This window comes from Symphalangus syndactylus, chromosome 14, assembly GCF_028878055.3.
Source record: "Symphalangus syndactylus isolate Jambi chromosome 14, NHGRI_mSymSyn1-v2.1_pri, whole genome shotgun sequence".
In the NCBI taxonomy this organism is placed as follows: Eukaryota; Metazoa; Chordata; class Mammalia; order Primates; family Hylobatidae; genus Symphalangus; species Symphalangus syndactylus.
In genome coordinates this window covers 19,715,813-20,004,170 of record NC_072436.2, presented here as the reverse complement: position 1 = coordinate 20,004,170, position 288,358 = coordinate 19,715,813, and positions in this window count along the sequence as shown.

Genomic DNA, 288,358 nt, shown 5'->3' with positions numbered 1-288,358 from the left:
AAAAAAAAATTAGCCGGTCATGGTGGCACATGCCTGTAGTGCCAGCTATTTGGAGGCAGAAACAGGAGAACTGCTTGAACCAGGGAGGCGGAGGTTGCAGTGAGCCAAGACTGCACCACTGCACTCCAGCCTGGGCGGCAGAGCGAGACTCCATTCTACCATTCTAAAAAAAAAAAAAAAAAAAAAAAGATGTATTTTTGGTGAGAACTTACTTTTTTTTCACTCTCTTGAAAATATGGTGAAAATGGATTGAATTGGATTATGTGTCATCATAACAATAAACATTTTAGGGAATAAAACATTTTATGGAATAAAACATTTGATTCTTATTTTAAAAACTTTTCAAGAATTCTTAAAACTAAATTTACCTATATGTAGCTAGTACACCGTTTTATTTACAACTACTTTTTATCTACCTATCTAAGCACATCTGGCAGTGTTCCTACTTGGTAACACTCTCAGCTGCTTGTTCCTATTATATTCCTAAAAGAAATAAAAAGTCATACTTTGGAAATAGCTTATGATTCAGATGCCCAGAGTTACTTCTCCTTCTCTAATTAACCCCACACTTGAGTAATTTTACCTAATTCATTTTCAGAATTTCGTCTGTTTCGGTGTTTAGTTATTTTTTGAAAATTATCAAATCCAGAGGAAACTATTGCCAGAAGTTTGTAAGTAATCATAAATATAAGTGAAATACTGTTGAAGTCTGTCTTCTATGAGCACTTTGGAAAATGTTGGTTTTTCTTTTACATTAACATTTTTGTTAGGTTAGACATTGTGGGTTGAACTTGATTTCAGGCAATGGGACTGTTAAATGGCATGGGAGATAAATCTCTGAAAAGGATCAGGAATTTGGGTCCTGAAAATGTTAGTATCATGAATTGAATACTTAGGATTACCTTGAACCATATATAGGATATATCCTTTCTCCTTGGTGACAATAACTATTTGCTTTTACTTGTATGTTTTACTTCTAATTGCTTTTAGCAATTATTCCATAGAACAATCACAGCTAGAAAAATATTTCATCATTAGCAGATGAATGCCTTTTTAACATGAAAGTTTTCTGAAGCTCTTCAAGAGAGAGTTGCATCTTTCTACTTTAACAGAAAATCTATCTTTAAGCATAGGACTAATAAATTGTGAGTAATCAGATGTGCATGTTTTATCAACATTCTTTACCTTTTTTGATAATGAAGAAGAATACAATTCATTGGGATAAATTTCCCTATTTCCTTTAGGCCTGATTACAGTCAAAAAGTTCTGCTTCAAGCTTTAACCGTGTCATTTAATAGAGAATACAATGACCCTCGTGTTCAATGTCGAGTACAGAACATCTAGAAAATCGGCCCATCAGAAAGTGGGCAAAGGACATGAACAGACACTTCTCAAAAGAAGACATTTATGCAGCCAAAAAACACGTGAAAAAATGCTCATCATCACTGGCAATCAGAGAAATGCAAATCAAAACCACAATGAGATACCATCTCACACCAGTCAGAATGGCGGTCATTAAAAAGTCAGGAAACAACAGGTGCTGGAGAGGATGTGGAGAAATAGGAACACTTTTACACTGTTGGTGGGACTGTAAACTAGTTCAACCATTGTGGAAGTCAGTGTGGCGATTCCTCAGGGATCTAGAACTAGAAATACCATTTGACCCAGCCATCCCATTACTGGGTATATACCCAAAGAACTATAAATCATGCTGCTATAAAGACACATGCACACGTATGTTTATTGCAGCACTATTCACAATAGCAAAGAGTTGGAACCAACCCAAATGTCCAACAACGATAGACTGGATTAAGAAAATGTGGCACATATACACCATGGAATACTATGCAGCCATAAAAAATGATGAGTTCATGTCCTTTGTAGAAACATGGATGAAGCTGGAAACCATCATTCTCAGTAAACTATCGCAAAGACAAAAAACCAAACACCGCATGTTCTCACTCATAGGTGGGAATTGAACAATGAGAACACATGGACACAGGAAGGGGAACATCACACTCCGGGGACTGTTGTGGGGTGGGGGGAGGGGGGAGGGACAGCATTAGGAGATATACCTAATGCTAAATGATGAGTTAATGGGTGCAGCACACCAACATGGCACATGGATACATATGTAATAAACCTGCACATTGTGCACATGTACCCTAAAACTTAAAGTATTATAATAATAATAATAATAATAATAATAATAATAATAATAATAAATTTTTACATGAAAAAAAAATACGTTACCACTGAGGTGATATTTTAACTGGTTATTGGTAGATAAACAGGAGTGGCTTAGACAGAAATGATTGATAGAAAAGGGTTTTAAGTAGAGGAAATAGCCTAAGCCATGGTGGGGAGAAGTGAAAGACCATGAGGCTTCCTGGGTTAAGGGAAGTGATGCTCCAAGAAGGGAGTTTTTCAAATCAGAGGGAAACAAACACAGCAGAGAAATTTAGAAAGGCAATCTAGGATGCAAGTGGAAGAATTTGGACTTTGTCTTATCAGCACAGAACCCTTCGTAGATTTATTTTCAAAATATTGACTTAGCTCAAACATTCAAAAAGTGAAAATCAAATAAAATGGTATGGAATTGTTAAAAAAAAAAAAAAAAAAAAGAACACCTAGAAAATCGGTTTAAAAATTTAGTAAAGACTGATTGCTGGAACGTCAACACTTCCCAAAGCGGTCAGGAAAAACCCCAATCTACGTCAGACCCTAATGCTTATTAGAACATGACACGAATGTGGTCACTTTTGCTTGTTTACTGTTGAAATGCAGTTTACTAAAATTTGAAATTACTAAATATTTCTTACCTGGCTAGTTACAAAGTTTAAAGGGAAAATAGAACCTGAAAATAAAAGGCAAGAGGAACACGGAGAAAACAAATTAAAAGAGCAGAAGTATGTAAACAACACGTTAAGTCCGCCTGTCTCTACGTTCTCCTATTAAGTACTGAATTTTTTGTTCTCTAGATTCAGGAGGATGCTTAGATGATGCAAATAAGATCTGCTCGGTAGAACCAAATGAAAAACAGACAAAATAATGTAACTACTCAGCTCACATATCAACTGTCAGGGAATCTAGGATTATATCAAACTAGTAGGAGAGGGAATCTCTCAGTTTCTTAAATCTATGTAGATTGAATAAAGTGCCTTTTCACTCTGGAAATATGTGGAAAGCAAAACTTACCACTCTCAAACGAATAGAAGAATTGATTGATCGGTATATTAGCCCCTAGACTGATGTATCTTAGATGGCGGAAGAATTGATTGATTGATGTATTAGCCCCTAGAAAGAGGTTTAAGATGACACTATGCCTTCATCAATAGTGTGATATGGCCTTCTGAAAGCTAATGTGATTTAGGCTATCTTTTACTAGAAGGATATTATTCAGAGGTAAGACAAGTAATTGCTTATATCTATTCTGGATTGGGTAAGTCACAACAAGACTTCGTTTCAAAACTATTTCTATCAGATAGAAGAATAAACTCTCAGAGAGAGAGAGAGCAACCACTTAGTTCCCCTCATATGAGACGATAGTGATATGTAGCTAAGAGAGCCAAAGAGATGCAAAGACATGAAAGTATAAGCAGAGTATGGACATGCTACTATGCAAAAGAGACTTTAGGTTTATTTCTTTCTGTTTTTTGTTTATTGATTGTTTGTTTCTTTGTTTTGAGACAGGGCCTCACTGTCACCAAGGTTAGAGTGCAGTGGCACGATCGTAGCTCACTGCAGCCTCCATCTCTTGGGCTCAAGCAGTCCTCCTGCCTCAGCCTGCCGAGTAGCTGGGACTACAGGTGTGTTCCACCATGCCCAGCTAATTATTATTATTTTAGTTTTTAGTAGAGATAAGGTCTCACTATGTAGCCCAGGCTGGCCTTGAACTCCTGAACTCAAGTGATCCTCCTGCCTCGGCCTCCCAAAGTACTGAGATGACAGGTATGAGTCACTGTGCCCAGCCATAGATTTATTTCTTACCAATTGTTAAACTAATGCAGAAAATTTGTAGCCTGAGTACATTTTAATTTAATAGAAAATTTTTCTAATAGATGGAATGGGGACTTCTAGCGGTAAAAAAAAAAAAAAAGGTTTCTAGTTGTTATTCAAGCACTGCTTAGAAAGTAAAATGATGTTGATGTTATCATGAGGACTTAAAGACTGGATAGAAAGTTGAGCCAATAATAATAATAACAACAATAAAAATAGCCATTGTTTACTAAGAACATTTTGATTACCTATTGGATACAATGTTCAATATTTGAACAATGGGTACATTAGAAGCCCAGTCACCACCAGTATGCAATATACCCATGTAAAAAACATGCACATGTGCCCTCTGAATCTAAAATGAAATGAATCTCCTTTTTTAAAAAAAATTAGGTTTTGAAAATGTGAAAAAAAACCACATATTTTGTGTTAGATCTTGTGCTAACTATACATCATTGCCAACCCTCAGAAGAATTTCACAAAGTTTGTGTTACTCATCCTGTCTCACAGATGAGAACATAGAAGGTCCAGAACTCTGCATGGCTTCCCAATCCGTTGCAAAATAGTAAACAGAGACAGAACCACTATCCAAATCTAAATCTTTATGTCTGCAACATTTCCATTTTTACCCTCGATAGTCTTTGATACTGACAAAATCTGACCTATAAACAGTATTTTTTCCACAAACATGTCAGAAATGCTGTGTCCTCTCAGCAAGGCTCAACATAACTGTTTAATCAAGCTCTGGGAAGATTGTGGAAGGCCTATTCCACGTTGCAGCTCACCATGTCTGTTCCTCAGTCCAGCCTGTTTTTCTCATATTGGCTTTTTTTTTTCTTCCAGACAGAGTCTCGCTCTGTCACCCAGGCTGGTGTACAGTGGTGCGATCTCAGCTCACTACAACCTGCACCTCCTGGGTTCAAGTAATTCTCCTGCGTCAGCCTCCCAAGTAGCTGGGACTACAGGCACGTGCCACCACACCCAGCCAATTTTTGTAATTTTAGTAGAGTTGGGGTTTCGCTATGTTGGCCAGGCTGGTCTCAAACTCCTGGCCTCAGGTGATCCTCTCACCTCAGCCTCCCAAAGGGCTGGGATTACTGGCATGAGCCACCATGCCCGGCCCATATTGGCTTTTTATTTCTGGCCCATCCACGCTTTGGTGGTTTGGCTTATTTAAGCTTCTAACCAATTGCTTTGTTTTCACATCAGAAATTGTTTTTTCTCTATGTTAGTATAATCGACTTACTGTTAATATGGCTTATTTTTCCTCCTTGACTTTGAGATAATCTTTTTGGTAGCACCCACTCTGGGAAGGGTCATGTATTTTTGGGACCAGCCCCTCTTCTAACTCAAATCCTGAAAAATTGTGGACTGCCAAAAATATTTATATCTCTTTGGAATTTCTATAGTTATGAATACAACAAAGCAGCAAGTTATGTAGTCTCTTCTACAGCATTTCTAGTTTTTTCTTATTTCTTGTGTATATATCATCTCCTTAATAAAAATACAAATTATTTAGAGGAAAAAAATTATTTGTAGGCTCATTTATTATTCAAAGATCGGGCTTACAATGGAACTTACTTCAAAAATAGTCTTTTGTATTTTTAGCAAAGACAGGGTTTCACCATATTGGCCAGGCTGGTCTCGAACTCCTGACCTCATGATCTGCCTGCCTCGGCCTCCCAAGTAGTCCCAGCTACTTAGGAGGCTGGGACAGGAGAATCACTTGAACCCAGGAGGCAGAGGTTGCAGTGAGCTGAGATCACACCACTGCACTCTGGCCTGGGTGACAGAGCGAGACTCTGTCTCAAAATAAATAAATAAAAATAAAAAATAAAAAGTCTCTTGACCTGTCTTTTTCATCTGATCAGGGTTTATATTTGCTGCAAATAACATTCTATGTTTGTCACATCAATCTAGATTTTTACAGAAATACTTTCAGCTGAACTTGATTTTCTCCCAAGAAAATCCAATATAGATTGACATTTATGTGGTTGATTGTATTAGGATAACTGACTAGTTCTATATTGCCTTATAATGAAAAATGAATTTATCTGTAAGCAAGAGCCTTCTTAAGTCTTTGTTACCAAAAATCAGCAAATACACAGAATTGAAAAGGGCACAAAACAAAAATCACCAAGCACATAAGACTAGGAAAAATGAAAATAAAAACACAAATTATTGAGAATTCATTATATGTTAGATCCTAATGAGCCACTGCATGTATCTTTAAGGATCAGCTTTCTAGCACATCTGTACCAACCTTTAGCCAATACCCATTAGTTTATGATGTTTAACATTCAGAAAAAGCCTCCAACTTTAAGGAAGATTTCTGCTTATAGTATTACATAACTTTTTTCTATAGAATTAAATCAAACTACAACTTTATTTTTATGAATTCTTACTTTCTTCTCCCTTCTAGTCTATTAAGATGCGTAGAAAAGTACAAATAGTCCATTTACACACACATACAGATATACCATGAAGAATAAAACTAAATATATATTTGTGTGCTGATGTGTTTTTATCATACCCTAGGATTGGTAGAAGTGATGCCAACCTTTCTGAAATGCTGCTTCATTTTGGATACAAGGCATTCTTATTAATATTGGAGGGATGTGTCTTTGTCACTTGGATACACCATCCACAGCTCATGCAGGCTTAAAATGGATGTGGAAGAACCACGACATTGAGAGTGATCCCAAATTTGCCCTTGACTTCAGATCACTTACATGCTCTTCAACTAGAAATATTGCTGAAAGTTTGCCAAACACGAAAAGCCCGTGGCTTTCACCATTTTGCAAGCAAAGGAAACAGCATTTGAACCTCCTTTGAAAACTTTTTTTTTTTTTCACATTAAGAGGCGCCACACGAACAGAACGTGCCATAAATAATGTGTGCTAACATTTTCCAAAAACTGGACATCAATTAATGCTAATTTATGAGGAAACTTCTTTGGAAGAGCATAGTCCAGACTCATGACTACTGAAAAGACTCATTAATATAAATGTTAAGGGAGTTTTTTCAAAGGGAGGAATTAAGGTAAATGCATATCATTACAGTGAAAGCTCGTAAGTTATTGAAAATTCAGTGGAAAGGAAACTTTATGCTGTGTGTTTCCAAAGTAATGTTTTGGCACATTAATCAAGGAAATAAAATAAGGATGAGGATGTGATCTCAAGAGAGACGATCAGTGAAAATTCAGCTTAGTGATAGCCAGGCATTATAAACACTATCTTGTTTATTTTTGCCTAACAATGCTATAAAGTAGATTTTCTTATTATTTCCATGTTGCAATGGAGAAAAGAGAAAATCAAGCAGTCTATGTTATTTGCTGTAGATCACAAAACTAAAAGTGGTGAAACTCAGATTCAGAATCACCTTTCTTAACCACATGTGGCATGGCATGATACTGCCTTTAACAACTGTCAGATAGGTATATGGACAACTCTAGGTGGGTTCATGCAATGGCTTATTCTTCAGGCTCTCTAATAATAAAAACAAATCATTTTAATCCATAAGTTCCACTATACATTTAAATATACAAATTAATTATTTGGCCAATTTTAAGTTTGAGGAAATTCATTATTCCTACTTTTAGGTCTTAAACATGGTAAAAAAAAAAAAAAGTAATTAGTAGATCCTTACCTTTTGTGAATCTCTCTAACATTTTGTGAGGCCTAGATAATATTCACACATTGGCTGGAAAATGAAATTTCTGTTTCTTGAGATACTTGATCGTCTTATGTAAAATCTTTACTTAAATGAAAGTAGGGGATAGGCAAGTTATCTTTTTTTTTTTAGGGGTAGATAAGTTGTGTGTGTGTGTGTGTGTGCGCGTGCACTTATGGGAGTGTATTTTGGCAGAGGAAATATGGGATGCAGACAAGGGCAAGGGAAAGCAAGAAGAATATTTCTCCCAGAATCTGAGACTGGTTATCTTTTGTCTAGTCTATCTGTAGTAGGTCTATTTGACTTTAATGTAAATGTTTTCCCTCCAACCTGTCATAGACCCTGTAATTGGACAGAGGATTCTAGCAGGATGTTGAAACTCATCATCTCAGTGCTTGATGAAATAGATCCATCCTTCTAGAGCAGTGCTTTTCAAACTTGAACATGCTTCTGGATCATCTGGAGGGCCTGGTAAAGCAAAGACTACCAAGCCTCATCCCCAGTTTCCATTTCAGTAGGTCTCCAGGGGAGCCTGTCAGTTTGCATTTCTAAGAAGTTCCCAAGTGATGATATTGATGGTGGTCTGGGGACCCCACTTGGAGAACCACCGAAGTGGAGAGGCCTGCTATCAATGAAATGTACATACAAGCTCATACTGTACTTTAGCGGTAACAATTGGTATTCAGTAAAATAAATGGTGCTGTTTGTCTTGAGAATGACGGATAAAACATGTTTTACGTAGTTTCTAAATGATCTAGAAATAATAGTAGCATTCAGTTCTCAGAAATAAAAAATTAATATTGGGCAGGGTGCGGTGGCTCAAGCCTGTAATCCCAGCATTTTGGGAGGCTGAGGCAGACTGCTTGAGCCCAGGAGTTCAAGACCAGCCTGGGTAACATGGTGAAACTGTCTCTTCAAAAATATATAAAATTAGCCGGGCATGTTGGTGTGCACCTGTAGTCCCAGCTACTCTAGAAGCTGAGGGGGTGAGTGAGGAGAATCATCTGAGCCTGGGGAGGTTGAAATTCCAGTGAGCCATGATCGTGCCACTGCACTACAGCCTGGGCGACAGAGTGAGACCCTGTCTCAAAAAAGTAATAATAATGAATAATAATTTAAAGCTATTACTGAATCACTTCAGACTTTCTAAATCTTTCCATAGCTGCCAGCAACCTAACCGGGCACTCAATGTAATTTTGGATTAAAAAGAGAGAAAGGAATCAACTCTCAGGCCATTCATTTCTGAATTCTCCATAGGAATTACAAGCTTCCAATTTGTTTAAATTGAAGCCAGAAATCGTACTAGAAACTGATTACACTCGGCATAAAAAATTAAAGCAGGACTTATATCTGAATGATTAATTATTACAACTTATCACTGAGAAAATACTGATGTGATACTAGGATAAACAAAGAACATTCAGCAAAGAAATAGAAGGAGAAAAACAAATTTAAGAGGAATAAGGGATGTCATTTTTAAATTGTGAAAGTAGAAATCGTGTCTATCTTTATTTTCAATATAATTCATTTGTAGAAAAACCTCTCTTCATGAATCTATTCAGTGATAGGTGGTTGTTGGCAAAATTAAGTCTGAAATACCACCAAAGTTTACCTAACACTGGTTCATAAAAAGAAACACCATATCCGTGTTCCTGATTCTAATGGAAACATTTGTGTATCAGTCATGTAAAGTCCTCTATAACTGAAGAAAGGAGTATGAGTTTAACATGCAAAATTCACTGCATGAAACTGTGCGAAATGTTTCAATTATTTCTATAATAACATTTAACAGGTTCCAGATATAGTGCATTAAGCACACAGCCAAGAAATGTCCCAAGCATATGCTGTTTTACATTTTGGTGTATTATAAGTGTATGAAACACGTGTTAGGAATATATTTCATATTCTGCATTTGTAAAATATCAAATTTGTATCAGCAGAAACCGCAAAGGCAGCACAGAAGCTGCCCCCAGAGCACAGCCATTTTGCAATCAAACTTTTAACACCACATTATCATTTTAAAGAACAAAGCTTCTGGTTGAAATGAAGAAAATAATTTTCACAACTCGCGGCAATTTTCTTTATGTATTTATTACACGGGATTCAAAACACATACTCCACAAAAATTACTCTCAAGTTTCTATTTTGTAATCTGTGCCATTCTCAAAGTACACATTAAAAACAAAATGAATTTAACTTGATCGCTCTTATTTCATTTTATACCACTGAGATCTCATTTTTTGGTATTCTTGCAGTTTATTTCAATATAGCTATATGCTATTGTTCTTCAGATTATTCTATGCTATGAAGCTCTCAAGAGAGAAAATTACTCTTCTAATCATCTATATATGTGTGTTTGCAATATCATTCTACTTTGGTATTATAATTTTATGTATAAGATGAAATGTTGATAAAGCATTTTATGAGAAACCTAATTATGCTACAGAATTTACCATCTATTACTAAATATTAAGCCTTTTCCCCATATCTTACTTCCTAAAATTGTATGTGATATTACATTTATACTCTAAGACTCTTTTGTTATAATTATAGATGATGTTGGTTTGGGTAGCATCCGCATGACTTGTCTTCTATTGAATTATTTTCTAATACTGAACAGTGTTGTGATGGGTTCTGCCAGCATATGGTCAAATGTACAAATCCTAGGTTATATATTCCCTTTCTTGGCCTGAAAGATCTTGGTGAGTTTAGGATACATCCGAAAGAAGCTGAGTTCCAAATAGTGCCCAAAATATAAATTTAAAACTCAAACTACACTGGCCTCTTTAGGGCTATTTACAGTCACTGGTCTCAGAGGAGGCAGGGGCTCAAAAGATCCTCACTGTAGAAGCTTTCTTTGGTTTCTCCCTTCTTTGAAATCCTGTAGCTTTAAAACATCTTTAGAATTTGTCACTTAGCAAACAATGCATTCCTGTTTTTAGTTTTATTAAATTATATGTGTGTTTGTACTTATTAGCAGAGTGAATGCCTAATATTTTCTTAAGGATAATTATGAAATACTATGATCTCCTCATGAAAGTAGCTAACATTAATTTTTTAGTCTAGGAACTTCACATTGTCTATATCATCTTTTTTCCTCATCCTCACTTTCTAAATCACGTATTTTATGATCATCCTGTTCTGTCTGAGGCATAATATGCTAAGGCTGCACAGCTGAGATTTGAACTCCCTTAGGGAGTAATGAACGTTGTATTGGCTATGCCCTTATTTAACTCTGGTACACACAGAGCTCTTATTCGAGATATGTGTATTTTTGCATTGTTTAGCACAGCACCTGGCATCTAGCAATCCTCTTGTTGATGAGTTAAAGAGAATTATACAAGATAAATTTTAGAGTTTAGTAGAGTACATCAACAGGTATAATTTTATGTTTCAATTTTTGGAAAGTATTATATCCTGCCTTAGCTTTTCTATACATAAAATTATAAGCTAATGTTGAAACAAAACTCCACCTAGGCCCCTAGGCTAAGCCCAAAATCTACTTTATCCCTTTAAAAACATCTACAATTTGCCTTGTTTTTGAGCCCTACTTGGATTCCTCGGTGGCTTCCCAGAACCCTTAGGAGTATCCATCCTCACTACAGTGTGCGAGGCCCTCTGTGGCCTCGCTTGGCCCTTTTGGAAGACATCACCACTCTCTTTTGTGTTCACACCATTTACTCTTAGAACATGCCCCACCAATATTTTTCTAACTTCTCTGTGGCCTTTATCTTACTATTCCCTCCATCCAGAATGGTGTTTCTTTGGCTCCTCTTTGCTTGCTTGGAGTGCTCACCATTAAACCCTATTTAAAGGCCATTGCTTCTGAGAGACCTCCTCTGAACACTCTGTCGGCCTAGCTACTCTCCTCTCTCATGCTAGCTAGACCCATGGTTTCTTATCTCAGACCATTCCCAACCTCACACCTATTGCAACTAGTAAACTCCTTCTGCGTTTACTTGCTTATATACTTCTTTCCTTCTAGATTAGGGTCAGGAAACTGCAACCTGCAGGCGCCATTCAACCAGCTGATTGCTTTTAGACATACAGTTTTATTAGAACACAGCTATGCCCCATTTGGTTCCACACTACCTAGGGAGGCTGTTCTACTTTAACAGCAGAGTTAGGAGTAGTAACAGAGACCCTCTGGCCAAAAAAGCCAAAATATTTCCTAGGTGGCCCTTTATGGGAAATATTTGCCATCCCCTGTTCTAGATCATAAACTCCAAAAGGGCAAGGGTTAAGTCAACATGGTATTCTGGTTAATAGGACAACCCTTGAGCCAGAGTGCCTGGGATCAAATTCCAGCTCCACTAATTATGTACTGTGTGATACTGCCTAAGTTATTTAACATCTCTCTGTTCGCCAGATTTTTTCATCTGTCTAATAGAGATGATAGTAATACATACCTCACCAATTTATTGTGAGGATTTAATGAATTAATACCGGTAATGTATTGATAGTAGCTTACAGCACAAAACACTATATAGATGATAACAAATATTATCATGTATTGATGTTTCTCGTGATTGACTAAAATAAATATTTAATAGATGAAGAGGCAATTAATTAACAAGTTAATTGACAAAGCTTCTTCTTTGAATCCTCTTCTTTGTTTGGACCTCTTAATAAGATATACCCTACTCTATATTCTGTTAAAAACCTTTCTTCTCTTAATAGGTTTCCCCTAAATTATCTGCAGGCAGTAAGTGTGTCCCATTTATATTTGTATACCTAAAATGACAAGGACCATGCTTATAACAAGGGATATCTCTACTGTGGGCATAGTTGAATGAATTACTGGCAACAGAAGAACCCCAAGATATGTAAGAGACTTTGCCTATCCATCATTAATCATTTTAACTTGTTTTATTACATATTTCTAGAGGAACTAGTCTGTCGATGACATTGTGCCATAAGTGATACAAAAATGCATCATCATTCCTTACTCCAAGAAAATTGTAAATCAATAGGGAATGAAAAATAGTACAAAATTCTTACACATGGATAGTATCTAGCCCACATATGAGTATTAAATGAAATGCTAAGACATTCTAGGGGAGGAAGACTTGATTCCCAGCATCACACAGAGCCAAAAAGGACTGCATGAAATTTTGTGAACAGCGATTTCCCTTTAGCGTGACCTTCCAGCAAACAAAGTGCTTGACTGTATTTTTCTCAGTGGATTAAAGTGATCATCCTTTGTTTTACTATGAATTAAGCTTGTGGCTATTTCTACCCAGATTCACTAAGCCACCTGTGAATTCGATCAAACTGATGAAGTGGATCAAACAATATTCACCGGTTGTTTTGGATTCTTGTAGGCATAGCTCAGATCTGTTTGTTGACTTTTTGGCTATAAATTAGGAGGCCAAGAAATTAGTGAAGCTGCTTCAACTCGCCAGTACATTGGCATTTAATAAAGTGTTCCCAATTATCAATAAGCAAGGCTCCATGTTCCATAGCAAACACTAACCTCAGGAAAGAGTGGAGAGCCAGGAGCAACCAACCAAATGCTACATCTCCCATGAAGAATGGCTTGATCGTTTTGAATGTCATGATCAGTTAAAATACCTAATCAAGTGGGCTTGTGTAGACTCGGCATTGGCTAATATGACCTACTCTGTGTGTGTGTGTGTGTGTGTGTGTGTGTGTGTGTGTGTGTGTGCATGCATGTGTATTTCCACTATATTTTCCCACTTCTTTTTACTTGGTAAAATGGCTTGACCCAAACGTGAATGTACCTGGCAAGATGCATTATTTTTCACAAATTTCTAATCAGAGTGGAGGATCCAGGAGTGCCATGCCAGCTTGGGCCAGAGGCATCCTGCAATTAACATTGTCAAGCGCTCCTGAGTGTAAACAGTTACCTCACATTACCTCAGAGCTCAGAGCATGAAGCCGTGTTTGCACAGGACAGCCAGCCACCACAGTATGGCTTAGCTAAAATTCTGACTTCTGGAAGTCATTTTCTACCACGTGCATGCTTCAATAAATCTGCAAAATAACTTAAGCAAAGAGACCCAGAGTGATTTTTCTTCTTTCTTTTTTCTCCCCACTCGTGCTCAACTAAGCTGTAAAACTAAGTCCCCTTTATCACAAAAGTCTCCACTTTATAATCCAATTGACTTTCAGGGTTTGCTTTCCCATATGTTTGTCTCTTCCTGTGCCACTAAATCGTATCAGCTGCTCTGGATTTGGGGTTGAGGGTGATTGCTGAGGTGGGAGAGACCGCGGCTGCATTTATTGGCTACTTTCTCACAAGACGTACGGATCAGAAATGACAGTTTTTGGAATTACTGTAGTTTGCTAGATATATAACTTATTTAGTTAGTTTTTACTTTTAATTTGGTATTTGGTCATTTGTTCAAAGATATAAATCTTGAGATCTGAACATTATTGTCCTTTTTGTTTCATACTATGCAGAATATAAAAATATAGCCCAAATTACTGAGTATTTGTGTAGGTATTGAAAACATAGTGTTGTCTAAATTAAATGGTTTGTATGTCAACTGTTTTTTGGATAATGATAAATCTTTTAGAATCACATGTTTTACACATACATTTGTGTGTGTGTGTGTGACCTTTAATAGAACCAACATATGGGATGATATGGTCAACCTGAGGTTTCAAGTGTATTCTGTAGAAAGAGTGACAATTCAGTCTTTTAGTAAGTCTTTGATTCAGTTTTCCCAGAATGACCCTTCCCTCTCACCCCAGTCCTTTTCTGTTGTATGTTGTATATATCAGGCCTACTGGAATAAATCTTCAGGGGCCTGGATTATAGTCTTGGCTCTGAGGGCTAACTAGCTGTGTGATTCACGTTGAACTTTTGTGGGCCTCTCTATCTTTCAGTAAAATAGGGAATATCTTACTTATCTTACTCCTTCATAACTTTCTTTTGGCCTAGGAATAATAAAATAGCATATTTCCTATATTTTCAAAATGGTAGTAGTATTATACATAAACAAATATGGCTAACGTTATTGAAATTACAATTTAGTGATCATTATTCTTTTCCTCTTTTATGTTTTTCTTCTTAGTAATTATTTCTCTTTTCTCTCTTTCCTAATGTATTTCTGACAATTCATACTCTCCCTCCATACCAAAGGTTGACAACTTTTTTTTAATAATAAGATAGTAAAAATTTTCAGCTTTGCAAGCTATACTGTCTCTGATGCTACTACTCAATTCTGTTGCAGTGGTATGAAAATATCCCTAGATAATAGTAAACACATGAGTGTGGCTGTGTTCCAATAAAACTTTATTCAAGGACACTGAGATTTGAGTTTCATGTATTTTTCATGTTGTACAATATTATTCTTGTTTTGATATTTTTTCACCTATTTAAAAATATAGAGAAAAATATATATGGAGGAGACCATTCTTAGCTTTCGGTCTTACAAAAACAGGTGGTTGCAGGCTATATGTGGCCTGAGGGTCATGATTTGCCAATTCCTGCTCTAAGCTGAGACCTAAGCTGGCTGCCATGTACAAATGGGAAGTTCAGTTCTTGGTTTAGAAGAAATGTGCTAGTCAGTGAGCAAGAAAGAGGTCATCTCAATTCCCAGGTTTTACCTCCAATTTAAATTCCAAAAAAATTAATGAATGTCTTATAATATAATCAATAATATATATTTCCCACAAGCCACTAGACTTCAGGCAATGGAGGTACAAATTGCTAATTTTAGACACCCACCTTTTACATTTGACTCACCATGATAAGTCTGGTGGCACTGATGCTATAATGTTTTAGAGTGAAAAGGTAAGCTGGAGGTCATGTAAATCATCTCTCTCACTTTATATGTAAGATAACAATTTGCTTACAATTAAAATGGCGGAGCCAGACTACAACTCATGTGACCCAAGAAGGGGTTCTTTTCACTACACAACAATAGTTTCACTGTAATTGTTCCTGGAAACTCATCCAAAAGAAACAAACAAAAAAGAACCAAAGAAACAAACTCTTGGACCCTTCAATAATTCTAGGTTATGATGTTGGCCCAGGTAATAAGAGGTATTTGAATAAACACTATTGGCCTGCTGAGTAGCCCCAGTTTTTAGGTAGTTTTACAGCAAGCGGTGTTGATCAGCCACCAAATTTGACTGCTGTCTGCTTATAACATACATCCTTTCATGGACTACTAAACATCTTTAGCTTATTATCTTCAGAAAGCTTGCCCCAGCAGACCTGGCACTATGAGAATTTTTTGTTTGTCTGTTTTTTGGAGGTTTTTATGTTTGTTTCTTTGGCCAGAAGATCCATCCATAATAAATTTTCCAATCAAATCTGGGACCAGGTCTCTCCAAGAGTTCACAACTTCACCATTACCTAGGGCCACATTTAAAATCCTGCAGTTTATCATTCTCATGCAAACAGACACCGGAATGGAAAGGTAGTGCATATATTATCCACATCTGTCTGCTACAAATCCTGCTTAGTTTCATGCTTTTAGGACAAATTCCAGGCAAAGGGCCACTGGGAGAGGCTCCATTCCTCTGTACCCCATGCCCAACTCTGTCAGTTAGGCAGCAGAATAATTTCTTTCATAAGGTGTGTCCTAGCCAAAGAAAATATATCCATGCCCTGTGGCATGAGACCTCTAAAGGGAAGGGACTGTGTTCTAAATTGCACTCCAAGGGGAGCTGACCTGAGATCAGATGCCTTAAGACCTGGAAAGCGGTGAGACAGGAATATATCAAAGATGGACTTTATCATTTGGTATGGTTGGAAAATCAATTTTCTATATGTAACCATGGCACGGATAAAATCCACCTCTCATACTCCAGCTCTCCTTTCCCCCATAGTATAAATTAGAGGACTGCATTCATTTTTGGGTATCAACACTAAAGAAACAAGCATCTCAAAGTTGGAGCCAATCATTTAAAAGGACAGAAAAACAAACGTTTTAAAGGAAGAAATGGAGAGATGTCATTCACATGAACAGATTCAATTAGCCAAAAAATATAGGACCATTCAAGCTTCCTGCTTTGCTTCCTTGTGCATCTAATGGAAAAAGTGTTCCTGATCCAGGATTTTATTATTATTGTTATTATTTGAAATGCCACCTTAGAAAAAAATTTCCATTTGATACCCACCTTACTAGGAGAGGCTCAGTACAAAAATAAATAGTTGAAAATGTGCTGTGACTGAAATAGTGTTAGCCAAATTAATGCTAAATTTCCATCTGGACTTCAGCATGCTACCACCCAGAAATATTTTCTGGATCTCATTTCTATCTAGCCTTTCTTTTCCTTTTTTCTTTTATAAAAGATCACTCCATTTGGTGATTTGCTGGAATGGGGCTAAGTAATTGTTGAAAGGTGGATTGCTATGTCTTTAGTGTCTTTAGACTGATCTCCCATCTCCAGGGGGTTGATGATTCTACTGGAAGGAAAACCTCTAATGGTGGTCTTTTCCCTCAGTTGGCTGCTGGTCATCTTAGCAGATTTATTCTTAGACTATAAGGAATCAGTGAAGACAGGGAACTTGACAGCGGGACACCTTTGCATCTCTTCATGGTGCCTCACACATAGTTTTGTTTCTATAACTTTTAATGAGTAAATGAATGTGACACCATATACAGCCTTAAATAGAAAGGCTAGGGTAAGCAGGTAGTGAAATTGCAGCATATTTATTGTATCTTAAAATATGCTTAACACTGACAGTTCCAAAAAGCCTTGGTACATTGAAACATTTATACCCACAGTTCAAGCATCTTTGGAATGAATTAAACTCTTGTTACTGGGGGACCAGGGACAAAAACAGATGAGAAATCCCAAAGGCTAAGCCCATTTTCAAGTTTAGTTACTAACTCACTCCATGACCTTGTGAAATTCGTGCAATTCTTTGGGTCTCTAGTTCTTTATTTTTAGAAAAATTGAGAGTAATAATAGCTGCCCTGCCAATTTCTCCATTATATTTAAGCAGATTCTTGAATAGTTGTAAATGGCCTTTGGAAGCATAAAAATGTCCCATAATCACAACACCTCTTTTTGCCAGAAAGGTGAGCACAAGTCATTTTGTAACTGAAAGAGATTGTCATTTGAGAAGTCCAACTAAAATTTATTAGGCATCTCTTATGTGCTAGGCACTGTGGTGGACACTTTAATATTGTCTTGAACCCTCACAAAACCTTGGAAGTTATGTATTTTTATTCTAATTTTATAATAGAAATAACCAAATTTCAGGAAGATAAAGTGATTTGTCTAGGGTTGCAAACCTGGTAAATGGTAAACATACTATCAGATTGCACTGGCATTAACCATCCTAAAGCACTGTGCTGGGCATTAACCACCCATTATACAGTCTACAAACAGGTAGCTAGAAACAAAGCTTCCTGTTTCAGGTCATTTCAGGGCTGTTTAATAGTTTTTGTGTAAAGCATGTAAGAGAGAGAGGACATTTTCTATTAGATCTCAAGAAATGTATGTTTATTGTGATCTCAAGACCTGTGATCTCACAGCAGTCCTTAGCTACATGCCACATGGTATGTCTGTAGAAAAATGTGTGTGTGTGTGTGTGTGTGTGTGTTAGTAGGTAAAGAAATTAAAAAGTTAAAGGTATAATCATCTTCTCTAGTTACTTTTTAAAAAATTATTGGCAATACATACTGACACCTTTTTCCCCTTTCTACATGCCAGGTCCTATGGAAGTTTCCGGGGATTCAGAGAGGAATCAAAAACAACTTTGGTTTCTATTTTCATAGATTTGACAATCCAGATGGTAAAATGGACCTAGGAGATGTGTTGGTCACTCAGAAAACAGATTCCAGCTTAGCCTAAGGAAAGGGATTGGAGAAGAAGTAGATATCTATAAGAGATATTAGAAGGTAGAAACCAGTAGGTCTTGATTATGGATTCAGTATAGTAGAGGATGCACAAGGGGAGAGAAAAGAAGAAAAGTGTCAAGGATGACCTAAATACTAAGGTTTGTAACCAGGGAAGTGAACTCTAGGGAATGATGGCAATCTCCTTATCATAGAATAATAGGGAGCATTATGGATATGGAACAGAGAAGCCCATGCAAATTTGATGATAAATATGGGAATTCTATATAGGCATGCTATAGGTGCTGGTCTCACTCTCTCTCTTGCTGTCATAACCAAACGCCACAGGCTGGGTAATTTATAAATAACAGAAATGTATGTATCACAGTTCTATGGGCTGGAAAGTCCAAGGACAAACTTCTAGCAGGTTCAGTTGTACAGGGAGAGCTGCTCTCTGCTTCCAAGATGGCGCCTTGATGCTGCATTGCTTTGATACTGCATTCTCTTCAGGGAAGAGGCACTGTGTCCTCACGTGGTGCATGAGCAGAAGGGCAAGCTGACTGAATGCTGAGTGAAGCCTCTTTGATAAGGATCTTAATCCTATTTACCAGGGAGGACCCTTCATGGCCCAATTATCTCTTAAAAACCCCACCTCTTAATATTCAAGTTGGCAACACCTGAATTTTAGAGGGGACACATTCAAACCATGGCAATGCTAGATCACTTCTCCCATGAACCTTTAATTATTAACAAATAAACAATGAAAGCTTTTTACTTATCCCTCAAAATAAAAGCATTATGTGCATGTGCTTATTTGAGCATAACCTATTTCTTAGTTATCAAGGCACATTGGGAAGAAAGCATTCAAAGATATACTGCCTCTCTATAGGCTCTGAAACCTTCTTGTCACCCTGCTACAATTTCCCGCCCTTCACTTTTTCCTTCCTGGGCTACATTAGCAGGAGCATGAGAGCCTAGGGAACTTCACTCTCCCACCCTTTTCCATAGTTGAGGTTCAATCAAAGCTGGTAATGAGGAGTGAAATGACCAAGAGGTAACAGAAGGAAAGAAAAGAAAAAGGAGCAGAAATTGAACACTATGTGTTACTACTTATTTAGGATTTGCTTTTGCCTGTATTCACAAGGATTTAAAATATAATTTAAACAAAAACAAAGGTTGCTATTGTGGTACAGAGTATAATAGATTCTTATTGAACACATCAGCCTTTCTTTCTAGCCTGTTCCCTACAATATCAGTTTTATTAATATTACCTTGCTTGTGGTTATCATAAGACAAGGGTCTTAGCGATTGATGGCTTGGAGTTGTGGGAGATTTATGGAAAAGGAAATCATTTTAGGAATGTTAAGACTTCATCAGAAAAAATAAGGTTCTTTACTTCCAGATATGAGCCAGAACAATGGAGGAGAAATTCCTAGCTCCCTCAATAAAAGCGATACAACTGAGTTCAACAGGTAAACTGAGCAAATGGCGGTGAAGGGGATTAATTGATTAGCTCTAAAAATTTAATTACAGTGTAATTTATTAGCTTCTAAAAGGACTCCCCTCTAAATGAAAGGTAATAGAATATTAAACTGCCATACATTTTAATTTGAACCCCAATAATTTAAAATGTAGTCACAGGCTACGGTATTTGGAACTAATGAATGATTCTAAAAGAAGATTCAAAATTATCAACCAAAACTGAATTTACGGTTTACAACATTATTCTACAAATTATATTATTTTTTCTCCTTTAACTATCTTAGTTTATTATGCCTTTAGTATACTAGCTTTAATTTCTATCTTTATTATTTTGATCAGTATCCTCAGTAAAAACAAAAAAGTTGAGAATTCAGAATTAAATCTGAATTCTCATTTGAACAAATGTTTTAATACTTGATGCCCATGAGTGAAACTTTGTTGTTTAAAGTAGGACTACTTATTTCTACTTTTCCATGATAATTCCCGAATAATTTAGATGAGTTATCAGATTTAGAAATAAATATTACTTTTCTTAAAAAAATTTAAGTTAAGTAATAAAGCCCCTGTTCAAGTACAAGCTGAACGTGCTGCTTTAAGAGAAGTGTGTTGAAATAGGCTAAATGTTACCATTAAGAGACTCATTCTGACCCAGCGTCATTGGTTGGCCAGAACCACAGGGTGGGGGTGTGAGTCTACAGATAAGTCTCTTTTGGCCTAAACACCCATAAAAAAACATTCAATGGTCTGGAATACTAGATCCAGAAACCACAAACCAAGGGGAGTCAGTCAAAAGCCCCTTTACAAAGTTTAAATTGAGGGAAGGGCTGTGCTACCCTTTCACACTTTTCCTCAGGTTACAAGCTGACGCAAAACTGACATTTATGTTCCTCTAAAGAGCTCTTATTATCAAGTGAGCTTGGTATCAGCCAACTGACAGAAAAGCAAAATTCACCTTCTGAATTTCCCAACAGCTACCTTTCAGCACTTAATCTTTTGCATTTCCTTTGGCCCAGAAACAGATCATTCAACTAGCTGGCTTCAATATCAATACATCTATTTCTCAGGAAATAAAAGTTAAAGCTCTAAAACAATCAAAAGCCGAACACATTGTTTTCCGGAACAATGATGACTAAGCACCACTGTGGAAGCAGGATCAACCATGCCACAGTTTCAATCATTCACCCTGATTTGCAGTTTCCCAAATATATTAGAACATAGTCAAGGTTATTTTCTACAAATAAACTATTGCTGCATAGGAAAATGTAGGTTTTTAATTTTAGGTGTTTTATTTTACATTAAATGACAAAACAGAACATGACAATGTTATATGATTTTCACTTTTTCTTGGTGCTGATGAGGATATTGCCTTTCTCTTAAAATTCTAGCAGTAGAGCCAGGCCAGGCAGATAGCTTCAGTCTACATTGCCAGCCCAGTTCTGAATATGTTTCACTCAGGCTTCTGTCAAAGGACATTTTACAGTGCTTTCCATGTCACACTTTTCACTTTACCATAAGGGTCATAGAAAAGTTTTAATGGTAAATTGGTCCATATCCATAATTTCAAGGAGGAGTATATGGTCAACAGAAGAAAGACTGCATTCTTCACACCCCGCAGACACAGACAAACACATCCATATATGAACACACACAAACACATACACAATTCTTCCTAGTAACAAACCTAACATCCCCATGGAGTCAGTATAGAGAGATCACCTTTTTTTGAAACTATAAACAACAAAATAGTTCATTCCTCTTTTTGTCTTTCTCTTTCTTCTCTCTGAAAAATTAAGACCCTCTTGTTTTTTTCTCAGATCCTGCTCTTTATCTTTTTTATCACTGTACTTCTTCTGAATCTTCTATGGGTTTTTCATAGAGTCCTGCACTCACTTGAAGACTAAATGAAATATGTCTACGTACTTTGTTTTGGACACTGAGGGAAAAGAATTCAAATGCATAGTTGATATGTAATGATTTAAAGTGTTGATTGTGTCAAACATTCATATTTAAGAATAATTTAATCATTTCAAATCTTTATGATATTTAAGCTTAGATATATTTAAACATTCCTGTGACACATTTGTGATGTTAATTTTGTACCCATCATTCCGGTACCATATAGAGAAGATTCTACCCGAAGTACGGTGTGCCCTAATGCTTCTTGATAACAAAAGTACACAGATTTGTTATATTTCAAAAATAACATATATAATTCTTAAACATAAATAAGTTAATAAACATTTTAAGGTCTTGTGCATGAGGAAATCCGAATCTAAAATCAGCAAATTTTAGAGTGAAACGAGGTAAGAACTTCCACACCACAAGCTTCCAGCGATAACTATCCCATGATAAACACCAAAAAATTTAAAAACTATATTTTATAGTTATTAATTTGTATAATATTGGCTTTTGGAGATGCTTGCCTCCATTTAGTGTCTTTCTAACTTCGATTAAATATATAGTATAGGGGACCTGGCAGGGTATCACGGTGGCAGGAGGCAGGACTGGATTGCAGCTCTGGACAGAGCAGTGGGCGAGGGCTTGCACTGTGAATTTTAGCTCCAGATCAACTGCAAGAACAAACCAGCAACCCCAAGAGGACCCACAGACCCTCTGAAGGGAGCAGTCTGCTCCTGCAGGACCCGGAAGATTCCCCCCATAACTGTGAGTGCCCCAACTGCGGAAGTGGGAAAGGGAGACCTTCCTCTCCCAAACACACATCCCCACCGGAGAAGCTGAAGGTCTGTTTGCTGGAGAAGTTTCTGCCTTTACCTGGAGCTGAGTCAATTTGGTGAGCTGAGTGAAATACATGGGTAGAGGAAGCAGCAGAAAGGCCCTGGGAGCTGGCTGGGTCGCCTCGCAGGCCATTCCTGCCTGGCACCACAGGGATCCAGCGGGAGAAGAGCAGGGGGTGAAACTACACAGGGAGAAGGAAATCTCTAGCTGAACTTTGCAACAGTTTGAACGGTGTGAGAAGCCTCCTGGCCAGAACAGGATTTGGGAGGGAGCAATTCCAGTGTGCAGACTCCACAGGCGGGGGAAGAACTAAGCCTTTTTCTTTCGCGCCTGGGAGACGGATAGTCTGGGGAAGGTTTTCAAGGCTGTATCGCTATCCACCTGGAAATGGTCTGGGGGACTGTTGTGTGTGGGGGGCACAGTGGGAGCAAGACTGGCCCTTCAGTATGCATGGGAGCTGGGCAAGGCCTGTGACTGCCGGCTTTCTCCACTTCTCTGACAACCTGCATGACTCAGCAGAGGCAGCCATAATCCTCCTAGCTACACAACTCCAGTGACCTGGGAACCTCACCCCTGGCCCTCACAGCAGCTGCAGCAAGATGTGCCCAAGAAGAAACTGAGCTCAGACACACCCAGCCCTGCCCCCACCTGATGGTCCTTTCCTACCCTCCCTGGTAGCAGAAGACAAAGGACATATAATCTTAGGAGCTCTAGGGCCCCACTCACTGCCGGTTCCTGCCCATACTACCACAGCTGATGCCCTCTGGAAAGCGCCACCTCCTGGCAGGAGGCCAACCAGCACAAAAATAGTGCATTAAACCACCAAAGCTAAGAACCCTCACGGAGTCTATTGCACGCCATCCCCCACCACCCCCCACCCCCAAGCTCCAGCCACCTCCACTGGAACAGGCACTGGTGTCCATAGCTGAGAGACCCACACATGGTTCACATCACAGGACTTTGTGCAGACAACCCCTGGTACCAGCCCAGAGCCAGGCAGACTTGCTGGGTAGCTAGACCCAGAAGAGAGACAATAATCACTGCAGTTCTGCTCTCCAGAAGCCACATCCATAGGAAAAGGGGGAGAGTACTACATCAAGGGAACACCCCTGTGGGACAAAAGAATCTGAACAACAGCCTTCAACCCTAAACCTTCCCTCTGACAGAGGCTACTCAAATGAGAAGGAACCAGAAAACCAACCCTGGTAATACAAAAAACAAGGTCTTGAAATTAACCCAATCCAACAAAGACAAAGAAAAAATAATACAAAAATATGAACAAAGACTCCAAGAAGTCTGAGATTATGTTAAACAACCAAACCTAAGAATAATTGGTGTTCCTGAGGAAGAAGAGAATTCTAAAAGCTTGGAAAACATATTTGGGGGAATAATCGAGGAAAACTTTCCTGGCCTTGCTAGAGCCCTAGACATCAAAGTACAAGAAGGAAAAAGAACATCCTGGAAATTCATCGCAAAAAGATCTTCACCTAGGCACATTGTCATCAGGTTATCCAAATTAAGATGAAGGAAAGAATCTTAAGAGCTGTGAAGCAGAAGCATCAGGTAAGCTATAAAGGAAAACCTATCAGATTAACAGCAGATTTCTCAGCAGAAACCCTACAAGCTAGAAGGGATTGGGGCCCTATCTTCTGCCTCCTCAAACAAAACAATTGACAGCCAAGAATTTTGTATCCAGCAAAACTAAGCATCAGATATGAAGGAAAGATACAGTCTTTTTCAGACAAACAAATGCCGAGAGAATTCGCCATTACCAAGCCACCACTACAAGAACTGCTAAAAGGAGCTCTAAGTCTTGAAACAAATCCTGGAAACACATCAAAACAGAACCTCTTAAAAGCGTAAATCACATAGGACCTGTAAAACAAAAACACAAGTTAAAAAGCAAAAACAAAAAACCAAATAAACAAAAGTACACAGGCAACAAAGAGCACGATGAATGCAACAGTACCTCACATTTCAATACTAGCATTGAATGTAAATGGCCTAAATGCTCCACTTAAAATATACAGAATCGGGCCAGGCACGGTGGCTCACGCCTGTAATCCCAGCACTTTGGGAGGCCGAGGCGGGTGGATCACAAGGTCAGGAGATCGAGACCACGGTGAAACCCCGTCTCTACTAAAAATACAAAAAATTAGCTGGGTGCGGTGGTGGGTGCCTGTAATCCCAGCTACTCGGGAGGCTGAGGCAGGAGAATGGCATGAACCTGGGAGGCGGAGCTTACAATGAGCCGAGATTGTGCCACTGCACTCCAGCCTGGGTGACAGCGAGACTCCATCTCAAAAAATATATATATATATACAGAATCACAGAATGGATAAGAACTCACCAACCATTGGCTGCCTTCAAGAGACTCACCTAGCAAATAAGGACTCACATAAACTTAAAGTAAAGTGGTGGAAAAATGAATTTCATGCAAATGGACCCCAAAAGTGAACAGGGGTAGCTATTCTTATATCAGACAAAACAAACTTTAAAGCAACAGCAGTTAAAAGAGACAAAGAGGGACATTATATAATGCTAAAAGGCCTTGTCCAACAGGAAAATATCACAATCCTAAACATAGATGCACCTAACACTGGAGTTCTCACATTTATAAAACAATTGCTAGCAGACATAAGAAATGAGATAGACAGCAACACAATAATACTGGGAGACTTCAGTACTCCACTGACAGCACTACACAGGTCATCAAGACAGAAAGTCAACAAAGAAACAATGGATTTAAACTATACCTTGGAACAAATGGACTTACAAGATACATACAGAACATTTCATCCAACAACCACAGAAATCACATTCTATTCAACAGCACGTGGAGCTTTCTCCAAGATAGACCATAGGATAGGCCATAAAATAAGCCTCAATAATTTTAAGAAAATTGAAATTATATCAAGCACTCTCTCAGACCACAGTGGAATAAAGCTGGAAATCAAATCCAAAAGGAACCTTCAAAACCATGCAAAGACATGGAAATTAAATAACCTGTTCCTGAATGAGCATTGGGTCAAAAATGAAATCAACATGGAAATTAAAAAATTCTCTGAACTCAATGGCAATAATGACACAACATATCAAAACCTCTGGGATACAGCAAAAGCGGTGCTAAGAGGAAAGTTCATAGCCCTAAATGCCTACATCAAAAAGACTGAAAGAGCACAAACTGACACGCTAAGGTCACACCTCAAGGAACCAGAGAAGCAAGAACAAACCAAACCCAAACCCAGCAGAAGAAAGGAAATAATCAAGATTAGAGCAGCACTAAATGAAATTGAAACAAACAAAAAAGATAGATGAAACAAAAAGCTGGTTCGAGAAGATAAATGAAATCAATAGACCACTGGCAAGATTAACGAAGAAATGAAGAGAGAAAACCCAAATAACCTCACTAAGAAATGAAGCAGAGATATTACAACTGACACCACTGAAATACAAAAGGCCATTCAAGGCTACCGTGAACACTTTTATGCACATAAACTAGAAAATCTAGAAGAGACAGACAAATTCCTGGAAAAATACAACCCTCCTAGCTTAAATCAAGAAGAATTAGATACCTTGAATGGACCGGTAACAAGCAGCAAGATTGAAATGCTAATTTAAAAATTACCAACCAAAAAAATATCCAGGACCAGGTGGATTCACAGCAAAATTCTAGCAGCCATTCAACGAAGAATTGGTACCAATCATTTTGACACTATTCCACAAGATAGAGAAAGAAAGAACTCTCCCTAATTCATTCTATGTAGCTAGCATCACCCTAATACCAAAATCAGGCAAGGACATAACCAGAAAAGAAAACTACAGACTGATATCCTTGATAAACACAGATGCTAAAATCCTTAACAAAATACTAGCTAACTGAATCCAACAACATACCAAAAAGATAATTCACCATGATCAAGTGGGTTTCATGCCAGGGAGGCAGGGATGGTTTAACATATGCAAGTCAATAAATGTGATACACCTCGTAAACAGAAGTAAAAACAAAAATCACATGATCATTTCAATAGATGCAGAAAAAGCATTCAACAAAATCCAGCATCACTTTATGATTAAAACTCTCTGCAAAATCAGCATATAAGGGACAAACCATAATGTAATAAAACCCATCTATGACAAACCTACAGTCAACATAATACTGAATGAGGAAAAGTTGAAATCATTCCCTCTGAGAACTGGAACAAGACAAGGATGCCCACTCTCACCACTACTCTTCAACATAGTACTGGAAGTCCTAGCCAGAGCAATTAGATAAGAGAAAGAAATAAAGGGCATCCAAATCGGTAATGAGGAAGTCAAACTGTCACCGTTTGTTGATGATATGATTGTTCACTTTGAGAACCCTAAGGACTCCTACAGAAAGTTCCTAAAACTGATAAAAGAATTCAGCAAAGTTTCTGGGTACAAGATTAATGTACACAAATCAGTAGCTCTTCTATACACCAACAGCAACCAAGCAGACAATCAAATCAAGAACTGAACCCCTTTTATAATAGCTGCAAAAAAAAAGAAGAAGAAGAAAAGAAACTCAGGATTATACCTAACCAAGGATTCAAAAGACCTCTACAAGGAAAACTACAAAACACTGCTGAAAGAAAACATAGACAACATGAACAAATGGAAACACATCCCATGCTCATGGATGGGTAGAATCAATATTGTGAAAATGACCATACTGCCAAAAGCAATCTACAAATTCAATGCAATCCCCATCAAAATACCACCATCATTCTTCACAGAATTAGAAAACACAATTCTAAAATTCATGTGGAACCAAGAAAGAGCCCACATAGCCAAAGCAAGACTAAGCAAAAGAACAAATATGGAGGCATCACACTACCTGATTTCAAACTATAACATACTATAAGGTCATAGTTACCAAAACAGTGTGATACTGGTACAGAAATAAGAACATAGATCAATGGAACAGAATAGAGAACCCAGAAATAAACCCAAATATTTACAGCCAACTGATCTTTGACAAAGCAAACAAAAACATAAAGTGGGGAAAGGACACCCTTTTCAACAAATGATGCTGGGATAACTGGCTAGCCACATGTGGAAGAATGAAACTGGATCCTTATCTCTCACCTTATACAAAAATCAACTCACAATGGATTAAAGACTTAAACATAAGACCTGAAACTATACAAATTCTGGAAGATAACATTGGGAAAAGCCTTCTAGATATTGGCTAAGGGAAGGATTTCATGACCAAGAACCCAAAAGCAAATGCAAAAAAAAAAAAAAACCAAAGATAAATCGCTGGGACCTAATTAAACTAAAAAGCTTTTGCACAGCAAAAGGAACAGTCAGCAGAGTAAAGAGACAACCCACAGAGTAGGAGAAAATCTTCCCCACTATACATCTATACATCCGACAATCTATACAATCTATACATCTGACAAAGGACTAATATCCAGAATCTATAACGAATTCAAACAAATCAGTAAGAAAAAAGCCAACAATCCCATCAAAACGCAGGCTAAGGACATGAATAGACAATTCTCAAAAGAAGATATACAAATGGACAACAAACATATGAAAAAATGCTCAATATCACTAATGATCAGAGAAATCCAAATCAAAACCACAATGCAATATCACCTCATTCCTGCAAGAATGGCCATAATAAAAAAAAAAAAAAATCAAAAGACTGTAGATGTTGGGGTGGATGTGGTGAACAGAGAACGCTTCTACACTGCTCGTGGGAATGTAAACTCATACAGCCGCTATGGAAAACAGTGTGGAGATTCCTTCAAGAACTAAAAGTAGAACTACCATTTGATCCAGCAATCCCAGTACTAGGTATCTACCCAGAGGAAAAGAAGTCATTATTAGAAAAAGATACTTGCACACACGTTTGTAGCAGCAAAATTCACAACTGCAAAATCCTGGAACCAGCCCAAATGCCCATTAATCAACAAGTGGGTAAAGAAACTGTGGTATTCCATTTCACACAATGGAATACTACACAGCCATAAAAAGGAATGAATTAACAGCATTTGCAGTGACCTGGATGAGATTGGAGACTATTATTCTAAGTGAAGTAACTCAGGAATGGAAAACCAAACATCGTATGTTCTCACTGATAGGTGGGAGCTAAGCTATGAGGATGCAAAAGCATAAGAATGGAGCAATGGACTTTGGGGACTTGGGGGAAAGAGTGGGAGGAGGGCAAGGAACAGAAGACTACAAATATGGTGCAGTGTACACTGCACAGGTGATAGGTGCACAAAAATCTCACAAATCACCACTAAAGAACTTACTCATGTAACCAAATACCACCTTCACCCCAATAACTCATGAAAAAAATTAAATAAACAAAAAATTCAAGTTAAGAAAATAATACTATTTACAACATAAAAATAAAAGTCCAAATAATACATTAAAAAATATATATATAGTATAGGTAAAAAAGGGAAATTTTATTTCTTCAATTATAAACCTTAAATACTCAAACTTGTTTATATATTAGTTTATATATCAGTTATATATATAACTTTATATATCAGTTATACATACAACAGTTATATATATCAGTTATATATATAACAGTATATATATGTTATATATTATATAATATAATATATATAATATAACTGATATATATACATCAGTTGTATATATAATGGATGTATATATATCAGTTATATATAATATGTATTACATATAAGCACACATACAAGATATATGTTATATATATCACTATACATATATCAGTAAAAGATGTATACATATATACATACTTTTCATATGTGAAATATGAGAACAAAACGAAAATATCTGATTCATGGGTAGATTCTGTTTATCTTTAAGGGCAGGAAAAATGGGAAACCTATTAACATTTTGATATCTCCTTTGAGCATCCCGTAGGCATTTTCTTACAAAAAACATAAAATTTCTATTCAGTTAGTGCTATTCTTGGCTTAATATTTTAGTCTGTGTTGTTTTTCTTTAAACTGCAACCTATACATGCAATAGTAGCAGGTAATTCTGCAAAGAGATTGACAGTAAAAGGTGTTTCTAATTGGAAGAGGAAAGGTGGTTTCAATTTAATGAATAAACTCCATTTCTACACTCTTTACCCTTCTCAAATTTGACATCCAAAAATGAGTTTGGTTTAAGGCACACACTTGTCTTCTACTCTTTCCCTCACACCTGTTGTGGAGTAGATAAAGGTGTGAAAAATGTGAGTCCGCTGGAGTCATACAGTTCTAAAAAGTGGTTAAGGGCAATAGGTGTCAAACAGAGCTGTGATTGTATTAAAAATATATATATGACTGCTTTAACTCTGTCATATATCTCTCTTGTTCATATATTCTGTGTAGCATTTGATTCTGTGGAGAAGACAATACATTTCAATTACTTAGTGTGTTGATAGAAAATTCTTGTTGGGGGGGAATCTACACTAGAGAGTGTCTAGTGAATTTAGTCTGACAATTTAAATAATATTAAAACTAATCATTAATGCAATGCCAAAACTACTAAAAACTATGCTGGTCTCTTGAAATAATGCTTATTTTGAAAGAACCTTTAAAATGATCTACAAAGTAATGTAAGTAAACTTATTAAAATGTTCACAATGTCACCCAGTTTTATTTTATTTTGTTTTATTCTATTTGGGGGAGGATGAACTATATGGTGAAGAATAACCCAGTTTGATTACTATTTTCTGATAAAACTCAACAAAGCTTTAGAAGAAAATTATATATATTCCCAGACTCAAATCTAATTCTGATATCAAGGTTATATATTTTTGCAAGAGGAGTGAAGAGAAAAACAAACAGATGTTGGAACATTGAAGATCTGCCTTCCCTAGCAGACTGCGAATTTCCTTTTGAGCTATACTAATTTATTTGCATCTGCTGGAGAGGTGCAGGAATTATCTGACCACTGTTTATCTAGAAAAAGACCACAGTAGTGTTGCTATATGGCATGAAACTGTTTCACATTTAGTTAACTGTTTAGAATCGGTCTGCTGAACTGAATCCTCACATACAGAGTTATAATTTTCACATTTTGTTTTATTTTTCCAAACTGGTGTGTAATGTTAAGAAGGAAAGGAAGGTTGTTGGAGGGAAAAACTTATGGAGGAGTGTGGAGGTAAGAAAGTACTTGGCACATCTGAGAACAAAAGGACCAGTGTGTCTAAGCAAGGATCTCCTAAGTTGAGTACAGTGGTAAGCAGGACAATCTATTGGAATGCAGGAAGAAACAGAGTATGTATTCATGTTTATATTTTATTTATAAATGAGTCAATGAACTTGATGATACTTAATATAGAGATGAAGTTGAGTGTCTTCCTGAGTCACCTGTCATTTGTGGTTATAATTTATAGGTTGACATGAGTACATGTCAGTTATACATCATGTGCAGTCTCAACGGTGTCCTGAGGGAGGAAAGAACACAGTCTCCTGTGTGCAAAAGTGTCATCATCCACTGTCTTTCAAGTAACTGCAAAGCATTGTGTCAGTAAATATGCTTGTGTAAGCAGAGCTACACATTATATTGTCTGCTTTTAACTAATGCGACCCTCATAAAATGGACACATGGCCTAAGATTATTCCTCCAAGGAAGCTACAGATAGACCATCTTGCCTAGAATCCTTCCTTTGCTGCGTATGAGATGTAGTACTTGAATGCTTGAACAGTGTGCATTTCTGAGTTTCTGTTTCCTCCTGCCTAAAATCAAACATTGGCATATTTCTCAAGGATTGTGGTGGAGATTAGACGGTGATATGATTTGTCTGTGTCCTCACTCAATTCTCATCTTGAATTATAATAATCCCCATGTGTCAAGGGCAGGGCCAGGTGGAGATAATTGAATCATAGGGGTGATTCCCCCATACTTTTATTGTCATAGTGAATAAGTTTCATGAGATCTGATAGTTTTATAAATGGGAGCTGCCCTGCACAAGCTCTCTTGCCTGCAGCCAGGTAAGACGTGTCTTGCTTCCCCTTCGCTTTCCAACATGATTGTGAGGGCTCCCTATCCATGTGGAACTGTGAGTCCATTAAATCTCTTTCCTTTATAAATTACCCAGTCCTGGGTATGTCCATATTAGCAGCGTGAGAACAGACTAATATAGATGGGCTAGCATATGTTAGCCTCTGAGAACAGTACATCTTAGAACAGTACATAGTACATGCTATGGTCAGTTGCTATCACCTCTACTACTATTATATTTACTAGTGAATATAGGAATCAGCAAAAGAGGAATGACAGAGCCCAAACTGCCTTTACTCTGAGCACAAAGTTTTCATCAAGTATTGTATTAATCAGGGTTCTCAGAGAAACAGAGGAAGTAGGTTACACACACAAACACACGCCCCCCCACACACATTCATACAAATCACTTACATAAAGACAGAGATTTTAAGAAATTGGCTCACATGTTGGTGGAGCCTGGCAAGTCTGAAATCCACAGGGCAGACTGGAGACCCAGGGAAAATTTGAGCCTGCATTGACATGTTTGAAGACAGTCTAGAAGAATTCCTTTTTTCTGGAGCTCCTCAGTCTTGTTTCTTAAGGTGTTGAGCTGATTGTATGAAGCCCACTCACACTAGGGAGAGTATTCTATTTCACTCAAAGTCTACTAGTTAATTTAAATGTGAATCACGTGTATAAAACGTACTCTTGCAGCAACATCTACCCTGGTGTTTGGCCAAACATCCGGACACCATCGTCTAGCCAAGATGACACATAAAAATAACCATCACAGGCATATTACACGTCAAAAACCATAAGAAGCTAATCAGGACTAATCTATGCAGTCATGTGTTCATTTGTTCTTCATTCATTTGTAAAAACAGAAAATGGTCTGTCAAGCTCCTTCTGTAACGTGGTATCTCATTCTAGGTTCTGAGGACACAACATCCAACAAAATAGATTAGTTCCTGGATTGTGGAGGTTATGTTCTGGTGGTGGTAGATAAACGAGAAGCAAATAAATAATTGGCTGAAGTGGGAGAATTGCTTGAGCCTGGGAGTTCAAGGCCAGCCTGGGCAACATAGTGAGACCCCACCTCTAAGGAAGAAAATAATTTATTTACTTATTTTTACTTTTATTTTAAATTCAGGGGTACATGTGCAGAATGTAAAGGTTACATGGGTAAACATGTTATGGGGGTTTGTTGTACTTATTATTTCATCACCCAGGCACCAACCCTAGTACTTACTCATTAGTTATTTTTCTTGATCCTCCCTCTCCACCTACCCTCCACCCTCTGATAGGCCCTAGTGTGTGTTGTTCCCCTCTATATGTCCATGTGTTCTCGTCATTTAGCTCCAACTGATAAGTGAGAACATGTGCTATCTGGTTTTCTGTTCCTGCCTTAATTTGCTAAGGATAATGGCCTCTAGCTCATCCATGTCCCTGCAAAAAACATGATCTCATTCTTTTCTATGGCTGCCTAGTATTCCATGGTGTATATGTACCACATTTTCTTTATCCAGTCTATCATCGAATGGACATTTAGGTTGATTCCATGCCTTTGTTACTGTGAATACTGCTGCAGTGAATATGTGTGTCCATGTGTCTTTATAATAGAATGATTTATATTTCTTTGAGTACATACCCAGTAATGAGATTGCTGGGTCGAATAGTGCTTCTGACTTTAAGTCTTTGAGGAATCACCACACTGTCTTCCGCAATGGTTGAACTAATTTACACTCCCACCAGCAGTGTAAAAGCATTCCTTTTTCTCTACAACCTCACCACCATCTGTTATTTTTTGATTTTTTAATAGTCATTCTGATTGGCATTAGATGGTATCTCATTATGGTTTTGATTTGCATTTCTCTAATAATCAGTGATGTTGAGCTTTTTTTTTTTTTTTTTTTTTTTTTTTTAGATGGAGTCTCGCTCTTGTTGCCCATTGTGGAGTACAGTGGTGCAATCTTGGCTCACTGCAACCTCCGCCTCCCAGGTTCAAGTGATTCTCCTGCCTCAGCCTACTGAGTAGCTGACATTACAGGCACCTGCCACCACACCCGGTTAATTTTTGTACTTTTAGTAGAAACGGGGTTTCGCCATGTTGGCCAGGCTGGTTTCGAACTCCTGACCTCAGGTGATCTGCCCACCTCAGCCTCCCAAAATGCTGGGATTATTGGCGTGAGCCAGCACACCCAGCCGAGCTTTTTTTTCATGTGCTTTTTGGCCACACGTATGTCTTCTTTTGAAAACGGTCTGTTCCTGTCCTTTGCCTGCTTTTTAATGGAGTTGTTTGTTTGTTTCTTGTAAATTTGTTTAAGTTCCTTATAAATTCTGGATATTAGACCTCTGTCAGATGCATAGTTTGCAAAAATTTTTTCCCATTCTGTAGGTTGTCTGTTTACTCTGTTGATATTTTCTTTTGCTGTGCAGAAGCTCTTTAATTAGATCTCATTTGTCATTTTTGCTTGAAAAATAAAATTTAATTGGCATACACAAATGTGCATACATCAAGGTAGTTGTAGTGATGTGCAGAGTAAAGAGAATAGGAATTCCAAGGGTAGGAAGGTATGTGCTATCAATAGAAGCTTTGAGAGCAGAGACCTAAAGGATATGGGGGAATTATTCATGCAGATAGTACAGAGAAGAGCATTCCAAGCAGAGAGAAGAATATGAAATAAATGTTCTTGATATGTCCAAAGATGTGCAAGGAGGTCAGTGTGGCTGGAGTTGAGCCTGCTGGGAAGAGATGGATACTCAATACAAAGGAGAGTGAAGTAAGGTCATGTACAAACTTGTAGGCCATTGCATGGTGGTAGTGGTGATAAGGATTACAGAATTTTGAGCAGAGGAGACACATAATCTGATTTACCTTATAAAAGTGAAATACTCTGAGTATTGTGTGACCAACAGATTCTGTAGGGACAGCAGAGAGACTAACAGCAGGCTATTGCATTAATACATGTGAGGTGATGGTGACTTGGACTAAAGTGACAGTAGTGATGGTAAAGGACATTGCTCAGATTTCAGACATATAGACACATGGCTCAAGATGATTCCTACGAAGGATCCACAGATAGACTGTCCTGCACAAGTCGATGGTGCATTCTCAAGTCTGAAGACAGTATGGAGGCAGAATTCCTTCTTTATGGGGGTCCTCAGTCTTTTTTCTTGAGGCTTTCAACTGATTGGATGAAGCCCACTCACACTGGGGAGAGCAGTCTACTTTACTCAAAGTCTACTAATTTAAATATCACATCTTTACAAAGGTACTATCACAGCAACACCTACCCTGGTGTTTGAGCAAACATCTGGACGCCATAATCTAGCCACATTGATACATAACACACATAAGATGTTTTGAAGTAACAGTCAAAAAGATTTATGAAGGGATAGGATATGGTTTATGAAACTAAAAAGAAGTCAAGGATCTCTCTATGGCTCTTAGACTGAACAAAGGGAAGATTAAAGTTGCTAATTACAGATAGGTCAACAAATGAGGAAGAAGTCATGGAGGTCAGAAATATGGAATTTTGTCTGGAGCTGTTAACAATGAGATGCCTGACAGACATAGACATGGAGGTGCTGAGTCAATATTTTTCTAGAATAATCTAGAGACCAGTGGAGAGGACCAGTCTTGAGATGTAACTGTGTACATTGACATTCAGGTGGAAAGTCATAAGCATGGATGAGATCAACTAAGATAAAAGTGCAGATTCAATTTCTTATTGGGTGCTGGTATATTCTGTCATTTAGAGAGGTCTGAGAGAAGAGACAGAACTAGAAAAGTAGACAAGACATCAGAAAGTGAGTTTGGAAGAAACTGAAAGAATGGTTTTCCAGGAAGTTCAGGTGAAGAAAACATGTCAATGAGGAGAAAATGGCCAGCCATTTCAAGGGCCGCTGGGTGGTCAATACCATGTGGACTAAGAATTGGTCAATGGATTTAGAAACATGAGGTTCATTGGTGACCTTGGCAAGTGCAACTTCAGTGGCGCAGTGGTCAAGCTAGAGGAGGGACTAAAGAGAGTGTGTACAGAAAACTCCTTGGAGGAGCTTCGCAGTAAAGAAGAGTAGAGATACTGGTCTATACGGGAGTCCAGGGATGTTTTTGTTTTGGTTATCAAAGAGCAGATATTACAGAATGTGTACATGCTTATGGAAATAATTCAGCAGAAATGGAGGGAGAACATCAATCTAGAAAGAGGACAAACAATTCCTTGAGGTATGACTTGATAAGGGGAGAAGGGATGGGAACAGAAGGAGTTGCACTTGAATAGGAGCACTGAGTCCAGAGCAGTGAGTCCTTTTCTTATTAGCAGGATGGAGGCAGAGCATCTGTGCACAAATGCAAATAACTTGTTAGAAATGGCAGCAGACACCATCACCTGGGTCCCATTAAAAACATTGTTTGTTAGCTAGAAGGAGGATACCAAATGTTCCCAACACAAAGAAATCATAAATGTTTGAGATAATGTATATACTAACTACCCTATCTGATCATAATACATTCTATGTATCAAAATATTACTAGGTACCCCACAAACATGTATTACTGTTGTGTGTTGATTTAAGATAACAAAACAAAATATATAAAATTACATTATTTCTATTCTAGCTAATACTAATGTATTGATCAGAACAAAAAAGGATATGTGTGTGTGTGTATGTGTGTGTGTTGTTAATACTAAAGGTATAAACCTTTAAAGTATGTATATTTTATTCAGATATTTAAATTTTTTTATTTTGTGTGTATTTATTAGTGTACTTATGAATAAATATACAGATAGGCTTATATTTTAAATAAGTGAAATTGTATTAAGGAATAATTTCAAAATGTATTATTGATAGGGGTTTGTTATCATAGGAATTTTGAGACTACAACTGTGGAATGTAAATTGTGTGGGGGTTGGATGGGTGTGTGGGGGGGGTATTAAAAGTTAACAATTAAAAGTTAGAAATCTTATTTTTAAAAGTTAAGAAACTCTTTTAAGACTGGCAAGGAGTTTGTGTATTATCTTATTGGCGTAAGGAGATATCAGAGAGTTTGAGAACTAGCATGATAAGATCACATTTGAGTTTTGAAAAGTTTATTTCATAGAGAAAAATTATGAGGCTTCTTTGATATTAGTAACAGAGGAGGGAATGCAGAGGAGAGAGGAAAAAGAGAGAGCAAGAGAGAGAATGGTGAGGAGGAGGACATGAATTTAGGAAATATTAATAACAGTAATATTTGGGGAGAAAAAAACAGATGACAAAAATTCAGAAGGCATTGGCAGTATTTATTAAGATAAGCAAAATGGAATAAGAAAAATTTGGCAGGAAGAGGTGGAAGATGTAAATTATTCATTTTTTTTTGTATATATTCCTTTCAAAATTCCTGTGGCCAACCCCAGTTGGTATACTCAGCAGGCAGCGTTTGAAGTGAATATCTGAAACTCAGAAGAGGATTCTAGTATAAAAATGTTAGAGTCATTAGTTTAACCTGAGAAATCGCATTCAGCCCTAATTCTGAAGCTGTCCTTCCTGTCCATGTTATTATACTTTACTACATATTCATATCCATAAATAATAATGGTTATTTTTGATTTTTAAATAATTTGCATGAATGGCACCAATAGGTATGCTTCCTTTGACAAGATGTGTTTACGTTCAATATCATGCTGATACATATTGATCTGGTTCAGAGATTGGCAAACTGTAGCCCAGAGGCCAAAATTTAACCCACCATTAGTTTTTGTACAGATTTCAGGCCCAGAAAGTATTTTTAAATTTTAACATTTGCAATCAATTTGATGATAAGAAATGCTTTGAACCCCAACTTAACAAAATTGTATCCCCAAAAGGAAATCTTATTCTCATTAGTAGACCTGTCTTATAAACAAATAAACAAGAAAACAAACTAAAAACCAAAAATCTTTCAATTTTTATGATTATATTTCGAATTTTACTCACCTCAAATTTGTGGAAATTTGCTTTTTCTCTTGTTAAATAAGTATTTACATAATATCCTCAACTCACATCTTTTTTTTCAACTCACATCTTGACCAAAAATCCCCAAAGAGTAAACCTGATCTAGTTAATTTATCAATTTTGGTGACTGATGTTTTTCCACATTGTAAGTACACTATAATTTATCTATTGATTACTTAATGAATGAGTTGTTTTCTATTTATGCTATTAAAAATTTCTTATTTGAACCCCGTATAACTTAGAAACAAGTCTAGTTTTCAAAATCTAATTTTAGATTTATTATTCTATCCAGAATGTCATACACAGACAGTTACTGACTTATGATGGGTCTACTTACCATTTTTCAGCTCTACAATAATGCAAAAGTGATACACATTCAGTAGAAACTACACTTCAGAATTTGAATTTTGTTCTTTTCTCAGGCTAGCAATATATGGTACAATACTCTCGTGATGCAGGGCAGCAGCAATGAGCCTCAGCAGCCAGGCAGCCGTGCAATCACGAGGGTAAGCAACCAATACTGCACAGTGTGGTGTATTCAATAAGTTACACGAGATACTCAATACTTTATTATAAAATAGGCTTTGGGGTAGATAATTTTGCCCAGTTGTAGGCTAATTTAAGTATTCTGAGAATGTTTAAGGTAGACTAGGCTAAGCTACGATGTTTGGTAGGTTGGATGTATGAAATGTATTTTGGGGCTGGGGCGGGGCTCACGCCTGTAATCCCAGCACTTTGGGAGGCTGAGACAGGCGGATCACTTGAGGTCAGGAGTTCAAGATCAGCCTGGCCAAAATGGTGAAACCACAAGTCTACTAAAAATACAAAAATTAGCCAGGTGTGGTGGCAGGCGCCTGTAATCCCAGCTACTCGGGAGGCTGTGACAGGAATTGCTTGAACCTGGAAGGCAGAGGTTGCAGTGAGCCGGGATCACACCACCGCACTGCAGCCTGGGTGACAGAGTGAGACTCTGTCTCAAACAAAAGAAAAAAAGAATTGCATTTTTGACTTAACATTTTCAACTTTTGATGGGTTTATTGAGATATAACTCTATCATAAGGCAAGAAACATCTAGAGTTGAAATTATATATTATGTAGCCTTCTCAGACTGACTTCTTTCATTTAGCAATACGTATTTAAGATTTCTCCATGTGTCTTGGTGGCTTGATAGCTCATTTCTTTTTATTAATGAATAATATTCCATTGTGTGGATGTACCCCAGTTTGTTTATTCACTCACCTGTTAAAGAGCATCGTGGTTATTTCCAGTTAGCAATAATTATAAATAAAGCTGCTATAAATATCTATGTGCAGGTTTTTGTGTGAACATACGTTTTCAACTAATCTGTGTAAACACCAAGGAGCCTGATTGCTGAATCATAAGGTAAGAGTGTATTTAGCTTTGGATTCAAACTGTCCGTTATGGTTTAGATATGGTTTGCTTGGCCCCACTATGTTTCATGTTGAAATTTGGTCCCCAGTGTTAAAGTAGGGCCTGGTGTGTAGTTGAGTTGGGAAGGGTGCAGATCCCTCATGAATGGCTTGGTGCCATTCTTCATTTGTGTAGGAGTGAATTCTTACTCTCAGTCACTGTGAGAACTGGTTGTTGAAAACGCCTTCTACCACCTCCTTTCTCTCTCTTGTTTTATCTCTCACCATGTGGTCTCTACACACCAGCTACCCTTTGCCTTCTGCCATGAATGGAAGCTTCCGGATGCTTAAAAGCAGATTCCTGGCACCATGCTTCTAGTACAGCCTGCAAAACTGTGAGCCAAACGAACCTCTTTTTTTAATAAATTACCCAGCCTCAGGTATTTCTTTATAGCAACACAAAAATTGACTGAGACACTGTCAAACTTTTTGTTAAAGTGGCTGTACCATTTTGCATTCCCACCAGTCAAGAATGAGCACTCTGATGCTCTACATTATTGCAACTTGATTTTATTTATTCTAGTAGGTGTATAGTGGTATTTCATTGTTGTTTTAATTGGTAATTCTGTAATGACATATGTTGAGCAAATTTTTTTATTAATAGGCTCTGTTTTTTAGGGCAAGGATCATAAATTTATTAACTGGTGTAATTTTAATTTCTCATGGAATAATTTTTCCTTAGCCAGGACCAGACAGACAGCAAGTTTAGGTGTCCCAATATGCACTGGTGGATGAATTTTGCGTGTTTTCATTTCCTAAGGATTAAATTCTTTCCAGATATTTGGCTTATGTGGGAATCTCAGAATCAACTCTGTCCAGTGGGTCCAAAGCCACACTTTCTTCCTCGAGGTGGGCTATAGACCTCCAGTGAGCCCCTAGGATGCTGTAGTGTTGACACATGTGACCCCATTTTTGGTTTGGTGCTCTGCTTAGTTTTTGGAATTGGGCTTTGCCATTCTTTCTCTCATAACTAGGTATCTGTTCAATAAAGTATTATTGATATGTGGCCTTACTCTTTATGTGGTAGAAACTGAATTTCTTTTTCAAAAGTACCTAGAATATAATTGTTCTAAAAGAAAATCAATGAGACGTGTGTTTTATTACTCCAGGACCAGGTAACAAACAAGTAGGAACACCCTCTATGCTCTGGAGCCTATGAAATAATTCAAATTATCAAATCCACAGGAAGCCCTGGAAACCTAGCTAACCTGGCCCCATGTGCCATACTAAGCTGACCCCTACTGCTCCATGAATAGAAAGAAAAATGTTAAAAATGTTAAAAAAATCTAAGTTACCATCCTCAGAAATCAGAAAAGAGAAGAGCAAACTGGAAAAAACACAAGCAGAAGAATGTAATATAATTGAGATAATTTCTTTTAAATTTTAAGACAGAAAAGCAAGAGAGAAAATTAATAAAATGAAAAGTTAAATTTTCAAAAAGATTAATAAAATTCTATTCAGAGTGGTAAGAAAGTAGAAGAGAAGGAACACAAATTTAAATATCAAGAATAAAAGATGGGATTGTACTATAGTCTTGTAATTCAAAACGACACAGAAGGGAATAATAAAAGTATACCACAGATGACTTAATGTTTATACATTTTACAACTCAGCTGGGCACAGTGGCTCATACCTGTAATCCCAGCATTTTGGGAGGCTGAGAAGGAAGGATTCCTTGAGGCTAGGAATTCGTGGCCAGACTGGGCAACATAGAAAGACACTGTCTTTACAAAAGATTTAAAATATTAGCCAGGCATGGTGGCATGAACCTGTAGTCCTCACTTGGCAGGCTGAGGCAGGAGGATCACTTGAGCCCAGGAGTAGAGGCCACAGTGAGCTATAATGGCACAATTGCACTCCAACCTGGGTGAAACAGAAAATCCCTGTCTCTTAAAAAAATTAATTTAAAAATAAAAATAGATTTTTAATGTATAAATTTGACACATGAAATGGACCAACATAAAATAGTCATTGAAAAAATACTGACTTGACCCATGTTGAGGCCCTGGCTACAGGACAGTTAATTTTTCTTCTTGAGTAGCTGAGTAAATCCACACCCTAACCATTTCCCTTACTGGGCACTAACACTCTTGGCTACTGTGCACCTGTTTTTTATTACTCCAGGGCCAGGTAACAAACAACTAGAAACACCCTCTATGCTCTGGAGCCTATGAAATAATTCAAATTATCCAATCCACAGGAAGCCCAGGAAACCTAGCTAACTTGGCGTTATGTACCATACTAAGCTGACCCCTACTGTTCTGGCTCACTGTTACCCTGTCCCTGGGAGCAATTCCTTTTGTGGCCCGCCTGGCAGCCTTCTGTCACTTGGAGCCATAAGTAACAAAGAGCTATACCTTTCATCTAACATGCCTAGTGTCATTGTGTTGTGTCCTACCATCCAAAGGATCCTACAATCTTATAAAACAATCAATCCTTAAAGAAAACATTAGCTACTGAAACTCATTTAAAAATAAATTATCCAAAGAATAATATTATAGCTATTAAATAAATTAAATCCATAGTTAAAATCCTTCAAAACCAAAACAAAAAACCTCCAGATCCTAGATGATTTCACTAGCAAATTCTACCAAACATTTAAGGAAGAAATAACTCAAATACTACACAATATCTTCTAGTAAATGGGATAGGAGGGAGCAGTTCCCAGCTCATTTTATGAGGCTACCATTACTTTGATGCCAAAACTAGACAAAAGCATTAAAAGACAGAAAGCCCATACACCAGTATCACTTATGAATCTAGATGGAATAATCCTCCATAAAATGTCACAAATTGAAGTCAACATTTAAAAAACATATAATATATATAATATATGCATGCTATCAAGTGAGACTTATCTCAGGAATCCAAGGATGGTTCAACCTTCAAAAATCAGTATAATTCACCATATTAGCAGAATAAAAGAAAAAAAAACATCTCAACAGATGTGAAAAATAGAAATAGCATTTGACGGCTTAAGATTTACTTAGCATAAGAACTCTCAGCAGGCTAGGAATATTAGAGGACTTCCTAAACATGATACAGGGCATACATAGGAATTAAACAAAATAAGCTAACATTGTATTTAATTATGAAAGCATGTGTGTATTCCTTCTAAGATCGTGGACAAGGAAAGCATGTGCCCCCTTTCTACTTCTAGTCATCATTATATTGGAACTCCTAGCCAACGAAGTAACACAAGAAAATGAAATAAAAGAAATATAGGCTAGGTGCAGTGGCTCATGCCTATAATCCTAGCACTTTGGGAGGCCGAGGTGGGCAGACTGCCTGAGCTCAGGAGTTCAAGACCAGCCTGGGCAATGTGGTGAAATCCCATCTCTACTAAACATGCAAAAATCAGCCAGGCACAGTGGCTCATGTCTGTAATCCCAGCTACTCAGGAGGCTGAGGCACCAGAATCACTTGAACCTGGGAGGTGGAGCTTGCAGGGAGCCAAGATTGTGCCACTGCACTCCAGCCTGGAAGACAGAGTGAGACTCTGTCTCAAAAAAAAAAAGTGTATATATATACATATATAGGAAATGAAGAAATAAAACTATTTGCAACTAATATCATTTACACAAAAAAGTCCCAAGGATTCTATAGATACTTGTCAAATTAATAAGTAACTTTTGCAGTGCCACAAAGTTGCAGTGGGTATACAAAAGCAATTATATTTTTATATACTGGCAAGAAACATTTCAAAATTGAAAATTTTTAAAAAGTACCTTTTACAATAACAATTAAAAAAATGACTTGGGAAACATAAATCTAACAAATATGTACAGAAGCAGTATGCTGAAAACTCTAAAGCAATGAAAGACATCAAAGACCCAAATAAATGGAAATATATGCCATTCTCTTAAATTAAATAAATTTACATGGAATGGAAATATATACCATATTTTTAAATTAGAGGACTCATTATTGTTTAAAAAATCAACTCTCCTCCAAATGATATATATATTCTGTTACATATAGATTCAAAATTTCAACATTATTTTTGTAGATTTTAGTTAATCTTATTCTCAAATTTCTATGAAAAGTTAAGAAAATAGAAAAGCCAAAGCAATTTTGAAAAAGAGCAAAGTTGGAAGATTCATAATATCTTATTTCAGTGCTTTCTATAATGGTACATTAATCAAGACAATGTCACATTTTTGAAAAATAGACATATGGATCAATGAAACAGAACAAAATTCATAAACAAACGAGTACAAATGTATTGTTTTTGACAAAATTGTAAATCCAGTTCAATGCATAAAGTATAGTACATTTAACAAATGATGTTGGAATAACAACAAATGCTGCTGGGACATCATATGCACTGAAATGAACCTTAGCCCACACCTCACCCTTAAACAAAATGTAACTCATAATGGCTCATTATAATAACAATATAAACAAATGCTGTTGGGACATCATTAGCCCACACCTCACCCTTAAACAAAAATTAACTCATAATGGTTCATTGACCCAAGTGCAACCCTAAAAGTATACAACTTTCTCAAGAAAATACAGGAAAAATTCCTTTGTGAACTTTGGCCAGGCAAAATGTTTCTTATAGTATACCAAAAGCATATTCTATTAAATGGAAAAAAACGGTAAAATGGGTATCAAAATTAAAAATGTCTCCTATCTGAATAAAACTAAAAGTGAAAAAAAAGCACAAGCCGCTGATTGGTAGAAAATATTTGTAAATCATACATCCTTCAAGTCTTTGTGTTTAGAACACACATAGAGATGTCACAGAGAATATATATAAACTCAATAATAAAAAAACAGACAATCCAATTAAAAAGTGAGCAAAATCTTTAAACAAACACTTCAAAGAAGGTATATGGACTGCAAATAAGCACCTGAAAAGATGACTAACAGAATTAGTCATTAGGAAATGCAAATTAAGCCACAATGAGATACTACTACTACACATTAGAATCGCAAGAAACAAAAATAAACAAACATGAATGCCTGGCAATACCAAGTGTGTGAGTATGCAGAGGAACTGGGACTCGGTTGCATTGCTGGTGGGGTTGCAAAATCATGCAGTAACTTTAAAAAAAACAGTTTGACTGTTTCTTATAAAAGTAATTATATACTTACCACATGAATTGGCAAACCTGTTCCTAAATATTTATTCAAGAGAAGTGAAAATTTATCATCATATTAAAACATGGACAATGAATAGTGTTAGTGGCTTGACTAAAATCACCATGAACTGGAAACAACTAAAATGTCCTTCAACCTGGGAATGGATACATGAACTGTAGTGCATCCATACAATGGAATATTACTCAGTAATGAAAAACATGAACTATTGATGCATGCAATGACATGGATGAGTCTCAAATGCATACAGTATGTAGTCTTAGAGGTCAATGCACTATATGATTATATTTAAATGGCATTCTGGAAATCGATCAGTGGCTGCAAGGGTTTGAGGTTGAGGAAAGGGATGAACTGCAAAGGGACTAGGTTAGAGACATTTTTGAGATCATGAAAATGTGTTTATTTTGTGGTGACAGTTAAATACTTTTTAATTTTTGTCAAATTTTTATAACTATCAAAATAGTAAATTTTACTGTATACAAATTTAAAAATAAGATAAAGCCATGCTTCATTACTACCACTTCATACTGTCAGTATCCCATTCCCATTGAAAATGAATATTTGCTCCATGTGTACCTGGATTTTGTAGGTATCCTTTCCATCTTCCTGTGGAGCATTAAACGTTGCTCATTGGATGAGTCAAGAATTAGAGTGATGATCTGGTTTGCAATTGTTCTTTTTATGTCCTAAATAGACTAATTTTATATTCCTCAAGTCCTTTCCTAAGATGGATGGTTCCAGTAAATCTCTCACTCCTTCGTCCCATTTCCAGTAACACGAACAACCTGCGTTTTCCTACATCCACCCCACCCTAAGGCAAAGACAACCTCCTACGGGGACCAGCTTCTTGGTGGGAATAGGATGTTTCCACCTCCCATTGTATATTGACACTTGCTATGTTTCTTGCCATAAATCACTTGATGACATCACATTGTTGCTATAAATCCATGAACAAATAAGCTATCCTTCCATTAGGGAACATAAAATGGTCCATTTTCAGACTCAGTCTGCATACTGTTTATGGGTTGCTTGCTGCTTTCAGGGTTTTTACAAGAGAACATCCACTGTTTCTTTCTGGCCCTACTCCAGAGAGCTACGTTAATATTGCCCATTTTCCAAGATATTTGGTGGGAACACGGCATAACGGAGCCACATTTTCCATCAGGGACCTGCACCACATTTTCGTCTCTATTTCCCAGACAAACTAAACCCACTGTTTTATGAGCTTCTTCAAAGGCACTGCACAGTAGCTCACTTTATTGAATATGGATACTACTTCCACTCAGAAAAGGAATCCTAAGATAACAGGACCTAGAGCTTACAAATTCTAGAGCACAGTAATTATTAACTTCAGATATTAAGTTTAGGATCTGACCCTGAATTATTTAACTTCCCTAGAGGAAGTTAGGCAATGGGCTAATCTATGTCATTGGAATTGAAAATGCCATGATCTCAAACATATTATCTGCTTACACAGGGGATGAAAATGGAATCTACAAGCATCAAGCATCAAGTGGGGAATAAATTCTTATGTCATCCATTCTTTCATTTTTTTTTATTTGAGATGGAAAATGATGCTCTAGTCTCAGCAACCTCAACATTCAGCTCTATAATTTTCTTTATGTTTTTAAGGTCAGGAGTTTGGTTAAGGATTTTAACCTAGGAGTAAGTTGGAGTGACAATAACTCAAATAACTCAAAGAATTGAGAATTTGAATTGCTCAAAGAAGAAATACATATATGTATTTATAGATATATATTTGGATGTATAGATAGAACTACATATATGTATTTATAGATACATAGTATATGTATATTTTTATTTATAGAAACAAAAATCTACATATAATATTTTAACTTTTTACTTATTAACTCTTTCAGTTATTATTGCTAGATTATCCAGGTCAATGTTTAGTTTTTATTATGGTTTGGTTTGTTTTCTTTTCTTGTTGTCCAAATTAAATTATTTAGGTATGCTCACACCTGTAATCCCAGCGCTTTCGGAGGCCGAGACGAGTGGATCACGAGGTCAGGAGATTGAGACCATCCTGGCTAACACGTTGAAACCTCGTCTCTACTAAAAATACAAAAAAATTAGCTGAGTGTGGTGGTAGGTGCCTACAGTTCCAGCTACTCAGGAGGCTGCGGCAGGAGAATGGCATGAACCTGAGAGGCAGAGCTGGCCGTGCGCTGAGATCACGCCACTGCACTCCAGCCTGGGCGACAGAGCGAGACTCCGTCTCAAAAAAAAAAAAAAAAAAAAAAAAAAATTAGTTCAGTATGACAGATTTTGGATACTTGTCTAATTATTTCTGTGGTTCTTAGTTTCCACTTTTATTTAGCAAAAAGCAATTATAGTAATACTAAATAAACTATGCTAAATTCATTATGGTATGATAAGTAGGATTGTAAGTGTGTTGCATATGTTTTCTCATTTTAAAGACAACAATTCTCTGAGGTATGGATTATCATTATTATTCTTATTTTGTAGATTAGGAAAATGAACAACAGAAAATTGGGCGACTATCTAATGTTGCTCAACTTGTAAGAGGAGGGTCATGATTTCAAATGCATGTCTGACTTTAGGAAGCTTCCTTTCCTCCCCTCCCCTCCCCTCCCCTCCCCTCCCCTCTCCTCCCCTCCCCTCCCCTCCCCTCTCCTCCCCTCCCCTCCCCTCTCCTCTTCTCTCCTTTCCTTTCCTTCTTTTTTTTTTTTGAGATGGAGTTTTGCTCTTGTTGCCCAGGCTGGTGTGCAGTGGCGTAATCTCAGCTCACTGCAACCTCCGCCTCCCAGGTTCAAGAGATTCACCTGGCTCAGCCTTCTGAGTAGCTGGGATTACAAGCGTGCCGCCACCACGCCTGGCTAATTTTTGTATTTTTAGTAGCGATGGGGTTTCACCACGTTGTCCAGGCTTGTCTCGAACACATGACCTCTGGTTATCCACCTGCCTCAGCCTCCCGAAGTGCTGGGATTACAGACTTGAGCCACTGTGCCCGGCTAGGAGCAATATTTTCAAAACAGTCCAATACTGACCCCATTTTACTAATAATTTAAACAAAAAGAATGGTAAATTATTTACCCAATATTTATTGGGAAAATAAATACTGTGTTTGAAAGAAAAAGAGTGATATGCAACTTTACTTTGGATAAAGTTTTGTTGATGTTGTTTTTAAATGAGAATCAATATTGTAAGATATCATGCTTATGAGTTCGTAAGGCAAATCACAGAGTGCAAGATACATGCACTGATTTACTGGTGAGTCTTGAATGGTTTGATATTTGGTGGAAATTTCATCTGCCACTAAAATGACAATTAAATTATTTAGGTTTCAAAAGTATAATACCACAATCCTGTAAAAATATCACCTTGGACAAATTAGGGAGCTAGGGATAATTAGGTAAAGGTTTTTTGTTAACTGCCACCTTGATTACTGCTCTTCGGGTATTTCAGGAATTTCTGAGTTGCAACTATTTGCGAAGCTATTGGTTTTTGTTATAGAGTAATTAACTTAGTGGGCAGCTCCAGAAGTGGGGTAGGGAGTTAGCTTCTGACTAACAGAGGGAACTTATGCACACTAACTGCAGTGAAAGATGGTCATCCTAACTTCTCAAAACCAATAGAGAAGCTAAGTACATGTGCCAAATTAGAACAGTAGCTGTGAAAGTTGAGTTTATCCCAAGACTGAAAGAAACGAAACAAGTGATTAATGAATGTGCTATTAGGGCAACCAAAAATGTCAGGCACAAAAAGATCAAGAATAACTGTCAGGTTCTAGAGGCCCAGAGTTTCCAAGTCTCCGAGGGGTAAAGGCAATGATTAAATATTATTTCAATACTATAAAATAAAAAGCTCAAAAGGAATAAAGAAAACATATCCAGCTTAAATGGTTTCCTTCACATTTGTAAGGCTAGATCCAATATCAAATAACCTCCAAGGATATAGCAAATGACTTGAAATTTCATTATGCGGGATCAGAGGAGCATTTGGAGTCTATATACACAGAGGAGGATAAGAAGCAGTGACTTTAAGAATGAAGAGTCTTCCTACTTCTAGAGAGAGTGGAACTCTAATGCTTTAGGATAAAAGTTTGAGTATCTCTGTGCACCATCTAGATCTTTAAGATTTATACATATATACATACAACATAAATCACATAGATAATCTGATAAAAGCTATTGATCATCTCCCCAGAAAAAGTGTCCACCTATATACTCAAATATTTTTCATAATTCTGTTCCACGGATTTGAGATGTTCAAGAAATCCTTTGCATGAAGAACCCTTACAATAAGGCAATTTAGAATCTGCATTTGTCTACTTGCTTTCTTGCAAATTATGCTACTGTACCTTAAATCATTTTGTGCTTTTGTTGAATTTATCTATTTATGGTAGTAAAACTGCCTTTTACATCTACAAGGCCATTGTGGACTGTAAGAAGTAAAATCTGGGCAATACATAGTACAATTAAAAGTGTAGTCTTCATTGTCAGTTACAAGTTTAAATAGATCTGCCTCATCTTCTAACTCTGGAAATGTGAGCAATTTAGTTAAATTTTTAATTTTCAGTGTTCTCATTTATCAAAGGAGGATTACGTCTTTCATGGATCTTAGTTAGGTTTAAATAAGATATATTTGACACCTAGTTACTTCTCTGGTACACATAGGTACTCAAATAAATGTAGGTAGTTACTATTAGTCCAAACTTTATGTTTGTGGTGTGTGTGCATGTGTGTGTACTCCCATATGCTGAGAGTACTCTTCTCCCTCATGAGCATATTAAAAAGTATATAAAATTTCATGAAATGCAATCCCTTTGTGACTTTGCACAGAAGAAACTAAGACATTTTACTGCCCTTTAGGTGGTGATGTGGGGTCGGGGTTGAGATGGGGGAGTTCCCCCATTCCAAAGAATTGAAGTAGAAATATTTGGTTTGTTCCACATACATACCCCACCACCACCACTACCACCACCACCACCAACAACAACAAAGAAAAACACGCACACACACACACACTCAAAACTAAAACACATGGAAGAACCCTAGATAATTAAAGGACATTCCAAAGATCAGAAAATTGGCAAGGTGGCCCAGATTTGCAGGTAGAAATAGGTTGTTCCTACAGTAAAATTTAAAGTAAATGTGTGCAAGAGAAACTTCTGAAAATCCCATTTAAAATTGCCTTAATTTTTATTTCAAATAGTCCAGTAAACTAACACTAATGAAAAGATTCACATAGAAGTGTAGCAAACTGAGGGCACTCAGCTGTGATGCTGGGAGCAAAGAGATTGGAGATGAGCAGACTTAATGGTGAAGACGAAGAAGGGGGATCCCTGGTAGGCACAGTGATAGCCAGCTGATAGCACAGCCAGCTGATAGCACAGCCAGCTGATGATGGCCATCCATTCCTGGGGCCCCTGTCCCACAATTTCCCATTCAAATTGACACAGAAAAAGTCATAACCATGGTTCTCTTGTATACTTTCCATGTGGATAGAATTCTAAAATCCTACCATGGCAAGGACGCCATTGACGTTTTTATTCAAGGGAGAAATACTCTACAATGTTTGATTTTATGTACCTCTAAGTAGGTAGGTTCCTGGAGCGGCAGAAGAATTGTCCTATACCTCACTTTAAATTAAGATTTAATTGTGACAGATGACAAGGGTCACGTGTCTGTCCTTAAAGGTGTCTGTCCACCTTTAAGATTTAATTCAGTGCCTTGGGTGTGCTGTTTTTCAATATTTGTGGACAAAAGTGATTGCCCTCAGTACTGGAGAAAGCAGAATGGCTACACAGTAGTTCATCAAATAGCTGTCAGCCTAAATATGCCCCAAAGAGTGTTTTCTTACTGAGGCTTCATTTTGGCCTAAATCTTGTTCCAAGACCCCAGTCTTTTGACAGAAAAGCCTTATATGCCAAGTATCAGCAAGGAAACATAATTATTACTAAAATGGAAGCAGGTACTATTAAATCTTTTCATTTCAATTTAGAAATATAAGATGAAGGGTTTAATATTAACTCAAACAGTCAGTTTCAACTAGATCACTGTGTTTTACAGCTAATAGCATTAAGACATCACTAATACAGCTTCTCAAGAAACAAGTGCGGTATTATAGTTAGTCCAAGTAGACATATTCTACAACGATTTGATTATATTTATATGTTTTCTTGCAAACTCCAGTGATATTTTTCAAAATTTTTAGGTGTCAACATATGGTTTCAATTTCTCTGAAATATATAGCATAGCTTGTTCTCAGAGAAAATGCTGCCAAACAGGACTTGTAAATGTATCTTGAGGTGAAACTTAACATCTCGTCTTTTCCTATAAGGCTCCTTGGCTAATGCCTGCATAACCGCCGCAGATGGAAAATCACATCATTACCCAAACGAAGTTTTCTCAACCGAAAAGGGAAACAGGTTTCCCTTTCTTATACACACTGACCGATACTCTAACAGAATTTTTTTAGTATTAAAATTATGCACACTAACTTAAGAATTTTGACTATAAAAATATAGACATTTCGCTTAAATACTTGCCTTTGTGATAAATTTCATAACAATTCAGACTAAAGGAATCAAGCTACCAAAATCAACAGAATCATATATTTTCAGTAGAAAAAAATTGTTAAATCTTTCTTGGCATGCTGTAGCTCCAAAAACAGAAAAGAAAAAAAAAGGTTTTGTTTGATTTCTGTATTGCCAGAACTGATTATGCTGTATTTCCTGGTGTACTGAATATTTTTACTGAATTATTTATCTTTATGGTACATTTCAAATTCACTATTTGTACATTTACTTAATACACATTTAAATGTTTTCTGTGTATCTTTAGCGTGTGCGTGGGTATGCACATATACATACATAATATGTTTATATCTGTTTTTATAAAAATAAAACTCTGTAATGTAAATTTAAAAATTCAATTTCATAACTGCATGTTTTGTCTGTATTATAACCCCAATCCAAATAGTGGATGAATTTAGTTTTATACCCACTAACATGTTGTAGACATTTTCTCAAATAATAAATTATCAGGGAACATGAAGTTTGTTTGTTTCATAGGTTTTGTATAGCTTAAGCCCCAGTATAATATGTGCATACCCATTATTGATAAAGATGAAACATGGTCCATATAGGGAAAATATTTCTCTTTTTTTGAATTTATGGAAAGAATGTAATATTAATGAGAAAAAGAGATATTTTTATCTATGAGGTTGTCCCGTAAGTTCCAATGATTATCTTGAAGTCATAAACAATCCAGCAGTCCATTAAACCGTATCCCTAAATTTTTCAAGATTTTCATGGTTGGCCACCTTCACACTATTATTATTTTGTCTCATACCAATGATGGTTATAAAATATGTATATAGAAACAGACTAAATAGAACTAGACAATGCTATGCTCCAGTGAGAACAGAGCTCACTCAGTGCAGTTCCCTTACTGATACTAGGAACGAATTGCAAGACCAAAACTCCGGTTACTTTTATTCGGTTAGTTCTTTCATCTGATTATAAAAGTAACAGAGATTATATATAGAAAAAATTAAAAAGCATAAACCAAAAAATGACATTAAAACATATATGTCAGTACATCAAAATGTGCAACTATTAATATATGTGTTCCTGTCCTCTTTTAAGCAAACTACACCCATAACCTACATATTATTGTTAAAGTATACAGAGGTATCAGTAACATTTTTCCATGCCAATAAATACATTTCAGGGTTTGTTTGCTTGCTTGTTTGTTGCAGTATCATGTCTAATTAATTACTGGTATGTTTCTGGAACACACTAAGTTGTATTTACAAAAACTTGGAGTTTCAGTTTATTTCTGACTTTATAGTTATTATTTTTAAAAACTTACAATAAAAAGATTAGTATAGAATGTTTACTGTGTGTCCAATACAGTGCTTAGTGCCCTGCTTGCATGATGTGGCTTAGACACACTACACCTTGGAGCCAAATACAGGTCACTGCCAATTTTTGTAAAGCCACACCCAATTTGTTTACACATTTGTCTATGGTTGCTTTCAAGTTACAATGGCAGAGTTGAGTAGTTGCAAAAGAAAGACCATATGGCTCACAAAACCTAAAATGTTTCCTCTCTGGCTCTTCACAGAAAATGTGCGTTCACCTCTGATATTACTCCAATAGGACTTGCAGTGATGATGGAAATATTCTATATCCACTCTTTCTCATATGGGAGCCACTATCTATATGTGACTATTGAGCACTTAAAATGTGGCTGGTGTGACTGCAGACCTGAATTTCTAACCTTATTTGGTTTTGATTGATTTAAATTTAAATTTAAACACCCTATGTGTCCTGTGGCTACTCTAATGGATGTCACAAATATGGAGGTTCTAGTCTGTCAAATTCCAAAGCCCATACTCTTAATGATGTTTTGTATGAGAATTTCCGGAAGGCTAAAGATTTAGTTGATCAAGATTTAGTAGCTACAACTTTTGTAGTTGTCATTATTTTTGCACTAAATTTCAGTGAATTTAGCATTATATAGCAAGTATCAAAACTGTTCTTATTTTAACAATTAAAGTTATTAACAATAAAAGCTACTTAAAATAATCACATGAAAGGCTCAAAAGGAATAATAACTTTTTTCCCTGAACAAAATCAGAGTTATATTTTGCAACACTCAGATATATTGTTACATATGTTGCTACTAGTATCTGTTATTCTCATTTATTTAATAGAATAACTATTCATAGAAAACAGACAATTTCTGGGTTGCTCCCAGAATAAGAAACCAGAGAAATATGAAAAGTTTTTCAATCATCATTAGCATTAAATAAAAGAGATTATTTTACCAAAAAAGCTGTTGTTTTCTTAGATTCAGTTATTAATAAGACAAAAAGGTGGCTTTTTTCTCCTAGATTCAGGTACTAACATGACTTGTTAGGAGAAGCTGAGAGGAGGTAGATTAATAGTTATTTTCTCCCATCAGCAACCAGGGCTACATTATAATTTTTATGATTCTGGGCACTTTGTCTCAAACATGCCCTTCTTCCATTAAACAAGAAAAGGAAGGAAGGAATGAGGTAGGGAGGGAGGGAAGGAAGGAAGGGAAAGAAAGAAGAAAGAAAGAAAAAAAGAAAGAAGGAAGGAAAGAAAGAAAAGGAAGGAAGGAAGAGTGGGAGGGAATTAGTTCATTCTTACTGCTAATAAAAACATACCTGAGACTGGGTAATTTATAAAGAAAAAGAGGTTTAATGGATTCACAGTTCCACATGGCTGTGGAGGCCTCACAATCATGATGGAAGGCAAAGGAGGAACAAAGGCATGTCTTACATGGTGGCTGGCAAGGGAGCTTGTGCAGGGGAACTCTCATTTACAAAACCATCAGATCTCGTGAGACTTATTGACTACCACAAGAACAGCATGGGGGAAACTGCCCCCATGATTCAATTATCTCCACCTGGCCCTGCCCTTGACACATGGAGATTATTACAATTCAGGGTGAGATTTGGGTGGAGACACAGCCAAACCATATCAGGGAGTAAGGAGGAAGGAAGAAAAGAAGAGAGGGAGAGATGGAGGGATGAAGAGAGGAAGGAAGGAAGGAAGGAAGGAAGGAAAGGAAAGAGGAAGGAGGAAAGGAAGTAAAGGAGGGAGGAAGGAAGAAAAAAGAAGGATGGGGGATGGGAGAAAGGAAGAAGATGGAGGGAAGAAGAAAGGAAGGAAGAGAGGGTGGAAGGAAGGAAGAGAGGGTGGAAGGAGGGAAGAAGGTGGAGGGAGGGAGGAAGGGAGGGAGGGAGCAAGGAAGGAAGGAGGGAGGGAGGGAAGGAAGGGGAGGGAGGGAGGAAAGGAAACGGAGGGAGGAAGGAAGAAGGAAGGAAGAAGGAAGGAAGGAAGAAGGAAGGAAGGAAGGAAAGGAAGTTTGGTGGAATCTTTCAATGATTAAGACACAGCTACCATGTTCAGGAGAGGCTGTGTGATGCAGTGGGTAGCCCCAGGCACTGAAGCCAGGCTACTCTGGTTTGAATTCTCGTTGTCTCACTTCACAGCCATGCCTTGAGCATATTACCACTCCTTGTGGAGCCTGTGATTTCATTTGTGAAATAGGCATTATAGTCCCTAGTCCCAAATGGTTTTTGCTGAGGCATAAACGAGTTATAAAAGACAGCTCTTTGAAAAGTGCCTGGTACATACATAGTAAGCACTGCCTAAGTGTTAGCTCTTATTGTTAGGAATACACCTTCTGCAGATAGAAGGATGGTTGCAACACAAGCCTGGCCTCTGAGGAGCTCACCTCCAATTCAAGGATCTCGTCCATCTTAGGCTGACTTCAACTGATAGTCGTGGCTGATTGGGTTGATTGTTGGAAATTCTGAGGTTGTTATTCAAGTTCAGAGAAAAAGAGTGTCCTCAGAACAGAAAAGGAATGTGGTCACATGTATTTGATGAGGTGCAGGAAAAGCTACCCCAAAATATGGCATCTTGGTATTTGAGAAAACAGCAGAAGCAGGAAGGCCACTCTCAGCTTACTTCCACCTTTCTCCCCAAAACAGGCCAAAAAACCTAGGAAGATGTCCATCTGGCCTTCTTCCTTCTCCTGTTGTTACCAGCAGTGAGTCTGTACAGGTCTGCAGCAACCTCAGCTCTTGCCACCTCAGAGGAAGGAATTCAACCAAGGGGCATAAGGCAGAGTGAGAGACCAAGGCAAATTTTAGAATAACAGTGAAAGTTTATTAAAAATTTAGAACAGGAATGAAATAAGTAAAGTAGATGAGGGCCAAGTGGGCAACTTGAAGGATCAACTGCATGGTTTGACCTTTGCCTTGGGGTCTTATATGCTGCTATGCTTCCAGGGTTGCATTACTTCTCCCCTGATTCTTCCCTTGGGGTGGGCTGTCCACATGTACAGTGGCCGGCCAGCACTTGGGAGGGCCCACAGGCACAGTGTGTTTACTGAAATTGTGCACATGCTCACTTGAGGCATTTTTCTCTTACCAGTCATGTGCTCTTAGAAGAAGGTCATATACCAGTTAAACTCTACCATTTTGCCTCTTAGTGCACATGCCTGAGCCCACTTGCTCAACTCCTGAGATCTTTTCAGGAAGATGTTGACCATCAATTTCAGCTGTTTCTGTCTATTTGGAGACTGCCTTTTCCTGGTGCTGGCTGCGACCAATTATTATTCTAGAGAGACAATTTAACAATAGCCTGACCATCACCTGAGGGTCGCCTGACATTCCTGGTGGGGAAGGGGCCTTTTCTACCCTGCTCATATCTGACAAGCTACCTACTGTAATACCCTAAAAACCCTCATGTGTTAGATGCCCTGATCTCTACTTCCACAGAAGAAATGTCACACAGAGATGCCAAGAAGGATGGGAATAGTCAGGACTTGCTAAGCTCCCCAAAGTTTGTTTTCATTAGCGTACACCCTTTTATCCTCCAATCATACTTCTGCATAACTGTCCATAAAAGTACAATTTTTCCTTATGTCTTTGAGTCTTCATTTATGAAACCTCCCATGTGAAATAAAATTTCTATGACATAAATTTGTGTGATTTTTTCTTGTCAGCCTGTTTTTTGTTACGGGGTCTCAGCTGTGAACCTTGTGATGAGTGAGGAAAAGATATGACTTTTTCTCCCCTGCATATCCTGCTTTATCTCTAGTCTAATAAGATGAAGGAAAAACAAAATTAACCTTTTAGTGTGTTATTTTTACAAGCTAATGATTTCCCTTAAAACATAGGTGCATGGCCTACTGTGATTTGATACTCTCATTCATACAGTTTACCTTTTTTTGAGTTATCTGCAGGGAGTGAGCATTCAAACAACTATTTATTGCATTTTTTGGCATATTTTCTTGTCAGCCAGGACACTGGGTTCTTGAATTGCAAAAAACAAACAAACAAACACAACAATAACAAACATCAATATTGTAAAGAGGATGTGAAAGAACAATAATTGATACTGGCGATTGCCGTCTGCAATCACCACTGATTTTTTTGGAAGAAGGATCAGCTTTTGTTAGACTCATTCATTTCTTACTTGGCTTTCTAAAATTCTGATTTTTTTCTTGGAAAAATACTTTGCCTTATAATGATATCAAAGCCTGTTTCTATTTGGCTCAGTCTGCCACGAGAAAATGAAGGCAAACAAATGCTTTATAAATGAAGAATGACCAAAATAGCCTAATACATCAGTGTAACCAGTAATAAATGTTGTCTCTGGATAGCCATTTACAAAATTACTGACAATGCAACTCTTGATCAGAAAAACAAATATATAAGGCACAATTCTTTCAACTTCAGTTCATCATACATAAATCTGTGGAGTTACCTGGCCTTGAACATATGCACATATGTGTACATCTTTATCAATCTGCATACACATCTCTGTATTTTATTTCTATATAGGTAAACATCTGCTGGAACTATATCATTCTGAGTTTACTTGAATTATAGCAAAGATTTAGACATTTGTTTTTCCTTTTCCATTTAAAAAACATTAAAAATGGGAAATTCTTACCACAAAATTGATATTTACATAAATGGATTTTCTTCATACATAAAGAAACAGTCACAAAGAAATCACTTGATCTTAAAATGTATTCTTTAACTGCAATAGCTACCCTCCACATCCGGATTTACATTTTGTAACTAATTCATTAGCATTTCTTTTCCCAGGTTGGCAAAATAACAGTAACATCTCAGTATTCACTTTACTCATAAGATATAAACATATACTAGAACTAGACTATAATTTGATTTTTATTAAATTCATTCTAATAAGTGAAGAGTTATTTTGACGAAAACACGTTACATAAATTTTTAGAGAGAGTTAATTGGATATGGGCTTTAGAGCATTAATTAACAGAAAATAGTTATTAAATGCACATATCTTGTTCAAAATACCAGAACCAAGGTGTAGAAACAATTCAACAGATTGTCATACAAATCAGTTTCATTTTAAAGTGTTTTCATCACCTTTCCTCTGATTTTCTAGTTTATAAGTATTGGAAGAAAAGCCTGTGGGAGAGGGAGAATGTGTGTAATTTCAATCTTAAGTCAGGTACTATTAACATTCAAGTGTATTTTTTAAGTAATTTACTCATTTTTGATTTTATGTATCAATATTACACTGCATATTCTTTCCCATGCTCCTTTTATTTTCTGAACTCTATAATACAAGAACTTTCTTTTGTCATCAAAACAAACTAACAAATGAAAACTAACTTTGTAAACAGTACTGGAATGGCTATATATATAAGTTCCATTGGCCTATAGTTGGAGTCAGCCAATTTTTTTTCTGTAAATGACCAGACAGTAAATATGTTCTGCTTTGTAAGCCATATGGTCTCTTTAAAACTACTGAGCTTTGCTATTACAGGGCAAAAGCAGCCACTCACTCTACATAAACAAATAGATGTGGCTGTGTTCCAATTAAACTTATTCGTGGATACCGAGTTTTGAATTTCATATAATACTCACATGTCACAAAATATAATTTTTTATTTTCGTGTTTCTTCCAACCATTTAGAAATGTAAAAACCATTCTTAACTTATAAGCTGTACAAAAATTAGGAGGCTGGCTGCATTTGCGTGACCTGCTATATTGGATGGCTTTGGACTGCAGCTTCTTTGACTTGTAACATCTCCAAGTCTCTCCTAAACTGATCCCCAAGGGTTAGGCTTGGGTTGCTTTGGTTTGCCCATTTTGTTTCCACATCAGACCTTATTTTATTCAAGAAGGGTGTCACCAGTTAAACATTTTACTTTTAAGGAAAGCATGTAATGAACTGAGAGATGTTGCTACAGGGATTTCTAAAAATTAATTGTAAAGTTGTCATCTCCCAGAGTCTAAAATCAATATGATTTATGAATATTTGCCTGAGATAGTTTGCTTTCTAAAAATCAGTAATTATAATTTGTTATTGTTCTTGCAGATGATTACTCTCAAAACAATGATAGATAATAAAGTATAAGATATTCTACTTCTTGTATAGGGTATTTCGCAAACTTAGCAAAAAGAAAACCAGCTGGGCATGGTGGCTCACGCCTGTAATCTCAGCACTTTGGGAGGCTGAGGCGGGTGAATCACCTGAGGTCAGGAGTTCAAGACCAGCCCGGTCAACATGGTGAGACCTAGTATCTACAAAAATACAAAAATTAGCCAGGCATGATGGTGAGTGCCTGTAATCCCAGCTACTCAGGAAGCTGATATGTGGGAGGATTGCTTGAACCCAGGAGGCAGAGGTTGCAGTGAGCTGAGATCGTGCCATTGCACTCCAGCCTGGGAGACAGAACAAGACTCCATCTCAAAAAAAAAGAAAACCTATAGACTACTGTGAAGAAAACCAACAAAAGCACCATTAGCATAGCTTTTATTTCAAAACGCAAGGCCTGGGAAAGCTGCAAAGGAGCATTCTAACTTGGACAAAAAGATTGGAATTGTAACAGTCTGTTTTCACGCTGCTGAAAAAGACATACCTGAGACTGAGCAAGTTACAAAACAAAGGGGTTTAATTGAACTCAGACTTCCAAGTGGCTACAGAGGCCTCACAACCATGGCAAAAGGCAAGGAGGAGCAAGTCACATCTTACATGGATAGTGGCAGGTAAAGAGAGAGCGTGTGCAGACAAACTCCCGTTTTAAAGCAGTTAGATGTCATGAGACTTATTCACTATCACGAGAACAGCACAGGAAAGACCTGCCTCCATGATTCAATCATCTCCCACCAGGTCCCTCCCACAATACATGGGAATTGTGGGAACTACAAGATGAGCTTTGGGTGGGGACACAGAGCCAAACCATATCATTCTGCCCCGGCCCCTCCCAAACCTCCTATCTTCACATTTCAAAACCAATCATGCCTTCTCAACAGTTCCCCAAAGTCTTAACTCATTTCAGCATTAACTCAAAAGTCCACAGTCAAAGTGTCATCTGAGACAAGGTAAGTCTCTTCTGCCTATGAGCCTGTAAAATCAAAAGCAAGCTAGTTACTTCCTAGATACAGTGGGAGTTACAGGTGTTTGGTAAATACAGCCATTCCACATGGGAGAAACTGGCCAAAACAAAGGGGCTACAGGCCCTATGCAAGTCCAAAATCCAGCAGGGCAGTCAAATCTTAAAGCTCCAGATGGTCTCCTTTGACCCCATGTATCACATCAAGGTCACACTGATGCAAGTAGTGTGCTCCCATGGCCTTGGGCAGCTCTGCCCCTGTGCCTTTGCAGCATATAGCCCCCTTCCTGGCTGCTTTCATTGGCTGGCATTGAGTGTCTGAGGCTTTTCCAGGCACATGGTGCAAACTGTTGGTGGATCTACTGTTCTGGGGTCTAGAGAATAGTGACGCTCTTCTCACAGCTCCACTAGGTAGTGCTCCAGTAGGGACTCTGGGTGGGGACTCTGACCCCACATTTCCCTTCTGCACTGCCCTAGCAGAGGTTCTTCAAGAGCAACCCACCCCTGCAGCAAACATGTGCTTGGGCATCTAGGCATTTTCATACATCCTCTGAAACCTAGGCAGAGGTTCCCAAACCTCAATTCTTGACTTCTGTTCACCTGCAGGCTCAACACTACGTGGAAGCTGCCAAGGCTTGAGGCTTGCACCTTTTGAAGCCACGGCTGAAGCTCTACATTGGCCCCTTTCAGCCATAGCTAAAGTGGCTGGAACACAGAGCACCAAGTCCCTAGGCTGCACACAGCATGAGGACCCTGGGCCCGGCCCACAAAACCATTTTTCCGTTAGCCTCCCAGCCTGTGATGGAAGGGGCTGCTGTGAAGACCACTGACATGCCCTGGAGACATTTTCCTCATTGTCTTGGGGATTAACATTCAGCACCTCATTAATTATGCAAATTTCTGCAGCCAGCTTGAATTTCTCCTCAGAAGATGGGTTTTTCTTTTCTATTACATTGTCAGGCTGCAAATTTTCCAAACTTTTATGCTCTGCTTCTCTTATTATAATAAATGGCTTTAACAGCACTCAACTCACCTCTTGAATGCTTTGCTGCTTAGAAATTTCTTCCTCCAGACACCCTAAATCATCTCTCTCAAGTTCAAAGTTCCACAAATCTCTAGGGAAAGGGTGAAATGCTGCCAGTCTCTTTGTTAAAACATAACATGAGCCACCTTTGCTCCAGTTCCCAGCAAGTTCCTCATCTTCATCTGAGACCACCTCAGCCTGGACCTTATTGTCCATATTGCTATCAGGCTTTTGGTCAAAGCTATTCAGCAGGTCTCTAGGAAGTTCCAAACTTTCCTACATTTTCCTGTCTGTTTCTGAGCCCTCCAAACAGTTCCAACTTCTGCCTATTTCCCAGTTCCAAAGTCATTTCCACATTTTCGGGTATCTTTTCAGCAGCACCCCACTCCTGGTACCAATTTACTGTAATAGTCCATTTTCATGCTGCTGATAAAGACATACCTGAGATTCAGCAATTTACAAAAGAAAGAGGTTTAATTGGACTCACAGTTCCACATGGCTGCAGAGGCCTCACAATTATGGCAGACGGCAAGGAGGAACAAGTCACATCTTACATGGATGGTGGCAGGTAAAAAAAAAGCTTGTGCAGGCAAACTCCCATTTTAAAGCCATTAGATGTCATGAGACTTATTCACTACCATGAGAACAGCACAGGAAAGACCTGCCTCCATGATTCAATCATCTCCCACTAGGTCCTTCCTACAATACATGGGAATTATAGGAACTATAAGATAAGATTTGGGTGGGGACACAGAGCCAAACCATATCAGGAATCTTTTATTGGGCTTCAGCAGGTGGTTTCTTTCAGCAACTAGTTTCTAGAATAGTCGGTCAAGGATGTTTCTTAGAAGAGGGAGAAAGTATTCCTGTGCATTAGTATCTAGTGTGGGAGCAATTTAGATTTTATCAGCAAGGCAAGGAAGAAGAGCTGGAGGCTAAGGCCAAGTGCAAGAGGGGTCAGGGAGGGTTCTTGTGGGACACACGAGGGTCATTGTGAGAAATGCTCAGTCACACTATGTCCTAGTAATTTATTATGCAGTATTCATGTTAGAAACCTTTATAATAAAGCCATTTAATAGTACTGTATCTTTTTTTGTCCCATTATCACTGTTACCACTGGCAAATCCATACAGCTCTGTAGCAACGTCAACTCTTGCTTCCTCAGAATAAAGAATTCAACTGAGGGGCATAAGGCAGAGGAGAGACTGAGGCAAGTTTTAGAACAGGAGTGAAAGTTTATTAAAAAGCTTTAGAGCAGGAATGAAAGGAGGTAAAGTACACTTGGAAGAGGGCCACATGGGTGACTTGAGAGATCAAGAGCACCGTTTGACATTTGACTGGGTTTTACACATTTGCATATTCCCAGGGTCCTGTGTCCATGATTCTTCCCTTGGTGTGGGCTGTCTGCATGTGCAGTGGCCTGCCAGCACCTGGGAGGGGAGCATGCAGTGTGTTTACTGGAATTGTACGCATGCTCACTTGAGGCATTCTTCCCTTACTGGTCGAATGTCCCTAGAAGGTCATATACCAGTTAAACTTCACCATTTTGCCTCTTAATCTCATGCTTGAGCCCACTGGCCCAACTCCTGAGATCTTCCCTGGAAGCTACTGATCACCAGCTTTGATTTTTCTATCTACTGGGAGATTGCTTTTCCCTGGATCTGGCTGCAACAAATTAGTACTTTAGAGAGACAGTTAACAACCACCTGACCATCACCTGATGGCACCTGACATTCCTGGTATGTGTGTGGTGTGGGAGCCCTCTCCTGCTCTGTTAATGTCTGACTAGCTACCTACTGTAACATCTGTAACATCACTATAGCATAAACATAATTATTGTTCTTACTTAAATACTATATAAAAAGTTAATCTATTGATAATATATGACAGGTTAATGGAATTAATTCAGATGCAACTGATCAGATCCATAATGCAGAAATATGTCATTACATATTATCAAATCCTGCTAAGAATGTGGAATATTCAATCAACTATTTTTCCCAAAGCAATTAAATAACAATAAAAGCCTTCCTAAAATGCATGATGGCCTTGGGACAGAAACATTACCCTGTGTTAGACTTATAACAATATCATTAACTAGGTATCAAATTTCTTGAGTATAGAGATAGGAAAACTGAAACTTTGAGATTTTAAGTAACTTAGATGACATAATCAATAGAATGAAAAACTTGAACTTGGGCCAATCTTGAACCCTATTATATTTTTAACTATTAAGGTCAGAGGGTTAAGTCTTGATTGTTCACCACAGTGATTTAAAACTACTTGAAGATTAATGGGGCTTAGGACATGCTACTCCAAAATATGGCACCTTGACATTTGAGAAAACAACAGAAACAGGAAGGCCATCTCACCTTCCCCTTGCCACTCTCCACTGAAGCAGGTCATAAGAGCCTCATTCCAAGGGTACTCTCTCTACACCTGAATGAAGGAAATTTCTCTCTTAAGACATAGAGACACAGAGAAGAATCTGAATAAAAAGGCCTTACTAAATCTCTCCCTACCACCCCCAGTTTATTACAATTAGATCATGTCATTTTCTCCTCCAATCATATTTCACTCTTCATCAAACCTAAGCATAAAAATACTTATACAAGTTTATCTATTTTGGGGAGATCTTAATTTCCTTATGAAGTTTCCCACATCATTAAAAAATAGATAAAATTTCTTCTATTAAATAAATATGTATGCTTTTCTTTTGTTAAACTGTCTTTTGTTGTAGAGGTCTCAACCATAAACCTTGTAATAGGTAAGAAGAAGATTTTTTTTTATCCTCTACAAGATCATGTTTGTAAAATTCATGTTCTATAAAAATGTCATTTTCCAGCAAAATAATTGACATATATGTAAACAATAGTAACAAATTCACAATATGTTTAAAGATGTCTTTAGTAATTTTATTATTTTTTTATGTGTCCCCCCACTACATAAAACCACTTTCCCCAAATGTAACATTCGACATTATGGAATGATCTGTCCTTGAGAGAAGATTCAAAGGGAGAACCTGCAGTCACTGTTCTTTTTCCCTCCAGGATTAAGAGCCAAACTCTTAACATTTCCTTTTGGTTTGCTAAGAAGAAGGGGGGGAAAAAAAAACTACCCATGAGAGTACATTGAGACAACACAATTTGCATATCTTAACAGCCTCCCATGGTGCCCTGCAAGCAAAGAACAGTTGAAGGATATTGAGTTCCTTTTACACAGCATAACCAGCGGAAATTACTACTGATGTTAATTTGAAACAGAATGAGATAGCCAACTGAAGTGCCTTGAGGAAGTATACAAAGAGGGCCTTCTCTTGTTCACAAGGTGCTGACAGTGTGGGTGAGAGTCCATCCTGTGCAGCTGATGTAAGGAATGGCACATCCTTAAATCTCAACACCTGGGCAGAGCTTGGGAGATTTTGAAAGAAAACTAGACAGACGGTTTCTCATAATGACACTGCAAAAACCCCCAAAGCCATCTGCAGCTGGCTCACTTAGGAACCAAGTTTAAAAAAAAAAAAATCTTTTTTTAGAAAGGCTCATTTATCAATGCCAACAAAGTTAAGCCGCTTAATAAATCCTAAGTTCCCATTTTGGGTAGATATATTTTTACATTATCACTATTTCTGAGAACTCTGAAGTTATTGGCTGTTGTACATAATGATAGGGTGGATCAACCTGTTTTAATCCCAAGTACAGTCTGAAAAGGGAGAAACACCAGTTGAAATGTAAACCAGTTGACCATTCCTTACAGAATTTCATTTTCTATTTGTTTTCACTATTAAAAATATCATCTCCCTTCAATCCACATGAAATTCAAAATGGAATACATTGGGAATATTGCAGACAAGCATCTAAGATATACTACCCTTCTGTGACCACAACTCCACCATCAATCTGCTTGTCTCCCCAAATAATCAGATTCTGTGTATTCATTAAACTGGCGATCAGTGTCTCAAAGATGCTTCGATTAAAATACTGGCTTAAAGAAACAGCAAAATGTTCTTCCTAAGTAATGAGAGGCATACTGGGGAGGCAGTACAGGAAAGAAAACTTATTACTTTAGAGCCAAATCAATTTTTTCTAACTTATGACATATAGCCTCTTAACACATAGGATGTCATGAGGTTAAACAGAATGAACATGATATAATGGCATTGTGTAAGTGTACAATGCAAAGCTATTCATTATAAAATAATTTGTTATACTATAGGTTCAGATACACTCTCTTGGGAGCCACCTAGAAATCTTTTTAGAACAAAGTGAGATAGGAATAAATAATGAATAGAAAATACTTCCCTCTGGTTGTATCATGAATTCCTAGCCTACATAATTTATGTACATTGGAAGACTACATTTTTTTTAAAAAAAAGAGAACAAAAATAAAAACCTCTGAGTCTCACCCGAGAAGCACTTATCATTTTTTAAGGTTCAGTGATATGCTTGTGGCATGAGTAGTCAATCATACACAAAAAAGCATCTCTAACTATTACAGAACATGTGTTACCAGAAAAGGGTCCTGATCCAGACCCCAAGAGAAGTTTCTCCAATCTTGAGCAAGCAAGAATTTGGGCCGAGTCCATAGAGTCAAGTGAAAGCAAGTTTATTAAGAAAGTAAAGAAATAAAAGGATGGCTACTCCACAGACAGAGCAGTGGCATGAGCTGCGTGACTGAGTATAGCGTGGTTATTTCTTCATTATATGCTAAACAAGGGGTGGGTTATTCGTGAGTTTTCTGAGAAAGGGGTGTGGAGTTCCAGGAGCTGAGGACTCCTCTCCTTTTTAGATTATATACGGTAACTTCTGGACGTTGCCATGGCATTTGTAAACTGTCATGATGCTGGCAGGAGTATCTTTTAGTATGCAAATATATTATAATTAGCGTATAATGAGTAGCGAGGACAACCAGAGGTTGTTTTTGTTGCCATCTTGGTTCTGGTGGGTTTTGGCTGCCTTCTTTATCACACCCTGTTCTATCAGCGAGGTCTTTGTGATCTGTATCCTGTGAGACCAGTCATGTTGACCTCCTATCTTATCCTGTACTTAAGAATGCCTACATTCCTGGGAACACAGCCCAGTAGGTTTCAGCCTCATTTTTTAAAATTAATATTTATCTTTATTTCAATAAGCTTTTGGAGTACAAGTGGTTTTTGATTACATGGATGAAATGTATAGTGGTGAAGTCTGAGATTTTAGTGTACCCGTCACCGGAGTGTACATTGTGCCCAATATGCAGTTTTTTCATCCCTCACCCCGCTCTTAACCTCTCCCCCACCCTGGAGACCCAAAGCCCATTACATCACTCTATATGCATTTACATAGCCATAGCTTTGCTCCCACTTATAAGTAAGAATATGTGGTATTTGTTTTTTCATTCCTGCATTTCTTTACTTAGAATAATGACCTCCAGTTCTATCCATGTTGCTGCAAAAGACATTATTTACTTCTAAAAATGAACAAATCTAGAGGCATCACATTTACCAGACTTCAAATTATAAGGCTATAATTACCAAAACAGCATGATACTGATATAAAACTGGACACACAGACCAATGAAACAGAATAAAGAACCCAGAAATAAAGTCAAATATTTAAAAGCAACAGATCTTCAAAAAAGCATACAAAACACAAATTGAGGAAAGGATACCCTATTTAATACATGGTGCTGGGAAAACTGGATAGCCACATGTAGAAGAATGAAACTGGATCCATATCAACCCAAGATGGGTGGAAGACTTAAGTATAAGACCCAACGCCATAAAAATTATAGAAAATAACCGGCCGTGCGCGGTGGCTCACGCTTGTAATCCCAGCACTTTGGGAGGCCGAGGCGGGCGGATCACGAGGTCAGGAGATCAAGACCATGGTGAAACTCCGTCTCTACTAAAAATACAAAAAATTAGCCGGGTGCGGTGGCGGGCGCCTGTAGTCCCAGCTACTCGGAGAGGCTGAGGCAGGAGAATGGCGTGAACCCGGGAGGCGGAGCTTGCAGTGAGCCGAGATTGCGCCACTGCACTCCAGCCTGGGCGACAGAGCGAGACTCCATCTCAAAAAAAAAAAAAAAAAAAAAAAAACAGAAGATAACCTAGGAAAAATTCTTCTGGACATTGGCCTAGGCAAAGAATTCATGACTAAGACCTTAGCCTCATTATACTCAGCCCCTATTCAAGATGAAGTTACTTTGGTTCAAATGCCTCTGACACATATATCCTCAGCCTGAGGGACAATGAAATTCTTCAGAGAAAGGAAACACTTTAACAAGACCTAATAATCATGGAAGAACGATCTTAACCTCAAAGATGGGATGGAACAGGTGTTCAGAAGCAGAAACTGAGGAGAAAAAAAAACCTTTGAGATAAGATTTGGAGACAGAAAGAAAGAAGCACACATGCCTGAGACTGTCTATTGCAGGAGATGAAAGGATAAAAATACAACTCTGGCCAGGCGCAGTGGCTCACGCCTGTAATCCCAACACTTTGGGAGGCCGAGGTAGGAGGAACACTTGAGGTCGGGAGTTCATGACCAGTCTGGCCAATATGGTGAAACCCTGTCTCTACTAAAAATAGAAAAATTAGCCAGGCGTCGTGGCGCATGCCTGTAATCCCAGCTACTTGAAAGGCTGACGCAGAAGAATCGCTTGAACCTGGGAGGTGGAGTTTGCAGTGGGCCGAGATTGGGCCACTGCACACCAGCCTGGGTGACAGAGTGAGACTGCCTCTCAAAACAAAACAAAACAAAACAAAAACAAAAACAGCTCTATAAGAAAAAATGAAAGTTTTGCATTAAGAATGGAAGGAATGAGTTGAAAGGCCATTGTTGTTTGTGTGCGCATGTTTCTCCCTAAGTTCTCTACTTCAAAAAGTACCATAATACAAGGATAATGCTTGAAGAAGAAAAGCAAATCCTTATTTCCATTTAGACTTCACCACTACTCCCTGTGGGAGGCAATATGGTCTCCATTTAAGGTACACTGCGAGTGCGCTTTAACAAAGATGGAACCATCAAGGTGGGAGGCAATATGGTCTCCATTTAAGGTACACTGCGAGTGCACTTTAACAAAGATGGCACCATCAAGGTGGCGTATCTTTTAAATAGCAAGGCTCTAGGATTTGACCTCAGATCTAATTAAAAAATTTCAGAATGATTTTATTCTACATCAAATATTTTTCCTCAAACATTGAATGATTTCGAGATGTGGAGAATAACGGAAAACCTTGACAAGTAAGGTAGATGCAGTTTGTTGATGATATTGCAACAGATGCAAGATTTTTTCATGATTCTGTAACAAAAATTTTTTGGTTTTTTTTTTTTTTTTTTTTTTTTTTTTTGAGATAGAGTCTCGCTCTGTCGCCCACGCTGGAGTGCAGTGGTGTAATCTCAGCTCACCGCAACCTCTGCCTCCTAGGTTCAAGCGATTCTCCTGCCTCAGCCTCCTGAGTAGCTGGGACTACAGGCATGTGCCATCATTCTCGGCTAATTTTTTGTATTTTTAGTAGAGACAGGGTTTCACTGTTTTAGCCAGGATGGTCTCGATCTCCTGACCTAGTGATCCGCTCACCTCGGACTCCCAAAGTGCTAGGATTACAAGCATGAGCCACTGTGCCCAGTCCTTGGTTTTGTTTTTCAAATGCCTAGGAAACATGCATAAATATTGCTAAATGGATATCTTTTTAAAAAAATTTATGTAATTCTCTTACAGTATATTTACATTTATTTTTAAAACTGACTTTTAGCACTTCTATAAGGGATGTTATGTACTGGGAAAAGGAAATGATATGGGTGCATAAATCAATAGTACATATTTGTAAGCTACTTTCTGCCTAGTATTTGGTATGCTTCTGAGGGAAAAAAATATCACAATATGAGACACGGTTCTTATTTCAAAATGAGTTTCAATCTCCTGGTAGGTGAAAGCCAATCTATACAGGAAAACCAGAAGGCATATTTAATCACACACAATCAAGTGTTTTATTGTAACTATGACTACTAGTAGTAAGAGACTTCTGTGAAGAAGAGTATCAAGAAAAGCTTTGAACTAAAAAAAGTAGAAGAGGAAAAAGAATGATAAAGATTTAGTATTAAGTCTCTAACATATAAAACATTTGGTTAATGAATGAATAATTGGGAAAATAATTGAGACTAGGGAGCAAAACAAACAAATTATGCAAGTCGTAGCAATGGAGGAACTGTGCATCTGGCTAGAGAAAAATGTTTATTTTGTTCAAATTAGTTCTCGACAGATAATGGAAGGCTTTGATGTTCAAACTAACGAACTGAAAATGAAAGTAATCATTTCTATCTTCTTAATGTTTGATATGGTTTGGCTGTGTCCCTACCCAAGTCTCATCTTGAATTGTTGTTCCCATAATCCCCATGTGTCATGGGATGGACCTGGTGGGAGGTAATTGAATCATGGGGGCAGTTACCCTCATGCTGTTCTCAAGATAGAGAGTGAGTTATCACAAGATCTGATGATTTTATAAGGGGCTCTTCCTCCTTTTTCTTGGCACTTCTCCTTGCTGCCGCCACGTGAAGAAGGACATGTTTGCTTCCCCTTCTGCCATGTTTGTAAGTTTCCTGAGGCCTCCCCAGCCATGCTGAACTGTGAGTCAATCAAACCTCTTTTCTTTGTAAATTACCCAGTCTCAGGTATGTCTTTATTAGCAGCATGAGTACAGACTAATACCATGTTCTTAGAGAACCTTGTCTAATTACAATATTCTATGATCCTGGATGTCATACAAATCCCTGGTTTTTAAAGTCTGAATAGTTTTCTCCCACAACTTGTTTTCAAGAGTGAGGACATACTGGGCACCTGATTCTGGAAACACCTCATTCATAATAACACACTACCTATGTGAGATAAAAATGTAAATTACCTATGTTTTTTTATTTTGTTCTGTTTGGTCCTACTAAAAGGCTATTCTTAAAACTGTTTATGTACACGAACAAATGTTTAAATCTGGTGAAAGTTCTGCCTGTTCAAAAGTGTTGGAAGAGAACTCCATCTCATCACAAGGGTCAGGTGTGGAATAAGGTGTTGAATTTGGCTGCTCATCTTCCATTACCTGGCTAATGGGAAATTATGTAAGGTCTGGAAGATATTTTGGAAGCCTCTTCTATGTGTGGCCCTGAAATACTTTCGGGGAATTCAACAAATGCCTGTTGAAAGAAGAAAGTAACAACACAAATTAGGGTAAGCAAATTATGTGAATAATTCTTAGGACCTTTGTGTAATATCACAGTTTAGATTTATCAATTATGGCAAAATAGCTTTGGGGGTGAAACTGAGAAAACAATTAAAAAGGGGAAAAATGTTGCTAGGCTGTGTATTGGACAAAATTGTGCTGCCACATCTGTCCAACGGAAACCCAATCTTGGAATTACTGTTGTACATAAAATGAAGACAATAACATTTAATTACTTGGCTAAAAGAAAATGCCACAGCATGGGAAAATAAAACTTCTCAAAATAAGGATCAGATTAAAACTGTGGGCTCTCACCTATTGCTTCAGTGGCTCCTGTGAGCTCCGACAGCTTTCAAATTGCTTAGTTAGTAAGGTGACTGTAACATTGACCAGTAAATGACATAAATCTAGAATTAATTATAAGGACTTAAGTAAGCAACAAGAAAGGGGTTCACTGGATCCAGGTTTATTGTGAAATGTCGGCATTAATGAAATTTTAATCAGTTTGTTTATCTAAGGAAGAATTAATTGCATACTATATTGCATAAAATATAGTACTATAGTAAAGTTACCTGACTTTAGACTATTATTTAAGTGGATCACTTGTATCTTAATTTTCTTAGACAATTTATAGTCTTTGGTTTTTATCAGGCCTGTGTCCAACTTGTCACGTTGACTGAAATTAAGCAATACTTACTAAGATCTCTCATGGGGCCTCTGTCATATTTTACAGAACTGCCCATCTTTCTCATCTCCACACCCCCTGAAATGTCATTCTTCCATCTAATTTGGAGTAAGTTGTTATTTATGGATTGTTTTAAATTTATGAAGTGGTGAGGGGTGTTATAGTTAGCTGGATGTCCCTGTGAAGTTCCACAGATCAGTGGTGAAGCCATCCATTTACCAACTGACTTTTAACCTTCTCTAGCTGACAAAATGTGATTTATTTTTGTGCAAAGAAAATGAGCTAAATGTTTGACTATAGCCAGGTTTTTTCTTGTAGCCTGAGTATATTGCACCTGAAAATCAGCTATTTCCTCAAAATACAGCATAGATCAGGGTTAGTGTTTTCCATGAAAGAAACCATAGGACATTAATGGTTATAGTTGCAATATGTATTTTTATTGCACTTTATGTTGGTAATTTCCAAATCAGTTTCCATCTTGGAATAATTGTTTTATATGCACATTATAACCTACAACAGTACTAAGATTTTCTTCACTACCAAAATTTACTGTCTTCTGGAGCTTATCCTGAAGTTCAGTATAAGTAGCATTCAAATAGAAATGAGATAGAGTAAAAGAGTTTTGCTTCGTGAGAATGGAAGTCTATATATGGGATTAAAAGTTATATAAATTATTATTTGAGCAAGGATTTATTGAAACCTCCAAACTCACTTGTTTTATCAAGTGATATTGTTTTATCAAGAATCCAAGATTGCACAATATTAGCATATTTGAATGCTTAATGGATGCTGGGCACTGTTGTAAATGCTTTATGTGGCCTATTTCCTATTTAGTCCTTTTGACAACTTTATGAGATAGGTGCAATTACTATGCAAATTATAAAGAGGGATAAACTGAGGCCTTAAGAGTCAAAAACAGTCTGGAGGTATGACCACTAGGAAGGAGCATGCTGTATCAATCATGTATTTTTTTTTTTTCCAATACTTTGCTTTGACATGCTGGAGCCTTGCAGACCCAGGGAGGGACTGCACCTTAGAGGGCTAGCTAGTACCTAGAGACAGCAAACAACTTGCTTGTTTGTGTGCACAACTTTGATATGCAAACAAACCAATCCAGAGTCTATAATTTAACTACCTCCTTTATCAAACTTTCACTCACCAAGCCAACATTCCCTCTGACATAAATTACCCCAGAGGTAGGTGCTGGACAACTAGTGACCACTCCCATAGCCCATGGCCTGCCAAAATTATTTAAACTCTCCAATCCTAAGTCTGCTCAACTGCTTCCCCTGCCTCAGCCTTCCTTTCTGTGGAAATCACAGTAAAGGCTCAGGCCATGCTTTCCCCCCTACTCCTGCCTCCTGACTGACCCTGGGGCTTTACTGTATAGCTGCACATGGTATGGAGTGTCCCTTCTTGTGAGAACTATGAGAAAAAACCATATTTTTAATGGCAACTATCTCCTGATCTGTTGGCCTCTCCATACCCGAATTAAAACAAAAAATCTAAGTACACTTTACAAAATGTACCCAGAGTTGAGCCAAGGCCGTTTGACTACACATCCCCTTCCTCTTTTTAACCCCAAGGATATTCTTCTTCCTCCCTTCTTTCTTCCATCTTCCCTCTCCATCTTCTTCTCCCCTTCTCTTATTTTTTTTCTTCTCTTCATATTCTTTCTTCCTCTTTTCTTCCTTGTCTTCTTCCTTCTCCTCATCTTCCTATTCCTATTCTTCCTTTTCCTTCTCTTCTTTTTCTCCTTCTCCTCCTTATTTTCCTTCTCCTTCTCCTCCTCCTCTTTTCTCCTTCCTCCTCCTCCTCCTCCTCTGCTCCTTCTTCTTCTTCTTCTTCCAATTTGCTTTTAATTTAAAAACTGAGATTTACATGAAGTCATACAAATGTACAAGGAGGTTTTCTGCACCCTTCACCCAGCCTCCCCCAAAGTCTACACCTTGCCTAACTAGAACACAATTTAACAACTAGGAAATTGACAGTGGTACAATCCACAGAAATTATTCTTGTTTTATTAGTTATACATGCACTTGTGTGTATGTGTAGCTCCTTGCAATTTTATCATGCATGTAGCTTCTATAACCACTACCACAATCAAGATATTCCACTGTGCCAGCATCACAAGGTTTCTTCCCATTGCCCCTATATAGACATGCCTACTTATCTCCATTCTTAATCCCCTGGCCCCAGGAAACAACTGATTTGTTCTTCATATTTACGAAATGTTATTTCTCAGTGTTATATAAATGGAATGATGCAGTATGTATCCTTTTGAGATTGACTTTTTTCACCATTCTCATTTCCTTAAGGTTAATCCAAAGTGCTGCACTCGTTTCTTTTCATTGTTGAGTAATATTCAATAGTAATAATAATCCATCCATTGAAGGACATCTGGATAGTTTCCAGTTTGAGGGTGTTATAAATAAAACTGCTATGAACATTTGTGTACAAGTTTCTATATGATACATTGATATTCACAAGTAAAACACAACTCCTGTTATCCACACTCTGGTATTGCCCTTTCCCCTTGAATTTGGAGATCTCTTTGAATCACATTAGCCAAGGGAAGGCAGCAGCAGTGACCCTGTGCCAGTTTGGAGCCTAAGCCTTAAGAAGCTTCTCTTCTGGCTTTTTGGAAGTCAACTTTCCTGATAACCCAATCCTGTAAGGAAACCCAAGCTAGCCACACAGAGAGATTTAAGGGAGAAGAACCAAGCAAGCCAGACGTAAGTATGAACCAAAGCTACTGGGCCACAGACACAGCTGAGTCCCAGGGAACAGTCAGTATCCACCTGCTGTTGAAAGTTGAAGCCATCTTTAAAGCATATCCTTAAGCCATTCCAGCTGATCTCATTGAAGCAAACAAGTTATGTTTGCAAAATAGTGACCAAATAGCAGAATCATGAGTACGTAAATAGAATAGTTATTTTAAATCACTAAGTTTGTAGAAGGTTTGTCACACAGCAATACATAATGGGAACGGAAATAACACATCCTGGTATATAGTAGGTCCTTGTCATATGCTAGTTTTTTCATTAATTTGCTAAAATTCCAGGCTCTTATTTTAAATAAATAGTTATTGACTACATGCAATTAAATGGGTAAAGTGCAACAATGTATATTACTTGTAGCATAAACATATCTGGTACCTGAATAGTCCAGAAATGCTATGGATCCTGTGATTACAGGAGCTAAGATCAATTTACAGCTCTAACACTACCAGGCTTTGAACGTGACATATCATGGACAATTCTTAGAATCAGATAAAACAATGGCTATAAAATCATTTTATATGCTGTAAAACACTAAACAAATATAGGGTATTCTGAAGTGACTTGCCAACAATGTAGTTTTTGGTTGATAAATAATGTTAATGCAAATAAAACACATATGCCCATTATATTTAAGGAGCACTGAATTTATACCACCACCATGGTGTGTTTACATATTATACAGAAAGTGTTATAATTTCAATAATTTGTGACTTGACAACATCTGATATAGAGGCAGACATGTATTTTCAGAATTTGTTTGTTTCTAAGCTATTATTGGCTTTCTTTCATCATTTAGCCCAAATTAAGTGTTGGTTAATGTGGTTACATTTTACTGGAGCTACTAAAATAAGGTTACATAAAGCAGAAGATGGAAATAAAAGTTTACAACAAGCTTCATTCTGCTTTGTTTCTTTGAAGCTCAGTGGAAAGTATGACAGCACTGCACATTCAAGTCTTTGCATAGTAGTAAGCAAAAAATAATAATTATAAAGAACATGACAAGCTGGAAGGAAAAAGAAAAACAAGCCAGAACAAATTCTAGCTGTTGATGATTTCCTAAGGAGATCCCCCTTCATGGTCCATGAAGAAAAGCATCATAAATTGTGTCCAAAATCATGTTTTCTTTTTGTCTGAAACCTGAAAAATTCAAAAAGTAAGTTTCTTTGGATTTATGCTGCCCTAGATAACCAATTTGTGGCCAATTTTTCTTTTCACCTAATTTTTCAGTTGTTTTGGGATAGGTTACTCTTCACATGTATTTGATCATCCTCCAAGTTGATCAAAAGCAAGACAGAGACAGAGCACAAGTAAAGACCTTCAGTCCCATTCAGTATAAAATTCATTTCAGAAAAACATAGCTACAAAACATAGCTGAATGAAGAAAGACATTAAGAAAATTTTTAAAAAGCTGCCATACCTATGCTATTTGGGGAATTTCTCAGTGTTTGGCCCATCGCTAGGGCCATTTCTCCTTTACACAGTATTTCTGTATAATTTCTGCCAAATTACACAGTATAAAATTGCTTTTGTTTGGATCTCAGCCTGCAACTTAAAGTGTCTTTGAGAAGACTTAAAGCTAGAATTATTTTTCTAATTTATATTGATTGTAAAAATGAGATTGTAGCGGAGGACAAGAGGTTGAAGAAAAATATTTGAATCTGAATTAGAAAATTTCAAATTCATTGCTCAGTGGAGAATATTTTAAAAACAGTTCAGTTACAAAGTGCTTAATCACCAGCTTATCTATGCTACACCTATACTAATCAAGCAACATTCTAAACATAAATTGCATCAAATGATAAAAGCTAAATGGTGAACTAATCAAATATGTTTATAACTTCGACCAAAAGGCTTTGGGTGGCACATAATTAGATATGGGAATTAGAGATGATGGTGATAATTGATTCATTGCCTAAGCTTTCCACTTTTTAAATTTTATTTTTGTGTATGTAGGCCTTACAACTAAATCAGTTTCTCCATCTTTGTCAGAAAAATAAATGTCTCAAATGACTATATTTTTAAAAAATACAAATAGTGGTGAAACTGAGGGGGTAAACTTTTAAAATGCAACAATATTTATTTTTATTTTTATTTATTTTTTGAGACAGAGTCTTTCTCAGTCACCCAGGCTGGAGGGCAGTGGTGTGATCTTGGCTCACTGCAAGCTCCGCCTCCCGGGTTCACGCCATTCTCCTGCCTCAGCCTCCTGAGTAGCTGTGACTATAGGTGCCCTCCACCACGCCCGGCTGATTTTTTTTCTATTTTTAGTAGAGACGGGGTTTCACCATGTTAGCCAGGATGGTCTCGATATCCTGACCTTGTGATCCACCTGCCTCGGCCTCCCAAAGTGCTGGGATTACAGGTGTGAGCCACTGCACCCAGCCAACAATATTTTACTTACAGATTTACAAATCTAATACATTGTGAATATAAACTTGACTTTTGATTTTTTAAAAAATTCTTCTAGATTTAAGATATATATTTAAGAGTAGTCTAGATTGCTCTTGGATCATATGCTCTTTAGATACTAACTACTTGTACACACAACATTACATATAGTATATTGGTACAGAGAGTTTATGTGAGCACTTGGCAACAAAATAGTCAAAATTTAGATATGTTTATTTAACTTAATGAGACTAGTTGGAAAAAGAAAGCAACTTTTGAAGAGTAAAAATTGTTTTGGATTAACTAAATACATTTTTAATGAGTTATAATATTTTCACATATGGTTTTTGATCATAAATATTATAGCTAGAGAGTCTGTTCTGTTCCTAAGATTATTTAAAAACTAAAACTAAAACAATCAGATGAGCAAACAAAAAAACTATACACCAGTATTTTCTTCTAATCCTTTTGTATTTTTACTTTCTATCATTTAAATTATTTCACGTGCAAGTTAACTTTATGTGACTTCAATTATTTTTTTCTATTCTAATCAAATTTCTAATTTTATATTCAAATAAAACACAATGTTTTTCAAAATTTGAAATACTACTTTTACTACAAACCGTATAACTTTATCAAATACCACTCTTGCCACATAACATCTTTTCAGCTCATCTCCTGAGCTGAAAAGGCAGCTGACTGTAATAGGAATGGCAACTTGTCTTGGCTGAAAACAGAAATCTCTCCCTTTCAGCCCCAGCTCTTTTTCTGCCACAATTGTAGGATTATTGGTGAAACCACTCAGCCACTATGACACATGCACAAATCTAGAAGTGCAAGTGAATTAATACCTTTGATCAAAGGCAATCCCAGACCAATGTGGTACAAGGATACTTTGGATAAATAAATACACCACTCTTCTGTTCCCCAATGGAGAAGATGTATGCTACATGGCTCCTTGGAGTGTCATTAATGAGACCAAGCCCCAGTTGTCCATTGAGTTATCAGTTAAGTAAGAGATCCTAAGACTGCATTTTCCTCTTTTCTTGTTCCCATCTTCCAAGTTCCCTGCTCTTATTCTTTGGAATAATTCCCTACATGCCAGAAGCTATCTGGATTCAAGCCTTTATCTCAGCCTCTGATTTTAGAGTAAACCCTAGCTAAGGAATAAATCATCATTTATTCTCGTTTCTATTTATTTTTTCTATTCTATACCAGTTACATACCCTTTCATGATTTTATTACATATTTTAGTATCTGGTAAGACCATTTTACTTATGTTATTGTTTTCAAACAACCCTAGGCTGCTTTCATAAATGTATTTTTCCCAGTTAACTTTGAACCACTTTGGCAATTTCAAAGTCCTATTAATTTCTCAGATTAGAAATTAATTATAAACTTTTATCCAATTTCACACTTCTCCAATTACCAGCTGTAAGGAGTCATGTTTTTTTTTCTTCTTTAAGCCCTAATATCCTCTTTTATGAAATGAGCAAAATAATTCCTTCAAGTTAATATGCATAGTAAGTGAGATATACACACACATATACACACACAAACACATACAAAATCATTATACAGTTGCTGACACATAGTAGACACTAAGCACTCAATCAATGGCTGGTATATACATGTCTACGTGGACGTCATTACAATATTGAGTCTCATAATCTAGAAACATAGCATATCATTTCATTAGTAGAAGTAAATCTCATATCCTATAGTAAAAAATAATGTTTTTTTTTAAATCAGTGCCACCTTTTTCTTTCCCGTAAATCTTTTAAAGCTTTTTCTAAAAATATTTGATTGGCAGTTTTGAATAGGATAATTTTATTTTCTAACTACTTAAAACTAATAGTTTATGTTTAGTAGGCACTTCCATGGGAGGTACATTGTTGAATGCTTTATGTTTGCGATTTCAATTGCTTTTCACAACAATTGTTTGACATGGGAAATATTATTAACTTCAATTTACAGATGAAGAAGTAGACACCAAAAGGCTGAGAATATTTCTTCAGCTGGTGAATGACTAATCCCAAATTCAATTCAGGGTTAACCTTGATTTTTAGGAAAACAATTGATGTGTCTATATTGTTGTTATAGCTAGCCATCGACTACTTATACTTGCTACTTCTAGTTATGTCTCCTTGATTCTCTTGCCTTTTTTTTTTTAAAGATAATCATGTTAACTCCAACTACTGAGAATCTTGCCTCCTCTTTTCTAATATTTATTTTTCTAATACATTTCTGAACAAATATAGCTTTGGTGAATTAAAAGCAATAATTTTTAAGTTCATGTTAAAATTTGTTAACAGAAATAAAAGTCAAGTACCCTTGGGACAGAGTGTCCTCCACATTTCCAAATCTAAAATATTTTGTTAAGTTTGTTTGCCAAACCCTGAACACCTAGAGGCTCTCCATCTTTTTTTAAAAATAGGATACTACTGTCACCATATAATTGTCCTAACCTCATCTTGTAGACATTCTCTGATGCTCGGTTTTAAAAGACAAACTCTAAGACACCCAGGAGCATGTGGCAGGGAAAGGTGTTTGGGGTTCAGGTTAACCACCTTTCCCACCCAGGACACCACATTTGGCTCAAAGCTTCCCTCCAGATGCCTGACACAAACCAAAAAACAGGAGTCTGGAGTCCAAGTTCTGAGGGAGCAGTTTAATTTTCAAAGGGCACATAGCTAAGAGGCGACTTAAATTTTCCAATAAGTTCTTCAGCTTCTCTTTTCATCACATTCACCGATTGGGACACTGAAATTGAGGCCTTCCATGGTGGTAACTTTTTGAAACAAAACTTGCTTATTTTCCAGACCCAAGGCACTGAGCTAACAGGTCTATCTTCATCCCCGTGGAACCTGCCACAAGCCAGGGAGAGCAAAGAACAGCTACCCAATGTAGATCAAGAGAAGACCTGCCCTTGCATGCACCCACACAAGACACCAGCATGAGAAGATTCCAACCAGTCATCAAGGTCATTCTATGGTTGGTTTGTTGAATGATTTTCCCAGGTGACTCAATTCATGTTGATTAATGGAGGTGCCAGAATCTTTGTTACACGTATTTCCAAGATGTTCTAGGGTGTTATCTCAAAGCCCTTTCTCAAACTTATGTGATAAATGTTTCTACAACACTGAGAAAGTTAAATGAACTTATGCAGAAATTTTGAAATATTAATAGAAAAATAGTTGGGATTTTTTTGCATTAAACTTTAACGAGAGACATGAGACAAGAATAGTATCATGAGAACCTATCCTCATTAAAAAAACGATTGTGAGGTGTGTGTGTATATATATATATATAAAATATACGTATATCAGATCCTTACACAAATATATGTGCACAGACTAATGATCCTTAAATCATCAGTGAGTATACATACATATATTTATGTGTAGAATGTGTATGTATGTGTATATATATATATATATATATATATATATATATATATATAATTCTAGTACAAGAAACAATACCATAAAACCATAATGCCATAATAGGCCATCATTTGTCAGTCTCGAAATAAACAATGAATAAAATATCAACTCTGCCCTACATGACTACAATCCCTCTATGATAGGAAAATCTATGATTTGCAAACAACTGTGGGTAACAATGGAGCAGTTTCCGTATATACAACCAAAGGCCAATGGTGGAACTAACCGCTTAACTGTTTTTCTGAAAATTCCAAGACTAGGAACTATAGTTGTGTAAGCATAAATAAATTACCTGTCCACTAAATTCAGTAAAATACTCATTCTTTCTCCAACGTAGTGGTCCGAGCTCTATCTAAAAGGATAATATAATAAGAGATCAGAAAAGATATCAAGAAGCTTCAGAAAAAAATGATTGCTTGGTAGCTTCGGAAAAAAAAAAAATCCCAGGAAGGCTGCAGAGGAAAAAAACCAGGTATATAGAACAGGAAGCTATGTGACCAGTTTAAGAGATGTGTACGTATAGGGAAGAGATGAAATACAAGCAGCAATGTGATTTTTATAAGGGAAATGATTTCTAAAATAAGCAAAATATAGAAGTAGCTGATCTTGGCTTAAGGGATGACAGAAGGCCCAAATTAAATAGCATTTCATTAGCCTTTTAAATGGAGTGACTCCATAAATGAGTGTTTTAAAAACATAGACATCAAATTAACCCAACTACTGAAACTGACAGTTGAAGAACCATTAATCTTGGAAGGGATATTTCCCTTTAGGCTTCTGGAACAGATCCTTAAATCGTTAGTGTGTGCACATACATATGTTTATGTGTGCGATGTATATTCAGACACATGCTTAGACACCCACCTAGAATATTAAATTGACTTGCTTTCAACAATTGGCTAATGATTAGAACTCCCCGAAGGCAAGCGGAGGAAAGAGAATTTGTTGCTAAGAACAGGGACAGAGAGAAGTGGACAAGAGATGCTAGTATCCCCACCAAGTCCCCCCAGCCCCCTTGCATCTGCGGTTTCTCTCTCCCTGGGCCCTCCCTGCAGAGCTGCAGTTACCTGCGGAAGTACCCAGGCTCCGCTCTGAGCACCAGGCTGTCTCCCGGAGTCCCTGTGTAGCCAAGTGGAGCCGGAGGGTTGATCCCCTAGCCCCTACACACAGCCTTCCTTTCACCACCTTCCGTTTATACAAAGACTGGCTTATCCCAATTTTTTTTCCTGTTGCCTTTTCAATGAAAAGCTCTCCACGCGCAGCCTAATAAAATTCTATGCCTGCCCCACCCCCATCCCAAAAATCCCTGCCAAAAAAAAGAGAGAGGGGAGACTAAAACCTGGAACTCATTTAGCTAAAGGGACTTTAGTTAACAAGAAAGTTACCCATCATGAACTGCAGGTAACACCTCCCGTGATCCTAAATCCATTACCTGGAGACTTAGCCCAGGCTGAGTTTGATTTTATGAACTGTGAGGTTGCAATGTTGAAAGTCTGCAAATTGGACATAAATTGGACGCAAAAGACTGGGGGAGTCGAGTGATTTTCTTTCTAATGGTATAACAGGCTTTGGCTCTTACCAGAGATTCCTGTAATCTGGAGCAGAGACAAGGATGGGTGCCTGTGTCAGTCATGCACTCAATCCAAGATTTCCCCTCCTCCAAAAAGGTTTGACTCTGACTCAAGCAGCTCTGTCTACGGCAAAATCATATGTTACCATGTGAATTACTCATAATCGCACTGAAGTGTTTGACCAAGCAAGGAATGTTGTAACGTGTGTGCATGCATACATACACACACACGCATACACACACACACACCAGTGTATACCAGTCTAATTCAGGAATAGAAAATGGGTTCTCTCCTGCTTGTTGTCTCTTACTATCAACAATATCCTGTGATGTTTTTGACTGAAACACTTTTCAGCTGGCTTCCTCGTCATTCTCGTACAACTTTATTTTAGAGAGGATGGCTGATGTCATGCATAATTCAATCATCAGCTTCTGAGTTTTAAGGAACACAAAGGCTACTTTCAGAATGGGGGTACAGCCCCCTTTCAATTTAATTAAGTATTCATTTAATGCTTATTTTGTAAAAGGATCTAAGGATGATCCAGAGATTAGAATCTGGGAAGGCTCACAGGTGTCGTAACTGAAGTATAAGGCGAGGCATAACAAATTTCTAATAAAGATAAAATATGAAAATACAGAGGAGAGAAAGATAAAATCCACCGGGGGACTGGGAAAAAAATGTGAAAATCTGGGCTTCAAATATTGAATTGTGATTCAACAAATGGATAGTGGTGTTGGTTTGGGGTGGGGAGTAGAAGTAGGTATCCCAAGCAGAAGGAAGGATTTTAGAAAAAAACACAGCCTTGCAGCATAGCAAGACCTTGTACCTATTAAAAAAATTAGCCGGCCAGGTGCGGTGGCTCATGCCTGTAATCCCAACACTTTGGGAGGCTGAGGTAGATGGAACACGAGGTCAGGAGTTCAAGACCAGCCTAGCCACCTGTAATCCCAGCTACCCCGGAGGCTGAGGCAGAGAATTGCTTGAACCAGGGAGGCAGAGGTTGCAGTGAGCTGAGATTGTGCCATTGCACTCCAGCCTGGGTGACAGAGCAAGACTCCATCTCAAAAAAAAAAAAAAAAAAAAAAAAAATTAACCAGGCGCAGTGATGCAAGTCTGTAGTCCCAGCTACTTGGAAGGCTGAAGCAGGAGTATTTCTTGAGCCTGGAAGTTCAAGGCTACAGTGGGTTATGCTTGTGCCACTGTACTCCAGCCTGGGTGACAGAGCAAGACTGTCTCAAAATAAAATAAAATACAAATAGAAAAAAATAGCAGAAGAAAAGTTCATGGAATGGCCATTTGAGTGGCACTGGCCTGGTCTACTATTCATAGGGGAAGAGAGAAACAATGGATAAAAACTTGCAGGTGGCATTATGAGCAAATCCAAGTGCCAGGCTGAAAGTTTGGCCTCTATACATATACAACAGTAGAAGTTTTGGGAATATTTTGAACATGGTAAGTGTACCGTAGATCTGTATGAGTAAGTTTGCTCAAATCAACAGTAATAGCACATATTTAAGTGTCTTGAATTCTAATGATGATATACTGTATAACAATTTAAGTGAAAGAAATAGGTCAAATATGTTTTTTAAAGTGAATATAAAAACAGTTATAAAAGTGTGTGTAATAAACTATTATCAAATTTTTTAAACAAAATAATTAAATATTCTTTATGGATTCACATATATCAACTCCCCAATGGTAATTACCTACAGGGAAGTAGAAGGGAAAAGAGATACAGCTCTAGTGTTTTATTTACTTAAAAATAAACATTAAAAAGTAAAATTGGAACACGAAGCAAATATGCCAAAATTTAACATCTCTTTTATGTGGGTATTGGGTATGCTTTTCCATAAGATTAAATATTTTATAATTTTTTTTAAATGCAAATTTTCCTATCTCCTTTTCTTTACACTCAGTGATATGGTTTGGGTGTGTGACCCCACCTAAATCTCTTGTCAAACTGTAATCCCCAGTGTTGGAGGTGGGGCCTGGTGGGAGGTGATTGGCTAGTGGGAGCAGTTTCTAACGGTTTAGCACCATCCCCTTGGTGCTGTTCTCATGGTAGAGGTCTCACAACATCTGGTTTTTAAAAGTGTGTAGCACTTCCCCTCTCTCTTCCTCCTACTCTGGGCATGTGAAGATATGCCTGCTTCCCCTTGACCTTCCAACATGACTGTAAGTTTCCTGAGGCCTCCCCAGCCATGCTTCCTGTGTAGCCTGCAGAATTGTAAGCCAAGTAAACCTATTTTCTTTATAAATTACCCAGTCTTGTGTATTTATTTATAGCAGTGTAAGAATGGACTAATACACTCACCCAATACTTGAGCTCCATCTAAAGCTTCCTCACGTATTTTCTCAGAATCTTGGGGAGTTTATCACACATGCTCACTAATAACACTGGTCATTCACCAGGAAGTGCTTCTCACGTATTGCTACCTCCACAGGGAGGGGCCTAGGGATGCTTTGCTGAGACTATCTCGGTATCTTGGTGGGTGTCAGGCAGGTAGTACAGTTTCCTTCTAGAAACTGTGCCTCACTCCCATCCAGGTACTAACCAGGCCTGGCCCTGCTGAGATAGCAAGATCAGATGAGATCAGGTGCATTACTCCCATGTTTATTGTGGCACTATTCACAATAGCTAAAATGTGGAAGCAACCATAGTGTCCACTGACAGATGAATGGGTAAAGAAAATGTGGTACATATACACAATGGAGTACTATTCAACCATAAAAAAGAATGAGATCCTGTCATTTGCAACAACCTGGGTGGAACTGGAGGACATTATGTTAAGTGAAATGAGCCAGGCAAAGAAAGCCAACCTTCACTTATTCTCATTGGTGGGAGCTAAAAATTAAAACCACTGAACTCATGGAGACAGAGAATAGAATGATGTTTACCTGAGGCTGGGAAGGGTTGTGAGGTGAGGGGAATGGGGACAGTTAATGGGTACAAAAATAGACTTAGATAGATTGAAGAAGATCGAGTATTTGTTAGAACAACACGGTGATTGCAGTCAATAATAATTTATTGTAGATTTAAAAATAACTAAGCAAGTATAATTGGAATGTTTGTAACACAAAGAAGTTATAAAGACTTAAGGTGATACCCCATTTACCCTGATGTGATTATTATGCATTGTATTCCTATATCAAATTACCTCATGTGCCCCATAAATATATACACCTACTATTAGCCATAACAATTTTTTTTAAAAAATATAAACTGTGCCTCACTGAATGTCAGTGCATCTCTGCGGGGCAGTATGTGTCTCCTTCTTATCTCTGACAGCACTTCTGTCCAGAAAAATTCCTGCAGAGTATTCTTTATTCTCTACAGATGTTTCCACCCATACACTGAAATATATTTTGGGTTCAAAGTCTGCTGTAAGTGGCAGACAAATGAGGGCTAGCAACTCTAATCCTTTTGTGTTATCCACAGTTTGTAGGATATCAAAGTGACGGTTATTTTGCCCTTCGAGTATACAGGCTTTTTATAGGAAAATATTTCTTCTAGCTTTAACTCCATAGCTCTCTTCTGGATGAAGGCATTAAGTCCAGTAGAACAACTGTAGGCTCTTGACTGAACTCAGAATCATCTCTCTGACAACTCAGGTTTTACTATTTGGTCAAGCTTTACTTTTCAATTCTGTTTCCCTCCATATGAGTTTCTCCTAAGAGGCTTCTTAAGCCCACTTAGAGATAAATTTTTTGTCCCAACTTTCCACCAGTTTAAATGACATGCTCGGACATAGTTAAGGCTCAAGTTGGATTCTCCAGGACACTGGGAGGTTTGTTCGGGCAGAAGTATGTGGGACAACCTGGGAATGGGGAGAGGCTGAAGTCAGGGAGAACAGAGAAGAAGAAAGCTACTGTGGGCACTCAGGCAAACTGTGATTGTTACACGTAATCATGTTACAGCAGTCTTCTTTTGTTGACGTATTGGGGATGCTCTATGGAATGTGTATTTTATATATGCATTGCAATGGCATTCTGTCTAGTACTTCAAGTCTGAAAACCAATGTATGGAAAAACTGAGTCTCCATATAGGCTACCTCTAGGATATACTATAGTGAGTAAAGATAGTTAAAACCCTCAGAAACGGACTCTTCCTATCTGTGTCCATGATCCTAAAACAAAACTCTTGGGAAGATAAGAATGAATGAGGAAGTGTATGGGGGTGGGAAGAATTAGATAATTAATTTTGTAAATACTCTATTAGTATTACCTTTAAATATGCTATTGCATATTTAACATATATGCCCACTACTCACAACTACTGCCTATAAAACCAGCTGAGCAAAAGCCATCAAACAAAGTAAACAGCCATGAAACAGGTTTAGATCAGGCCACTTTCTCTCATCGTGTAGTAAAATATTGAGTTTGAGGCCAAGTGTGGTGGCTCATGCCTGTAATCCCAGCATAGGAGTTCGAGACCAGCCTGGCCAACAGAGTAAAACCCCTTTTCTACTAAAAATACCAAAATTAGCTGGGAGTGGTGGCACACACATGTAATCCCTACTACACAGGACGCTGAGGCAGAAGAATCGCTTGAACTCAGGAGACAGAGGTTGCAGTGAGCCGAGACCACACTATTGCATTCCAGCACGGGCAACAGAGTGGGACTTTATCTCAAGAAAAAAAAAAAATTATGCTTTGCATTGTAAAAGCAAAATGCCTTCAGATCTTATGAGTGGAGTCTCGTTGATCTTAAATAGTTATTGGCATGGTTCAAAGGAGAATGAAGACAAGGAAAGGAATTAAGTGAAACTTCAGTATTACCTTGAAGTAGATAAATAGCTTCATTCGACTTGTCTCCATTGTTACAAAAACTAATGATTTAAGGTGAAGGCTATTTTTCTTCAATTTCATTTAAAGATGAGTTAGGTATCCATAGTTTTGGATGTGCACAGATTTTTGCCTGAAAATTTTGGAAGCCAGAGTATAACAGGAGAAAAAATAAATCAACCACCAAATAGAATATAGCATTGCATAAATCTGAAAGTTCTCCACATTTTGTGTAGTGAGGGGTAAAACCCTTGCTGAACAGAGCAACAAGAAAAACTAACCCAGAGTATACATTTTCATATACAGTAGGAAAGATAAGGATGGACAAGACAGGAACGTGTGGTTAATTCCAGTTTTAGGCATATTTATGGGCTAGCATAGGCCAAACAGTATGGCTTAATTCAGCTAATTGCTGTAGAGCAGAATATGAGAAAATATCTTTTCTAACGTTTTTAATTTGTCATTGCTACCACTACAAAAGCAACAAACTATTTCAAAATGGTGCTTTCACATCGTATACCATTGTGATATCATTTTGGGGAAAGACTCAGTTTCTGAGCAGTGCTGTTTTCTTTACCATCCTTAGAAAAAAACGGAAGAATTTCATCCATGAGGAACAAGAATAATCTTTACTCCTTTCTCTTTGACTTTAACATAGTCAAGTCAATCAGTAAAAGTGAATTACTGCTAACATCTTCAGTGTAAGGAAAGATATGTGAATTTTGGCAACAATATTATTCATTCAAATTTGTCTGTATCCCAGATGTACTTAGGAGCGACAGCATAAACAGGATCCCAGGATTCTACAGTTTATTTATAAATTTAATATAAGTCTTTCCTGCTCCCTTCTTCTTCTTTGTTTTTCTCCTTCACAAAATAAAATTGTGTTCCATTCTTATATAGGGCCATTTTAAGGAATTAACTATTGTGAGGAGTCAGCATCATAAATAATTTAAGTTCTTTCATAAGAACTGGAAAATTGTCTAAGCAATTGCCAGTTAAAATAATGATAGATGCGAAATTGAGTCTTCCACTGCAGTGTGTAAGCTGAGTAGCAGTTGTGGCATGGGAAGGCATTTCCCTCTGCTTATTTATTTACCGTATTTTCTGGACCCTCCCATGGCAGGAGAAGCATGAGGACACAGTCATGAACGGCCAAATGTAGTGGCATGGAAGGCACCTTCTTATCTATCTATTTGTTTATTTTTCTTTCTGCATCTTACGAAGACATGCAAATACGGGAAACACTACCAGTCAGCAGAATTTTTGTAGCATGAGCTGCATTATGGGCTGTTGATACGTACATATGTGGATTTTTCATCATCCTAAAAACACTAGGGACCAAGTTCCATGAACATAATGTGTATATGATCGGGATGCTATTGGGCTTTTATTGTCCTAGTACCAGCTGTACTTTCTGGCTGAATCAAGGCAAGAACACTTATTAATAAAAAGTAAAACGTCAACATATGGAAAAAAAAATCATAAGCTATTTTTCTGACTCCATCTGTTTTCCACCCACACAATTTGCTCACTACAGATAAGAGGAAGCTGTGGTGTAATTCTTGTGCTTCATAGCTCTAGAATAGAGAACATGAGATTACAATATTCACGTTGAGGTAGTACAGTAATGACAAGGCACTATGTGACCTCACGTAAGTGGGATCCAATACCACTCAGGTGAACAAAAGCTTTCTCGTAACTTTACACAGTTTCACAAATAGGATTTTTTATACTCTTTGGACTCTTCTAATGCAGGAAAGGCTTACAGCTGTGGCAACGGCCAGCCATGTCTTTGGCCTTAGCTGGACAAGCGGTCCAGTGGATAATCTAAACTACTACATCAGGGTGCGTGTTGAATTTGAAAGGGAGGGCCGGCTGGGAGCAGTGGCTCATGTCTGTAATCCTAGAACTTTGTGAGGCCAAGGCGGAGGGATCACCTGAGGTCAAGAGTTGGAGACCAGCCTGACCAACACGGAGAAACCCCATCTCTACTAAAAATACAAAATTAGCCGGGCGTGGTGGCACATGCCTGTAATCCCAGCTACTCGGGAGGCAGAGGTAGGAGAATTGCTTGAATCTGGGAGGCTGAGATTGTGGTGAGCCAAGATTGCGCCATTGCACTCCAGCCTGGGTGACAAGAGCAAAATTCTGTCTCAAAAAAGAAAGAAAAAGGAAAAAAAAAAAAAGAAGAAGAAGAGAGGGAGGGCCATAAGAAGGAATGCCCCTAAAAGCATGGGGGAAAAAAAGAAAAGAGGACAATCACAGAAGCTGCCAGGGCACTAAAGGAGGAAAGTTCTAGTTCAGTGATCAGATGGCCACCAAGCTTTGGCACATTGCCAACTATCCGTGTTGACAGAAGTACAGACTCCCACATCTAAGATATGCCATTGTAATTCCTATTTTTGCTTTTCTGCTGCTTAACCTGATTCTCCTTTCTACAAGGAAAGTCACTAAATGCTATAATCAGACCCAATAGAGCATTTATCAATATTTTTCTGATTAAAAAGTAATTATATGATTTAAATATGATTTGGGAGATGATTACTTAAAATAGCATCTTCAAAAATCAGTGCTAAAAGCAGTTGGAAATATTCATATGCATATGAGTCTCATGATCACATTCACATACTCCCTAGTCCTTAAAAATGGATCATACTCTATCATCTGTTTCAAATGTCTTTCAGTGCTGCCTGTTACAATAGCCGGAGGAACATGTCACAGAGCCCCCATCATGGCTAGGACCTTACAGGAAAGCTTTGGCTGCATGGTCACCCACCAATTGGACCAGTTATTTGACCATGAATTGGACCCCTCAAGGTGCTAAAGGTAAGAAAGAATAAGAAGAAAGAAACTGTTGGGGGGCGGTGTTGGAGGCCCTGGGGCCAAGAGTGCAGCTCAGGCCACAGCTGAGACCAACTCCAAGGCATCAGGGACACAGCTGCCTAAAAAGTCACAGAAAGGCCTTTCCGTGGTGGTGCAAGCCTATAACCCCAGTGCTTTAAGAGGTCGATGTGGGAGGATTGCTTGAGTCTAGGAGTTCAAGACTAGCCTGGGCAGGAAAGTGAGATCCCATCTCTACAAAAATTTAAAAAGTTATCCAAGCATGGTGGTGCATGCTTGTGGTTCCAGCTACTTGGGAGGCTGAAGTGGAAGGATCCTTGAGTCCAGGAGGTTGAGGCTACAGTGAGCTATTACCATGCCACTGCACTTCAGCCTGGGCGACAGAGCAAGACCCTATCTCAAAAAGATAAAAAGAGCCCCAAAAGACAACAGGAACCCACTGCCCCCTAACATTTGCATGACTGACAAGAATTATCATGATTGACAAGAAAGAAGAGATGCAGCTACTCTGGCACTTAAGAGAGAGGGAGTAAGATGCCTGAGAAGAAGGCCTGATCAACAACTTCAGAGGGATGGAAAAATAATTGAGAGAGGACCAGAAAGGTGACCACCTCATGAGTGAAGATTTGAAAAGCCACTTGAAGAAACGGAAGGAGGAGAAGCTTCAGTTGATAGACTGATTACTGGCCTTCCTGGTGGAGGCCATGGGGGTCTTGGAAGAGGTCGAGGGGGTTGTGGGTGTGGAGTGGCCAGGAAGATGGGTTTGATTCTCCTGACACTCATGAGTATGATGTAAGAGCAGTGCAAGCGACACAGCTGGCCTGAAGCACCAGGCCAGACATGTAGGCAGCAGATATCACAACTGGGGAACTGTCAAAGATGGATTAACAGAGTCCCCAACATTTACATTCAGAAACAATTATCATTACAGTGACTTGCATCAATCAAATATAACTAAGGAAACCCTTGAAGGTGAAGAACATGTGGTGGCAGACATTGAAAAGGAGGAGAATGAAGCTGAGGAGGTAAAGGCAGATGCTCCAAAAAGGATGACTTTGAGTGAGTGGAAGGCTGTCCAACATAAGGACTGGGCGGAGATAAAATTTCATGTCTGAAAACCACGTGAAGGTGCTGATGGGCAGTGGAAGAAGTTGGTTCTTCATAAACCATAGAGTGAAAAGGCTCATGCTGAAGATTTGATTGTAGACCATTGTTTCCAGAAGCCAGCAAATGATATGATGTTCTGATATAATGTTTCAGCTGCAGATTAATTCTAGAGACCTTGGCCGCCTAGGACAGTGGTGGCAGGGGAGGATGCCATGGACCTGGGCATGGTGGATATCAGAACCATGGCAGCAGGATCCACAAGGCAGGTGCTTCTGCTCCTGACATGATGACCCAAAGGTACCCCCAGCTCTGGCTTACCTGGATGCCCTTGGACAACCCTGGTTCCTTTGAAGACTCTCCTCTTTAAAGCTGTTGCATGTTTAGTGCTTACAAATGACTAAGAAATTTTTTAAAAAGAAGATTGCTATTCATTCCCTCCACACCTAAAGACTCAATTTTATCTGTTTTAGAAATGAACTTCTCTCGCTACACAGAAGTAACAAATATGGTTGTCAGTTTTGTAGTTAGAAATGTGTTGGTAGCAGAAATGTTTTCATAATTTTCAGAGATTATGCATTTTTCATGAATGCTTCTGTATTTTTGCTTTAAAATATGCATTTCCAAATTTAAAATATTGCTGTGAATGGTTAAAAAAAATAAGGGGGCTGGATACTGTGGCTCATGGTTGTAATCCCAGCACTCTGGGAGACCAAGGTGGGCAGATCACCTGAGGTCAGCAGTTCGAGACCAGCTGAGCCAACATGGCGAAACCCCTTCTCTACCAAAAAATAAAAAAATAAGCTGGGTGTGGTGGTGCATGCCTGTAATCCCAACTACTTGGAGGCTGAGGCATGAGAATTGCTTGAACCCGGGAGGTTGCAGTCAGCCAAGATTGCGCCACTGCACTCCAGCCTGGGTGACAGAGCGAGACTCTGTCTCAAAAAAATAAAATAAAATAAAAAATAAAATTAAAAAAAAAGCCTTTCAAGTTAATTCTATATTCTGAGCATTTTGTCATACATAAAAATATTTTTCTCTATAACATGGATTTTAGTATGAGTATTATGTAGTTAACTAGCTATACTTCTGATATTTCAAATTTTTGTTTAGCATGATTTGTAGCTTTTCTGCATAGGCCTGTATATATTATTCCTGTTATTTCTTTCTTTCTCTTTTCTTTTTTTGTTTGAGATGGAGTCTTAACTCTTTCTCCAGGCTGGAGTGCAGTGGCACGATCTCGGCTGACCGCAACCTCCAACTCCCTGGTTCAAGCGACTCTCCTGCCTCAGCCTCTCGACTAGCTGGGATTACAGACACGCACCACCATGCCCAGCTAATTTTTGTATTTTTAGTATAGACAGGGTTTCAACATGTTGGCCAGGATGGCCTCGAGCTCATGACCTTGTGATCTGCCTGCCTCGGCCTCCCAAAGTGCTGGGATTACAGGTGTGAGCCACTGTGCCCAGCTGTTGCTGTTATTTCTAAAAATATATAACCTAGATTGTGAATTGCAGGACCAAGTGACTATTTGTAAGACTTCTGCTGAATATTACACAACTGTCCTCTAGAAAGATTCTGTCCATTTTATCCCCACAAGCAGCTCCTCTTGTTTTTAATATGCTGGTGTTGACTTATTTTTAAGCAACATGGATAATTTAGGCTATAAAACCCTATAAAGCATCAAAACGTGGAAAGAAATATCTGTCCTCCAATTTTAGTGACGAGGGCTTAGAAGATGTCTAGGAATAGCATTCTTATATATAGTTACTTAAGGAATGGAGAAGGCACTCACACTCACTGGGTCTACATATTTCAACTTCGAAAGTGGGGAAATAATCTTAACTGTATTTGTTCTCATTACAGCAGGATACTCATGGGCTCCCAGGCGACAGCGTGAAGAGACACAACAAATGAAATCTCGCTGTAGGAGAACCATTAACAAAGGTGAGGAACGTCCTTTGGAAAATAAAATTTTTGAAGGATCCTAGACACAACACAGGGTACAATCAACAAGTATCTCCATGTCCTACAGTGGGGTTAACATTTGAAATTCTTGGACTGGAGAAGAATTTGTTTTCTGCTATGGGAAATAAAGAACCCTCCTCTGTTGATAAACTGCCATTGACTTAATATACATTGTGACCTGCCAGTTTACCGCATTTAAATTGCATAATTTACAAGATGGAACATTAAAATTATAAAAATAGTGATGAAAAATAAGGTAAAAACTGCACTTATGTATGCACCAACCTAATGAAACTATCAAAATTGTAATTCTGGTTACCGAAGATAGCCAGAACCAAAGCTTCATACCCAGAACAATTTCAAACTAACATGGTGGGATGAAGACGACTTCTTAGCATCCTTAGCCAAGTAATTAAGAGAATTGATGTAAACGTGATACAATATGAAGGAAAGTGTCCAGCCTTTGGAAGATGACGGACCTGGATTTAAATCTCAGTTATGTGAAACTGTATGCATTCCATAACTTCTCTGAGCTTCAGTTTTCTAACATATTAAATGTGTATAAATGTTCTCTTGTCTTATCGTTTTTTCCTTTAATTTATAAGGATTTGGGGGATAAAGCATGCAATGGGCTGAATGAAGGATAAAATACTCAATAAATCATAATTACTATCATTAGAATTAAGTGTAAAATTGCAGAGAAATATAAATATAAGTGTATTTTCTAAGTTTTTTCACCGTTCTCCTGTCCATTGGCAAATCTCAAGTTTTAAGAGTATGCCTGTAGTCATCATGTAGCCCAATAAATAATTAATTTTTATTCAAATCCCCAATAATTATGAGAAGTGTATTGCAGTGGGCTAGGTCCTAGGGTTACAGAGATAAACAATTCACAATTTTACTCTATGGGACAGTCTTTTCTAGGAGAACCAAAAATTAGAGTATATATAATAACTGTCCAAAGACTGAGAAAATCTCCACTTATTCATACACCTCTCAAGTTAATAATCAATTACTTCTCCATAGTCTTCCTGCTTTCTAGATGAAATATAACTCATCATTTATCTCTCCGCACATGGAAACTCCGAGATCTGTTTCCTTATTTTTCTAGACATTCCCTAGCCTTTGCCAATAGTGCCATAACTTTCGTTTTGAAGACTGGTATGTACAAAGTGTACGACCCACTTTTGAATTAAGAATTATAAAGGAATTCTTAATGACCTGGGAGCAGATTATTGGAATTAAAGATTATCCATGGACATTTTGCTTTTAAATTCATAGTAATATTTTCATTGGTTCTGCTAATTATGCAGTTTGTGGAAACAAACGGGATATTTACTTAAGGTTAGACTAGCGAGTAGAAAAATTTTCAAAGGCCAAAATAAGTATCTCTGGCCCTAGGGAAAGTGTAAAACAGCAACATTTGCAAAAGACTGCTTTTCTCTTCAGTTTGGTGGTTTGGAATAATCAATCTCAGAAGTGATATATAAATAATTTCTTTTACAGAAATAAGAGAAGAGCTAAGCATAAAGGCAAAATGAGAAAGGTGACTTTTCCTCATTAAACTTCATTACATGGCTGGGCGCGATGGCTCACGCCTATAATCTCAGCACTTTGGGAGGCTGAGGTGGGCAGATCATGAGGTCAGGAGATCGAGACCATCCTGGCTAACGTGGTGAAACCCTGTCTTTACTAAAAATACAAAAAATTAGCCAGGCGTGGTGGCATGCGCCTGTAGTCCTAGCTACTCAGGAGGCTGAGGCAGGAGAATCGCTTCAACCTGGGAGGTGGAGGTTGCAGTGAGCCGAGATAGTGCCACTGCCCTCCAGCCTGGGCAACAGTGACTCTGTCTCAAAAAAAAAAAAAAAAAAAAAAGAAAGAAAAAATAATAAATAAATAAATAAACAATATTTTAAGAACTGAAAATAAAAAATCCACATATCACATCACTATCATATTAAAATAAAAATGCCAAAAATCAAATGGAACCATTTGAAAAGTATTCTCTCTCTAGAGTTAACTGTGGTGTCCCTCCCCTGTACCTCTCCCCTTTTTTTTCCCCTACCCATTAATGTGAATAACTGATAGCTGACTGTGTAAAATATCAGGTAAGCTTTGGTGTATGACTGTCAGTGTCCTTAGGACATAGAGTATACAGAGTGCCATGGTTAGTCATAAAGAAGAGAAGACACTCCTTCCTTCCCTTCTATGAGTGAAGACACTTTGCATAATAGAGACAACTTTGACATTTTAATTTTCTTTTCTTTTTTTTTTTTTTTCTTTTTGAGATGGAACCTCCCTCTATCACCCAGGCTGGAGTGCAGTGGCGCAATCGTGGCTCCCAAATCCTGCCTTCTTGGGCCTCTTATGGAGACTTTATTGGATAAGCATGATTGACCACTGTGTGGAAATGTGATTGGAAAGAAACAGCGTGATCTTACACTAACAGACTGAGTGAGGAAACCCAGCAAATCCTGTCTGTTCCGATTCTTCTTGGCCTCTGTGCATTGTTCCTTCCTCTAGGGTATGGGGCAGGACCCCTTCTGAAATGGGGGTCTTATGACCCACAATCAGACAGGATGGGTCAGATAATTTCTTTATGGCCAGCTCCAAGATAGAAAGGTAAGGGAAGATTCCCACCATGGGGAGAAAAAGAAACAGGTGAAAAGAGAGTGGGAGATGGTCAGGGAGAGAGATTCTGTTTTCCAAGGCTTAAAATTCCCCAACATTATAGAAAGGGCTGTAAGAGCTATGAGCCATGAATCATTAACAAGTATCCAGATTCTCTATGTCTATGTCTATATTATAATATCAAAACATCTGTACATTTTCCTTTAAATAAAGCAACATATCTATATGCTTAATATATGCTTTTTACCATTTGTCTGCATAATTCCTTCTACCATAAATAATGTTTTCCTAATTCATATCTCTGCAGAAAATTAAAAGAAAAACAATGGAGTCAGTGTTGTTAAATAATTTATTTAAATGACATCATAATCCAGCGCTAAGATAAATGCTCTGAAATCCTGAAATGTGGGTGAATCTGTTGCTTGCTTTGCGGAAATATCTTGTTTCCAAATTCTGTAGACACTGGCTGAACAGGAGGAGAGACAGACAGAGAGGGAAATAGCAAGAGAGAGAAACATAAGGAGAGACACACAAAGACAGACAGAATAGAGATCAGGATGCAGTGTCATTAGAAAAATACTTCTAAAATACTGGGAGAAATCCCTTTGCTACGGATGCTATAGCAAACATCTTTTGGGTAATATAAAAAACATTAATACATCAGCCGGGCGCAGTGGCTCACGCCTGTAATCCCAGCACTTTGGGAGGCCGAGGTGGGCAGATCACGGGGTCAGGAGATCGAGACCATCCTGGCTAACACGGTGAAACCCTGTCTCTACTAAAAATACAAAAAAAAAAAATAGCCGGGCGTGGTGGCGGGCGCCTGTAGTCCCAGCCACTCAGGAGGCTGGGGCAGGAGAATGGCATGAACCTGGGAGGCGGAGCTTGCAGTGAGCTGAGATCCTGCCACTGCACTCCAGCCTGGGCAACAGAGCAAGACTCCGTCTCAAAAAAACAAAAACAAAAACTAAAACACATTAATACATCCTCATAATTGGCTGGAAAATGCACTCTGGGGCTGTAGTTTCAGGGTTTTTTTTTGTTGTTTTTTTTATCGTTGTTTTTCCTGAAGCAGTGCCTGTGTGGTTTCACTGAAGAGTTTCTTTAGCAGACTATGTTGGAAATTCAGGGAAAAGGTGCCAAGGATTTCTTAGAAATGTATTTCATGGTACAGTATCAAGGGGCAGTATTTACTTTGGATATGCTTCCACTGAAGAATTGAGATGCTATGGGGGAATTTTGTTGTTTCCGCATATAATGTTAATGGTCCTAAATTAATTACAACTCTAAAGTTAAAAAGTTCGAATGCCTTAATGTTTCTTTTTTTGTTTTCAAAATTCCAGAGGGATTTGGCTCTGAACAAATCCTACTCCTCACCTATCAAAGGATCCAGTGTGTTTTAATTCTGTTACTCACCCAAACGTGTATTTCTTTTTCTTTCTCTGCTCAATCTCTCCTAAGGAAATACTGCCAATCGAAAACAAATTGGGTTCAAAAATCTATGAAATAAATTAGTCTGCAAATGATGCTTTAGGAATTAAGCCAGTGTTTTACAGGAAAGGAAAGATGTTTACCTACTGTGATCCCTCTCATAAGAAAAAAATTAAAATGTCGGCCAGGTGCGGTGGCTCACGCCTGTAATCCCAGTACTTTGGGAGGCCGAGGCGGGCAGATCACCCGAGGTCAGGAGTTCAAGACCAGCCTGGCCAACATGGTAAAACCCCCATCTCTACTAAAAATACAAAAAAAAATTAGCCAAGCATAGTGGCGGGCACCTGTAATCCCAGCCCTGACCTCAGGCTCTCCACACTTTGGAATGATTTAGAAGTGTCATCTATGACACCCTAGATAGGGAACTGCTTGAGCCCCAGCTCCTAATTTCGCTTCTTTGAAGCACTTTTTGGTCCTTTCTCCAAGTGTGGGGCGGAACAGATAGCCCTGTGGAATCATCTGGGCCCTGGGTATAGGGCGCGCTGAATTCAGGAGGATCTGGCAGGTGGATCTTTTGCATCTCAATTACTGTCTTCCTTTCACCTCTTTGTTTACTATCATTCTTGACAATTCTGATATCCATCTAAATGAACCACCAACAGCCCACCAATTCCTTCACTTCTTTAGATTCTACAATGTTTCTTCTCTCATTTCACTAAAAGGTCATTGACTCACATGGTCACACTCAAGACTTTTCATCACCAGTAACTACACCAATTCGAAAATCTTAATTTCAAACCCTGCTGCTTTGACCATTCATCTACTACCAATCAGTTCACTTACTCTGCTTCTCTCACTCCAGAAATTGACTGATTCACCCATACCTCCAAGCCATCAAAAGCATTATGTTTTCTCTATGCATAAAATCCCTTTGCATGTGAGTCTTCATTTCCCTTTTTAAACAACCATCCTCCATGGTCTAGTACTATAATCAGTCCCTTGCATATACTCTGAATTCCCATGCTCTTCTGTGCTTCAGTCAAATGTTGGCAATATCTATCCCTAATTAACCCAATCAATCATTTACTCAATGCCTGGATCCAAAAATCTGAATACTCTTTGAAGTAACACATACGACAAATTCCTGACCCCAAGTCCCAGAGAAGCCTCTCACATTTCCAGACAATTTTAGCATTTCAATCTAATTATTTTCCCTTCTCAAAGGTGACATTTCTCCACTGTCTCTTTCCTGAAATTTTTCTCATTCTCAGCTGAAAATTTGATTCATATTTAATAAAATAGATCCAATTCAGTGCCTTATCTGATTACAGCCACATCCACCAAACTACCTGCATCTGTGTCACATGCTGTGTCATCTCTCTCTTTAAAGTCTATGAACTTTCTCTGCTCTTATCTAAGAGCATGGATACTCTGGATCCATTCTTTCATACCTTGTTAGGACCTCACTCCTAGAACTCCCTCCTTTTACTTCTGTCTCACCTTCTAATGGTTCATTTACATTTGGACTCACGTAGCAGGACAAGTCACAGACAAAACCCCTCAGACACCAAGTTAAAGAAGCCTGGAGCTTCGGCAAGACTCACGTCTCCAACAACCGAGCTCTCTGAGTAAGCAATTCCTGTCCCTTTTAAGGGCTCACAACTCTAAGGGGGTCCGTGTGAGAGGGTCGTGATCGATTGAGCAAGCAGGCGGTATGTGACTGGGGGCTGCATGCACCGGTAATTAGAACAGAACAGAACAGGACAGGGATTTTCACAGTGTTTTTCTATACAATGTCTGTAATCTATAGATAACATAACCTATTAGGTCAGGGGTTGATCTTTAACTGCCAGGCCCAGGGTGTGGCGGTGGGCTATCTGCTTGTGGATTTCATTTCTGCCTTTTAGTTTTTACTTCTTCTTTCTTTGGAGGCAGAAATTGGGCATAAGACAATATGAGGGGTGGTCTCCTCCCTTACTCAAATATGCCTTAATATCACCCACCTTTAAAAGAAATTTTATAAACTCCAACATCTACTTTCAGTTACTATTCCATTTCTCCATTGCATTTGCTAGAAACGCCCATCCAAAGAGTTGTCTATAGTCTGATTCCTACTTCCTCAGCTTCTCTCCTGTGCTCAGATTTTCCAATTGGACTTTCATTACCATCACACTATAAACATTTCTCATAATAATGTTACTGACAAAATACATCCTTTGGAAGATGATGTTCATTCTCCATGTTCATTCTAAACTACCTTTTAGCGTCAGTGGCCCAGCAGCAGATGACCAGTCCCTCCTTCCCGAAACTCTTTGTTCTCTGGGATTTTTCAACATCAGCACTCACCTTGCTTGATTTTCTACCTCTTCTTATCACCCTTTCTTCCTCTCTTTTACTCGCCCCTTCTCCCTTGCCAAACCTCAACATATTAGAATGTCCCAGAGCTCCCTCCTCAAGCCTTCCTCTCTTATACAGCTTTACCTAAATCTCAGGATAAAGAATCTCAAATTTTGATCTCCAGACCTGTCCCCAGAGCTCCAAAGTCCTCTATCGACTACCTACTTGAGAATTCTGCTAGGATACTGAATTTCCATCTCAACAGAATGCCATCAAAAGCAACATATTCGTTTTCACTCAGAAGCTTCTTCCAAAGTTTTTTAGACATTTTGGTAAACAATATTACCACCACTTTGTCATGTAGAAGTACAATCTAAAGACATTTCCCTGGTTCTGTTCCCTTCGTCATGCAAAACGTCTACTCCATGAATGAGTCACATCGGCTCTGCCTCCAAAATATTTTGTAAATCCAAACACTTTCTGTCATCATACTGCTAAAATTGCTGCACAATGTCAGTCGTCTGTTACCTGGATTATTCTGACTTATTCAGTTACGCTAGTTAAGCTTTCTAACTAGTCTCTCCACCTTTGGTCTTGCTTCCCCACCTCCAATGCTACCCACCTCAACATTCTCTTCACATAGCAACAAGAATATTTTTTTTTTCTTTCCAAATTGGGAGTGTTCTCACATCCTTACCCTGCTTAAAACCTTCTAATTGGCCGGGTGTGGTGGCTCATGCCTGTAATCCCAGCACTTTGTGAGGCCGAGGCGGGTGGATCACGAGGTCAAGGGATCAAGATCATCCTGACCAACATGGTGAAACCCCGTCTCTACTAAAAATACAAAAATTAGCTGGACGTGGTGGCACATGCCTGTAGTCTCAGCTACTCAGGAGGCTGAGGCAGCAGAATCTCTTAAACCTGGAAGGTGGCGGTTGCAGTAAGCCTAGATAGCGCCATTGCACTCCAGCCTGGGTGAGAGAGTGAGACTCTGTCTCAAAAAAAAAACAAAAACAAAAACACACACACAAAAAATCCTTCTAATTGTTTATAATCAGATTATCCAAACTTCTCAGTATGGCTTACAAGACACTGGATGAACTCAAACTTGTTACCCATCTGTCCTCTACTATCTCAATTCTTCCCACATTTGTTATGCATATGCTACAGTGTCTCCCTTCTGATTTAAATTTGGCACATCCATTACTGTCTCAGGACTTTGCATTTGCCATTCCTCTGCCTGGGGCACTTCATTATCTGAAATTTCCTTGGCTGCCTGCTTCTTCTCATTGAGGTCTCAAATCGTAACTAACCTTTTTAGGGATGCATTTCCGGACAACTTTAATTAAAGCGGACACCTGATCTCTATCTCATCGCTCTATTTTTATTTCTTTATCACCCTATTTTTATTTCTTATCAATAGTTGGAATTCATATCTTACTCATTTTTTGTCCATTTTTAGTATCTCTTCTTAAACCCAACTGAAAAGCAAACTACTAGAATGCTTTATTCACGACTGTATCCCAAAACCTAGTAAGGAAATTGCCATTTTGGTAAAAACTTATCAAAGCTGTTCAGTGGACTAGCTATATCCACCTCCATTGAGATATAAACTGCTCAGCATGCCTCACAGATTATAGCAAACTTTAATGCACTCCCATCGGCTGACTATAGGCAAGTACTCAGTAACAAAGCAACTCACTGCTTCTAACAATTTTCCATAGATTAATATAGGATGTCTCTACCTCATAGGGCAGACTGTGCCAGGAAGTCATACGTTGGGTCCAGTCTGGTTGAGTCAAACTAAGGTACCTGGGGTTTTGGTTTTGTTTTGTTTTGTTTTGTTTTTCATTTATTGGGGAGCATTGATGACAGTGCATATTAATAGAAGACCTCAGTGCCTCTGGGGTCTTGGAAAGCAACCTGGTCATATGAAAGAGTCCTCTGTCCCTCCTTTCCTGAGTGTCAATCTTTAATTTAGAAGAAAAGAAAAGTACAGCTTTTTTATTTGGCTGTATTAAAATTTATGGGGCAGGGTGGTTTTCAGGCTGCTGCTGCTGCCAGGCACCGCTCTGATGATGTATGACTGTGACATGTCACCAGTGTAGCCAGCCTCTGATGATCCATTGCAGCAGCAAGTCATTTGTCATACATCACTGCCTCGACAGCTGCCCCCGTCTGGGCCTCTCCTATGTACTCCAGCAGGGAGTCCTGGCTTAAAACAAGCTCCGTGCTCCTTCTGCACTCCCACGGCCACTGCATTTAGCATGTATTTCTTACCATTAGTGAGAGAAAAGAAAAATAATGGTTAGTGGCAAACTCCGCTGGAGTTTTAAAGGTAAAAGGTTTACATATTCTGATGTCATAAGCCAAGAGCAAATATGATGATTAGGAAGATGACTTGATACTTTCAGAATGCCACATTAATATAAAAGTACTCAAAAATAGTGATGTAGCATTCATTCTCTGCCAGCTATTCTTCTAAGGATTTTACATATATTAAGCAATTTAATCCTCTAAGAGTCCTTAAGAGATGGTATTATTATCACCCATTTTACAGATGAAGAAAATGGGGTACAGAAAGATCAACTTGCCCATTGTCATCCAGCTCAGTAAACAGAAGAAACAGCATTTAGACCAAGTCAGCTGAAATCTGAAACCTTTGCTCTCAACCACTATGCCTTGCTGTATATACTTTCAGACACGATTCTAGTGGTTCTTCCCAGATGCTTATGTTGACCCCTGCATTCCAGGACCAAATAAACGCACAGACACTGTCCAGGCATTTTATTCAATTTGTATAATGTACTTGTTATTAATAATAATTATTAAAGATAATATCATTTAACAATTGCATGATAGATTCTAGGGTATATGGTAGGTAGTTTGCTAATGTTATTAAGTTTCCCAGCTTTGCAAGGTATAGTTCTATTTTCTTTTGTTTTGAATAGATGGATAGAGAAGTACATTAAAAAGTTACTGAAGATGTTTTCAAAACAAGCCATTTGCAAAAGGACTAAAGAGACAAGACCAAACAATCAGGGGCAGCTATAAATTGAAAAAGTGAGTGAGTGACTGAAATTGATTTCTGTAGAATAGTTGAAATGCCATTTGTATATATTTTAAATAAATAACTCAGTTAAAATCTATTTAAATGTCATTAAAACACAGTTTATAGTATTTACTTTTCTATTCCAACTGAAAAATTAGTATTTTATGGCTGAGTTGGGAAGGACTCTTCACAGATTCATATCCTTTACAGTTCCTTGCATTCAATTACAACAGGTACATCTTTCTGTACCAAGAAGAAAAAAAAAAGGAAGCAAAGAAATATTATTATTAGGGGTTTTAATGCATGAAGCATAAATAAACAGATTCAAATACTGTAAGGGAGATAACTTTGGTCTATTATCAATGTCCTTTATTTTAATTGTAATGAATTGGGGCTATGGGAGTAAAGACATTTTTCCTACATGTTGATAATTTCATTACTTTCAACAATTGTAGTAGATTCAATTTCAACTGAAGTAAGAACGTGCTATGAGCAAATACTTGTTTATTTCACTTATTGGAAAACAAAATTTGTTAATTATATTTTCTTTATATATTAACATGTATCATATATTAACATATTTTCATAAATTATTACACATTTTTAATCAAATCTTTACATAAAGCACACAAATATGCAAGCTTAGGAAAAGAATGAATGAATAAATGAATCACTGAATGGATTTGAGGAATATTAGCATTTATTAATTTCCGTTCTAAGCTCTTAAATTAGAAAACCTTGACAAGAAATATTTAAATATTAAAATAAGAGTTTTAAGAGTTTGAAAAAACTCTTAATTTCCAGTTACTAAATATTTCTCTTAAAATTATTGTGCTAAGAAACCTCACTCATTATGGAAAACAATACCTGTAGAAGAAGGTGGCCCTGGCGCACTTTGCAGCATGGATAAAGGAAGAGAAGAAAGGCCTAAGACTCTTGTAATTATTTAGTGAGTTCAACTGCTTAAAATTTGCCTGGACTTCTCAGCTGTGGTTTCCACAGCATTTTAATAAACATTGCAACACAGGACTGGATTTCTTTTTAATTGAGCATTTCTGAACAGTCATCTTCCTCGTCCATCCATCAGCTCTATTTATGTGTTGCCCCATTATCTTCAATTGCAGAGTGGTGTTCTGAATTCAGCTGGAGAAGTAGCTACCAGCTGCCCAGGCTCTCATAGAAGGCAAGAGACAGCCTTCTCACCAGCTCTAGCAATAAGAAGGGATCAGTGAATTACAAGTTTGCTTTCCCCACACCAAAGTTATTAGTCTGCTCTTCTTTAGTTCTCACATTCATCTGAACTTCACTCTTGTGTCTCTACTTTCTGATGGCCACATCCACTTAAATGTTCTACCATTGCTTGAAACTCCACATACTTCAAATTGAATTGATCCTATCCTGTTCTCCAAAAAGCCCACTCGATTTTCAGTTTTCTAAATATCTGCGATTTAAATGTCATTTTCTTTGATTCCTAAAGCTTTTTATTTTATTTTATTTTTTTTAACTCTTCATGTTCAGCAGTCACTGGATCCCATCATTTTTTTTTTTTTTTTTTTTTTTTTTTGAGATGGAGTCACTTTCTGTCGTCCTGGCTGGAATGCAGTGGTGCAATCTCAGCTCACCGCAAGCTCCACCTCCCGGGTTCATGCCATTCTCCTGCCTCAGCCTCCCGAGTAGCTGGGACTATAGGCGCCCGCCACCATGCCCAGCTAATCATTTTTTTGTATTTTTTTTTATTCAAGACGGGGTTTCACCGTGTTAGCCAGGATGGTCTCGATCTCCTGACCTCGTGATCCACCCGCCTCGGCCTCCCAAAGTGCTGGGATTACAGGCATGAGCCACCGCGCCCGGCCTCCATCATTTATTTACTGTTCTTGGCAAAGTCTTTTAGATCAACTTTCCTTTCTTCTTCCCAAAGGCAAAATTGTGTACTCTCAAAAACTCATAGAATTTGGTTACACACAGACATGGGTTCATGTCCCTGAATTTCTAGGTACTAGTTTTGCAAATTTGGAGGAGTTGTTCAAGCTCTCTTGATTTTATTGTCCTTTTTTATAAATGAAGAAAAACACATTACATCTTATTTAGTTTTTATGATGGGTGTTATAAAGTTTAAATAAAATTATAAGTTTAGAATAAATTATTTGACAGTTTCTACTACAGTAGCTGTCAGAGTTGGTGCTGAGTAAATAACTATTAGGTTGTTATTGCAGTTACCAGCCTAAACCCAGCAAACCAATTTAAGGTGGCATAACCCAGTTTAGACTAGTTAAAGAAATAAAAATTAAAAACGGCTTTTAAAAAAAGTATTGATATGGAATGACTTCAGGCTCAGCTGGGTCTCAACACCCCAACTATTTCATCAAGGTTTTTTTTTTTCTCTCTTTATTCTTTTCACCTGTGGGATAATCTCAGGGATTACCCTCATTCCCTCCCACTACAGTTGAATTTCTTTTTTCTTTTTTTGAGACGGAGTTCCACTCTTGTTGCCAAGGCTAGGGGGCAATGGTGCAATCTCAGCTCACTGCAACCTCCACCTCCCGAGTTCAAGCGATTTTCCTGCCTCAGCCTCCTGAGTAGCTGGCATTACAGGCACCTGCCACCATGCCCCTAATTTTTTTATTTTTTATGTTTTTATTTTTAGTAGAGATGGGGTTTTACCATGTTGGCCAGGCTGTTCTTGAACTCCCGACCTCGGGTGATTCACCCACCTCGGCCTCCCAAAGTGTTGGGATTACAGGCGTGAGCCACCGTTCCCGGCCAACTTTCTTCATCATGGCTGGCCAACAGCTTGTCTTCCCATTCTTTCAGCACTATTACAAGTAAGAGACTGTTGTCTCCAATGTCAGAATATTGACAGGGGAGAACAGCATGGGGCATGTGTCCATAACTTAAATAAAATTATTCTGAGTAGAGGAATAGGGCTTCTTAATAGATCAGTTTTGGGTCTCATTCGGGCCTTAGGAAAAGGTCACAAAATTGAAGTGACCCCAGGATTACATGGCATACTGGACAGTTAAAACCCTAAGAAAGAAATGCTGGCCAGGAACCCAACAGAAATCCACAATGCATTCTTCTCAGAGGATTTGGGGATCTAGTCTTTTATATTTCTTTACTTTTTTTTTCTTTTTTTGAGACAGAGTCTTGCTCTGTTGCCCTGGCCAGAGTGCAGTGGCGTGATCACAGCTTACTGCAGCCTTGATCTCCCCAGGCTGAAGGAGTCCTCCCACCTCAGCCTCCCACATAGCTGGAACTGTAGGTGTGTGCCACCACGCCCAGCTAATTTTTTTTTTTTTTAATATTTTGTAGAGATTGGGTCTCACTCTATTCCCCAGGCGGGTGTCTCACTCCTGGGCTCAAGCAATCCTCCTGTCTTGGCCTCCCAAAGTGCTGGGATTACAGGCATGAGCCACCATGTCCAGTCTCTCATATTTTTAATGACTACTACAAATCACTACTAGATTAACTAATCTAAAATATAGATTGTATTTCATAATTTAAGAATTACTTCCATTTTAAACTGGCTACATTTGAATTCTCCAGAACTTAATTCCAGTTCAGCATTCCCAGTAATGAAACTTCTTCAACCAGGCATTTGCATTGTCTTCTATTTGTATTATATTTTGCCAAACTCATGTTTCCTGCTTTTGCTAATACTATCAGTTTCACTCCTAAGCATTTCTGGATTCATCTGCTCATCTACCCAAATACTACTCAAACCTTAAGGTAAAAATACAAATTTCAACTACTCTGACAGAGCCTTTCCAACACATTTTAGTCTGCATTCTGCAATACCTTCCCCAAACACCTATAGATGACAGAGATTTGGGAATTAGTTCCTCAAAGACTTATATATACCTTAGAATCACATTTTGGGCCACAATTGGTGGAAGAGAAGTGAGGTAAAAAGGAGGGTAAAGGCAAATTTGCAGGTCCCCAATTTTCTACCCTTTATAGCCAATGCGGTTCTGCCTTGCTTTTTTGTCTGAATGTTTCAAAGAGAGAATTCTTTGGTTAAGTAATATTTCAAAATTCCTGAAGCATTTTCCAGTCTTTATCAATTATTTAATGCATTATTATAAACTATTATTTGATCAATACTTGAAAATAATTTTTCTCTGCAATAAGAATATAAGTTCCTCAATTACAGGACTTGTGTGTTTTGTTTTTTATTTTTATCTTTGTATTTTAAATGCAAATCCTATGTTATGCAAAAACACTAAATCAATTAAAAATTCATTTTACCGCATAAAAAGAAGCTATGGGATACTGGATATATAAAAGTAATTTTAAAGTATTTATGCATATACTTCAGAACAATCTTATACATGATAAATGCAAACAATTTTATCTGTCATTTAAAAATAAACAAATAGAAAGCTAACTGACTAGCTGTTAGAGAAAAGTAATAAAATTGCCACCCTCAAAGAGAAGAAAAGTAATTTCAGTAACTCTCACAATTAAATATTTATCAGAAATAAAGATAAGATGTCTCTGAGATTATAAGAAAACCTAAAAGTACATAATTTATTTGTGTATTAGTCAGGATTCTCTAGAGGGACAGAATAGGACAGATCTACACACACACACACACACACACACATATATAAAATATATATATATAATATATACATACACACACACACACATATATAAAATATATATATATAATATATACATACACACACACACACACACACACACACACACACATATATCTTTGTCCTGTTCTGGATGATTTCTACCTTCAAACATCGGACTCCAAGTTCTTCGGTTTTGAGACTCGAACTTTTAAGGTTGTGAAACAATTCTGAATAATATTGTGATTGTGGACATAGCACACTAAACATTTGTGAAAATCCACAGACCTTTTCAGCACAAATAATGATCCTTAAATAAATTATTTTAGGAAGCTGCAGGATCCCAGAATGTAACCTGACTAAATTACAAATGTATGAAACAACCTTACTCAAGAAGGTGGAGGATAAAAGTGCTGACTTCATTAATTAACTTTGGAAATGAGTTGAATCCATGAAACCAAAGGCAGAAGGAACTTTTTATAAATCTTACCTACCAGTTGATAGTGCTGGATTGTATCACAAAGTATAAAAGAAAAACCCATGAGTGCATACTGATATCAATTAATTATTTTATACATAAATAAATGCAGGAGAATAGACAAATCTCCCACACAGAAGGATTTCAGATAATTTATGTAGATACGCTGCCCTCAGGGAAGTGGGGCCTAACTCCTCACTTCTTATGTTTAGGCTGCCTGTGTTAACTTTGCCGTAAAGAGAACAGTACAGACAGGGGAAAAAAGCATAACTTTATGGTGGAGAAATCTGACAAACACTGTCTCACCCAGGTAATCAAAGCTAACATCCGCAGAGATAAGTTATGTTGGTAGGATGCATCCTTGAGATGGTGTGATGTAAATGACACTTTACCTCTGTGATCTTCCTCCCAAAAACTCATAACCCCAGTCTAATAATTTAAATAAACAAACACAAATTTCCAACAAATACCAATTAAGCAGTATTCTACAAAATACCATCTGTAATACTCAAAACTGTCAAGGTCATCAAAAACAAAAAAGATCCAAGAACCTGCCACAGATAAGACGGTCCTTAGGAGTCATAATAACTAAATGTGGTATGATGTATTGAATGGAATCCTAGCATCAAAAGAATAATTTTAGTAAGAAGTGAGAAAAACCTGAATAAACGATGTACTTCAGTTAATAGTAATCTATCAATGTTGGTTCATTAATGGTGACAAATATACCATACTAATGTGAGATGTTAATAAGAGAGGAAACAGCATGTGAGGTATAAGGGCACTCTGTGCTATCTTTCCTTTTTTTTTTTTGGTAACTCTAAAAATATTCTAAATTGAAAGTTCATTAAAAACAAATTAGCATTTTCCAAACTTATTGACGGTAGGCTTTATTTTGCAAAACACAACACACATGCAAAAGAATCCCTTGAGTGCTTGGTTTGACAGATGTTCTTAAAAACATTTTTTAGCATAAATAATTGAAAGTGTTAAAGGAATACCTGGAAAAAAAACAGTATCTTAAAGAGGGGCAGGGAAGGTAAAATGCAACTAACTGAGCCTGTCTATCAGAATAGTCCATTATGGAGTTAAATTCTATGGGAAAAAGACTTACACTAAGAAGCAGAGAAACTGTTTCCATAAGTGTATCTTTAAAAAGTTAAATTATAAACTTCATTAACGGTGAAATAATGTGATTTAATTGCTACAGGGGTTTAGCACATGCAGAGAACTCATTTTTTGAATGGGTAAATAAGTACAGTTAGGGATCAATAAATGATACCCCAAAGCATGGCACTTTGGTATGATGAGAACTTTGAACTGAAGGACATTGGAAGGGCCTCAGAAGCAAAGTCTGGTTCTGACCTTCTCCTGCCCTTCTTTATCCTGCTTCCCTTCCTTCCTCAGGCCAGCCCAAAAACCTAGAATTCCTCTTCCCCAAGGGAGGTCAGAGAAACCAGAACCCCTATTCCCCAGAGCCAGCCATAAAACCTAGAAATATTGCTCTAACCTTCTGTTGCCTTTCTCTGTAAGGGCTGTCCATAAGACATTCTCTCACCTATCTTGTCTGAAGGTAGATCATGAGACCATCATTGAAGAAGGGGTTCTGCCCTATACCTGGGAGAAGGAAGTTCACACAGAAAGGCCATAAAGAATCTGAACAGACAGGGCTTGCTTGCTTTCCCCTCTCAGTCTATTCCTGTTAGATCATTCCATTTTTGTCCAATCACAATTCCACACGACTGTCCATTCTGCATCAAACCTTAACATAAAGATACCATTTGACCCAGCAATCCCATTACTGGGTATATACCCAAAGGATTATAAATCATTCTGCCATAAAGACATATGCACACGTATATTCACTGCAGCACTATTTACAATAGCAAAGACTTGGAACCAACCCAAATGCCCATCAATGATAGACTGGATAAATAAAATATGGCACATATACACCATAGAATACTACGCAGCCATAGAAAAGAATGAGTTCATGTCCTTTGCAGGGACATGGATGAAGCTGGAAACCATCATCCTCGGCAAACTAACACGGGAACAGAAAATCAAACACCGCACGTTCTCACTCGTAAGTGGGAATTGAACAATGAGAACACACAGACACAGGGAGGGGAACATCACACACCAGGGCCTGTCAGGGGGTGGGGGGCAAGGGGAGGGAGAGCATTAGGACAAATACCTAATACATGCGGGGCTTAAAACCTGGATGACCGGTTGATAGGTGCAGCAAACCACCATGGCGCATGTATACCTCAGTAATAAACCTGCACGTTCAGCACATGTATCCTAGAACTTACAGTATAATTTTAAAAAAAGGAATTTAGGGAAAATAGCCATTCTAAACACTAAAGTATTATAAATACTTAAAAAATAAAAAATAAATTGATTGTTTTCACTTGGGTCTTTGAGTCTTCGTGTCTGAAGGTTCTCATGTCAGATAAAACCTTGATTAAAAAATTTGTTATGTTTTTCTCTTGTTAACCTGTCTTTTGTTACAAAAGTGTGGCCGTGACCCTTGTGATGGCAAGGAAAAGATCACACCTTTCTACTGTACTGTGAACCTTAAGATAATTTATCTTCAAGATAGTAGCAGTAGAAGATAGTTTTTACCTGACTTACTAAAATTAGTAACAAGTAAAGACCAATTTGACAAATTCTCTTTGGAATATCCTGAAATCCATCTGTACTTCTCCCTTGGAGACTTCCCTTGCGTTAAGTAATTAACTTTGGTGTATTTGACCCTTTAGGAAAAAGGTTAAAATATTGTGTCAGGACAATATACACACCCCTCACACCCCTATTTCAGCATGGCTTAAATATTTTGGAGAATATGGTTGGTTACATATTCAACAACATTCCATTTATTATGTTAATCGCCCCATGGAATCGTCAATTAGTTATTGGGCTCCCCAGTAAATTATTCCACCCCAAAAGACCAACTCTGTATTTGGAAAATATTTCAATAGATCTGGGCTATACCAATTGCTGTTTTTCTCTCTTCTTTGCCTGCCACAGTGTGGTGGGAAAATGTTAATTTTACCCCCAATTTTCTCTAGCAGGTTTTTTTTTTTTTTTTTTTTTTTTTTTTGCGAAGCAAGGGCTTGCGATTGTTAATATCTGTGCTACCATGGCCTCTAAAGCCGGACATTCCTCCTGAATATTCCCCCAGGCCAGACCTTTAATTCCAGGACGAACACCAAGGCCAGCAATCAATAAGTTGATTCTCCATCTGCCTTTGACAGAGGAAACACCAGGCTGACACCAGCCAGTCTGGGATCAGCTGTTTCCCTGCCTTTGATCTCCTCAGTTAGGGCTGTCCAAACTCCCATGGGCGTCTGTTTCAGCTTAGATACAGGCCACATCATGCTGATAACTCCTCCAAGGCCTATTGTAGCCATTGTATTTGAGGAGGGGATCACCTGTCAGAGTGACTGGTTACAACCCCTCCTTGACTGCGGGAAGCCTTTTTGATGCAGGGCAGATGATAATGAGAGTCTAATTGAGTGATTAACTACCTTGACTGACTTGGAGGTTTTAATGACACCTCTACATTAAGGTCTGCATTTCCCAGCAGGCTCCCAGTTTGTAACTGTATGGCCATGATATTTGCAATTATAAGCCTTTCCTTTAACCAGCAGGGATTTAACAAATGGACTTGGTTAATCACAGCTAGAAAGCCCTCACATCTGACTTTGTTATGGAAAAACACCTATAAATTCAAAGGCATGATTGATTTCTTAATAGAGCCCATTCCAGGTCCAGGGTCCTATACGTAAGATAGAAACTATGTTTTTCAGAAGACATGGAAACTAACAAAAATATGTGACCGACGTACATTTCAATAGAATAAAATCATCTTAAAGATAAGTGCTGGTTTTTAAGAGTTGCCACGCACATGATCCTTCTAAGCGATGAAAGTCTGCCTAGATATACTGTCTTTAATTAAGTGGGTCTGAAGGGCCTATTAATGCAATGTTAAAAGGAACCAGTCTCAGCGGGTTCTCACAGTGGGAAAAGTATCTAGGGCTTTCAATTTACAAGGTCTTGTTACAAAAGTGCCCTGCTGTTCTGGTCCTGTTCTTTCTGCCTGGGAGCAATTTAATGATCTGCTTTAGAGCAGAGAAATGGTCAGAGAGAAAACGTTCAGGGTTATGTGTTAGCGATCAAATGCCCAATGGAATTTACAATAGTAACCAGACACTTCCTTTTCATAGCAAAGTAGAGCAGAGACAATGACATCAATACATTTGATTTGAAAAACTCTAATTGAACAAAATGGTAAGCCTTCAGTGAATGTTTGCTGATAAATATAAGGCTGATGCTGAGCATGAAGCCAACACAAATGATACAGACAACAAGGGTAATGAAAAAGAAAAAGGAGAAAGAGAATGAAAATTAGGAAAGACAAATTCTTCAAGGATAAAAATAGGGCTTTTGACTTGAAAGTTTCTTAATTAATTTGTTCTTCATTTCTTCAACCTTATTCAAGAAATATTCAAAATAGTCTACCATGTTCCAGGCCTTCTACTGAATATGCTGGAGCAACAGCTGTCCACAAAGCACTTGTGGCAAGTGAGGAATGCATCTATTTTTCTCCTTTATTCATTTAAGAAATCCTTGGTGAATGGTTACAATGGGACAGGTATGATGATATGCTTTTGATAATAATTTAAGTACCTATATTTCCCAGAACTAAGATGAAGGAGGCCTAGAAAATCCTTGAATGAATACATAGGTGAATATTTGCTGAAAGAGTCCTAGCCCAGTTAATGTGCTTCTAGGTGAAATCATGAACACAAAACAATTACTGATGATGAAACGCAATAAAAAAAATTCCATAGAAGTTTGTGCATCATGTTAGGGACCCAGGAAAAGAGGCTTACTAACTCTCCATAATTGAAGTAAGAAAACACAGACTATGTGAAATTTCAATGCATGTGATGAGTACTATTAGGGTACTGTTAGAGAGGTGAAAATTCTGGGTCTGAGATGAGTTTTGGACATCTGTGTTTTTTAAAATATAGATTGTAATATGTAAAAAAAAAGTTTTCATTTTACAGATCTGGAAAGCCTTTATTTCCAAAGAAACTATTATAAACTAAATGCTGTAAGAAGAATTGCAGAATTTTACATTTTCAATCCTCAAACCACTGTCTTATCTTAGAATAACATATTAGAATAACAGGAAGGTAGGTGGACCAAGTGGATGTTTACATTTTGGAATTTAAGGAAACACTGTGAGATATTAACTCTACCTTCTTATCTGCACTGCACTTTCATCACTAGAATTATTCTGTCTTCCAGTAAAAATGAAAATGTTTCAGGAATGTTACTACGGCAGTCCAAAACAACTTTGAAATTTTCTTTAGTCTTGTCCGAATACTATAGTCTACATTCTCAGATTAACCTTTTCTGACCTTTAAACATACTATATACCAGAAATGATTCTATAATAAGATGAATTAGACCATTACCTTGAGCACTAAAAGGTCAAGCCCTACTCTAGACCAACCGCCTCAGCCTAACTTAATAATTCAAGAATTATTTGCATTCAAAGATTGTTTACCCTCTTCATACAGTATTTTAATGTTAAGAGTAGATGTAGTAGTTGGGATGGCAAATTTACTGAGTTTTTTGAGCTGGACATTGTCAGATATTTATTTTAAAAAATTAGAAAGTCTTACATAGTATGCAAAATATAAAACATGGGGAACATTGCTTCTCTGCAAGAATAGTTACTGCAAGTTTCTTACTAGATAGAGAACGAGCATCTTTAACACACGGTTGGAGTAATTGAACCACTTGTGAATTCAACCGATGAGAATTCAGCAAAGCTCTGGCTCATGCCTACAGTTCCAACACTTTAGGAGGCCCAGGTGGGAGGATCACTTGAGGCCAGGAGTGGAATTCAGCAAAGCTCTGGCCGGGTGTGTTGGTTCATGCCTGTAATTCCAACACTTTAGGAGGCCCAGGTGGGAGGATCACTTGAGGCCAGGAGTTCCAGACCAGCCTGGTCAAAAAAGCAAGATCTCTGTCTCTCCAAAACAGCAACAACAAACACTCTGACCATTGGTTACTCAGACATATTGTTGTTTGTTGACACTATATGTCAAAACTCTAGAATTTAGCAAATACAGTAATGACATGGCACTCTACAAGCAAATACATAGATTGTAAAAGCAAATCAGTAATGACAATCACTTAGTAAGATTATAAGGCATATTTATCACATACAAAAATAGGTCCTTTTAGTGGGAAAGTTGAGAGGAGCAGATAATTTGAGTCAGGTCAGGCAAAAAAAGGTAAAAATTTGTGACTTTGGAAAAATGCAAAACGATTATATGTTACTTTGACTTAAGGTCTCTGACGTGCTGTGTCTAAGAAGGGGCACTGGTCTGCACCGTGGTTTTTATGATGAGCTGGGTATTGGGTAGGGACAGATTAATTAAGACAATAACGTGTCTCAAATCACTATTTAGTTGCAAAAAAATATTACTAAGCTTCTTTGATCTTTCTTGACACTTTTAAAAAACTCGTGTTCTATCCGGAATGTGTCCCTTCTTTGCAACTGGAAAATGCCCAGTGACATAACTTGCCCTACAAATGACCTCACACGACAATCTCCATTATGTGTACATTTTCTATAGTGCTTTGGGCTTTCATATGATGAGACTGGATATCAGTATAGGTTTCCCTACAAAGCATGAATTGGGATAAAAATTAAGTCAATGGAATCAATCCAAAGTTGTAACTCGTAAGATGTTCACTTAAAGAGCAACTCTCTATTTCTTGAAGCTGTGTATATAAGATTTGTACCCTGTGATGTTATTAGGTTATTCCACATGCAGCATTTGCTTTAGTTATTTATTTTCTCTGTTCAAATATTGAAAATCTCTCTAGGCAACAATATTTCTTGCCCGTAAATGCATCTTTATCAGAATCTTTAAGCAAAAGTAGTATTCATTTGGGCTATACAAAATTCAGGCCCACATTTTGCATGAATCTAATAGAATCTTATCCAAATAATAATTTAAAATGAATAGACTGTGTCTTTTCTCTTTTAGAAATACAACTCAGAGAACTTCGTCTGGGAAATGCATACATCCATGTATACACACACACAGTGGATGCATTACCCACAAGCAGTAATTTCACACTTGTGACAACCATCACATAATCTGTGGTGGGAATGAGAAGAACATATTTTTAAAAGATTAAAAACATGGAATACTTATCATCCTACCCTGTAGGAAGGAGAGTGAACATTCTAACTTATTAGAAAAATCACTAACAAGAAAAAATTACTTGTTTTGTAAAATCACTGTTACTGTCTTGTAACAGTAAGGAAAGGAACTTGCTCAATAACAGTGCAGAAGAAACCTTAGATATTTAGTTTTATAAATAGTGAAATGCAGCCCATACAGAATGAACCCTAGAGATTTAATTTTATAAATAGTGAAATGAAAGCCCAGAGAGAAGGAATGACTCCTTTACCATCACAGAGCTATTTGGTGGCCTCGCTGACATTAAAACCCATGTTTTCTTGATACGCCATCCTGTTTTTCTGTTTCCAATACACTACTTTTCCTTTTACTTAAATATGAATGTGAATTGTGTGAAAAAAAAAAATACTAGCATTCCTCCTGGAAGAAAGAAGCTCGAGTCCACTAGCAAGCTTGTCACTGATTCAGGTCGGGTCCGATTGGAATTTGGTAGAAATGTGTTTTGCTTTATTTGGCTGGGAGCAGTTCTCTGTAACCTAAGGATTCATTAGTTTGAAGTGCTGGCCTTTTGCCTCTTTCCAAGGCCATTTTAGATGCAAATTGTACCCCAGACATCATTTTTAAGTGACAGGAAAATCTCTGGAGATAACAAGAATCAGTCTGTGAAATTTATAGACCTTTTGCATTTTCTAATCCTTCTTGATGAATAACTCAGTTTCCAGCCAGGGTTTGAATTTAAGAGTTGATAAAGCATCAGTTCAAGCTGCTGGCTACTAAATCAATGCAAGCAATGGCTTAATCAGCCTTTCTGCTCCCCCCACGACCTTCCCACAGAGTTCCGTCAGATTTCTATGGAAGCAGGTCAGTGAGAGACAGACACCCTAACAAGCCCATTTGTAGCCATTAGATAGCATGAGAAGAGAACGCTGAGCAGCAGTGCGGTTGAAGATACTGGTATTCTGGGGAGCAGGACTGAAAGCATTGACTTAGAGATTACTTGAGTTTGGGAAGGAGATGTGAATAAGATGGGGAGTATTATGGCAAAATGGGGAAGAGGCAAAAAATTATGATCGAATTCTAACAATTTGGTACATTTATGGAGAAGAAACGATTGATGATGCCGTGTACTTGGCTGGCTCTTGTAATACAACTTCATGCCTGGGAGCAAAATACGCAAAAAATTAAAGAGTGCCCTTTGTAAACCCTTGTGAGAGGGGACTGAGTGGGAAAGTAGCATTTGAGTGAGAATGGGCCCTCTTTAGTTATTTTCTTCAGGATTTGATTATGGAAATTTTCACATTCTTCCCCCCCCCCCATGCCCCCAAATCCCTATCTTCTCCTGGCAATTTGATAAAAGTTTCCACTTTTGTGAAACCAAAGTTTTGGCACATAGTTTCATGGGCAGGTTGAGGTTCTATAGAGAGATCCGTATTGCCACGGAAGGATGCGCTGATGTGATAGTTTGCCTTATTAAAATGTTGTTCATATAAGTATGGAGTTTGGTTACAATTGAGAAAAAAAATGTAACTAATGCATCTGGCGTTTAACTGATTAGGTATCTTTTTGTACCCAGACCCCTGAAGAAACACTGGTCCCGCTCTGGTTTTTCCGCTCATGTGTATAGGTACGTTGATAGTTCATGAACCTGCAATGACTTGCTAAACCAGATTCTTGGAACACACAAGAAGATAGTCTGAGCTAGGAGATGGGGTCACTGTGATAAGATGCTGAGTCTAGGAAATAAAGTTGTGGTTTTCTCTAGCCTGCTTCTTACAGTCTGAGTGGTTGTCAGGGGAAAGGTTTTTGTTTTGTTCCTACCAACGTTTCCTTTTGGGTTCAAGGGGTACCGGTGCAGGCTTGTTATATGGGTAAATTGAGTGTCCCAGGGGTTGCTTTTGCTTTTGTTTTTGTTTTTGAGACAAGGTCTCACTGTGTCACCCAGACTGGAGTGCAGTGGTGGGTCCATGGCTCACTGCCTCCTCGCTCCCCTGGGCTCAAGGGATCCTCCCACCTTAGCCCCCTGAGTAGCTTGGACTGCAAGCTCAGGTCGCCACATCCAGCTAACTTTTTAAATCTTTTGTAGAAATAGGGTCTCACAATATTGCTCAGGCTGGTCTTGAACTCCTGAGCTGAAGCCATCCTCTGGCCTCGGCCTCCGAAAGTGCTGGGATTACAGGTATGAGCCACCATGACTATCTGGAGAAGTTTGTTACTTGACTAAGAATAAATCTACCATAAAAGATGAAGATGTCTATTTTTTCATTGAGGATCGGTGTTACCCTAAATCTTCAATGCTGAAGTGCATTTGTTATTTTGAAAACTTGCTATTTAAAGTGTGATCCATGGACCAGCTAGCAGCAACACCTCCTGAGAGCTTTTGAAAAACACAAAATCTCAAGTCTCAACCCAAACTTAGTAAATAAGAATATGTAACTTAACCAGATTTTCAAGTATGTCGGATGGACCTGAAAGCTTCGGAAGCATTGTTTTTAAAAAGTGCAAGGTAAAGCTTTTCTTCATCGAGGGTCTTGGGTTTTCTGGACTTTTGTTCCCAGGCAACCCAAATATCTGTGGTTGAATTCATCTCTTTACAGACAAACACCTTCTATTGTAATTTAAAATTTTCAAACCAATTGTCATGTGCATGAGATACTCATGGTTTTAAATAATTCAGATGGATTGAGGCTCTCTCTCTCTCCTCTCTGGAGGATTAAACCTATCAGTCCATAAACCTTCAGTATTTTAGTATGAAGACAAAAGCACTTTCTCTGACTGGTTTAAGGATCTCCACGGAGATCAGGAGTGGAGAGATCTGTATTCTCAGGCATAAATGTGAGATTTGATTGGCAGGGTGATTGACAGACTGGCATCTTCGATCTTCATCAGAGCCATAAAAGTGTCCTCAAAGTTTTTACCAAAAACTTAATGCAGTGGCATCTGTGACAAAAATGTAAGTACCGTTTCCACATTAAAAATTTCACAATTTAGAATTTAGACTGCATTAAATTTTGCCTAGATGGAAGGACATCTAAAAACAAAACATATTTTTCATCTTTTCAAGGGAATGTACTTAAGTAGGTACAAAGAACTTTGTGGCCAGATGGAAGTTTGTTTAATAAACCAAAAATTTGCTCTAAAAACCAAGTTCTTTTTTAGTGGATTTTAAATAAATTACTGAACAAACAAATATTTACTTTTAGCCAATTGCTACAGTAGGAGAGAGAAATAATAGGTTTTCTTAGTAATAATTCTTGGATTTTCATGTATACACTTAGATCTGTACTGCTTCATTTCAAACTCAGGGAAAATATCTATGATTATTGATATAAACTAGTTTCCCTGGAGTTTTAAAAATATTTTCTTTCAAATTATTTTTCATATCCAAATTTAGAGAGCAAATGATCCAATCCTTCCTTTTGATGGCAAAGAAGAAACATACAGCATAAAGGAATGTTAAGCTAGGCATGCTCAGAATCAAATTTGTTTTCTGAATGAGAGTAAATGATAATTATTACTAATCATAATAATATTTAGATAAAGAAAATATTGTAGCTTTAATGTTTTACCAATGTTGTGCTTTTGGGCATTAGAATAACAACAGTGTTCCTTATGGATATAAACTAATTTTTTAGATCCCATAGATAGTTGAATTTAAAAAAACTAGAGGAAATTGTCAACGTATCTTTCAGTTTCTGCTTTAAATGTGTCTGAATATTTTTTTCATTTAGATTTTCTTATGACCATGTCACAGCAACAGATACAATGTGAAACATTCACTGAAATGGTAACTCATATTATTTGTCTTTATGTCATGCCTCTAAGTATTTAAATTTTATAATGAGAAGTAACCAGGGATGATTCATTAGTTCATCTGTTTGCCTGTCTATCTATAATATATCATCTATTTATTTTTAGGAGTGACATTTTTAACAGATAACTTAAATAGGTGTGATTTAACTAAGCCATTAAAAACCAGTTGATTCTGGGAGTTATTGTTCAATGGGTATAAAGATTTAATTATGCAAGATGAGTAAATTCTAGAAATGTGCTGTGCAACATGGTGCCACGGTTAACAATACTGTATTGTGCACGTAAAAAATGTTTGTTAAAGCGAGGAATCTCAGGTTAGGTCTTCTACACACACACACACACACACACACAGCAACAAAATCCCAAAGGGGCACAAGGAAACTTTTGGAGGTGACAGATGTTTACTTTGATTTTGGTAGTGGTTTCACAGGTATATCCATGTCCAAACTCGCCAAATTGTATACATTAAATACATATGGTTTTCTATATACCAGCTATACCTCAATGAAGCTGCCCAAATAACAATGACAAGAAAAAGTAGTTAATTATGGACTACAAAATTAAGGAATCCACACCATATGGTGTATACCACTGGGGAAGATTGGTCTAAAAGAGGCCACTCTGTCATATAGTCAGTCGTTAAGTGAAAAGAGGGTAAGAAATTTTTCTATAATAATTCATCTTTTCTTTTTGTTTGTTTGCTTTTATTAAATGACTAAATTATGTCTGAAGATGGTCTCTTATTCTTCCATCCCTTAAGCACCCACTGATACCCTCCCATACCACTTAGAATGAAATCTGAATTTCTTACACTGATTTTTAAAGTTATCTGTAATCTGGCCACTTTCATATGACAAGTCCCTACCCCGCCATCTTTTCCATATTGGCTTTTTGCTCCTTACACTCTTGAACTCTGACCGCTTCTAAAGGACCCAGCACTGGCCTCTCCCACTATCTGAAATAGCCTTACAACTGATGGTCCAGGACTCCATGTAGCCAACCAGGGGTCTGCTTAAGTATCACTATATCCCAATGGCCTCTGCTGGCCCTCAAATCCACAGTAGATATTGTTGCCTTTCTGTGACAATCCTGACTATTCTGTACCTCTCTACAAAGTACCTATCATCATCTAAAATCTTTTTTATTCTTTCCTTAGTAATTTAAAAAATTTTGTCATTATTTATTGTTCTCTCTCCTGAATAGATTATAAGACGCGTAAGATCAGGGACCTTGTCTGTCTCATCCTCTAGCTTCTCATTTCCAAGGATGTTGAAGCCACCTAGATATATGTCAGGGAAAGGCAAAGTTGATTATAGAGGGGCCACAAATGCTGAGTCTGAGGCCCATTTTCTAAGCCCATCCTCTACACAAATATCAGTCACAGGTGCTCAGTGCTAGCGAACACATGGGAGCAGTTGTATCCTGGAGACCTATATACAATTACAATCTCCTCTTTCATGGATAAGCAGCAAGACATACTATCAACTTGGCTTGGTAACTGTCATGAAATGATTAGCTATTGTGTCTTAACTCATCTATAAAGAGGCATAGGTTAAGTATTTTGGAGATCAGCAAAGCAATAATCTCCTGTGCGTTCAGGTCCTCTGATTTTTTTTCTCACATACTACAATGTGCTGATAAATAACAGGGTTCAAAATTGGACGAGTGAGTAGATTCAAATAGGTATTTCCTGCATCTCTAGGAAAACAAAATTAAGTGCATTTGTTTTGTATGACAAGTATACTACCAATAAGAAAACTTCCTTCTATTAGGTGCTTAAATAAACTAAACTGAAAAAAGTAATTTAATGCACACATATTTATGATTATGTAAATAATACAATTCTGCACATTGTATTGTTGAGAAAGGTATTATTTATGTTAAATTACACAACCATATTCATTGCAAAACATTATACAATATAGAAGCATTGTATTCTCCAGGTTTAAATGTATGAGTGTATAAGCCAAACTGAATATAAATCATTGAACTTTAGAGAGTTACTATGAGAGTGAGAGAGAGTGTAGTTTTAGTGACCAGCCATTTATTCATATTGTTGAATGCCATGTAAGGACTCACTTTTTCACTTGCTCCCCAAACTCCCTTCTGCTCTGAGATTTAACCAGTCTATTCTTTAGGTATCTAAGTAACTGTGTGGTTATTATGTTTTTCCCTAAGAAATCTTACTTGAAAAAAAGATATTACTACCTAAAACTGGAAAAAAAAAAATCCTTTCACAAATTAAAGGTATGAGCTAGCAAATCATCAGCAGAGAGAAGTTTATAAGAATCAACAGAAATGGAATATGCAGAGTTAAGGTTTCAGAGGTGAGGAGCAGGGACCTTGGAAAAGTCAAAAACATTGAGCTTTTCTAGGACGGGTGAGCTCAGCTGGAAATCCAGAATTAGGGTACACAGTAGAAAGGCTAAAGAGAAAGAATATGAGTTTCTCAGTACAAGCAAATCAGGCACATTAGAGGTAAGCCTTGTCTTTTCCACGATTTTGCCATTGCTAACTGCCAGAAACACAAGAGAAGAAAAGTGAAGTTGATGAAATTTTTGCAACAACCTGGTTCATAGATTTTGAAATAGTGGAGTCATGTGCCACCTTTTAGTCATTCCTGGCTTTTAAGTTTCTGGGCAAAGGTGAATAATCACATGGAAAGTACACAAAGTAATAAATGTCTTGAAGGACTGGCCAGTCGTGGTGGTCAGTCTTCTATGCAATGTCTGTTACTCGGGGGCCCCACCTGAGCATGGCTTATGAGCAAATGCTCCTCCCTTCTCAGGGTCCTCACATAGGAGCTGTGTCTGCTGTTTGAGCAGCCCATGGAGCAAAAGGACTTCAGGGGTCCCATGAGTCACAAGAATCACTTCTTGCTCCAGAGACAATCTTGGCCGGTTTGACTTTAAGAAGTTTGGCAAAAGAACTCATGGCCTTCCCTATATCTTGGCCTCTCCCTAAACTCTCTTCTTCATTAAAGGGTGATGTTCTTGCTTAGAACGTATATTCCAAAACAAGGTATGTCAAAAGTCAGTTGTGATTTTTTCCATTTCTTGTTTGTTGGATTGGTTTGGTTTTAATTAGATATTTGTACTATGAAGTTCAACCCTGAAATGGAGAGTTCCATACAAGATCTCATGGTAAAAAGTTTCATGAGGAACACAAATCCACGATGGCTCTTGACCCTTAGACAAGGCCCTGTTTTTTTCCAAAAACCTACATGTATGAAGCCGGGTCCTCTCTGTTCCACAAGATTTACATAAGATTGGACCCATAGTCAATTTCAAGCTCAAGGAAAGCAAAAGCCCACTGCAGTGCTTTGTCCCTTTAGAACTCATAATTTCATTTTCTTACCCAGGTCCAAGTATGTATAGCCAACACACCAGCCTGGCAAGAAGATAGTGTTGCTGCAATTAACCATTTGTTCCTCTTTATACCTATAGATGCAAAAGTTCTGCCATTTAATAATATTCACACTTCTTAGAAGAAACTCATTGCTTAAATGACAATTTAACTCTTTTATTACACCAATAGTATAAAATGGACAATCTTTCCCAAGATCATTTGCATGTCTAAGGGAACGAAAATGTGTCTTTTTTCCTCTTCTGGTCTTCAACAACAGAGGTTTGCTCAATCTTAAAATGAGTGCGTAGTTAAGTACTTATTTATTTTGAAGGAAGTTTTTGTTTGTTTGTTTATAATCTCACCAGAAATTTCTGCTACTGGGATATTTAAAAATATATACATTTACAATGTTTATAGTTCTAAAAGTACCTAACATAGTACCTTAGAGATTCAACTGTTAATAAACGGATAGGTGAATCTACTAAAACAAGAACAAAAATATGCCTTACACTCTTAAAGAAATATGGCAAACAAACATTTGAATAAATGCCAGTTCTCTTGTGCCAGTTGCAATGGGATGAAACAGGTGGTTAGATGCGGTAATCCTCTAAATTAATTCTCTCATTTTCTGTTGAGTGTATTATAGTTTAGATTTTTGTTAGGATTTCTCCCTGTGGTTCCACTGATTTATTATTATAGTTATGTCTTCCTTGGGCACTCATTCTCTTACTCCAGAAAACTATGCAGCTGCAAATAAATTGAAATCAGAAGAAAGCCCGGCTTGGCATTCAGAATCGATACACAAAGTAAAAAATCAAGTCAACCCAGAGATAACTAAGCTCATTGGAGTTGAAGAAACATCAATGCAGTAATACCATGGGAAACACGTGGGATCTGGTAAGATCTCTTCTCCTTGAGGTTTCAGGATCAAGCCTCTGGGCTGTAGCTTTGCCCCCAAAACCCTGAATGGCAGCAGAAATGGCTGTATTGAAGCAACTTGTCTCTTTCTAAATACGTCTTAAAAATAAACCCGGGTTCAGATACTGTTTAAATTTGAAAACAATTTTGTCAGGAAATGTAAAGCCTGTGTTACACTTAACAAGAAAGTGTTTATCCAAAGAGTTAATACAGATGAGTAATCTCACACTCAAATGCCAGTTCTCTGGAGGTGGGATTCCCGTAAACAGCCAGACACTTTGAACTTATGGTTGTCACTTTATGTCATACTCCAACCACTAAAACAGCACACAACTGTGCAGTTCTTCCCTGTTAATTGAAAACATTCCCACCTCGTGGAAAATAACCCTGAAAAAAAAAATGAGAAAGAAAAGCATCTTTCTAGAGAAAGTGCATGTCCATCTCTTGAGTATTGATTAGTCTTTTCACCACTTCACCTTATTTATGCCTCTAGTATAACATATTGAATATTTATTCATCTACGTCTGCACTAGACTGGGTGCTCCTCGAAGGCAAGGATCATAGCTTATCAGTTTTTGTCTTAACTCTGAACACAGTACTCACTCAGTAAGCACTCAACAAGTGTTTGTTGAGTGAATGAATGAATACATTTTTATTGTTTCAATTTATTCACTGTAACAAAGTAACTCTAAGAATAGTAATTAGTTTTATATTCAAGCACAGCTGTTTTTAAATGTAAGACTTCCCCTTAGTACTTGTATAATTCAGAGCAATTTACATAAACTCTGGTTTTAGAATTTTGTTGCTGTTTGTTTTGTATGTATATGTGTGTGTGTGTGTGTATCTATATATCTATATCTATCTATCTATCTATCTATCTATCTATCTATCTATCTATCTATCTATCTCCTCTAGAGCACTCTCCCTTTAAAGTTATTTGATTTGTATAAAAATATGGGTATCAGTTATTCAGAGAACTGTCTCTATTCATCAAATTTGCACAGCAAATGTCCATGAAATGGCTCGGTAAATGTGGAAATTTTTCACATCCTAAGAAGACAGTGTTAAAAGTCTGGAGTAATTTTTAGCGTAGGCCAAGTGGTTGGGAACATTAGAGTACATTGTAGGATTTAATCCTTGCCACAAACATAGAAAAACCCTGTACAGAGTTGAGATTTATTTATTTTTGTATGGGCTGTGATTTGTCTTTACATTCCAAGAGATGAATTAAGGCAGGTAATTGATTTTTTTCAGATCTCTCATCAAGCTGGAAGGCAGAAAAGATTAAAAGAAGAGAGACAGTGAGAATATTTAAAGCTTACATTATCAAGATTTGCTGCTTCTCAATTGCCATGTCCCTGAGGTGTTTTTATCAGTTGTAAGAAGTGTTGAAAGTAAGCTGTTATGAATAATAATAGAAATTTGTGAAAGGTTCATAGATACAAATATATAAAACTTATGAAAAATGCTTTATAATCATCTTACTGTAATTTGCTACATTTTTTAGTTTAAATAGGTTCTCTTTTTTTTTCTTCTTTGAAACAGAGGCTGGCACTGTCGCTGAGGGTGTAGTGCAACTGCTGGATCTTGGCTCACTGCAATCTCCACCTCCTGGGTTCAAGCGATTCTCCCACCTCAGCCTCCCAAGTAGCTAGGATTATAAGTGTGCATCACCACAGCTGGCATTTTGTATTTTTAGTAGAGACAGGGCTTTACCATGTTGGCCAGGCTGGCATTGAACTCCTGACCTCAAGTGATCCTGCTGCCTCGACTTCCCAAAGTGCTGGGATTACATGCATGAGCCACCATGCCTGGCCTGAATTTTGTATTGAGATTTAATTTACATGCACTGAAATAAATATACAGATCTTAAGTTCAATGAGCTTTGACAAAATGATACACCCATGTGACCCACATCCCAGTGAAGAAAACAGAACATCACCACTATCTTCGTGAAACCTCTTTCCCCATAATCTCTAGCCTCCATTCCCACATACTGGCTTTCTATGGGGAAGAGCTTTTATGATTTCTTTTGCCATAAATTAATTTTACCTATTCTAGAATTTCATATAAATTAAATCACACAGTATATGCTCATTTGTATCAAGCTTCTTTAACTCGCCATAATGTCTGTGTGATTCACCCATATTACTGCATATTTTAGACATCCATTTCTTTTTCATTGCCATGTGCTATTTAATTATGAGACTCCTGCAACATGTTTAAACATTTTCTTGATGGACAGTTAGACTGTCTTCAGTTTTTGTCTAATAGAAATAAAACTCCTATGAAAATTCCTGCACAAGTTTTTGTTAGACATATTTTCTGTTATTGTGGGTAAATTACCTATAGATGGAATTGCTGGATCACAGACTAGGTGGGTATAACTTCATGAGAAACGGTCCCAGTGATTTCCATGGTGGTTGTTGCATTTTATAGTCTTATAGGAACATCAGAAATTTGTGGTTGCTTCTCATTCTCCCTAACATTTGGTGTTGTATGACTTTTTATCTTAGCCATTCAAATGGACATGTAGTGATATCTTCAGTGGCTTTGCCTTGCATTTCTTTGATGACTAATAATGTTAAGCACTTGTACATAAGCTTATTGGAATTTATATCTTTTCCTTTTTGAAATGTCTGTTCAAGTGCTTCATGTACTGTTAAAAAGTAGGTTGTTTTGTTGCATTATTAGAATTGTGTTTATATTCCAGATACAATAATACAAGTCCTTTGTCATATATATGTATGGCTGATATTTTCTCCCATCTGTGGCTAGCCTGTTCACTCTTTTTTACAGTGTCTTTTGATGAGCAGATGCTTTTAATTTTGATGAAGCTCAATTTATAAAATTTTCGTTGCTTAATGCTTTCTAGGTTGTATCTAAGAAATATTTGCCTACCTCAATAATGTGAACTTCTCTTACCTCTCTTATATAAACTTTATAGCTTCAACTTTTTACTTTGAAGCATGATCTGTACCAAACTTGTAACTGTATATGGTGAGAAAGCAAAAGGTAATTTTATTTTCTTGTCAATATCTAATTGTTCATTCAGTTACAATTTGTAGAGACAACTCTCATTTTTCCTTTGAATTATTTTGGAAAATTTGTCAAAATCAATTGGACATAAAAGTTTTGGTTTAATCTTTGTATCCAATTCTTTTTGTCCCAATCTACCCCAACACTGAGATGAATAAAAAGGGGGTCATTGGTGATTTTTAATTCTTGCTATAAAGAAAAATCTCTCCATTGCCTATCAAATTCACATCTTGGAAGTACTATATATAAAAGTTCTATAATGTGATCCATCCTCCCTCTCTAAGCATTAAATAAGTGTACTCTCAAATGTGTGGTGATACTCAGACATGCCTCGTGAATTTACTTTTGGTGACTTAAATGTGGTCTCTCAGGCATTGCTTTGTTTTTTTATCTGTCTTCTCTTTGCAATAGAGGAAATTTCTTTTTCCTTACTCATCCTCTGTGTGTAAAGCCAACCCTATCTTTTCAGCTAGAACTGTTTTTGATCTTAGGCTCTAGAAGTTAAAGGAGGTATAATAAAATAGGCCAGGTATCACCATCAAGTCACCCAAGTTGCCGTTCTGGCTCTAACTTTGAAAGCTCTACTCTTGTCTTTCTTCCTGGCTGTGTCCCTGGCTTGGTTCCCTGCTTAGTTCTATGTGGTAGCTCTAGATTTCACCTACTCCAGGAACTGAATCCTTTATCTAGAACTGTCTATCTCTCATTGTCTCTTATTCCTAGAACCTACGTCCTTACTTCTACCTGGCATTACTGACACCCCATTACTATGGGCAAGACTCTTGGTGCTGATTGGTGTATAGACCGACACCTGTCTTCAGTGACCATATCTTGTATAAGCACTGTTTTACTTCCTCAACCGGAATTTCTTATCACATCTATACCTGATATTGTTCCATTAATGTAAGAACAAGGTGAGTTGGCAATTCTAGTTCCATATCACGTTCTTTCCTGACAGCTCTTCGTACATCAGGTCAACCCCACAGGTGAAGTAGGAAGTGGCAGAGGAGACAGTTGCAAACAGAAATAACAGGACCTAGGGAACAGGTCCCACGTGAGTCCTGGCCCATGCTTGAGATGCCCACGCCATAAGACAGTTCTGGACCCAGTCATCTGAGGCTGTTGAAAGGGGAACTAAAAATTTTGAGGCAAGCACTCCAAAGCACAAACCATCTTCCCCTCCAACCCCAGACCTGTAAACCCCACTTGCCAAGATCCGACTTCATTATCCTTCTTATATAGAAGATTTTTTTCCTGTAATTGGTAAGTCTGTTTTTCTCCATCTCTTTGCAACTTTTTGCCCATTCTTCATTCTTTATGTTTTTCAAATTCCACATTCTCCATAAAACTTGACTAATTTCTCCAACTATAGATGATATCTACCTCCATTTTGAACTCCAGTATTCCATTACTATCTTTTCCTTTTTTTTTTTTTTTGAGTTCTTTGTTTGAGAATAGAGTTGTTATTTTTTTTTAAACAGGGACTATGTTTTATTCATCTTTGTCTTGCTTAGAACTGAGGTAAGTAATTTTTAAAAAATCAAATGAAAGACATCTAAGAAGCGTTTTTCCCCTACGTTATTTTTATGGATACCTAACAATAAATTTATTCTAAAATTTAACTTAGTCTTTTCCTATAGGTTGTATTCCAAAGCCCTGACCCTAAATGATGAGAGAAATGTTTCGTTTTGGTGATCCACTCTTTCCACCTTGTTTCAACAATGGATTTAGTTTAAGTAACTATAAGCTGCTCTACCAACTAACTTAGGTGAGATTCACAGATTAAATAGGAATAATTGTTCCTCTTTATGAGGTGTTTAGGAAAATAAGTAATTTGTATATGATATCCATACAAGTGCTATTTAGTAAATTGCAGTTGGTGTTAATAAAGGAGATAGATTGCAATAAAGACCTTCTGAGGAAATGACGTCTAATCTATTCCTGGCCATATATGTTATCCTGACCACAAAACACTAATTATTCCAGAATTTCAAGGAAGACTAGCTCATTCACTTCCTCTCTGCCCAAAGGGATAGTTCTTCTCAGCCTTTAACCTTCACCTACTTGTCAACCTGGAAGTATTTCTCGCACCAGAGAGGAAGTTAAGGAGCAAGGTATCTAGAGAGCATTTAAGTTTTCAGGTGTTCAATAAATACCTGACAACTAACTACCCAGGGTTCAGTTACACTCTATGCAAAAACAGAGAATAAAGCTACACTGCACAATTAACATACGTGGTGAATGTAAACTTGGCTATATTTATTGACATCCTTCTCCTGGATTTAGAAGTAACTTGAGATGGCTATATATATATATGTTTTTTTAAATAGGTAGGCTGTACTTTTTCAGCCAACACATTTTTTTGGCTGAAAATATTTAATATCCCAATTTCTATATATATATATATATATTTGTTAATTGTCAATTTTAATTAGATGGTGCTACATGTGCCCAATAAAAATGATTATTAACAATAACCAAATCTCAAATACAGTTGGCTTACAGTTCATGATTTGCCCTGCCTCAGGTCCAATTACAGCTCTAGCCATTTCTACCATTTCTTAAAAGATCTTAAACATCTTAAAGGTAGTTTGGTAGTTTAAGGCCATCTACAGGTAGTTTGACACAGGAAATTATTAAGCTACACAGTGGAAGGTGACATTGTGAGTTGAAGCAAAAGATCAAATACTATGATGGACTCTATTTCAATGCTTTCCAAGTTTATGCCAACAGTGTATGCAAATTTTGGAAAGACCACATTAATTACAACCTGGAAGACAGAGCAGAAGTGCATAAGTGAAGCCAAAAGGAAAGGCAAAGTCTCTTGACATATTCAAGAAAAGCTTGAATTGAAACGAAAGCAGAAACACATGAGAGGCATAATAAGGGATGTATGTTAGAACATTTAATAGACATCATCATCAGCTTAACTGTAATTTAGATAAGGAGGTAAGGGAAAAGGAGAATTTAGCATGACTCTCAGGTTTCTATTCTGTGCAGCTGAAACAGGGTTGTATCATTTTTTGAGAAAGGGAGGTTGGAGAAGCAGTGCAAATTTGTTCTGGAAAACAGGCTGAGATGAGCTTTGAACATGTTTAATGCGCTAATTTGTGCAAATGTATTAATTTGTGCTGCTTCTCAAGTGTCAAGAAATTTGTTGAGCACAAAACTCTGTGGTGCTAGAAACTTAACTATGCTCAGGAAACATTGCAGATTGTTATCATTTAACAGACAAGTGTGAAGAACTGTTCATGGAAAAGACTAAGAATGACCACAGAGGTTTTGAAAACGACCATAAGGAATGGTGTCATAGAATTCAAGGGAGGAGGCCAGGTGCGGCGGTTCATGCCTGTAATCCCAGTGCTTTGGGAGGCCAAGTCGGGCGGATCACGAAGTCAGGAGTTCAAGACCATCCTGGGCAACATGGTGAAACACCGTCTCTATTAAAAATACAAAAATTAGCTGGGCACAGTGGCACGTGCCTATAGTCCCAGCTACTAGGGAGGCTGAAGCAGGAGAATCGCTTGAGCCTGGGAGGCAGAGGTTGCAGTGAGCCGAGATTGTGCCACTGTACTCCAGCCTGGGTGACAGAGTGAGACTTTGCCTCAAAAAATAAATAAATAAATAAATAAATAAATAAACAAATAAATAAATAAATAGATAAATTCAAGAGAGGATGGAGTTTCAAGAAGCAGAAAGTCCAGAGTGGCAAGTCATGTAGAAAAGTCATGTTACAATAGAATGGAAAAGTGTCCACTAGATATTTTGTAAAAAAGCACACTCCAGAATTTTGTGTGAGCTATGGCATGGAGGTTCTAGAGTCAGGATGATGGCTGGGTAGAAGTGAATCAGGAGTTAAGTCAGTGCAGAGAAGAAATAAATAATCATCATTCAAAACGTTTTGCTGGAGAAGAGAAATATGGTGTCATGGGAGTACTTATGGACATAAATATATTTTTTTCCATTTTAGTGGTATATTTAGAGTATTTTTATGTTTAGAAGAAGAAAATGTTGGTGGCTCTTATTACAAGATTGAAGAGAAATGTTAGAGAGGTTTGAGGAGAGATGACGCAAAACACAGAAAGAAGAATTAAATTTGGACAGAAGATGGAACCCTCCTTCTCAGAGAAGGGAGGATAGGTGGAAAGACAAATAACTAAATAAAATTGTTCTTTATTTCCTTTGGAAATCCCAAACAGTAAAGAAACACAATTTCACCGACCAATAATTGATGATGCCATGTTGAAGTGTCTCCACCTGGCAGGAAGAGCATATGATTTAATGTAGATAATCTGCCTCCCTGTCTGCTTTGGGACCATTAGATTTGGAGGAAAAAATGGACTTGGTGAGTTGGGGAGGTGGCAGGGACAAATGAACTCTCCCTGGGTCCATTCTCACTATATTTTTATTCTCTATGGAAGAGAACAGATGTTCTCTTTTTTTGTTGAGAAAGCACCATGCTTCCTCCTCAACTTCATTTTGAACAGGAGGTTTCAAGAGAGGCCACCCACAGCTCTGAGTGTTCCCACTGAGAGGAAAAATAAATGCCAAACCCATGTGCACTGAGCAAGAAAAAGCAGCTGAAAAAAAAAATACTCCAATTTTATAGCCAGAACTGCTTGGCTAGCATAGAGGCAAATTAAGCTTACCAAACATATTTTTTTTAACCATCAATAGTTCATTGCCATTGATAACAGACAACCAAATATCTAATTGATGATAGTCCAAATTTACTAAACCCAGGAAGTGGAAGGTCTTGGAAAAGTATGACTTTTTTTTTTTTTTCCTGGAGATTCGTGTGCTAATGGGGAGGGAACAGAACTCAGAATGTAAAGTAGTCAAAAGGTATGAATGATATCAATAATGACCAGAGGGCTTTATCATAGGAGAGTAGATAGGGACTGAGAATCCTTGGAGTCAAAAAATATATATACATAGGTTAGTATACTGGCCACTGACTTTGCCAAGTATAGTCTTGTGCATCTTTAGGGAAATTACTTAACACTCCTATGTATCAATTCTCTTCACCATAAAATGCTCAATCTAACAGCATCTTCCTGATAAGGTTACATAAATGAATACATACATATAGCACATATACCTATAGCTTGTATTTTATGTAATTTTAATTTGTTAATATAAATATTTTGCAGCTTGTTTATTTATTATTACTTAGTTTTAATCCATCAGATTCTTGTCAGGAAACAGAGTTTATAGTTTCCTACAAACTTTAAAATGGAGACACTTTAAAGAAATACATACAGTGAGGAAAGAGGGAGAAGGGACAGGAAAGTGTAGAGAGACTCAGCAATCGTGGAAAGCTATTATGCCCCAAGGGACACAGAGATCAAACAGGGTCAGAGGCAACTATCAGAGGGAAGACCTGGACACTGGAACCACGCAAAGGGACCACCTTAGTGGGAGTGCTAAGTCATGAAGGTACCAAGCTCCTGTGAGAGACTTGGTGTCTACACAAGAAGAAGGAGAAAAAACATTTGTTCTTATTGTCTCTACCCTTAGACCCTTTTCGGTGACTGCCATTGGCTAAAGCCAAAAGAATCTAACCAACAAAGGGAGTGTGGTTGATACCTTCAGCAAAAGTCAAAATCCCAGGGTACAGAGCATGATGAAGAAGAGCACAGAAAAGACCTGAATCAGAGTATCACCAAGTTAAGCACTAAAGATAGCTCATAGCAAACCATAAAAGCTTAATAAATATTACTGAAAATTATTTAACTATCAAGCTGATGATATTGATGAAGAAGATGATGATTATGACCATGTAGTATAGAAAAACTCAAAGAAGGAGTTTGAGATATGCCAATATTTTTTTTTTCAGACAAAAATTTTAAGTGCTAGACATGTGGCTAGGTTCTGAACATGCCAAGATTGATACAATATTTTATCTTCAAGGAATTATGTAGAATCTATGGAGGAGAAAGATATTAAATAGTTATAATACAGCATGAGATATTCTGTTTGGAGAGGTATATATTCAGCCCTTAGGATAGAAAAAGAAAATAATTCAGTAATAATTACAGAATTTTTACACAAGCGGGATTGTGAAGGACACATAATGATTTTGTAGTGGAAGAAAAAGTCTTTGTGATTTGCTTATCAAGGTAGCTTGATATTCACATTCTAATCTACTGATTTAATAACTAAAGAATTGTTTCACATGGGATTGAGCATAATTCTCAGAAGTAATTCTTGTAAAATGCATGTTACTAAAATAATGTTAATTAATCAATTAAATGTTCATCAAATGCTAATTTAATTGGTATTAAAAAACAGCTGTGGTCATTAACTCCAAGATTGAGTTCTTAATTTTAAGCTTAAAGACTCTGGGAAGAAACAAGAACCAAGGACAGTCACATGATCCAGAAAGGAAAACATTGCTTTTGGGCCATATGCTTTTCCAAGCCTCAGGACTTTCTTTACTGTGGCTAAAGCAAGAACACATCAATACGTGGGATAAGAAACCTCTGAAAGTCCATTTCATTATCTGAAAGAATCAGAACAGTGAAGAATAGTGAATTTATATACATATGGAAAGAGATTCAGTGAATAATTTGTCCAGTCTCTTTATTTAACCCAAACACCACCCATTGATGGGGAGTTTCAATTTTCAGTATTTTAGCCTAATGCTCAGGAAGGAATGCCAGTGAACATGGGCTTACGGCTTTAAGTGACTAATCACAGCAACTGTTGCACAAACATGTAAGGAAAAGCCAACAGACTATGAGGAATGAGAAACTTCCTTATATTTCATTCCTTTGGTGCTTTTCTTCCTTCTTCCTTTCTCTTCTCTAAACATTTTTTCTTTTTTCTTTTTTTTTTTTTTGAGACAGAGTCTAGTTCTGTCGCACAGGCTGCAGTGCAGTGGAGCGATCTGGCCTCACTGCAACCTCTGCTTCCTGGGTTCAAGCCATCCTCTCACCTTACCCTCCTGAGTAGCTGGGAGTACAGGTGTGCACCACCATGATCAGCTATTTTTTTTTTTTTTTTTTTTTGTAGAGACAGGGGTTTCACCATGTTGCCCAGGCTGGTCTCAAATTCCTGACCTCAAGTGCTCCACCTGTCTCGGCCTCCCAAAGTGCTGAGATTACAGGCGTAAACTACTGTGCCCCACCCTCTAAACATTTTTTCTAAGTGACTCCAAGACTGCATGTTCAATTGAGATGACAGGCAGTGGAGTTCTGAGGGCCACACAGATGTTATTTGTTTGGGGGTAGCTGACACATCATCAGAAACTTTCATATTGTTCAGTATGGGAAGAATAGACTGATGGAAATGGAATATAGCAGTTACTGGAAGGAAAGAAATGATGAGACCAATTGTAAAACTCCACATCCAAGGCATGATGGGTGAAATTTACTCAGAGATCTTGCTGGAAATCTCATTCCATGATGTGGATGGGGTGGGAAGGCATCATGGCCATTTTTACTCACATCACCTGCAATTGAAGACAATCCATACCGTCTGTAGACTGATCTACATGAATACAAACACAGAGACACCACCTCCACAGAAACACCATGAAATGTAGTCTTCCACTAAATATCAGATAGCTGAAAGAGGTATCCAAGAATCTCAATTACTTGCACATGTAGGAGGAAAAAAATGGATCTTTCAGAATACTTATGCTACCTATAACTCTACTTCCTAACTGTGGATATGGGAAGAATAATTTGGGCTTTCTTATGCATGCTGAACAAATTTTGGGTTGTTTCATGAATATTTATTATTAAATAAGAAAATTTAAATTGTATAACCTGATTGATTCTTTAAGGTCTGTGTTTTAAGTAGGAAACCAGCTTATGATTTTCATAGGTTTTCTACAAAGAAACTATTATGCCAGGTGCGTGGCTCATGCCTGTAATTCTAGCATTTTGGAAAGCCAAGGCAAAAAGATCCTTTGAGTCTAGGAGTTTGAGACCAGCTTGGGTAACATAGGGAGACCCCATCTCTACAAAAAAAAAATTAAAAAATTAGCCAGGCATGGTGGTGCATGAGTGTTATCCTAGCTACTCAGGAGGCTGAAGAGGGAGGATTGCTTGAGCCTGAGAGGTTGAGGCTGCAGTGAGTCATGATTACGCCACTGCACTTCAGCCTGGGCAATCGAGCAAGATCTTATCTCAAAATAAAATCAATAAAATAAAATAGAAACTATTAAGTCCATTTATGCCAATGTACTAGATTCATTACCCATTGACTATAATACCAGTATTAATGTGTCATGGGAAGAAAATGTAATCACAATTTAGTATTGATAATGGCATTTACTATCCTCTAGGAGGAAGATTCTAGAACTAAAGGTAACCTGTGTATAAAGAATTTGAAAATCTCCAGGTTGTGGTCCATGTATAATTTTAGAATTTACATTTTATCCAGCCAGTGGGATGATTTGAGTGTCAGATGTATTGGCATGGTTCAAAAGATATGTCTATTCCCAGAGGAATGCTGAGTTCTTGCATTAATAAATAAACAGCTGAGTAGAGCCATAAATTATAAGTAGTAAAATGTAATTAAACAAAGTGAAAAGAACGCTGAATGAAGAATCTGAACAGCTTCCCTTTTTATTTATTAAGTGAAGTCTTACCTTGTTTATGGTTAACTTAAAATCAGAAGCACTTCCTTAATTGTTATTATTTTTTTACTTTCTTAAAATGGCGGTTTTTTTCTCCCAATGCACATTACTGAGGTGTCTTTAGAAACTTCTCAAATAATATTTAGTGTGTAGCTTTTATACATATCACTAGAAACATTTTCACTCATATTTAAAAATAAGCTTGAACTTATATTTAAGAATGTATGTCTTCTAAATAGTAAAGATTGAAGAGAACTAGAAGTCATTTTATAGAATTTCTTCATTTTAGCAATAAGGAAAATGGGACACAAAGAAGCCAAGTAGCTAGGGCCACATAAATATTTAGAGGCATAATTTAAGGCCAGGTTTCGTAATTCTTACGCTGATGGTGAAATATAGAAAAACAAAATGCATTGGCTTTGATACATCTCCAATTCCCTTAACCATTATTTCTCAATACTTTCTCATTGGCTTATACTTTTGGTTCCTGAAAGTTTTGGTGCTTCTGTGTGGTCAGTGAACTCGGTCTCTGGATCTTCTGAATTTCTTTATCTGCCTCTTCAAGGCTGTGCTTTCTCCTATTAGTATAGTGAAAGGACAGTGCATGAGGCCTGAAGCCTTTGAATAATACCCCTGTTTCCCCAGCTTGGCAGCTTTGCTGAAATGAACCGTTCTACAGAAGGTGTTTCTTGGATGTAAATGGCCAACCAAATGTATGCATACTTTAAGGGTAATTTATTGAGGAAAAAAGTTAATGTTACACTATAGTTGTATTTGCTAGGTAGAGCTGGCAAGCGATTCACCAAAGGCGTCTATTATTTCTCTCTTTTGGGAAGTTGAGGAAAAAAGGAAGGAAGAGTTTGGAATTTCATTTCAATCTTGAGATCCTGATAAAAGCTGACTCAAGAGTTCAAAAGAAGAAGAGCCAACATTAACAATGTTGTCTATCTTCACATTATTTTTGCCTTAATATCTGAGGTTGCCTTGCACTTGAAAAGTAGTAAAATAAATAGTCACGACTGACCTTCAGGTTTGTCATAAAGTTATAACCTGCTCTGAGTAACATGTTGAAACATAAACTTAAATCACAGATAAACAAAATTATCTACTTTAAAAGGTATTTGCAGGCTGGGCGTGGTGGCTCACGCCTGTAATTTCAGCACTTTGGGAGGCCGAGGCGGGTGGGTCACGAGGTCAGGAGATTGAGACCACCCTGGCTAACACGGTGAAACACCGTCTCTACTAAAAATACGAAAACAAAAAAACAATTAGCTGGACGTGGTGGCACACACCTGTAATCCTAGCTACTTGGGAGGCTGAGGCAGGAGAATTGCTTGAATCCAGGAGGCAGAGGTTGCAGTGAGCTGAGATTGTGCCACTGTACTCCAGCCTGGGCGACAGAGCAAGACTCCAGCTCGAAAAAAAAAAAAAAAGATATTCACAGTAGTGTACTTGTAATGTGAACAGGTTCTTCTTAAGGTTAAATATGTTTCAAGATATAAAACTTTTGTTTTAAAGTCAAAGCCTCCATATTGCTTCTAACTCCTCTTTCCCCAATTTATCACCCCCTTCACCTTCCTGGCTGCAGGCAATCTTTTATGGTTTAGTTTCATTGTCCATAATATCTAAATAAAATTTATTATGATACAAATACTGTAGACATATATAGTATGACATATTATAATAATAAATTCACTGTATTTTCAGAATTAGAATATATTTAAGAAAAATCTATAAAACAAATTAGGCCAGGTGCAGTGGCTCATACTTGAAATCTCAGCACTTCAGGAGACTGAGTCAGGAGCCTAGCTTGAGCTCAGGAGTTCAAGACCAGCTGGGGCAACATTGCATCATCTTGTCTCTACTAAAAAAAATTAATAAATAAAAAATATAAAATTAGACAGGTGTGGTGGCAGGTACCTGTAGTTCCAGCTACTTGAGAGGCTGAGGTGGGAGGATTATTTGTGCTCAGGGGTTCTAGGCTGCAGTGAGCCATGTTTGTGCCACTGTACTCACGCCAGCCTGGATGACAGAGTGAGATTCTGTCACCAACCAAATAAAATAAATTAGTTCAGAAATAAAATCAGAATGGGAACTGGCTTTAGATATTGAACCTCAGTTTGCTCATCTGTTAAGACATGATAAATCAATGTAAAAATATCTCCATTTCGTGGTTTCTAACAATTGAAACTAAAAGTATATTTCACATATACAAATTTTGGATAATGTTTCCATGGATTTTTGTATAAAATGAAAGATAATAATGATAGCATCAGGAAGGGATTAACATCTTATTTAAAAGAACTTCTTATATAAATTTAAATGGAAAAAATATTTATAACTTTTATCTTTATCAATATCCAAATGAACCAAAGAAGTGCTTAAGAACTTAGTAAGAAAAGACATAATTTCATGTATTTCAAAGCTCTAGGCAGGTCACTGCACATGCTGACCATAGTCCAACATCTTGGAAAGGCTAATTTGTTCTACATGAGGAAATGGAAGGAGTTATTTATTTTTTGCTATATGTTTTCCGTTTTTCTTTTTCTTTGCCTTTAAGAGGAACAAAGCACAAGCAGAGAAATAGAGAAAGGAGGAAGTCCAAGAGGAGGGCTGAACAATAAGGCAGGAGTTTGAAGCTTCAGTTGTGCTACTAGCCAACCCACGTTGCTCAGCAATTTATTTCCCCAGATAATCCACATCTCTTTCAGTTCACTTGTCTCACCATTTACCCTTATATTAGCAAATGATTTCCCTTCCTATTTTGCTGAAGAAATAGAAGACAGCTGATGAGAACAACCTCAAATTATACCCACCTCTAATTAAAAACATATTGGAATCTCCACTTTCCACTTTACATCAGATAAGAGTAAAGTTCTCCTCCTTTTCAAGTATGATGCCCCTTCACAACCTGGTCTATAGATCCTCTGTTTTTCTGTAGGCTCATCCCACTGCCATGTAATCATGTCATTACAAAGCATCAAAACTTGTTGACCTTCTAATCTCATTCTCCTCATATCAAAGCATCCTGACAGAATTTTCCTCACTTGTTGCCAATTTGTCACCTCCAATTCTCTTCTCAATCTCTGATATGGTTTAGCTCTGTGTCCCCACCCAAATCTCACCTTGAATTATAATAATCCCCAGGTGTCATAGGAGGGACCCAGGGGAGGTAATTGAATGATGGAGGCAGGTTTTTCCTGTGCTATTCTCGTGATAGTGAATAAGTCTCACAAGATCTGATGGTTTTATAAAGGGGAGTTCCCCTGCACATGCTCTCTTGCCTGCCTCCATGTAAGATGTGCCTTTGCTCTTTCTTCACCTTCTGCCACGATTGTGAGGCCTCCCCAGCCATGTGAAACTGGGAGTCCATTAAACCTCTTTCTTTTATAAGTTACCCAGTCTCAGTTATGTCTTCATTAGCAACATGAGAATGGACTAATACAACCTCTTAATCTTGGGTTCATCCACAACAAGTGTGTTAAAATACTATTTTCAATTTAACAATGACTTATTTGTTTAAGTCAATGATGTTTTTCCTTTGGCACTTGAGCCCTGATATGGTTAGACTTTGCGTCCCTACCCAAATCTCATCATGAATTGCCATTCCCATGTATCAAGGGAGGAATCTGATGGAAGGTGATTGGATTATGGGGAGCAGTTTCCCCTATGCTGTTCTCATCATAGTGAGTGAGTCTCATGAGATCTGATGGTTTTAAAAGTGGAAGCTTTCTGTGCTTGCACTCTTCTCACTCCTGCTGCCATGTGAAGAAAGTGCCTTGCTTCCTCTTTGCCTTTCATCATGATTGTTAAGTTTCCTGAGGCCTCCCCAGCCATGTGGAACTGTGAGCCAATTAAACCTCTTTCCTTTATAAATTACCCAGTCTCAGGTAGTATCTTTATAGTGTAAGAACAAACCAATATAAGCCCTTTGCAGAAGGTGAGAATTTTGTGCTTTTTCTCCATTGTCCCACACGGTTAAAGTAGAATGCTTTATTCTACATGTCTTTCTACAGTGATTCCCACATTCATGACGTCAACTAGTACTGATATGCCCATACTCTTGTCCCAAACTTTAAGCTACTGTATCTATTCTTCCTACCAACTTGGTCAACTGAAAGTCCCCAAAGTAACTGAACCTCAAAATGTCTACAATTCAGTCACTCTTACTTCTCCTGCCTCTTTACATCTGATTCCTTTTATTCCTAATCTTGTGGAAACGGCATTAACATACAGAAAATCTCCTAAGCCAGAAATCTGGGACAATTTCTTCTTCATTATCACTTCATATACCATGAGGCTCTCAGGCCACAGAGTCTTGGGTTTTTCCTGTGGATGATAGGATGCCCCTGTAGGGTTTTCAAGCAGGAGAAAGACATGGCCAGAGTTTTGTTTGAGGAGAACACTCAGATGGCATTGTGGAAGATGGATTGCATGGGGGAAGCTATAAAAGAAGTTATAAACCAGGTTTGAGATGGTCCCACTTGCGGAAGCTACTGATGTTGGGACCTGTTCTAGAATTTTGGAAGTTGGAATAAAGAGAAACACACACATTTGAGAAATGTTTGAGATGGATGTCTGAGAAATTACTTTAAATAAAATCTAAATTTTACGACATTTATCTGACATGAAACACAGTAACATGATTTGTTTCACACCCAACACGCTGCTATCATTCAGGCTGTTAGAATTTCTCATTCCAAGATGTTGACTTCCACCACCACCCTACCATGCATGCCCGTGCACCTACAATGCAAATGCTCACATCCCTACACACAAACACAAGCAAACACACACAAACACATACACACACACGAACACACAGAAGTAGTGTGTGTATCTACTTTTAGATGACTCCCGTATCTAGTCCCTTCTCTATACTAATATTTTATTGTCCTCATTATTTCTTCTCCAGAATAATGCAATTGCCTCTTTTTGCTAATGTAAATTCGATTATCACACCAAACTACTGTTAAGAAATATAAATATAATGCTATTATTTTTACCACATGCAATACTTCTGTTGTTCCCTAGACACAATCGTGTCAAAACTACTCGGTATAACGTTGCATCTATCATTTAACATCTGCCTATTTCTACGACTTCATCTCCTCCTCTTATCTTACAAAACATCCAATATTCTAGCTATACAGTTGACATTTCTTGAATGTGTCATATTCTAAGGGGGTCTCTCCACATTTTAGTCTTGCTTTGTCGCTTCCTGGAACCTCTTCTCATGTTCTCTGCATGACTGACATTTCTTGAATGTGCCATATTCTAAGGGGTTTCTCAACAGTTGGGGCTTGCATTGTCTCTTTCTGGAACCTTTTCCCATATTCTCTGCATGAGTCCCAGAAATATAAGCTACATATATGTGTGTGTATGTTATATATACATGAATGATATGTCTATGTATATACATAAGATATATGTATATATTTGTATGTACAAATACATTTACACATATATGTATATAAACATGGTGTACTGTATATATGTTACATGTTACATATAAGTGTATATACATATATAAAATATTCATTTCTACAAGTTAACTAGATTCAAATGTACAAGGATCTTTTCCAGAGCGCCTTCCTGGTGCTCTTATGCTGAATCTGATTTTTCTAATCTGCTTTTTCATACTACATTTTATAAAGTTATCATTGATATCACTGCATTTTAATTATTGAGTGCACCATTTTCCTTTCCCACTAAAATATGAAATCCTCGAAGTCCTAGTTTTCCTCTTCCACATCTATATCCTAAAAACCTAATAGAAAGTCTAGCAGATATTCAGTAAATATTTATTGAATAAACCACACTACTAAAGTTCCAGATAAGATGCACATATATGATTGTAGGCTATATTGAAGCTCACATCAGCAGCTGGAGAAAGGAAGCCAATTCGTTAACAAGGTTTTACTTATTATTATGCTGCCAAGATTAATTTTATCTCTTTGCTTTCATCTAAGTTATTGTGCTTAGGATAAAATGGAGATCTCACATTTGAATTTCACTAATTTTGTCTTTCACAGGAGGGAACTAGACTAAGTCAGCATTTTTATGGCCTAAACTACCTTCAAGACATAAGGTCTTACTTAAAATAATAAATGATCATCCTTCAAGAGTCAATTAGAATCAGAATCATAACAATTTCTTTCTGGAAAAGACAGTCTTAAGAGACATGTATTTCAACTGTAGTTGAACTGACTCATGAATTTGATAATTGTTCTTCCTGCTGTGAATGTTAGCTTCTATTCTACTTTTAGCCCAACATATATAGTTCCCCGTGACTGTAGAATCTGTTATAATCACCCTAAATTTTATACAAAAAGGTACACTTATTTAGTCGCTGTTTCAGTCATTCAAAACAGTCTGGAAACTATAAAATTTAACCAAATAAAAATTTCAAGGGGAAAGTCATGTTATTGTTTTTCTTCAAACATACTGTTTTTAGCCTAGAGCAAAAGTAAACGGTAAGTGGTCCCTGCAGGGATATCTGACATAGAGGGCTCATTAAGCTGAAGAATTATCCAGCAAGTGTCAAAGAGTTAGTGGGTCTGTCAATGGTACAGAAACTTCTTTACAAAATTTATGGCATGCCTTTGATATACCACTAGTCCCAGGGAAAGGTCCCAGAAATGAGGGCTACATATATATGTATGTGTGTGTGTGTGTATGTATGTTACATATATATGAATGATATGTATATGTATATACATAAGATATATGTATATATTTGTATGTACAAATACATTTACACATATATGTATATAAACATGGTGTACTATATATATGTTACATATAAGTGTATATACATATATAAAATATATAGGTACAGACACATACTGTATATGATTTATTTCACTCAACATATATGCTTATACACATATTTGAATATAAACATGGTATATGTTATAGATACATATATACTCATGGTGTATATACTTGTTGACTTCAATCTAATATGTTTGATGCTGTGATAAATACAGATAGTGCCCTGCGGAAGCACAGATGAGTGACAGCTCCAGAGTCAGAAAACATTCTCTACAGGAGCTGGAGAACAAGCTCAGTTTCAATGGAAAGGCTAAGAATGGAGGCACTGATAGGGTGTTGGATTACAGAGAACTTGAAAAGGAGGGCAAACATCACATGGAATGAAGAAGGGAATAGACCAGGGTACATATCTGGGCAATTTACCAGTGATTTGTCCTCATAAAGTAGTGAGCAAAGTGAAGGTGGGAAAGTGAGTAGAGGCCAGGTCAAGGAATCTTGGGAATTGCCTGTGGATGATAGGATGCCTCTGTAGGGTTTTCAAGCAGGAGAAAGACTTGACCAGAGTTTTATTTGAGGAGAACACTCAGATGGCACTGTGGAAGATGGATTGCATAGTGGAAGCTATAAAAGAAGCTATAAACCAGGTTGGAGATGGTCCCATTTGTGAAAGTTACTGATGTTGGGACCTGTTCTAGAATTTTGGAAGTTGGAGGGATGAACAAAAACACATACATTTGAGGAATGTTCAAGATGGAAGTCCCAGAAATTACTTTAAATAAATCTAAAATTTACCACATTTATCTGACATGACACACATTAAAATGATTTGTTTCACACCAAAGTTATTGGTGCTATCATTCCGGCTGTTAGAGTTTCCCATTCCAAGACGTTGACTTCCACCACCACCTTGCCATGTATGCCTGTGCACATAGAATGCAAATACTCACATCCCTACATACACACACACACACACACACACACACACACACACACACACACTGGCTGTATGCCATTATAATGCCTTGCTTAAAGAGTACAGAGCCACTCCTAATTATATCACAAATGAAGTCAAGAAATTCAATTTTGTGCTCAGGCCTAGCTCTCTCATTAAGGTTACTGCAATTTAGGAAGTTAAAAAAATGTTGGAATGGAGACGGATGAGGAACAAAGTCACTGGGGAGCTGACTTATCCTCAATTCTTCATTTTACTTTGAAAGTAAATACATCGGCCTTGGGCTCTAGGCTACAAAGAAAATAATGGGCAATTATTCGGTTGATCTGATCACGATAGACTGTGAAACCAGATAATGCCTCCTGCACTGCTCATTACACCCTCCCCTCCAAGAACATGTTGTTTTGTCTACACAGAAATTTCCAAATATAGCTCAGGTATGTTGTTTCAGGAGCTCAGCAGTGACTGCAGCTTGAGGTCCGTCTTTTGGTCCAGTTTTGCAGACTGCAGTGTCTCAGTAAATTACAAAATAAATGCCTTCTGTTACATGGGGACTGCAGAACACCAGAGGGAGTTAAGGGTTTCCTTCAACAGCGGTGATGCATGTTTAGTTTTTAAAAGGTTCCCATGAAATACTGAAATGGAGAAACAAATAAATTTATTATTTAATTCATAAAGTATATTGGGAAGAAAGATAGCTGTTCATTGGTTAAAAACTCTACTGTATTTTTGTTTAAACTGAAGAATGTGGTTGATGTAAAAACAACTTCCCCTCACTTTTTTTTTCCAGTTTTCTTCTTTATGTTGACAATTTCCCGCTATTTTGAAGGACATTACTAATGTGTAAAAGTCCCTTCTTTCTTATTGCAAGTAAGCCTCTTTTCAAATTTAGGCAGAAGGAAAAAATTCCTTTTTCTTTCTTTAATTTAAGCAGACTGTGCCTGAGTGCATTTTTTAAAAGGCTGCAGAGGTAAAACTAGGCCGCAGAGGTGATATTAGCTCCAGGAAAAATAGTCTGATTTACACTTGAATGCAGTTATTTCAACTTTTCAAGTAATGCAATCTTACAGAGATCTCCATTCCAAAAATATGACAATGTACAAAGTAGAAAAATCAAACTTTGCAGGATCATTTTATTTCCATTACATTCCACTCTGAATATTGCAGAAGGTAATATTTAGTTTTATTATTATTAATTCCAAATATAACAAATAGTGGTCTCAATCTGGGTTGATTTATTATCATTTAAAATAATAGAACATTTTAAGCTTTCACTTTATAGAAGATAGCATAGGATATGTTCCAAACTACTGTTTCTTCAATTCCCCTTTTTCTAAAAGTAGAATGGTCTAGATTCTTAGAAAGCATGCATTATAGACATGACTATTTTTGAGAAAACAACAATAATTGGACTTGTAATTATTAAAAGATATATACATGATTGCCTTGAGAAAACAATAATAACACATGAAGAGTTATTAGAGAATATTATCACTATATCCTATGCATGTGTATCATGTTATATCTTGTCAGTAATATATTACTGGATAATTAGACTTTCCTTTTCCAGCTTATAAATTGCCCATGATTAGGCATTTTTCCAGCTTGATAAAGCATCTTTCAACCAAATGTGAAAAAGCGTTATCAAAAATAAATTTTAGAAATACTTTGGGTCTATCCTGTTCAGTATATCATATTGTTACTAATGTAATCTTTTAAATTTCTTATAATAATCCAGTGATTATTATTTCTAATATACTTAGGAAAGTGTAATGAAGTATCTGAACTCTGTTATCACCAAGAAGTTGATTCTTCATGACAGGCAGCAGACTGTAGGGTTAGGGGAATAGATTGTGGAGATCAAAGGTCTGGGTTCAAATCCTAGCACTTTCACTGATTATTTCTTTGCTTTTGGGCAAACTTTTAACCTGTCCATGTCCCATTATTTTTACCAAATTACTTGGCTTCATTTTTGCCAATCATAGGAAGAGGCTCACAATAGAATGGGGTTATAGAACTAAGAATTTTGGGGTTCATGGTGGAAAATATTTTTACTCATGTCTGCCATATAATGCTATAAAGGTTTGCTATGATTATTTTTGTATACTGACTAATTTGCATCACTTTTGGTATTTTGGAAGGTGGGTAAATATGTGAGAGGCAGAGAGCTGAACTAGTGGTACTTATTATATGAAGAAATATTGAAAATGAAAAGATCAATACTAGCCTCATTTTAATTAGACTCGCTTAACTAGAATGATATGGACTTGGGAATGAGAAATAAACACCGAACTAAAAAACCACAAAGAAGGTAGTGGACCCTCATTATATATACTGAATAAATCAAGGCAAATGAGTAAAGTCTCTTGGTAGTTAAAAAAAAAAGTCCTGAAGAAAAGGACACCTTTTTATCGTTTTTAAATACTTCACTTGTAATCTTTGATATCAGATCAGTCACATTATCATTCATCAGATTTTAAATCCCTGCACTAGTCCTCTCAACACCTTTCTAAGCTTATTAGAATTTATATTCAACACAACACGTTTGCATTCAGATTCAGCATCCTTTCAGCACTTGCAGAAAAGTAGCAATGAAAATATAATGTAACCTTAAATGAAATATATCACCATTCTTGCTCATGTAGACAAAAAGACTCTGTGGAAACAGTGACTCTAAAGAACTTTAGCATTTTAGATGTAGTAACTTCTATTCGAATAACAGTATATTATAGCAGTGAGTGAGAATATTAATGCATCTTATTCTGGAGAGAAAAAAAAAGGAGCTCTTTTCCAATGTCATAGCCTTGAGGGCTAATAAGCATGCCATTTCATCCACTTAATTGTCTTCACTCTGCTCTATGAATTGCCTACAAGATTCTTTATCTTTCCTGGACATGAGTAATGTGAACATACATCAATGCTAGGAGTTTGACCTTCTCCACTGAGCTTCCCTTAAGAGGATCATCTACCATGGGGAACAGTAAAAGATAGTGGAAACGTTTTTTAAAAAATGAATTAGGGTGGAGAGAAAATCCATCTATTTCATCACTAAACCTCAGATAAATAGATGACCCTGTTAGCAGTGCCCTTGGAGCCCTACTGTTATACAAATTGATCGACAAATGTTCTCCCAATAGAGAACTGTGACCTGTTTAGCTCAGAAGAGCCAAAGACCGAGTTAAATCTCTTAAAATATCACACCCTTGGTGCTTCAGCCATTTTCCTTTGTTGCTCTTTAATTTGAGACATTTGTCAAGGAAAGAAAATATATGTCTTCTGGGAGTCCCCTTGTAGAGTTACGAAGGATGCAAATCTGGCCCGAGATACCATGAGCCTTCCAAGAAAGTCAAAACTCACACTGTTGCTTTTCTCATTTATTGCCCAGCTTTTCAACTAGAGCTGGAATATGCTCACTGACTCCATCTGACAGTGTTTTTCTAATGGATATGAGAAGCATTAGGACCATAGGCTTTAGACCCCCACAGGAGCACTGCTAAAACCAAAAGACTAATTTTTAATCCCTCAAATTGAGAAAATAGAAAAGAAAACACCGAAGATCAAGGGCACATCATGAGTAAGAAAGCAGCTGACGAGTCTTGTGGTTTGTCTTGCTTTCTTGCCCAGAAGAATGAGATTGTTAGCTGAGTTTTTCTCATTCACTTTACATTGTTTGGAGCAAGCCAATTCTATCCCAGAATCTCAATTTCCTCCTCTGTTATATGAAAGGATCAGAGTGTGTAATCTCTAAGGCCTCTTTTGAGTCTATGATTTTTACTACTAATTTAGTTAGGAAAATTTAGGCCCTAAGATGTAGCAAATGGATATATCAAAAGAATGAAAACCAGTGAAAAAATGTAAATTTCTTAATGACTTCCAAGAAAACAAACACCAGCCAGTTTAAGATGCCAAAAGTGCATTGTGTTTTCAGCAATACATTTAAATTAAATTTCTTCATCCCAAAACTTTTGACCCAAAGAAATCTCGTGTCTAAAGGCTAGAGCTCTGGGCCTATTTCCTTCTTTGACAGAATAGAAACCCTTGACTTTACATCTCAGAGCTCCCAAATTACAACTGATATCAAGAGATGAAGAATAATTGCAAAAAAGCAAAAGGAGGGGTATAGGACTTTCAAGGCATAAGTGTTCACACACACACACACACACACACATGCTTGATTCAAAGAATACAGTCATATGTTGACTAACAACAGAGAAACATTATGAGAAACGTGTTGTTAGGCAATTTTGTTATTGTGTGAACATTAGAGTTTACATAAACCTACATGGTGTAGCCTACTACACACCTAGGCTATATGGTACAGCTTATGGCTTCTAGGCTACAAATCTGCACAGCATGTTACTCTACTGAATACTACAGGTAATTGTAACACGATGATAAATATTTGTGTATCTAAGCATAGAACAGGTACAGTAAAACTATTGTATAAAAGATAAAAAAATAGTACACTTGTATAAGGCATTTGTCATGAATGGAGCTTGCAGGGCTGGAGGTTGCCCTGGGTGAGTTGGTGAGTGAATGGTAAGTGAATTTGAAGGCCTAGGGCATTTCTGTGCACTACTGTAGACTTTATAAATGCCATACACTGTAAGCTATACTAAATTTATATACAAACTTTTCTTCAATAATAAATTAACTTGCTTGCTGTAACTTTTTTGCTTTAACTTTTTTTTTGCTTTAACTTTAACTTGCTTGCTGTAACTTTTTTGCTTTATAAACTTGTACTTTTTAAAAAAACTTTTTAACCCTTTTATAAACCCTTAATTTAAAACACAAATATACTGTACAGTGATCAAAAATATTTTCTTTCTTTATGTCCTTATTCTATAAGTTTTTAATACTTAATTTTTTAAATTTTTAAACTAAAAACTAACACACAAATCTACATATCAACCTAGTCCTACACAGGGTCAGGATCATCACTGTCTTCTACCTCTGGATCTTGTCCCACTAGAAGGTCTTCAGGGGCAAGAGCACACAAGGAGCTGTCATCTATGATAACGATGCCTTCTTCTGGAATACATCCAGAAGAACCTACCTGAGGCTATTTTACAGTTAATATTATTTGTTTATAAGTAGAAGGAGTATATCTTAAAATAACAATAAAAAGTATAGCATAGTAAATACATAAATCAATAACATAGTTGCTAAGGTTTGGCTCTGTCCCCCGCCCATGGCAAATCTCATCTTGAATTGTAGATTCCATAATCCCCACATGTCATGGAAGGGACCCGGTGAAAGGTAATTGAATCATGGGGGCAGGTCTTTCCCATGCTGTTCTCATGATAGTGAATAAGTCTCATGAGATCTGATGGTTTTATAAAGGGGAGTTTCCCTGGACACGTGCTCTTGCCTGCCACCATGTAAGATGTGACTTTGCTCCTCTTTGCCTTCCGCCATGATTGTGAGGCCTCCCCAGTCATGTGGAACTGAGTCCATTAAACTTCTTTCCTATATAAATTAGCCAGTCTCCCATATGTCTTCATTAGCAGCGTGAGAACAGACTAATACAATAGTCATTTATTATCATTGTCAGGTATGATGTATTGCATATAACTGTATGTGCTATACTTTTGCACGACTGGCAGCACAGTGGGTCTGTTTACACCAGCATCGCTACAAATACATGAGCAATGCATTGCCACTAGGACCTTAGGATGGCTACAATGTCACTAGGCAAAAGAGATTTTTCAGTTTAATTATCTTATGGAAACACTGTCATATATACAGTCTGTGGTTGGCCACAATACCATTATGCAGTATATGGCTATAATTATTAAAATGCTACTAGTGAAAGCACAACATTAAAAACATTTTGTTCTCTCCCTTAAAGGGATTCTGGTATGGGTGCCATGATATATAAAAGTAAATTCAATATATAGCATTATGTCACCAGAGCAGATAAAGTGGTGTAAAAAAGGAGGGAAAGCCATTTCCCACAGGAGAGTCAAGGAAGGCTTTGTGGAGGATGTGTCATTTGAGATGGGCCATAAAACACAGGTAGTATTTATATTTTAAAGACATTTGAGGTGGAGGAAACTGAATCCATCCATTTATTCACTTGTGCATTCATTTACTCATTTACCCAACATCTATTAACCAATGACAATCCACAAAGTATTGTGTTGAATCCCAGACTATGAGGTCAAATAAAACAAAGTCTTTGCTTTCAGGGCATACTACTTATTTGAAAAATAGCTAAGAGATCAGCTCATCTAAGTCATAAAATACACATAAAAGAGTAGACGATATAAAACAGGGAAAGTCGATTAGGATCTAAGTGTGGAAGGCCTTGAATTTCAGCTTGATCCTTTTTTGATAGGCAATGAGATGGTCACGGAGGTATCTGGCCAGCCTGCAGGCACAACTTAATCAACAATGTGCCTTAAGTGAAAGTCACCAAGTAGCCTTAAGCAGCACTGACCGGTGGAAGTAAATTAGGTAGACCTCAAAAAGAAAAAAGAAAAACTAGCAAACACACACAGGTTAGTAGTCACTTAGTATCTCTATTTCCACACCCTGACTCAAATAACTCCCTTGAGTCTCAGAACCAATATTTCTTCTGAAATGGCTCTCCTGAAGGGTTTAATTTAATACAATTGTCTGACATTCTAATTTACTCTCTGTGGTGAAGAGGATGGTATTTACAGGAATTGCTTTCAAATGAACAAAGTCAACTCTGATACTTGCTCTAGGAGGAAACCACTGTTTTAAAATACCAGATTTGTGGTATGGACCTAAATATTAAATGCTATTTTTTTTTCTTATCAAGTGACCTGTCTTCGTCATTATTCTTTCTTCAAGTCATAGAATCTTCTTTTCCTTTTAATGACATATGGCTCATTGAAATTATTGTTAAAACTGTATTTAGCACAATTGCAAATTAATACAAATGTCTGCGATCTCAGGAAGACCAGAACTAGACAAAATGGGGCCAGTGAGACCCAGAAAGGTAGAGGGACTCGTTCAACGTCATGAAGTGAGTCAGAGGGGAGTCAGGAACTGACTCCATGAGTCATGGCTCCCAGCCTGTGCTCTGACCGCGAGACAAAGCTCCTCCCTAGCCACAGTAAGAGGACTCACCCTCGACGCAGCCAAGCTGGCTCTTTCTCTACATCTCTGGCCTCCACTAATGGCAGGACTATGTCCTGTTACATTTTGTTCCACAGTCCAGAATATGTTCCAATGAACACATTTTGGTTAGGTGGAGAAGTGGTAGCAATGAAGTGCTTCACCTTATAATACTAAGCCACTGAAGCCCAACGCAGGTAAGAGGGCCAGAGTTGGAAATGGAGTGAGTAGATTCTACCAAGTCTGAAATGAGAAACTTTCAGTTTACACAGTTGAGGCATTCAGCAAGTCAGAAAAAGATAGGAAAAGAAGCCAGGGGTAGAGCAAGATGTTGGGAGTGACCTTTCCTCCCCTAAATCAATATACTGCTCTGGGATAGTATATTAAGATGAGGAATGAATACATTAGAATAAGATGGGCTGAAAAGTCTGTTGATATTGCTGTGGATATTATCTATTATTTGTTTGTTAGAATATCTATGCTTATTACCACTTCTCCATATCTGACATTCTAATTTACTTTCTATGGTGAAGAGGATGGCATGTATGGGAATTGCTTTCAAATGGACAAAGTCAACTCTGATACTTGCTCTAGGAGGAAACCACTGTTTAAAAATACCAGATTTGTGGTATGGACCTAAATATTAAATGCTATTCTTCTTTTTTTATTAAGTGACCTGTCTTCGTCATTATTCTTTCTTCAAGTCATAGAGTCTTCTTTTCCTTTTAATGATGTATGGCTCATTGAAATTATTGTTAAAACTGTATTTTAGCACAGCTTTACATATACAATATTAAAAACATGCCTTGGTCATTAATGCTATGGAAATATAAATACTCCTTGTGTAGATCCGTGGCCATTTCTTACAGTTCCAAGGTAAAGGTACATTTACAAGCATCTGGGAGAAATGAGTAATAATACCTTTTTCATATGAAAATATCAATGTGGGGAAGCCAGTGTACTCAATAATTCTTTATAGTGGAGGTGGTTCTCGTACTCACAGGAGCAAAATATTGCATTAAAAATTTTAAATTTTATTTAAGTAAACTATGCACACTCAAAAATTCATAGTCAAAACCACAAAAAGCTAACCTATATCATTGAGGGATGCATACGTAAGTGATAAAAATATAAATAAATGCAAAAATTATTATTACAGAAGTCATATTAATATCAGCTTTAAAGGTTGGGAGGAGGTTTTGCTCAGAGAGAGTAGATGGTTTAGGGGTTGAGGGTGCTTTCAGAGGCTGGCAATGTTCTACTTTTTGACCTGGGTGGTGGTTGCACAGACATTTATTATATTGTTAAACTGTCCAAATGCGTTTTATGCAGCTTTCTGTGTGTATGTTATAATTCACAATAAAAAGTTTTTAAAAGTTGAATAGTACTAAAAGATTATAATGAAAAACAGCTGTTTCTTGCCCCGCTTGTCCTCACCTTTAATTCCTACTCAACAGATGCAGCCACTTTAGCTGTTTCTAATGGTATTGATCTTTATATTTCTAAAGAAAATGCTTCTATGTCTATCTTTTTTTTAACTTTATGCATTGTATTTCCACTTTCTTCTAGAGCTGACAAGGAATTAACTCTGGCACTCATTCCTCAACAGGCATGCCTTTTCTCTCCTTCCCTTCTGTTCCCAAGATTGTTGGTTAAATGAATAGTCAGTACCCACATTTTTATGACTAGGCATAATTTGCTGATAGCCGAGCTACCCAGTACTTTAAGATTATGCTTTGTTCTGCTTTCCCTTTTTTTTTTTTTTTTTTTTTGAGACAGAGTCTTGTTCTGTCAGCCAGGCTGGAGTGTAGTGGCATGAACATGGCTCACTGCAGCCTCAATCCCCTGGGCCCAACTGATCCTCCAACCTCAACCTCCTGAGTAGCTGAGACCACAGATACACACCACCACACCCAGCTAATTTTTAAATGATCTGTAGATACAGAATTTCCCTATGTTTCCCAGATTGGTCTCGGACTTCTGGGCTCAAGTGATCCTCCTGCTTCAACCTCCCAAAGGGCTGGGATTACAAGCATGAGACGTCTCATCCTGTTTTGCACATGTTTATACTCTCCTGACGACAGTTGTCCATGTTGTGTTTTTCTTTATAGTTTGTTCTATGTAACTCTCGCTTACTCAGCTTCAACGATTTTCAGAGAAGAACTAGAAATATTCTCACAGAATATTCCAATATAATCTCTCGGCTTGGGGTGCGTGTGTGTGTGTGTGTGTGTGTGTGTGTGTGTGTGTGTGTATTTTCTCTTTTCTTCTGCCTTAACTTGCATAGGCTATTAATTAGGCCTGCTATACCAGCCATCTTACTAAGTCTTCTCTTCACCATCATTCTGGGAGCTCTCTTCACATCTTCCATATTGCATAAATTCCTACATATTCCTTCTTTATAAATTAATGCCTTGGAGTGTGACACTAGAAGCTTCCTAGAAAAAGAAGCATGGCTGGTAATTTTTTTCAGAGTTGACAGGTGTGAAAATATCTCAATTCTACTATTATACTCCTGATGGTTTGGCTAGGATTGTAAGTTTTGAATTTTATTTTTAGAATTTTGAAGACATATTTGTGCTGTATTCTAGCTTCCAGTAATCTCACTCGTAATTCCTTTTTGATGTGACTTATGTTTTCTTTAAAAGCTTATAGGTTTTTTTTTTCTTAATTCTTGATGTCCTGAAATTTTATTATAAGGCAACTGGATGTGGGTCTGTTTTCCTTAAATTAGTCTGCTGTATACAAGGTGATGTCATTTAATCCAGAAACTCATTGTCTTCAATTCTGTGCTATTTCTCTTCTCTTATTTGTCCTTTATTCTTGAACTCTTCTTGGAGGTTGAACCATCTTGGTCAGTCTTTCACTTTTCCTTTCTCATTTTCTTTGTCTTTTTTAATCTTCTAATTATTAAGTGAATTTTTAATTATTCTATTAAACTTTAAATTTCCCCTTTCCATTTCCCTCTCATCTCTTCTCTACATGGCAGTAATGAAGTGCTTTTGTAGCAGACTGACTTAGTGACCGACTCTTGGCGTGTGATACATCTGCACATCTTCCGTAGAATAGAAATAAAACCCCTCAACATGCTGTTAAGATTTGGCTTTTGCTTATCTCTATAGTTTACTGGATTTCCACTGCCCAGAATAAACAATGCACTATTAAATATCTCCCAGTTCTTTGATTGTGCTTCATCTCATTTGCTAGTCTTTGCCTTGATAGTTTTATTTCTGTCCTTTGTCTGACTATACTATTTATTAATTTAAACTCAGCTGCATATTCTTCTCAAAAGAATAATCTTCTAACACACTTCTCCAAGGCAACACAACCATCTCAGATGCTTTCAGTGTTTCTGTTGAGTGCTTCATAGCATGATACTCTCTTCTATTCAAAGAGTTTATCACACAGTATTATAACCGTTTGCTTATCTTCCTTGTGAGATCTATTGTGCACTCTACTTGAGAAGGAACTATGTCTGTCTTGTTTACACTTGGTGGCCCATCACTAACCAAGTTCATGGATTATAGTCTAGACTCAATATTTGTTGAATGGATAAAGGAAAAATAATCTTTGCATGTTTTTTTCACTTCTTTCAGTCTCCAATGCACTGTTTTCATTGCTCTCCATCTTTTCATCCATATAACCACCACAAATCCCTGAAGATGTTATTTCTATCATTATTCCTTTCCCAAACATAAGAAAATTGACATTGATTGGAATACCCAGTTCCATCTGTAAGTGACAAAGTTACTGATTTGAACCAGATATTCTGGTTCCACAACCTCCATTTGTAACTCTCCAGAATGAATACATGGATGCACCTAGGCAATAAAACACTGAATTTAATCTTTTATAAAAGAAAAATAATTTTCAAATGGTTTTCATAGAAATGGAATTGCATAAAAAAGGGAGCTGACATTTGTGTATTTTGGTAAAATGTATCTAAAATCCTTTTACTAGTCCTTCTAGATATAAAAACTTTCTACAAGCTTCAATAGTTCTAACCTTTAACAAAGAACTTCCAAAAATATTACAAAAAACTAGCTAAGTGAAAACATTTTCCTTATTCTTAAATATCAAACTTGTTTTGTCTTTCTGAAATAGGTAATGTGAATATATATTTTAAAACTATTTAAAATTACCTTTAGAAATATCCAAATTTCAATTCTTGAACATGCTATTGCATAGCCTAAATGGAAGATTTGGGTTTAGACAGTTTAAGGAGCCAAATATGAGGGGTTTTATTACTGAATACAGGGTGGTCAGCTGCAATGTGTAGGTAGAGTAAGATAAAGAATTATTGTATCTTTTCTCATAAACAAGTTTTGTTTTCGTTTTTTACAAACAACCCTTCTCCTTTCTCATAATTGAAGTAGCAAACGGCAGTTCGATTACGCCAATGAAATACCTTTAGGATTTTTTTCAAAACAAGTTTATGTTTCAGAAGATTTATTGACGAAAAATTGCCTTCATCCATTCCATTTCTGGACAAGGACCACATCATGGTTGGGCAACCTGTGCCATTCATAGGGTCTTGCACTTAGAAGGGCCCCGTGGTTTATTTAATGTTCTGCTCTTGCCACCCTGAAATTTACTTTGCTTTTAAAAGGCTTACATTTTCATTTTTCATTGGGCCCCATAACTCTTCTAGGAGGTTGCACCATCTTGGTCAGTCTTTCACTTTTCCTTTCTCATTTTCTTCTCTTTATCTTTTTTAATCTTCTAATTATTTAGTGAATTTTTAATTATTCTATTAAACTTTAAATTTCCGCTTTCCATTTCTCTCTCATTTCTTCTCTACGTGGCAGTAATGAAGTGCTTTTGTAGCAGACTGACTTAGTGACCAACTCTTGGTGTGTGATACATCTGCACATCTTCCTTAGGATAGGCTAGGATATCCTTCTGTGGCAGATACTTCTCTACATTAGAGGAAGTTGTTGTTGGGTAGTCAAAGCAGAGAGATGGGAAACTGAAATCACTGGGTTTAAACACCAGCTACAATAAAACTCCAAACCCTTAATAATGTACTAAGCTTGTTCCCATCATCTATTTCACCTTATGTTGGCTCTACTTGCCATTTATCTAATTTATAGCCACATCATCAACTCAACTAAAATATTTCAGTAGTATTTTCATTTATCTTGTTGTCTGTAATTTTTCCTGTCTTAATTTGTTCTTCAAACTACTACCAGTTACCTACAAGATTTTTTTTTAACGAAGATAATGCCTAACTTTCCGCATCTGTGCCCATTCTATTCTCTATCTAGAATGCTCTTTTCTGATGCATCTGAAGGTTAAAATTCTTGTACATTATACCAGGTAGGAATGGTTCAGTTACAAATTGCAGAAAATCAACCCAACCTAGATTAAGAGGAAAGAGAGAAAGTATTATTTTGAATATTTAAAAGTCCATGGATAGTTCCTGGTTTCATGTATGGCTGAATTCAGGATTCAGAAAATGTGACTGGCACCCAGCATCTCAGCACTGAATGGCATTCTTTCTACTGTGTTGGCTTCATTCTCAAGCTCCACTTATGACTCCTGCAGTTCCAAGCTTATATCACTAAAACATCGAATATAAATGGCCATAGATCATGCTTCTTTAGCAGTGATAATGTGTCTTATATTTACTGGGTTTTTAATTTACTGACCTTGAGATCGGTTCAGCAATTGGGTTTTCTGATGGATTTTACCTAGTGTCATGTATTCCACCCTGTTCCTGGAGTGAGATTACTTCTACTGAAATCACATAAATAAAAGTCAAAGGAGATGAATTCCTACTTCACTTGCATGGCATTATTATTAGAGGAAGAGGAAGTTGACAGTGAGATGGTCCTCACTTTCACAGACATTCAAGTTGCTAAGATATTGAAACCTTCCAGACTGGTTGACAAAGAGCCCCTTCTCCAAGTTCCCTGAAAACTCCTTGCCTGGCCCAGCCAGTCTGGTCATGCCCGTAGGACCACCCCAACCTCTCTAAAATCTATCAACTAAAGGGTTAATGCTGGAACAGTGGGAGGTTTCTAAGCCTGCCTGGATTCCAAGTTCAGTGTTCTTTCAGCTTTGCTAGTAACTGGGTTTTACTAGTGGCTTTATATTATTATATGACATCTGAGAGAAGAAATTTCATTTTTAGGATAACTGGAGATTTTAGTAATAATAAATATTACTACCTTCTATTTTAGTGATAAGCAGATAGCAATTTTAGTGATAATAGCAAATGTCAGAAAACCCAATTACCAGTGGCCTAAACACAGAGGTTTATTTCTTGCTGTCACCAAAGTAAAGCCCGAGGCTGGTTTGGCAGCTTCTTAATTATTCGGGACCCTAGAATTTTCCGTTGTGTTGCTCTGCCATTTTTCATAATTGACTAATACCTCGTAGTCCAGGATGGCTCCTTAAGCCCCAGCTACCACTTTGCATTCCAGGCAGCTTGACGCTGAAAAAGTGAGCAGAAGGGCATGCCCCTACACCTTAATGGTGTGTCCTAGAAGTCTCACACACAATTTTCCTTATATTCCATTGGCCAGAACTTAATCACTGCACCCAGTTTCCAGGGAGAATGTAACTATAGCTACTACTTAAGGGGGCCATGTGTCTAGTCAAAGGGTAAGGTGTTATTATTGTAGAAGAAAAAAGTCCCAGATACAGGTGGACAGCTAGGCTTCTCAGCCACAGCTAATCTGTTCATAGTCTTTGATTTATCATGGCAAGAGAACCTTAGGAAAGAAAAGTATTCTTGGAGAATCAGAATCTTAGTAAAAAAAAAAAAGTTCTTATTTTATACCCCAAAATGGTGATGAGGGACTGCCTAGAAGCCATAAATCTTATTCTGAAGGAAGATGGTTTCTTCTAAACTCTGCCTATTTTTCATCCCATCCATCCAGTGTGGGTGTTTTTCTTTCTGCTTGATTTCAACCACATATGGCATGTAAAATGCAAGCAGGAATTGTATACGTTCAAAACTCTTTAACTCCTCTGCCTAATACTTGTCTCTCCCAACTCCAAACTTTAAAGGACTTACAGTTTATATAAAGCAGTACAATTAATTCACTGAACAACTATATCTCAGCATCTTCTACATGTTGGACATTCTTCTAGGAGCTGGGGAAACATGAGTGAAAATAACAGATACATTTAAGGGTGGAACAACTAACAGTGAATAAGGAAATGTTACTGTGTGTTATGTCTTGGTCAGTGTCCAGGAATACAATAGAGCAGGACATGGAAGATTGTGAGTACTGGGAGTGGAGACTCGCAATTTTACAATAGGTTGCTTCCCTGAGAAGTTGATATTTAAACAAGAGAGGCAGGAGAATGAACCACACAGAAATCTGGGAGAAAAATATTTCAGGCCAGGGAGGAGGAAGTGCAAAGGGTGTTAAGGAGACGTCATGCCCGTGCTCCAAGCAGCAAAGAGTTATATGTCTGCTTGGTTCTACTAAAGCGAGCAAGTGGGAAATGACTTCAGAGCCGAGATCATAGATCCTTAGTAGGTTGTTTAAGACTGACTTTTCATTATCCTTAGCAAACTAACGCAGAAGCATAAAAACAAATACCACATGTTCTCACTTATAAGTGGGAGCTAAATGATGAGAACACATGGACACATTGAGGAGAGTGACACACACTGGGGTCTTTTGGAGAGTGGAGGGTGGGAGGAGGGAGAAGATCAGGTAAAATAACTAAAGGGTACTAGGCTTCTGTACAACAAACCCTCATGACACAAGTTTACCTATGTGACAAACCTGCACTTGTACCCCTGAACTTAAAATAAAAGCTTAAAAACCAAATCAAAACAAAATGAAAGCAAAACAAACAAACAAAGAAACAAAGACTGGCTTTTACTCTGAGTGAAGTGTGAAATCATTTTGAGGGTTTCGAAACGAGAAGGGGCGTAATATGTTTTAGAAACATCTTACCAGTTGCAGTATTGAGATCAGACTCTAGCGGAGAATAAGAAGAAGCTAGGAGAGAAATTTGTAGGTAGAATCGACTGAAATAATCCAAGAAAATATTATATAGGTACTGTTTAGAGACAGTAGAAAATGTTAACAGCATATACTGACAAATTCCATATGGGGTGTGAGAAAGGGAGGGATTAAGAAAGACGTGAAGGTATTTGAAGGATGTAGTTTTGATTTGGCTGAGATGGTGAGATGGTAGGATGCTACTGGAGAAGTCTCAGTAATTCTGTTTATTAGAGATCCAAACGGAGGTCTGGGATTTAGTGGAGCATCCCGGGCTGAAAATGTAAAATTGTACTCATCCTTAGCATATACGTGTGATTTAACACCATGCTACTGGATGAAATCACCAAGGCATTGAGTGTGAGTAGGTAGAAAAAAAAAAACCATGAATTCTGGGACATACGCATCCAATATTTAGAAATTGATGATACAGGAGCTAAAAAGAAATTATTTAGGCAGGTAGTGAGGGTAAGAGAGTCTTCAGCAGAGTTTCCCTTTTAACAAAAAGCAGCCCCAAATCTTCTCTCCTCTCCTCCCCTCCCCTCTCCTCCTCTCCTCACCTTCCCTCCCCTCCTCTCCTCTTTTCTTTTTTGAGACAGAGTCTCGCTCTGTCACACAGGCTGGAGTGCGGTGGCCTGATCTCGGCTCACTGCAACCTCCACCTCCCGGGTTCAAGCAATTCTGCCTCAGCCTCCCGAGTAGCTGGGACTACAGGTTCACGTAGCCACGCCCAGCTAAATTTTGTATTGTCAGTAGAGACGGTGTTTCACCATGTTGCCCAGGCTGGTCACGAACTCCTGAGCTCAGGCAATCTACCCACCTTGGCCTCCCAAAGTGCTGGGATTACAGGCGTGAGCCACCACGTCCAGCCAAATCATTTCTGTTTTTAACAAACAGCATCCTGAAAAATCGAACTGCAAACATAGATAAGGAAGCCGGAAGCTTGCATGGGGTAAATGCCAGCAGCTGTGCCAACAGAAAAGGGCTACCTGGAAGCCAGGTATGTTCAACGTGGAGGCCGCTTATTCCCTTTTCTTTGTCACCACATGTACAGTAAAGAGGTAGGCAACATGACACTGGCCAGGTAGAGAATATATCTGCATAATAAAAGGTTAGGGTGGGGTGGCCAGCTTCTTGACGGGCTATGCAAATGGCACACCTGGTCCGACCAATCTTTTATGCCCTATGTAAATCAAACACCGCCTCCTCAAGCTCCTCTCTAAAACCTTCTGCATTTCACTGCAGAAGCAGCAACTCATTTTCTCTGGGACCCCTCTCTGCACAGAGAGCTCTTCTCTTTCTTTCGCCTATTAAACTTACATGGCCGTGGGACAACGAACCTCGGGTATTACCCCAGACGAACGACATAGCTTCATTGAGGGCAACAAAAAGATGTAGTTAAGGAAATTGAGAATGAGAAGGCAATAAAGTAGGTAAGAAACAAGGTAGAGTGACATCATGGAAGCCAAACAAAGCAAGTGTTTCCAGGATGAAGAGGTGATCAACTGGGTCAAATGCATGGTGACAGATCAAATAAGATGAGGACTAATCATTAATTATGGATATTAGCAACACTGAGTCCCTGCGGACCTTTACAGGAGAAGTTCTGGTGGAGGGCTGAGAGCAAAAGCCTGGTTGAAGTGAGTTTTAAAAGATGTGAAATGATAAGAATTAAATATAATGAATATTTTCCTGGAGTTTTGATATATAGGGCTTTTTTAGGATGCAAGAAATAACAAAATGTTTGATTTATGATGAGCATGACTCTAATTGAAAGAAAAAACTGATAATATAGTAACCAAAGGAAATAATTGCTGAGTAATGCTCTTGCAGCACAGGTTAGAGGGGGTTGACTTTAGACAGGAGTGTAAATAATTCCCCTCCATTGTCAAGAGGGTAAAGTATTTGGGTACAAAAGTCAGCAGATTGGTGAGTGGCCTGGTGAAGATTTAGTGGTTGTACTTTAGGTCCTACCTTTAATTAGTTTCTTATTAATGAATTAATAATCAATTAATATTGTGTTTATTTGTAAATTTCTCCAGGCCAAAAACTGCATTATATATTTTTTGACACTTATTTAGCCAAGCAACAAATAATTGTTTACTACACTCTGGATAAATAACATGACGAAGGGGTACTGTACCACTGAACTTCAGGCCAGAAGGCTTCCTGTAAAATCTTAAGAATGGTATTCACTAAAGAAATTTTTAATAAAGTAGAACTTACCAGTATTAAAGAATTACTTGTTAAAGTAATTGACAAAACTAAATTGTTATAGAATTGATAAAACTAAAGTTACCTTTTGTTTCAAGTTCCGCTCTTTCTGGTTTAAATGTTTTTAAAAATTTTATGGTGAAATGTGTTTTACATGAAGAAATGAATTGAACATATATGTGCAGTAAAGTAAGCCACATCATCTAATTAAAGAAATAAAATATTACCTACACTCGAAGAAAAAAAAAATCACCCATACCTCTTCTGTGATAGCTTCACCTGTTTGAGGTGATTGCTATATTGACTTTGATGATAATCAGCCTCTTTGAGGTAACTGCTATCCTGACTTTGATGAGAATCATTTTCTTTTTTTCTCTATTGTTTTATCTATTTACCTTTCAGAAATTGAGTTCAATTTTATCTGTCTTTAGACTTTATAGGAATGGAGTCCTATTCTGCACATCCTTTTGTATCTTTATTTTGTTCAGTGTGTGTGTGTGTGTGTGTGTGTGTGTGTGTGTATGTGTGGGTGTGTATGTTAAAAAGTTTAATGTTTGGATAATCTGGGTGAAGGCTATTAAGAAAAGTACTAATATTGCAACATTTCTGAAAGTCTAGAATCAATACTTAAAAATAAAAATGAAATAATTTTTAATTAAGATAAATTAAAATACAAAATGTTTTAAAATGTGTACTTTTTAACCTAACTATGCAGTACCACCACTGTCATACAATGAGTGTATACAATATGGTCTATTTCTGAGTTATCACAAATTTTTGCATTTATCTACGTATCTATCTGCACAAATTCTGCATTGTCTTAATCACTATAGCTTCAAAATAAGGCTTAATAACAGGAAGAGAAAGTTATCTAACTTGATTCTTATTAGAGTTTGTGTCTATTTATAATTTGTTGCACTTTTATGTGAATTCTAGAATCTACTTGTCAAGGTCTACCAATGGGAAAATCATTAGGATTTTTATTGGGATTGAATTAAATCTAGAGATCAGATTGAGGAGTTGAAATCTTTACCATATTAAGGTTTCACTCCATGAACATTGTCTGTCATCTCATTTATTTATTTATTTAAATTTCTCAGTAGTTGTATATTTTTTTCTTAGAGATATTTTACACTTTTGTTAGATTTGTTCCTTAGTACTTCCAACTTTTGATGCAATTGTAAATAATGTATATTTTATCTATGTTTAATCTGGTTTTCATGTATCTTAAATCTATGTCATTTAAGCCGTAGTCATTTAAACTGGTTACATTTTTTTTCCAAGTGAAGCTTGTATCATTGTAAAGTGACTCTCTTTAACACAAAAAGTGTTACTAATATAAAAACAAGTTAGTCTATTTCTGTTATTTTTTGTTATTTATTTACATATTTCTCCCGTTTATTTTAAACCTTTATGTGTTCTTATACTCAAAGTATATGCCTTGAAAACAATATGTAATTTGTTTATAATCTGGCCTGATTATCTTTGACTTTTAACTGAAACATTTAGTTTATTTACCTAGTCGCGATTATTGTTATGTTTAAATTTCAAAATAGCATCTTATTTTGTCCTTTAAACACAATTTGTGGGCATTCTTGAGAAACAGGATGAGAATTCACTTTAGGGATACAGTACAAAGTTGTCCAGGCTGTGTACTGCCTCCAGGTAGCACATCTAAATGGACTACCAAGCACTTTACAGATGCCTTAAATTCTTGTACTTGTCACATAAATTTTTGGGTAGATGCAAGTAATGTCTTATGGGAGGAGAACCTTTTTTAAAATTTGAACTCAGATGCCACATGGGTAAGGATTTGCATTTGCTTCTGCTCTGCACCTGGAGACATTGTAGCCCCAGAAAGCTTCAAGCTAAATGCACAGCTTAAGGTCCCTTCCCCACCTTGGTATCTAGAAGCTGGATTACAAAGTTCTGTGAGAGTCAACCCATGGCAACATTATTGCAGGAATTTTTTTTTTCTTTTTGATAACAACCACTCCACTCTTCCTGACTAAGGTGATCTGTTCAGTTCCCTAGAGGCTGGGAAAGGGCTGGCTTACATCTGTTTAGTGCTGCTCCACATTGTATAGCCTGAGAGCTTCCATACTGATGTGAGAAATTTCCCTATTTGACTTCCTACTGGGGGCAGTGGGAAGCCTACTGGGCCTTGACATCGAACCCAGTTAATATCCTTTCCCTGCCCCCTGGTGGTTACCAAAGTTAGAGACCAAGTTTGCCAATGTATGCAATCGCCACCAGGAAAAAAGTGGTTCCTGTGTCCTGGTGCTTTGCTTAGCTGTCTTGGCTCCTGCTTCTCCGTTAATTTTGGCAGTGTCACTCCTTATTATCTTATCATTGCTGTTCTGTTTTCAATGACAACTAAAATAGTTTTTCTGCTTCATTAGTTGCTTTCAGGGAATGATTTGGTCTCAACAACACAGCCTATTAATACTAGAAATGGAAGTCCACATTTAAAGCTTTAATCTTTCTGCTACAACATTTTACATATGGCATAGAATAGAAATACCGTTTTGTTATTTTTCATATGGGAAGCCAATTGCTTAGTGCTGTCTATTGACTAATTCCTCCTTCTCCCAGTAATTGGCCAGGTCATCTTTGTCAAATATCATGATTCCATATATAAGTTGGTTTGTTTCTTCACTCTAGTAGCTTCATTGCTGAAACATATGTGATATAGTTTGGCTCTGTGTCCTCACCCAAATCTCACCTTGAATTGTAACAATCCCCGTGGGAGGGAGCTGGTAGGAGGTACTTGAATCATGGCGGCGGGTTTTTCTCCCGTGCTGTTCTCATGATAGTACATAAGTCTCAGGAGATGTGATGGTTTTATAAAAGGGCAGTTCCCCTACACATGCTCTCTAGCTTGCTGCCATGTAAGACATGATTTTGCTCCTCATTTGCCTTCCACCATGATTGTGAGGCCCCCCCGACCCCCCCAGCCATGTGGAGCTGTGAGTCAATTAAACCTTTTCCTTTATAAATTACCCAGTCTTGGGTATGTCCTTATTAGCAGCATGAAAACAGACTAATACAATATGTCAGCACATTGCTGTGCTGTCAAGATATTAAGGAGTGACTGTGCCAAAATTCACAGGGAAGATAGAACTAAGATAATTATCAACAAAGCACTGGAATGCAGTGCTGATGGTATTTACTTATGTTGGCAAACTTGGCCTCTAGCTTTGGCAACCACAGGGGGCAGGGAAGGGTCAGAAGTCAAATTGAGAAGGGTCAGAAGTCAGAATTGAGTCAGAAGTCAAAGCCCAAAGCCTGCTGAAGGTAAAAAGTCAAATAGAACTTCCCCCATCAATATAGAACTGCAAAAGGCTATGTGCTCTGAGACAGGCTAAAGCAGATGTAAACCAACCATGTCCCCAAACCCTACTTGATAAGACTATACTTAACAATAATTTATTGTATCATTTCAAACAATTAGGAGAGAATTCTGAATGTTCTCAACACAAAGAAAGGATAAATGTTTAGGTGATAGATATGCTAATCAATCATTACACATTGTACACATATATCAAAATATCACTCTGTGTCTCCTAAATATGTACAATTATTATGTGTCATTCAAAAAAAATTAAAGACCTGAGCAACCACAAAAAGTTAAATAGTATGACATCACCATGGCAACCGGTGAGCATGAAGAAATAACCCACCTACTTCAACTGTATCCTTTACACATAAATAATGTAGTGTAAAAACAAAATTTACGCTTAAATAATGTAGCTTTACAATAAGTTTATATGTCTTGCAAGACAAACACTTATTCCTTTTCCTATTGTGTTATCATTGTTATTCTTGATTGTTTTTTTAATGCCATTGAGTCAGATTGTCACATTTTATGAAGAAACTTGTTGAGATTTTGACTGAAAATATCTTGTATATATCCGGGGGAACTTGAAATCTTTACAAAATTAAGTTTTCCTCACTCTTTTTTTAGTTAGCTTTATTCAGTAAAGTTTTATAATTTAATATTAAAGTTCTTCTGCATTTTTTGATTGAATAATTATAGGTTTTTAGGTAAATAAGGTTTTTCATAACTCTCTCATTCTTTGTTTCTAGTGGCTAGAAATGCAATTGGGTTTTGCACATGAATCTTAAATCTTGCAAACCTGCTAAGCTCAATTACTCCTAGTAAATTTTCTCATCTATATTTTTGGACATATGCGTGTGAAAGATAGTTCTGTAGTTTTTTCTAATTTGTATACCTTGCATATTTCCTACTTGTCTTACTTGTACTGTACTAAAAATGTTAAACGAATGTGGTTGTGATGGACTTCCTTTCTCTACCTGATTTTAAAGAGAATAATTTGCATTTTACCACTAAATTTCTTTGATATTACTCTCGATGTGTTTTAGTAATTCTGTATATCTATCCCTACCCTTAATCATTTTAGGGCATCAGTTAATGGAAGAGTAGTTTTACGATATCTATTTCTAGCATAAGAACTATGTGTTTGATTTTCACTGTAAAGGGTCTAACACAGTAATATTGATATGCAGTAAGAGGAACTTTTAGAAACAAACATGTAATTACAGGCTCATTCATATGTTGCTGAATATTATCAATGTACAATCAGACTTTATTTTCTATTTTAGAGAGAGTTTTATACCCAACATTTAAATATTTTATACATGTCATTTTTAATTATCAAGCAGTATACTTTCTTTGGCCTAAGCAATTGTATAATTATGTGAAATTTCATTTCTCCATTTTTTTTCTCAATATGATTACTCTCCATTCTGTAGTTACGTGTAAAGGATACAGTTGAAGTAGGTAGGTTTTTTTCATGCTCACTGGTTACCATGGTGATATCATACTACTTAACATTTTTTGGTTGCTCAGATCTTTAATTTTTTTAATTGACACATAATAATTGCACATATTTAGGAGGTACAGAGTGATATTTTGATATACGTATACAATGTGTAATGATTGATTAGCATATCTATCACCTAAAACATTTATCCTTTCTTTGTGTTGAGAACATTCAGAATTCTCTTCCAGCTGTTTGAAATGATACCATAAATTATTGTTAACTAGAGTCATTCCACAGCGCTATAGAAAACTAGAATTTATTTCTCCTGTCTAGCTGTAATTTTGTATCTGTTAACCATCCTTTCTCTATTCCCCTGCCCCCACAACACCCCAAAACCTCTCTTTTTTCCAGCCTCTAATAATCACAATTCTACTTTCTAATTTTATGAACATAACTTTTTTTAAGCTACCATGTATGAGTGAGAACATTCAGTATTTGTCTTTCTCTGCCTGACTTATTTCATTTAACATAATGTTCTCCAAGCTCATCCATGTTGCCATGAATGACAGGATTTCATTATTTGATGGCTGACTAGTATTCCATTATGTATATACACCACATTTTCTTTATCCATTTGTCTATTGATAGACATTTAGGTTGGTTCTATGTCTTGGCTATTGTGAACAGTGCTGTGATGAAAATGGGGTGCAGATAACTATTCAACATACTGATTTTAAGCAATAGGTTTTAAACATATAATTTTAAATATTTTATAGCATTTTAGAAATTTTGTCTTGGGCTATTTTAAATCTTAATGTTTATTAACTCTTTAACCTTTTTGTTGCCTCGACTCCAACAAAATTTTCATTTCAGGAACTCTTGTGTTTTAGTCAAATCTAATTAATATTTGGAGTTCGAAAATTTGTGGCTAAAAAAGCTACAACTATATGCCAGTTATAACAATATGTTATTTTTCCTTCTTAGCTAAGTGGGGAAAGCTAGTGACAGAACTATGGCAAGAAATGTTTTCTGTACATTGAACGAAAATAAATGAAATTGAGTATGATTCTTTCAGCCAAAAAATTAGCCATGCAGCTTCTGAATACTTCAGCCATGGAGTCAAACATATGATTTGTTTAAAGGAAGTTAAAATATTATACCAGTTATATCAGCCTGAAAACAAAATCTGATAAAACGTTGTCATATTCATACTGTCTGAATCCTCATCCAAAAGAAGTCACAGAAGTTCCCAAGTCTTTACTAGGGATTCTATAGAAAATGGCTGAACACTCATAGACATTTAAGACTTTTGTATGAAATTAAACTTGCCACTGCTCTTTCAGACATTTCATAGAAAATTGTGCTCCATAGTTAAAATTTTAAATTAAAAATTCTCAGTTTAAATAGAAAAATTTAATCTTAATGATCAAATCAAGTCCTTGATTAAGCTGTCATTGCAATAAAAAAGAATTTTCTTTCCCAACGTATGTGCACCTATCTAAGACTTACTTTCTTGGCCTTTTTTCACCTTGTTCCTTTTCAGTCAGAATATAAACTGACACTATTTTGAGATTTTTCCGTTTATTTTTTTCTTATTTTCATAGAATACTCAGCTAGTTGTGGAAGAGAGTGAAGATAATGTATGAAAGATCTCATCATTAGGATATCATTCAAATGAGACTTTCAAACATCCTGAAAGTTTACATTTCCGAGCCCATTCCCTTATTCTTGATCAATATTTCTTTTTTTTTATGATTTGTGACATGAACAGCATCTGTATGAATGTCGCTGTTTGCAGAAACTTACATATACTTCATTAAATAAATTATATGTTACATATACAACGGAATATTTTGTCTTTACGTAAATATTTCTGCATAGATGTTCACATGGAAATAAAACAAGAAGAAAATGAATTCTAAACTTGGCTTATTGCCTAATTTATTTTATTACTACCTTATTTTATTTTATACGCAGACCCAAGTCTGTTTTCTTGGCTAAGATAAAGAAACTGGACAAGTAGTTCCCTTCTGTGGAAATTTGGTTTCACTTGTGTGGTACCACCCAGATTCCCTCCACCTCTTCCTCGCCGCCATTGCTCTACCCACTTAAAGTCAGCTAAAATATTTAATGGGTTACGAGAGTAAGAACTCTGTTTTTTTAAATTTCATATAAAATAGGGGGTAGTATCAGTTATGATCAACAGAGTCTAAGGCTCCTTTGTAACCACTAAATCTAAGAAAAGCCACAAATTACCATTGCAATTGAAGAGCAGTTGGCTTTGGGTTCTGGTTTCAATGACCCCCTCCCCCTAAATTAAAATATCCTGCATCTGTGTAAATAAACATCTCTAGGTATATGGTAAGGCAATATTTAGCACAAATATGTTTCATACAAAATTAGCAGCAAAGAAAAACTTTAAACTTGTAATTACATGAAAAAAATTAAGCCATTAGTGTAATTAAGATGTTCCTTCTTTTTCCCTTAAACATGGAGAGCAGGAGCAATCACTCTTTTGCATGACTACTCTCGTTGTTGAACTTTCCAAAGCATTATTATTATTTTCTCTTTCTTCCATGACAATTTATAATGATACTTTTATTCTGGCAAGAAATTAAGTTCTAGCACTAAATGTTTATTGGCTAAATTAATGTTTATAAATGCTAAATTTATAGTAGTATTTCTGCCAATGAGATCTAGGAAGTCAACAGATAAGCTTCTTAAGAGATAGTAGCTAAGAGTCTTATAATCTATTCTATTTATAGAAGTCAAGGAAGTGAACTCAGATGAGATAAAAACTGAGTTATTTAGCTCTAGATAGTCTGTCTCTAGTTGTCACCTTCATTTCCCCTGTCTTGATCATTCTTTCTCTCTTTCCAGTTTCCAAAGTCAAAACTGCCTTTTGAAAGTGACACAAAATTCTAGCATGATGGTTCCGTTAGTGAGGCAGTAACTCATAAAAGTGTGTTTTCAAGGAAAGTGCTCATGGATGTATTCTACTCTGCCATCTTTCTTCTGAATTCTTGGAAATAATTATATCTTAATGTCCTTAATGTTCTGAAAGTAATGAACAAGTAGCTTCAATTTAAATGGATTTTGGACACTTTTCCCTAGAGAATTCAGGAACCCACTGCCTACAGTTTTTTACTGCTATTCATGGAAGAAATGGGAGTACATGTTATCAATCTGTATTGCTAGGAGACTTTCAAGTTATAGTGCTGGAGAAATGTATGAAAAAGCTTCCAAGATGATAGGGAAACCAATGATACTCTAGTGTTCTCACCTAAATATACAGCTTTTCTTCTTGGGCCACCAGTATGGTGAAAGTCTTCAATGGCCCCTTTTTTGTTGCTCTAGAAGTAACTATATCATTTTATCTTAATTTCTTCTATTTGTTTTATAAATTATTTTTCAATTGTCAAAAATTCTATATATTTATGGTATGATGCTTTTTAAAACATTTATTTTAGATTCAGGGGTACATGTGCAGGTTATTTAGGTAAATTGCCTGGTGCAGGGTTTTGGGGTACAGATTATTTTGTCACCCAGGTAATAAGCATAGTACAGGATATGTACTTTTTCAATCCTCACCCTCCTCCCACCCTGCACCCTCAAGTAGCCCTGGTGGCCATTGTTCCCTTCTTTGTGCCCATTTGTATTCAAAGTTTAACTCTCACTTATAAGTGAGAACATTCAGTATTTGGTTGTCGGTTCCTGTGTTAGTTTGCTTAGGATAATGACCTCCAGCTTTACCCATGTTCCTGCAGAGGACATTATCTTGTTATTTTTTTATGGCTGCATAGTATTCCATGGTGTATACGTACCACAGTTTTTTAATGCAATCTACCGTTAATGGACATTTAAGTTGACTCCATGTCTTTGCTATTGTGAATAGTGCTGTGATAAGCATATGTGCGCATGTACCTTTAAGGTAGAATGATATACATCCCTTTGGGTACATATCTGATAATGGGATTGCTAGGTAGCATAGTAATTCTGTTTTAGTTCTTTGAGAAATTGCCAAGCTGTTTTCCACAATGGCTGAAGTAATTTCCATTCCCACCTGCAGTGTATAAGCATTCCATTTTCTCTGCAAGCTCATCAGCCTCTGTTATTTTTTTGACTTTTTAATAATAGCCATTCTGACTGGTGTGAGATGGTTTCTCATTGTGGTTTCAATTTGCTTTTCTCTAACGACTAGCAATATTGAGAGCTTTTTTATATACGTGTTGGCCATGTGTGTCTTCTTCGGAAAAGTCTCTGTTTATGTCCTTTGCCTACTGCTCAATGGGGTTTTGTTTTTTTGCTTGTAAATTTGTTTAAGTTCCTTACAGATTCTGGGTATTAGACCTTTGTTGCCATCAGTAGAATCACAACTGATTCCAGCCACCCAAGACTATGGTGGTCATCTGCTCCAACCTCCTTATTTACAGGTGAAAAAAAATTGAGTCCCCAGATGTAAAAGTTGAGGGGGAATCAGAGTTAGTGGCAAAACCAGAGCTAAGACTCAATTTTCTTGATGCGTAGACCATTTTTTTCTTCCACATTTGTTAAATCTGTTTGGCCAATACACCCTAGTGTTTTTCACATTGCCCTACGTGTATTTCAAGACCCATCAAAACCTTGCTCCATCTTGCCATTTAACTGTATTTTCTATTCGTCTCATAATATGAAAATCTTGTGACCATCAAGCTGAGCTTCTTCCTTCTCTTTACCAATGCACCTAATGAACTTCTTTTTACCTTGTGCTAGAGTGACCAAACATCCCAATTTTCCAAGGACTGTCTGGATTTTAGCACTGAAAGTCCTGCACTCTGGGGACCTCCTCTGTTCTAAGCAAATTGGCCTAGTTGGTTACCCTACCACGCCCACTACTTGCATAGCTAATGCCTTGATCCTCTTCTCTAGAATTTTCTTCCCCTTATCTTTTCTTCCCCAAATTTTCTTCCTTAAATTTTTATGATGATGAAAGAAAACTCAAACGCCCTTCCCTTTGGATAATCTTCAATAGTTATTCTCTAAACTTCTATGGGTCTGTTATTATACCTTACACATTTAAGCTTTTCATTAAAGGCTGTCTTGACTTGCTTGAGAAGTACTTGAGACATTGTCTTTCCTGCATAAAGTAGATGATAATCTACTATAAAGTAGTATCATGGAAATAAAAAGCAGCTTGTTTCCGTAAGGTCAATTTTGTGAGACAGGCATTGCACTCGTTTAATAAATACCATACACTGTGAGATAAGTATTATTACACCTATTTTATGGAAATAAAGTTTAGAGAAGGTAGCAATTTGATCGTAAGGATTCAAATCTAGCCCTCTCTGACTCCTTCCAATACATCACACTTGCTGGATAGGAAATACGTTGATGTTTTGGAAATTCCCACAACTCTAACCTAGTGCTAAGCCCAAAGTGCATGCTCAAAAAATACTTGCTGTTATGTTCTAAATTGCACTTCCAATTAGGTCTACAAACACATGTTCATGATGGCAAGGAAGATAGATTATTTCCCAAAAGAATAATAAATCATAGAAAGTATTTTATCCAATGTAAGCATAATTGTATTTTATAGCTTAACATTGTAATATTGATGAGTGTGTTCTCTTTGTCTTCTTATTCTTCTAGCCTTAAAAATAGTCACAGATGTCCTATATCCATATATTGACACACACACACACACACACACACACACACACACATATATATAGTCTTGCTATCATCGCTACAATTTTTGTCATGATCTAACTCATTTTTGGCTTTTTTTTTTTCTGGCTTTCTTACTTTTCCTTATCTCGTTTGTTAGATTTCCACTGCTGAATACAGTAGCCACTAGTCAAGTGTGGTTTCTGAGCACTCAAAATATGACAGACTCACAGTGAGACATCCTGCAAGTATGAGATACACAGCTGACTTTGAAGATGTAATTAAAAAAAATGTAAAATAGCTGATCGGTGATTTTTATGTTGATTACATTTTTAAAAGATAATATTTTAATATGTTGGGTTAAATAACACACTCAAAATGTGACTGATTCACAGTGAGACACCCTGTAAGTATGAGACACACAGCCAACTTTGAAGATATAATATAAAGAATAAGAATGTAAAATAGCTGATGAGTAATTTTTATATTGATTACATGTTTAAATGATAATATTTTTATATATTGGGTTAAATAACACATTATTAAAGTTAACATTGTTTGTTCCTTTTTTACTTTTGAAAAATATTTGGCTCTAAGGACATTTAAAGTTACACATATGGGCTACATTATATATTTATTGGACAGCACTGCTATTACTACTAAATACTTTCTAGAGACATCCGGTGATGAATACTTTTTATTCATTTTCCTTTGAGAAAATATCATATTTTAATATAATTTTATGGAATTTTTTCAAATAAAGTTATCTTTAAATATCATGTATTTGGTGATTAAATTAATAAACGTCAACATATCTCCCTACACATGATCAGCAAATGAGATTTTTTTCCTGATAAAATAATTCATGGTAAAAGGAAAGTTATGTAGGCCATGTGAACATATATGTGACAGTGAAATTCTGGCATAGTGTTTGTGGCATGAATCATGATATTCAAAGAATGACATATGAACATTCTCTTAATTTGGATTTTTATATATTTACCATGGAACTAAACTTTAACCAAATTGATAGCATAGAAAAATAAAACAGTGAAAATAAAACAACCATAATTACCAGGAAGATGAAAAAAGTTTTATGAAAAAATATTGCATAGTTCAACTATTTCTTAAAACCTATTTAAATCTGGAATTTGGACTATTCAGACCTGGGAAAGTTATAAGATAAGGCCTGTAAAATACACCCTCATCAAAGAATGGCAGTAACTTGCTTTGTGAAAGCTTTTATAGGAAACAAAATGCTCCACCCTCTCACAGCTAATGTAAGGATTTAGAAATTATGAGCAAATGTATTAATTATTTCTAAATGACATTGCTTTCCACAGTCTCATTTCCAACAAGCTGATACAAAGACCACAGGAAAGGAAGAAAGGAGAACTACAAACCACTGCTCAAGGAAATAGGAGAGGACACAAACAAATGGGAAAAAAGAAAAACATTCCATGCTCATGGGTAGGAAGAATCAATATCATGAAAATGGCCATACTGCCCAAAGTAATTTATAGAGTCAGTGCAATCCCCATCAAGCTACCACTGACTTTCTTCACAGAATTAGAAAAAACTACTTTAAATTTCATATGGAACCAATAAAGAGCCCATATAGCCAAGACAATCCTAAGCAAAAAGAACAAAGCTGGAGGCATCACGTTACCTGATTTCGAACTATACTACGAGGCTACAGTAACCAAAACAGCATGGTACTGGTACCAAAACAGATATATAGACCAATGGAACAGAACAGAGGCCTTAGAAATAACACCACCCATCTACAACCATCTGATCTTTGACAAATCTGACAAAAACAAGCAATGGAAAAAGGATTCCCTATTTAATAAATGGTGTTGGGAAAACTGGCTAGCCATATGCAGAAAACTGAAACTGGACCCTTCCTTACACCTTATATAAAAATTAACTTAAGATGGATTAAAGGCTTAAACATAAGACCTAAAACCATAAACACCCTAGAAGAAAACCTAGGCAATACCATTCAAGACATAGGCATGGGCAAAGACTTCATGACTAAAACACCAAAAGCAATGGCAGCAGAAGCCAAAATTGACAAATGGGATCTAATTAAACTAAAGAGCTCCTGCATAATAAAATAAACTATCATCAGAGTGAACAGGCAACCCACAGAATGGGAGAAAATTTTTGCAATCTATCTATCTGACAAATGGCTAATGTACAGAATCTACAAAGCATTTAAACAAATTTACAAGAAAAAAGCAAACAAATCCATCAAGAAGTGGGCAAAGGATATGAACAGACACTTCTCAAAAGAAGACATTTATGTGGCCAACAAACATATGGAAAAAACTCACCGTCAATGGTCATTAGAGAAATGGAAATCAAAACCACAATGAAATCCCATCTCACACTAGTTAGAAGGGCAATCATTAAAAAGTCAGGAAACGACAGATGCTGGAGAGGATGTGGAGAGATGGGAACACTTTTACACTGTTAGTGGGAGTGTAAATTAGTTCAACCATTATGGAAGACAGTGTGGCGATTCCTCAAGGATCCAGAAATACCATTTGACCTAGCAATCCCATTACTGGGTAAGTAACTAAAGGGTTACAAATCATTCTACTATAAAAACACATGCACATGTATGTTTATTGCAGCACTGTTCATAATAGCAAAGACTTGGAACCAACCCAAATGCCCATCAACGATAGACTGGATAAAGAAAATGTGGCACAAATACACCATGAAATACTATGCAGCCATAAAAGCAGATGAGTTCATGTCCTTTGCAGGGACATGGATGAAGCTGGAAACCATCATTCTCAGCAAACTAAAATAGGAACAGAAAACCAAACACCTCATAACTGGGAGTTGAACAATGAGACACATGGACACAGGGAGGGGGAACATCACACAATGGGGCCTATCAGTGGGTGGGGGGCTAGGGGAGGTATAGCGTTAGGAGAAATGCCTCATGTAGATGACAGTTTGAGGGGTGCAGCAAACCACCATGGCATGTGTATACCTATGTAACAAACCCACACGTTCTGCACATGTATCCCAGAACTTAAAGTATAATAAAAAAAAGGAAGAAAGGGAGGTTTAGTATGTATGTTTGTCTGTGTGTGTGTGTTTTAAGGGGGATAGAAAAATTGTTCTAATCCCTATTGTGATTAAATTTTCCAAGGACTGTGTCTATTTACAGTAAGGACTAAATTCCTTATGTTTTGAAATACAATATGTTACCTTAAGCCCAGTAAATTTGTCTAGGCAAAAGTTTTCGATTATGTGTGAAAGTGTTCACGATGATAACTTCAATTAGATATCTCCCCTTGTTTATTAAAAGATGTGCTTAAAACTAACACTTTAAGGATATTGCTTTTAAACTGAAGTATCTGGAGCAAAAGGAATAATTTATAATACAGGAACTTTACATTTCTAGAACCGTGTTATTCGAAGTGTGGTGCAAGGACAAGCAACATCAACATCACTTTGGAGCTTGTTAGGATCTCAGGCCATTCCTCATCCTGATTGAATCAGATTCTATATTTTAACAAGACTCCTAGGAACTAGTATACACAATAAAGTTGCTGAAACACTAGTCTATGGAATCTATGATGTTGAAAAGTATTTGCTCTTTTGCATAGACAGAACAAATTATTGTACCTAGGAGAGTTCAGGTGCCCTGGGAAGCATAAAGCAAGATAAGATTAGATATACGAGAGCTTTACAGTAGAAGTAAGCAGATGAATGTAGGGTGAGCTTTCCAATTTCAAAACAGGTCTGACATCTGTGGAAGGAGACAAGAATGGAAGAAGAATTGGGCAAGAAGGGTCGCTACCGCCGTTCAGTTTCAAGGAAGTTTTGGCCAAGCCACTGGGAAGTTCTCACACAAAAGTCACCCTCTGTAGAGCCCTACTATTGGTAGGAATGGGTCTCTTAGCCCCTTCTGTGCACAGTCATTGGCTGAAGGCAGCCCACAGCAGCATCACCTCCGTGCAAACACAGGGTTGGATCAAGATAATTGTCAATCAATAATGTTCCCCGTCACAAGAGTTTCGAGTCATGCACTCTCACAGTCACCACATAAGGCAAAGCAAAATTTAATAAACCTAGCGGTGGAGGATAAAGAGAAGAGAATTTTAAGCATTAAAACTGAATAGAGGACCAGGCCTGGTGGCTCACACCTGTACTCCCGGCACTTTGGGAGGCGGTGGCAGGAGAATTGCTTAAGCCCAGGAGTTTGAGACTAGCTTGGGCAACACAGTGAGACCCTGTCTCTACAAAAAATTAAAACACAATTAGCTGGGCATGGTGGCTCCTGCCTGTAGTTCCAGCTATTCAGGAGGCTGAGGTGGGAGGATTGGTTGAGCCCAGGAGTTTGAGGTTGCAGTGAGCCAAGGTTGTGCCACTGCATTCCAGCCTGGGCAACAGAGTGAGGCATTTTTACATTGAGTTCACTCCTGGTGTTGTACATTCTATGAATTTTGACAAAGGCATGATGACATTTATATACTATTGTAGATACAATAGTATCCCTTCTTGTTGTTATCTACAATCTAGATCTCAGCAGTCTTATCAGTACAGTAGCTTTTGGCATTATTAGGCAATCTGTCTCTAAAAAACAAAAAAAAACAAAACAAAAAAGGAGAAGAAGAAAAAGAAAGAAAAACTGAATAAGAGTAGTAGGTGAATGGATAAACTATGATATATCCAGACAATGGAGGTATTATTCAGTACGAAAAAGAAATGAGTTATCAAACTATGAAAAGGCATGAAAGAACCTTAAATGCATAATTACTAAGTGATAGAAGCCAATCTGAAAAGGCCACATCCTGAATGTTTTTAGCTATATTACATTCTGGAAAAGACAAAATATGGTGTCAGTAAGATCAGTGGTTGCCAGAGGTTAATGGGGAGAAAGGAATGGATGGGCAGGGCACAGAGAATGTTTAAGGCTGTGAAACTGTTCTATGTGGCACGACCATGATGTCTAGATTGTAGATAACGATATATTTACAATATTAAATAAATTTCATTATGCATTTGTGAAAATCCATAGAATGTACAACACCAAGAGTGAATCTTAATGTAAACTGTGGACTTTCGGTTGATGATGATGTGTCTGTCAATGTAGGTTCATTGATTGCAACAAAGGTACCACTCTGGGGTGTGATATTGACAGTGGGGGAGGCTGTGCTGTTCAGGAGCAGGGGATATATGGGAACTCTCTGTACTTTCTGCTCAATTATGCTTTGAACCTAAAATTGCCACAAAAATAAAATCTATTTGTAAAAAATGAATAGAGTGATCGTTCCGATGATTTTATTTTAGCTTTGTCTTTGATGGGCTGAAGTCACCTAGCCAGAAAAACGAAAGTTGTAGAATCCTCTTTGGTTACTGAATACATGCTCCATGACAGCTTGGGTTTCCCTGCTCCAGAGACCCCAACAGGGGCTACTATCTGTTTTAGTAGCAGAGGTGGCTTAGAGTTCAGCAGAGCAGTGCAGATAGCTTCCTTCTTTAGAAAGTTTCTCCTTTTTTATTATACAATCTGTTATTTTGGAGACTACAAGAAAAAAAAATTATGTTCCCTAATTGAAAAAAGAAAGAAAAACTTGAGCATTACAGGTGTAGACTTGAGTCACTAAAGAAACAATGACTATTAGGGTTATTAAATAATTCTTAGAAACTTCAAAATGTTCCTTGTCAACAGAGACCCAGAGTAAGTATTAAGAACACAGGTGCACGGTCCCCTCAGCAGCCTTATCAGTAGGGCGGCATTTGGCACCATCTTTAGGGATGTGGTCACATCACTCAGGCTCTTTGATCTCAGAACCTTCATCTTTGAAAAGCAAAGAAGCATTGATGTTTACTTTTCACTTCCTTTACACGTAAACATTACTCTCAGTATACTCATGAAATCATTAATGATGATAGCTTCCTGGGGATCAAACATTCTAAGAGCATTTAGAAAATAAAAGTCATTTAGAAAATACTAATGTCATATTTATCCCTTTCAAGAGCTGGCTGATGTAGCAATTGAGGTTTACAATAGGAATTAACAACAGATTTTTTTGATTAAAGTGCCACGAGGGGCACTTGATATCTATACAATCTATTAGGCAGTTAGCTTTTCTTGCAGAATAATAAGCTGAGACACGTATTAAGTGCTTACAGTGTGACATCTACACTGCTTGGTCCTTTGCATGCACCCTTTTATCTAATTCTCACAATAGATTGATGATAAGGTAATATTATCTCCATTTAAAGAAACCCTTGGACACGGATTTAAGAAATTAGCCTAAGGTCGACATTTAGTAAATAGAGGAAGAAATATGAGCCAGATAGAAGTACTAAGTGGTTCTTCTATGTTGGATGTGTACCAGAATCATGGAGAAAGTTTATTAAATCACAGATCTGTAGGCCAGCATCGAGATTTTTTATTAGGGTCTGGGGTTGTGTCTGACCGTCTGATATATTTAGAAGATTCTGGAAGGAATCTGATATAACTAAGAACATCAGAACAACTGATGTAAGACTGCAATGCTGGGAGGTCAATTTCTCCACCACTGTCATTCTGCAGGAGTTTGTCTGTTCTTGGATCTGATTTAGTTTTTTGAAAGCTTTAGTGAATGATGCGTAAGTCTCCCTTTTTGGCAATGCGTTCAGCAGTTGCCTGGTTTATATGTTTCTTCCTCTTGGCAGAACTCAGTATTCATGTATTGAATATTGTTTACTAGCCTCCTTGTGTGGAGAGATTAATTATTTATTCCTACAGCCTTGGCTTCAGTGATCCTCCTGATAGGACTCATGCCAGAGAATGAGTGTGAATCTTCCTGCTCAGATTAGAGGCTTGGGCTGCTTTATAAAAATGATACTCTACTTAAGCCCTCCAAATCCACAGAAAGGCTTTCCAACAATTTGTATACACCTAATTCCGGCCCCCACTTCCTCTTTTAGTCTGGAGAAAGGATAAAATTCTTAAACCACCTGGCAGGGTAGGGCAGATTAGACAAAGGGAGTATAACACAGAAATGAGGGAATAGAGTTGGTCACTTCTGGCCTTTCTCCAGATTCCTTTTCTCTCTGTTCTCTGAGATGTAGAAACATCATGGGTTTAGATTAACGTATTCTTGGCATTTTTTCCTGTTTCAAAGAAAAAGAAGGGATGTCAGTGGTATCTGATATCAAATAATTTAACCAGAAGGGTAGCTAAGCTAAAGCAAAGTGAGTCTAGGCTCATTTTTCAACAGGCTAAAATGAAGAAAAGGAAAGCTTTAGATATCATTCATTTTGATCCAAGGCATGTTGACCAAACACCTATTAAGTACTTTGAAATGTTCCTGTTATAATGTGGGCTGCAAATACATGGGTATTGAATGACTTTATTAGTGAAGGCATTGTGTTGCAGACAAATATGAATGAAGGCTGGTGTTTGCCTTTAAGAGTTTAATCAGGCTTTTTTATTGGGGGTGCGGGCAGGAGGCACGTGCAAAATTTTTCGGCTACTAGCTCCAGCTTAAGGCAGAACATGATATAATGGAGGCAGAGGGTACTACGAAGTTACAACAGGCAGAAAAATGTGTTTTGATCAAGAGGTGTGATAATAAAGGAACAGGCTTTTGATGTCCAAATTGAATTTCATAAAAGCTTCAGATAAATATTCTTCTGGAATAGTTTGAGGGTCATTCTGACATAGGAAATAAGAACTCTGCAGTGAGAAAGAGAAGCTGGATAGGAAAGCAGGCTCTCAGAGAATTTTCCTCAGTCTATTACCAAAGGTTCAAGGTTGCAACCTTCTGGCATGTGCCAGGAATTAAACATACACACACACACACACACACACACACACACACACACACCCCTCAAACAAGATTGCAGAAGATGTGTTCTGATTTAATCTAGGTGTCAAGTCTTTGATGCCATGGATTAAGTGGGTGGCTTAAATTAAAAAAAAAAAAAAATTCTGTATAGTTCCAAAGGCTAGAAGTTCAAAACCAAGGTGGCTGCAGGGAGAATCTGTACCACGTCTCTTTCCTAGATTTTGGTGGTTGACATCAATCCCTGGTGTTACTTGGTTTTATAAACACATAACTCCAATCTCTGCCTCCATCTTCATATGGCATTCTTCCCTGTGTCTCCCTTCATTTCATATGGCCTTCTTATGAGGATACCAGCCACTGATTTAGGGCCTAGTATTACCTCATCTTAACTAATTACATCAGCAAAGGCCCCATTTCCAAGTAAGATCACACTTGAGGTTCCATGTGGATGTGAGTTTTGGGAGACAATTCAACTGTGTTAGTCTGCTTGCATTGCCATAAAGGAATACCTGAGATTGGGTAATTTTTAAATAAAAGAGGCTTATTTTGGCTCATGGCTCTGCAGTCTGTATGTGAAGCCTGATGCAGGCATCTGTTTCTGGTGAGGCTTCAGGAAGCTCTCAATCATGGTGGAAGGCAAAGGGTGATCTGGCGTATCACATGGCAAGAAGGAGAGAGCTGGGGCAGGTGCCACACTCTTTTACACAACTAGATCTATAAACTCAGAGTGAGAACTCATACATTAGTATGAGGTGGGCACCAAGGCATTCATGAGGAATCTGCCCCCATGACCCAAACACCTCGCACCACGCCCTACCTGCAACAATGGGGATTACATTTAAGCATGAGATTTGAGGGGGACAAACGTTCAAACCGTATCATCAACCCAGTCAATGGGGTCAAGTTTTTGAGACTGCAATTTAAAGACTATAACATTACTAACAATTTAGGCTAATTTCCAGAATTCTGAAAAACCTGGGTAGAGAGAAACAAAGACAATATTAAAATCTTAGAATTGAAAGCTGATTGAAATTAAAGAGACGAAAGCCTTTATGAAGTGCCTGGGGAATGAGGAGGTCTGATTCAGGAGCAAAAATGAGCCCACTACAGGAAGATGAAGAAATCTATGTTTCATAAGACTTGACATGGGGGAAAAAATGGTTTTCACATAGGTAATGCCCTAGTTATGAAATGAAAATGCCTGTCCTTTCTACCCTCAAACAGGTTGCTGATATAGACCTATCTCCAAATCGTAATGGGTCTGAGGCTTATTGATATTCCTACCATATTTTTCCTTATCGTGAGAAAAGGATTGAGCAGTCCTCAGTTTCCTGGTTACTTTTGTTAGCACTGAAGATACAACCGTAGTCATGCATTCCTCAATGACGGTGATATACATATATTCTGAGAAATGCATTTTTAGGTGATTTCACGATTTTGCAAACATCATAGAATGTACTTACACAAATCTAGATGGTACAGCCTACTACACACCTAGGCTACGTGGTGTAGCCTATCGCTCCTAAGCTACAAACCTAACTATTAGTGTATCTAAACATACAAAAGGTACAGTAAAATATGGTATTATAATTTTAGAGTTCCACTGTCCCATATGCAGTCCATCATTGACCAAGACATCATTATTCAGTGCATGACTATAGTTTAAAAATGGAACTGGCTATCGATCTGAGCACTGAAAAGTGGAGAGAATTTTATAAATGGAGATGAAGGACTTCCAGCTGAAAGATCAGCATATTTCCAGAGTGAGAAAGTGAACGTTGTGTTCAACCTTACAAATTTTCCAGCATAGAAAAAATGCACTTACATGGTAAGATCTAATGGGACAGGATTCTGAGAACTTATATCAGAGGCAGATAATAGATGACTTGGATTTAAAGGCTAAGAAAGAAAAGTGACCTTTTTTTTTTTTTTTGTGACAGAGTCTTGCTCTGTCACCCAGGCTGGAGTGCAGTGGCACAATCTCAGCTCACTGCAACCTCCGCCTCCTGGGTTCAAGCTATTCTCCTGCCTCAGCCGCCCAAGTAGCTGAGACTACAGGCACGTGCCACCACACCCAGCTAATTTTTGTATTTTTAGTAGAGGCAGGGTTTCACCATGTTGGCCAGGATGATCTCGATCTCTTGACTTTGTGATCTGCCTGCCTTGGCCTCTCAAAGTGCTGGGATTACAGGCGTGAGCCACTGTGCCCCGCCAGGAAGGATTTTTTAAACTCTAATAGATGTGAGGAATTAGTTAGACTAGAACATGTGTGTACACTTAGCAGAAGTCTGTAAGAGAAAAGTTATGTAGAAACTAATAGGAGGTAATTGAATAGAGTGTAACTTGTAGTTAACAGGAAAAAAGAGATTACGGCCAAGCTAAAGGTTGGTTTTAAAAAACATTAAGGTATATGTATATTTAAAATAAGAAACATAAACTAAAAAATAAGAACTAGAAAGGACAAGTTGGTTTAAGAAAGAAATTCTGAGATGGAGAGGAGATACATACAAATATTTCATAATGGATGGATTTCATTTTGTCAGTAAATTGAAATGAGATAATCAAGAGAGGGAGAGATGAAATAAATGAAGACTTCTGGTGATATGATAGCATGTTTGAAATACGTGTCACTGGATCACAGCTGGGAACAGCCACATGAGACTCAGGAGGGCCAGAAGGCCTACAGAAAAGAGAAGTTGAATGATTAGACATTTCAATCATTGTTAAGAACACATTCAGTGGGAGTAAAAAAAAGTGGGAGAGGTGAAAAGAGAATGTGATCAGGAACATAAACCATTTATATCATTACTCAACTCTTTTTTTATATTTTTGTGTTTTATGCAAATGGGAACTGGCCTTTTACTTTTAAATTTTCACTTTAAAAAATTGCTGGGCATTTGGGTTGGTTCCAAGTCTTTGCTATTGTGAACAATGCTGCAACTGGGGAGTTGAACAATGAGAATACCTGGACACAGGGAGGGGAACATCACACACAGGGGCCTGTTGTGGGGTGGGGGCTAGGGGAGGGATAGCATTAGGAGAAATACCTAATGTAGATGATGGGTTGATTTGTTGGGTGCAGCAAACAACCATGGCACGTATATACGTATGTAACAAACCTGCACATGCTGCACATGTACCCCAGAACTAAAAGTATAACAACAACAAAAAAATTGCACAGAACTGGCTACTGGTCATACCGGGAAGACAGGTATCTGGCTCTAGGAAAGCCCAGGAGATAGCCAAAATGCATAGAGAACTGACAAAGTAGGGTAATGCTAAGTAGCTAGAACAACAGTAAGGTTAACTGTTTCTGGGAGTTGGATAGAAGGAATAGAGACAATCAGCCACTGTGTATTAAGAAAAAGACGGAACAGGCACACTAAAAGCAATTGAGATAGCATAAAGAGAGATCATCAAAACCAAGAAGAAATGAAAAGTTGGTTTTGTAGTTCTGATCCACATGTATCTTTAAAATAAACTCTATTTTTTAAGTAGTATAATTATGTTGCCAATCTTTCCTAACAGAGTTAAAAATAAATACATGAAGAATAGGGATCACACAAGTCTGATGAGTCCCATGAATGGAGGCAACTTCAGTTGCATGTTGTGTGCAACTTAATTCTTCATGTGTGTTTGTCTCTTATGAGAACTTGGACCATCTTTCATCACCTCTGCAGCAATCTGCTGCAGCTTTTAGGCAATATGTTAAACTTAAAACACCTGACCTGAGTTTTGAATCCACAGCAACAGTATGGCAGTGCCTCCTTAAAAGAATTGCTTCATGTTTGGAGAGAAATTAGCAAAGCTATGGGTACTTATCTGCATAAGTACCCATTAGATTTTTTCACATTAGAAACAAAAATATTTGGAAAACAGCACTGTGAAAAAACCAATTATTCTTTCAACACTACACATATTTGGATTGTTATAAGCTAGAATATGATGTGGGTGTACGGAATGGACTGAACCAACACCCCTAGCAAAGCTAATATAGGGACCCAGGACATTTGATTTTTGCTTGCAAAATGATACATCTGTAGTACTCCAAAGAGAGTCGAAGAAATGTAGAGGCTCTCAGATTTCTTTCTTTGTGCATTTCTCCTTCCTGTTGAATATTGGGAGGAGTTGACCAGCCTCCAGGGATTAAGACATTCAAAGTGGTCAGTAATTTCCATAATAGGATTCAGTGATCAGATTCAAAAGCAAAGAACAACCAATAGGAAAGGATAAGAAGGATGAATGGCTGTTATAGAGTAGGCTCTGTAAGTTGAGAAATAGAGTATTCTTGAAGAGAGCATTTCATTAGGCCTCAAGACATATACAAATACTAGATATTATGTGAAGGTGAGGAAGTCTTGATGTCTTCTTGTCTTATGGAAGAATTTTTATTCTAATAATGGGTTACAAGATTGAAAGAAGAACAAAGACATTTTGAATGGGAGAAAAATTGAAATAAAAAAATCAGCATTCATCTGTTGAAACAAAGTTTTGAGAGTAAATGGAGCTCCCAGAACAGGCAGAAAGAAAGAAAGAACCTAGGCCAGATTAATTGCAGAGCTTGGCTCTTATTGAATCAGTGATGTGTAGAGCCATGTTTAAATATTTTTCTGAAAAAGATATTAGGTTACTTCTTTCAAGGCAGAAATACTAAATAAGGGGTTTAGGTTAAAAATCTCTCTCAATCTATCTCACAATTCTTGCTTGTTCTCTTGACCATACGCTTGCATGCATTTTTATGTTTTAGGTAGTGATATAATGCACGAATGTATCTAATGTACAGGATAAAATAGGCTATGGAGTCAGACAGACCCAGTTTCAACTCTCCATTTGTTGCTTACTAAGCTTTGTGATCTCTGTGAACTCAAACTTTTGAGCCTCATGTTCTTCATCTGTAAAAAGAGAGATATAAAGCATACCTGGGGAGAATTAAAATAATATGAATACACACATACACATATATTCATGCATACAGATATATACATATATACATATACATACATGCAAAATATTTGTGTGTATGCAGAGGTGTGTGTATATCATAATGCCTGATTTCAGTAAATGGTAACTAAAAGCTGGCTGGGTTTTCTCTGCATTGGAGAAAGCAGTTGCCTTTCTTTACTTAGACCAGCATTGACTATAATCCAAAATGATAGGGAGCTGCAAGCCTTGATACATCCATATCTTTTCTGTTTCCTGTTATTATGGAGGGTAATTATGCACCACTGCTTGGAAATTTATTAAAATTGTCTTTTTGAAGTTTGGGAAGAAATTATGTCAAAATCAATTTATTATATAGCATAAAATACTTGTCTGTATTGAAAAGAGGTTATTTTTTAAGCAATGAGAAAAGAACTCACTATTCAATAAATGTTACTGGGATAGCTGTCTAGCTGTATGCAGAATAACTGGACCCATACCCTTTATCATATACAAAAATTAACTCAAAACGAATAAAAGATTTAAATGTAAGACCTCAAACTATAAGAATCTTAGAAGAATACCTAGGAAACACCATTCTGGATATCTGTCTTGGAAAAAAATTTATGACTAAGTCCCCAAAAGCAATGACAACAAAAACAAAAATTGACAAGTGGGACCTAATTAAACTAAAGATCTTCTGCACAGCAAAAGAAGCTAGCGAAAGAGTGAACAGACAGCCTACAGAATGGGAGAATATATTCACAAACTACGCATCCGATAAAGATCTAATATCCAGAATTTGTAAGAAACGTAAACAATTCAAGAAGCAAAAAGCAAATAACTCCATTAAAAAGTGGGCAAAAGACATGAACAGACACTTCTCAAAAGAAGACATACAAATGGCCAAAAAATATGTGAAAAATGCTGAACATCATTAATGATCAGAAGAATGCAAATCAAAACCACAATGAGATGTTATCTTATACCAGTCAGAATGGCTATTACTAAAAAGTCAAAAAACAACAGATGTTGGCAAGGTATGGAGAAAAAGGAGTGCTTATACACGGTTGGTGTGAATGTAAACTAGTTCAGCCACTATGGAAAGCATTTTGGAGATATCTCAAAGAACTCAAAACAGAACTACCATTTGACCCAGTAACCCCCATTATTGGGTATATGTCCAAAAGAAAAGAAATTGTTCTACCAAAAAGACACATGTATTTGAATATTTGTCACAGCACTATTTACAATAGCAAAAATGTGGAATCAACCTAAGCTCCCATCAATAGTTAATTGGATAAAGATAAAGCGGTACATATACATCATATAAAACTACAAGCCATAAAAAAGAATGAAATCATTTCCTTTGCAGTAACATGGATGCAGCTGGAGGTCATTATCTTAAGCAAATTAATGCAGGAATGGAAAACGAAATACTGTATGTTCTCACTTATAAGTGGGAGCTAAACATAGGATACTCATGGACATAAAGATGATAATAGTAGACACTGAGAACCACTCAAAGAGAGAAGGAAGGGAGCAAGGGTTGAAAAACTACTTATTGGGTACTATGCTCAGTACCTGGGTGAGGGATCATTTGTACCCTAAACTGCAGAATCACACGATATATTCATGTAACAAACCTGCATATGTACCCCTGAATCTAAAAGTTGGAATTATTTTTGGTGAAACCCTATCTCTACTAAGAACACAAAATTAGCTGGGTGTGGTGACATGCACCTGTAATCCCAGCTACTCGGGAGGCTGAGGCAGGAGAATCGCTTGAACCCGGGAGGTGGAGCTTGCAGTGAGCCGAGATCGCACCATTGCACTTCAGCCTGGACAAACAAGAGCGAAACTCCATCTCAAAAACAAAAAACAAACAAACAAACAAAAAAGGCATTTTTTTATTATTACTTCAAATTCTTATTTTTATTGAGCCTGTCTACAATCCAATCAGTATTTCAGAAACTTGTTCAATATAGACAGTTGCAGCCCTGTGACTGTCTTTCAAAAGTTCAGAAGGAATAGAATTTTCTTGCCAGTCATGCAACCTCAAATCTCACCCAATATGATAACTAGCCAACCATGTTTTATGTGATGATCTTTCCAATCGTGCAGTGTAAAATGAATCATCCTATTCCCAATAGAATCCAACTAAGTCTTGCATAGGGTTTATCTATTTGAACAGATAAGTCATTTTGTGAATATGATGTAGGGATTCCTCTTAAGTAAAAAGTGGTGACTCCTGATAACATGGCTTAGGAAATTAAACCTAATTTATATTATTTTCTTTTTAAGAGACCTGCTAAAAAGCAGACACAGAGTAGAGATGCATATTAGTGTCTATTAACTTTGGAGATTTGCAGAGGAATAGTAAAGTATTGCTTTGGGTATCTTTTAAAACATTAAAAGAATTTAATTTTTGTCTGTATTGCCAAATCAGATTAGAAAGAGTTAAGTTCCATTAGATAATTGGCATGTGAGGTATGAAAATGAATTTTCCCTAGAATAAAAAGATTTTTTTGTGAGAATGGGGGTAGGAGTGAGAAGGTAAGTAAGAAATAGTGCACATGAGGTGAAGCAGAGGAGAAAACCTAGGTGGTGGTGGTGTTTTTAATAGAAGAAATGCATCAGCATTGTAAGGCAATCTTATATATGTTAAAAATAAAAACAAAAATAGAGAAATATACATAAATAATAAAAAATTTAAAGTTTTATTCCTAATCAGCTTTATATTTAAAATGTGTTTGTGGCCGGGCGCTGTGGCTCATGCTTGTAATCCCAGCACTTTGGGAGGCCGAGGCGGGCGGATCACGAGGTCAGGAAATCAAAACCATGGTGAAAGCCTGTCTCTACTAAAAAATACAAAAAATTAGCCGGGCGTGGTGGCGGGCACCTGTAGTCCCAGCTACTCGGAGAGGCTGAGGCAGGAGAATGGCGTGAACCCAGGAGGTGGAGCTTGCAGTGAGCCGAGATTGTGCCACTGCACTCCAGCCTGGGCGACAGAGCAAGACTCTGTTTCAAAATAAATAAATAAATAAATAAAATAAAATGTGTTTGTGTGTGTACTTATACAAAAATAAAACGTTTGAAAAAAGTAAAAAAGGGATGTTAATAGCATTACCTCATAGACTTGTTATGAAATTAAATGGAATACTATACATAATGTAATTAGCAAATAAATGCATGCCAGTATTACTTCATTATTAATAGTATTTCAAAATTAAAGTACCCTCCTGTGCCCCATTTCTCGTTCCCTCTCCAGAAGCAACTGCTATGGTGAATTTGATGTACAACCTTTCTGTCTACATGGAAAATACCAACATTTTGGTGCCTTTATTCAGGTCTGCACGGGTGCATGTACCCACACATGTTGTGCTTTAACTTTTACATAAATAAGAAAATACTCATTTCTTCTTAGCTTGTTTTTTTTTTTCACTCAATTCAGTGTTTTGTTTTGTTTTGACAGGGTCTGGCTCTGTTGCCCAGGCTGGAGTGCGTTGACACAACCATGGCTCACTGCATCCTCGACCTCCTTGGCTCAAGTGACCCTCCCACTTCAGTTTCCCAGTATCTGGGACTACAGGCACATGACACCACACCCGGCTAATTTTTTAATTTTTCATAGAGATGGGGTTTCACCATGTTGCCTAGGATGTCAATTTAGTTCTTAAAAATGATCCATCCTGACACATACGGCTCTAGCTTGTTTGAGTGTTATTCATTACTCTGTCACATAAAAATCCTATATTTCATTTACCTTCTTCCTTTTAATGAACTTTTAGGTCATTTCTGACTTAGGGCAATTGCAATCAGAGCTATCATGAATATTCTCATGCATGCATCGTTTGGCACATGGCTCAGTTTTGTCTGTTGTTGTTTTTTTAAAATATATTATATACTTAGAAATGGACTTTCTAGGTTATAAGACATGCACATTTTTAGTTTTGCTAGTTATTATGACACACCTTCCAGCAAATGTTCTAAAATATCCTTAAGAGTTTTATGAAAATTCCTGTTTACCTATCTCTCTGATCACAAGTGGTAATAGCACACTTCCTAATTTTTGCAGTTTCACAAATGGCATTTTACTTTGATTTGTATTTCCCCGATTACCAATGAAACTGAGCATCTTTTCCCATTCTTTAAATATTTGGATTTAGTTTTTGAAAAGCTTTTTCAAACATTTTGCTTAATTTTTCTCCTATTTGCCATTTTTCTCATTGACTTGTTGGTCTTTATACTGAATACTAATCTCTTATTGCTTGTATATTATGGTTTAACTTTGCTTATGATATCTGTGGTTATACAACTTTTTAAACTTTGAAATAGTCACATTTATTATTTTCTTATTTTATGCCTTAAGCTTTATTTTATGCTTTTAGCTTGCAATTGTGTTTTGGTATGTTTTTATGTAGTTTGATGGTTCTCAAAATTTAGTATGCATAACAATAATACGAAGAGCTTGTTAAAATTATTGAATCTCTGGCCACTTTTTCTTGAAGATTCAGGAGTTCCAAGGTGCACAAGAGCATAGAAAGTCATTCAAGGTGATCTGCAAACACACTTTGGGAATCACTGCAGTGTACCATATTGGAATCACCATTGGTCAGAAGACCAGAGGACTGCCCTTCATTGAATTCTTGTCTTTAAAAAAAATCATTATTTTGGGCTTCCTTGTCTGAACAAGCTATGAACATGGGAAAATGCTTAGAGACAAATGTATAGATTAACTTTGAGGGAATGTTGTTTATTCTTCAGTCCTTCCCAGTGTTGCTGAAACAAGGAGATATTTGAAGTCTCTCCAGCCCAATATCCCCAGTGGAAATAAGTCAATGTTGTAATAAGAAGTATGAGCAACCAGAATTTAAAAAATCTTGCTAAGGTATACTTTCATTATTTTATTCATGTCTTTTGGTGATTTTTTTTAAAAAAACAATTCCTCCAAACAGCTATTGCGCAATGAAAAGTTAAGTAGAGCATGGAGTATTTAAGACACAGGTTTTTAATAAAAACAATGTAAGGAACTAAAAAAAAGTCAAAGAACATTATAAAAACCTGGAGCATCAGGAAAAATAGTTTTCCTAACTTTAAGGAATTTAAGAGAGATTGGACATAGGCATTTTCCTTGTTCTCAGCCAGATTTATTTCCCATTTGTATTTATGTGCAATATCAAATGTTTTAATGTTGTGGATTTGTCCTGAATGCCATTAATAAAGTGGCTTCCTGTCTTAGCTAAGGTAAGCTATTCACCCAGTTTAGGAAATAACTGATCCATGTTTTGAGACAAAGCTCTTTTGTTTAAAGAACCTTAGGATTAGAATGACAACCAAGGGACATTTGACCCAAATCCCAGAAAGTCCTGAGAATGGATTTTCTCTGTTTAGCGCATTGCTGCAGTTGAAAACACTAAAACAGAAGAGAAATGTTCAGGAGAAAAACTCCCATTTACCCAGCAAAAGTAACGGCACTGATATATTCTCTCCAAAAAGGCTTTGTTTCTACCCCTCAGAGGAATAGATGGATTCTAGTTAGGTGTTTTGGTCAGTTTTATTAAGAAGTTGACTCAGGTCGCAAATCTTTAGGAGGTGTTGAAGGTGAGTCATTTCAGACGTGTCAATCTTGTTGCAACAAACAGCACACATTTGCTTACTTTGGGCAGTTATAGAAAGAAAGACATTAGATGTAAAAAAATTAGATGTGAATTGATTATGAAAATGGAGGTAGAATGAAATGGATGAAAATAGCACAAGGACAGAGAAGAATCTCTTTCTGCACTTTTAATATTGTCATCCCGTGCCTATATATATATATATATATATATATATATACATTTTTTTTTGAGATGGGGTCTCCCTCTGTTGCCCAGGCTGGAGTGCAGTGGCATGATCTTGGCTCACTGCAACCTCACCTCTGGGGTTCAAGCAATTCTCCTGCCTCAGCCTCTAAGAAGCTGGGACTACAGGTGCGCACCACCACACCCAGCTAATTTTTTTTTTTTATATTTAGTAGAGACGGGGTTTCACCATGTTGGCCAGGTTGGTCATGAACTCCTAACCTCAAGTGATCCATCCACCTCAGCCTCCCAAAGTGCTGAGATTACAGGCATGAGCTGCCACGCCCAGCTCATCCCATGCTATCTTACTCATTCCTACTCTTCCCCTTCCCCTCACACTTCTATCCATTAGAAGGAATGAAGGGGGAACTTTAGGATTCCACATGAACTCATAGAGTAAATTATACAATTTGCTTGTTAGAGAAAGTGTACCTAAAACTCTAAAATGAATGTGACCTTTATACTGAGAATGGTAAAAATATTCTAGAAAGGAACAATGTTTAAAGCTACATTATCTATTTTTGCTGTACTCCAAGTTGATATTGAAGATGCTGAATAGATAGGTTTTGCAATGTCAATGTGATTTTAATAAGTACATGAAAGAAGAATTCCAAATGAACAATTCCATCATACTTTTATCGTAGACTTTTGAAGGCCTCAAATATATATGCATAGTTTTTCAAGAGCCTTTATAAAACATTTAATTTCTGCTTAATAACTCATTGGCGGACAGAAATTTTTTCAGTGATCTATTTTTCCATGAACACAGAGAACCAGAATGTCAAACAAAGACTAAAATTTAGTTGATCTGACTTCACTCTGGCCAGCTTAGCTCATAGTACTGTGAATGGCCACGTACCTCACCTTGCTCCTGGACTTTGACAGTAAATATGTGACTGGTAGAACCGGTGAGGACCTGAATAGTAAATATTTTATGAGAAGAAATAGGAACCCCCCTTTTCTCTGTCCTTCCCTTACATTAAACATATTAATTTATATTAACTGGAAACATATAATTCTCTATTTACCCCTGTCAATAATTAGTCATCATTTGAATCCTGAATCCTGCTTCTATCACAAATAAGATTTCTTTTTGGCAGACTGTGATAAATCTGAAAATCAGCTAACAAAGCATGCAACACTTGACTGACAAAAATCAGAAGACTTAAATAATATACAGTGCACATGGATAATTTATTCTCTGATGACAAGGGTATCAATATATTCACTCTCTTCTCTCCTCCATCTCATCAAGTTCCATCTTTCTTTAAGTGACTTAATAAGTGACATCCTAGGCTGTGGACTCTCTGTCCACTCTGCTTTTAGAATATTTGACCGAGCCTTTCCTCTTTTTCTCCGAGGGACAACAGCTGGTTTTCATTATGCATCAGATTATGATACACACCAAAAAGAAAATGGTCAAAATGAATACAAAGGGAGTTCTGCTAATACTGTAGTTTGTTCTTGGGGGTGTCGAGGTGAAGAATCCATACTGTTCTGTAGACCACTGTAAACTTAATCCATTTCATCATACACAGGAGTAAAATTCAGCAGTATTTTGTCAATCTCTGCTGCCCTTATTTACTGTGGGAGAGGCGCTTTGGTTTTTCCTCTTCTTCCTTTGGTATAGCACTCATGTATTTTATATGTCCTTAATCTCAGTTCCAGTTCTGTCAATATTTGAGCTTATCTTAAACCAAAGAACTCCAAAGGAGAGTCAAAGAAAGTAAATTCTCACCCCGGAAGGCAAATAACAATTATTTCACTAAACATTCAAATCACAAAGCACACCTTGGACCAGTTCTTGATATAAATAAGAGGCTGCAAACTTTTCCAAATCCCTGCCCATGTGAAGAACACTTTAAAGGTCCCAAGATTTCTAATATGGGGCTAGATTTCCCAAAATGTGTTTTTCTGCTCACAAATCCAGTAACAAGGAACTGTACAAATTCTGATCTCTGTATGAGTCTTTGTCTTTGGAATGCCTATTCCTGAAGATGAGAGATGGATAGTAGGAACCTATGTATTGATCTGGGTTAGCCCACTGGGCTCATTAATGAAATATCACTGGGAGGCACAGCCCAGCATCTTAGACGTGAGCCAAGCATTTAGAATTGCCTTTAGGATTCTTCACACTATTAGCAGCCAAGAGCACAGAATCAAGTTCAGTTCACAATTATGGATGCTACCAGGGGTATCAGAGTTGCTCAGCCCGTTCAAACAAGCATTGTTTTTTTCATAAGCTTCGCTTTCATAAACTCTGGAAGTTGTGTTTCCATAATAAAAGTGAGCTCGACCTTAACAAAAACATTGCACAAAGCCACACTTTTTGTTTTCTATACGGTAACTAATTAAGCACCGGTGGGTGACCAGGTGTAGCTGATGAGTATTTGCTGTTAAGCTGGGCTTTCCCATTCCCTATAGGGCAGGAAAACACACGTGTGCACACACACACACACACACACAGACACACAAAGACAACCATATACACAAGAATATAATATTAAAGATTGAAGTAGCTGGATGTTTTTCATATTTTCCCTTCCTTCTGGGTCCTAGCAGGGATAGTAAAGAGATACAAACATTCTCTGAGCATAATAACTTCAGATGATTGTTCCTATGGACAATGTGAACATTCAGTTGGTTTGCAGATTCCACACTCCGAGGGCAGATTCCACACATTGTCTTGACTCTTTTTCCTTCTCGCTCTTTCTGCTTTTACACCACTGATGACCCTGGCTCCATCCTGCTGGGAAGTAATTAGTGCTGAAGGAATGACAACTCTAGCACGTAAGTGGCAGGGCCATGAGGATGAGGAGCAAAAAAGAAAAAAAGGAAGGGGCCATGGGGGAACTAAATCAAGGCATCTGGAGGCAGGGGCAGCTTCTTCTGGATGCTGTGAATGGAATAGCCATCTGGGTACCCCAAAGGTCAAGTACTGAGATCCTGAATTTACATAGAAACTGAAAGAGTCAAATCTAGTGAAAGAGGAGAAAGCCGTGCTGTCCAGTGGAATGTTCTTTAATGAGGCAACATCCTATAAGCTGCACTGTGCAAAGTGGTGTCCACTCATCACAGATGGCTAGTGAGCACATTAAATGTGGTTAGTGAAACTGAGGAGATGACATTTTGGAGCAAAACTGAGTTTTTAAAAATAATTTCAATTAATTTGAATAGCCACATATGGCCAAGGGCCATCATTCTGGACAGTGCAGGAACAGAGAAATCACTCACAATTTCCCATCTCTTTTTGTGAACCCTTTAGCAGGCTGGTACAAATGACATGAACACCAGATAAAGGGTTGCTTATATATTATTACAGATACTTTGTATTTGGTGAACATAAAGAACACCTGGTACTTAGATTTCCCTTCAAGTCTGCAGTAGGCCTGAAAATATTAATAAATGCATGTATCCAAACAAAATAGTAGCAAAGCTACCCGGACAGTAGGCATGTTAAGCAAAGGCTTTGGAATTAGATGGGATTGAGCTGACATCCTAGTCTCAAGACATTCTGGTTCTATGATCTTAGATAAGATATTGAAACTATCTCATCCTTTGTTGTCTCATCTGCCAAAATAGAATTAAAATGTCCCATTCATTGGAATGTGATAATAATTAAAGTAAGTTAATCAATATTACAATTAATCAATATTACAATATTACAATATACGGTTTGAGTGTCCCTACCCCTGCAATGGCTACTTCCAGTGTTTAATCATAGGTAATTTATCCCAGGAGTATTATGGGCTTAAAATAATAATAGTAAGAATAATAATTATAAAACATAATAAACAATGAATTCAGCTAGTCCTTCATTTTAATGTATCCTGTATGCATTGGTTAATTAGCTTTGCTATAACAAAAAAAATCAACATACAGTGACTTAAAGAAGAGAGATATTGGCCAGGTGAGGTGGCTTACGCCTGTAATCCCAGCACTTTGGGAGGCTGGGGCGGGCGGATCATGAGGTCAGGAGATCAAGACCAGCCTGACCAACATGGTGAAATCCCGTCTCTACTAAAGATACAAAATTTTTTACCGGGCATGGTGGCACGTGCCTGGAATCCCAGCTACTCAGGAGGCTGAGCAGGAGAATCAAGTGAACCTGGGAGGTGGAGGTTGCATTGAGCCCAGATTGCGCCACTGCACTCCAGCCTGGGCGACAGAACTAGACTCCGTCTCAAAAAAAAAAAAAAAAAGAGATATTTATTTCTCCTCCATATCACTTCTCTGAGTTGAGCAATTCAGGTTGATGGGATGGCTTGGCTGTATGAGGTTTGTCCTGTACTCCACTTTTTTCCATCTTTTACTCCCCCACTATCCCCTTGAGCAGGTGTTGGCAAACTGCAACCCAAAGCTCAAATTCCGCCTGCTGTCTGTTTTTGTACATAAAGTTTTATTGGAACACTGCCACACTTAGTTGTTCTTGTATTGTCTGTGACTCCTTTGATGCCACAACAGCAGAGTTGAGTACCTCAGTGATCTTATGGCCTCTAAAATATTTACTATTTGACCTTTCACAGAAAAAGTTTGCAAATCTCTGCCCTGTGATCTTCTGCATGTTCAAAGCTGGATCGAAGTCTCAACAAGACAGCCTCGAGAGGCAGAAGTTACACACTTCGCTTTTTTTTTCATTCTACTTGTTTCTGTATTCATTCAACCAATATTTGAACACCAATTTGTGCTGACCACAGTTCTAGTTACTTGGAACACATTCCATTAGTAAAAATTTAGTCACATGGCAACCTCCAGCCACCAGAGGGTTTAGAATAAAATGAAACCTCCAAGCAAGACTATGTGGCCAGCTTAAGCTCATTATATTTAGCTTTCCACTTTGCAACTGTAAATTGTTACTGGCAATAGGATTATGTGATTAAGAAAAAAATAGGGAACAGATAGCCCTGGAAAAGAACCAGGATGAAAAGCAAGACATCAAAACATTTTCATACGATTAAGATTTTGTAATTGAAGACTGGATTTCTCAACTAATAGATGTTTATCAAGCTTCTTCTATAAGCCAGACTTAGAGAATACAGTGGTGAAAAAACCATGTGATCTCCATGAATTTACTACTTCATAATCTAAGAAATTAGCGTGCAACATCCGTGTCCTTTCTAAGATGCTTACTTCATACAGGGAGGAACACTCTATTTCTCAATGCAGCAATCATTCTTCTATTGAATAAGAAATTAGTTTTGCAAAAAACAAACCAGTATTAGCTTTCATCAGCTTTATTTCTCCAAAGTCTTGTCTGCACATTTATTCTTTCAGAGGCAACAAACAAAATTCCATACTCAGGTACTGGTCCACATGTGATTCTCCGAGAAGCACTAATTAATGTTTTAGAAAAGGTATAAAGGATACACTACATCAGGGAGTTCTGGAATGAAAGAGAACCATTCCACTGAATTTATAATCTTGCAGGTACATGGTAGCTGTTGTTGTAGTTACAATAGTTACAAAATACCTAAACAACAGCCTAATTGGAAGCATCCTGACCGTTTGCATTTACAAGTCAATTTCATTAAAAAATTATCTCACTTGATCCTCACAGAAACCACAGGATATAGATATGACTTAAGAGATTAAGGAGCTAGGAAATAAATCTGGGACTCTGAAAACAGGTCTAATTCTGATCCTGAGAAGCATCCAGGTTGTCTGAGAAATGAAGACCAATAAGAATGAAAGCCAAAGAGGAAAATGTGTGCGTAAACTGACTATAATAGAATGCTACTGTTTGCACAGAAGTTTATAAGAACAAAATAAGACGGAAGAGAATGAGAAGATCCAGGACTATGAATTCAGTATTGTGCTTGTTTATTATCCAGATTCCAGTCCTACTTAATCATAATATCTGGAAATGGGGCCTCGGAAACTGAGTATTTAATGAGCTGCCTATGTGATTTTGATGAATAGTCAAAGTAGAGGGCTACAGTCTAAAGAGTGTTCCTGTACCCTGGGACGAAGCAAAAAGAATCAGGACACAGAAGCTGGCAGTGGCAATAGAAAAGAGAAAGGTTAGAGGACATGTGTCCACTTATTTATCTATGAATATTTATTAACCATGTATAATATTCCAAGCTCTGTGCCGGGTGCTAGGAGACAATGGTGAGTAAAAGAGGGAAGGCTTTTCTACTCGTGAAGTTTACACTCAAGATAAAATCTCCTAAAGAAGAAAAGAGACCTACTATTTGATAGCACAACATGGTGACTATCATCAAGAATAATTTAATTCTACATCAAAAAAAACTTGAGTGTAACTGGATTGTTTATAACTCAAAGGATAAATGCTTAAAAGGATGGATACTCTATTCTCCATGATGTGCTTATTTCACTTTTCATGCCTGTATCAAAATATCTCATGTACCCCATAAATAAATATACCTACTATGCAACCACAAAATTAAAAAATAAAAAAAGCAAAGAGAACCCATGATGCCAGACTGAAATAAAAACCATAAAGCAGAGGATATTTTTAAATTGCTCTAAGATTTCTAACATAAAATAGTAGGAAAAGTGTGGCTTCATTTAAATGAAGGAATTGGGAAATAATAATATTATGATAAGAAATACATTACCCCCAGTTTGGGTAAGATAGGGTTTCAGCTGATGTGAGGGCATGTTGAATTTGGGATACCTCTGAAAAAAATAGAAATGGGAGAAAAGTTAGTCTGGGGACAGGCCTAGGAAAGCAGATATTTGTGTAATCTGCTGTTTATTGGAAGCCATGAGAATCAATGAATGCATCCAGAAAGTGAGCCTATGAACAAGACAGATCTGATGGTAACATTTTTAGCTTTAAGACTCACAGATAAGAAGCCAGGCAAAGAGAGAAAGTGATCATATTCAATGAATACAGAAGGAACGATGAGAGCAGAAAAATCCAACTAGGAAACCACACAGTTGGAAACCAAGGAAGAATTTTGAGGATGACGTTGAGGTCATGAAGAGGTCAATGAGAACAAGGATTGAAGAGAGCCACGTGAGTAAATCAAATTTAACACTTTGGAGAGCAGATTTAGGAAGATAATGAGAAATAAAGGAGAGATTTTAGAGTGCTTGACAGCAAGTAGGCAGATACAACTTAGGGAGAGCAGATATAGGTCACTAATGAAGAATAAAAGTTTAAAAAGTAGCTCGAAGACAATCTGAGCATTACTGAGAATAGGAACAAAAAAAAAAAAAACATGTAAAGGAAGTAATTGAAAATTACAGAAAAAGAGTGGAAAGTTCTATAAATGAGGAAGAAATGGCTCCAGGGGAGTTTTAATAACTAGAAATAACAGACAACCTTTTGAGTCATTTTATTCTAGAAAAAGATTACCTGTATCCATTTAAACGCAATTGTTAACTGTGTTTTCTTTCATTTAATTGTTTTAGGTTCTGAACATGGAAGAGGTCTGTTTTCCTATCATTCGACACTGAAATGACGTTTCCAGGATAAAATTCTCCAATTCATGTTGAGTGTGCTTATCCACGTTTTCCCCAGGTGACCATCTAACCCCCTCAATATTTTTTTCCACCAGGTGGCAATGCCCCCTTACTATTGAAGAGCTGAAAGCTCAACATGATGAAAACAGTGGATTTCTGAAAACCTGGATTTCTGAAAGAACATTCTGACAACTGTCTTTGTTTAGAAAGTTGACATTTTCATCAGAGTTGCCTCCTGGAAAATCCATTACAGATTCCCAAACTACTGATTATACACAACCTGAGGAGAAATCTAAGGGAAGGTGACTGGCTGCTTTATATCAAAAGAAGGTCACCTAATATCTTAAAGTGAGTTTTTTTCAGAAAGAAGTAGAAAAGGTTTTTGATAATCTGAAATTTTGGCAGCATAGGGCAGATAATAGAACGTCTGATCTACTCTCAAGAAAGAAAGGATGGATAAAACAATCGATTAAGAAAAAAACAAAATGAGAGAGTGAGGGAAAATTTTAGGGATTGATTTATATATATTTTAAATTAGTAATCAACAAATATTTGATGAATGAAAGGACAGAAAAGAGAGTCTCTGATGAAATGCAATATTCTATGATCGTACTCCGGAAATTGTTGAAAGAAAAGGGAACATTTTGAGAAACATCAAGTTTAGAGTATAGAGTGGAACAAGGGTCAGCAAACTGTGATCCATGAGACCATTCTGGCTTAACATCTGTTCCTGCAAATAAAGTTTCATTGGAACAACCACATTCATTTATTCACAAATCAACTATGGCTGCTGCCATGTGCTGTAACTGCAGAACTATGCGTTTTCCACAGAACACCAGGCCCACAAATCCTAAAAGACTTACTAACTGGCCCTTACCATGAAAAGTGTGATGATTTCTGCAGTAGCATTTAAGGGCATGGGTTTTAGAACCAGATAAATACAAACTTCAGTCTCAGTTCTAACACTTAACAGCTCTTTGACCTTGACTAAATTGTAAGGGTTAATGTAGACCTTGCTTTTAAAACACTTAGCACCCTGCTTGTACACAGAAATCATATTACTCATCACTATCTCTCTTGCGTAAACTCAATGAGAAACTGAGATAATTTCCTCAACTCCCATTAATCCTCAAAAACGAAAATATTTTGTAATTATAGACAAATGGCTGAGAATAAATTACCTCCTTTTAATTCTGGCAAATCTGCTTTCTCCAAATAATTCCTCTCTGTTTGCTTCTCTTTCAGTAGGGTCAAACTCTTGATGATGGTATTTAGCAGTTGGTAAATGCCTAGTGTGCTGAGTCTGTGCAGATCTGATACTCTTCACAGTCCCTGACCAAAGCCCCAGATCCTGAATCTTACAAAATGCAATGGAATCTTGAAAAATAGAAAAGACATGGGGTAAGTATTCAAAACTTACCCTAAGTGCTTCCGACCCCTAATAGCTAAGGTTCAAAATTGGCTTACAGAACATGCAATGATGATTTTGATGGTTTTCCGTTCTAGTTTCTAACTAATTCAGTGTTTGGCTGCCAGTAAGGGCCTTTGGCAAACACCTATAGGAGAAGTGTCTAAAATGTAAAGTGAATCACTGGAAATGGGAACTCTGTCAAAATAAGGGAATTAAGTTCATTAAAGGTGTGGTAGCTTAATTTACTGTGCCAGTTCATACTGATCAGGGTTGGCACTGAACACTCAGCTAGTGCAAACCCACCCAAACTTGGCAGAATAAATGACCCCAACCAATCCAGCCTCTTGGCTTTCTCTCCAGGTTAAATGTGCTTAAATTAGTAAAAATTGGGTTTGGACTATGGGCCTTTCTTGTCTTCTAGATTGGGGCTGTGTTGTATCAACTGCGTGAAACAAACAGCAAAGACAACTTTGCTCATAGGGCAGGATGGCTGACATCTCCAGGTGAGAAAAATGGCCTCACAAATCCCAGAGTCTTTGGGAACTGCATCAAACAACCAAGGAATTTATGTCCAAACTCTGTAAACACACATTTCCAAGATGGCATTTAGGTAGATGGCCCCTTGGTAGAAAACTAAGTAGGTCCCTGGAGAGCAAGACGTGAGAGCCAGGTGAGGCTGCTTCTGGGATCACTATAACCACACTGGACATGATACAAAGTCAGGAGGTAGTGTGTGGGATGCAATAGGGGTCCACCTGCTGACACACAAACCTTAAAACCTAGATGAGGTTCATGTGGGCATGGGGTACCACGTCAAAACACAGTGGGCCAACTACTTCTATGAGGAGCACAGATTTGCCTCGCCATAGAAGAGGAGAGCTGTAGGTGTTTCAACTGACACTTTCACAGATCACTTCAATATATGGAAATCCTATTTTGCATGTGATTTACACAGCTGAATTTATTCAAAGGAGATTTATGTTGTAATTTGCAAAGTACTCTGAATAGAAAATTAAAGTGACCATCCCTGCCCTCATAGAGCTGGTGTTCTGGTAGAGAAGACAGGCTTTTACATGAATAGCTATAATAGTATTTGAATAATAGCAAACAACAGGCAAGGGCAGGGTGCTAAACAGAGAAAGGAATTAACAAAATTAAGTAATGCTTTGTCAAATGGTGATGTTGGACCTGCACCACGAGGGATATGGAGATAGTGTCATTCCCTGGCCCTCTGCCCTTCATTATGTTTTCTAAAAAGGGAACGGAAGATTTACTTAAAAAGCAGCCATAACTATAAATGCATATTCTTCTCTCCTTCTCCTCAGCTCCACATTTTACTAAAACTGTTGGATTTCCCTAGGACCCCAGTGAAACAACCAGAAGTTTGGATAAGAACATTTAAGAAAAATAATGTATCTCTGTTTCATTACATGTGGATTATTTATTTGATGTTTCTTTCTGTCAGTCAGAAATGGACAGGTGAAAACATTATGTAAACCCTCAATATCAGTCATCTTTGTAGTTACACTAGTATTCCAGCCATTCTTTTCATTAAAACAAACAAACAAAAAAAACTTGGGAAGAGACTACCACATTTAGTTAGAAAACAGTATAGTCAGCTTCTTGTTTTCTTTTTTAATGTGTTTCTATGGTTTGCTTGTGTGCTTTTCATCAAAAAATTCTTACTGTCAAATTAATTGAGAAACTTACAGTAATTGATGGCCATTCTGGGATGTCTCAACAATACTGCTGCCCTAAATAATACTTCCTAAGGATTATTAAGCCAGAATAAATGAGTTTTTAAAGGTTATTTGTCAGTGTAGGCTATTTCATAAATATTTATTGAGCACTGTATTAGCCTGTTTTGCAGATAAGGGAATACTGGAGGCTGGGTAATTTATAAATTAAAAAAGGCTTATTTGGCTCACAGTTATGCAGGGTGTACAAGAAGCATGGTGCTGGCATGTACTTGGCTTCTGGTGAGGCCTCAGGAAGCTTACAATCATGGTAGAAGGTGAAGGGGGAGTAGGCGTGTCACATGGTGAGAGAGGGAGCAAGAGAGGGAAGGAGGTGCCAGGCTCCTTTAAACAACCTGCTCTCAAATGAACTACTAGAGCAAAAACTCACTCGTTACCATGGGGATGGCACCAAGTCATTCATAAAACATCCATCCCCATGACCAAAACACCTCCCACTAGGCTCACCTCCAACATCGAAGGTTACACTTCAACATGAGATTTGCATCCAAACTACATCAAGCATCTATAATGTGGCATGTGCTAGGCAGCGGGCATAGCAGAAACAGTTATGAGCAAGACAGACACAAACCCTTGCTCTCTTCATCTAATATAAGATACCAATATTATCACAGTGATGATTTTAGAAAAAGAGAACGCCCAAAAGATTTCCAACTAGGATGTTAAAGAAGAAGAAAACGACAATTACACGGAAAGTAGGAATGTGGCTGAGAATAGAAAAGGCAGCAAGGATACGTAATTTATAGAAAATTGACTTAAATTTTATTGGCAGGAAGAATCATTTATGACCTTTTAATATAGCCCTAGGGTTTAGATTGACCAAAGAATTCACACAAATGTTGTGGCATTTTATAAAGAAAAAATTGTAACAAAAAAGAGTAAATATGAGAAATGCCATGAGAAGGCTAAAAAAAACTTTATCATAAAAAATGAACAAGAAAAAATATAATGACTTTTTTAAAAAAATACTGAAACAGGAAAGTTTAAAAATATCTTCTATAAGAGTGATCCTCGCTGCAGAGATTCTAACCTTGGCTAATGAGAATCTGCTTTTCTTAACCACTGTTCGCTTTTCTATCACTTATTGCACTCCCAGTATTCTGCATCGCACTCTCGTTTGCTGCATACAGCAGAAAATGGTTACTATTTCTACTTTTTGCAGTGCTAATGCATTTTCTCTGACAATATTCGTAGAGAAATTCTAAGAAGGAAAAAAAATCATCGCTCAAAATATGAAAGCAATTTCTTAGGTTTACTGGTACATATTTGTGGTCATATAAGGGAAAAAGGTGTGCTCCTTTCCAACTTTTTATAGGGTAAGATACCAGGCATTGCAGATATGGGAATATAGTGAAAAAGTCTCACATAGGCTACAATCCTTAGGAAGATGATAGGTTTGCTATAAAATAGCATTTAGAAAACATTTTTAATAAGTGTGCTATATTAATCAGAATTCTCCAGAGGAACAGAACCAGTGAGGGGAGGGGAGAGACAGACAGAGAGAGAGACAGAGACAGAGAGAGAGAGAGAGAGAGAGAGATTGAGAGAGATTATTATGAAGAATTGGTTCCCATGATGATGGAGGCAGAGCAGTTCCACAATCTGCCATCTGCAAGCCATAAACCTAGGAAATCTGGTGGTGTAATTCAACTGAAGTCCAAAGGCAGGAGCTTATGGTACGAATCCCAGTCTGAGGGCAGAAGAAGGTGAGATGAGATGTTCTAGCTCAAGCAGTAAGGCAGAAAAGAAACAAAAAACAACAAAAAAAGTGTCTTCCTCCTTCCTCTGCCTTTTGCTCTGTCCAGATCCCCAATGGATTGGATGAAGTCCACTCGCATTGAAGAGAGCAATCTTATTTTACTGAGTCCACTGATTCAAAAGCTGATCTCATCTGAAAATATCCTCATAGACACACCTGGAGATGTTTAATCTGGGCACCTCTTGGCCCAAGTCATTTTGACACAAAAAGTTAGCCATGGCATGTACTAAAACTGAAATCATACTGAGTGTATTATTTAGTACTCCATGGATGTCTTCCTTCAAAGTTTAGCTATTTAAGATTCATGTCATTATATAAACAATAAAGAATTACTCTATTTCTGTTGATTGTTTTTTTTCTTTCAGTGTTATCACCAGGCCAACTTTATGGGAATTTGAAATACTAATAACATCAACAAATAACAATACATGGTTGGTATCTCTTTAATAGTTATCAATTGGGAAAATCAAAGTATTTACAAAATGTATGCAGGAAACCACTAAAACCTTCAGTGGGAGGAATATCAGATACTCTTATCCAGTACAGGTTATATAAAGAATTGTATTCATTGAATATTTGTCAGAAATTATTCTAGAAACTTTACATAGAGCAGCCCAGTCTTCATGAGCACTCCATGAACAAAGTTTTATTGTCCTCTTAGACTGAAGAAGACACTGAGACAAGAAGTGGTTAAATTATAGTATCAGGACCCCAGATGGCTAAAGCTGGAGCCTGAATCCCCTACCTGGGTGCCTGTTTTTATGTATTTAGGTATAACAACATGCTCTAGAGATAATCAACATGCAACAGTGACAACATGACCTGGGGTACTTTTCCATACCCTCCTTGCCCCCCTTATCCTTAGTACAAGAGTTAAAAAGCTCTCAGTGCTAAACACCCAGAAAGCTGAGAAAATTACGTGGGTACACACAGGCATAGCTAAATCACTAGTGATTTCACAACCCTAGGAAATCTCTCTTAATATATTAGGCTACTGTGGGTTATTTAGTTTTTTTCATATAAACGTACTAACAACATAGTTCATATTGCATTGCAGTCTGCTTTTGCAGTTATCAGTATATCCTCAACATATTCTCATGACCTTAAATATTCTTCTAAATCAAAGGTCAGCAATGTATAGTCCACGAGCCAAATATGGCCTGTCATTTTTTTGTTTGTTTTTTGAGACAGAGCTTTGCTCTTCTTGACCAGGCTGGTGTACAATGGTGCAATCTCAGCTCACCGCAACCTCTACCTCCCGGTTTCAAGCGATTCTCCTGCCTCAGCCTCCCGAGTAGATGGGATAATAGGCGCACACCACCACGCCTGGCTAATTTTGTATTTTTAGTAGAGATGGGGTTTCTCCATGTTGGTCAGGCTAATCTCGAACTCTCGACCTCAGGTGATACACCAGCCTTGGCCTCCCAAAGTGCTGGGATTACAGGTGTGAGCCACCGTACCTGGCCAATCTTTTTTTGTAAATAAAGTTTTGTTTTGAGAGAGAGGATCTCACTCCATCACCTAGGCTGAAGTGCAGTGGCACAATGATAGCTCACTGCAGCCTTGACCTCCTGGGCTCAAGTGATCCTCCCACCTCAGCCTTCCAAGTAGATGGGACTACACATTTGTGCCACCATGCTCAGCTAATTTTTTAAAAAAATCTTTGTAGTGACAAGATCATATTATGTTACTCAGGCTGGTCTCAAACTCCTGGGCTCAATTAATCCTCCCACCTTGGCCTCCCAAAGTGTTGACATTACAGGCATGAGCCACTGTGCTGCCATAAATACAGTTTTATTGCAACATAGCTATGCCTATTTGTTAACATATTATCTGTGGCTGCTTTTGCTAGCTGCTTTGGCCAAGTTCAGTAACTGTGACAGAGACCAAAACATTTATTATCTTGCCGACTTCTGATTTCTAATAACTATGTCTAACATGATGGGAAACAGAATTCCACAACAGTATTTAAACAAATAGTGATGTGACATTCTGTTTGATATTTTCCTGGAATAACAAAACTTCCCATTGCTTTGAGAAAAAAAAACTCACCAATATTTCTTATGATCAAATAAAACAATACATGAACATAGTTACTTATCATGGGCTTCCTAGAGGACCAATGTGTAGGATGATCACGTGATCTATCTCCAATATATAAACCAGACAGGATAACAATACCATATTTGGACTGTCTGCAGTAAACCGAGATCTACAGTAACCCTCTTAATGTTCAACAATCCATTCATTATTTTCTCATTTTAACTAGGTCTCCAAATGCATTGTATTCTGGCAACTGATGTTCCAACCTTCTCCCTCTTCTCTACTTTGCTTCTCTTTCCATCTTCATCTGAATCTTTCTTGAGAAAAAAGTTACTCTCATTCTAGATAACAGGATACCCCAACTTGTTCCTGATCGGTCCTCACCTGCACTTCCTGTGTTACAAACATAAAAATCCTGCACAATTTCACAACGAATTCCTTGGATCCCCATGCTTTCTCTCATAATTTCTGACAATACTCTCTACACAATTTGTTCACTATATAGTATATAAGTTTTATGTAGTGTTAGAGCCATTAAAACGAACATTTAGAGGGGAAAAAAAAGGGAAAAAGTTAAAGAAACAGGGAGTTTCTTTCCAAAGAAGGCTTCATGGTGGCTCCAACTGGGCCCCTGCTCGGAAATGCTGAATCTTGTGTATGAAGCCTTCAGTGGCAAAGGAAAACAGGCCACCCTTATTAGAAATTTTCTACAGCTAAAGATGTAACATCATAGCTAAATTCAGTTGGAGACAGGTCGAGCAACAGAAACCAGGAGCCAAGGCAGTCTAGTCGGCTCTGAAATTTGATTCAGGCACCAGATTATGAATAGATTTAACTAGTTCGCCAAATGAAAATGTAGATTTTGGCACCGACTAAATTTTTTTTGCGGGGGGTGGGGGTATTCTATATGTGGAGTCCCAACACACACTGAGGGATATGAAAAAGAGCTTTTTATATTATATAACTATTCAGGGTATGTTAAGGGGAAAAAAACACAATTAACTCAATAAATGCCAAAAAAATGTTCAACCCCTTTTTACTACCTTATGCATCCAAACTTTCTTTCTTACCTTAACTTATAATGCAAGCTTTTTCATTATTCAAAATGACACAGCACCACCCAGCCATCAATAACCAAGTAGTTACCTATGTAAACTTATTAAATTGCATACATCTGGTCCATTCCCTGTCTGTAGGAGCAGTGATATGACAAGAGCCGTAACTCCCATAGCAAGTAAGTAACACATTGTCAGTAAGGATGTGGAAATCAAAGTTTAATCGTCCTGAGGTTTCTCAGATTCCTTTTCCTTTCCTGGTGAGGGTGGCAATGTGGGCCCCTGACACAATGCACTCTAATTTCCTTCTATTTCCTTAGCATAGGACCTCAAAGCCCCATTATTCTAGATTTTGTGATAAACAAATATTAAAACAAATAAAAAACAAATGAGCTTATATGGGATACCTTTCTACCTCAGCATTGCAACCTGCTTCCCCTCAATTTCCAGTCTTGCTTGCTTTGCTTTAATAAAAGTTTCCAAATGGTTCTTCTTTAAAACATACTTTTCCAACACCAAAACAGCTAACCGCATTGAAGAATGGCTCTAATGTTGTTCAGTGTGCGCAAAACAGAATTCAATAAAAACACATTTGATTTTAAAGGGATTTATTGCAAGACACATCTTTAGTAACTTTTGATAACTCTCGTTTACTTATAACATGATATTTCCAGATGGGCTGAAAGATAAACAAATTTGCTTGTTGCGTGTGTGTGTGTGTGCATGTGTGTGTGTGTGTCCCTCAAGTGGAGTTAGTCTGGTAAGTTCAACTGAAGAACATGACGGTTAGTCTCTACCTAGTGAGCAAAGAAGACTGTCAGCCTCTGTGTGTCTAAAGGTAGTGTAGTGAGATAGGAGGAAACCCAGGTTTAAGTGTCAAATTCCAGCTCAACCATTCTATGGCTGCATGGCCTTAATGTAGGTTCCTAATAGTTCCAAAACTCAGGTTTCTATCTCAACATTAAAATAATGACACTCATTTAATGAAATATAAAAACATGGTAGTTATTCTGAGAAAGTTTCTGATTCAAAACACACTCAGTGCATGCAAGTCACTGAGTGAAATATAATACATGGGAAATAGTTTTTACTCCAAAAAACTGACCATTCAAGGGCAAGCACACAGTTTCAGGCATTTCTGACTTTAGTAGAGACTAATCCAGTCCAAACAGACAGAGTGGAGGAGGTTTCTTTGGTGTCATGTGGGAACCGTACCAATCAAGAAAGCTGCTTTGTCATTTAATTCAGCTTCTTCTTTAGGATGGGACGTTTACTCCCAATAGTATTGAGAATTGACTAACATCTGCTTTAAAATAAAACTAAGCTATATGTGTATGTCCACATAAATTGTACAATCTAGATACCTAATATATTGTGATAGAACAATCATATTTCCAAATCCAGCAATAAACCAGATTATATCAGCATTTACTATGTCATTAGTCATTTGGGTAAGCAGCATGTATAGTTGTATATATGCCTATGCTGAAAGTAAATTATAGTATTATAGAATCTTAGTGTTAGAAAAGTCTTTGTAGTTTATCTAGTCCTGCTCTATATTTTGGTAAAAGACAAATCCTAACTGCAGAGATAAAGTACTGTGCTCGAAGTAACAAAGTCAGGAAACAGACATAAACACTATTCTCAAGAGTTTTGTCTAATTGCTCATTTAACTTATAGCTAATGTTGAAGTCCCTGCACATTCCTTTCTATGTGATCAGACAGTTCAACAAAAACACTTTCTCTATTGGAATTCGGCAATATTCTGTAAAGAAAATGTGGCACATACACACCATGGAATACGACGCAGCCATAAAAAATGATGAGTTCACGTCCTTTGCAGGGACATGGATGAAACTGGAAACCATCATTCTCAGCGAACTATCGCAAGGACAAAAAACCAAACACCGCATGTTCTCATTCATAGGTGGGAACTGAACAACGAGAACACATGGACACGAGAAGGGGAACATCACACACCGGGGACTGTTGTGGGGTGGGGGGAGGGGGGAGGGATAGCATTAGGAGATATACCTAATGCTAAATGACGAGTTAATGGGTGCAGCACACCAACATGACACATGGATACATATGTAACAAACCTGCACTTTGTGCACATGTACCCTAAAACTTAAAGTATAATAATAATAAAATTAAAAAAAAATCTAATCTCTCCTAAGGTCTGAAGTTAGTTAAGACCTTCGCAGACCTCATAACCTTTTAAATTCTGTTTTTTCTTTGGCAACTTTAGGTTTTCTTGATTTAAAAATGTGATTAATTACGATAAAAAATATTAAAAGGCACTCTCAAGCACCAGTTCCTAAAGACAAATGTGTAAATTAAGGCACAGGTAGCACAGACTATAGGAAGAGAGGGTGTGAAACAGACAGAGAGTCCGAGGAGAATATCATCAGTTTTCTTCTGCGCATAACTTTGGTGTGTTACTCTTGGGAGGAGGCATATTTATTGTTTGCCTAAATTACAGTAAAATATTATTTTAAAGGAAACAAATTTCAACAGTAACAACATTTTATGGACTTTAAGTTGGGAGGATGGCATTTGTCAGAATGAACGTCTCTTGGTTGATGGGGAAAGAATGCTAGCAAAATAGTACTAAATCCTGTACACAAACAAGGTTCTCCCAAGATTTTGTGGTGTCTCCAAATTAGAAACAAGCTGAAGTGAGGAAGGTGTGTAGTGGAAATCAGGAAAGTCTCAGAGACCTAGATGAACACTGAATGTAGGAGGAAAGACATTGGATTGTGGCTACCTCTTAAGTATAGCAGGTTTGGTGTGTGTGGGCTGAGTGTGTATGTATGTGTGTGGTGGGAGTGTTATAAGGGACGCTCCTATACAACATTCTGGACGTGTACACTTTAAGATAAAATAGAAATTAAAAGTAATTTGGCTTAAGAGCCACTGAACAGTCAATCCATACTTTAGTGGCCTTGAGAAGTAAAACCTTTGCTACAATGGAAGCTAATGTCTTAAAAGGGCCAAAGAGTTCTTTATGTAATCACTCAGAAGGAACCAGGGACTTACATTTTACAAAGAGTGTGTTTAACTTTAACCAGTATTAGTTTAATAAACACTGAAAATTGTAAATCTATTTCCTAACTTCAAGTGAAGTGTGGGAAGGGAGAATACAGCATTTCAAATACAGTAGAACCTACTAAATATGATTTAAAATTTTAACGTCTTAGGGAGACTATTTTTCTCTTCATTCTTTATGCCTTGAAAGAAGATCAACAGGAACTTGATTTCCCCCTAGCAAAAAAGATATTGGAGTTGATCATATTACACTAGCTATCTAAATAAGTGGCTTACATCTTACATTCTCACTAGGATATAGATATGCTGGCATTATCATTCAAACTATTACACTGTGCTATGATTGCAGAAATGCTGGTTGTCCTCATTGAAAAGTATATTTCTATTTTTTTAAATACTCTAGAGGGTTCTGACAGTGAGAGAGGACTCAGAATTCACATAATTCAGTTAATAATAAAAACTGATTCTTAACATCATGCCCGATGTAGCATGTTCACCATTGCTGATGAATTTTGTTTTTTAAATATGTTTTTGTTTATTTGCAATATGTGTTTATGGATGAAGCAAAACATTTATGCAAATATACTGCCTCATGTATAGAGCTGAATGTATTTTCTGGAATAAAGAGATGTTTTTGCAAAAATTATTGAGCTGGGCATTTTAACCATATATGCTTTTAAATACCACAAGTCTCTAGACCACATGTGTACAGATAGAAAAACAAACAAGAAACCTCTAGAGGAATATTTTGATTACAGATGCCAGTGACCTGTGGTTGAATTTTACTCTGATTCCAATCAGGTATGTGATCTAGGAAGTAGTAAAAGATAGATGTTTAAAAAGATAGATATTTAAAAAGTAAAATGCAATACAGAAGAAAGTATAAAGGAACAGCCGGATACATGCATATTTTCTGTCTATTAATGGATACATTGTGATGAAAAGGGTCTAAGTATTTAGAGTATTTCATTAGCAGAGAAAATACACACGTCTTTCTTATTTGATCTCACTCATGACACCATTGAGATTTTAGCCCAAACATCATTGCCACCTAATAGGCACCAGGGTATAGTTACCAGGAGCAATATTTAAGAAGGCAATATTGCAATGAGATGGTTTTATCTACTACAATGAGTATGCACTGATTTTTTTTAAAAAAAACAAATAACATGGTGAAACCCCATCTCTACTAAAAACACAAAAATTAGCTGGGCATGGTGGTGAGCACCTGTAATCCCAGCTATGCAGGAGGCTGAGGAAGGAGAATTGCTTGAACCTGGGAGGCAGAGGTTGCAGTGAGCCAAGATGGTGCCACTGCACTCCAGCCTAAAAATAAAATAGATGGAAAGCTAATCCAGGAATTAAAAAAAAGATACACTATGTTTTCTTCTTATTAATTTACCAGATTTTTATAACAGATAAACACAAGCCCAAAAGAAGTGAAATTATCTTTTACCTCCACTTTTTAGGCTAAATTGAGTGAAAATACTGGGTGTAAAATAATGTGTCAGAACAAGCAATATGAGATATTTAACAAGGTGTAGCAATGTTACATAATAACATTGATACAGCTAAAGTACACATTCAATGTGGCATGTATTGTTAGTAGGTGTGAATGAGTTTAATATTTGTATGTATGTATAACTTTTTTTTTTTTTTTTGAGACAGGATCTTGCTCTGTCACCTAGGCTGGAGTGCAGTGGCACAATCTCGGCTCACTACAACCTCGACCTCCCAGGCTCAAGCAATCCTTTTTCCTCAGCCTCTCAAGTAGCTGGGACTACAGGTGCACACCACTACGCCTGGCTAATTTTTATATTTTTCTGTAGAGACGGGATTTTGCCATGTTGCCCAGGCTTGTTTAGAATTCCTGGACTCCTCATCTTCGTGGGATTTATCTACCTTTGGTCTTTGATGCTGGTGACCTTCAGATGGGGTTTTTGTGTGGACGTCCTTGTTGTTGATGTTGATGCTATTCCTTTCTGTTTGTTAGTTTTCCTTCTAACAGTCAGGCCCCTCTGCTGCAGGTCTGCTGGAGTTTGCTGGAGGTCCACACCAGACCCTCTTTGCCTGGGTATCACCAGCAAAGGCTGAAGAACAGCAAAGATTGCTGCCTGTTCCTTCCTCTGGAAGCTTTGTCCCAGGGGGGAACCTGCCAGATGCCAGCCGGAACTCTCCTGTATGAGGTGTCTGTCGACCCTTGCTGGGAGGTGTCTCCCAGTCAGGAGGCATGAGGGTCAGGGCCCCACTTGAGGAGGCAGTCTGTCCCTTAACAGAGCTCAAGTGCTATGCTAGGAGATCCGCTGCTCTCTTCAGAGCTGGTAGGCAGGAACGTTTATGTCTGCTGAAGCTGCCCCGACAGCCGCCTCTTCCCCCAGGTGCTCTGTCCCAGGGAGATGGGAATTTTATCTATAAGCACCTGACTGGGGTTGCTGCCTTTCTTTCAGAGATGCCCTGCCCAGAGAGGAGGAATCTAGAGAGGCAGTCTAGCTACAGCAGCTTTGTGGTGCTGTGGTAGGTCCCGCCCAGTCCAAACTTCCCAGTGGCTTTGTTTATACTGTGAGAGGAAAACCGCCTACTCAAGCCTCAGTAGTAGTGGACGTCCCTCCTGCCACCAAGCTCGAGTGTCCCAGGTCGACTTCAGACTGCTGTGCTGGCAGTGAGAATTTCAAGCCAGTGGATCTTAGCTTGCTGGGCTCCATGGGGGTGGGGTCCGCTGAGCTAGACCACTTGGCTCCCTGGCTTCAGCCCCCTTTCCAGGGGAGTGAACGGTTCTGTCTCCCTGGCATTCCAGGTGCCACTGGGGTATGAAAAAAAACTCCTGCAGCTAGCTCAGTGTCTGCCCAAATGGCTGCCCAGTTTTGTGCTTGAAACCCAGGGCCCTGGTGGTGTAGGCACCCAAGGGAATCTCCTGGTCTGCAGGTTGCAAAGACCATGGGAAAAGTATAGTATCTGGGCCAGAATGCACCATTCCTCACTGCACAGTCCCTCATGGCTTCCCTTGGCTAGGGGAGGGAGTTCCCGGACCCCTTGCACTTCCTGGGTGAGGCAGCACCCCACCCTGCTTCAGCTCGCCCTCCATGGGCTGCACCCACTGTCTAACCAGTCCCCGTGAGATGAGCCGGGTATCTCAGAGATGCAGAAATCACCTGCCTTCTGTGTTGATCTCACTGGGAGCTGCAGACTGAAGCTATTCCTATTTGACCATCTTACCAGCCACCTTGACCCTGTCTCTTAAAAAAGAAAAATCTTTCAATAGATACAGATTTAAAATGGTTACAATGATATGCTTTATGTTATGTATATTTTACCACAATAAAAATAATTTTTAATTTCCTTAGGGATGTTACTTTACTCATTGAAAGCCATGAAGTTCACTTGTTACTGTTTGCATTTAGTTTGGGGTTTTCTCCCACCCTTGTAATTTCATTTTATTGGATATGTAAAGGATGAGCATACAATTAAAAGTCAAAATTGTATAGAAAGATATACTCAGAGAAACATCATTTCCTCCCCTCCCCTGCAACCCTACCCTTTCATCTCCTTCCCTAATTAGTAACCAGTTTCATTCATTTGTATATTATCAGTCTTCTGTTTCTTTTTACAAAATTATACAGATATGTGTACTTTTTCTTTTTTTCTGTTCTTTCTCTCACAAAAGGTAGCATACTGCATATGTTCTTTTTCATTTTTCACTTTAAAATAAATTCTGGAAACATCTCCCTTTCAGTTCATAGAGATGTTTCTCATTTTTTAAATCAGTTAATAGTACCCCGCAGTATGCATGTACCATAGTTTATTCAACCAACTATTATTTTTCTTATCAACCTTAATGCTTAAATTATCTCAGACTTGGCCAGTGAAAGCAGTCTTCTTCATTCTACACTTTAGATAGTTTGTAATATTTTACAATGACAATACTGCAATGAATAACTTTTGCATATGCTTTTCCACATTGTTAAACATGTGTCTTCAGGGTATATTCTTAAACGTGAAATCCACAGGTCAAGAAAAATATATGCATTACTAGTTTAGCCCGGTATTGCCAAATTGTCCTCCATGGGATAACAGCATTTTATATTTCAACCAGCAGTGTATGAAAGTTCCTGCTGCCTTACAATATTGCCAATCTTGTCAAGATTTTGGATTTTTTGTCAATCTGATAGGTGAAAAAAAACTGAGAGAATTAGAAGCTTCAAATAAATAAGAGATTATTTCCTAAATATCTCTCTAAGAAAAGAGATTATTAAAGGTCATGTCTCTAATTTCAAAATCTATGTCATCTGCATCTGTAGGTCTGCTTCTATGGATGCTTTTTTAAACTAAATTATAGATAACATTTTCCTGCTTCTTCATATGTCTTATACTTTTTATATTTTATGATATATATTATGTACAGAAGAGAAGAGACTGAATCAAATAACAATTTTCCCCAAAATGGTACACCTTTTTTTGTCAAACAGCTGAAGTGAAGGGGTGATCTCTTCTATCTCACTAGGAGTTAAGCTGGGTAGTGGATCAGTAGCAGCTTTGGTTAGTTCCAGTTCAGAACTGGTTCTCTTGCGAGTGAGGTCAGGCCCATTCCTCCATCAGTGCTCTGCAAATGTTTCACCAAGCTACTAAAGCCTGTAAGATATATTTCTCCTTTCCAGCTTCTCCAGGAGTTCATCTCTTTGATCTCCTCAGGATGCCATCTGGGTGGTATTTGGGGTTCTGATTTAATTAACTTGAGTTATCTTTTAGTTTCAAGTGTTTTGGAGGTGAGGTCTGACCTCTCCAGTCCATGACACAGGCACAGTGAGACTAAGAGATAGCTCTAATCACCACCAACTCAGAAAAAGTAGGAAAGAATTGTCGAATCTGGAGGGTGTAGCTTTACATTTGGGGCTAGCTTTACAGAGCCAGTTCCTCTGGCTGCTATAACAAGTTACCATAGACTTCATGCCTTAATACAATGCAGATTCATTATCTTGGACTTTGGTAGATCAAAAGCCTGATGGAGATTTCACTGGACTAGGATCAAGATGTCAGCAGGGTGCACTTGTTTCTGGAGGCTCTGAGGGAAAATCCGTTTCCTTGCTTTTTCCAACTTCTAGAGCTGCATTCCTTAGCTGATGGCCCCTACCTTATTCCTCAGAGCCAACAATGTCAATGTGAGTCCCCACACTGCCATCTCCCTAGTGCTATCTAATTCTCTCTTTGACCTTTAAGGACCTGTGTTACTACGTTGAATTAACTAGAATAATCTCTGCATTTTAAGGTCAGCTGATGAGTTGCCTTAATTCCATCAACAACCTAAATTCCCCTTTGCCATGGAACCTAACATATTCAAAAGTTTCACGGATTTGAACCTGGATATCCTTGAGGGGCTACTATTCTACCTACTCTGGTACCTTCCAGATTCTCTCTTGTCATTCCAGCGTAGGGTAAACCTTCAACAAGAGTCTTCTCATTATGGAAAAATCTCTGTGATTGTGGCTGGCCACTGCCCCACCCATGCCACAGGTCGAGTTCTTGGGAAGCAGGCTCTGAGATGGAGCCCAGTGTGCAGAAAGTTCATCGGACGTGCCCTTGGGCTCGCACCTGTGGAGGGAGGTGTGTTAGTGTCCTGGGACTGCCGCAGCAAAGTACTGCAAACCAGGTGGCTTAAGACAACAGACATTTGGGCCAGATACGGTGGCTCACGCCTGTAATCTCAGCACTTAGGGAGGCCGAGGCGGGCAGATCACCTGAGGTCGGGAGTTTGAGACCAGCCTGACCAACATGGAGAAACCCCGTTTCTACTAAATATACAAAATTCACCAGGTGTGGTGGAGCATGCCTATAATCCCAGCTAAGGCAGGAGAATTGCTTGAACCTGGGAGGTGGAGGTTGCAGTGAGCTGAGATCATGCCATTGCACTCCAGCCTGGGCAACAAAAGTGAAACTCTGCCTCAAAACAAACAAAGAAACAACAACAACAACAAAAAACCCCAGACATTTATTGTCTTATGGATCTGGAGGCCAGAAGTCAGAAATCAAGGTGTGGGAAGATCTGCTCTTCCTCCAAAGGCTCTGGGGAACACTCTGTGCCTTGCCACTTTCAGGTTCTGCTGGCTACCACCATTCCTTGGCCTGTGGCTGCTACTTCAATCTCTGCCTTCACATGGCCTGCTCTTTTCCTTGTATGTCTCTCCCATGTGTGTCTTTCATAAGAAGATATCATTGGATTTAGGGCCCACCCAGATAATCCAGGATCATTTCACCTCAAATTCTTAACTTTGTCACATTTGTAAAGACCCTTTGTCCAAACAAGTTGACATTCACAGGTTCTAGGGATTAGGAAGTGAGTTTACATTTTTGGGGGGATTGAGGGATAGGGACCATTCAACCTAGGAGGATGGAATGCAGGACTGGGCAGAAGAAGAAGTCGAGCTGCAATACAGGCCTAACTGCCTCAGCAAGCCACACAGAGAAATATGAAACTGAAATGCCTGTTAGATTTTTCCTACATGGTGCAAAAATGCCCAGACCTTTATACTCCTGCCTCAGTCAGTCATAAAATGTGGCTGCTTTGGGAAGGGCAAGGTGACTCTGTAGCTGAAGCAACTTCTAGAGGGTTGACAGTGCTCCCAACAACTGGAGCAACAGTGCTTCTTTGAAAGGGAATCTGGACGTCACATCTCCATGTTCATTGGAGTCTACTCTTGAGCTGCTAAAATCTTCTTCTTCATATACAGTTGGGAACAGCTCCTCCAACCTTACCTCTCATTATGGTACCATGCACCAGGCTTCTGACCTGGCATCTATCTTTCTAGAGCCTTATCATCCGCAATGCTAGCCATGCCTCTTTCTGTAATGGCTTCCCACCAGCCCTGGTCTGCAGAGAGGGGATACTGCTGAGTTTCTCAGTGATGCACTGCATTCCTGATGACCTCAGTAAACAGCAGAACTTCCATACCTTACATCCAATATGATCATCTGTTGAGTTTCTTATCCTTACATAATATATCCACTCCAGCAAGCCCCATACCCTGAGTTCTTTAGCCCTTCCTCCGCTGTCTGCTACAGTAGTTCTGGCATTTTCCCTCAGTTAGCCTAGGGAAGCGAGGAGGTGCAGGCCATCATTTTGTTCATGCTTCTAGGAGTCCTTGCAGGGTAGTAAATTCTGTATCTTGGAAGAGTGTAAATAAATTATAAACTCTCCCTTATCCAGTCTTATGCTCAGAGCTCCCCTTGTCAAGCACACTCAGAATCCAGCCCCACACATGCGCCCCTGGCTCCTGCCAGAACGCACTCTCTGGGAATGGAAATCCTTTGTGGTATAGGCCTTTTCCTCCATTTTCAGGCCCTGCATTGTCTGCATTTTCAGCCTAAGACATCCTGTGACCTCTCCCTAGTGATAGGCCTAATGGCAAGGGAGGAGGGAGGGGTCAGATCCTGAGCCACATCCCTGCCTCACAAGGAAGAGGCCTTTGGATTGTCTACAAGGGAAGGGGATCTTGATGGGAAAGGGGTTCTTGATGGGGAAGGATGGGCCCCTTCTGAAGGCCCAGAACTTTCAGGGAAATGTACATATTTAAGGTTTTCAGGGTTCAGGGTTTTCAACGTAGATATCTCATCCCATGTTTCAGTGTCTCGTTCTTCTGACCTTGGCATTGCAAGCCTGCATGGCTGGAAGTTTAACCTTAGGAGCTCTGCTCCTCTGATGATTAAGCCCTGGGCCCCATCTTCAGCTTTCTCTGCACTTTCACTGCAGGCCACTTTGCAGAGCCTCCTTGCTTCCTACAAAAAAATACCCTGATGTTTACACTGGTCTTTCAATGGCCAGTTAACTGCTTTTAGTCTTTCCTTATCTTTTTCTAAAGTTTAGCAACAGGAATCTAATCCCCTGTCTTTTTATTTTATTTTATTTATTTATTTATTTATTTATTTATTTATTTATTTATTTATTTTTTGAGAAGGAGTTTCACTCTTGTCGCCCAGGCTGGAGTGCAGTGGTGCGATCTCAGCTCATTGCAACCTCCACCTCCAAAGTCCAAGTGATTCTCCTTCCTCAGCCTCCCAAGTAGCTGGGATAACAGGTGCCCACCACTATGCCTTTTTTTTTTTTTTTTTTTTTTTTTGTATTTTTAGTAGATATGGGGTTTTGCTGTGTTGGCCAGGCTGGTCTTAAACTTCTGATCTCAGGTGTTCTGCCCACCTCGGCCTCCCAACCACTGTCTTTTTAGTTACTATTTCTCTGGAACTTTCAAAAGCTGGCTGATGCGTTTCACCAGCTAGAACTTTCCCTTCTGTGTGTACCATCAGAATTCATCACTAGTGAAAGTTTTCACAACTGCACTGTCACCTTGTGCTACCAGCTATGTGCCACTTATCACCAAGGATAGGGTCCTCACTGCCACCTGGGAAGAAGGCAATTGAGCTCCAAAACCCGACTTGAATATTCGCTTTCTTGGACACTCCTGGCATTAACTGCCACAGGTGAAGTTCCCCAGGCAGCAATCTCTGAGACAGAGTCTAATGGATAGAATGTTTATTAGCAACCAACATCCGTGGAAGGGAGAGGGAAAAAGCAGATTTAGGCAGAAAGGGAAGTCAACCTACAATGTAGACCCAATAGCCTCAACCAACCCCAGAAAGAGTTCTAGAATCAAATGGCCAGTCACAATTTTCCTGGGTTGGGCCAAAATGTCTCAGTCGTTGGATACGGACCACCCCAAGAAAAGTATGCCTTTGGGCGAGTTGGCTTTCTGCAGCTGAAGCAAACCCTGAAGGGATTAATAGCCAAAATCTGTCATCTGACAGCATTCCCAAACGCTGCACCAACAGGTCTTACTTCAAGGGGCTTTTGCGGGGCACACACATGCCACCAGATAGGACAACGACTCCTTCATGTGAAAATGACTGCTGGGCATCCTTCAGCCAGAAAGAGCTTGCTCTGATCTGCAACATCAATCATTAAGACCTCATTGTGTCTAGGGACCTTCAATGTCATTAAAGAAGAGGAATTTTTAGTTTAACATCATTGTTTGGGCAGAAACAATGATGTTTCAAAATTTCAACAGCCTAATCAGTAGTGAAACCCCTTCAGCCTTTCTTAATTTCAGTTTTTCTATCTTTTGGTTCGATAATCCCATTTAATTCTTTTTTTTTAATTTTATTTTTCCTTAAGTTATTGGGATACAGGTGGTATTTGGTTACATGAGTAAGTTCTTTAGTGGAGATTTGTGAGATCCTGGTGCATCCTTCACCTGAGCAGTATATACCGCACCATATTTGTTGTCTTTTATCCGTCACCCCCTCCCACTCTTCCCCCCAGGTCCCCAAAGTCTATTGTATCATTCTTATGCCTTTGCGACCTCAGCTTAGCTCCCACATATCACTGAGGACGTACAATATTTGGTTTTCCATTTCTGAGTTACTTCACTTAGAATAATAGTCTCTAATCTCATCCAGGTCATTGCAAATGCTGTTAATTCATTCCTCTTTATGGCTGAGTAGTATTCCATCATATATATGTGTGTATATATATTCCATCATATATATGTGTGTATATATATCCCATCATATATATGTATATATATTTATATATCACATTTTCTTTATCCACTCGTTGATTGATGGGCATTTGGGTTGGTTCCATGATTTTGCATTTGTGAATTGCGCTGATATAAACATGTGTGTGCAAGTATCTTTTTTGGATAATGACTTCTTCTCCTCTGGGTAGAACTTCCAGTCTGTGCTGATATTCACCATTTTGTCATTTAATTTCTTGAGTGCTTTAATCACCTATTTTAACATTCTTATCTGATCACCTGAAGAGGGTGGGTTTAAACAGCATGGAAAGATTGGGGTCTAGGGAGAGGGCGTTAGAGATAACAAAAGAGTGACATTTCTCTGAGTATGCCTTTTTGCATATACATACCCAATGAATCAACAAATAAAACCACCCATATTTTTTGGAAGAATCCCAAATGGAATACAAACAGTAACAAATGAACCTATAACTGTATTACTAATAAATGACATAACCGCAATGAATGTGGTGGGAAGAAGAGAACTAACTTCAGTAACTAGTACCTGTACTGTAAGGCTAAAGACAAAAGAAGTTTGTGCAAATATTGTACTGTAGTTAGTAAACAGGTTAGTACCACAAAAGTTATTTTATATGTATTGTAGGATTCAGAAAAATAGGTAAATTTGTTGTGGAACATGGGAGCCAGGTTTCATACTGTTGGAGAAATAAGTTATAAGTAAAGAAAGCTGGGAAGGCAAGAATAAGCCTTGTGGTGTTGGACTGAAATCAGAGGTGTATGAATTTATTTTAAAAATCTAGACAGATAAACAAATATTCATGTACATACTTCCTAGCTCCACCAACTAAGAGAGCCTCAAAACAGTCATATCCCAGGACCAAGGAGTATGTCAAAGACCCAAATCTTGGTTTTTAAATACCTAAAGTCCAAGTCTTGGTTTTTAAATATCATTTTCAAGTAAAATGGACCAAGACTCCTTGGAGCAGGGAGTGGGATAGGGAAAGTATAAGATGAACCTGGAATGTCTTCTTGGGCTGAAAAATACAGAGGTTTTCAAGGAATTTTAGAGGCATGTCTAATGACACAGGAGCCAAATGGAGGGAGTTCCCAATGGTAGAATTTGGGGCATTATGAACAAGAAAAAATAGTGATGGATTATAATCCATGCAATAAATGTTGGTAAGTTCAAACTAATATAAATAATTGAACATATAAATAACCAAGGGAAAAAGAAAAGCTCTTAATTACCCTAGAACTCCAATTAATAAACATAGAAGGAACGTTGGAAATATAAAATCAGCATTTAGTGTGCACACACATAACAATTGTTACAAACAAGAATCATTAATAGATGCTAAAAATAATAGGAAAATTATAATGAGAAACAGGATATTTGCATAGTCTCAAATTGTTTTTCCACAATATACTTATTTGTTGTAAAAGGAAATACAGTAATCATAGTAGAGAAATCTGATGGATAACCTTAACCAATTTTGTGTGTGTGTCTGTACATATATAAAACAATGTTTCATATATTATATTTCATATATTATATCTATACAATGTTTTTTATATATATAAAACAATGTTTATGTAGATGTTTATGTAATAATATATAACAAGTTATATATATGGTTATATGTATATGTATGTGTACATATACAAAGTTTATACGTATGAAACAAAATTATATATAGTTATATATAATTTTATTTTTATATATAATAATTATGTATATATTATTGTTTGATATGTATAAAACTGTATATGCACACATACATATACATATATGTGTGGATGTCTATTTAATAAATGTGAATAATATAGGCTTATGAATCTTATCTCAAAGCTAATTTTATATGCCTTTTTATATTATATCTCTGAATGCTAATTGGTTTCAAAGAAGAACATTGAAAAGGCTTGGCTTTGGCTGGGCACAGTGGCTTACGCCTGTAATCCTAGCACTTTGGGAGGCTGAGGTGGGTGGATCACCTGAGGTCAGGAGTTCGAGACCAGCCTGACCAACATGGAGAAATTCTCTCTCTACTAAAAATACAAAATTAGCTGGGCATGGTGGTGTGCACCTGTAATCCCAGCTACTTGGGAGGCTGAGGCAGGAGAATCACTTGAACCCGGGAGGCAGGGATTGTAGTAAGCCAAGATCATGTCATTGCATTCCAGCCTGGGCAACAAGAACAAAGCTCCATGTCAAAAACAAAACAAAACAAAACAAAACAAATAAAACGAAAAGGCTTTGGCTTTTGGCAAGTGGAAGTGGGGTAACAGGACATCCATGAACTTTGGCCTTTAGCTCTTAATAAAGCCCATAATATGATTTGTTTGAAAAACATTCTATAAGATTACAGTTTTTTGTTCTTCAGACTTTTTTTGTTTTTAACTTTGTATTGAATCTGCTCATTTTTTGATGAACTAACCCCTTTCTGTTTTGTCCGAAAAACATCACAGGAACAACAACAAAACCCTCACCTCTGTTACGAAGAAAGGGGCTTACTCTGCCCAGCAATCCCATGCAATTCCATGGTTGGTTGGAAGCATGTTTCCACATGCTTCCGAGGTTCATAGGGGAATTATTTTGATCCAGAAATTATCTCACTAAGTTGGAAACCAGTGGATTTCACGCTGAGTAAGACTTCAGCGCAGAGAATCCACATGCTGATTTTGATATTCATTAATCATCTAGCTAATTTGTTTTAACATAGGAGTGCTGACAGCAAACGAATGTTAACCCAGCAATGGTGACTGCAGAATTGAGACGATTATGGCACTAACGTTTACGAAGCTGGCAGGTCTGTGTTCATATATTGTCAGTGTTGTCTTTCACTCTAATTGCAAATATATCTATATTTAATTCACATCTGCTATAATCATTGGGTGGGCTAAATAGGGCCAGTGGGATAAACAGATTACAACTTTTTTTCTTATTGTGATTATTAGGCCAGCAGATATATTGAAATGCTGGGGTTTACGAATCTAATAAGTGTATGGATTTTAATATTTTTCAGTTAAAAATGAAAGTAAATTTTCCTGCGTAATGTACCACGTATTTATGGCATGAATTTTAGGTGTCTTGCATTATATGGTAGCAAAATTCACCCAAGTGAGGAAAAGGTTTGTCTACATAAAGATGAAGAATATAAACACATTTATGGATTACTGTCTTAGATTTCTAAAGTATTACAGGTTTAGAATATTACAGGTTTAGAAACCTGTAATACTCTGCACATAGATTATAGGTATAGGTATTTTAACTTTTCAAAATAGCTTTCTCTTTTTATATTACTCACACTTCATCTCTGAGATTTGTTTTCTTTTTCCTGTTATTAAAATGATGCTTAAACAGATTAAATAATGTATCTAAAGCCTTTTAACTTGTTAGTGGTTGAATGGGACTCTAATTAATGTCCACTGATTCAGGAACCATTCATTAACCAACATGATGTCTGTTTTAGGCACACTATGGCTTATGAGTTTTGATAAAATTCAAAGCTAAACCTGGGATCCATAACTCAAGAGAGAAAAGCTCCTTTTCTTCCTTCAAATAAGTAACATGCATATTCGCTTGTCAGTGTCTTCTCAAAATAAATATTCCCAGGAAAGAAGATAGTCCATTTTTCCTGAATTGTAACTTTCTAAGGTTCTTATCAGGAACTATTTAACATTTTTTAAAATTCAGTTTATTCACTGAGAGAAATATAGTAAATTCCTTTCATTGATTAAGAGACATAGAATGCAAGAAAAAAAATAAGCTGTTTGAAAGGACTCCTGTTAACTGCACCAAACTACAACTTTTACCCAGTAAGATAATAGAAGAAATAAATGGTTCTTTCCCTGAAGTGTTTACATTGTTATCTACAGTCTCTTAAACAGTAGCAGAGCTGTGGTTCTCTTGATTTGCTCACTCATTCTGTTATTAGAGAAATTCTTAACTTCTTCCATGGGGAACTATTTTTCTGTCTTCACTCCTTTCCTAGGGCCCGTTCCCAGTTCATCAGGACACTGTCAGAATGTGCAAAGTGTGTATGCTTCTTTCTTCCCATATGTGGTGTGGTTGCTCAGTTATCTCCCACACCTAATGAGTGCACAGATTTTATGCAGGACAAAGGCGATTACACATTTCCAGTCAATTTGCTTCTGCAATGCTGGCCATACAAATGTTGGAATGAAGCATGCGTTTATAAAGCTAAAGAGATGTGCAATACAGACAGAGGAAAATTTTTTCACAGTCGACAAAATATATGCTTTACTTACTGTGTAGAGTGAAATCATTTGATAAAACAGTGAGTTTTGAAAAAAATATATTAGCTCTCTTAGATATGAGTTGTAACTCTAGATGATAAATATCAACACACAGGTTGATATGCCTTATAAATTAACTAATTTTTAAGGAGACTTCATTAAATTAAGCATTTAATTGAGGAAATATTGCCACATCGGAACATTAAGCTATCCCTTTTAAGGTCAGGGGAAAGCAATACTATTATGTCTAAAGAAATACTAGGCTGGGCATGGTGGCTCACGCCTGTAATCCTAGCACTTTGGGAGGCCGAGGTGGGCAGATCTCCTGAGGTCGGGAGTTCGAGACCAGCCTGACCAACATGGAGTAACCCCGTCTCTACTAAAAATACAAAATTAGCTGGGTGTGGTGGCGCATGCCTGTAATCCCAGCTACTCAGGAGGCTGAGGCAGGAGGATCACTTGAACCCGGGAGGTGGAGGTTGTGTTGAGCTGAGATCGTGCCACTGCACTCCAGCCTCGGTGACAGAGTGAGACTCCATCTCAAAAAAGAAAAAGAAAAAGAAAAAAATACTAATGGGCCTCAGCCACAAAGTTGCTTAAGATATATTATTTCAGAACCCAGTACAAACATTAGTCTCCAGTAGCTAGGTTTATACCAAGCTTGTCCAACTCACAGCCCATGGCTGCATGTGACCCAGGACACCTTGACCCAGGACAGCTTTGAATGTGACACAACACAAATTCGTAAACTTTCTTAAAACATTATGAGATTTTTTTGTGACTTTTTTTTTTTTTTTTTTTTTTTTTTTTTTTTTTAGCTCATCAGCTATTGCTAGTGTTAATGTATTTTATGTGTGGCCCAAAACAATTCTCCTTCTAACGTGGCCCAGGGAAGCCAAAAGACTAGACAACCCTGGTTTTTACAAATATCTTCTTATTTCAATTTGGTGTTTTAAACCAAAATTCAGCTCCTTATAGCTTACTTATTTTGTATTATTAGTATCCTTTAACCATTTAATGACTATAAATGTAGCACATTTTTAATGGGCTGTAAAAAAAAGTTAAGAGTTTTCTTATAGATGATTACAAAATAAAAACAAAAACAAAATTTATAACATTATTTGAGTTTATGTCAGTTTAAGGTACTACCACCTTCTAACAGAATGAAACTGCTCCTGTGTTACAAAGTTATAAGGGCTATTTGGATATGGTACTTTTTGGTTGTTGTTTAGCAATATTTAAGTTTTACTTTTCCTGTTATATGAGATAGAGCATGCACCACATAATTTGATAATAGTTATTAAATAGAGAAAATAATTATTTTAAATTATATTTTAGAGGCTGCAATTAACATCTTATCTGGGAATTTAAGTATTATTATTTAATTTACTAAGTAAACATATAATTCAGTACATTTATATAATTTGTTTAAGTAAATTACTTTTAAGAAAATACATAGAATATGTGCTTTTGTCTGAAACCAGACAAGGATATCCTCAGGGCAATTTTCAATGTACTTATTCACTTTCTTTCATCTAGAGCCCTAACAAGGAAGCTATCCTAGAGCACTCTTCCTTCAAAATTAATCATAAATCAAGGACAAAGGACAGGTCTCTATTTTAATGTGTGAAGAAAAGCTTATTTGAAAATAATTCTGTAGTGATGTTATTTGGCTTGAGGGGCAAGACAGAAACCAAGGTGAGAAGGGGTTTTGGAAAACAAAATGTTTTGTTTTGTGTTTGTTTTGTTTTGAGTTTTGTTGTTCTCATTGTTGTTTATCCGTTTAGGAAAATTGAATTATTTCTTTATACTTTATCCCAGCACTTTGGGAGACTGAGGCAGATGGATCACCTGACGTCAGGAGTTCAAGGCCAGCCTGGCCAACATGGTGAAGCCCTGTCTCTCCTAAAAATACAAAAACTAGCTGGGTGTGGTGGCAGGTGCCTGTAATCCCATACTTGAGAGGCTGAGGCAGGAGAATCGCTTGAACCCTGGAGGCAGAGGTTGCAGTCAGCCAAGATCACATCACTGCACTCCAACCTGGGTGACTAGAGCAAAATTCCATCTCAAAAATAATAATAATAATGATAAAATTTTTATATAATTTACTTTGATCATTTTATTACTCTTAATTTTACTAAATATCATCATAATATCAGAACTAATATTTAGCATTATTATTATTATTTAAGACAGTGTCTTACTCTGTTGGCGAGGCTGGAGTGCAGTGGGGCAATCATAATTCACTGTAACCTTAAACTCCTGGGCTCGTCTTCTTCCTATCTCAGCCTCCCGAGTAGCTAGGACTACAAGCATGCAGCATTGCACCTGGCTAATACTTTAATTTTTTGTAGAGTTGGGGTCTTGCTATGTTGTTCAGGCTGGTCTCAATCACTTGGCCTCAAGCAATTCTCCCACCTTGACCTCCCAAAGTGCTGGAATTACAAGTGTAACCCATAGCACCTAGCCTAGCATTATTATTAATCAAAACATATACATTGATGTAATGACTGCTTTTAAAATTTATTGCTAATCTTTAACACAAAAATGCTGAATTTTCACTTCTGATGAATCATAAGGAACTTCCTATTGGTTCTTTAAGTCCCATACTTACATGCGGAAAAAAGTTAATCACTAATACAAAAAATTAAAAATTGTTTAGTTTTTCTTAAAAACCATCAATCAGTTTTGTAGTTCCAAGTTAGTTTAAGAGAAAGCCAAAACAGACTTAAATGTTAGACCTAAAACCATGAAAATCCTACAAGAAAACCTAGGCAATACCATTCAAGACATAGGCGTGGGCAAGGACTTCATGTCTAAAACACCAAAAGCAATGGCAACAAAAGCCAAAATTGACAAATGGGATCTAATTAAACTAAAGAGGTTCTGCATAGCAAAAGAAACTACCATCAGAGTGAACAGGCAACCTACAAAATGGGAGAAAATTTTCGCAACCATACTCATCTGACAAAGGGCTAATATCCAGAATCTACAATGAACTCTAACAAATCTACGAGAGAAAAACAAACAACCCCATCAAAAAGTGGGCAAAGGACATGAACAGACACTTCTCAAAAGAAGACATTTATGCAGCCAAAAAACACATGAAAAAATGCTCATCATCACTGGCCATCAGAGAAATGCAAATCAGAACCACAGTGAGATACCATCTCACACCAGTCAGAATGGCCATCATTAAAAAGTCAGGAAACAACAGGTGCTGGAGAGGATGTGGAGAAATAGGAACACTTTTATACTGTTGGTGGGATTGTAAACTAGTTCAACCATTGTGGAAGTCAGTGTGGTGATTCCTCAGGGATCTAGAACTAGAAATACCATTTGACCCAGCCATCCCATTACTGGGTATATACCCAAAGGACTATAAATCATGCTGCTATAAAGACACATGCACACGTATGTTTATTGCGGCACTATTCACAATAGCAAAGACTTGGAACCAACCCAAATGTCCAACAACGATAGACTGGATTAAGAAAATGTGGCACATATACACCATGGAATACTATGCAGCCATAAAAAATGATGAGTTCATGTCCTTTGTAGGGACATGGATGAAACTGGAAACCATCATTCTCAGTAAACTATCGCAAGGACAAAAAGCCAGACACCGCATGTTCTCACTCATAGGTGGGAATTGAACAATGAGAACTCATGGACACAGGAAGGGGAACATCACACTCTGGGGACGGTTGTGGGGTGGGGGGAGGGGGGAGGGACAGCATTGGGAGATATACCTAATGCTAAATGACGAGTTAATGGGTGCAGCACACCAACATGGCACATGGATATATATGTAACAAACCTGCACATTGTGCACATGTACCCTAAAACCTAAAGTATAATAATAAAATAAAATAAAAAAGAGAAAGCCACAACAAACCAACAAAAAATAACTCGAATGACCTATCGTGGTTCCAAATAATACGTAGCCTAACAAGGACTTTTCTGGAAAATCATAGCCTCTGTGTCTATAAACTCATAAATCAGTCCTCAAAATTCCTACAATACCTTTGGTTTAATTTTTCAGGAAGAGAGCTAGAGAAGAATACCCTATCCAAGGTTTTGAGTACCTAGTAAAATCACGACTTGCCTTTCTAATTGTTTTTTCTAAGATAATTGGTTATGTAGACATAAAGGACTTCTTTGATAACTTAAATTTATTCTGTTTACATTTCCAAAAAAAGTAAGGCCAAAATAAGTGGAATAAAGCTGACCTCAAATGATACTCAAAGTCAATATTTGACTGTATTTGACAGCACTTAATAAGCTCTAACACATTTATAATCAGGTTAATCAAGCTAAATGTTTAAACAGGTCTCATCCAAGAGTGATAACTCCAATAAAAGAAATAACGGAGAAATAAGAGATATTTCTTGTAGTTTATTTCTAGCTGGACTGGAGAGAGAGAGAGAGAGAGAGAGACTTGGAGAAATCTCCCATGAGAAATGAGAACACAGTCTCCTGATATTTCTAACCTGATTTCCAGGCCAGAGAAATTCTGATGGATATTCAAACTCTGAATGGCTATGCAAATCAAACTTATGAACCTACGGAGAGCCATTCTTCATTAAGCTTGACTTCAGTGGGGAATAAGCAATAAGAACAGATGGGCTACTAAGGCAAAAGGTCTCCATGCAAATCATATCAAGAAAGACCAAAACCAAGGAAAGGATAGCCATCGTAGATTCATGATTGTTTCAGTCTGCCAAAATAAAAGGCTTTTCAATGGTTTATCACAGATGACAGCTGATTTCTAAAGAAGTAGCCGGATTTTGTTTTTCTGTATCTCTGCACACAAAGTGAACAGTTCATAGGTAAAGAACAAAGCACACTTTCTCATAGCAATGATACAAACTTAAGGGGTCCATTTAGAGAATTCTTATTGTGAATGTGATTAATTGCATGGAACCAGATTAGAATTAAGGAAATTAAAATTCAAACTCACTTACGGGAAAGGTCGAAATGAGAACCAGAGAAAGGGGATCCAAAGAACACATGTGTAGAATTCTGGGTAATAAAAAGTTGAGGCCTGTCGGCAAGCATAGGCTACCAGCTGTGTTGTGGAGTTTATGAATCACGACGTGAATTCAGCAGAAGCTTCCCTCTATGAATAGTTTATGGAAGGCATAATAAGAACAGGCAAATCTCCTTGCATTTCCACCAAGTGTTTTCCATAGCAAGCATTGTAAGACATGCCAATTCAACAGAAAATCATATCATAAAATTAGAAATAAAATGTAAAATAAAATCACCAAAGAGAGATTTTCCTTGTAGTGTAAGTGAATTGAAACCTAAAGTCTTCCATTTTCCAAAGTTGAATTGGTTGGATCCCAAAGAACTTAACATATTCATTTATTGATTGTAAAATTAGTTCAACAAACACTCTTTTGTCTCTGCATTCTTTTCTTCTGCATTTCACAAATGAGTCATTTGAAGGAAGACACCTTGTTCTGTACTCTACCCAAGGAGAGAAAAATAATTTTGCACACTTCCCCTATAGCAGTCAAAATGAAAGGGAAAAATAATAAATCCAGAAACAGTATTGGTGGCTTCTTTTTCCATGTTATTTATTCTTTTTCTTCCTCACGTTCTCCCTTCTTCCCAATCTATTCTCTTCCCTTTCTCTTTTCTCTTACCATCTTTCTTTGTTACTCGCTTCTCTCCTTTCTCCTCTTCCCTCTCTCTGTTTCTATTTCTTTCCATTTTTCCTCCTTTTTAAAAGAAAAGTTATGTTTCTAATGACCACAAAAATCATATTGCAGACCTGAACACTGGAGTCCTGTCTCTCTCTTTAGGTTGTTTGCCACGAAGTAAATGAGTTATTTATTACAACAGAAAAAAAAATAAGGGAAGTGACTTTTTTTTCAAATATTGTTGATATGATTACTTGACCTTTAAGACAGGCTAAGGAATAAAAAGGAAGGATTCTTTCTAAGGGTTTTCTTCTCAAGGCCCTGACACCAACTGTAGCTGATTGTTCACAGCATTATGAAATTCTAAACCCATTCCATGAACCTTTAGTTAGAAGCAGACTTGGCCGAAAATGACTCAAGCAAACTTTCCTTCTTCCCTCCTGCCTTTTTCCTCCCTGGCTTTTGGTTGTTTTCCCTTCATCCGTTGTATGACATCCAAGATTTCACATGGAAACACCCCATGGCTTGTTTTTCATTGCAGGTTAAAATCAACTTTAATTTTGTTATTTTTCCCCCTAAGATGTCGCCCATCCCATTAACATGATTAGGGTTTTCTTTTGAATCATTACCTGAGGTAAAAATCGTATTGGCACGTTGGCCCCTGAAAAATGAGGCCAAAGGCAAGGAGTTGTGCCCGCCAAGCTGATACATGGCAAGCCGTCAGGGCCGAGGCTCGATTTCACACCATGATTTAAGATACCATGTGCTCAGCTCAGCTCTGATGATAAAGCATCCATGGTTGTTAAGAATTAGAAAATAGAACTGTGTTTCCTCAGTAGAAAGGAACTAACCAACATCAAATATCACATTTATGTGCATAACAGCCATATATCAAATGACAAAATGTAACAAAGGTTCCTGCTACAGAGATGTTGACTGCCTGGTTTAGCTGACTTCAAAGTTTTGTGCTGCCTTTTGTTCATTATTGGAAGCTCTGGTATTGCCAACAGGAGCTACAAAACCATCCATTTAACGGTATAAACTAAATTATGTTTCACAAACTGGGTTTCCATTGTGGTAATATTATGCATACAAACATGGTTAAGTAGAAGACATAGGAAGAGATGCAAATAGCAGCTTCCCATGCTTTCTTAGCAAAAAAAGGAGCACTGTACACTCAATGGTATATTATGCCTGAAACCAATCAGTGATTAAAAAGGTTGTTTTTTAACCAGACTGGAGTAAATATTTGGCCTACAAAAAAATTATGTAAAAAAATTATGCAACACTAGTGAGGATTAAAAGAGCGAATAAGAGACTAAATTACATAGAAAACATTTATTTTTACTTTTCCACTCTTTATAAAACTCCATCAGACAGGGTCAAAGACAATCCTGGCATGGTCAGGCACGGTGGCTCACGCCTGTAATCCCAAAACATTGGGAGGCCAAGGCGGGCTGATCACTGGAGGCAAGGAGTTCGAGATCAGCCCGGCCAACATGGCAAAATCCCGTTTCTACTAAAAATACAAAAATTAGCCAGGCATGGTGGTACAGGCCTGTAATCTCAGCTACTCTGGAGGCTGAGGGATGAGAATCACTTGAACCCAGGAGGCAGAGGTTGCAGGGAGCCGAGATCACACCACTACACTCAAGCCTGGGCAACAAAACAGAGATAATCCTGGCACATCTGTCTTTGCGGTGGCAACTTCTAGATATTAAGGCTTGAATTCTCAATGTTTCCATAAGAGAAAATTAATGTAAGTGCTATTAATAGTAGGAGTATCAGGGACTTGGAAGCAGAGTTGACTTCAAGGACCATGATATCAGGGTTATTTCTATTATTGGCCTTTTCAGTATGTAATGAAATTGAGTTTGATCCTTTTTCTCTATACTAAAACACCTGATGTCGCTTGGACATTAAAGGACTTCTCCATGGATTAAGAATAAAAAAAGTATCTGATTTTTAGTCTTGTCTCTATGAATATATGAAAAGAAATAGAATCATCTTTCCAGAAGCAGCTTCCTGTAGTCACAGACTCACTACCCCAGCGAAGAGAGGTTCTTATCCCAGTACAGTTGAGAAGGTATGTTGTCTTTCAGTGATGCCTGTATCTCAATATTAGAAATATTAATGTAATACTAATAACAAAAATGTCAACACCTGTAATAATCATTTTATGCCATCAGAAGTTCTGTGTCGGGAATCTAGAGCAAGCTGTTTTTATCACAATAATATTTATTGTTAGAATAAATGACAAACTGTCTGGTTTCTAAGTGTACTAAAAATGATGTCTTAAGCATAGAACTTCCTGAGTTCCATTTGGTTGGCTTCAAATGTGATTGGAATCCCTTTCTTCTATTTATGTAATACTCTTAGAACTCCCGGAAGAGTGTTGAACAGGCAGTAAGGGAATATTTGCCATGTAAAATTTGCCAAACAGACTTTGGTCGTATCACTGATATTTGGTGCCAACAACCATGAGCTGGGACTGTGAGCTAGGACTGTCCTTAGTTTTCACTGTGCACTAACTAAACCGTAAGTATTTTGGGTTTCTTGGAAATGTATATTCAGAGAAACCTCCACCCACAGGCCAAGAACGGAGGTGAGGGATTGCTGGCTTCCACAGTGAACAATTTCTGCCTCAGCAGCTTAAACGTGTTTTTCTTTAAACAAGCTCTCTGATTTAATATCATGTTGACACATTGCCATTGCATACATTTTACAAAACAACTTTATCCCAAATGCCCACCCACTGATGAATGGCTAAGCATGATAGGTATTATGATAAAATACTATTTGTTAATTTAAAAAGGAATGAAGTACCTTTTTACTTCATTCGTTTACTTCATACATGCAACAACATAGATGAGCCTTAAAATCATTATGCTAAGTGAAAGAAGCTAGACATAAATGAGTATTTAGTGCATGATTCCATTTCTATGAAATATTCAAAAAGTGTGAATCTGCAGAGACAGTAAGTTAGTGGTTGCCTGGGAAGGGCAGTGGAAAGGAGAAGTGAGTGCAAAGGGACACGAGGGATCTCATGGGGATGATGGACATGTTACAGTTAGACTGTAGTGATGCTTGCAGAATTTTATAGATTTACTAATATCATTGAATTGGAAACTTAAAATTTCTAAACTTTATGGTGTAAAAAATATGCCTTAATAAAGCTGTTCAACAACAACAACGAAAATCTCACATTTGTTTTTTTTTTTTTTTCAGTTTTAACACCAATGAGAGAAAACACTACCTTTTTTAGCATCATTGTCCTAAATATTTTTGTAGCAGCAAACCCAGGATAACTTGTAAAAGGCAAATCATAAGGAAAGCACCAGTCAGTAGAGGCATATATGTGATATCAGATTTGTTGAACTGTTGCTTACGGAGTATCCTCACACAACCATGTGACTCTCAGCTTGATAGTATTGGAGCAAATGATGAGTGGAGAATGCAGGTTCACAAAGCTTCAAGCATCCATTTTGGGACTTCTGTGTAAATTATCTTCATTTCTGCTTATATTTAACTGTCTAAAATGTTGACCCAACACAAAACCATAAGGGAGAATCATGGAAGATTATTTATTTATTTGTGTTTGCTGTGCCCTCTCTGCACCATCAGATGTTTTACAGATTAAGAAGACTGGAGGGGAAAGTTCTGCACGAGGGAAAACAAAACTAAGGCTAAGTTTTCTTTCTGTCATTACTTTCCTCCCTCTCCCTTCCTGCTCCTTTTTTCCCCCAGCCCCTTATTGCGACTTTGACAAATGACAATGCAAGAAGAGAATTTATGTTGGGTCTTGGAGATTAGCACATTATCACAAGCAAAACAGGGCCCTCGGCCTCTGCCACTGGGGAGCAATTGAAAGAGTCTTTGAATGTGATGCATGGGTCAAGACCCATTTCTTACAAAGTGGGGATGCTGTTATGCCAGGACAAGTCTGTATGAAAACCCTTGGAGAGCCAGGTGAAGACACTGAGCATTGGATGAGGAGTATTTAGCCAAAAAGCTCATTCTGGAAGGGAAAGAGGAACCGGGTAGCTCCCTGAAGACCTCTGTGTTGAATGATTTAAGGCTACCTGTAGGAAATGCCTTCTGCTTTATTGCTTTTTAGTCTCCCTTCTTTTCAGGGGGAAAAAAAAAGAAGCACAACACAGATCTTTCCTTCCTTTGACTCACATTAGTATTCCGCAAAATGTTTGAGTAAAACCTCCATCTCACTACCTTTCCTATAATAACAAGACAAAGCCCTTCTATAATAGGCTCTTCTATAATAACAAGACAGTCTTCAGGTGGGGGTCCCAGAATAGACTACTCTGGGAGATCAAGGATTTCAATTTTTGAAAAATGTTCAATTATATGCACTTAAAAAAACTTGCGTGCTCTGTTTACAACTTTGGGCTCCAATATCTGAGAATATTAGTCACAAAGCAATTTCAGGAACAAAACAAATACAGTTTTGGGGACTGAAATACACTCGGGGTCCACACAATATTAACCCATTCCTTAATTCATCAGAACACTGGATAAAATAATTCTGAGAATGTATTCAAAAGCTGACTTGTTTCTGAAAGTCATGAAGAGCCAAATATAATTTTTCTTTTTTTTTTTTTTTTGAGACGGAGTCTTGCTCTGTCACCAAGGCTGGAGCGCAGTGGCATGATCTCAGCTCACTGCAACCTCCACCTCCCAGGTTCAAGCAATTCTCCTGCCTCAGCCTCCCGAGTAGCTGGGGTTACAGGTGCCTGCCACCACACCCAGCTAATTTTTTTGTAGTTTCAGTAGAGACAGGGTTTCACCGTCTTGGCCAGGCTGGTCTTGAACTCCTGACCTCGTGATCCACCCTCCTCGGCTTCCCAAAGTGCTGTGATTACAGGTGTGAGCCACCACACCCGGCCCAAATATGATTTTTCTAGATATGAGACATTTAGTTGGTTACTTGATGTTCACAACATATCACAAATAAAAAATAAATGAGTCAGGAAAAATAATGAATGGCAGATAATGAGACAGCATTCATAACATGCCTTCTTAGAGACTGTTTATTGGTGTCTCAGAGAATCACTTTAACAGATGAAGGTTTCTCAACCTAAAAACCACTGACATTTGGGGTCCAATCATTCCTTGCCATTAGAAATGTCCTGTACATGATAAATGTTTAGCAGCATCCTTGGCTTCTACCCACTAGATAACAGTAGCACCCACCAAGCTATGGAAACCAGAAGTGGCTTTCGACATTGTCAAGCGAGTAATATGCTAATGGCTTGCATTTATTCTTATTTCCAAAAATAGAAAATAAAAGCACGAGCTCTGAAGAAGTCAGAAGCAAACTATCTCTGATTTGCTTTCCTGACTGTTTAACATTGAGCAAATTCTTAACCAAATCACTTTACATTTTTTCTATATAAAATGTGGAAAATGATAGGATCTAGTCTATAAGATTGTGAGAATTAAATGAGGTCATCCACATAAATCACTTAGAAAAGAGCTTATCTTTTGGTAATTGTAGCAAGCATGTGTTGCATGCTTACTAACACATACCTTGCCCTGTGCTATGAGTCAGGGATATGCTATTGGTCAAGATGGAATCAACTTTATATGGTTAGATGTTTTTTTGTGGAAAGAGCACACTGGTGGCAGGACTATTAACAATTGAGGTGGGTGAGGTTGGAGACTGAGAGCCATATTAGAAGATGATTTTGGAGGCTGAGGAGGGTGGATTACTTGAGGTCAGGAGTTCAAGGCCAGCCTGGCCAACATGGTAAAACCCTGTCTCTACTAAAAATACAAACATTAGCCAAGTATGGTGGCACTTGTCTGTAAATCCCAGCTACTTGGGATGCCTTGGCAGTAGAATGGCTTGAACCCAGGAGTAGGAGGTTGCAGTGAGCCAAAGTTGCACCACTGAGCTCCAGCCGGGGTGACAGAATTAGACTGTCTAAAATAAAAACAGAAAGAAAAGAAAAAGATGATTTTAATACTATACATGAAAAATAATGAAGCCTGATCTAAAGCAATAGAAGTGAAATGGAGAAGGAAAAGTGTGACAGCTACTTCCATTTGATATGGGAGATAATTTAGAATGAAAAATCTAGAAAGAATGATCAGATTTCGATTTTCTTGCTCTGCGGGCTTAGAACTTGCTGCAATTTATTTAACAAACGCTGAAGTAGCCCTCATTGTATGGGAGGAACTATGGCAAGCAATTTACAAATGTTAAGTCAGTTTATCATAATAATGGTTCCTACGAAATAGGTATTGCCATTATATCCCTAAGGCACATAAGAAAATCGAGGCATGTGGAAATAATATCACTTGTCCAACATTAACATTACTAGCAAATGGCGAATCCTGGATTCAAATCCTGTCAGTGAGGCTCCAAACTTTATGACCTCACTACTAATATTCCCTGGGCACATAAGAAAAGAGCAGCTTTACGGGAAATAGAATATATTTTCTTGGACATTTATTTACCTTTAGTTTTCTGTGGAACATTATTTTTCTCAACAAATTCAAAATGTTAGTACATTTTAAGAAAATCTGAGGCAAACATTTATATAAAATTTAGAGTTCATTTAAAAAATTCAGAAGAAATTCTAGAAAGTATTCATGTAGAATGAAATCCGAAATGTAATAGACCACAGGAAAATGTTTTTAATTCCATCGTAATAGTTACAACCCAGAATCACAATAATAATTCTATGATTTGTTTGTTTCTAAAGAAAGCTGAACTCCGTCTAATAGACTTGGCAGGAGAGCAAAGTATGTCGATGTGTTTTTTAATTTTGTAGATTCTTTTTGGTCTCCTTGCTAGGCAGAAATTGCTATAGTTGTTAATTTCCGCCATTTCCTTACCACCACCTGGCACACACAAATGCACACACTCACACCTATGCACGCTCTCTCTCTCTCTCTCACACACACACACACTCCTTCTCTTATATATATTAATGTCTGCATTTATGTCTGCACCTATGTCTATGTCTATAGTATATACATCAGCATCTGTGTCTAAACCCTGGCCCTGTCAACTGTCAGACTCCAGGATTTTCTAGTTGCAGAATCACTTTCTTTGTAATCAGAGCATCTCTACCCTATATTAAATTTCTTCAGTGTTCTTCTTTCCTCAGATTTAACTAATCTGATAAAAGCATTCATGCTAGGACATCAGTGGAACTCTTCTGTTATCATTTGATATGATACTTGACCACAAAAGGATGGTAGAAAAGAAGTAGAAACTTGGAGAACTTTGGCAGGACAATGAGGGATATATTTTGTGTAGAAGTACCTTAAAGTCTACATTCGCTGTAAAGATAACTCTTCACAGAGATATTTTATCCAGAACCATGATTCACTAATATTCCAAGATTAATAGTTTAATTTCAAAAACATAGAAAAGATAAAACTATCCTAGATAGCAGTTTCAAAACTTTACTTTGATTATAGGTGTCAGTTGGTAAAAGTATTGCTAGAGTCTGTGAATACATAGGTTTGGTAAAGGCTTAATGACTTGATAAAAGTGTAGGTCATTTTTATAAGGTCATGAATGGTTGATTAAAGCAGGACACATTACTGGCAGCTGTTTAAGTCTGACAACACAAATTAAAACACTACTTGGTACGGTTTAGCTCTGTGTCCCCACCCAAATCCCACCTCAAATTGTAGCCTCCATAATCTCCACGTGTCAAGGGTGGGACCAGGTGGAGGTAATCGGATCATGGGGTTAGTTTCACCCATGCTGTTCTCGTGATAATGAGTGAGTCTCATGAGACCTGATGATTTTATAAGTGTCTGGAATTTCCGCTGCTTGTACTCACTTTGTCCTGCCACCCTGTAAAGAAGGTTACTGCTTCTCCTTTGCCTTCTGCCATGATTGTAAGTTTCCTGAGGTCTCCTCAGCCCTGCAGAACCATGAGTCAACTAAATCTCTTTCCTTTAAAAATTATCCAGTCTTGGGTATTTCTTCATAGCAATGTGAGAAGAAACTAATACGCTACTATAGAAAAAGAAACATAGATCCTTTTCAAACCTGATATTATGAATTTGCTAATAATATCGCCTTTGTAATGTAATTATCTGCTTATCTGCCCTTATATTTTAAACTCTTCGTCTTTGCTTTTGTTTTTCTCTATGTGTGATTCTGAAGAGGCACAATGCAAATGTTTGTATTAATATTAATATGTGTGAGTAGTGGTGTATACACAGGTAGATAATTGACTATCTATGTTATTTTTGCTTTAATTAATGTAAATTAGTAAAGTTTATTTTGAAAATGTTCTCTCTATTGGAAGATTTTAAAAAACAATAATTTACACCAAAAAAATTGTCCTTTGTGAAGGTTGCACTCATTCAGGAGATAACTGACTCATCATCTAACATCTCATAAGCTCTGAATAAAAAGTAAATCAGTATTTTAAGAAAGTGCCTTTGTGATTTTGGACTTGTTGTATTAAGGTGAAATATAATGTGGTTTGTCATCAATCTCTCCATGGGGCATAAAAGGGCTGACTTGTTGAAATTTCATAGGTTTTTATTTACAGAGAAAACAAGACCCTGTTCTGCCCAGAGTCCTATCAGTCCACACATTCAAAGGAATCACATTTGAAAAGAGACTGCTTAAATCATAACCTTTATGGATAATGTAATCCATAAGGAGACCAAAATTACTTTGCTCTTGTGAATAAGAACAAAACCTAAAGAATTTAATTATTTGTGAATTATTCATGAAGGTTTTGATCCTGGCTCAAGGGTAGGTTGGAAAAGAGAGACAATCACAGATTGTTGCCAATCAGTGTTTCGTGGAAGAAAAAATATGGAATATTTCAGCCTCAGGATAACACCCCATATTTCCAGGTTGTTTTTTTTTTTTAAAGAGGTGTTGCTAGAGACAAGTGAACCTTGGGTGGAAACAGAAATGAAAGCAGACCCTCTGAGAAAGAAATGGGATATGGACTGTTGCTGGGAAGAAATTATTGCAACGATGTGTGTTGTTTAGTTATAATGTTCAGATTATAAGTTACATTTTGTGAGAAACATATGGCCACATGCTAACCATCCATATGCCAAAGTTAATAAAATCGAATCCCACTGATATACCTTGTAATACTGACCTTACTTAGTGGTTGGAAAGTCCATAAATGTAGAAGTGTAATACACACACACACACACACCAATCAATCACCAATGTATCTGGTGAATACAAGTAATTGACATGTACTTACTCCTTGATATGAATGGCTTTTGCCAAAGTAATAGAAATGAGAAGAGATCACACCCCAATATGTGTTAGCTATGCTCTTTTCATAACTTTAGCAGGTAAGAGAGAGGCAAGGGATTGAGGGGTACTATCTTATATGAGATATTTGTGGAAGCCCTTGCTAAGGTGGTAGTGTTTCTTCTGAGACATGATTAATGTGAAGGGGTCAACCAAGTGTGAATTTCAGAGAAGAGGGCTTCAGAGGAAATAGAAAGTGTGAAATCCCCAAGTCTGGAATGTGTTTAGTATATTAGAGGAACCAAATAAAGCCAATATGATTATTTAAAAAGGACAGAATAGAACAAGATGATTTAAAAAGGAGATGAAAGAATGATTTTTAAAAAGAGAGTATAGAAGAAGATGATTTTAGAAAAAGAGAATAGAATAAGATGAAGTGAAAAAAGGAGTCAAGGAACTAGATCCCAGAGGTCTTTTTGAGTCAAGGCGAAGAGTTTTTTTATTTTATTATTATTATTATTATACTTTAAGTTTTAGGGTACATGTTCACAATGTGCAGGTTTGTTACATATGTATCCATGTGCCATGTTGGAACAAAGCTGGAGGCATCACGCTACCTGACTTCAAACTATACTACAAGGCTACAGTAACCAAAACAGCATGGTACTGGTACCAAAACAGAGACATAGATCAATGGAATAGAACAGAGCCCTCAGCAATAATGCCACATAGCTACAACTATCTGATCTTTGACAAACCTGACAAAAACAAGAAATGGGGAAAGGATTCCCTATTTAATAAATGGTGCTGGGAAAACTGGCTAGCCATATGTAGAAAGCTGAAACTGGATCCCTTCCTTACACCTTATACAAAAATTAATTCAAGATGGATTAAAGACTTACATGTTAGACCTAAAACCATAAAAACCCTAGAAGAAAACCTAGGCAATACCATTCAGGACATAGGCATGGGCAAGGACTTCATGTCTAAAACATCAAAAGCAATGGCAACAAAAGCCACAATTGACAAAAGGGATCTAATTAAACTAAAGAGCTTCTGCACAGCAAAAGAAACTACCATCAGAGTGAACAGGCAACCTACAGAATGGGAGAAAATTTTTGCAACCTACTCACCTGACAATGGGCTAATATCCAGAATCTACAATGAACTCAAACAAATTTACAAGAAAAACAAACAACCCCATCAAAAAGTGGGCGAAGGACATGAACAGACACTTCTCAAAAGAAGACATTTATGCAGCCAAAAAACACATGAAAAAATGCTCATCATCACTGGCCATCAGAGAAATGCAAATCAAAACCACAATGAGATACCATCTCACACCAGTTAGAATGGCCATCATTAAAAAGTCAGGAAACAACAGGTGCTGGAGAGGATGTGGAGAAATAGGAACACTTTTACACTGTTGGTGGGACTGTAAACTAATTCAACCATTGTGGAAGTCAGTGTGGCGATTCCTCAGGGATCTAGAACTAGAAATACCATTTGACCCAGCCATCCCATTACTGGGTATATACCCAAAGGACTATAAATCATGCTGCTATAAAGACACATGCACACGTATGTTTATTGTGGCACTATTCACAATAGCAAAGACTTGGAACCAACCCAAATGTCCAACAACGATAGACTGGATTAAGAAAATGTGGCACATATACACCATGGAATACTATGCAGCCATAAAAAATGATGAGTTCATGTCCTTTGTAGGGACATGGATGAAACTGGAAACCATCATTCTCAGTAAACTATCGCAAAGACAAAAAACCAAACGCCGCATGTTCTCACTCACAGGTGGGAATTGAACAATGAGAACACATGGACACAGGAAGGGGAACATCACACTCCAGGGACTGTTGTGGGGTGGGGGGATGGGGGAGGGACAGCATTAGGAGATATACCTAATGCTAAATGAAGAGTTTGAGTTTTTAAGCCAAGGGCAAAAGAAAGACATTGGAGAATTTTAAGTAGCTGGATGAACTGTTGAGGCCCCCAGATGGGAAAAACCAGGACATTTTTCAGGTTATTCTAGTCATTTAATGAAATAAAATGATGGTTGAGATACTCTAGTCATTTGGTGAAATAAAATGATGGTTGAGATCAAGATAAAGTGTGAAGATGTAGGGAAATAGCTGGAGTTGGTGTATATTTTAGAGGTATAGCTAATAGGATTGGGGAGTGAGAGGCAGGGAGAAATTAAGAATTAATCGACTGTATAAATTTGAATACCATGTCCCTGACTCTTAACACGGGGCTTAATATGTATTCAGTTAGCATATAAAAAAACGCTTGCTAAAATTACCAAAAGATAAGCTCTTTTTCAAGTGATTTATATGGATGACCTCATTTAATTCTCACAACCTCCTGGGCTAGATTCTATCTTTTTTCACATTTTATATAGAAAGAAACTAGAGTTAAGTAATTTGGTTAAGTACTTTGCTCAAAGTTAAAAAGTCAGGAAGTAGCAGTCTGGGAAAGCAAAACCAGAGGTATTTGCCTGATGTCTTCAGAGCTCATGATTTTATTCTCTATTTCTAGAATAAGAACAAATGCAAGTCATTAAGATCTGTTCCAGAAACTATATCCATAGGGTTCTTGTTTAATGGTATTTCTACTGGTTAAATACATTTTATCCTTGGTTCTTGGTTTAATAATAATAATCATAGCTAGTATTTTTTGCCTGGTTCCCATGGGTTAGGTTCTACACATTTTACATTTACTAAATTAACTCTAACAAGAAAACTATGACATAAACACAAGCACTATTTCTGTTTTATAAATGAGAAGGTTAAAGGCAGAGATTTTACTTCAATCTATTTCATTCCAAAGCCAATAATTTTAATATAAAAGTTATTGGAATAACCAATCAGCATATGAAAATGGTCATCACCTGCAAAATGCAAATTAAAACAACATGGAGACATTATACCCATTAAAATTGATAAGACAGATAAAGCCAAGTGTGGCAAGGATATGGAGAAAATAGAACTCTCATGCAGTGCTGCTGAGAATTTAAAATGGTACAATTATTTCAGAAAATTTTTATCAGCCTCTTATAGTGTCAAATATTCACCTATTCTGTAACCCAGTCATTCCACTCTTAAGATTATATCCAACAGAGATGCAAATACTTTGTGGCAGCTATTTTGATTCATATAATATTTAGAGAGTACTTATTAGGTGCCAGGGAGGATGTTGAATTGGTCAGTGTTCTTCAGAGAGACAAAACCAATACAATGAATAGAAAGATATTTATTATAAGAAATTACTCATGTGATTATGGAGGCTGAGAAATCCAGACCCAGGAGAGTCAATAGGATAGTTCCAGTCCCAGTTCAAAGCCCTAGAAAGTAAGAGAGCCAATGAGGTCAGTTCCAAACCAAGTCTGAGCCCAAAGTCAAGAGAAGTCTAACGTCCGAGACAGAGAGAGGGAATTTTTTCCGACTCAGCCTTTCATTCTTTTCAGGCCTTCTGCAGATTACATGAGGCCCCACCCACACTCTGGAGCACAATCTGCTTTATTCAGTCTGCCAGTTCAAATGTTAATCTCATCCAGAAATACCCTCACAAACACACCCAGAAATAATGTTTAATAGAATATCTTGGCACCCTGTGGCCCAATCAGGTTCACATATACAATTAACCATCGTGGATATTGAAAAACTTAAAAATGTTATCTTACTTTATATACTATGAAAAATACCCACTAGGACGATCACAGATATTACTGTGTCTGTATTTATTGCCCTGGTGTTACTATTAATCGCATGCATTCTCACTTCAAAGTGCCCCATTTTGAATAGAAAATTATTTGATAACCCAAATTTGAATCTATTAACCTCTTATAAATTATGGTATCAAGCATGATGTTAAGACTTGACACCATCCCTGATCTCCCCTCTTCTAAGTGATTTAATAAAGACAAGGATAAAAAGCAGTTAACTGTTTTGTACATTGGTTAAAAATCAAACATCTATATTTGCTTGAGGAAGGTTATTGATATGGTTTGGCTTTGTGTCCCCACCCAAATCTCATCTGGAATTGTAATCCCCAGGTGTTGAGGGAGGCACCCATTGGGAGGTGATTGGATCATGGGGGTGGTTTCCCCCATGCTGTTCTCGTGATAGTCAGTGAGTCTCATGAGATCTGATGGTTTTGTAAATAGCAGTTTCCCCTGGGCTTTTCTCTTCTCTCTCGTGACGTCTTGTGAGAAGCTGCCCATTTTCCCTTTAACCATGATTGTAAGCTTCCTGAGGCCTTCCCAGCCATGTGGAACTGTGAGTCAACTAAATCTCTTTCTTTTATAAATTACCAGTGCGGAAATGGAATAAAACTGTTATGTTTCCATATTTTCACATCAAAAATGCCTCTTAATATGGAATGTCAAATTCTTTTCTTAGCTCTTAACAAAACGGAATTCCTACTTCTCTCTCATTAATAAAGTGGAAGTGCTACTTTATAGACAGTTCTATAGCTTCTTACCTTATATTTAAGGTGGTATTTGGTTTAATCAAATTGATATTAGTATGGATTATCTAATATGATTCTGAAAATCATCCCTAATGTCAATAGAATAAATACAACTCAACAAGGACTCTAAGCCATCAGATTCTTTGCTCTCTCATCTCTAATGAGCACGATGATACTTCCCAAATAGTTCTTAACATTTATACATTTCTGTCCTCTTTCTCCACAGCCTCTTTCCTAGTTGAGTCTTACCTTTATTTTGCCTCTCTTGGATTATTTTCCTTTATGCCTGTTTTCCATGCCTCTAGAACTTTCTTCTTTCAAAACATCCTTTGTTGATTAATCTCCAAAATACAAACTTGATTATGGTTTCCTCTTGTTTAACAGATTAAATGGATCCCTGTAGCTTGGGATAAATGAACCTTCATTACATAGCTCACTGCCTCACTGACTACCAGTCCCTTCCTACTGTCTCTGTTCTAGCCCTTTTGAACTAACCAAAGTGTTCTTTTACTCCCTTATATCTGGGATCGGAGGTTTTGGAAATCCTAGTTCCTTTACCTGAAACATCTTCCCCAGTTCTGACCTGGGTAATTTTTACTTGCATTTCTGGTTTCTGCTTAGGTATCCTATTCTCCTTTAAGCTTTCCCTGATCCAGAAAGACTCCAGTTGCCCATAATATCCTGCTACCATTATGTTCTAACATTTGTTAAGCCATGTTACGGTTGTCTTTATAATTCCCTGACCCTCCTTTACTCTTCCATAATTTTCTGTCTCTAGAAAATAGATAATCCGATGGCAAAGGATTATTGTTATTTTATGCATTCTCATTTTTCTGGGGTCTCTTGAATTGATTGATACATAGCTGATATGTGCTATACTATAACTGGAAATTGGTAGGTGTCTATTGGGTGATGGCATATTTGTGTTATGTGTTTATAATGTTTATGTCTATTGGGCTTTGTCATAAAGCCTGAATTCTAACACTAAGCCGTTATCTAGGTTAAAATGATTTTTAGAAATGTGATACATAATAGTAATAATAACAGCTGATTAAGTAATAGAACTTACTAGTCTCTAGGTTGTTATCAGCGATGGATGGAAGGTAGTGTATTTATAATGATGTCCGAAGTATATTAAGGAAATATAAGTATTTAACTCTTAACAATAACTTCATCAGTGTTCCTCTGAATATTTAACTATCACAAATGATATTCTAGGCAATACTCCACACACTTTATGGGCATTAAGATAATCAATGTTCCTAAGAGCCCTCTGAAGTATGATCCATTATTTCTTTCCATTTATAGAAAGAAGACTGAGGCTCTGAGAATTTTAATAACTTATCAAAGGCCAATTGCTAATAAGTAATAATCTGTTCATTATATTTTCTCTGGAAGAAAGAAGCAATTCCCTGAGAAAATGAGACAGTGGGCAAATAAGTTTGGATAAGGAACATGTTTAATAATTTTCAAAAAAGGGAGTGAGGGAGTCTGTCCATGGAATCACTGTAGGCTATGAGCATACAGGGAGATCATCCCATGCTACGAGCATACAGGGAGAGCACAGCATCCCATGCTATGAGCATACAGGGTGAGCATCTCCTGCTATGTGCATGGAATTTTCTATTCCATGAAATAGAAATGTAAGACCTAGAACCACAAAAACTCTAGAAGAAAACCTAAGCAATATCATTCAGGACATAGGCATGGGCAAAGGCTTCATGACTAAAACACCAAAAGCAATGGCAACAAAAGCTGAAATTAACAAATGGGATGTAATTAAACTAAGGAGCTTCTGCACAGCAAAAGAAACTATCATCAGAGTGAACAGGCAACCTACAGAATGGGAGAAAATTTTTGCAATCTCTGTAACTGACAAAGGGCTAATAATCCACAATCTACACAGAGGAAAAGATTCTTTAAATGCTAATATAAAAAAGAAGATACTAAAACAAAAATGTAGACATACTGAATATTAAATTCTAGCTATGTTAAATGTTTATGTCTACCAATAAAAGAATCTGGCAACATTTACTTTATGAAGAAAATGGGACTCTATTTTTCTAGACAGATCATTGTTAGGGTGATTTTCCCTTAAGAAGACACCAAAACTGCCAATAAAATATATCCATACATTTTTCTGTCTGTAAAGAAAAGTGAAGGCTAATTAAACTTTCAACAAAAGACTCTATGTTTTTCTCAAAACCTATACATTTTCTGCCTTCCAAAGAGTATATCTTTTCCAAAAAGATGCTGAAAGTTGGTGTTAATAAATTCTTTTCACTGAAAAAATAATTGTACGTATATTTTTAAAAACATTAAGAAGATGAAGATGATGAGGTCATTTATTGTTGTTAAACTTTAATGGTGTCTAAATAAGGGGCTTGGCACTTTTTTTCTTATTGGGCTGTTGTTTTTTCCGTTCCCGTTGGGTCAGTAGCAGCCACTAAATGACATGATGCTAAATCAGACCTTTTTTTTTTTTTTTTTTTCCAAAATTTGAAAGAAAAAAAGCAAACCTCACCTCAGCACCAAATGAGGCAGTTCATGCTGGTTTTGGAAAAGGAATTAGCTCCAGAGAGAAAAATAACAAACTCAGTCCTGAGGTCTTTCCTATATATTGAAAAGGCCAGTTTGGAAAGGAAATGCACAAAAACAAACAGAAGGTGCACGGGTTTCTTTATCATACCTGGAGAAGGATATGTTCAAATCCACACAGCCATGTCCTGGCGCCAGTCCTTTGCTTTTCTTTTCTTTAAAATAGCACCCACTGCTCTATAAAATGATCTATTGGGACTTCAAAGCTGTGGCAATTGCATGTGGCACAGGATGTACGCAATTAATTATGTGATGCTTAAATGACAGGGTGTAGGAAAAATAAGAGAGAAGAAGAAAAAGTTTTTTTTTTTTTTTTAAAAAAAAAACAAAACAAAACAAAAAAATTCTAAAGTAAACTGAAAGACCTGGTTGTCTGCCTGCCAAAAACCAGTAGCAGATAAGGCCTCCAGTTGCTGTGGAAACTCTGGCCTCCAGGAGACAGAATCCAATTTCAGAAACCACAAAATCAACATAAACGTGTGCAAAAATAAAAAGGTTTGTTTGGCAAGTAATAAGGAGAAGGCTACCAATGTATAAAACACATGAACCAAGGTGACCTCAGCCAACTGAAGCTATAATGACGATGATGTCCACAGCAGATCTGGCACCTCTGAAATGAGCGGTAACAAGACCCAGTCCACGCTGCTTTCTGTTATCAGGTAATTGCTACCTTTTTGAAATATTAACCATCCACCACTTCTTCCCCTGCCTCACCTCAAAAAACATAACAACACCCTTCATGAAAGCAATGTTAGAGACCTTGGTTTTAACCCGAGAGGCCAGAAAACAGACAGCTAGACTTTTCACTTGTTCCTTACATCATGAATTACATGCTATGTCACCCAGGAAAAAGAAAAATAAAGAAAAATAGATTCTATATACAGACTTCTTTATCCCTTCTGCAATCTGCAAGAAACAATTGCCTTTTAAAGTAAGAAGCAGAGTTCACATATAAACTATTAATAATTATAAACCTTTAGGTTATTCTGAATTCTTTATTTAATTTACTTAACTTTAGAATAAAGAAGTATCATCTAAAATAAATGTTCTTTGATGAGTGAACAATTTTTAATTTATTCTTATATTCTCAGAAATTATCTTTCCTTCATTTCCTTTAAAGAATAAATGTGCTTTTATACTTAGTTCATCAACAGGTTGATAAATCATTTGCTTGGATAAGACCAACCTGTATTTCATCTAACACTAAATGTAGAGGATTTTCAATATAAATTCCAGGAAATCTACAAGTTTGGGATCATAGAGAAAATGCACTAGTATCTTGTTTCTGAGAAAGTGACCTAAAACTCTTTTTCAGGAAGTAAAATTTAAAAATAAATTGGAATTCCAAACAGATAAATATGTAAAGAAAGAAACAAAAACCAGCCCATAGAAATGTCAAATATATAACAATTCACCATGGAAATATCCCCATCTTTATTTCTGCCTTGTTCCTGCTTTGCTCCTCGAATGGAGAATGAAATGTAAAATATATAATTCCACTTCCTGGAAATAGACTACATTGTATATCATTTGCATAGAAAATGCCTCATTCTTGCTGCAGAGGCTCTGCTAAATGCATATCACATCACTTCCGTCATCTCTTGGGCCAAGAGCTAAGCCCTGTCTCTTTGTAACTGCATTCTGGTCAATGCAGTATAAGCAGAAGAGATGAACACCACTTTCAAGACTGCTAGTCTGTATTTTGAGAAATAAAAGACAGGTCAGCCACAGTGATGAGATTTTTTTTTTTTTTTCCTGGAAACTATAAATGGCAGAGAGAAAACTCAGCCTTAAGCAATTCGGCATTGTGCTGTCTTTGGACATACAAGTATCTGTTCTTATGAGCAAGGTTTGCTCAATATAAAATTCTATCAGGAGTGGAGAAAAAATATGTGACCAGAAGCTTGAGAACCTGACGATTTGGAGAGTCAGAGGCAGTTGATAGCACTTATTTTTGTTTTCACAACCACTTGGAGAATTATAAAAAAGGAAACCTGATATTGAAGAAGTGTTCATTTGAGTCAGTTTATAGGTACATTATGCCACATAATTTTCTCACTGGAAGTTGCAACTTTGATTTGTTTTTGTTATTAATTCACTTATAATGAGTATCTTCTTGCTAAATGTATTAATGGTACATTTATATAAAGAAATTTGAAGACCATAAAAACATGTTTTTGAAGAATATTTAATGACTAAAGAAAGTTTTGATATATTGTAAGGGAAAAAATCAGGATATATAATATAATTTAAATCCTACAATAAAATATTTGATAAAGAAGTTAAAATAAATATATATACAAAAAGCTAAAAACCTATTTCTACTCAGTAGGATTATAGGTGATTTTTATTTCATTTTTTCTCTATGATTTTCTATCATTTCAAATTTTACATGCTAAAATTTGCCATTTGATTGTTTTAATAGATTAATATTTATGTGTTAAGATAATTCAGGCAATCAAATCTCCAATCAAGATAAGTTTAAGGCAACCTATAGTATTAAGATAGGTGTAAATAACATGGAAAAAGATGAAAAGCTAATGAAATGAAGTTCTACAATAATAATAGTCTTACCATTTGTTGGGTGCTCATTTGAGTATTGTACATATATTAACTTATTTAATCCTCATACCATCCAATGAAGTTGCCATATTAGTCCCCTTTTATAAACAAGGAAACTGAGGCACAGAAGGGTTGACTAACTTGCCTAAGAGCTCTTAGCTAGTTACTGGAGAAGCTGGGTTTTGAACCTAGGCAGTCTGGCTCCAAAGCCTGCATTTTTAGGCACTACACTGTAGGGACAGTTGTCAAGAAATAAAACTAGAATTTGCCCTTGGTTTACTCTCTCTCAATGTAAACAGGGAGTGATTGGTTATATAGGTTTATCCATCTGTTATAAAAATAAAAATAAAAATTTATCTGGATAAACGGGTTTTTCGGTGTCTAAACTTGAAGAGGAACTGATTGTTGAAGTTAATGAGTGCAAGAATGAGCAAGATTTTCAACTGTATTATTACTGAATATATAGAGAAGAAATCCAATTTAGAAAACAAAAGGGAGCAATGAATCATTCCTAGAACTCATGAAGCATATGGCTTTTCAGGGAAATCTTCAACTTTTTATGGGTAAAGGTGGACAGAGACTTGTTTCCTTACTAAGAATAGGGGACGTTGATGGCTACAGCCCTAGCCATTTTCCCATTCTTCTCTTAATGATCAAAAACTACTGCCAAGGTGAGAGTGGAGCAGAGGAACAGAGTTCAACAAAATCTCTTTGGCGAGATCATTTCTTCCAAAGGGACTTGATTAATCTAATAATGTTGCACATTAAATCAATTTGCACTAAGAAAATGAAAGCCACACATGGTGATATATAGCCTATGGGAGTTCCCCAAATGAACCCCAAGCCCCAGCCAATGTTTTAGTCTCTTGCTACTTCTTTTATTTTACACAGAAAATTAAATTTTAGCAGTTGAGTTCTATTTTCGTTTAGAATGTCTATTAAAAGTCTGGCTGTAATATTTATGAATACCAAAACAAGGCCACCAAGACACGTGTCTACTAAAAGCAAGTCTCAGTTACAGATCTGCTAAGCAGTTCCTCAGACATTAATAATAATAATAATTTTAAAATCATGATATAAAACAAACTGTAAGAGCGAGGTTTAAATTGGAAGAGCAAATACAACAGAGAATACAATTTTTAAAAATATTATAATACAGGTCCTTTAAGTGCTTTAGAATACTTTTTCTTCCTATTACTTCGATCTTGGAGTGAGAGGGTGAAGAATTAAGTTCAATTATATTTTCATCACCAGATTTTATTATAAAACCTTAGGAAGATATTTTTTTAAAAAAGCTCAAATACTTAATAGAGAGTATATTAAAGTCTAAACTGTGAGCAAGTAAAGAATGTTTTATCACCACAAAATGACTCTTCTGGCCAAACATTCTCTGCTGGATTCCTAGTTTTTGTTTGTTTGCTTTCAGTATATATAAGAATTTTCTTATAGATCAACTTGGGATGGAGAGGGTAGAAAGAGATAGAATGATTTACTCTTGGATTGTTAGTGGTCAGTGCCAAGTAGGGATAAATAATGATAAAAGATATAAAAGATAAACCATGTCATAAATAATAAAGTGATCTAATGCAGAAACAGGATTTAATTTGAAAAAAAAAAAAGACTTAATTTTCCAGTAACACATTACTGTCTGCAATTTACCCATTAGTCAAAGTTAAAACTGAAGAATTGTCGACACTTAAAAATTCAAATATGTTGACAAAGATGAATTAATCAGAAACTTCTTTTAAAATTCACCACAGATATTCAGGTACAGCTTTGTCTGTGAGGTGATCTTTGTCTTCTTTCCCTAGATAAATTTCGTAAAAGCATAACATCTGCTGAGCACTAACTTTCAAGACTGCAACATCTGTATCGTTAAATGTTTATATTGTTCCCCCAAACCCAAAGCAATGGAAAGGAGAAATAACAGAGTAGGAGAGAGAAGGAGAAGAAATGGAAAAAACAGTCTTTCTTCATACTTTCCGAAGTCTTAAAATATCACCCAACCTAACATTCTCACAGTAGCAAACCTTTCCTCTTCCCTTCTTGCCACCCTTTATGCTAACCCTCTGGGAAAAGGGCTTCATTTATTCACCCAGGACTGGACTCTGTCACAGATTTCTGTTCTTTTACACGTTTCTGGGCACAAGAAAGAACTTATGCAAAGGCTGGCCCTGGTATTGTAGAAGTCTTGTTGGTTTCTGCCAACAAACTGACTTCTTCCTAAAACTTTTTATTTTACCCCTTTCTTATATAAAGAACGAAAGATTCTCATTTAAACTACAGACATAGGGAAAAAAACGAGGAGAGACAGTGGTGATATGGAGCAAGTTGATGAAAAAAATGCATCATTTTCTCTCTGTTGAGTTCTTAATGGGTTTTGCTCTTCAATTGAGTTAATTTAGTAGCATTTTCTGTGTCACTGGACTGGCTTAATCAGAGGGGATTTAAGTGCAATAGCATGGTGTGCTTCACAGAGTGAGTGAGTGTGTGTGTGTGTGCTCCCGTAAGCACATACGGTACATGATGATTTTTATACTGTAGAGAACTGCTGAGCTACAAATCTTTCTGCAAGGAAAAGAGGGCATGGTTTTCTTCTAGTTAACTTTCAAAGGAACTGCTCTGTCATCTGGACCCATGGTTGAGGTGTCCCACCAAGACTTTGCAGGGCAGACCTGCCTGGGTCCATTTCTCACTCTGCCTCCAGAATGGCACAGTGCCAAATACTCTCTTGGTAATCACATGCACTCTGTAGCTTTCAGTTTTCTCTATCATTTACCTCCACAGACCTTTTGAAGTGTTGTTTTTCTGGCTTCGCTCACTTTTCTGCCATTCTCCAGAATGTCTTTGTGTGATATTTGTACTATAAAAGAATGCCAGATTAGAAAATCAAAATCTTGGAACCAAAGTTACAAATCTGGACACCACAGACAGCCAGAGTATAAGGGTATTTTTTTCTAATGTTTTGTTGCCACTAAGGCATATTATTTCTTAAAACAGAAGTACAACTCTTGAAGATTATAATGTAATTCAGCCTTCCAGTGTTCCCTTTTCCTATGATGAGGAAAGATCTAGAATATGCATTAGACCCAACAACCTCGATTTTTACATATTTTTTTAATTTTTATGGATACATAATCGTTGCACGTATTTATACGGTGTATGCGATGTTTTGATACCAGCATACAAATTTTAATTATCAAATCAAGTAATTGGGGTACCCATTGCCTTAAATATTTATCATTTCTTCGTATTGGGAATGCGAATTTTTCTCTTCTAATTTTTTTTTCAGACGGAGTCTTGCCCTGTCTCCCAGGCTGGAGTGCAGTGGCACTATCTTGGCTCATTACAACCTCCACCTCCCAGGTTCAAGCAATTTTCCTGTCTCAGCCTCCCGAGTAGCTGGGACTACAGGCACATGCCACCACGCCCAGCTAATTTTTGTATTTTTAGTAGAGATGGGGTTTCACCATGTTTATCAGGCTGGCGTCAAACTCCTGACCTCAGGTGATCCTCCCACCTCGGCCTCCCAAAGTGCTGGGATTACAGGTGTGAGCCACTGCACCTGGCCAATACAAACTACTTGAATTTGAACTTGGCTGGCTTTCATATTTAATAGCCTCATGGTGGGTCTCCAATAACAGGATAATTGAATTAAGGAACACAGTCCATCTGAGTGGATATGGTAGGCTTCACCACAGTGCCTTTTGGAAGAGACCAACTTTTGGAAGGGGGCGTGGTGGCTCACGCCTGTAATCCCAGCACTTTGGGAGGCCAAGGCAGGCGGATCATGAGGTCAGGAGATGGAGACCATCCTGGCTAACACAGTGAAACCCCGTCTCTACTAAAAATACAAAAAAATTAGCCAGGTGTGGTGGTGGGCGCCTGTAGTCCCAGCTACTCAGGAGGCAGAGACAGGAGAATGGCATGAACCCGGCAGGCGGAGCTTGCAGTGAGCCGAGATTGCGCCACTATACTCCAGCCTGGGCGACAGAGCTAAGACTCTGTCTCAAAAAAAAAAAAAAAAAAAAATTATTATAATGGATAACTAATCATTCCACGTATTTATAGGGTACATGTCATAATCAAATCAGAGAAATTGGAGTATCCATCACCTCAAGTATTTATCATTTCTTTGTGTTAGGAACATCCCAATTCCTTCCTTTTAGTTATTTAAAAATATAGAATAAATGATTATTAACTATAGACACCCTATTCTGTTACTGAACTGATTTTCTGAGTTCAGTATATGAAAGTTTTAAACCAAGACAATCCCTATGAGTTGATAAAAAGGATAGAGGACACAGATTGCCTTGGTAGAAAAGAGTATGGTGGGCACCAATCAAGAGTTTCAGAACCTTGAATGATGAGATGAGGTTTCAGAATACGTCTCAGGCCAAAAGCGGAAAGCAATAAAAGCCAGAAACCAGGTACAAAATCTAGTCGAACACGTGGGTCACCCATTATTGAGAAAAGGTGGAAAGTTGAAGCATGATGCTTTCTTAGGTTTCTAAGGTTTAATGTGCTCACAGACATATCAGATAGCATTCCTCCAGCTGCATCCAACAATGCTCTCTTTTACTGGTTCTAGTTCTGGATAAAATTGAGCTACCTTTGGCAGATCCAGCATTGCTGCAATAGGAAGGAAAGGAGAGAGGACCAGAAGAGATTCCAAGTGCAAAACGTGCCCTTAGGTGTAGGTCCAAGGTGGCTATGAATCCTATCCCTGAAGTCATGGAAATTACTAAGATAGTCCCCTCCTTTTATTAAAAAAATGATAATTTCTTCAAACAACTCCAAATTATATACACATTTTATAACGATGATTTATTTCAAAATCTTAAATACTGACTGAATATTCAAGTAGGGAATTAAGTCCTATCTTTGGCACTTTCTTTATGTGTCATCTTTGGTGATGCTAAGTGTTTGATTTCAATTTGGCCAGTTTCAATAAACTTTCTAGTCAATTTGGGGACACATGTGATTCAAAGTTGTACTTTAAAACAGTAAACCTTGTAGGCAGGTATAAAACATTTAACCATCTAATTTACTTAATCCTATTATTGTTATTTCATGTGGTTAGTGTTCAGTAACACTTAGAACATTTTTAAAAAATGAATTGATTATATAATTATTTCATATATTATGTATGTGAGCCCAGAAGATCTCATCATTAAGTATTATTAGATGTCTGTGATTACTATACTTTATGAGAAAGATACCTGTTATTAATCTGTCTAGAAACCTTTAGTCTCTAGATCACCATTGACAAACATATGGAATATATTTTTGTAAAACTCTAATGAAATGGTGTGAATTTCCTAAACTAAGAGGAGCACTTACATTCTCAGTGTTGGTTTCCAACAGATTTCCATTTCTTAGCCTATTTAGTTAATGTTATTCATAATATGATCTCTATATGACTCAGTTTTTAATCACTACAACTATCAATGACAACTTATGAAAGGATTGAGAAATTCCATGATTCCAGAAAGAGGCAGAGAAAAATTATAACTGCCTCCAATTTCAATCCAAAGTTTATATGTGAAAAGTAACAACTAACTCTTCATCCTGAATAAAGCAGAAATTACTGTAAGCAACAAACAGAAGACCTTGAGTAATTGCAGAAAATTATGTTAGTTTAGAGGACATGACAAAATCTTACCCAAGGCAATATTGTACAATCCCTGTTTTTTCAGAGAATAATGTATAGAAGGTCCATGACCAGTTGAGGTAAGTTAACCGAGGGCTTACTAGCCTACAGGAAAATGAACTGGAAGCCCTGTGAGGTCTTTTATGACCCTGTGAGTCTGTGAAATGTTGTCGTTAATTCCCTGCTATCACCTCAAACACATAACTAAATGTATTCGCTGGCTAGATTCCCTCTTTCTGTCAATGGTACCACCATTCTTCCGGCCACCCAGGCTCAAAATTTTGGAGTTATTTTTCATTCTCTTGGCTTCCTACAGCTTAACCCAGTCACTTGCTAACTCCGTTGAATCCTTTTATATATCTTTCCCATCCAAGCCTATCTTGCTTGTCCTTTGCAAGACCCTAATTCAAACACATTATCCTTTCATGCATGTTCAATTGCAGGATCCTTGTAACTGGACTCTTTTTCCATCCAAGTGGCCCTGCCTTCCAGCAGTAGATCAACCTTCTTTAAGCATCATTTTGATGGTTGTTACTTATCTTCAGTGTCTCTACCTTGCGTTTATCCGTGTGAAACAAGCTGGTGGTGAGTTCAACAACAAAAGAGTCATGTGATTAAATACATTTTGAAATGACTGCCTGCCCTAACCTCTTAAAAAAAGCACACTGCTCATTAGCATAACAATGACTTGAAGAAATCCCCCAATAGAAAAATCTGGTTCATTTTACTTAGCACACTCGTGTCTCAGATTAGTTGAACACAAAAACCTGTTTTTTTTTTTAAATTTATGTAAATATTATTAACATTTCTCAGATTGAATATTTTAAATAACATACATACTTTGGGAAACATTCATGAGAATCACAGCATTTGAACTCTTTAGCCTGACACATTTCTTCATAATCACGTCCTTGCTGTCCAGTCTTATATTTCATTATTTCTCCATGGACATGGTCATCCCCAGGAAGGCCTGTACACTTTTCAGTCTTTCTCTCTGACCACTCTTACTATCCCTCCATTAACACTTTTTTGAATGAACTCTCTGTCACAGGTTGGAGTGGATTGTGCAGTGGCGTAATCTTGGCTCACTGCAACCTCTGCCTCCAGGGTTGAAGTGACTCTCCTGCCTCAGCCTCCCGAGTAGCTGGGATTACAGGGGCCCACCACTATGCCTGGCTATTTTTTTGTGTTTTTAGTAGAGACAGGGTTTCACCATGTTGGTCAGGCTGGTCTGAAACTCCTGACCTCAGGTGATCCGCCCACCTCCGCTTCCCAAGAGCTGAGATTACAGGCGTGAGCCACTGTGCGCAGTCCAATAACTTTTATTCATCGATTTTAAGAAAATATCATATTTCATCCTTTTAGAATCAATTCAATGCCAATTCTTTTTTAAACATTTCAATGGTTTTGGGGGTACAGGTGGTTTTTGTTTACACGGGTAAGTTATTTAGTGGTGATCTCTGAGAATTTAGTGCACCTGTCACGCAAGCAATATACACTGTACCCAATATGTAGTCTTCTATTCCTCACTCCCCTCCCAACCTTCCCCCTTCCCCTGAGTCCCCGAAGTAGAATATATCATTCTTATTCCTTTGCATCCTTATAGCTTAGCTCCTACTTATAAGTGAGAACATACAATACTTAGTTTTCCATTCCTGAGTTACTTCACTTAGAATAATGGCCCCCAGCTCCATCCAAGTTGCTGCAAAAGATATTATTTCATTCTTGTTGAAGGCTGAGTAGTATTCCATGGTGTATATATACCACCTTTTCTTTATCCATTTGGTTGATGGGCACATAGGTTGGTTCCATATCTTTGCAATTGTGAACTGTGCTGCTATGAATATGCATGTACATGGGTCTTTTTCATATAATGCCTTCTTTTCCTTTGGGCAGATACCCAGTAGTGGGATTTCTGGATTGAATGGTAGTTTTAATTTTAGTTCTTTAAGGAATCTCCATACTGTTTTTCTTAGTGATTTTACTAATTTGCCTTTCCACCAATTGCCAACTCTTTTATGAAGACTCTGTAAAGCTCCAGCTTCAAACAGTAGATCAGTCTCCCATGACACGTGGGGCGCAGTAGTTATAACACTCGTAGAGTAATTCCAAATCCGCTCAACTCAATGCAGCAACAGTCTATTAACTATCTTCTGGTTGCAAGGCACTTATGATAAGGAAATAAATTCTAGGATGTGCCACACTAAATTGTTCATGGGGTATTTGTAGAATTGCAGCTATTGCTATAATGGTGATTACAAAGTACTAGACAAACCTAGTTTATTCTGTTTGGGAATTAGGGATGATGGCTCACATAAAACTACAGAAAGGGGGTCTCTGAGCCAGCCCCGAATTTAATTAACATATTAAACAATTGTTACCATTAGACAGTTCATTATGGTTAAATGATATCCCCGTGCTGAACTCACAAGCTATATTCCCTGACTGTGCTTCATGGGGCAGGGGACTCTCAGTCACCGTCATTATTAATTAAGTTTCCTGATCAATTTGAGAACTATTATTAAATATCTCTTCAATTACTCATTCTTCAGGCTGTATAAACCCAGCTCATTTTAGCTTTTCTCAGAGGTCTGATTTTCTAAGCCTTTAATCATCATTTTGTTTCTTTGAACTCCCTCCGAAGTTTCCACGCCCTTCTTTATTTAATTCTACAACTAGTTACTATGCTGGATAAACAGCAGAGGAATGTCATGGACAACCATACCAAGTGGTGAGGTTTGATTGAGTTAAGCACCCAACTCACAAATACTTATTCAGAGTATCCCAACCCTGTAGTACAAAACTTGGCTGTGGCTCAAAAGTGTTTTAATGGCCTGTTCATACAGCATTACATGAGGGTGACGATTTTTTAAAAATTCTTCTGGGCATAATATTAAACTACAGAAACCCCCAAATAAGTACATCCATCACAGCACCAGGTATTTTAAAGCTATTTATGATTTTCACTATTTGTTTAAGTAAATATGATATAGTAAAAATAGTTAAGATACATATATGCATGTGTGTATCTATACACTATACTAAATACATATTTAATATCTAGTTATATAAAATTAAACGAGGCATGTAATCATTATTTTTTTACAGGGGTTTAAGTTGTTTCTTTGCTGTTATTCAACAACGGCATGTTTCTTACTAATCAATAGAGAGGGAAAGTAAAATGCATCCTTAATTATAGATGAGCTTCCCTAAATTAAACAAAATTTAAAATCGTAAATTTGTAGCACAATTGGCAAAGAGAGAGAGAAAAAGAATTACCGCAAGAGCAGATTTCTTAAAAGCAACCATAGAGGTCAGAAATCAGTGGAATCTTCAAAATAAACAGATTGAGAAAGTACCTATCAGACTGGAATACTCTACTAAATTAATCCATCTTTAAGAAACAAGGATAAAATAATAATATTTGCAGATAAGAAAACAAATTTTCCACTAATAGACTAAATTAAAAATATACTTCAAGGAGAAGAAAAATATTTCTAGGAGGAAATTCAAGATGTAAAAACAAATATTTTTTTTTAAAAAGGTGAACATGTATTAAATCTAAACAAACAGTATCTGGTTTGAGGCAATAATACTAATGCTACCATTTATAAAAAGAAGTAATTTCTAAAGGACAGTAATAAAACACAGGAAATTGATAGCATTTAAATTGGAGGATATCAGGTCCTTACAAGGTTGTCACATTGTTGTATGAATTCAAGATCAATCAAAAATAATAATTATAAATGGAAATAATGCATAAATATAAATACAATGGAAATTTTAAAAAGAATATGCAATCAACAACTCTTTTTCAATAAATTTGAGCATTAGATAAAATGGATAATTTTGTAAATATTAGCACTAAAGGAGACTATCTGGAAAAGCCTGATAATTAGACTTCAAAATTGGTACATATTAAAATATTCTCACAAAGAAAATACCAAGAAAACAGTGTTTTGCAAATTTTCCCAAAATTTCAAGTACAAGATTATACCACTCTTACTCAAATCTTCCAAAGAATAGCCTAAATCTCAACTCACTCCACACATCCCATATAATCTCGATATTAAAGCCATGTAAGAAGAGTAAAGGAAGGAGAACAGAAGGAAAAAGGTATTTATTCATGAACTTGGATGCAAAAATTCAAAGAAAGTACTAGCCATCTGGATCTGATGTTGCATAACAGAGATTATACTACCATCAAACTAGATTTAATCTAGTAATGCAAAGGGTTGTTTAACATCTTGAAATTTGTAAATTCACCTAACTGTACAGTACGAATTAAAAGTACTTGAGATAGAGAGAGACTAAGGCAGCCGCCCCGAGACTTGGATCTACTGAGTGGCCGAGGTGGGATTTACATGGAAAAGATAAAATAGTAACTGTCTCATATGAGAATGATGAAAATTACATGAAATAAATTATGTAAGGGACACTGGCTGATCTATGCAAAATAATCTACTTATTTTAGAATAAAAAACAGTATTATTTAAACTAGTCTATATTTTCCCCTGTCCTCCTGTCTTCATCCTTCACCAAACCTCTTGGGTTTGTAGCATTACGGGTTTGGAAAAATGAAGAATATTAATTGTAGGATTGGCCTAAAAGAAGTGATCTACCTATCTACTAGACTCTAGACAATGTAGAACATCTTTAACTCTATTTGCTGGGCTTTGAGAGGGGCGGGACAAAAAGGGAAAGCAGAAATTTGGAAGCTATTGTCAAGTGACAAGGTATATCAAACACGCTTAATTCTGATACACAGCATGATCTAAAAGACTCAAACAGAAGGGTCTTTCAAATAACTTGAGCTCAATTATTATATCTGAATGGTTCCAGATCACAGTAAGGGAATCGGAATATGTTTTGAACCCTGATTTTAAATGTGTGTTACCTTTTTACTGCCTTGTAAGTAAATCATAGAATCACTTTTTTAGTATCATTTCACATTTATGAGTATTTTTTAAAAACCCTTCTGCTAATGCCTGGAATCTCTCCATTCAGAGTTAGAGTCATAATCAGATTTGGCCAGTTGATACCAAGGCAACTGCCTGTGTGTTTTCTTTTGACTGTATCACGGGACACCAGCACACAGCTTAAGAAACAGTCAGGAAAATTAGGCCTGGTTTTTGAGGGGCTGATTAAGAAAGACAAAGTCAATTAACATCTGATTCCTCACAGGTTTCTCCAAGCAAATTGTTCCAATTACCCAAAACCAGTGAGCAAATTGTGAGGTCATTTAAAAGGAGCAGTCACGACTCCCTTGACACGGCCCTGCCACTGTGCTGTCAGATTTTCGGTATATAGACCGATTAAAGAGCAAATTGAAACATGCAAATTTTGGTGCCAGAATGTTCCCCTATATAGCAGCAATGTCTTTATGAACCTAGAACTCTTATTTCCAGTTCATTTCAAATGTAAGTTTATCTGTATCTTACATTTTTAAGTGTGTTGCTTTCATTTAAATACAAAAATAAATGCAACATCTTTGCAAAGTGTGTTTAGTATATATGTTGTCACAGCCAGAACATTTTACAACGGTTTGGAATAAAAGATAGACTCCACCGTTACTGTTTATAGTCTGTAATAGGCAACATAAAAACAAAGTCCACATCAGTTATGTAGACGGCATACTTTTATGAGCCTGTTAAACTTTGTTTTCGCAGGCTATTTAGTCATTTCAAAATAAAGCCTAAACAAACTACCCACATATTTACTCCGTTTGTCACCAAGAATTAAGATTTGATCTCATTATGTATGTGGTCATTAATGCAGAGCTGCAGAAATTTCTTTATCATGTATATTGAATAAATTACAAAGAACCAAAATGGAATGGGCCAGCAGATAAGATAGGATGTAATGAGATTCTCTTTTTTTTTTTTATGAGACAGAATATCGCTCTGTCTCCCAGGCTGGAGTGCAGTGGCGTGATCTTGGCTTAGTTCCTCCTGGGTTCAAGTGAATCTCCTGTCTCAGCCTTCCGAGATTCTTCCTTGAAGTGAACGTATTTTTAATGCCATCATATGAGCTTTCAGAAAGAATCGGTAATATTGTTGTACTTAGGATAAATTGCATCTCCACCCGGAAAGGGGAAGGAGTTATAACTTTGATTGATTCCTTGATTTTAAATTTTTGCACATGCAAGATTATTCAAATGACACTTGATGTCCATGATTTTTAGAAGGATACAAAACAGGTAATGTTTGGCCAGAATGGTGAATAACTTAAAGGCAAAATTACTTGGAGAATAAATTTGAAGTCATAGGTTTGTTTAAGGTTGAGAAAACAAGCCAGTTAGCCTCAAATACTTGAAACAATAACATGTGATGGGGATCAGTCATATTCCATGGATTTCTCAGAATATGTAGGGGTCTTCTCTCATATTAATGTATGAAAATGTCTTATCTGATTACTGTACATTCCCATTTATAACTTTTTATTAATTTATATCCTACGCTTTTCTTCCAAGTATGATTTTTTTTTTTTGACGGAGTCTCGCTGTGTTGCCCAGGCTGGAGTGCAGTGGTATGACCTCTGCTCACTGCAACCTCTGCCTCCCAGGTTCAAGCGATTCTCCTGCCTCAGCCTCCTGAGTAGCTGGGACTAGAGACACACACCGCCATGCCCAGTTTTTTTTGTATTTTAGAAGAGACGGGATTTCACCATGTTGCCCAGGCTGGTTGTGAACTCCTGAGCTCAGGCAATCCGCCTGTCTTGGCCTCCCAAAGTGCTGGGATTACAGAAGTGAGTCACTGCGCCCAGCCCCAAGTATGACATTTTTAAAGGAATTAAATGTAATGTTATTACATGTTGAGTAAAAGTTAATTTGTATATATTGCGTGTCTTCTCTGCACAAGACATTACACTGGATGGTGGGCATCCATTTACCTTATTTCATGCTTACAAGAATTCTATATAGTGAGGATTGTTATTTGTATTGTGGGCATTAGAGAAAAGAGGTTGAGAATGTTTAAATAATTTGTCCAAAGTCACGTTACTATTAGAACCAATATTTAAACTAGTTTTCTGTTGACAGACCTTTTTCATTTTTCTTATGCTTTACAGTACCAGTCAATGCTTACAGTATTTTTTCCAAAACTTTTTGTTTAGTAAATATTTATTAAACATCTATGATATACCACATACTCTTCTCAATGTGGGCAATATAAAAATAAAATAAAATCAGATAGAAAGCAAACGATCAACTAGCAAGTCCATTAAATAAAGGCCTTGAAAGTGATACATTGTATGGAAAAAATAGAGGATGGGAAAAAATAGAGGATAGTAAGAAAGAGGTGGGGGTTTGGGTGGGAGAACTTACAATTTCGAATAGTGTGGTCAAGGGAGGCTTCCTTGACAAGATGCAGAAATGAAGGAAGTGGGTTAACTATGTGGATATCCAGAAGTACAGTATCCCAGTCAGACAGGGAACAATGCATTGAGACTAAAGGTGAGGGTGGGCCAAGCATTTAAAAGAAACAGCCACGGCCAGGCGCAGTGGCTCACGCCTGTAATCCCAGCATTTTGGGAGGCTGAGGTAGGCAGATCGCAAGGTCAGAAGATCAAGACCATCCTGGCCAATATGGTGAAACCCTGACTCTACTAAGAAGACAAAAAAAATTAGCTGGGCGTGGTGGTGTGTCCCTGTAATCCCAGCTACTTGGGAGGCTGAGGCACAAAAATTGTTTGAACCCAGGAGGTGAAGGTTGCAGTGAGCCAAGATCGCGCCACTGCACTCCAGGCTGGTGACAGAGCAAGACTCCGTCTCAGAAAGAAACGAACAAACAAACAAACAAAAGAAACTTTTGAATTTTACAATAGAAATTTATGTGATCGAACTATGTATGTATGACCTATATAAAAATTCACTTTATACAAGATGATATTTTATCTATTCATGAATGGGCATTTCTTGGAAATTTAGTCAATATTCACACATTCAGCAAATGTTCATTGAGCACATACTATGAGCTACCATTCTGGGTTATGGGATACATTAGTGAAAACAAATGCCAAAGATTTATGTTCTCATGTAAATAACCAATGACCATGAACAAGCAAGGTGTATCCCAATAATTTAAAATAGACTTATAGTAAAAACTTAGTATCACACATCATATGAATAAGTAAAAGAGAAATCTCTCTATGTATGTCTAAGGTAATTAATACTTCGAAAAACCCACTTGACATATGGAATAATAAAATAGGTTCATATATTACAAATATATACATACATATATCATACATATGAGACATACACACATTATTATTTTTTCCTTAAGATAATTCCCTGAAGTCTATTTGTCTTGGGTCAAAGGGCACACATACTCTTTTGGGCTCTAAAAACAAATTTTCCAATTTTTCTTCAGAAAGTTTATGCCGTGTTCATTAGGTTTGGAGACTGGAGATTAGAGGGAAAATTGTTCTTTTATAGGAAAAACTTGCCTTCACTATTCAATTCATAAAACATGTAAGCTGGATGTGGGGATGGGAGTAAAATGCAGTTTAATCAATTGATATAATCAGCTTTAAGTTGTTCTTCTAAAAGATGATTTATAATCTCAAACTATATTGAGCAATGTCAGAATAATTATTCAACTAATAAAAATAAACAATTACCTGGAACAGCTTTGGTTTCAAATTGCCTGAATGCTTGTGGTAATTTTTCTCCTTAGAAGTTTTTTCATTTGTTCTGATGTTTAAATAATGATTAGACGTACAACTAGGAAGGAAATCGGAAAACTATTACCTCAAGCAAAGCCTAACAAGAGGGTGTCACAATTTCCATCAAACTTTCAATTTCACTGAGACACACAATCATCCTGTTTAAAATGCACAGTGACAGGGGAATAGACTGAATGACCATATTGATCCTAGGTAGCCAAAAAGATTATAAAATTCAATGACTTGTTCCCTTGTACTGAACAGAGCTATCAGCAAATGTCCACTCTAGCTAACAGCCAACCCCTTCTGCCTGCAGGGTAATAAATGAATAGGACACTAATTCAATGTGTGATTGACCAAAAGCAAAGCAACAGAGGTACCTGTCTGTGATTTTCGTTATTGCTTGGCTGAGTCGGCCGTCACTGGTTTTGGCTTGAGGACCACATTTCACTTTAATATTTCTAAATCAGATTGGTGCTTCCTATCGGTTCTGCCTTAATGCTCTGGCTATCATCTCAATAGTTTATATAAAGTTAATTAAGGCTATCCAAAATGCAGCCTTTCCAGGACTGTATCTCTTGAGCCTCCATCAAAACTGCCTTGTCATAAAGTAGAAGAAACTAGCATGTTAATAAGAAGAAAATAAATCTGTCCAACTTCTAATAGTCTTATGATTCACCCTCCAATGGCTCAGAGGCCTTTCTGGACAACAGTGATTGCCATCTGGTTTCTTTGGGGATGATAAATTCAGCAATAAACATGGCTTTGGTCCTCTGTCCCTGTAAACCCAAGACACAAATATTGTGAGTCAGATGTTCCCAGCCAACAACACAACGGCTCCTGGGCTCAAGTGCTCATTTGACACAGCCCATGCCACCCAACTTCAATTTTGCCTGGGCTACATTTCTTTTGGAGGCACTACAGATTTTTAACACACACACACGCACGCACGCACACACACGATTTTTTTTTCAAGGAGGCAGGGGCATCCAGCCAAATAAACTACGTTAAGCAGTGGGTTCCATTTTAGGTGTTGACAGTGTATAATAAATCCAGGCCTACCTAACATTTACAGGAATGTTATAAAATGAGTGAAATGGCATGAGCTGGTTGCCAGGCCAACCAGACAAACACAATAAACAGGCAGCAGTGACAGGAGTAAGTTACACCATCTCTCCGGTCTGAAATATATCACTTTACATTAGCCCTTGACGACTTTGAAAGCTCTTTGTTTTATATTTTTCAAAATGCTCTTTTACAGCATAGATTACCATTAAATCTTTTCAGATGAGGAAGTTTCTTTTTTTCCCCAAACTTGCATAGCTCTAGAAAGTGAACATTTATTTTTATTTTAACCCTAATTAAAAAATAAATTCAAGTCTTAGGAACAATGTTAAGGCTCAAATCCTGAAGGTCCCTTCTGGCAGATTAAAATGAAAAAAAAAAAATCTCTAGACTAGAAAGAAAATAAACAATAACAGTAGTTAGTACACTTAGTTGGTTTAAAATGTTCTGTTAAAATAGCAACATTTTGCAGTGACATTTAACTCTTTAAAAGTGAGTCTGAATTCTTAAGTACCTTTTCCTCTAATAGAGAATACATTTTAATATAAGCTTAGAGTTATAGAACATCATAGCAAAACCATCTTAGAAATCTTTTAGCACAATTTCCCTATTTGACATAGAATAAAACAAAAATAGATGGGTTAGATTGAGTTTTTTAATTACTAAAGATAATGACATCTTATTTCTGTTATTTATCTACAAAAGTATTTATTTTTATTCCTTTAGTCAATACTCCTGTAAGTAAAAGATGCTCTATTGCACTTTGTACCTTGGGCAACAAAGTAAAGTAGAATAATTTAGAATTGTCCATATAAAATGAAATAAAACTACTATATTTGCAAAAGATATATAGACACCTTTAATACCCAGTTAAATCAAACTTGTTTGACCCATGCAAAATATTAGATTATTAACTATTATTCCAAAAGTCATACTGTGAATAGGGTGACTGATCAGTTTGCCCAAAACATTTCAAGTTTTAGCCCTGAAAGTTCCATGTTTCTGAAAACCCTCAGCCCCGGGCAAACAGGAACAATTACTTATCTACTTGTGAAGGTAATTTACTTTATTCTCATTGTTTTATAAAATATTTCATAAAAATGTGTTTGTAAATTATTCTGAGGAAAATTTTGCCCTTACTTCATTTGTTTATAATCAATAGACTCCACATATTTGAAATCTATTTTCTCCAGTGTGTGTGGTGTCTTTAGTATAAAAGACTTAGAATATGGTTAACTCATGCATCATGTTCAAGTTTTTAAATTGCAGCTATATCACTGAAAATATTTCATGGCTGATAGAAAAATTCAGCCCAGTTTCCCATTGACCGATTGATTGTTTCTCTACTTGTCCTACCAGGACTTTGCTTTAAAGAAAAAAACGCAGGATGTTAAAAAAAAAAAAAAAATAGAGAATGAGCAAATGACAAAAAGGTTAGAGGAAGCCTTCTGCCAGAACGTGGTTCTAACATAGCATACATTCGCAATTCTTCTTAGAAATGATACCAGGCATCTCCAAAATTGATTGATATTTTACTGTTAAGTGGCACAGAATTTACTATATTAAGCTAAGAAAAGGCATTCTTCTCCCTTTCTATGAGCAGAATTGTATGTCAACTCTACAGATACTTTTTTAATAAGTTTTCTAATTCTATATTTTTACATCTTATATGTCTACCTGTAGCTTGACATCCCAATCAATTACAGTTAGAGAAAATTAAGATTTTCTGTTAAAAGTATTTCTGATAAAGAATAAACACATATAATTATCAGCCACAGTTCTTTACTCCATGTTATTCCCACACCCTTTACCATGTAACTTTGCAATTTCTTTCTTTAAGTAGATGACATCTATAGATTCCATTTGCTCACTCTGGATCTGTGACATGTTTCAGTCAATAGAATGCTATAGAAGTGATGGTTCACTAATTCTGAGCCCAGGCCACAAGAGGTCATGTGCACTTCTACTTTTTCTACCTTTGCCATAAAAACACTCCCAGCTATCCTGCTAGAGATTGAGCAAACAGGCCCAGTAGCTATCTTAGCCCTGGCTGACAGTCATTTAACTGCCAGATATGAAAGTGGTCCCATCTGAGACCAGGGATCCAGCCAGGTGAGGCCAGCCCAACTAAACCACCAACTCCAAGACTCGCGATTTTGAAAATTCTTATCGTCTTTTGCCACACAGATTTGATATGATTTGCTATGTAGTATTACTGTGACAATAGATAACTGGTATAAAATTGAAAGTAAAGTGCCTTCATAGGCGGCTGCTATAAAAATATACATGCTCTGGAAAGAGTTGTAAAGAGGTTTTTGTGTCAATACCTTCTAATAATCTTAGGGTTTGATTGCAATTTTACTGAAGTCCATACTCCAAGCCACCTAATACTCGCATGCTTCTCCCTAGCTGCTTGGAGACCCTCCTTCAGGTACTTATACCTCATAATGTACTCAAGCATGGCCATTATGTCCACAAAATAAAGATGGAACACATTGCCTTAGTGATCATATTGCATTAGTGCATGGCAGTAGTTAGCCTCTTGATTTAAATAATGCATGGGGCCTATTTGAGGAGGCCCATGGTATATTTATTTTTTCAGTTCTAAAATATCCCAACTGGCTACCACAGCTAGAGCTAATTAATCAACTGGTTAGTTAATATGTTATTGCTAGAGCTGCATCTATGCCCAGCATGATAGCTATGTTTTAGGGATACTGATAGGTTTAGCCATGCACACTGGAGAACTACTGCAAAAAGGTATCCTGTGCATACCTTAGCAAATTTAATTTCTACCACACTATTGCTCACTGGCAACTGTCTCTATTGATGTTATTCCATATACAGGATTCAGTGAATAGAGTTAAAATTTAAAACTTAAATTTTCTAACTTTGATTATTGTCAGAAGTCTAGCATAACTGGTTATTAAAGGAATAAAATAAGGAAAAATGTAAAGAAATGATTCAATGTCCTATAAGAAGACATAGCTTGCTTTAATAACTAGGCATGATGATAAATGTACTAATAAAACATAGAAATAATGTTAGAAATAAAGTGTTAGAAGATAAGTATAAGAGAAAACATTTTTTTGTTTCAATAAGGCGCAAGAGAATCCTTACAATCTACAAATAGAGATTCTCCTTGGACCACAAAAGGCAAGACTATTGATCTTTCTGTAACTACCTTGACATCATTCTTACCATATCTTATGGCCATTTCCACTACATAGCTTCCAACTAAAAACAAACAAACAAACAAAAACACTGTGTAAAACAGGTACAGATATTCTATTGAACAACCATGGTTACTGTCCTGACATCTACTTGCAGAAAATAATCAATCACCAAAGGGAAACGAAAATGATAAGAAGGACAATATTGAATGTTACAGACTGTCCTGAAATATAGGCAACCTTATTTCCTTATCCCCAAGTTTAACAGTACTTCACTTAAACAGTAAAAAAAAAAAAAATGGTATACTAGTCTGAAATGTCTCAGCTACAGAAATTTCTAAATGATCCATCTTGGAGTAGCTGTCCACAGCTGAATAAAATTGCCTTAGTGCATGAGTCACTCTTAGGTTTTATTCAGGTTCATTACTATGTGTTATTTCTCTCAGCTACCCTTCCCAATCCTTGCTCACCATGCTATTTGGAAATCTCTAAAGGAAGGGTGGGGCGAATCCCATGACTCCTGCTCTCTTGCCATTTTTAGCTGCCTGCAACCTTTCCTGGCTGCCAGAATTTATAGACTTGGGCTGAGTGGCCTTGCCAAATAACAAGCGTCTGGCTCATGAACCCCGAGGTGGACTCTTATTAAATGGAAATGTGTCCACTACACCATTTGAAAGCAAAGAAGGGGCTTGAAATGTCAATGTGTGAAAAGTCAAGGTTAATGGAGTGCAAGGTTTTTACAAGAGAACCGCCACCCTGCAATGACTAATTAAACCAAGTGAGGTCCAGATGGCAAGCATCTTTAAAGATGCCAATTATAGATTCAAATGTTTTTGTGTGACACTGTTTTCCTAGAAAGATTAAGTAGTAATGACGTCTTGCTTTCAGTGTGAGACATCATTTTATTCCATCAGTGATCTGGCCAATACCTGGCCTTGGCTGCACGTATTTACACAATGGATGCTATCTTCATAATATGAATGGGTGTAGAGCAGACACTTAAGTTAAATTTTAACTTAATTAAAATTTAAGTTATCTGTAGCCAACCTAGAAAAAGTGAGTGGATCTCTGGTGAAAAATCAAATTTTCTGTATTTGTATTACCACACTCCGGCATGATTACCTGGGCTCATTTTTGAACAATCATTTTGAAAAATCAATTTTGAACAATCATTTGAAAAAATGCTTACCTTACGTCCACTGAAGTCTTGTAAGTTCTACCATCATAGCCACCTCCTCAGGGAAATGTCCTGAAATGATTCAAGGACACAAAAGATAAGAAGGAAATAAAACTTCCAAAAAATATGCAACCAAGCTGAATAAGGGTGAAAGACTTAAACCTGTTAGGGACAGGGGCAAATTTGAATGAGGTGAACCGAAATTCTTCCACTTTGAGATAGAGAAAAGTCAAATTAAGCATTTTCCTCACCTACTGAGTCTCATATTTAGATAATTTGTGTGGGGGTATGAGATGGAGTCTCGCTCTGTTAACAGCCCAGGCTGGAGTGCAGTGGCAAGATCTCTGCTCACTGCAACCTCCACCTCCTGTGTTCAAGTGATTCTCTTGTCTCAACCTCCCAAGCAGCTGGGATTACAGGCACTCACCACCAGATCTGGATGATTTTATATTTTTAGTAGAGACAGGGTTTCACCATGTTAACCAGGCTGGTCTTGAACTCCTGACCTCGAGTGATCTGCCCGCCTTGGCCTCCCAAAGCTCTGGGATTACAGGCATGAGCCACTGTCCTCGGCCTAGATAATATTTTTTAGCCTAATATTTCACTCTACAGTCCTGCACAAGATGATTCTGAAGATGCTTTTAAAGTATTCTGTGTTCAAAACACCGTAATAAATTCTGTATGAAACTGCATGTGAAGCGTTTCTTTACCACAGACATCTCAGGTTCTCTACCTCACTATGGTGAACTCTGAGTTTTGAGGGAGGGATGAAATATTGTATACCTGCACACTAACACACACACACACACACACGCATACACACATGCACACAGAGAGAGAGAGAGAGAGAGAGAGAGAGAAAGAGAGGGTTTTCAGACTTTGTTTTTAGATTTAACATTTTTTAATAAATGTAGATTGAGTACAATACTGAATAAGTAAGGTTTATGAGAAGAAAAAAGATGACAAAAATCTGTCATTTAGGAGCATTAATCTGGCGAGGGAATCAGGATACCGTAGACAAAATTGGTAGAGCAATGAAATTAGTGTTTTCTTCTCACTATCACCCTTACATAAGATGTTAAAAAAACAGAGTGGGGAAGGAGTCAAAAGGGAGACAGAGAGTTATTCAAGAGCAAACTTAATGGGTTTGTGGGACTTTCTGTAAGTCAGGAGCAAGAAACAAGTCAAAGATAATTCTGAGGTCTCTGGAGAAAAAAATATTAATAAACATTGGGATAGGTGAAATGGAGAGAAATCCATTTTGCATTTGTGGAGTTTAAAGCTACGAAAATCTTTGAAGCTCTGAGTGTGAGAAAAATAACCTAGAGGGGCCGCTCATCTTTTGGAAGTATGTTGGTAAAATGGTGACTGAGTCTAGCAAAAATCATGCACAATTCTTGAAGAGATAAGATTTGGTTTATGTATTAGAGTTCTCCAGAGGGATAGAACTAACAGGATAGATGTATATCTGAAGGGGAGTGTATTAAGGAGTATTGACTCAGACGATCACAAGGTGAGGTCCCACAATAGGTCGTCTGCAAGCTGAGGACCAAGGAAGACAGTCTGAATCCCAAAACCCCAAAAGTAGGGAAGCTGACAGTACAGCCTTCAGTCTGTGATTGAAGGTCCAAGAGTCCCTTACACCAAGTTGAAAAACTTTGAGTCGATTGTTCAAGGGCAGGAAGCATCCAGCACGGGATAAAAATGGAGGCCGGAAGGCTAAGCCAGTCTAGTCCTTCCACCCTCCTCTGCCTGCCTGTATCCTTGCGGCACTGGCAGCTGATTAGATGGTGCCCACTCTGACTGATGAGGGTGGGTCTGCCTTTCCCAGTCTGCTGACTCAAATGTTAATCTTTTTTGACAACACCCTCACGAACACACCCAGGAACAATACTTTGCATCCTTCAGTCCAATCAAGTTGATACAATATTAACCATCACAGTTTAAAAGGAAGAAATTGAAGCCTTTTTATTCCAATAATAGACTTTTGGTGCTAGACTGTGTGAAAAGAAAGCAGATAACAGAGATGAAAGCTGAGAACAAGTTAAACTCCAAGAGCACCTAAATGAATCACATCTACAGGTCAAGGTATGCGTAAGTGTGAGTATGCGTATGTGAAGTATAGTTGCCAAAGGGCGAGAGGAATCTTGAAAATGAGTTGACTTTTATGGACTATTAGTACTTTTATGACTTTTATTACTATTGACATAGTACTGATTTTGGTTAAGATTACAGGGTACTTGTTAAAGCCCAGAAGATATTTTCCATAGACAATTTTAATTAATTATCAAAAGAATCTTATGCAGGTACAACTTTCCCTCTATTAAATGATTTTATTAAGGTATAATGTATATACCTAAACATTTACCCATTTTAAATGTACAACTTAATGATTTTAGCAAATTTACTGCACCGTGTACAACCATCACCATAATATATGGTTTTAGAACATTTTCATCACCCCGGTAAGATCACGCATGACCTTTATAATCAAGGTACATTCCCACTTCCAGCTCCAAGCAACCAATAATCTACTTTCTTTCTCTATACATTTTCAGCAGGTACTGTGTTATGCCCGTTTTGCATCTGAGTAAATTTGACTTCGTTGTTCACCTAGTTCTAAATTAAATTTCCCTTATTAGCAAGTAGAACAAGAAACAGAATGTCGTTGAAAATCATGAGAAAATAACAACAATAACATGAAGTATATGATTCCAGAAACCTAATGTCTACAGCATGGGAGATATTTCTTATAGTAAGTATTTTCCATGTTCAAAAGAAATAAACCAAGAACTAAAAGATTGATGTGCCAGCACAAGAAGATGGATCCTATATGACATTTAGGGGGAATAAAAAGACTTGGTACCAGTAAGAAAATAAGTGAAGTTTCTCTGTTGGCTGAGCCTTCAGACACCACCAGCCTGGCTAGGTGAGTTTGTGGAAAACTGTATTTGGCGGTCTCTGGGTGAAACCCTGATAGGCAATTGCGTTTCAGAGACAGTCAGTATGGTCAGCTAGGGATTTGGATTTGCCTCACAGTTTGAAAGGGGGGCAGAAATTGACCACATGGAAATTGGCGTTCAGAGAAATTGCATCTGGAAGGCAAATTTTCCAGGCTGCTGAAGGCTTAAAATGTCAAATTGTTTGAAAAACAAACACAGTGACATAAGAGGTATATGCAATGAAATCTTCAAGATGTTCCCAGCAGAACAGCATACGGTAGTTGGCTCAATGAACCTATACTCCAACTCCCAAATACTGGCCTAATAACCAAAATAAGAAGTAGAAATGTTAACTGTGAGATTTAAGAATAGGATTTGAAAAACCAACCGCACAGGTTAGATTTGCTCTCAGCTCTTATCCACACAATAATTATTGGATGTTCTCTGTTAGGCTCAATCTTTTTGCAAATGACTCAGCCTCCTGCACCTGGCAAGTGTGCATTCCTAAACTCTCAAAGAAATCATCTACATATTCTATATAAATTGAAGATTAAGCCTCATGGATAATACAAAAATAGGGTTCAGACAGAAGTGAAGAAATCTGTTCAAAATTACCTTGGGAAGGGACTATTCCTCAACGAGCTGATAATCCAGCCTATAAAGTAGCAATTGGACGTTCAAGATACAAATCAAGCTGGCAAGAAGAATGAGATAGCAAATCTTCAGGGAATTTAAAAAACACAGTCTGATTATGTAAAGTATAAAAGTGAATACTTATTCACTCAGAAGATATTTGTGGTTCACTGGTAGGCCACTTGGAGTTTCTGTTGTGGTTTCTTTATTATCTCTCATCCTTAAAAAATGTGATGAGTGTAATAAGCTTTACATCAATTTTCAAGGCCCAGTGCAAAAGAAGTCTACCCAGTTCTTATCTGGCAAGTGTCCCTTCTGCTTCTGAAAATTTCTTTCACCACTTAACCCATTGCCTAGTGTATTAGTCTATTCTCATCCTGCTAAATACAAAGAAATACCTGAGACTGGGTAATTTAGAAAGAAGAGAGGATTAATTGGCTCATGGTTCTGCAGGCTGTACAGGAAGCATAGTGGTTTCTGCTTCTGGGGCATCCTCAGGAAACTTACAAACACAGCAGAAGGCGAAGGGAAAGCAGGTATCTTACATGGCCGGGGAAGGAGGAAGAGAGACAGGGGGGAAGTGCCTCACACTTTTAAACAATCAGGTCCCGTGAGAACTCACTCACTCACCATCATAAGAACAGCATTGAGGGGATGATGTTGCTAAACCATTCATGAAGGGTCCACCCCCGTGATACAATCACCTTCTACCAGGCCCCACTTCTAACATAGGGGATTACGATTGAACATGGGATTTGGGTGGGGACACAGATCTAAACCATATCACCTCATGTTCCATTACCTTCTCCAGTCATCTATGTTATCATTCTGGTATCAAGCCCATCAGGCATCAAATTGTTTTTCATTTTCACTCTTTCTCATTTTTGTTTTATGTTTAATAAATGATTGCTCAAAACCAAAGCATGAGAAATATGAGCATCGACACTTACAAAACATCATTTGTGTTAGGCATCTTAGTTTTTAATTTTTCTCATTGTTGTAAAGAAGGCAAAGAGACAAAGAGACGTAGACATAGAGAGAAACTTAATTGGCACTACTGTAGGCTCAGTGTCTATTTTTTCCTATGCTTTAAACAATAACATCTGCCAGTGTATAATAAGACTATCAAGAAAAAGCATTTTGGAAATACTTAAAAAAAAAAACATGTTCATCAGTCTTCCTTTTCCTAAGGCAATTGTTCCAATTTTAGGTTTTTTCTTTAAAAAAAGTGTTTGTTTTTAATCACATGGGTAAACTCTGACTATTGAAGGAGGGAGGTAGAAAGCCCAGATAGAGAAGAGTAAAATTTACCCATAATTTCACTACCTAGGATAATGGAAAAATACTCCTAACATTTTGGTTTATATCCTTTCAGAAACATGTGTATGCACATAAACACTCAAACACACATGCACACATATAGGCATTTCATTAGTTTTGCTGCATAACACACCATCCCAAAATTTTATGGCTTAAAATAATAGCAACTATTTATTTAGCTTGCTTTTCCATAGGTCAGAAATTTAGGCTGGACTCACTTGAGATATTTTTCTACTTCTATGAAGTTAGGTGACTGCATTTCTGGGGACTGTTTAGAGGTGGCTGGTCCATAAGTGTCTCATTATCCATTAGGCTTGTCCAGCTTCATTCTCATGGTGGCAGTAGCAGAGTTCCCAGGAGAAGCAAGAAGGCAAGTTCCAATGTACAAGCCCTTTTCAAGCCTCTGATTGTGTCCCTGGTGCCAATAGTCTATTGGAAAAGCCATTCACATGGGCAACCCAGATTCAATGAGTAGAGAAATAGATTCCCATATTTGATAGAAGGATGCACACTGGAAGAATCTGTGGCCAGTTTTGTAGTCACTCATAATTCTACCACCAGGAAATGTGATACTATAAAGATTTTGCTTATTTTTTTTTCAAAAATAAACATATGCTAAATCAAAATGTGATTTAAGTGTATTCCCATATCTATGCATGTTGCTCTACCTCACTGTTCTAAATAGCTGCAGAGTGTTGCTCTATTTAACTGTACTATGATTTATTTGACAAATCTCCAGCAATTCAACTTTTAAACATTTCCAATTTTTCACTATCAGGTTGTCATAAACATCTTTGCACATTCATCTTTCCAGGATTATTTTTATATATAGCCCCTCAGACAGGTTATTATCATCAACTTTCCAAGCCCCTCAAAACTGCAGCCTCTGTTCATAAAGTGACATGGAGAAAAAGACAGTGGAAAGGCTAAAAAGAAAGACCAGACTAAAACGTTGATTGTTTATGACAATTTGTCACCAATACTAAGAAAAATTAAATGTGAAAAGTAAATATTAAAAGAACCACAAAAATTATCATGAGAACACCATTTGCTTACAAAAATAAATTGTAAATGTATTCTCAAGTTATTCACTCTTACTGTACTTAATATCCTACTTCAAATGTGCAATACAGGACCATTTTTTTACTTCTTCTGACAGCATCATTCCAAGTGGCTAGGATATTTCCTTCAGCAACATCTTGGTCTCTTCTTCATACTGATAGAACAGAGCTGTTGGATTTTCTGCATATCCTGAATCAGACACCTCCAATTCATCTCTGGTCCATAACCAGGCTCTTCCGCCTTCCCTGCCTTTGCCGTCTAACTCTGGAGCACAAATGAGATGATTCCACCAAGGTTGGTTTCACTGGCAATGATAATCTGGGTGTCATGGCCCAGCTTTCCTGCCAGCTTTTGGGCCTTCTCCAATTCACTAAATACTTCCTCATAATTTTCTTCCATTTCAAGAACAAGGGGGAAAACTATAGCACTTGATCTGCACCTGTGTTTTGTGGGTACCCGATAAGCAAAACAGGGGAAGAAATTAAACAAATACCTTATTATAGTCAAGTTGAACTAGGTCCAAGAAGATGTCTGAAAGCTTTTGTCTGCCGAAAACCAAGCTCTCGGGCTAATAATGGTGACTAGATGTCAAAGGTATAATAAGAAGTAAAGTTCTTTAAAAACAAACTGCAAACACCATAAAATCATATTGTTTTCAACTTCCCTGTTCAGTGGCTTTGTTATGCATGTATATTACAGCAGCCAGTCATGCCCACAAAAGACAAGAGGATTCCAAGCCTGTCATGTGTTTATATATGACGTTCAGAATTAAGATTACATAAATGAATTTTTTTACTCAGTCAGCATAATCAGTTAGGTAAATCTGGGAAAGTAGGAAAGTGAAAAATTTGAAAAATATATTTTATTTCACCAATTTATCTTCATTGTCTAATAGTTGCATTTGCAGAAAAAATTTATTCTTTCATCTTGTGTTTTTTTATTTTTATGGCTATTTTTAAGGCTCCAAATTCCTAGTTTGTTTATCTATTTTTGCATTATTTTTACTAGAGACGTGGCAAGACAATGCTATCAGGGAGAATTAAGTTTGCTGGTTTATAAAGGCTTTCTATATGGAAAGATTAAAGTAAAACTAGAACAAAAGACCTAAAATCCATTTTTGAGCTAGGGCTATAAGATTACGGAAATTATCCTCATTTGTTTTGATACAGTGAACAAGTTAGTGGATATAAATAATAAAATATTTACACAACATAGTTACTATTTCTTATTGAAAATGACGGTAAAGACCAGAAAACAACCTTATTCTTTGTGTTCTCATTTACCAGCTTCTCAAAATCTTATGTGGAATCAAATGAAAAGTACCAATGTCTCTAGCTGGAACCTTAACATCTATGGTATCTCATTTTCTCCGCGGAAACAAGGAAGGGCTCCATTCATGCAGAAATACCAGTTTCATTTTAAGCATAACTACTGATGTCCATGGCAAGTCTGCTGACTGAAAAGAAAGTGTTTATTGATTCAACCTTTCCATAACCCTTTACTAAAGTAAACATGTCTGAGACAACTAAGCAAAACATCAAATTTCACTCAACTACCATTTGGCCTTCTTTACTTAAAAAACTTGGCATCGGCCACTACTCCAGCCAGGGTCCTAGGAGCGCAGAAGACCTGCCTTTTAAATGGTGCAATAATATCCACCACCACCGATTTTTCCTCCCATCACCATGAGCACCCATCTCTACTGCCTCCCCAATATCTTTGGTTAATTACTGGTGGCTAAAATGTTAGTAATGTTCTCATTATAATACAGGTTAATACGGGGCATTTTCATGTGATTTTAAGTTGATACAAACATCTTTTCTTGGAAGATGAGAGAACAAGTCTGTACAGTTTCGACACATTTGAAAAATCTTACCTTGTTGATAATTGTGCAGTCTTGCATTTATTATGAATTCCAGATTTGATCCAAAATAAGAAACTTGGGGTGGCAATGCCATAATCCCTAACTATGCATCATCTTCTTCTTTACTGAAACTTGGATTTTACCCAACATGGAGAAATTAATAAAATATCCTCACATTCTGTGATGTAACTTTCATAATATATCCATCATCACAGGAGGGAGAAAATGGTTAAAGACATGTGTATACAAGAGATACCATTATGCATACATTTGTATTTATACTTATTTCATTCAACAAATATTTATTGACCATCTACTCTGTATGAAGCACCATACTAGGCACCAAAAACAATGATACAGAATACACATTTTCTTTGGAAACTTTTTCAAGGGATATGAAAAAGTGTGGATAACATACCCAGCCTAGTGAAATATAAGAAATGTTTTAGCCAATTTTATTGTTTTGCCTAGTACCCTATTCAGGAAGTTTTCTCCCAAAGGCCCAACTCATTGGAAAGTAAATCATGATATCTTGCCCCCTCATCAACCCATGATTGTCAAGTTGAGTAATAAATATTGACCATTCAACCCAAGATGGTCCAAGTTAAATATCAGATGGCCAAAAATGGTAGTTAAGAATATATATTCTGAAATATGTCTGCCTAGGTTAGAATTCAGGTTCTTCCTCTCATTATGTGCGTTATGTGACTTAATTATTGAATAATTAAGTTATTCAATTTCTCTATGCCTCAATGTTGTCATCTGTGAATTTACATGATAATAGAACTAGTGGTTTATTGTTGGGATTAATGAGATAATACATTTTAAGTTTAGAAAAAGGGAATGGGCTATACTAAAAAATAAATTAATGATTGCTATTACAGTTGAGTCCTGTTGGCACAAGAACTGGGAAGATATAAAGGAGCTAAAGTGATATTCTTTCTTCTCCATCTACGAGAATAGAGAAGAGTGATGGAGAGGGGTAATGAGAAAAAGACAGAGACAGACAGACACACACACACACACACAGAGTTAGAGACAGTCAGTAGTCACAGAGATAGAGATGAAGAGAAGAGTTTCTATCAGCATGTCAATTAGGCTCCAAGAAGGAAACAGATGTCATACTCAAATACAGCTAATTTAAAGAGGGCTTAATTAGCAGAATAAGTGGAAGGAGTAGTAGCTGTAATGAGAAATGCAAGATTCTAATAATTCCTCATATGGAACTGCATATGGATCAGGAAAATAGGTCTGTGGTTAAGGGAAGTAATCGACTGACAGGAACCTACAGAAGGGTGCCAAATACTCCACTCTCACTCTCTTCTTCATCACTAATCTGCCAAGCCTCTCCATTGGCTGAATCTAACCAGAACCCAGAGGGCATGAAAGCCATGTGACGGCATTCATATAGATTATGCTCCAGGGGCAGACAGCTGCGAGAAGAAGAGGAGAGAGTAGACCTGGAGGACCAAACGAAGATATCCTGCACAGAGCCCCAGCTGGGCACAGGGAAGGAGCATCTACCATTTGGAAGGCTTCTTCTAGTTCTGCTGCTTCTTGTCTTTGGGTTATATGAAATACCCTTGAATGTTTCCACATTTCCTTTTTAGCCTAAGATATAATAGGAGCTTTCTCTTATTTGTAACAAAACTAATTTTGATTTAAGCAGAAAAGTTCTGGCAACTACAAAATATGAGTAGGAAGTCTCTGGCTGTAATGTCAGAGGAGGAGGAGGGGCATCCACATTGTTTTATTCAGCCATGGTTCTTTCTGATGAAGCAATGCCAGAAGCACACATACAGCAATCTTTTGATTCTTTATTCAATACAATGGTTAGGCTTTGGTCTCTGTTTAGTAATATAATGTATTTGGAGAGAAATATTGCATGCATTTTTGATCATATATTTATTATTCTGGAATAAAGAAACATCCAATGCCATTTGTTCCACTTTAATCCCTGAATCCCACCATTGTGGTAAAGACTGCCCCTACTTTTGAAATCTAGGATTAAAATTTACTGTTGCTCATTTCTAGGGGAATATTTGGACTTTCCAGACCCAAGCCATTAGGAAATGGAGACAATTGATCAAAAGGTAAGATATGGTAAGAGATCAAGTTTAAAACTGGTAGAAGCAGTATTAGAAGTGATTGTTATGGCTCAATAAGGCTATGAAAATAAATGATGAGTGGCAACACTGGGATCCATAATTACATAATGAAGTGAATTGGAGTAAAAGAATGACTCCTAGAGATGATGAATACATGGAAAGGAGCAAGTTTCAATTTATTGATGGAACAGTTTCTAGTAGAGCAGACATTTAAGCGGAGAATGAAAGGAAATCAGATGTGGAATTAAGATGGCAAAATATACCTGTTTAGGCAGGTTGATGCTAAGCTTCAACATCGTATACTTTTAAAAAAAACTTTTATTTTCTGTTTGTGGGTACATATGCAGGTTTGTTATATAGGTAAACTGTGTGTTTGGGTGTTTTGTGTAAAGATTACACAGGTGATAGGCATAGTACTCTACAGGTAGTTTTTGATCCTGTCTCTTCTCCCATCCTCCACCCTCGAGTAGGCCCTGGTGGCTGTTGGTTCCCTCATGGTGTCCACGTGTTTTTGTTGTTTTGCTCCCACTTATAAGTGAGAACATGTGGTATTTGGTTTTCTGTTCCAGTGTTAGTTTGCTTTGGATTATGGCCTCAAGCTCCATTCATCTTGCTGCAAAGAACATGATCTCTTTCTTTTTTATGGCTGCATAGTATTCCATGGTGTATATGCATCACATTTTCTTTATCCAGTCTACTGTTGATGGGCATTTAGGTTGATTCGGTGTCTTTCCTATTGCAAATAATGCTATGATGAACACACGCATGCATGCCTCTTTTTGGTAGAATGATTTATATTCCTCTGGGTATGTACCCAATAATGGGATGCTGGGTTGAATGGTAATACTGTTTTAAGTTCTTTGAGGAACTGCCACACTGCTTTCCACAATGGCTGAACTAATTCACATTCCTACCAACAGTGTCAGGCCACAGTACAATAAAAATAGAAATCAATACTAAGAAAATCACTCAAACCCGTATAATGACATGGAAGTTAAACAACCTGCTCCTGAATGACCACTGGGCAAATAAATTAGGACATAAACCAAGAAATTCTTTGAAATCAGTGAAAACAAAGATACAACATATCAGAATCTCTGATATACAGCCAAAGTAGTGTTAAGAGGGACGTTTATAGCACTAAATGTCCAAATCAAAAAGTTAGAAAGATCTCAAATTAACAATCTAACATTGGAACCAGAGGAACTAGAGAAACAAGAGGAAACCAACCACAAAGCTAGCAGAAGACAAGAAATAGTCGAAATCAAAACTAAACTAAATTGAGACATGAAAAACCATACAACAAAATCAATGAATCCAGGAGTTGATTTTTTGAAAATAAGATAGCTAGCTAGACTAATTAAGCAAAAAAAGAGAAAATATCCAAATAAATTTAATCAGAAATAATAAAGGAGATGTTACCATTGACCCCACAGGAAAACAAAACAAAACAAAACAAAACAAAAAACTATCAGAGACTATTATGAACACCTCTCTGCACACAAAGTTTAAAAACACAGAAGAAAAAGATAAATTACTGGACACATTGAACCTCCCAAGACTGAAACAGCAAGAAATTGAATTCCTAAAAAGACCAATAACAAGCTTCAAAATTGAATCAGTAATAAAAAACCTGCCAACCAAAAATAGCCCAGGACCAGATGGATTCACAGCTGAATTCTACGACATGTATAAAGAAGAGCTGGTACCATTCTTACTGAAACTATTCCAACAAATTGAGAAGGGACTCCTCCCTAACTAATTACATGGGACCAGCGTCATCCTGACACCAAAACCTTGCAAAGACACAACAACAACAACAAAAAGAAAATTTTAAAATTCAGGCCAATATTCTTGAAGAACATAGATGCAAAAATTCCCAACAAAATACTAGCAAATTTAATCCAGCAGCACATAGAAAAGCTAATCCACAGTGATCAAGTAGGCTTTATCCCTGGAATGCAAGGTTGGTTCAACATACACAGATTAATAAATGTGATTCATCACACAAAACTAAAAACAAAAACCACAAGATGGTCTCAAAAGATGCAGAAAAGGCTTTTGTATATGTTGTTTAAAGTCCATTTTCTTTGCAAATCTTGTTGCCAGCCTGAAATTGGCATAGTGGGGAAGAAGTTTAAAAGATCCTTCCAATAGGTTTTGGTACACAAGATGCTTCTATAGATGTCCAGATACAACATGTGCTAGAAATAGGAATTTAGAAACTTCTTTCAAGGTTCTAAATCAGGCTCTCATTTAATGGAGAATTGCTAAGGACTTTCTGCCTGGAATGATGGAAATTAAACGGCTATGTGACTCTGCATATCTGTGCATTCATATTAGGGTTTAAGTCTCTAAGGAAAAAATCTTAGTTCACTCACATCCAGATTCTTGGGGGCTTTTCATTGTGCCTACCAAATACTAGTAATAATTACAACTGCTGATGCAAGAGTTTCAAGGCAAAAAAAATCATCATGACCTAGAGCCCCAAATTTTCTATTTTATTTTAGTCACAAAATAAGGGTAGTTACGGTTGTCTACTTAGATCATCAGTTCTCAAATGAAGGCCGTTTTGCCTCACAAAGGGCATTTGGCCATGTCTGGAAACATCTGTGGTTGTCATAACCTGGAGAGGGAGGTGAAGCCATGGAGTGTAGGTGGGGTGAGGGTAGGCTGTTATCACCTACTGATTAGAGGTCAAGAATGCTGCTAAACATCCCACAGTTCAAAGGACACCCTCCCCCAATAAAATGGAATAATGCGCCCCAAATAGCCAATAGTGTTGAGAGTAAGAAACCCTGCTTTAAATGCACTCTTAAAACATGTCCCTGCTTAAATATTCCAATATTTACAGTAACACTACTGGCTTGAGACAGAGATGTGTATGTTCTATCATTTGCTAAGCCTTCAATGGTTTTTTGTTGTTGAAAATGCCTTAAGTATTTGTAATGGTTTTTTTAAATCATATCAGGAGTGTTATTTTTCTCATATTGATATTTCCTTCTGGGGTGAAGCAGTCAGGTGATGCTGAGAAAAAAAACTAGTGTCCATATAAATCAGAAAGTTTTCAGAAGGAAAGAGAAAAACTTCCTGGTATTGAATGAATGTTATAGAAATATGTAGAGGAGAATATGTCTTTTATTTCTAAACATAGATATCCTCAAATAAATACAGAATCCTATAGATATCTGGATTGAAGCAGGTTATACTCTGCGCATCTTAAGTGGTGCAGAATGAAGATTGGGATAAATCATTTTTGTCTTGTTACAGATTAAAATGGTTCAGAGCATAATCATTAAGCTTTTGTAGTACAAGGATCATAATCCTAAGAAGAGCAGTTTAGGAGTACTCATTACCCTTAATACCAACAACTAAGCCATAACAACTGTGTCTTAAATGCTCAACTTCTATTTAATTATCTCTAGAAGAACTGGAGGAGACAAGATCACTGGTGTCTAGGAAGTTCATGTGGTTAAAAATGTTGGCATGACCTCCAGGTAGGTCTCTCTCTTCTCTCCACATTTGCTACTACCTAAATACTGCTTTTTGGGTCTCACTTCCCAATTTCGAAGTGTTCTGAGCTCATCTGTGACCCTTCTCTGGATTCCCTCTATTCAGTTTATGAGCCCAGAAGAAGCAAGTGCACAACAAACCTGATAAAGTCAAAGTCTAACTAGTGCTGAGCATCACAGAAAGCTGAGTTTATGTATGGCCTCTCACTGCTCTGCTGCTGATAAGCTTTCTTGTTTCATACAGGTACACAGAGAGTTATTAACACATTAATATATTCACAGCACACACACACACACACACATGCACACACGCATACACACACCCTTGTTTTTCTCATATTGAAGCTTTCTTGGGTGAGCACCATACTTGCTTAGTTATACTCCATGCCCCATCCTCCAGAACAAAAAATTTCTAAAGAAAACAGTTGAAATTTCACCATGGCCAGAGTCTGGATGAAGCTGTCTTGAGAATCGTGGAAGAAGCAGCTCCCTCTTTGTGTGTGTTGGCAGGGGTGTGGGGGAGGTGGGGGAAGAAAGCGATTATGTCGTATGCAAGGTTTTTAAATTGAGAGACAATTAACTCAGCTTTTAATAAATCACTGTTGACACCTTCTGTAAAGACTTCATGCTCTTTAAAGCCAGAGGAAATTTTTAACTGGCCAAGAAGGAAATTCCACAAATATTGGCCATTATTTGCACTTGCAACCTTCATGTGGGAGATTCTGAAGGATTTTTCCTGTACAGTATGAACAAATCCCACAGAGAATAGCTATCTCATTAAGATAAACAAAGATTAATAACTTATTATCATATTTTACAATTGGGACTTTGGAAACTGTGTAATGGCAGGAGGGCCTGTCTTCACCTTTCTTGTTTTTAGCTTCTATGTTGGTCTTTCTTGAAAAATTCAAACCAAGTAAAAATATTCATGGGAGCAAACCTTCCTTCCACGGTTTGAGGAAGAAAGATTTTTTTCTTTGTATTTTTCTAGTAAGAATCACTCACTATTCTACCAACTTTGATTAAATAGTATAGCCTTTGCAGGATATTACTTGCTGCCTTATTTATTGTCTCACTTACTCCCCAAAAAGTTTCTGAAGAAATGAAGGTGATTTCTGTATATAATCACCTATCTAAAAGCAGATATGTTTTAGGTAAAGAAACTTTTAGTCCGAGAGGTGAAGGTGATTCAAGGACATCTGGGTGAAAGAAAGCTGAGCCAGTTCTTCATTTGAGCTTCAGTCAAGAGCACATTCTCTATTGGGTAAAAATACTTTATAAAGATGATGTTTCTTGGTTGGTAGAGTAAAATTTTGTATTTCATTTCCAATAAATAACGCTATTTATTAAAAACTTTTTCAAAACTCTCACAGTGCACTAAGCCTCCATTAGAGTATTTTCTCTCTCTCTCTTCCATCATTATCCACATTCCCACTACCTGTACAAAGTGATTCAGTAAAAACTGCATTCAAAAGGATTAGTCTCTGTATTTCCAAAAGAGTTTCAGCCCATCTCTGGATGAGTTTCTAAAAAAATTCAGTGAAATATAACTGTATATGCTAGATAGCTTTTGCTTCCCTCCACTCGCAGTATGCTTTCTCTCTTTGCCCCTGACCCCCTATTCTGTGCCTAGAAAGGCTGACCTGTAAGGATTGTAACAGTGGTCCCCTTGACCTCTGGCTTCCAGTGGGTTCAACCAATGGGAGACCTTGACAAGAGATTTGAAGGAGGAAAGAAAGTGGGGCTTAAATATTTATCCCGCCAGCACCCTCCTTGCTGGTAACTCAGATAGCCACTGATGTTATCTGAAGAATCTCTTTGTAAAATGTCTTTCTCTTGGTTACAGAAATGACTTCTAACTATTGCATCAACTAGCTCCATGGAACTGCAATTTCTCTTGATGGTTTCTCCAAACTCTGCCCACATGTATATAGTCACCTTTATTATAAATCATTTCAGATAACCCAGATTGGATGAGATTCATTGAGGGCCCTGGCATAGAAGGACAGGAACACTCAGACTGGGCTCCCATATTTTTGATAGATTCCAAAACTGTGATCCCAGGAATCTACCCATATCTGCGATGTTGAAAAGATTAGTCTATTGAGAAGGGCTTTAGTAGTTCAAAGTACAACTGCTGTGTTAATTTTATTGCCCAAATGATAAAAAAGCAAGTAAGTAAAATGACCCTATTCAATAATTTTTTTTGGTGGGATGGGGGATAGTAGGAAGGAATTGGTTCAGAATCAGGCATACATTAAATTTATATGAATGAGATTTAAATGATGATTTCAACTTAGTAAAATTTGCTTCAGTGACTAGGGTACTTCAGAGAGTAACAAGAAATAATCAGAATAATTAAAGGTCAGCCTGTAGTAATTGAGTCAATTTGCCTATTTCCACTTGGTATGATATTAATTTGAATGAATTATCATGCCAGGACTTTAATATTTTTATTGAAAGTTCATTTTGGATAAAACAAGCTACATGATGTTATATATATACATATCTATGCATACAAATATGTATATGGACATATACATACATGTATATATTATATACGCACATAAATATATATGACATAGAAATTCCACTGTTAATGGTTTCTACTGTACAACTCACAAATGCAAAGTATATCATTCAAATTCTGATTTTATGCTTCTAGCAAACAAACAAATGAATTATTTTTTAGAAATAGTCCAATGTTAAATAATATATATTTCATGTAGATTTTCCAATTTATAAATAAAATTTATTTCCAGTTAAATGTAGGACTTATGTTGCTCATTGAGTTCTAATTATTATTTTCTCTTGCAACACACTGTGGCATTTTGGTGAACTATTTTGGCATCAGTAAATTCCTAAGTATAGTCAATAGACTCCTATTAATATAGTAGGGTATTTTTAGCTCAGGCTTTAGCTTTTTAAAACCACAGTGCTTAAAGTGTCCCCTTACAGAAAAAAAATTACTATGTTCAAGTATAACCCCGTTCATATATGTCTACCCAAGTGCTTTGGTCTATGAAATGAGTACTTGACTGATAAAGAAATACATATATATTTAATTTTGTAACTTTCCCCACAATAAATTATTTTTATAAAACAAAAAAATTTTTATCTATTATAATTATTTTCTTACCTCATCTAGAGGGTCTGAGAAGCATTGACAACAGCATAAATGTGACATGAGTATTTAAAGAAAATGTGAATTGCCCAAGGCTAAAAAGCATACTCCATACATCATGTTTTGAACAGTCATACAATAGAATATGATGTGACTATGAAGTCACAACAGTGGGCTCCCAAATATGATTTGCTTGGTGGACATTACCCTGTGACACTTTCCTTGTATATGTGTGTGTATGCAAGTGTGTATATGTCAGTGTGTGTATGTGTATGTGTCTGTTGCTTGCCTGTCTCTCTGCAAAGCATTCTACTCAGACAGGCACAGTAATGAGTAGGACAATTTCTCCTACAAACAAACGCAATACTGTTCATCAATCAATCAACTCTTGCACTTCTGTCTAAAACTCGTGAAATCAACCATTTTTCCTCTTCTTCAGATTAGGGAATGGGAACAAATGGAGTCAACACATTCATAATTATAGGATGATATTATGAGACAAGTGAAATTTAAAACAGCAATTCTTGTTGATGGGTATTCAATTCTGACAGGCACAGATTACACAAATAATACAAGAGGCATTAGTCACCAATTGTTGCTAATCCGATTTTCATACTTAACTTTTTATAATAAAATTGACAGTTGAGTCCTGTATATTTTACAAAACTGGAGGCTAATTCTCAGGTTATCTCAATGATCCTAAGCAAATCGAATAAATATGGAGTAAAGATGACTCTTTGCACAATGAATTTCATATACTTCACTCAAATTAGAGCCTCCAAGTCCCTCCCTCAAATGTTATATATTTTTACTTTATACTAGATTCTCTCGATGTGTGTGATAATAGGTGTTCATTTAGCAAAGAATCCACCTGGAGAAAATACACACAAAATGAAAGACTAAACAAAATTTTAATGGGTCTATTCGCCACTTAATTTCTCTTCTTAGGGGCTTTAATTTGTTGCTTCACTCTATATACTTCTGGGAGGATATTAGTAAGTTACTGCTTCAGAACTCATTTGAATCTTTTTCCCCTCCAGGAGTCTCTTACTTCTTTAGTGAACAAATTTTTAGGCAATTATAAGAAGCTGATTAACCAATCTCAAGACGTTTGGAAGAAAATAAGGTAGATTAGTGGGGAAGATCATTAGAGTTAGGAGTAATTATTCCGCCAGTTAATAACAGCTGATATCCTGATGACCCTGTCATAAGAGAACTAAAATAAACAGCCGTAATTCATAATGTGTGATGGTTTGGGGACATTTGGGGTAGTAAACAATTCTATGAAGTTCAGTTAAGAATTATTCGCTGGGTTCACGATGACAGAAAAGAATTTCTGTTCATGAAGGATGACCTTTGCATACCTCCAAAAATGTAAGTAGCAAGACTGAGTTGGGAGGATCACTTGAGCCCTGAAGTTAAAGACCATCCTGAGAAAGATGGCAAGACCCCATCTCTACAAAAAATAAAACAAAATATTAACCAGGCATGATGGTATGTTCCTGCGGTCCCAGGTACTCTGCAGGCTGAGATTAAAAGATTGCTTGAGCCCAGGAGCTGAAACTGCAATGACCCATGTTCACACCATTGCACTCTAGACTGGGCAACAGAGTGAGACTTGTCCAAAAAAAAAAAAAAAGTAAGTAATAAAATAGTTAAAACTGAAAGTTGTAGAGTAAGACTTTAAAAATTACCTAGTATAGTTTCTTCATTTTACAAAGCAGAAAACTGAAATTCTGAGAGACCACTAAGTGATTAACATACATTCAATTTTTTTTAAAGGAAACTAATTTATCACCTAAAGCTAACATCAAGCCATATCAAATATATTAAAAAATGATACTGCTAAATGATAAACAAGTTTGGTCACTGTTTTAAATGGGATAAATTTTGAAATCTAGAACCAATTATATTTATTATTTACTATAAATCAAAACTTCACTGTTGAATGATATTGTCAATCTTTCAGATTATAGGAAGTTGTAGAGGACATGCTAATGGGCTTCCCAGATCTTGTTTCAATGATGAACTTGTTGACTCAGAAGCTGGAATGCTGCTGGCACAGGCTCAGACTCTGAGCAATACCCTGTGTAGCCACATTGGAGCCTAAAGCAAAAGGAAAAATGTTTGCCCCCATATACACTTACCAAAATAGCCTCATATTTTAAACTAAGTGAAAAAGATAGACAAAATGAACCCAAATCTTAAGACTGTAAATAGAGTCCTGCATCTCTCAATTTATTTGGACACCACTGTCAACTGCCATAAACCTTCCCAGTGGCGACTCAATACCCAGTGGTTTGGAAATGACTATTGCCATTACAGATCCATCACACAAACAAATGTCTGCCTTTATTTAAAATTTGGATATTTTTTCATCTTGGAATTTTTTTGCATTAATTTTGATTTTTAAAAATGTTCTTAGGCCAGGTGTGGTGGCCCAAGCCCGTAATCCTAGCACTTTGGGAGGCCACTTCAGGATCACTTGAGGTCAGGAGTTCAAGACCAGACTGACCAACAGGGCGAAACCCCGTCTCTACTAGAAATACAAAAATTAGCTGGGCATGGCACACGCCTGTAATCCAGCTATTTGGGAGGCTGAGGCAGGAGAATCGCTTGAGCCCACGAGGCAGAGGTTGCAGTGAGCCGAGATCATGTACCACTGCACTCCAGCCTGGGTGACAGAGAGACTCTGTCTAAAAAAATATATCTATGTATATATATCTCTATATATGAATATATATATCTCTATGTATGAATATATATATCTCTATGAATATATATCTATATCTATATATATGAAAATATATCTCTATATATGAATATATATCTATATATGAATATATATCTCTATATATGAATATATATCTCTATATATGAATATATCTCTATATATGAATATATATCTATATATGAATATATATATCTATATATGAATATATATCTATATATATGAATATGTATATCTATGTATGAATATATATATCTATATATGAATATATATCTATATATGAATATATATATCTATATATGAATATATATCCATATATATGAATATATATGGATATATATGAATATATCTTTATGTATGAATATATATATCTATAGATGAATATATATATAAATATATGAATATTTAAAGGATATATATGTGTGTATATATATATTTTTAGATTATATATATATTTATATATATAAACCATGCTGCACACTAAACCTCATCTTTAGGACACTTCCCAGGGAACCCTGCCTGTGACAAATGTGCAGTTAAATTAGCTAATATTTATTGAGCATATACCAGGTTCACTGCATGTTGATATTTTTATTTTACTCTCACATCAACCAGGAAGGTAGGCACTATTTGTATTAAAATCAGTTGTACACAAGATAGTGTGCTTTAAATGAATAAAATAATAATAAACCCACAAGAAACCAGCATGCTGTATTGTAACACAAGGTAACTGAATTTTCTTTCTTTCCTCACTGGCCTAAATATTACAAAGATTCTTAACCCGAAGATGAAGGCACATATATGTGGTCCAGAATACATCTTAAGAAGACAGAAAAGGATTTTGTACACTTTAAGGTTTCAATTCAAAGTATCCTGAAATCTAAACAAAATTCACCAAAAGAGATAACCTTCAGCTATTTAGAAAGTTTATTATTTTCCTTTCATTCCCTTGTGATCCTGTGGATAAATGAGGTTTTAATATCATTTTGTAAATGTGAATGATAGTGGTTAAAAATTTATATATCTCCTAATCTCAACATTTTTACTTATTCTGAAATAGAATGCCATTAAAGACTAATAGTAACACATAGGTACCAGCTATTACTACTGTATATAAAAAAAGGAATACATATGTTTGTCAAGAACGGTAAAAATATTTTCACCTAATTAGCAGACTTACTTTGTGGGATCCAGTGTGGGACCCCACAAATTCATATGCATTCTTTAGAAATCTAAATCACCAATTAGAAATTGCTTTAGCGAAAAAAGTTCTCTATTTTAAATGCCTTTCAGTCTAGATCATTTGCTAAATCATATTTCTGAACTCATTGTGGCACATCTTTTAAGTCTGCAGTCATGGCCTCATGTTTCTGAGCATATTGTATTTTGTATTTAGGTCTCTTAGTGTTCTGGTTCATATGAAATGGTTCTATTTATTTATTATAAGATCTCACATTTGTTTTATCCATCACAAGGGATGTTAATATGAATTAGGCCCTAGAGATGTAATATCATCTGTAAAAAGCTGCTCCGAAGACAGAAAGCTGAGAATCAAAGCATAAAAAGAACGAAGGTACAAAGTCTGAGTGTCCAAGTTCATATTTCTTGCATGTAACTATGTGAACAGATGAGATCCACAATCCACTTTTTTTTTTTGGTCAAAAAACAGCTCGTAGACTGCAAGGAGAATGTGCAATGCATAGGAATGACTGGATAGAGATGTCTGCCCAATGACTTTGGGCCAAAGGTAGGGGTAAAAAATGATGAATGGTTCTGCAAAACTACTATTCTCTCTTTACTTGCTCTCGACTTCACATTTCTCAATATTTTTCGAAATAACAATGATGTTTGAAAGACCATGTCGTTTGGCTGATTTTTAACATTAAACATACTACCCTTTAGCCAAATTATCTATGGTTGTGAACTTTCTGAAGAAATCAAGAAATCATGCAAAACAAAGTCTGAAAGAGCTGAAGGTAGCTGGTAATTAAATCCAATCTATACAAGTATTAGAAAACCCCAAGCACAACTACATTTTGTGAACTAAGATAGTCAGCAATTCACAACCACCTGTTTTTCCTAGGGGCCTAGCACAGTGTCAAACCAATTTAAACAAGCATTTATTGAGCATTTTTATGTGTCTGGCATGGTACTAAGTACAACAGATTTAAAGGTCATTCATTGGCCCTGCCCTTGAGCACTCAATATTAATTGAAAAGTTTTCTACAAAAATGTAGGCATTAAATTATTACTACGGCAAACAAGTTTATAATGTGATAGGTCAAATGTTCGTTTATTAAAGTGTTAGGGATACACACACACACACACACATATATGTGTTGCATTTCATGTTATGGCCATTTAGTTATACTGGTAGAAGCTACACTGGAGTGTGCCCAGTAGAAATATATCCTGTGGACATGCTTGAGGAAAGAAGCTCACACTTTCTCTTAAACCTCCAAGATACTTCATCTGGGCCTTAAGGGAAAACCATAAGGTCAAATAATTCTAATTGTTACAAAGCAATATTCAGTAGCAGAGTACCAAATATTGCAAGAGTTTATCAACACCTGCAAGGCAATTCTGGATATTTTTAGGTAGATTTTATGGAAGTGGACAGGACTGTGAAGGAGACCTTGTATTGGAAGCCACCCATCATCGCCACAATGACAATATCATAAAAATGCTTTATTTAAGCCCCTTCATCTAAAACTTTACATCTCCTTTGTTTCTAGATTGTTTTAAACATTGCTCATGTCTTAAAATAATTTGTGCCAGAGACTTTTCAGGAGTTTAATAAGTGGCTAACTTAAAGTAACATCAGAGGCTGTCTCTATGAAGCTAATGGTTCTATGACATAGTCATCACTGAGTTCCCAGGTTGTCCATACCAAAATAGAGTTTATGATGTGTATGCCCCTGCCCAAACATGCCTTATATGCCAGGGGGTGTTGAAATGATGTCCTGCTGGCACAGATTCTGTTTACCACATTGCCTTGACTTCATGAGTTGGGGCACATTCTATTTGGGTTGCACAAGCCAAGATCATCATTGCATAAAGCAGGAACCCACAAATTGCTATTTCTTAGGTGACCTGATAGTGTCTGTTCACAGCAAAGGCTGAATGAGAATTACCCCTGGTTTCTTTGGGACGTGGCAAAGCAAACTTACTCAGAGTTCCTTGGTTGAATCCAAAAAAGAAGTCATCTACTAAGATGAGTCACTGCTGAGCAAAAACCTTGTCTGCTACTCTCTTTAAAGGTTATGTGCTCTTCTAAAATTACATATTTGGATTGATATATTAATGTGGCTATATTGTGGTTGCCTAGAGACAACTTGGAACCCAGTGAGTTGGATGATGATGTTCTTTGTCACTGATTATATCATCTTAGACTTCATGCTCCATTCATACTTTAGAGGGACAGAAATATACTTGCCCTTTTCACTGATGAAAGAGGAGATATTTTTGTATTTTGCCTTCCTCATTTCTATTAGGCAATTTTTCTTTTTTGATTTATACTTTAAGCTCTGGGATACATATGCAGAATGTGTAGGTTTGTTACATAGGTATACACGTGCCATGGTGGTTTGCTGCACCCATCAACCCGTCATCTACATTAGGTATTTCTCCTAATGCTATCCCTCCTCTAGACCCTCACCCCATAATAAGCCCCAGTGTGTGATGTTCCCCTCCCTGTGTCCATGTGTTCTCATTGTTCAACTCCCACTTATGCGTGAGAACATGCGGTGTTTGGTTTTCTGTTCCTGTGTTAGTTTGCTGACAATGATGGTCTCCAGCTTCATCCATGTTCCTGCAAAGGACATGAACTCATCCTTTTGTATGGCTGCATAGTATTCCATGGTGTATATGTGCCATATTTTCTTTATCCATTTGGGACAAAGTCTATCATTGGTGGGCATTTGGGAAACGGGAGGACATTTTATTCATTTGATAAATATCCTGTCATGTAGTTGAATATATTTGTAAATCTTTTGGGTTGAGTATTATCATTTTAAAGAGACTAAAGTGACAGAAATGACAGGAAACAAAGAAAGAAAATCTTTGCAAATTATTTTCTTTTGTCTTATTAACTCAGAGCAAAATGTATAAACACCTATCATTATGGTTGTTAATTATGTGCCCCCAGCTTTATAATTGTGATCATCTGAGATACCATGATAGACATCCTAAGTCTCTTGACAAGATCAATCAAAAAAAAAGATAGGTCATCATTGCATATGCAGTTGCCCAAAGAGCCAAGATCTCAAGAGATTTTGTTTTTCACAAATGCAGATGTACAAAAAGGACATCTCTTCATTTATCTAGCATGTGGCAATGTGTTTACATACGTGCACAATGCTTACACACAAAGTCAGTGTCCTCATACTGTACTTTTATGGAGTCAAATTTGCCAAAAAAAAAAAGAATAAATGATTTACAACTGTCAAGAGTCTTTACAAAATATATTGGAAATGGTGTGAAGATGAAATACATAACATAAAAGTTATACAAAATAATGCTAACAACTTAAAATAGCAGGGATAAAAGGAAAAAACAAAACAAAAAAAACCCCTAAAACTGGCTAAAAATAAAATTTGACATATGTAAATGCATATCACAGGGATAGATTATGAACAATTTCATGAAGGTAGTCCCTAAGAGCTGGCCAGCCTTGATAATCATTAACTATGATTAATAAGTCTTGCATTGCAATGAATAGCTGCTTTTTATCTTTTAGGGCATGGCTTTCCTGGGAGAATATATTCACATTCATTTTCTACATGACGCTATTCTTTATGGAATTCTTCTATGATTCAGTATATACCAACATGAGTATTCCCTATTAAATTTTCCTGTCTTCTGTGTCATGGTTCTATGTAGTTTGGGGTATGCAGAAATCCATTTCCCATGTACTCATATAGAGACCCCAAACTCGGCAGAAACAGTACAAGAAATCAAACAGCAAAAATTGTGTTAAAACCTTTTTATCCTACTGTGGACATAATTATTTTCTAACCAGTCAGTGACTCTGCTGACTTCTTCAGGCAAATGTGGCTTTAATTCATTAAAAGCTCCTGGATTTTTATCAACTGAAAGGAATGTCAGTGTATACAAGTGACATATTTTTAAGCTGATGTTTTTGTCATTGCCATTGTGGCCAATTTACTCATCTGACTTTTCCACCAAATGCAAAAAATGACAATAAGAAAGCAACAGTTTTGCTTACTATGACGCAACCAATATGAAGCCACTATCCTACATACAGTTAGAACCTCAATAAACCCTTTCTTATAATTTGGCTTTCAGGATTTTGATATTTGAGATTTTAACAACTTGAGATTGTGATTCTTGAGGTTTTAGATATTAGGGAATTTAGACGTTAGAGATTTTAATCTTTTGGAATCACAACATTTGGAATTATGGTGTTTGGGACTGTGTCTTTCAGAATTATGGTCGGCAGTGGTGCTCTCCTATAGCTACTAGGATCAGAGAAACTTTTTTTAATGATCCTCAAAAGATCAAAACAATTAAACATTTGGAGATAAGAAGGGCACTGATTTGATTTATGAATCCTCCTATGTTGTAAAGTGAATCAGAACAGGTACCTGAGAGTGACATAAATATTTAGATGACAATGAAACTTAATTAATGTGATGGCACTATAAATATAAAACCATGCATAAGTGCAAGGAGAAATTCAAGGGGGGTATGACTGAGATTTGATCATATAATAGAAGTAGACTGGAGATGAGTGGGAGAGGCATGACCAAGAGCAGATCTGACTTTTGAGATTGGGTGTGTGGTAGAAGAGTGGCACTAAGAACAGAAAATGAAATATCAAGAAAATAAATCACTGTGATCTGAAGACAGAAAGGAAATACTGAGCTCAGTTTTAGATGTTTATCCTATTTAACTGTGATGCCTTTCAGGTGGTAATGGGTCATCCAGGTAAATATGTCTATCAGATATTTGTATCTGTGGTACATAAATTTGGGATAGGTGTCAGGATTTGAGAATTTGAGGAAGTAAAATTTGAAGATGTGAGGCTAGAAGATATTTTTCTAGTCTCAAATTTAATTGAGACTAGAAATTAAATCTATATAAATTATATAAATCTATATAAATTAATATCTATATAATAACACAATTCAATGTTTTTTGTTCATGTATCTCTGGATCCAAAGGGACAAAAGAGCTTTCCACTTCTGAGATGG